Source organism: Lycorma delicatula, chromosome 2 (genome assembly GCF_047948215.1).
Source record: "Lycorma delicatula isolate Av1 chromosome 2, ASM4794821v1, whole genome shotgun sequence".
NCBI classification, from domain to species: Eukaryota; Metazoa; Arthropoda; class Insecta; order Hemiptera; family Fulgoridae; genus Lycorma; species Lycorma delicatula.
The window spans coordinates 200,992,894-201,236,686 of NC_134456.1; the positions used below are offsets into that span (position 1 = coordinate 200,992,894).

Genomic DNA, 243,793 nt, shown 5'->3' on the forward strand with positions numbered 1-243,793 from the left:
TCATGACAGAGCGATTTCAAAACAACTTTACCAAAACTAGTTCACCATCATTTTAATATTATCAAGCACAATTACTTTTCTTCAATTTTACACCAAATAATTTCTACGTGTTCATCAACATCATTAATTTTAAACTTCTTTTTTTAAGTTTATGCAAGATAAACGTTACAAAATATGTTAACTATTAAATATTTTATGTACACCTTTTTCATTTAATTTTAAGATGATAGACGCTAAACATCTACCTATTGAAGTATTAAAAATTCATATAATAATATTCATAAAGAATGAGAAAAACACACAATTTATACGTGGAAAAATTATTAACAAAGTGGCATACTTCAATAAAATATTCAATAGTATATTTTTTAATTATTTTTAAAAAATATACAAAAATTTGAATATCATTATGTAGAGATTAGAGGGTTTTGTTGGTTTTATTTAATAAGGAAAATTATAAATACCATATCAATGCAAGATGCAATTCTCAATAAAAAATGAATATTATTACAGCCACCAATTTGCCTTTACAATACACTAAACGTGTAATTCTATCATGAATGGTATAAAATAAATATTGCTGCAATATGAAACTCACCTGTCTATGACTACATGGCATAAAATTAAGATCAACAGTTTGCATATTAAAAAAATCATAATCTGTAAGGATTTATAGTGTTTATGGCAAATGCATACGGTTTTTAATATCAGAATTATTCACGCTTCTAAGATCATCCTATAGACTGATTAGTAGTAATTAGAACCATACAGAATTTCTTTCTCCAAAATTCTTATCCCTTGAAAAAGGATTTTTATTCCAGGACATTTGGCTTTTTATAACATTATATCACCTAAATTATATAAAAAGATTAAATCAACCTGTGAATATCATTAAAATAAATAATCAGTTAAGGAATGCGTGAGTATAATTTATACACTGGAAATATAAATGAAAATGTTTATAAAATTACAATTTATTGGTTTACAAACATAAGTAAAACAAGACAAATCAATAATAAAAATGACAATAGTAATAATAATAATAGTAAACGACAAAAAAAACAGTAATCACAATCACAAAATGATCAGAATAATAATGACAACAGCAAACAATAATAATGGTCAATAATAAACAATTTTTTTTTTCACCTTCATTTATCCCGCCTCCTGGAGCCGGAACAGAATCTAAGCATAACTAAGTTCCAGTGGTGCGTTTGCCTCAAACTACCTCGGCAGAAGGCAGAACACAAGGTCCCGCCCAGGTAGACAGGACTCGGTCTTGCAGTACATGCCATGCTTCTTTGTGGTCCTCTTAGTGACAGGACCCCAAAGGGTCCCCTCACTGGGACTCCAGTTTAATGCCCTGCCTATAATGAGGAAATCCCCAAGGGGATCCCCACCAGGGCTACGGTCTTACGTTCCCTCCCTCAGAGGTGCTTTGAAGGAGTCCCCGTTTAATCATTGATGGTTAAACCCTCCTTGACGGGCTGTTTCCCACAGGCACCCATCAGCACTGTGAAGGTGCCGTATCTTCATGTCGCAGGTGTAGCCTTGCATCCTCCGGGTGTATGTCCATGCAACCAACAGGAAGGACACCAAGCCTCTCATAGGCAGTCCTTCTGTAGATGACCGGCCTCACTACAGGTGAAACAGTGGTCACTACGATCTGGCCCGGTACACGAATTGGCTTCCAGCAACGAAAACAAAGGTCGTCAAATAAACGTCTCATAACCCTACAAGCCACCCACACAATATGGATAAGTCCATCAGCCAATAATTTATCCGCAAGGATGGGTTTCACAGCCATCACCATACCACCTGCATCACACCATAGGCCGGTCACATGGACATAACTTTGATCGACATTGACTCCCCATGATTTTCCAAAACTCTGTAATGAGCTCATCCTGAGTGGTGAGTACATCCACATCCTTAATAAGGATGTGGACCCTCCTACCACCCCTCCCTGTCAGAACAATAGTGATGCCCTCGACCTTCGCAGAAATATCATTGCTTATCCGTTCAGCAGCACCACTATCAGCCCACACCCGGATGTAGAGGTCCTCACCCTGTCCGGCCGTTTCCTGCCGACCTCCTGCTGCATAGACACTAACAGGTGCACAAAAAAGGTTTCTTCCCGACCCTACTACTGAAATATTCAACTGCATGGCGCAAAAGTTGTCCAACTCGCCCTGATGGTCCTGAAAAATACACCGCCCAACTGTGCCCATCCTTCATCACCTGAGGAACCGACCGGCAGACAATGGAGGCCACCTCAGGGTCCCCAGTTGCCGAGTTAATTATTAGAATGTAATCAGTACGACCAAGGTCAATTCTGGAACCACTGCCGTACCTGGTCAGGTCTCAAGCAGATGACTGTATAACAAGGACTTGGCCCGCCGTCAGTTTACCTAGACGAGCCAGGTCCCCAATCCATGGTGCTTTACAAAATACCAGAGTGCGATTTGGGTGGTCAACCCCATCCGCCAGATCAATTAACCAGTACAAATGGATTACAATACAAGTTCCATCATCTGTGCAGGTCGCAGTTGACAAAACAGACATGACTAACTTTATACTATGACGACCAGTTGTGATTTTAACATTTTATAAATTTACATTCAACCTTACCAATTGTGCCGTGCTTAAAAAACTTAATTTAACATATAAATTTGTTTAGATCTGGTTTGCACAATTTTTTATGTTAAAATAGGCTTTAAAAAAGAATGCTCAATCTTTACACTTCAAACTTCTGTTTCTTCCTCTCCTGCAGGCTTCCAAAAACAGGGGAGATTGAACATTGTGCAAAAAGATTGTTATAGCATAGTACTGGAAAATTAAAATTATACGTCTTTAATCATTAAAAGGTTAAGGAGCATTTAACGAACTTTCTGAACATAAGGTATTACTTGTTATATACTCATAATTCATATATTTATTTCTTTGGCATCTGGAAACCACAGCAAGATTGATACCATCACTCAAACGAGCAGAGAGTAATGACAGTAGACCAGCAAATAAATCACTACTCTAATACATATAACAAAATAAAATTTTAAACAAAAAAAAAAGGAAGAAAGAAAATTAAGAAAATATATTTCATCTTATCCTTCTGTTCATTGTTAATTAGTAAACAAAACCAATTAATTTTTTAGTTATCATTAAAATTAAACATTATATTCTGTTAACCTTAAGTTATGTTCATATAATTACTAAATATAAGGGTATCATGACCAATATTAAGATTTCATTAAAATGAATATAAAGTAAGCAACTGTTTACATATTAAAAAATGCATATTACAAAGGACCTTAAAAATACAAGCTAATTTTTGTTATAGATAGAAACATATAGCCAGTCTAATTTACATGATATTAGAGTGAATTCGTTTTGCCCAAGAGGCAAATAAATATTAACTTTTTTTTTCTACTTCTTATAAATAATGTTTTTAAACATAATACAATTTGTACTGGTAACAAGATGCTTAATTATCTTAAGCATAAATATACTTAGTACTATGTACTGTACATGGCAAGTGCAAAATACTACATATATTGAAATGGCAATTTAATATGTAAAATGCACTGAAAGTCCATTTGAGAGAGATGAACAAATGTGTAGATGGATGAAGAGAAATTTAAAATAACATTATAAATGCTTAGTTTTAAAAAAGAAAAAGTATTCTTTGGCTTTATGATAAAGTAAGACAATAAATTAGGGCAAGACTGGTCAAACTACATTACATAAGACAATACACCTCGTAACAAATGAGAAGACTTTCAGTGTTTTGGAAAAAAAATAGTAACAGTGCAGCAACACCTCATCAAGAAAAAAAGATGCTGCAATTTACAACAAACCTTTTACACATTCTACTCATGGTTCATTCATAGCATCTAATTTCTTTTGTAAGTAAAAACACTCAGTTATATTTACTCCACAGCATTATTTTAGAATTAAGCTGGTTTATATCACACTGTTCTTTTAATGTACATCTAACTGCTAGTATATTTGTCATCTCCAACAATAGATATATATATATATATCTTTCAGTTATTATTGTAAACTTCAAATTAGTACAAGTATGTATGTAAATGTCTCTTATCTCTTTATATATATACATATACATATACATATACATAGAGAGAGAGATAGAGAGATATGCAATTCATCAACATCACTCTGCTAATTAAATTCAATAATAAGTTTTTAAATAAAAAAAAGTAATTCTGCTACTAAAAAATAACATTATGTTATTTTATAAGTACGTAATTCTGGTACTGTATTGGTGTTAACTTATTACATATATATATATATATATATATATATGTAATATATACATAAAAAGATATATTTTACATAAAACTATTACCTTTATTAACTTCTTGGGTTAACCAATCAACTATACAAACTTATAAATTAAATACACAACGTTTCACTTAGAATTCTCTAAGCTTTCTCTACACATTCATACACACATCATACAAAAATCTCTTACATAATATATATATATAAAATAATATATAAAAAATAGAACTCTATATATATATATATATATATATATATACTTCTGTTGTATATATATATATATATATACTGTTGGAAGTGTTGTCATGTCCAAAATCCACAAGGTGTCTCCAAAGTTTGGGTTTTCTCCAAATTGCATAAAACTTCAAACTAATAATTCTTGATTGTATGACCTTGCGGTAGGAATTTGTGATGAGCAATTCCATTTTAGTCAAAAAAAAAATGGTTAGAAGAACCTTCACATTTAAACGGAATTCACATGCTTTTTTTTGTCTTGGCTCCTCATAAAACTTCCACTGGGATGACTGAGACTTCATCTTAGTGTTGTAGCCATATACCAACACTTCATCACCAGTTATGATGCATTTTTGAAAGTCTGGGTCATGAGTACCGTCAGTAAGCATTTTTTTTTTAACAATAATTATGTGATGCTTGTTTGTTAAAAATTTAGCAGTTTGGAACAAATTGGGCTATCACCGGTTTCATGTCCAAAATATTAGTAGAAATCTCTTCGCATGAGCCTATGAAATTCCTATTTCTTTGACAATCTCTCTAATGGTGATCCTGTGAATAGCAAGCACTATCTCTTTAGCTTTTTCATCATTTTCATCTGTGTTTGATGATATGTCTTGCTTTTTTACTCACAAAGCACACAAAATAAGCATTGCAGTCAGCTTAAAATTAACGCATACTTCCCTTACAGTACTACCAATATACAGAAAAAAAACCAACTCAATTGACAAGATACAGTGCATGCAATTAAAAAATTCTCGTTTGTATTTGATCAGACCTTGGAGTTAATTATTTTCTTCAACATAAAATCTCAGTATTGCAATTAAAATTTATAATCTTTTTTAATGACCATGTGACATTGATTTAAATGTTTAAAAGAACTCAAAGTTTCTTTAAATATCTCTGATAAGTACATTATGAACTATGAATAACACCAGTTGGAATGTAGCTTGAAATCATATGTTTAAATTCTAGCAAACCATAGTGAAATTTTGGTTTATGGTTCAGTTTTTACTCTTTCATCCAGCATATCAAGTATATTGATATTAGATTGTGACCACAACTCTTTCCTTTGTTCTTCTGCAGGTGTTTTCAATCCAGTCCAGAACTAAAAATTTTAGCAGAATGATAAGCCATCTCTTGAAACGCTCCATAAGGTGCTGCAGAAAAAACTACAAACTCAACAATCTTGGGGAGTATAAAATTTTTATAATCATTAAAGCTGTCTCCAAAAATGAACTTATAAAATTAACAAATACAACACAGGTCAAATATAATCTTTTACTCTTTGGCAACATATTAAAGGGAACAATTCTAAAAGCATTTTAAACCCATTTAAAACAGACAATAAATAATAATGCTGCTGAAACATACCACCAAAAGGAGCTGAATAAAAGCTTCAAAAATATATTCTGGTCGAAGATTTCAAATGTTTCATCTAAACTGTTTTACCAAAAAAGTGATAAGTTTTTCTAAAGTACTTCATTAGAACAGTCTGTATTTCCAAAATAATGTTTAACCAAACATAAGAGAAAAATTCTGCAAATTATACAGTAAAAGAGGATTCTTCAACACAAAGTTTTATAACAAAGTTCTGCAGACCTTTATTATTCAATAAAGTATAGCAAAAGTTTACTTTGTTGTGTAATGATTAAATAAATATATTTTAATTAAACATTATTGTAAATGCACATCTACTAAACACACTCTAACAAGACTGATACAATGGACCTGAGTAACAGATTCCTGCCAATTAAGAAGAAAGTAGTATAAAATATAATAATGGAGGAATCCAGAAAAAGGGGCAAAAAGAAACCCTTTTAGTAAACCTAACAAGCAGGTCTGTTTAACACTAATTCTTTGTACTACCCACTGACACACCTAAACAGATGTTGTTCTGTGAGAAGAGTTACTAGACCAGGTTAGGAATTTCATGGAAATGTGTGAGGGCGGACGATTATTCTCACGCTTCGAGTTGGGTCTGGTCCAGCAGGTAAAGAGGAATATAAATATTCCAGGGAAGACCAGTTGAAATCAATTCTGCGAGAGAGTTTCTGCGATGTGAGTTTGAAGTGAGGTTTTCTGTGAGGACAATGAAGGAGCAAATTTCTAATGAATAAATTTCGATGCAATTATGGTGACATCACAAGTAATTCCAGTAGATGAAAACAAGAAATGGTTCAGTGAGTTACTATTAGATAAGTGAAAGAGATAATGCACTAAGTTTCATTCATAAAGTGTTAGGATAGTTTCATTTGTGAACAGCAAAGGTAATTGCAGCGAAAGAACTTTAAACTTATCTTATATATTGTACTATTGTTGTTAGCATCTCTTAAGAGCTAATGACCACTTCTACTGAATTGTAATACTTAAAAAAAATATCTATAGTTAATAAATTTTAATGGCTTAAAAAATCTGAATATTCATGGATAGCTTTTAAGCTTTTACATATACAAAGTGGAACGAGTTAGCACAATAAATGTTTATAGAACACAAGAAATCTTTAAAAAATACTAATTACAAATTTACAACATAAAAAATGGAGGGTGAATTAAAAATAAAGAATAAGTAGGCCAACAAACAATTTAAATTGAATTAGAAATCTATAGGCAAAACAAAAGTGGTGCTCATAGCCTTCCACCTGACTACTACACTCCTAGGCTGTGACAGTTATATGCGTGGATAGAAGATCACAATACTTTCACATAATGTCTAAATCTCCATTACATTATGACATGTGAAAAAGTCAAACTAAAATCTTTCATCATATGTACCCATAGCCTATTCAACCACTAGATTTTGATGTTAGAATTACATGAGGGGGCATATATACAGATATTACTGTGGGTTCATAGAGCAAATATATTATAAATAACATATTATTTATTAATGAGAACAATGTTAGCTCACTATAACTACATTTCTTTAGATAAATGTCACTGAACTAATTTCAAATAATAATACCAATAATCAAATTTTCTTTACATTGCTATGGTGGGCGACTAATTCAGATAGATAATTTGGGTGGTGTAATATGCACTGTACACTAATGTTTGTTGTCTGGACTGTTCATATGTAGATTGTTTTTTTTTTTAAATTTACTTTTTGTTTTGTTTTAAATACACAAACAGATTTTTTTTATTGATTCATAAGTGATTTTTGTTCCATGTTAAATTTTTGTATACTTTTTATCAATTCTGTTGTAACTGCTGATGAAGATTGTTTAAAACTGATATGGGCATTTATTTCTTTATTTTTTTTTGTGTAAACAGTTCTTAAAACCAAACAGAAATAACTTGGACCAAACAGACAAGAACAGTAAAAATAGAAATCACATCCACACTGTGAAAAATACTCAGAGAACACAAAATTAAAAAAAAAGTATTATTTGGAAGTACACGGACACTAATTTTTTTAAAACCAATATTCCTAATCATTCCATAAATTAATTTTACTCAAATAACTTTTATTAATAATGATCTTACTGATTGCTTTGAGTACATGTTACCTTGAAATTTTCATGCACTTTTCCTTTTTTTAAAGAGTAATTCACTAAAAGAAGCCTAATGTTTGTTAATGAAGTATGATTTATTTGGAATAAAAATTAGAGATGCTACCACTTCACCTCAAAGGTCATTGTTGTTTGATTAGTTTAAACTGACATGAATCTGAGCACGTCACATGAGCGGTAGCACTTCTGTATCTAACTATAACTTTCTGGAAAATTTTCACATGTTATAAAATTCATATCATCATCAGTAGTAAGAGCTTGGTGACAGTTACTTGAACACAGTTAACAGTAACAGTGAATACAGTTAAACTGAACAGTTACTTGAATTAATAAATAAATCAATGATGTAATTGTTATAAACATAAAAATCAATTTTACTCCCATTATCATGAATAGCGAACAAAAACACTGTCTATTTCTTTCCACAACATAAATTCAAGACAGTGTAAAAATATTAATAAAACCTTAATTAAAGAAAATAATATACAAATAGAATCAATGAAGAAAACTCTATGTTCTAAAACAAAAAGTAATGAAACACAAGGAAGACAATTTAAATCAACAAAACACCACTTCAAGACATGAATGAAAGAAGCTACTTTTTTCTCTCTGCAATCTACTATCTCTATGTATCTATTATACTAAACTGATATGACAGACTTGCACCACTTAATAAAAGTTGCCATACAGACTTGTCAAACTACTTCAAATTTGCTAAAAAGTCAAATTTTCCAGATTATTTTACTCATCAACACAGAATAAATAACAAAAGTGAATTTAAATTTAAACAATTTCAAATAACTACTCCTATATATTACAAAGTTTTTTTTACTAGCATGGGCAAGTAAAGTAAGAAATTAAAATTCTTTGTGCAGTAGCAAATTCAAACAAATTAATGTTTGCAGAATAGCAGCATTATGCAAAGGATTCTTTTTTCTATACACACTCTCCAGATAATACATAAATGGATTGGAAAGTAATAATAAAGCGGTAACTTCACATAAAAGTAGGAGTTGGATCATTACTATAACAAACACCCATTACTCACAGTTGATATTTGCTAACCAGCATGTAAATGAAGCATAGTTATCTAAAGTAAGAAGTAGTTTCAAGAAAGATATGAAAAACTAATTAAATAATAAATATGTATTCTATAGTTTTCCCTAAAATGGTACACCCTTAGTAAAATGTCTCATAACCATAAGTGTACAAAATATCATTTTTCCAATTGTCTTTGCACACTAAAAATTTCTAAACTATTTCTAAGTCTGAAACACAATTTTAACAACAGTCGTGTTTGTTTAAAATAGCAAATTCAAAACCAAACATTCTACATTTAACCTTGTATAAAGAAAACAGCTCACAGCACTACAATAAGACAGTAAAATAAGAGCTAATTGAAACAGTTAGTGAAATAAATTCATAAATAGCAAGTACTGAAATAGAACAAATATTTATATTTATACATAAATATAACCTAGATATGTATTTTCAATGGTAATAACCATCACTAAATATAGGAGAATTAAATGTAAAAATATATATCTTTTAAATCAATTCTTTTAAGAATGGTTGATGTATATAAATAAACAGTTACATGCTTACAAAAAAGAATGCAAGTGAAAATAAAAAATAAAAACATAATTCGTTTAACAGAGTTTTTAAACAAACGATAATAACTGTTTAATAAAAATTAAACAATATTGTTTCAGACAGTCCAAGTAGAAAGCTACTATTGAATATTCTTGAATTCACAGTTCAAAAAGGCGTTGTTGAATAATGATAGGATCAGTATCTAATACCTTTTAGAATACTAAATTTATTAAACATTTTTTTGCAAATGTTTTTATTACAAAAACCATTTCAACAGTTTTATTACATATTTTTTTTAAAGTGAGATAACATAGTTTATGTTAATATCTGAGACTATGACAAGGTATGTAACACGACTGTTGAAGGTTCATACCACTCCTACCTTTCTTCAGAGTAAATCTTATCTAAGAAGTTTATCCAAGAGGAGTTTAAATGATTTTAAATTAACTTTCTTTCTTTTTAATAGGCCTATCAAAAATAATCCTGTATATTTTATTTACAGTTGTTTCTATTTGTAATTTTTTCTATTTTTTTTTTTTTATATATTTTATTCACCAATTCTCCTGAATCTAGTGTATTCAATGACTGAAATTGTCTTTAAGCAGTTTCTGTTCACAATTCTGTTATAAAATCATACATTTAAAGACATCAAGATATATTTTATTTTGGTAGGTGAATTAATTCACTACATAAGCTTGGAGCTTACAAAAATTACTTGAAATGTAATTTTTAGCATAAGAAAAATAGCTCAAGAAAAATGTCCTGCCTGACTGGGATTTGAACCCAGGACCTCCAAATGATAGGCTGAGACACTACCACTTGCACACAGAGATCAGCAGTGGAAACTAATATTTCTTACATAAGTTAATTTGTATATGCACGTGTAAGTGACAAATTCATTTATCATATTATCTTCAAAGCAAAATATGACCTTTACAAATAGATTGTTAAGTTTCTATACTTTTCGCTTACACATTCTTCAGGTGTTGTTTTAATAACCCTAATAAACACAATTTCTGTTTCTTAACATGCGATACGTGAAACTGATCTGTTTTTTAATGCTGTAAATGAATCTTAGGTTAGAAGTTTTCTACCGACCTAAATTTTTGAATAATTCCAATTTAAATTTTGAAAGCTGTTATTATATGATGCATGCAAGTTATATGGTTATACAAGTACATTTTTTTTATTTTATATAATTACTTAATATATACGTAGTAATAAATATTCGATACCAATTTGATATGGAATTAATATGAAAGAAATGTATGATATGAAAACCATCGTTGAAAAAGTAAATTTTAAAAAGCATAATTGGAACGTGTGTGGAGTTGTTAAGTAATAGCTGTTTTGTTAGGCATGCAGTTAGGGATACAAAATATTGTTTTATTTATGAATGGGATATCTGTGGTAAGGTTGCCAAATAAAGAACTGTTCAGCAAGGAAATGTTAAAAAATGTTAAATTCTGTGTTGGCCAATGTAGAACTCACAGCTTGGGGAATGTTTATTTTAATCACTTGAGAAATTTCTGGGCGTCCCCAAGTAAAAAAATTACCAGGATATTTAAGATAAACTATGTTTTGATACATAAATTACTTACGACTAATTTTGATACTCCCTCTAACTTGTAATATCTACAATGTTAAACAGTAAACGCCTAATTACGTTCTTAACGCTAAATAAATAATCATCAATGTTTGCGAAGCATTTAAAATCATTTTGTGTTGTTTGCTTAATTTTTAATATAGGCCTAAAACATCCTTGCTGTAGATTTCACTCATTTGATACTACACAGACACTTCTAATTATGTATATATATGTTATTTTTAATGATATTATGGAAGTAGTTTCCATAATATAGTAACATAACAGTATAGTAACAGAGTAACCTCTGTCAAACACTACAATATCGAGATAAAGTAAAGACGTGAGAATAGCTAGCTATCAATGCATGAACTTTTATTTCTTACTTGTCAAAATCTTGCCATCCCGTGCGGTCTAATCAGTTTGGGTTTTTGATGATGCAACTGTACAAAGCAATTTTAACATACATTTTAAAAAATTAATGCATTTTTAACACGTAACTAAATTACAGATTTTAGTATTTAAGATTGGTTGAACATACGCGCAGCATGGTTACGGGAAAATACACTACACCAAGAGTTACACGCATTTAATTCAAAACTAGCAATTAGTACCAGTTATCACCACCAGCACAGAACTACTAATTAAAAACGTTACGTGAAATATAGGAAGCCGTAAAAGAACCATCCTCTGACGATGGTACAATTAAAATCTACACGGATTTGTATATTGTTTGGTGGTACTGTAATATTGCTGTACTAATCTGAATAAATAGTTTTCAATATCAGTCATTTGATGTCATCAACTTTAATTTCATTACCTCAAATATTGTATTTATTCTCAATACGAGTTATACAAATCGCCTACATTATTAAGTAACGAAAAAGTTATTTTTCTCGCGTAAACTTAAAAATGAACCGGCTCTGAAATGATATTAAAAATTCTTCACTATTTAAAACCTTACTTCTTTCCCAGGCTAAATTCTCACATTTCCCGATTAATAAACCGCCAAATGATTAATCTGTCGATTTATATCTATGCTAACACATAGACACACAGTTTGTACAGAACTGTTTTCAACTACCGAATAATTCAAAAAATTACTAGTGCTTGTAAATCAAAATATGTTTGAAGGTAAGTGATTGACGTAGAAGAAGGAAGAAAAAACAAAAGTACTATACGTATAAACATTGATCTGAACTGTTACTTGTCAATCTAATCATTATGTTTAAATTCTTAATAACTCATCATCGCTTATATCGTCAATGCTAATAATAAATCATTATATTGCTATCGCCATTTACATATAACGACATTTTCATTGGCACTGACAATTAAAGATTCATGAGACAAGATGTTTCTATTTTTTAGATGTGGTCGCACCTTTATTTCGGCATTCGTAACTGAATTTGCTCGTTCTTCAATTGTGAAAAATAATAACAAAACTGACTATGCATGCTAAGTTATTTTGAGATAATGGGCAGTTATTTTTATTACTGAAAATCTAGCAGCATTAGATTACATTTTTGGTTTGTGTTTTGTAATTAAGATGAAAAGTGGACAGATTATTTGAATATTAAAATTAAATCATCATTTCTAAAGTTATTAAGAAAAAGCATGGGACACTGTAAGTTTTGTTAAGGATGTTTGAACATGGCAGGTTCTGTTTCTAACCTCTGCGGACTTAGATGGTTTTGAAACTAACAAAAAAAACTTGTAAAATAATATTGCCATAAAAATAAACATTTTATTCTTTAAAATTAAACAAAATTAGTGTAATTAAATAAACAAAACAAATATACATAAAAATTACCTACTAAGAAATTATTGATACACTTGAATTATAAGATTAAACATAAAGTAGGTTGTTAATATTAATATATAAAATTGCTTTCAAAAAATAATGATTTACTTGAAAAATGTAAATAATGTCATTAAATAAATATTAACATTTTTTAAAAAAATGAAACATTTAAACAGCAAGTTCATCTAGATATTCACACACATTTTCTTCATCTCAACAATATTTTTCTGCAACAGCTATATGACTGTCAGTTATATCTATATCACTACAAAGTCTGTATTTCTTGCCACTCATCACAAAGACAATTTGTGAACATGACTAGGTTTTACCAGCATTTTCTATGTTAACCTCATATATCTTCATATCACTAATGGATTTACCTCTTTTACATATGTTTTTATAGACTCCAGTATCTGATCTGTAGTTATGTTCACCTAGTATGATGATTCTTCCATAAACCTTACTTGTTTTAATGAAGAATCTCTTGGAGGCATTGAATCTGAAATGCTAATGTTGAGTGTTCTTCAAAATTGCTAGTTTTGCTGAATTCCAATCATAAATTTTACAATCTTCTCCATGTTTAACAATGGCTTCTTGGTTATTGAAAATTGCATAGTACTCATCTGATACAATCAGTTTCTTTTTTCTAATATCTCTCTCATCCAAAGACATTTTCTGAGTGAAGAAAAGAATGACTGACCACTGTAAAGATCAAACAAACTGTTTGTATAATAATTTAGTTTGTATAATTTAGGAGCATTAATTATTAACAAATATGAAACCATTGCTATTATGGATGTATTTTTGTTTTAACCCCCCACATCTGTCAGCAAATGAATAACTTCATTTATTTCTTTATTTATAGTTGTGTTGCACAAACGATGGTAAATTGCTGAGGCAATCTCATTTGACACGTTGGCTGCATCTGTTTACTTCCAAATGTATAAAAAACACTGTCCTTGCTTTATCTGAGTTTTAGAATTTACCACATGAATTGTATGATTATAATAGTAAAGCTGGCGGGAAAAATAAGAAGATTTGTCAGGAACCTTAATGTTTTTCTCACAATCATGTGATATAAATATTTTTGTACAATTTACATCTTGCCGAAAAATATCATAAAATGCTCAAGCTCTCACCTATGAATTCTTAGCTCAATCATATGTAGACTTCCTCAGACTCATCTGATCTTTTTATTTCTTCCTTAAGCATAATGCAACATGAACAATCATAAGTTGAAGGTTCACAAAACACAATATTGAAATTTTCATAAAAATATGACTTTTTAACTTGTATACTGTAGGGACAGGATTGTTATAAGACCTACAAAGCTTGTTAACATTAAGTTCATTAGATATATATTCTCTACCTTCAGATTTTCCCCGACAATGTTTTCCTAGTGGTTGTAATATTAAAATGAAATTTTTCATCACTTCCTTCTTAGCAGCAAATTTATTACAGATTTACCAACCTTTCTTATATTAATGTTGATGAAAGGTAGTATTTTAAATAATAATTTAAACAATCATACTTAATTATTTTAATAACTTTCTCTGAAATAAAAGTAAATTGTAAACTCAGAAGGACATGGCGAGTTTTGAAACAAAATTAGAAGCATCCATATACATAGGATATTGTTGATTTTGTCACTGATTGGACAAGGCAAGTTTGAAATTAACTGGCTGAGGACACAGCCTATTTTTGAAAATTACTTCAATTTTTATTGTTGATTTTAAATAGTATATGATAATTATTGACTATAACAGCCTCTGATTCTATGGCAAGGGTTACCAACTTAATATGCTAAAACAATATTGTGATTTTGTTGTTGTTGGTAATCACAATTAATAAACTACAATCATACTCTTTTAAAACTCCCATCTGATTTTTAACATTATCCTATAGCACTACGTTTCAAAAATTTCTAATCTTTTCTTCTCAGGTACTCCAATCGTCCCACGTTTCACTTCCATATAAGGCTACATTCCAAACATGTTTTCCTGATGTTTAAATTAATTTTTGATGTAAACAATTATATTTCTGAATGTAGACTCGTTTCACCTGTGCTATTTGGCATTTTATGTCGCTCCTGCTTCGTTCATCTTTGGTAATTCTACTTTTCAAATAACAAAATTCTTCTACCTCTGTAATCTTTTCTTTCCTATTTTTTATTCAGTGGTTCATCTACTACATTTCACTTTCATTTTGTTTTTGTGCCTATACCGTTATTGAGATTTTTAATTCATTAATCATGCCTGGTCTGTTGTGATGTTTGTTTCTGCCACCCATAGAATGCAATCTGGGAAAGTCAAATCGGGGTGATCTAGCAAGCCGCAAACCCCTCGAAATGATTCGTTACCTAGACGAATCATTTCATAAATTTAATTGATCTATTATTAGCATGTGCGCTGTGGAGCCACCTTGTTGGAACCAACTGTGATTGATTTCCACTTCTCTTAACTGCAAGTTTGTTAAAACAGCACATAATGATTACTATTAACTATATTTTCAAAAAAGGTTGGACCCACAATCAGCATTCTACTCACACCGACCCAGACTCTAACTTTTTCTTCATGAACAGATTGTTCATGTAATTCATGGGGGTTAGTTGTCAACTGCAGTCTTGTATTTTGTGAATTAATATACACCCTCCCAGATGAAACCACGCTTCCTTTGAAAAAAAAAAGTAATGTTGAGGATACCTATGGAATTTTGATTAATAAAATGTTTAAACCATTGATAATAGTTTAGTCTTTCGGCAAGACTGTAGGTTTCAGTTCTTGAACACACACTCATGGGTGTATCCAGAGGGGGGTAGCTCTGCTAATTACAAATAGGGGGACTCGCACCATCTATGAGAAGATTTAAGAACTACTATTACACATCGGCGCCATCTTACAAAAATGTCAGTTAGAAACTTCCTTGTCAAACCAATGCATCAAGATGCCACATTCACACCCACATCAACGTTTCGTTAAATTAAATTAATTTTTTTGAACTGAATTTAATATGAAAAACATACAGCAGCAACGATGGGTTGAAGACAAGGAAGAATAAAATCACACTGCAACTGCGTGACCTTCTACGGTTCAAACCAATGTGCAACACAGTGAAAATGAAATTGAAGACGATTGTCATTAAGATGATATTAAAAAATTCACTGCCCTGGCAAGCATTAAGCTGATTGATAAGAAAAAAAGTCTCTTGGAAAATGTATGGATACCTTCGAGGAACTAAGTTTGCAGAAGATTCCTAACACCTCGAAAGGAAATTCAATCACGAGGGGCTGGAAGTATATTCATCACAATTAGCTTACTTACAGCTTATTTAACAGGCTTATATAATAGCTATGCTGGTAAATGCACATCTACACGGGTATGGTGGGCGGGCGTCGGAGCGTATATCAACGCTCTGTTTCGCGGAGATGCATTATCTATGGAGATTGCTTAGGCCGACGTGCGTCAAGCTATCTGTAGTCTTGGTAGAGGTAAGACGTCTGGCTTTGATGAACTGACTGTTGTTCGCTCGGTTGGAGTTAATGTGAGAATTATCACACGTGTATTTAATAAATTATTATTTGTCGGGTTCTTCCCAGTGTACTGGAAGAAAGGAATTGTAAAATTGTTGTTTAAGTAGGCCGATAAGGATCCGGCTGTTAGTAAATCATATCGGCCCCTGATGTTGCTACCGATTATCGGCAAAGTCTTTGAGAAGGTATCTTAGTATAAATGAGAGGTTGGCCTTGCGTAGGTTACTGATGGAAAACTAGAACGGGTTTCGTCCTGAAAAACGCACCGAGGATGACATACCTCGTGTGGTGTTGGCCAATGAAACGGAATATGTCTTGGGGATCTTCCTAAACATTTCCGGGGTGTTTATCAATCTGTGATAGCCTCTGCCATTTTCCAGTTACAGAGGCGAGAATGCACTGAAAGTGAACTGCAGGTGTTGAAAAGTTATTTCAGTCATCGGGATATGTTGCTTCGCGAGGGCAGCCATGAAGTAGGGAGGACGCTATCTAAGGGTTGTTCCCAAAGCAGTGTGTAGGTGGTGAAGTATGTCTCTCTTCTGTGGCTGAGGTTGCTCAACGAGTGTCTTAGTGTGGCCTATGCGGAAGACGGGTTCCTGCTGGTCGAAGGATGTTCGCGGAAGGAGATCGAGCTCAGGGCCCTTGTGCATGCAGGATGCTTGAGCTGCGAGTTCATCAACACAAGATGAATTTCAGCCCGGAGAAGACCATGATGATGCTCCTCAAAGGCCGTTTAGCGGAGAGTCGGCGAGTTCGAACGTCGATGTCAGGCCATCGAATAAAGTACTCAGGTTCAGAAGTAGCTCGGGGTGTATATTGATGAGAAATTTCAGCTCAAGAGGCACCTTCAATACATCGCAGAAAAGACTTGTAATGCCTTTTTTTGGGATCCGACGTTTGGTCATCCGGATTGGGGGTCTCAATTTTAGGACCTTAAGCATCCTCTACAAGGGCGTGTGCGAAGCAATTATGTTGTATGCTGCACCAGTTTGGGCGGATAGGATGAAATTCCATAGTTAAAGAGATATATTATTGAGGGCCCAACGACTACTACTGTTGATGGTAATGAGTAGTTACCAGACAGTTGCACGGAGGGCGGTCTTGGTGATTGTGAGAGTGAAACCGGTTGATATTCTAGCTCTTGGGAGACAGGAGCGGTGTGTTGCTAGGAAGTTGAGTGAGTTGACTTACGAAAAGCTTCGAAATATCGAGCACCATGGTTATGATATATGACAGGCTAGATGGAATGCGACTATTGACGGACGATATGGGCATGATAGGGTGCAGTTAGATGGTGTCTTCCCCTGGAGGATCAGGATGTGGTGTTAATTCAGTCTTAGCTCAACAATATCAGCAGGCAAAAAAAAAAACGTTTTTTTAATGAAACTCTATAAGAAGTTTTAATGAAACTTCATAAGAAAAAACTAGCGGGGTCAAATCTGGGGAGCTAGGTGGCCATGCAACTGGACCTTTACGACCAATCAACGATTGAAAATCTCAGACTTCTAGGCGGTGTAAATTAATAGGAAAAAATACGAAAATTAATAGGAAAAAACAAAGAAGTATTGTCACAAATTGTATCTTGTCATTTTCTCCCAAACAAATGATTTATCTCTCACACGCAAAACTCTGGATGAATTTCGACTTATGCAATTTACGCATCAAAGCAGGTAATTCACAACTAAAGACCAGTTTGAGCACAGACCGAAAAATGCGTCATACAAATCATCTATCATCCAAAATGAAATACTTGATCCATTCAGTATTACACTGGCGAACAAATTAATCCAAACACAGTATTTTTAACAGAAAATTTTATAAAAAAATAATTGTTTAGTTAAACTTACTCAAATTTATTAGTTTGCGTCCTCCTTTTTTTTTTATTATCTCATTAATCCTCTCTGACATTAATTCCACTAAGATAGAACAATGATTTTTTATTTCTTCACCTCAAAACCAAACCTGTATCATTAAACTAATAAGGTCATTTTTCCAAGTCTTCTTTTTAGTATGGCCCATAAATTTTCAATGGGATTCAGGCCAGGGGAGTTCCCTGCCACGAGAGCACTAGAATGTTATGGTTTTTGCTTTCTTTGACGTGTGACATGGTGCAAGGTCCTGTAGAAAATGAGTAGAGGGTTCTTCTGCATAAGTGGGACTATTTTTCTTTGGCATATATTAATGAATTTGTGCGATTTCATCATCCCATCCACAGGTGTAAGTGCTCCTAGCCATTCACGTGTAAAACATCTTTTTGGCTGGGTGTTTAGGAGCTTCTTGCAGGTGTGCTGGCGTAGTAGTCTTCTCATTTGCTGACTTATGTGTACTCTCTCCCCTTGGACAAAGAAATGAGTCGTTTGAAAAAATAACTTTTTTCCACATCTCAATAGTTCATTCTTTATGTTCCTTTGCCCATTGAAGTCTTTTTGTCTTCATAACCTGTGTCACTGACTGCTTCTTTTTAGGTTTCCGAGCAATTTTTCCCGCTGTTGACAATCTTCTATGAACTGTCATATCAAAAACATTGGTCTCACTGGCTTTCAAGTCCCTACTAGGGTCAACAATTGACAATCAAGGATTAATTATTTCTTTTTCTTATTACTAATCGATCCTGTGTAGGCATGATTTTCTTTTTCCATTCAAATTTTCCTTTTCTCTTTGTTGAGATGGAACTTGTTTCCCAAAACCTTTTCACAATTTCATTTACAATACCTAACTCCACACTACACTCACTATCTGTTCTGAGTCATTTGTGTGTTGGGATAGAGCAACAATTTTTGAGCCCCTTTGTGGGGTTATATCCATTGTATTAACTAGAAACAAATAAAAATGTTATAACAGAAACTCACAAGGTCACCAAAAACTAATTGACAATGAATTATAAAAGCACAAAAACCACTAAGTCTGTTTGTACATGAACTAACATAACCTGAAATAACAAAAAGCAAGGAGTCTGCCACAGAATGAAAATTCCCTACAACAGAACAAAAATTCCTTTTTTCGGATTAATTTGTTCACTAGTGTACAATCACAGAACGCTTCGTAACAAGGGTTAAAATAGTTTGCATTTACAGCATTTTGGTTGATGAAACCATGGATATTTCTGGCAAAGATCAGTTGTCTATTGGATTACGTTTCTTTGATGAAAATGACAACCAAATTTTTTCATTTTTACGCTTTGTAGAGTTTTAAGGGCTTAATGCTTTGGTATTGCCAAGGCCATTTAAGATTTAGTGACATACTTAAACCTAGACCCTAATAAGTGTGTGGGGTTAGGTGTCGACGCATATCCATCATGTTTGGGAAAGAAGCAGGTATGCAGGTGATCCTGAGCCAAAAAGCCTTCTACTTTCACTGTTCTTCTCACAAGCCTAACTTTGCCCTGAACACAGTTTCAGAAATTTGAAACTATGTTGTAACTATCTAGAGATAATAAAATGTTACAATGAATGGGTATAATATTTCATGACATGTTTGTGTCACATTCATTCAAAAGAAATGTCAAAAATTCATAAATTTCATTACCTCCGATAATCTTTAAAGGGTGAAGCAGCTGAAATTTTATCGTCTTTAGAAAGTTATGAGGTTGCTTGGAAAATTTTAAAGGCCAGATATGGCAATAAAAGGTTTTTAATTAATAAACATGCAAGTGCATTATTCAACCTCTCTAAAAATGATAAGAGAAAATTCTTTATCATTACAAAAGCTTTGATAGTGCATTAAAAACACATATGTGTTTTAGCAGGATTAGGGCAACCAACTCAGCATTGAGATACACTCTTAATTCATGTAATTACTACCAAATTAGATTCGGCCACCTTAAGCTAATGGGAAAATTCCTTAGAAATAAATCAGTTGCCTACAATGTCTGAATTAGAAACATTGGTGCAACATAAATGTCAAGTTATGGAATCAGTTGAAACTAGCAAGTCTCATAAAGTGCATATGAACAATGAATTACCAAATAAAGTGCAACTACCAAAATTTAAATAATTTTTTTCAAAAAATAATATATTATACAAAAATTGTCATGTGTCTACAAAAAATTGTTCTTTATGTAATCAATTGCCACACCAAATTTATTTTTGTGAAGCTTTCAAAACTTTTATCAATTCCTGACCATGAACTTGAGGTTAAAAACGTGGTATGTGCTTCAATAGCCTAACAGTCAGCATAAAACTGCGGTTGTCAAGCAGGCTCATGCAAACATTGTGGCAAAAACAGAATAGCTAGCTACATTACATCCGACCTAATTGTAATGTTACATAAAATAAGATTTCTGCCAGTGGCGATGAATTGTCCGCAGTGGTAATTCCACAACAAACAATAGTATCCATGTCAAATGTTAATTCAAAGCAATCCAACCCTGTTCTCATGCTGCTAACAGTCATTATTTTAGTGTTAGATATAAATTTATTTATTTAAACATTGAAAGTGTATTGTTTTTTTTTAAACTATATAAATAAGAATTACACGTTAATAAGTTACACAGTAATTCTCATTTTTGTCACGTGTAACTTGACAGTGGTTCGTAGTCAAATTTTATCACTGAGAAAACTGCTAAGTTTTTAAGACTACCATCAAAGAAAAACAAGTTATAAGTTAATGGTATTGGCAAGGCTGCAACCATTACAACTCATTCTGAGGAAAGTGTTATTAAATTAAGAGTGAATGGATTCACAGCAAATATGTGGTGTGTAGTTTTACCAACCATCACTCAACAATTACCCACAGTTCAAATCAGAAAATCAAGTTTACAATTACCACAGAATCTGCTACTGGGCGATCCAGATTTTCACAAACCAAGTGATATTAACATGCTTCTTGATGCAGAATTATTTTATGATATCTTATGTGATGGAAACATTAAAGCAAGTAAATCAAACCCAACATTTCCAAACACCCTATTTGGCTGGGTAATTTCCAATAATTTATCAATCGATTAGCATTCAACAGTTTTAAAATATGTATGCAATCTATCTGCGTTAGATTGCATCAATGAAAAAATCAATTAAAAACTTTTCGGAATCAGAAGACTGCAACTCTACCGAAAAACAATTTACAGGAAGAAAGGAAAACTTTGTCAAGAATTGTATGAAAATAATATGACAAGATCTATGGATCGAAAATACTATGTGATGGTCCCTTTGAAAGGTGATGTAAACCAATTTGGTGAATCAAGAACCACTAAAGTGCAAAGGCTTCTGTTGCCTGAGAAACGTCAAACACTGAATTAAATCACAATACATAAACTTCATGAGAGAATACAAAAATATCGGATGATGAAGTTGCAGGGTCTAAATCATATTACATTCCACACCATTGTTTTAAATGGGAAAATTCATCTACAATAAAAGCAGTTTTTGACGCTTCCAGTAAGACAACATTTGAGATTCCACTAAACGACTTATCCATTGTTGGACCTAGAGTAGTCAAATTTAATCACCATTATCATGAGATTCAGAACTCATGTGTATACTATGACAGCTGATATAGAAAAGATGTATAGGCAAATTGAAATCCATGCTTCTCAAACAAATCTTCAGTTAATTGTATGGCGTGAAAACTACAATGAAGAAATAAAAACATACAAGTTCTTAACCGTGACGCATGGGATTTCAAGTGCACCATGCTTAGCAACAAGAATTTTAAAGCAACTAGCTCTAGATGGAAACATTTCCAAAGGCATCTCTTGTAATGATATATGATTTTTATGTCAATGATCTTATGACAAGATGCATCTTACTTCAAGAAGCAAAACAACTTTAGAGAGATCTAATTAATCTTGCCATCATGGAGGATTTTACTTCAGAAAGTGGTGTACAAATAATCAAGAACTAGTGTCCAATATTCCATATGAAGATTATATTAGACTGATTACAACATTAATCAAGATCCTACAGAAGACTTTGGGACTAATTAGGAATCCTGTAAGGATGCATTTCAGTTCTTATTCCACAAGGAAAGCCAAAGTCAAAAAACAAATAATCTTAACTGCGAATATTTGATCCTTTGGGATTACTTGGGTCTGCCATAGTCATTGCAAAATCTATGGTCTTGCAAGGTTGTTTGGGATGATAAGGTTCCAAAGGACTTGCTAAACAAATGGAATTCATTTCAAGAATCCATTCAGTCAATGGCCATTCTGGAAATTCCCAGATGCCTCACTAACAAGATAGAACAAATTCGTCCAGTTGAAATACATGCTTTTTTAGATGCATCTGAATCTGCGTATGTTGCATGTATTTATCTGAAATTCATTGATGCATCAAACAAGATCACAGTAAACTTAATTACTTCAAAGTCAAGAGTAGCTCTGTTAAAAAAGTTATCATTGAGGTTAGAATTATGTGGTGTGTTGCTTTTACTTGAATTAACAAAAATTACAACTTCATTACTACTTTAGATCAGCTCAATATATTTTGTACACAGATTCTACAATCATACTTGATTGGATTAAAGGACTTTCTTCTTCACACTGGGCAACATTTGTCGCAAAAATTCAAGACAACTCCAACATCGAGTCAAGGAACTATGTCTCTTCAGATGAAAATCCAGCTGACTTCTTATCAAGGGAATTATTGCCTTATCAAGGGAATTATTGCCTTATCAACTTGTTATAAATTGTATTGACATGGCCCAAAGTGTTTGATGGAAGGCCAGCAAAATTCCTGAATGTCGAGTTCTAGTTTCTTCTCATTCTACTGCGATGGATAATACAATTTTCAGTAAATTTTCAAGTTTTACGAAGACAACTAGAGTAATTACATACTGTTCACATTTTATCAACAATTGTCAAAACCACAACACTCATCTCAAGGGTCCACTCTGTGTACTGTAAAGAGAATTACAAAATTACAAGAACTGAATAAGGCAGAAACTAAGATATTGAAATTACTACAACATAACGCCTTCTCCAAGAAAATCAGGATCTCAGATCCTTGAAGCCAACTCAAAACAACAGTCAACTAAAATCATTAAATCCATATCTCAATGATAACGACATACTAAGAGTCTGAGGTCGTTTACAGAATTCCAGTCTCCATTGTGACCAAAGGAACCCCATCATTTTATCAAAGAATCACATCTTGACTGATCTGATAACCTGACAAGTTCATGCCAAACATCTGCATATTGGACCACAATCATTACTCAACATGATTAGACAAAAATATTGGCCTATTGAAGGAAACAACTTAGTTTGTAGAATACTTCATCAATGAATAAAATATTTCAAAGCAAACCCCAAGGGTATCACCCAGATAATGGGAAACCTACCAAAATAATGTGTAAATCCAAGTCTCAGACCATTTGTAAAGCACTGGGATTGATTATTGCAGACCATTATGGGTAAAAATATCCAGAAAATGTGGAGTCATAGCTCAGAAATATTATGTATCATTATTTATTTGTTTCAGCAGACATAATTTATTTGAGTGCTCCACACTTTGGCGGAGTCTGGGAATCTTAGTCAAAATTGTTGAGTCACATGAAAAGAGTAATCTGTACTAACAGTCTGACAATAGTAGAATTTACCACTCTACAGACTCAAATCAAGACAACTGTAAATTCCCAACCCTTAACTCCAATATCGGATGATCCTTCCGATCTTCTTCCTCTAACACCGGCACATTTCCTAATAGGTGATAATCTTTAGCAGCCTTCCAAGAACCAAATTTGCAACCCTTTCCTGTAAATAGATTTAATCACTGGCAACAGATTCAGCAACAGTCCAGCACTTCTGGTCTCATTGGTCCAACGAGTAACTGAACATCTTCAACAATGATCAAAATGGAAAAACTCTACTCTAGATCTGCAAGAAAATGATTTGGTCATCCTCAAAGAGGATAACCTCCCTCCACCCAATGGAAAATGGTTTGAGTCATTAATATACATCCTGGAAATGATAGAAAAGTGCATGTGATTTCAAAAATATGTCCATCGCCAAAACAATAAGTTATTGTTACATTATGATTTTCTTGTGTATTATGTGTACATCTTACTTTGTTTTTTTAATTTTATATATTTAAAATGTGTATGTAGTCTCATGTATTATTGTCATTCATGTAATTAATTTTTTAAACGGTCTATATTTTAATTACATTCAAACGGCATCAATTTATTATACAGTCCACTTAACTATAACCATATCAAAAAAATAAAAAATTGGGATTAAGTGCTTCAGGAAGAGGTTATTAAGAAAGGAATAGCTTTATATAAAAAAGAAGAAACCACATCTTTTTATAATTCTAATAACAAAATTTTAAAGTATACAAAGTAAAGTAACACAAAACAAATAAGAATGAATGAACTGGAAGGAATAATATTGCTAAATAAATGTTTTAATAATAAAATTTTTAGAAATACAATAGGCTAAACAATGAAACACCTTAATTCTTTATCGTGCAGGATTTAAAAAAAAAAGAAATAATACTAACAAAATAATACTTCATCATTTATGAATGAATTTTTAAAAATCAATGAATTTGTACTCTACGTATCAAGTAACCAACTGCAACAATTAATCACTCTTTTTACAAAGATAAACCTTTGAATTGTGAATTCACATTACTTTTTATTATCTGAAATTCATTGGCGGATAGTGTCATTATTGTGGTTTAATAAATGCACTTAACCTTTTCAGATCAGGACGCCAGTAAAGTGGCTCTGTGCGGTGACAGTTTTAAAACGCTGTTACAAAATCATTTTATATGGGATCTAAGTCGGTTATATTTTTTTATATTCACAAAGAAATCAGTTTTATTATACAATTTGAACTATAGTTATACGAATTAAAATGTTTTATTTGGACAAGAAAGAAAATGACCATTTTTTTCTCAGAAATGTGCTTGTGTGTGTGTGTGTGACTGGTGTATTATAATTGCTATGAGGGTTACGGATTTATTTATTATTTACAAAACTAGCTTATTATATTAGCAACAAAACGATGTATTGAAACACATAATAAGTTATGTTATACGGCACACACAAAAAAAAAAGGAATTTGTGGTCATAAATGTGTCACTTTTATTTGAGGCCTAATAAATCTTTTCTGACAAAAGATATCGGCATCAATGAAACACATACCGATTCGTAATGAATAACAGTATACAGTAAAAATAGTTTTTTGTCAATCCGAATAGCCTTTTAAGTGGAGGGGATTTTTATAAAACGTAGTTTTTACTGAATCTCTTTCTTTATACTAACATATGTTACTTTATTGTGTGAGTGAGTACGAGTGAACTGCAGTAAGTAACTTACTATCGCAAACCGGCGTTCCGTTGGTAATATATTATTTCATTATTTTTTTTCAAAATTACATCGGTTTTTTTTTATTCAGTGCGATTTTTTTCACATATAGGGCGTTTTTTTTAAATTTGTGATTTTTTTTATTTGCCGTAATTTTTTTTTTATCGAGACAATGAATGACGAACAGATTAGGTTTGCTCTTGACGAAGAACTTTCAGATTATGACGAAAATGACAGTGACGACCTTGAGGGCTTGGACGACATCAAAAATACTGAAATTAGGAGTAACGATTTTTCGGAACCGCATCTCCTGAATTTTAGTAGCGACGATGATGATCCAGGTCATTCGATTAGTGATACTGACACGGAACAGAAAATAAATGTAGCCGGTTCAGTTCTACATCCACATGCTGAAGGAAACGGTAATATATTTCATGAAATCCATTATCGTTCTTCAGTGCAGTTGGATGTTGAAATGCAACCAGCTGTTGAATTTCCTCTCCAAGATGAGGAACTTGACACGGCGGAGTTACAAGAAAATCCAACTGACCGGGCCCAAAATGACAAAACAGTTACAGATGACGAAGGTTACGAGTTGGAAGGTCGTCTGCCTGTTCTTGGAAATCCCTGGTTAGTTTTTACTGATAGGTGTAAATATGACACACTAAACAGTTTGCCTTTTATGGGTCCGGAACCAGGTGCATTTGTAAAGAATCCCGACCTTTTGGCTAAATCCGCTCCTCATAAGGGAGGTCGGCCTAAGAAGCGTCGTAGGAATTTACACAATGTGCCTGAATATATTCCTGATCCCCGTATTCATGGGCAGACGCCGTTTGCCGTATCTATGTTGTTTTTTGGGGCTATCCTTGAAAAAGTAACATCACAAACTAATTTGTATTTTCAAAGCCGTAGACCTGATAGGCCATTACCTAAGGACAGAATTCAAGGTGACGTTAGTCTTGCCCAGACGAAACGTTTCTTTGCAATCATCCTGGAAATGGGTCATACTGTAAGACACACTTTACAAGAATACTGGTCAACTGACGAGGTTTCCCATTTCGCTTGGTTTGGGAATACATTACCGAGAACTGTCTTTCTTCATATTTTGAAGTATTTACACTTCACTAACCAGGATCCACCAATAGAATCAGAAATGCAAACTGGTAACTATGACCGTCTCTGGAGAGTACGCGAAATATTTTAAATTGCTCGTCAGAAATCTCGTGAACTCTGTAATCCACGACAACAAATTGTAGTTGATGAGGTTTTATGCGCCTACAAGGGTAGAGTCTTGTTTCGGCAGTATATACCTAGTAAACGAAAGCGCTTTGGGATAAAGGTTTACAGACTTTTCGATAATTCTGGGTACACATTCGATATGAATGTATATCTCGGGAGACAACGAGAGGAACAAAATGTAAACGAAAAAATTACTGAACGTACAGTTATCAATCTAATTGCAGGTTATGAAAATTGTGGATATCATTTGTATATGGAAAATTTTTTTTCATCCCTGCGATTATATCGACGACTGAAAGATGTGGGAATTCTAGCTTGTGGAACAGCTCGATCCAATCGTGCTGGAATGCCAGCTGAATTCACACGAAACAGACGTAAACAATTAGGTTTGACCAGACACCGGTTAGCCTGTCGTACGACACTGGATGGAATATCTTGTATTCTATTCAATGACAAGCGAATGGTAACACTTCTGTCTTCTATTCATGGGCCTGCTGAAGAGGGTAAATACAGTGTAACAATTCACGGTACAGAAAATGTCGTGAAACCTGTAATGATTGTAGATTACAATAATTATATGGGGGCTGTTGATCAATCTTATCTTCTGTCTTCAAGCTATTACTTACATAGGCGCATGACAAAATGGACGAAAAAACTTTTTTTCCACATTTTTGATATGCTCTTTTTCCACATTTTTGATATGCTCCTTGTCAATGCTTATACGGCTTACAATAAATAATAAATAATAATAAATAATACGGCAATAAGATGGAGAAAAACCAATCCTTCTGATGGTTTCGAAATGAGGTTTTGAAAGGGCTTGTTTCATCATCTCCTACGAGATTTTCTGCACGAGGATCTTATGTAAGAAATCGTGAATTTTTACGTCTTGAAAGTTGTGAAGCAAGACATTTTCCTAAACGTGAGGGAACAAACAGTTTTAGACAATGCGTTGTGTGCTCGGCAAACGGCATTCGCGTAAGATCAGTCTGGAGGTGTGTGGCTTGTGAGGTACCACTCTGTATAGATGGATGCTTTCTCGTGTATCACACACGCCAAAATATCACCAACTAGGGGTAAGAGCTTTTTATTTATAAATTTATTACTTCATTTTATTTGTTTAGGTTATTTATTATTTTTCATCTATTTCATTCTTTTGTTTTTTTGGGGAATCTCCCATATTGCGATTTATATGTTGGTGTAAAAACTAGTGCGCGCTCGTAATTTCTTATTTTATATATTATATATATATAATATATATTACGATTTTATATACATAGTAACATAAAAAATAACTGTTGTTTGTACCGAATAGCTTGTAATTACTGGGGTAATTATTATGCGTTTCATCAACTCTATTGCCCCCCCCCCCCCCGTGGCGTGTAACAGCAATACTCTGTTGTAAAAAAAGTTTTTTTACGTAATAAATGCTCTAAGGAAGTCTTATCATTTTTAAAATAAATTTTACATTATATGTAACGCTAAGAAAAAATAAATAACTATAAAAATTTCTCGAAACTGATATGCTAATTAATCTGTAATTTATGACACGGGTTTTTCATCATATTTTGCCCAACTTTCAACCGATTTGCTTGAAAGTATTTTTTTTTTAATCAGCAAACTATGTTTCATAAACACAAATAAAAAAAAAAAAAAATTCGCTAATAAAAAACGCGGTAGAAATGCGCAAAAAAAATTCTGCAATTAAATTATTGTAATTTTTGTACGGTTACAATTTTTTTGTTGTTACAGGCATAAAAAATATCCAATCGTAAGGTTTTTTTTTTTGTCAGAATCTGTTAAATCTCGTTAATATACTGTAATTTTTTGAAAATTTTTTCACAAGAGGGTAGCATAAGACTATGAAGAGAGGCAATCAGATACCAACTATTTTTGCGGAGCGCTAAGAAGCGCGGAGCATTGTGATGGGAAAAGGTTAATATTAATCAGGAATGCAGTATTTTAACGGAATGCAGTAAATAATAATCCAAAATATATTAATGTTTACTGTAGGGAGAAAACTAATAAACTTCTACATTAAGAATGAAACAACCTATTACAAGCAGTGCAAATACTATATATATTATTTATATTATATCTATATAATATAAATACGTACAGTCAAAAAATTGAAATTTATAAGAACATTTTGTTTTATTCACTGTTCTGCTGAATGAAAATATTAAATCAATCTGAAAAATAACAAGTACATTCAATGATAATAAATTGTTATAACTCAAATAATAATACTGAAACAATAGTTTTTTTGAGTAAATATGCAATTTTGACAATTAAAAATATTTTCTTTAAAAAAAAAAAGTTTATTTTAATTAATTTATTACAAAAATTATTTTTTAGTATTTCTTTGCAATTAAGTTAAAAAATATCACAAATTGAAAATACAACACTAAGATTCACTGATTAATTTTCAAATAGCAGCATTTTCCTTCACATACAACTTTGTTAGCATTGACATGAATTGAACTCCAAACTTACACAATTATGTTAAAATAAACTAAAGTAAAAAATATTCTTCAAAATAAGAATTTTTCTGCTTTGTAACTAAAATATTGGAACATAAACACAAACATGTCCTTTTTGAAATGTTATAATAAATAAATAAAATAATTTTAAAAAACATAGTAAAGTTAAAAAAAATCAGTGAAAAATAAACTTAAAACAAAAGCAATGACTTTCTTTAGAATGTAATATTAACATTCAGTTGACATGGGACATAAAAATTAAAATGTGTATAAAACAATGACACATATTACTCAAATCTGTTAATTTATGAAAATGATAAAAAAAAATTGATAGAAATAACAGTGGTTACAGCCATCTTCTTTTTGAATGGACTTAAATTAAATTAGGCTGCAGTGACTTCATGCACTGACTCTGCTAAGTATTTAACATTCTTTGTAGTTACACCTGCCATTGATATGCGTCCATCTTTAGTCAAATAAATACTAAAATCCTTAGTAAGTTTTTCAACCTGAAAATTATTATAAATGTATTAGCTCAAGAACTGTGAATTGTCAATTATGTCAAAGATAATCTTTAAATATGATTTGAAGATAAAACATTAACATATATCACCTTATATTACAAAATATTAATAAAGATTATTATAACATCAGATATTACCTGATTAACACATTATATATGTCACCCATTTAACTGATTTAACCAACAGAAAAACTGTTATCTTTCTTGGAAAAGTAATAATCCTTGGGGTAATATTAAGTATGAGGGGTAAATTGTAAAGTGGTATGAATCAGAAGGATTAAATAATCAGTTTGTAAATACAATTGTTAAAAAGCATATACTATACTATGTTAGCTACTAAATAAAATATACTAGATACTTGGTTCCAAGAAAAAATCTTTTTATCAGATAACAGAGAGTGAGGAAATTCCCTTTTAAGTGTGCTAGGTAAGATTACTCAAAAATTCTTTAATATTTCTAAGTATTATTTTACCAAACATTATCAATTATGAGAAAAACTTAGTCAATAATCTTATAATATTAATTCCAAATGTTAGTCTAATGTTAATGCTCAGGTGGCCTGCAACATGAGGTTTCAAACCCCATTCACACACTTGTGTTATATAAAATGATCATTGTCAACTTTACAACATAAGGGACTTCAGATAAAAAAATAACTGTACAAAAATATAGCAGAAGAAGATAAAAGTCATCAATAAAAGATATATAAAGTTTAGAATAGTAAAAAACAAGTATCCAGTATTTCAGTAGTGTGTTCATAAAGTTCCTAAATGCAAAGATTCAGAAACTATTTTTTATCTGTCTGTTTGGCACTTTGTTTTTATGTTTTTTTTAAATAGAAATGTTTACATCCAGAATGGATTAAGTTATTTTGACAAAATAAATCATCAAAACAGCTTTTCTAAATCAAAATTTTATTAGCTAAGATTTTGCTAAAATCAAATCTTGTTTTTTTCAAAATGTAAGATTTTACAAACATCTAAGGTTGAATAATTGCTTTTGAAAATCCTGAAATTAGCATGGAGACATAAGGAGATTTCACAAAGGATTGGGAGTAGCAGTCAACCCTATTTTCCAGAAAGCAGATAGTGTGTGTTAACCAAGGGGCATTTCCCTTTTTAAGTGAGCCAGATAAAATGACTCAAGAATTCTTCAAGATTTCTAAGACATCCAAGAATTCTTCAGGAAAGAGTGGAGCTAACACTCCAGAGACAAGAAACAGTAAGGATTCCAGTCACAAAGAAGTACCCAAATGCAATCTTTATTTTTTGGCAGATCCTGGAGAAAAATAATGAATTCAGAAAGGAAGTTTGTTTATATTTTTTGATCTAGTTAAGACTTTCAACCGGCTTCCTTGGTATGATCTACGGAAAGAATTACAAGAGATAAACATTAATGCAAATTTGATAAAGGCCACTACAGAGTGTTCAGGAACTATGTTCAAGAGGGCAATCCAGACTCAGATCAGTTTCTTACAAGAACTGGAGTGAGATAGGATAATTTTGTCACCATATCTCTTTATCACTCCCATGAATAGAGCAATAAAAACATGTAAACAGAGACACAGGAAATGTATAGTAGGCAACTGGAGGTTGCAGAAGATACAAATCTCAGAACTTGCTTTTGCAAATGATCTAATTCCTATAGCTAGCTCACCAGAAAATCTGAACAATAATGAACAATCTGGAAAGAAGAGATACACAAGAAAACGGTGCAAACAAACCTAAAAAAGATTAAGATAATATAATGCAAATATCAGTAGAGTCTACAAATATGAGAATATTTATCAACAGACAAGCACTTGAACTAGTTTACAGCTTTAAGTACCTGGGAGCAAACATTAGCCAGGGTGATAGGTTGGAAACAGAATTTAACACAGAACTGTTGCTGGTGGCAGGCTCTGTTATTTGCTACCCCCAAGGGATGTTGAAAATGAGGAAGGTGAGTGTGGCAACTAAAATAGCTGTCTTCAATTCCACATACATTTTTATTTTATTGTATTCCAATGAAACATGGATCATGTCAGAGAGGAGCATAAGTAAACTACAAACTCAGGATATGAGATATATCATAAGTTAGGACAAGATTGCATTAGAAATAGTAACATATGAGTAACTGAAAATAAAAAAGCCATTGTCCAGAGGGCAGAAGAAGGTCAGTAAAGATAGATGGGATATGTCTTGAAAATGAGTGAAGATAGGCTGCTTAGAAGGGTGTGAGAATAGAAGGCGGATGGAAGAAGATTTGGTGGAAGATGAGTTATGGGCAATTTTGTGAAACTGGGAAGACTCCTGGAATTGAATGAGACAGCAATTGGAAAAACCTATGGAGATCTCTCTTAACTCCGGCACCTGGTGGTAGAACAGGCATGAAAAAAAAATTGTGAACAAAATTATTTTGTAATTTTGTGCCCAGTTTTTTATCTTTTCTAGTTTATGATAATATTAGTCAATATTATGCAAATAGTTGACCATGATCAAATACTATTTAATCAATTATGTTATTTCTTCATAACATCTGAATATTACTAAAAATATTTCAATCAGCTATTTAAATATTTCTTGGTGAATTTATAAGCATAAAACTACTGCTGATTTAGTGTTTTGAACAGATTAATAAAACTGTTGTGACTATTGTTGAGTATGTGAAATTCTACATACCAATAATGAAATGGCTGATATGCATTTGATGAATGAAAAAGAAAATAGATCTTCTACAAAAGTAGCCTGATCTTTGTTGTAAAGTTCACCCATATTGTTGAGAGCTTTCTAAGCAAAATATTCATCACAACTCACAAACAGTTATGCAAAACTGGTATATTTGAGATATTAACAAATTTCTGACGTCTGTGGAAGACCATTCTAATATCCTAGGGGAAGATACCTTCTGACGTTACCAACTGCCACACAACCCCTCCTCCATTTCTAGTCCATTTTTAGATGAGCTTTACTGGAGGTCATCTTTTAGACATCTAAACTTGATAATACAACACTGTCATCAGTTTGGCATGTCAGGCTGCTCTGAATTCAATCTCATTCCTCAATTCTCCTTTCAATCAGCAAAAGCCCATCATCCATAAATACAATGACGTGGCATCCACTTGGTAACCTCAACCGCAAAAGAATCGAATTCAACAACCCAGAGCAGGAGTTCTAAAACTCTACCCTGTGAACAACCTTTAGATAGCGTTTTTCCTACATCTCAGAAGCTGTCTCAAAAATCATCTCCATTGCTAAAATAACTATATTAACACATTCAGTTCATTCTATGTACAATCCCACTTCTACAGCCTCAAGGTAAATGGCCACCACAAATCATTAAAAGTCCCTAATATGTTCAAAAATATACCTAATATATACTCAGACTCACTAGAAGAAATAATATTCATATTCTTAAGAGTAACATCTTCAATCTGACCCTACCTGGGCAAACACAATGCTGACTAACCAATAACTTTCTAAAATTCAATCCATCAGTAATACAAAGATACAATACTTTCTCAAAAACCTTTTCAATAACTGTCAGGAGCATTAAAGGCCTGTAAGAGGAGCTCAAATTGGAGTCCTTGTCACCATCTTTAAACAATAACTTTAGAATATCTTTTTTCAAGCAAACAGGGAAAAGAGCCAGTAGAGAGCACTTATTAAAAATTCTAGTCAAAGAAAAAACACAAATTCTGACAGAATGGACAAGGAGCCAATCATGATTTCACCAAACTCTGTGGCTGGGTTTTGATGGGAACTCAGCCGCAGAATGGGTTTTGATGGAAACCCTTATCAATTTCGAAGAAATTCCTACCAGAACTGCAAATTACCTGACACTTACGTCTGCCTCTAATTTCCAAAGATAAAACATCAGAGTGAAAGGCAGCACTTCCTCTCAGACTCGCAGATGATAAGAGGTTTCATTAGTCATGACATCCAGCAAAAAATCATTCAATACAATATTTAAAAATCTCAACTTTATTAAAAACAACACCCTACTGGTTCAAGAGAGCTGACAAAAGAATATTTTTCTTATGCTTATGCCATAGGACTAAATATATAAAACCTCCAAGGATCATTATTTCCTTGATGTCTAACAAATGAACATGAAGAATCCCTTTTTGAAGTCTAGAAAAATGAAAATATTCAGACCTCTGACTTCAATAGGGATTTACCAAACCACTCGCCGTTAAGGATCACTCCTGATAAGCAGCTCTTCTGAGATGGTTCATGGACTGTTTCAACAAAGACAGCTGTCTAGTCTACCAAGGGACAATTCTCTCTCAACCCGAACTACAGGGAACAGAATTCTCTGCGGCACTGATGAAACCCGGAGAAAATCTTTCTGCCAGGTCTTCCAATTGAATATCATCCAGATTTCAGTCTGGAACACGGAGTCTAGCAGAGAAAATATTAATAAATGTAGGCCTGTCCTCCTTCCTGTACAGGAAGCGCACCTGATGAACAGGAACATTTTATCTATAAGTGTCTTGTAACTCCCTAATCATCTCAAAGATAATTATTAATGTATGATCACTAGAACAATCATCAACAGACCAAGCATCAACCCTCCAGGAATATTCCTACCAACAGTATTATTAACATTCATTCTGGCAAACAATTTCCTTCCATCTACCATTCCAGCATGTTGGTAACTCACCAAAAACAATAAAGACCTCTAATTCATACTAATCTGTGACCTCTAATTCACCACTATCATCTGTGACTCCACAATGCCAAAGAAAATTGTTGCTGATGTAAATCAGCAACAAGCACTACAGGACAGTTACCAACAAGATAAAGAATTATATCTCACCTTTCTAAATGTTCTTCAGTGGGATCAATATATTGAAAATACAAACTAACAACACAGAAGTTAAGACCATCAACAGGTTTAACAACGACAAGATGAGTATCAGAAACTTGCTTAAAAGATACACTCCAATGTTCTCCTACACAGAACTATGGACATACTGTTACTTCCAGCACAAAACTTTTGCCAACCAATAAAACCTGGCAGATCATTCTGTACCACATATGGATGTTGCAGAACAATTATGTTGAGGGAACCCCTTTCAACAATTTCACCTAACTTGATCTGAGCAATGTAAACCATCTTAAGAATTTACCTATACAAATTTAACTATGCAATGAATCAATACATCTCAGATATAACAACCACAGTCTTTACTATTGACTGAGTGCTAGCAATCCTTGTGTAATCTTCTGCAATTTACATAAGAAGGAGCCTCAGATTTTTAAAGACATTCTTCATGCTTGTGACCCTTGTCACCACAATACACATAGAGTGAAGCACACTGACAGAATTTAGCCCTATGACCAAATCTGCAACACTTAAAACATCTCTGAACATCAATGTACTCCTCGACCCTACATGAAGAGAAATCCACAAATAACTTACCCTCAGCGACAAACTTGTTAAAACAGACCAGGCCCATAGTACTCATTACAACATTTAACCCATAATACTCTTACACATAGGAGCACTTGAAGACCATACAATAAAGACTTCAGGTGAATTGAGCTAAGGTAATTAATTGGTCAACAAGTTTGAGCTATAACGATCAAATTGGCTGAATGCTGTATTGGTATAAACTGAATGTGAACTGAACATCTACTCTGATATTTTATCCATTTGGTACGGTAGAGTGATTCATTTATTTAAGTGAAAAATGAAATGTAGTAAATTTCAGTAACAATTCAATGAATTTAAATTGCGTTAAAATCTTAACAATAATAGTATATCTTAAAACTTTATAGTTAATATTTTTATTTTGTAGTTTTTAATAACTAATAATTTCTTTTTTTTTAATAAAATGTTCATCATGTTAAGAGGGTTTTTCAACATCACTGGTTTAATTGTGTTTGAGGATTATCAATTATTAGACTGATTGACTAATATTATCATGTAGTGAGAAAATAAAAACAGCAAAAAACTATTTTATAATTCTGAGCATGGACTCAATAACTGATTCAGTTATTCATTCAAGTCCAACTTGAAAAAATCAAGATTGATTTTCCTCATATGAAACAAGATTTTTAACAATACTATTTAAACTTTCTAATACTAGTAGTTCTTGAACTACCACAAAACGAAAAATTATAGTGGCAACATTTTGAAATTTATGAACATAAAATTTCCATATTTGTTTACTTCATAGAAGTTATTAGTTTGAAAAGACATGCCTAATTTCATTAAAATAAGCCAATCCAAACAGAAGATAAAAGTTTCTATTTAAAAAATATTAAGTAGCACTCAGGAGAAAAAGGTGTTTCTCAACTTAAGTTTACATGACTATTTTTTTGTAATGATGTTATTAACAAAAATATCAGACAATTTGTTACACACTAACAACTGATGAATCAAGGTAATACCAAAATGCAAAAGATAAGATAAGGTTTTCAAAAATAAACAAATGGACAATGCAAAACAGCAACAAAGGAAAATTAATTTTAATGAATTTTAGAATATTTATTTACAGATGAATTAATGTTTATCATTTCATGCACTCCAATATATTATAATAGGAATTTGCTAGTGATATTAACATTCCCAGTTTTCTTTCTTTCTTGCATTTCATTTTCAAATCTTCAGACTCTAGAACTGGAATATTGCTTTGGATATTTACACTAAACTTTCCTTCATGAAAATAGATGTAATGCAACTCATTCAAAAATAAAGAACATAAATTCAATTTAAAATTAATAAAAAAAAGATTACTGAACTACAAAAAAAAATTAAAAGGTCTTTTACTAAAAAAAAAATATGCTGTACCTCACTTATTGAACATAGATGATTGTGTGACTTGTCTTAAGTTTATATAAAACCTACACAAGCTTAGCACATAACTTTTTACAATAGCTAATAAACATTTATAATAATATTTAACTATACTAACAAAATGATTCATGCAAAATACCTGTGGCTCATTTAAGCCTGTGAAACAGAACATGCCAATTTGATTGGTAATGTGATCCCAATTACGTTTGGAACCTGCCTTTGCTAACTCATCTTTTAGTTGTTGTCTAATGCCAATAATACGATCAGCCATTCCTTTAAGCTCGGCAATCCTATAGCAAGATAAAAAAATTACTGGTTTTCATAGTTACAATTGGTAAAAAAGCAATTAATTTTACTATACACATTTAAAAATAAAGGTTAATACTTTATTAAATATCTGACAAACATAATTAACACATAGATTGAATGTGTTAATTCAATCTGGTGAATAATAAAAGGAAGAATCAGTCATTTATCATTGTTGATGATATTCACGTTAAAACTAGCTTATGCAAAGGTAAATTATTAATTAAAATTTACCCTGCCACCTATCATTGGGTCATCTAACTGTATAGATCTAGAGTTTGTTTCTGGGATCTCTTACTAATTATAATAATAATTAGTGAACATATTAAAATTACACTCTGAACTTTGTTATTTTAAGTAAAAAATAGGTTGGCTAGAATTTAGGACTGGATATAATCTTATCTATAAGACCTTGCCAAACCTATATCTACCACCATCAAGTCAATTTAACAACAAAAAGTGGCCTTATATAAGGTGTGTTTTTAAAGTAAGGTTCATTTTGAAATTAAAAACAACTGAAAAATATAAACAAAATATATTACTTTCACATAAAAGCTAATTTGTTTACTACTATCCTACATTGTTGTTTTTTAACACAACTTTCATAGTGTTTCACTAGCTTCTTCATTAGCTCTTCAAGAAATTTCACCACAGTGACTTAAACCATACAGTCATTCAATTCACAGTTTCAATTCTTAAACATCATCTACAAAATTTATTTACATAAATTTTATTTATCTTACATGATTATTGCTCTTACATATAAAATAATATGTACTTATTTATCTACTTAAATATCATTAAACCTTTTTGAATTTTAATGTGAAGAAAAATAAAATAATCAATGGAAGCTAAGTCAAGCTATAGGGTGGATGACTGAAAATTTTTCAACAAAATGTTTTCCAACTGCCTTACTGTCTGATTTGCCATGTGTGGCCGGCATTGTCATGCAAAAGCAAAATCCTATGGGATAGCATCCTTTTTAACATTTCACAGTATGTATTGATATTCACAGTAATTCTTCTAACACTAAATTCAATAAACAAGACACGCTTTTTGTCCCAAAAAACAGCCGTAAGCTTTTTTATCAAACAGTTTTGTTTGAACTTTTTCGGTGCAGGAGATGATGAATGCTGCAACTGACTGATGCTTTGTCTCAACAATTAAATAAGAAATCCAGGTTTCATCTTTGGTAACAATGTGATCAAACAATTCATCACTTTTGTTTATACAACACTGAACAAATTCATTCGCTGAAGCAAGATATTTTTCCTTGTGTGTGCCGGTTAACATCTTTGGCACTCTCCTGGAACATAATTTCTTACAATCAATTTTTCAGCAAAACTTCATAAATCAAAGATCATGAAGCATCAGAAAACATCAAAGACAATTGTGATGCAGGAAAGCCAGTTTTCTTGAATTTTTTCAATCAAATTGTCCATTGTCACAGACGGTCGGCTACTACATTCTTTATCATGAATGTTCATTTGCCCTCCTCAAAATGAACAGCACCATTGTCTTACTTTAGCATCACTCATAATATTTGGACTATACATGTCACAAATTTACCTGTAAATTTCAGATACAGAATTGTTTTTTCACAAAAAATCAGGTTACTCCTCTTCTTCATACTTAGAGGGATATTGAATTACAATATTTATTATAAATGGATAAATATAAACAACAATAAAATGACTAAAGTGGACCTTATTTTAAAAACAAGCCTTACAATTACAAAAATACAATTAACTTATCCACATGAGAATTAAAATAACTTGGGAGGTAAGCTCTTCTCATTAGACTGCCAGAGTGGTTAGCAACTACCAAGTCTTCTTTTAGCCACACAATCATTTATATAAGTTATAGTCTGTACACAATAATCTCCTGAGTAAAATTTAGCTGATAACTGGATCTATATTCACAGAAGAATTAGAAGATTTATAATTTAGAACCTTCCAGCTTTATAATTTATCAATTAATTAAGCAAAACGCTCATTAAGGAACTTTCACACAATTCAGCAGCATAGTTCATACCACTTAAGTTTTCACTTTAATGAGAAAGAGACCCTCCTGCCAATCATATAGTCTTTCTTACATCCTGGTAGCTAGATGATGCAATTCTTTAGCACTAAAGATGCAAGCAGCATTTTTATCATCTTGTGGCAACGTTAACTCTTACATTCAATATGTTGAGGTAAGAGAACCACAAGAGTTAACTCAAGTTTCCTCTGCGACTGCTTTGGAAAATAAACCCGGTTGATTATGACAGTTTCAGGTACATAAAGCAGGGTAGCATGGTCTCTTTCTTCATCATTGAACTACACTACCCTATGAAGAATCTAACAGCAGACAGACATGATAGTCTGTGACCTCATTCGCCTCATGCTTGACCTCCATGCTCTGTACAAGCTGCTGCCTAGTGGTTGTACTCAGAAACTAGCCTTTCTTGATGAACAATGTCCCAACCTATTTTGCTTACTATGGATGAAGTCATACACTATTTTGAAAATTATTAGCCTACATCACTAATACTAGTCTTACACAAAACATTCCATTTAGTCATTTCCAGAGTAATATCAATGTAATATTCTTCCAGTTCTAAAAAGAAAGTTCATGGGCTGGTCAGTCACCCAATAAAAATTTATGGCTTCCACAAACTGTTCAATACTACCACATACTGTTCAATACTAGTGGGGTATAGGGTACCCCACTTAAGATCTGTACATAGAATTTCCTCACAGCTGATTTCCATCATGATGCTACCAGAATTTACTCACCAGAGACACTTTTCAGGATTCTACCCTCCTTCATTAACTAGTAATCTGCTATTTGAGGAAAGGTTCACAATCAATGCTCACACAGTCTTTGACTGAACTACACCACTGCATGCACTTTGCATGGTTCAGTACTGAATTACCCCTCTGTTTACAGTCTTCCAAATAGAACAGCAAGGCAATAAATTGTGTTTCAATTATACAAAATGTTTTTTTCAAATCTTACAGGGTTCATACAATTAAGGTTTTAAGGTTTTGAGTATAAGTATTATTATTAATATTATAATTAGTAGATATTTGTGTAAAAGTTTTTTTTTTTTTAAATAAGAATTACTCAGAACACTAATAGTATTTTACATCACTATTATTTGAATATGTTAAATAAAGTTAAATTTTTTTTTTTTTAGTAAGAAAAAACCAATTAATCTTACCACTGGCATTTAAGTTCTTCATTACTTAAAATTGTGGTAACAATACGGGCTCCATTAAGTGGAGGACTGGAATACATTGGACGAATAATTATCTTTAACTGAGACATTACTTTATTCTTCTCTTCTTTATTATCGCAGACAACAGTTAACGCACCAATTCGTTCACCTGTTTTAAATTAAGTTCCAATTAGTAGAAATAAAGTTTTAAGTAAAGAAAAAATTGGGCTGAAACACAGCTAAATTTGTAAGGTATTTTATTAGCAGTTAATGAACACTTAATTATAAGAAATTCAACCTGAGTGTACATTAAAAATACACCATATATAATACAGAATACTCTTCTAGTTTGTAGAATTTTGTTAGATACTACAAATAAAATCATTAACAATTCTCTCAGATTCAAATATTACGTAATTTATTGTAACAACAATAATGATAGTCCACTAGTGCAATATGAATATTATTTTATTAAAATTATCAAAGAGAGAAAACAATTTCTGTTACTGTTAAAGTAAATAAGCTGGACAGTACAATTAAGATCTTCTAATACAAGTTTCAAGAAATTCTGTTTAGTGCTAATTAAGCAGCAAACTTTGAAACATGGAGCCAGTCACTGTTGATTACAGAGTGAGATTCATATCAAAATCCATTGTGTCTGCAAAATTTTTTTTTTTGTTTTTTTGGGTGAAAAACGCTTTCATGTTATCATCGCTCGGACACAATATATTTGTTGTACAAAATAAAAGGACAATTAAAAGCTAAAAATCTGGTAACACAAAAATTCATCTTTATAAAAAGCCTGCAACGCATGTTAAAAGCAAAAAAAAACACAAAAGATATATCGCATTATATATCTTAAAATAATTAAATTACCATCAGCTTTAGGACAAATGGCATGAATAGTTGAAACACACGGAGTAATTAAAATATTTGGATATAAACAGATGGCCCTAAGAAATCACAAAACATAGGATAACATTTCATTATCCTCTACAATAGTATGTATGTTAGACCCTAGTTTAAACTTGCAACGGAATCCTGCATAGCAGGTACAATCTACAAAGATTTGGTGCACTGTTAGTTGGCAGCCACAGTGAGTACAAACTGGTGAATCTGAGTCATCAGATATCCATGAGTGAGCCAAGTGTGCCCTACTTGCTAACAGTAGATAATAACCTCCTCTTGATGGTTATTTCTGCATGAGGAGCTCTCCACAGAAACACAGTGTTCTTAACTGGATAAAGTTTATTGTCATAGGTGCGTTCAGTCAAGCCCTGCGGTAAGTCTGCTGGGTGGACAGTGGTGAACCATCTCTTTATAAATAGACAGAAGTAAATGATGTGCTCCTGTGTAGCTTGCATTAAAGTGCAACAAACTCATCCAAACTTTGAACCACTATGATCTACTTTGATCTACTGCTCCGCTAGGCATCGAGCTCAGCGCCTTTTCTCAGCTCTAAAGGTGCAATTGCCCCAAGACCTTATTGTTGGTCCATGCTATTAACCCCCTTGGCAGCCTTCTCTCATCAATTACTGCTTTGTCTTTGCTTTGATCAGTATAGTTTGAGACAAAGAAGACAAATTTTATAATATTATAGATAGCCTGAATCCAGATTCTAGAGTTTATACAGGTGGGTCTAAAAATGTTTATACAGTTGGCTCTAAAAATGTTTATTCTGTAGGTTGTGCTTTTGTGGTTGGCAACAAAACATACATGTGTTTGGCCTCCCCAGTATTGCTAGTATTTTCATTGTCGAGCTCTTTGCTTTTAATAAGGCCTTAGATATTATTAGCTCAACACTTTGACATGTACTGATTGCTCTGATTCCATAAGTGCCTTTCAGACAATTAGTGACATATTCCAAACACCTTGTTGTCTGTGAGATTCAGTGTATTAATTTCACAAATGAACCACTGTAATATAACTATGAGCTTCTGCTGGATCTCATGTTGGGATTTCAGGGAATAATTCACCACAAAAGTTTATGGTAGCATTCCATTCACTTTGCCACTTACCATAAACCACCACTCTCTTCAGGTAACAGACAAGATTGTTTGAAGCGATGTGATTAGTGAAAGGAGGCTGGAAACAAGCCTCCTCAGCCATACGATCAACGCAATTATTCCCTGAAATCCCATATGTTTTGTTTCATTTCAACAATAAGGTTGAAATCATGACAACAGTTTTTATTCTCAATCTGGTTCCTCAACAGGCAACCTCCAGCAAACTTCACATTCCTGGTATCCTGTTCCTTTCCAAAAACACTTAGATCAGGATGCTGTGGTATTTTATTTTCAAGAAGAGCATTTAGTTTTGATAAATCATTTTTCCTAGAACTTTAAGCTTCTTTTATGTCTATAAAATTTATTTATTTATGTTTTTCTTTTTACTGAGATAGAATCTTCTGGAAAAAATAATAACATATACTGATCTACCTAGAAGTTCACAGCCCCTCTGTTAGTCATCATTTATCACTCTCTCCCAACATCCTATGATACTTTCTCAATACTAAATAGATACCATGAGAATTGGATTGACCACTACGCTGGTTTCATCTACAAAGATGCAGAAGGAAATAGCCAGTAGAGTGACTGCTAGGTTTAACTGCTAACCCACAGAGGGTTAACAACACCAGTAATGGCTATTGAGTCAAATCAAACCTATATTATTATTACAACTATTATTATCATCTAACAATGAAATCAGATTACTAGGAGATATAGTTTGCTGTGTTGTAAATTAATTTCATCTGTGTCATTCTTTAAGCATAAACAAATTAATTTAACGGAATATTAGATCATATCTAGTGCATTGTATATCAAGACTACAAACTCAATCATGCTTTAAGATTCTACTTACAAAGAAAGTGTATCTCCCAACAGCAAAATTGAGTTCAACATTAGCATGAAGAAACAGTTAACAGTATAACAATATAAAGAAGATAATGGAGTGATGTTGAAAGTTAATATTATATGTTAATCTCAAAAAACAATTAGAGATTTAAACAATGAATTCTCACCATAAAGGCCCATGTTCTTGGCAAAAGATTGTGCTAGAAAAACATCATGCCCCTCTTCAATAAAATATCGGACAGCAAAAGCATCATCATCTAGGTCACCTGCAATTAAAAGAATATTAATTGAAATTATTATTAAGATATGAAATGAAGTTTTTTTTTATATAAAAATATATAATAAATCCACTTATTATACACAAAATTTGCAATTCCTAACAAAACCAAATTTTTTTATGCTTATGTCCATTACTTCTATGTTTTTATGAATATGTACTTAGGCAAAAAAGTTTTGGGGAATTTTTTGCCAAGTATTCTTTTTGTCAGAAAAACATGATGTGTAAGATTACATCAACATATTTAGTGCTATTGATGCTAGTTATTTTTTATATCTTGACAGAACTGATATGATTTCTCTAAGTAATTATTTCCTGCAACCATTGTTTTTTTATTGTTATTATTTTATAATTGCTGTTTTTAATAATTATCAGTGACCAAATATCACCAGCATCTATTTAATGATTTAAATCTATCTATTCAATGGTTCTACGCTCCATTGATAATAAATTGTAATTGATCCCATTAAAAGTACTTTTATTTAGTTGTTTCTCATGTTCTATAATGGCCAAAAAACGTTTCTTTGAAATGAAAGATGGATTTTTTAAAAAGGAATAAAATAGTAAGGATTTATTTGCAAATTTAATTGGCCTGAAGACAAAACATCATTTATTTAAACCATTGCTTTCAATTGCAATCAGTTTTGTTGTAATGACAGTGGTTTGCAACATGAAATGTTGTAATCATAAAATTCACTTCTTAATTATTACTAAAATAATTCACTTTCATATAATAGTTACAATTTTGTTTTCAAATGAAATCTGATCAGAACATGACTTAATATAATCTTTTCTTGTTCTTATCTTCCAAAATGATATGTTTGATGATCATGTTTTCTCTGTTGGTATTTTGCATACCTATTCCTTCACAATACTACTGCAATCTTTATTAATTTTTATTTAATTTTCATTACTATATTCTGTTAGTTTTTACTTTTTAAACAGTTAAATTTAAAAAATGATTAAGGAAAATTATTATTTTGATTTTGAGCAAAAAGATGATGAAAATTACAAATAAAGAGCTATACTAAATAATTATTATTACAATATTGAAAAATAGTATTAAGCTTGAAAACCATTCACATAAATCTTTCTAAAATTCAAATAAAAGTAGTAATTTGTTCAACTGAAGAACAATCTTTATCCTAGACAATGTGAAAATTAACATAAATTAAAAAAAAAAAAGTCATAACATTTTTTTCTTTGTGTGTGTGTACATGCATGCATGCTCGCGCACATATGTATATGTACAATTTTTTCATAATATCCACTGATGATGGTTATTTAAAAATCAAAATGGCTGTCACAGGTTTAGGTGTTAAGTAAAATGTTGGCAAATAATTTTTGAGCCTGATCTTTTTCCCAATTTAAGATAAGAAAAAAAATCAAACTTTTGCGTAAGATGTAAAATGGAGATGATTTTACAATTTCTGCAAAGAAAAAAAGAATCTACCGTATTTCAAACAGAAAATTATATTCTCTGCATGAATGAAAAATAAAAATTATAAAATATAAGACCGTAACAAATTAAAACCACAGAATTTGATTTTCATAAAGCACTTTGCATCAGAACATTCTATGAGGTTGTCTTGATTTTGCACAATTACTTTATAATTTTTAATATATTATTTAAAATAAAAATGTAAACTGCTAGATCTAATTTTACTTGCAGGTAAGAATACTCATCTCACCTGCAAATTTATACTTTCTAACATGTCTAGTTCAGTTCACATGGCTAGTGCGGCAATTGCTGTTTGTTAAACACAGGATTAACTCATCTATCTGGTCCTGCACCATAATACTTTGGAGCAGCATTTTTAGAAGAAGTTCTTCAGAAAACTGTTGAAGACGCCCAAAGTAGAGGTGTTGTGATTCTCCATGTGGTGGCCCTGGATAGGTTGAAGAAATTAACTGAACTAAAGAGGAAGTAAACTCTACAGCTCAAGCTATAGTTTTAACCACCATGCAATCACATTTACAGTTACCTTTCCTATGGCACTAAAATAAACCATACATGAAGGAGCTTTAAGAAGATTAACTACATCAGGTGATTTTTAGAAATAAAAATCCATCGCAATGAGCAATGCAGTTACGCATAAGGATTGTGGTTAGTCCAAACCATTATCAATAATGATCTTCAGAAAACTTGTAACCAAAATTAGAAATTAAACACAAGTACTTTTTGGAACTCTTAAAAATAGGAAGATTAAAGAATTCACAAAAATACTATACAAACAGAAAATACTAATACTTGTTCTCTAAGAAATCAGTTATACAGATGAAAATGCCATAACTACAAAAAATTCACAATCTATAAAGAAAACCCAGGAAAGAAAACTATGAAAAGACACTTCACACCTAGAGGTAGCTTTTGTGAAAAACATAAAATCAGTTGAAATGTTACATTCCAGATTAGAAATAGTTTCCCTTTAAATATGATGCAGAAAAAAATTTCCCCTCTAATAAATGTTTATGCCCAAAATACAAAAACAACACGAGAAATCTAGACAAAATAGTAGAATATTGGGAATTTCTGGGAAATGAAATCCACAAATCCCAAAAAATACATAAGAATTCTACTTACAAACTTCAATGCCCAAATAAATAAGAAAAAGCCTATAGAAAAATTCCCAGCATACAAAAAGGCTGATAGAAATAGAATAAGGTTATAATAGAAATTTATTATAATAGAAATAATAAATCTGGTTATAATAGAAATTTTGCAAATCTGTCAACCTAAAAATAATGTTCACAAACTTTAAGAAACTGAGGAAAAGATAGAATTAATGAACAAGAAGATAGGGAAGAGAGTAGAGTATTTCAAAACGCATAGCGATAGAATCATTGTAATAAGGATAAAATCAAAACCTAAACCGACAACGATTGTTAACATCTATATACCTACAAGCGCCCATGATGATGATGAGGTCGAGTGTGTATATGAAGAGATTGATGAAGCAATTAAACACGTAAAAGGAGATGAAAATTTAATAATAGTTGGAGATTGGAATGCAAGCATTGGAAAAGGCAAGGAAGGAAATATAGTGGGTGAATACGGGCTGGGCAAAAGGAATGAAAGAGGGGACCGACTTATAGAGTTTTGCACGAAGTATAATTTAGTAATTGTCAACACCCAATTTAAAAATCATAATAGAAGAATATACACTTGGAAAAAGCCAGGCGATACTGCAAGGTACCAGATAGTTATATCATGGTTAAGCAAAGATTTAGAAATCAACTTGTTGACTGCAAAACTTACCCTGGAGCAGACATTGATAGCGACCATAATTTGGTGATAATGAAATGTAGATTGGGGTTTAAAAACCTGAAGAAAAGGAGTCAGATGAATCGGTGGAATTTAGAGAAGCTTGAGGAAGAGGAGGTAAAGAAGATTTTTGAGGAGGACATGGCAAGAGGTCTGAGTAAAATAGATAAGGTAGAAAATGTAGAAGAAGAATGGGAGAATGTTAAAAATGAAATTCTTAAATCAGCAGAAGCAAACTTAGGCGGAATAAAGAGAACTAGTAGAAAACCTTGGGTTTCAGATGATATATTGCAGCTGATGGATGAACGCAGAAAATATAAGAATGCTAGTGATGAAGAAAGTAAAAGGAACTATCGGCAATTAAGAAATGCTATAAACAGGAAGTGCAAACTGGCGAAAGAAGAGTGGATTAAAGAAAAGTGTTCAGAAGTGGAAAGAGAAATGAACATGGTAAAATAGACGGAGCATACAGGAAAGTTAAGGAAAGTTTTGGGGTACATAAATTAAAATCTAATAATGTGTTAAACAAAGATGGTACACCAATATATAATACGAAAGGTAAAGTCGATAGATGGGTGGAATATATTGAAGAGTTATACGGAGGAAATGAATTAGAAAATGGTGTTATAGAGGAAGAAGAGGAAGTTGAGGAGGATGAAATGGGAGAAACAATACTGAGATTTGAATTTAAGAGAGCATTAAAAGATTTAAATGGCAGAAAGGCTCCTGGAATAGACGGAATACCTGTAGAATTACTGCGCAGTGCAGGTGAGGAAGCGATTGATAGATTATACAAACTGGTGTGTAATATTTATGAAAAAGGGGAATTTCCGTCAGACTTCAAAAAAACGTTATAGTCATGATACCAAAGAAAGCAGGGGCAGATAATTGTGAAGAATACAGAACAATTAGTTTAACTAGTCATGCATCAAAAATCTTAACTAGAATTCTATACAGAAGAATTGAGAGGAGAATGGAAGAAGTGTTAGGAGAAGACCAATTTAATTGTTTTATATAAAAACAAAATGCTCAGAACACAAAACATATAACTGTAAACAAAAAAGCAAGGCCAAGACCCACTTAAGAGCTGTCAACACAACAGTTTGACAAACATTGGATATAATATGTTTTATTTAACAAAACTGTGTATATATGTTTTTGAAATTAAATTTATATTTTACAAAAAATATTTTTCTACAACATAAGTCATTTTTAAACAGTTGGTTTGTATTTTTAATTTAAAAAAGAGCATTTTTGAAACAATTGTTCAAACAGATGCTTGGAAAGTAGCACTAAAAAGGTCAAAATAAATAATTTAATATAATTATTAGCTAAGAATAAATAAAAAAATTAAATCCTAAAAACAATGAATATGCTTTATAATAATAAATACACTAAAAAACTTCACAGTATTATAAAAGGTACACACAGAAAAAATTCACAAAGATTGTACTATTAGCTTTTCATCATTACCAGATGCAAATCCTTGATATGCCATATCAAAAAATGGGTATAATGATTTTTGTTTAATTAAAGCTGAAAGTTCCGCCCACTGATCATGAGTAAGATCAACACCAGTTGGATTATGAGCACAAGCATGTAGCAATATGATAGAACTTGGAGTCATTTTCTAAAAAATAAGATATTAACAACTAAAATTAGAGTAGATATAAATTTAATAAAAACCATAAATTATTTGACAAATGAAGAAAACTTGTTTAGTAATTAAGTCAGCAAATATTCTAAAACCAATCAAAAAGCCTTCCAGTAAATCAGTAAAATTTGTGCCATGCCAATGTTAAAAGAAAAAATAATTTTCAAACCATTTGTAAATAAAATATGCATTTCAGTAAAAAAAAAAAAAAAAAATGAATAGGAAGTCAAGGTGACATTATACTAGAAAATTACACAATGTAGGTATAGTTTGTAATTAAGAGTATTGTAGGTGACAGTACTCACCTAAATAATGGTTAAAATTAAAATAATAGTGTCCACTTAAGTTTTTTTGCAAAATTTCCCTGACATTTTCTAAAATTACAAATTTTGCTTACTAAGACACACTTTCAATTTTAAGTTCAAAACTTACAAAATATTTTTTTTGTAAATAAAAAGTGAAAAAATATAATGAAAAAACTCAGCCTACAATAGTCCGATAGCAGACATATCTCAAAGTTTTTCCTTCCTCTTTTTATTTTAAATAGTGATATAACTTTTACGGAGTGTTCTTTCATATTAGCTAATCTCCAGGAACTGATTCAAGATACCAAAATGAGCAAAAATGTTCTTATTGACATAAGTCCTATTTTGCTTTGTTTTCCTTCTGGATGCAATTTTGTGATTTTCAACAAAGATTATTTCTCAGGAATGGATAAACCTACTTTAATTAAATTTGGCAAATCTAAGACTAGTATCTTGTTCTACAAAATAAAAAAAATTGAAAACATTACCTTCAATGATTTCAAAGTGGCAGCCATCTTAATTTTTTAATCTTCAATAATGTACAACAATTCCAGCAACGGAGCAATTCGTAGTGTAAACTGTATACATTAAGTAATGCCGGATAACCAATTAATTGTTAAGTTCACATTTATTCACATTTTAAATATATATTAAATATGTCTAGCTAGAACAATAAAAATTTAATGATGTTGCTAAAACATCTAAAAAGAAAATAAATTCATATAATAAATTCTAATAATAATTAAGATCAGCTGGTTCATTAACAAATAAGAAGATGACAGGAGATGTTTACATTATGCAAGAGGACAGAGAAAACAAACAAGTCTGAATAAATGTCTTTATAATGATTTTTATGATCAAATTTTTAATTTTATTAAATTTATTAAGGATTTTATTTTGAACAAATGATACTTCGTTTATAAAAAACCGTTGACAAACAATCGAGTTATTGCAGACAATTAGCCCAGAGTATGCTTGTGCACCATAACACAAGCTGATAAGTTTTTGCCTGTTTTTATTTCCTCTACTAAATGTAATAAAAATGATTAATAATAGTAACTTAATAAAAAGTATCATGCATTATGGTACACACAAGCATACTGCCGGGTTAATAACTACTACTACCTGCAATAACTCGTTTGTCAATGGATTTTTATAAATGAGGTGTCATTTTCCTCAAAATAAAATACTTAATAAATTTTGTAAACGCAAAAATTTGATCAAACAAGTAATTACAAAGATATTGACGATTAAAAGATTAAGACTGTTACCATTTTGAAATTTTTGAAGGTGACATTTTCAAAATTTTTTATTTTGTAGAACAAGGCATTAGTCTTAGATTTCCCAAATCTAATTATAGTAAGTTTACTCAACCCTGAGAAATAATTTTTTTGTTGAAAATCACAAAATGGCATCCAACAGGAAAACAAAGCAAAATAGGACTTTTGATATGAACTTTTTTGCACATTTTGGTGTCCTGAATCAGTTCCTGAAATTTGGCTAATATGTCCTGGAACACTCTGTATAATCTGACAATCAAGCAATGAGACTTTATTTTATACTGCCTGCTGTGGAAAGCCTGCAGTCTGCTTTCAGCTTGAACTAATCATTCCCCATCCTATTACAACTTCACTAGCACAGCCCTGAAATTTAACAATATGGAGTAGCTTGACTACTGAATTTAACAGCTTTACTACTGAAGAAAGTGTGTATATCACAAAAAAACCTGTAGAATCTATTTTGTGTGACCTTTGTAATAACACTCAGGTATTATGAGGTAATGACATTAGTATGAAGTATGAGGTAATGTCTGAGGATATGCCAATCAAACATAAAAAAATTGATGCTGAAGATGAACAATGCAGTACAATCATCAACAGCATGGATGGATGGCAAATCCTGAAGGAACTTATATATCTGAAAAGCTACCTGGACAAATTTCAATTTATCTGGCTTTTCTGATTTTGTAGGATGAGAATACCATGAAAAAATTATTTTTTGTACAAGTCATCTAAAGAAAGATGTTGTAACTTCATCCATACTGAATTAATGTGAGTTTAATCAGGAAAACCAGAAATAATTTACATAAATTTTAAAACAAAATGTTTCTTTCAATTTTTCAATTCAGACAGAGCTTTATGATATATTTAAAATGATTATATGCAACTTGATTTACATTATGTAAATACACTACTACTAATTATTCTTCTTTATATTCCTCTGTGTCACTAAGCATTGCAGTGTCTGAATTAAAAAAAAAAAATTGTTTACCAAAACCATTGAAGATGAACACAATGGTGAGCAACCATCAACAACATCATGGATAAATAAAACCAAGAGAGAAAACTAGTGCAATCTAAGATAGACAGTGAAAATGATTGCATATGAATTAAACATGTCTGCATCAAACAAAAACATAAAAGCATCCTTGGTAAATATGCACTTTAGAATAACAATTCTTAACAAGTATGGATTTTTCAAAAAATGCACTGTATCAAATAACCTGACTGATCACAAAGAAAAGTGATAATACGAGGGACATTCAAATATAAACCGCAATTGCCACATGAGGAAGAGCAGTGAATGTGGTGGGGCACTGCAGTTAGTTAGTTGGGTATGTGTAGAGGGGAGCATTGTCCAGCCACACCCAAAGGTCACGATTCCACATCAGTAACAGAATATCTAAGTAGGAGGTACCATTGTCCATTGCACAATGAAATATAATCCGATTTCTCACAATCGAAGGTGTCAAATCCTCTGAAATTTTGAGACTACTCCAAGCACAATTTTGAGATGCTACCCTGTTAAAAACTCAATTGTTTCAATGGGCCAAAAAATTATGAAGTGGCCATGATGCAGTGGAGAACGAATGTCACAAACATTGTCTGCAGGCCAGTGTCAATGATGACAACATTCAGGTTGTTTGTGACTATGTTGTGACCGATGCATAACCATTACTGAAACTGCATCAGACGTGGGCATAAATGTCAAGTGTATGCATACAATGTTGTCAGATACTCGGATATAGCAAAGTGTCAGTGAGGTGGGTTCCATGTGTTCTCAATGAAACACAAAGAATGTTCAGAGAGACATCTGTTAGCATCTTCTAAATCACATTGAGAGAGAAGGAGAGGTATTTTTGGACCATATTGTGATCTGAGAAGAAATGTGGGTCCATCACTACACCCTGGAAAGCAAGAGAACAAATTTGACATGGTGGTAAAGTGGGGAGGGAGCACCGATCAAGGTCAAGAAATACTTGCCGCTGGAAAAAAAGATGTGCTGAATGAACAAAGAAAGGTAAATGCAACAGTAGTAGTTGGATGACATAAGGGATATGTCTATTGCAATAAACAATACCAGCAACCAATTCACAATGTCCTCCTTCTCCATGACAATGCATGGCCGCATACAGCAGCTCAGGCTCATGATGAACTTGCTAAAATTCATTAGACACTTCTTCAACAACCACCATACAGTCCAGACTTGTCACCAAGTGATTTCCACATTGGTTGGCTGAAAGAAGCTTTAGGAAAAGAAAGATTCAAAGATTATGCCGTAGATGAGCATTATGTGTGCAATTGGTTGTTGAGGCAGCTATCTTTTGTTTTTTATGAGGGCATCAGGAAGCGACCTACCTGGTAGAGAGGATGTATTTCTGTTGAAGGACTATGTAGAAAAATAATTTATGTGCAATTTTATCTAATATCAATAAAGCTATGTAAAGAAATTCTGGTTTATATTTGAATGACCTCGTTAAAGGGTTTTCTCCCTACTGATTCTGATGTAAAATTACAGAACCGAGTCCCATTACCCGTTATGTAGGTGGTACTGGAATTTATAGGTGAATTTATACAACTATTTTTAAAAAAATATATATTACCCAAAAAGTAAAATACATTAAGAAATCATTCTTCACATTCACTGATGAACAAAAAAGGAATGAAACTGAGTTACTCAACAAGTAAAATTTGTTCAAACTTCAACAACATTGCTATTAATTTTTTTCAAATGTTTGCCTGTAAAACAGGTTCAGTCTCATCAGAATCCACAGACACAAGACTTATTGTATCTTAAGACCAATAAATATAGTAAATAAAGTAGTATTTCATGAAAACAGAATTACACTTACTGATACATCAAGCAGAAGATTTTTAAAATCCAAACCACATGTTTTTTGATCATAGTATGAATACCGCTTAACAGAAAGGCCACTATCTTTGAATACTGGTATATGATTACCCCATGTCGGAGTGGGTAAATTAATTTCCTTGCAACCCGGGAAAAATCTCGCTAAGAATGCTCCTCCTATCCTCAAAGCACCTGTACCTGACAGAGTTTGGACAACTGCATGCTGGAAAACAACAAAAATTATATGTTAATTGTATAACATAAATAGTACAAAGTAATACAAGTACAAAATAATCAAATTGCATTAATTTCTGGTAACTGATTTTTCATATACTTAATGACTTAGAAGAAAAAATAAATGATGAAAAAATTATGCAGTTCGTAACAAAAAAAAAGATGTTTCATCATAGAAATAGAATCATCACTTTTCCCCAACCAATTTTTCAATAATGCATCTTCAAATTAAAAAATGAATTATATAATGGCTCAAACCTATTAACCAATACTGCAGTAGAACGGGTTTGGACTTCTCTAGCTCATTTCAAATATCAGTGCACCTAACTCTATTCTTCAAAGTTTCTTTTCACTTCTTTTAATGTGAAAACAAAAATGCAAACATATTTCTTTGGCAAATTTGAAAACAATTTTTTCCTCTATTTTTTAATTTAACATTATTTCATATGCGATCTAGAGTGAATAATCATTTCTGTTTGCCATTAATAAAAACACCTATCTTTACCCCTATAAATTTATAAACAATGGCTGTATCCCAACTAAAAGCTTCACTTCTATTTTTAGAATCGTTGCGTATTATTAGATCACTGCATAAAAGACCACCAACATTTTTTTTTCTTAGAGTAACCGATTCTCAGATACTGATGTAAATATACTTACAAACTGAAAAAAATTAACAATACCATAGAATCCATAGATTCACAGAGATACCATAGAATCACATAGAGACTAATATTGGTCAGATCATGTCCAAATACAGATTTTTTACAAATTGATCGTCTGATAAACATTTGAATTGATTTTCTGATACTGAAGCAAACATATTTACAAACTGAAAGAATTAAAGTACAAAGTATAACACCATATTACAGAATCACATAATTTTAAGGTAAGTTTGGGTCATGTCATAACAATTTGATTGTCTGACACACATTTGAAAACTTTAATAGGTTTTTTAATAATCATTACATAAATTTTCTGTGAATAAGTTAACATGGATTCAATAAAACTGAATGACTGCTCATACAGCCAATTACACTGCAGTATGGGTCAATTTCATGGTCAAAATCACTATTTTTTGACCTAGCCTCCAGGTCCATGATAGGTATTGCTTCAGAGGATGAAATGAAATGACAATTTTGAAGCATGTGAAAATGCCATGCCTTACCGGGATTTGAACCTGGAACCTCCGATGAAAGGTCGAGATGCTGCCACAGAGGCTGGCTACTATTCTTTGACCTGGTATGACAAAAACATCAACTGATAAGCATAAAGAAGCTACTTTTACAAGTTTTTATTAAAGGGAATATTAAACAACTAATTTCAAAAGATTAAAAAATATACTACATGAAATTACAACAATCAAGTTTGAATTTTAAGGCAAAAATATAATTCATCCTTTTCAAATAAATATAATTTTATTTTTTGAACCCCATAAGTAGAATAAAATTTGAAAGGAAAACAATGTTAATCAGAAGAAAAAATAATTTTGGCTCTTTATGAAGAGTAACCAATAATGGGTCTGAAGGGATTAGTGGATTATTCACTAGTCTCTTCTCAGCTATCTTGATAGGATGTACAGGAATTTAGTAATGTCTGTTAACATTAAAAACCTTTCGAAAATGACGATTCAATCTGAACTATAATGGGTTCCAACTACATAAATAAAACTTGAATTGGGTTCAGCATAATTAAACTATTTTTCTTAAGTTATCTATTTTGATCAAGTAAAATTCTGTAATGTATTAGTGCGAATTTATGTCATACTGTTGTATAGCAATTTATAGTTCAGTTAACTAAAACATCACTAAAATGATACCTGATCTGCTCCAAACAAAAATGGCTAAATAAAAGAGATTAATAATCGTACAATTGAACTAAGAGATTAAAATTAAAAATGCAATATGAAAAGCATTTAATAATTTTGGTTTACTGTGCTAAAAAATAGTTTATTGTCTAATCGATCTTGTACCTATTTACTTAGTGGCACCTCAAAAGTAAATTTTTTCCTTAAAAAATTGTAAAATGTAACGAATTTTAAAAATAAATGCTTTATTACATAAACTACCAGTATAATAATAATGATAAAATATTACAAATAACACAATACATATGTGTAAACACATACTTGATGATAAAGAATTGCTATTTATAAATTATTAAAATATTACTACATTAGGCATATAAATGATTAAAACAACTATATCCAATTGTCTGCGGAATAAAGGCACAAGCCAGCTAAATGGGATTTTAGATTTCCTCTTGAAAGTTTTTTTTTTCTTTCTGAAAGTTTACTTTTACAAAATTTATATTAAGATGCAACAAAGTGTTTACATTACTAAGTTTATAAAGAGTCCCCAGGGATGAAATTATCAGTCAGCATTCTAGTAAGACATTCTTGGTCTATGGAAATTGGACAGCAAGTAAAGTATCTGTAAATTAAGAGTTTAAATGTTTTATGGTTAAATTTCATAAATGCAAAGGGAATAAAACTGTTAAAAGCTTATGCAACTCAAGATATCTGCAGGATACAGATAGTTATATTAGAAAATTACCAAACTGTCCTCTTTTAAAGAGTTAGGAGTCCATTAGGAACAAATCTACAAACAAAACTCAATGCCATAGGAAGTTAAGGGGAAAAATAACATAATAAACCATAAGAATATCTCATCATATAAATATTTTATTAGTGTGCTCATAAGGTCAAGGGACTTCTTAGTTTCTATAAATTTAGTTCAATTGTGGACCATGGACAGAAGCAATTTAAGAATAAAATAAGTCAGAGAAATTATACCTGAGAGATTTTTCTGATAACAGAATTAATACACTCAGTTCTGATGATTCTCTCTAGTTTTCAAGAATTTTCTGTAATATTTAATACCTCTGCTATTTGCTATACATACCCTATTTTCTTGAATAGCAATATTGTCTTCTCCTAATGCTAACTTTGAACTTAAATCACAAAATTCAGGCATACCAGATATTGGCAGATACTCCTTTTCCAAGAAATTATCAGCTATAATATCTTCAGCCTGTAATCAGAAAAAACAAACTTACTTTAATATTATTAAACATTGATTGAAATAACTTCAGGAAAAAGCACAAGTTTAAGTACGGTAAATCAGCATTTAAAATATCTAAAATGTACAGAAACTAACACCTTAGAAGAAGCTTCAAACCAATATCGGTAATAACAAGCTTAAAAATGTTAGGAAAATATCATATCATGACATGCGACACTAAAGTTATTGAAAATGAATTACATGTACAACAATATAGAGCATTGCAATAATCAACAACAAAAAAAGCTTGCACAAAAGCTGATCAGTTAATAGGGAATCCGAGATAGACTACCCTGGTGTAAGTTGAGCTAGCCCCACCACAAGTTGTTTTTTTTAAAGGTAACAACCAAAAAGGTTATCATTACCTAAGAAAGTAATAGTATGTTTTACTGCACCCCCAGAAATACTATAAGGATACAAATTACCAAATAAAAGATAGTACACATAATGAATAGTTTGTAAATATATAAGAAAAGTCTGAAAGATTTAAATGCATTAAGCAGCAGAGCATGCTTCAGTACCTTCATACACATACTAACAAGTAAATTTGCAGTTTTAAAGCAACTCCCATCAATGAAAAGATTTTGAAATCTTAACAGATACAAGATCTCCAAAAATTGGATTGCATGAGATACAACTATAAAAACATAAGCCAATAAAAATATTAAAATGAATAAAGGTAAATTGCATATATGAATGCCAACATATCAGGAGGGATGTAAGCAGATCCCTTAAAAAAATATATTTAATAAAACTTAGCGTAGCCTAATTTCAAGAATTTTGAAATTTTTTTTCAATTTCAGCAACTATACCTAAAACAATGCCAACTCTGCATGCTAGTTCAAACCTGCAAAACAATACCACATATCACACACAATTAAGTTGAATGTTACATAGTTACTGTTAACTAAGGGATAAACTGCAATATTACAATATAAGCAAAATCCCAAAGGAAGAATTAAGAGAAATTAAATGTGAAAGGAATTCTTTAAAATTACAAATCAACTCTTACATTTACTGAATTCCTTGTAAAATAAATATAAATTGAAATAAAGGCAATTACATGGACTAACTATTAATTATATAAGCACTATTAATTGTAACTCATAATTAATGTACCTTACGAACAGAACCCAGAACATATGGTTTACCACAATTATCACGATACGCTCCTACACCGAGATTAATCTTCTTTTTACTTTGATCTTTTTTGAAGGCCTCAGTCACTCCTAGGATGGGATCTGGAGGACCCATTGGTACATTGCACCACCATGACCCACTGTAACATATTTTAATTAACCATATAATTTTAGTAAACATAACTTATTTGAAATCCTACCATATTTGGAGAAACCATATCTCTAGTACATCATCAGGATAAGTTTCCATAGTAAGGCTAGTTAGATATTAAAATCATGGTAATATAATTCCAAATCCTGATCTAATTATATCTCCCAATATCTTAAAACTTAATTGGCTAACCTTTCACTTAATCTTTGTTAAAATGAGTAACACCTGTGTGCACAGTCATTTATTTGTATACTGATATTGAGCACATCTTTCTTCTATACAAAGTTTAATGTACTACAACAATACTGACTGAGTTAAAGACTTTTTTTTAGAATTTTACCTCAAATAAATAAAATAGCTTCAAAGTTAAAATTACAGTTGTGTAATTTTAAAAAGCTGTGTTTCTATACATTGTAAATAAACAGAATATATGGTGGACAAAACAAACAGAAAGAAAGAATCATTATGTCAAACTCATATTGCACTTGTCTATTGCTGTCAAGACTCTGTACACAGATGACGGTGAAATGTTTTGATTTCAACAAAACTTCTGTCTGATATATAAATGTGCAATGTCAAAACCACACTTATACAATTCAAATAGTAGTAGATCATATAACCAAAAAGTAAAATATGTAATACAAACAAAATAAAATTTATGGTTTATCATTAAATCTTACTAAGTATACTGATTTTCTTCTTAGAAGTAACAATACCCGGCCCGGTCTAGTCTTTTCTTATTACTTCCTAGGATGCACTGAACATTCCTGAGTAACTTATATTTGCGATGCAAGGCCGCATAACATATGCAGTCCACAAGGATCTGGTGCATAGTCAAGCAGCAATCACATCGTACGCATAGTGGTGAATTTCCTGCTGACATCAGGTATCCGTGAGTAGCTCTGGTATGTCCTAATCACAATGAGCACAGGACCACTTCCTCTTGGAAACTATTTTCCATGAAGGGTCCCATGGTAACACCATATCTTTGATGTGTATAGAGTTTATTATCCGCTGTAGCAGTCCAGTCATCTTGCCACTTTCTTTGAACAGTATGTTTAATGTTTAATCAGAAAATATAACTAGAGTGGTGAAAGACAGTTAGCTACATGCTTATTTAGCAGTGGAATCTGCATCTTTGTTACACAGGATTTCCACATGGCTAGGGATCCAGCAGAAACCCACTTGTATATTGTATATTGTCAATTCAGCAATTGTATTATGAATTTCAGTGACTATAGGATATCTAGAATACAAATCCTCTAAAGCTTGGAGAGCACTATACAAATTCCTACAGATAAGGATGTGACAATGTTTTTATTTAATGATATCAAAGTCATAGTGATGGTGTACAGTTCAGCATCACAAACACTTGTAATACTAGGTAGACCAAATACATAAGTTCTGTCATTTACAACAAAAGTGCATCCAATGGTATCATTCTGCTTCAATCCATTTATGTATATAACTGCAACTAGATACCATTGTCTTGGATAGAATGGTAAAATTTTTTCTGAACACGAGGGATTAAGAAAGGAAAGTTAGGTGATGTCTGCTATGGCAGACATAGTAAAGTGTATTTGTAAAATAATATATCACCATTCCAAATTACAAACTGGTAAATATTTTTCACCAATTCTTAAAAAACTTTTTTTTGTATAACAATTGATTCGTACTACAGTGTTTTAGAAGAACAGTTGAAACTTATGAAACAGTAATTGTACAAAAAATTATTTTTAATTCAAAATACATCAGTAAATAATTCTATAAATATTTCATTTCTATAAATAAATAATAATCAATAGCTATAATTTTACACAATACATAAATTTCAAAACATGTACAAAACATCAACTAAAACAAAATAGATTTCAATCAAAATAAAAACCTTGTAAATAAAACTGGGTTATAAACTTAACTATTACATCATAAGAGAGAGACAAAGATATCTAAATTCAATCTAAAATACAAATAAATAAAATAATTAGCAATTAAATGATATTCTATTTCAAGGTTAAAATAATATAAATAAATAATACTGATGATAAAAAAAAACATTAAACAACAATTATAAAAAAGAATCAGATAAAAAAAAATACTTTATTTTTAAATAAAAATTATAATACAATCTATCTGTAAGTTTCCAAAGTTTGTTATTAATAATTTTACCATTTTTAAAACATTTAAATAACACCATGCTTTACTTCTTTTGAAAGCTACTTTTGCATATGCCCATTTTTTCTGACAATATAACTACTAACTTAAGTGTATGTAATTATTATTGGGCAAATACACAGAAAACCAATCCTTTACTCCAATTAAAAATCAATAGAACTGTGCCATACAAAAAGTCATTTAAATAGTAAAGACTTTATTTTTGAAGTAATCTCTAAACACCTTGCTAAGTATTCCAACAAATTATTTTTCACCTCAACAAAAAAAATTTTTAAAACAATATTTTACAAAAGTATAAAAATATATTTTATAAAGTAAGGGAACAATAAAACAGATACATGATGCTAATGAAAGGGTGAATAACTTTTCACACAATAAACAAGAAAATTGAACTGCATGTTTTGAATCTACAGACTGAACACTTTTAGCAGATTTTATATGATAATGGTGACCTTTAAAACATAACAAATTTTTGAACTGTATATTTATCAAAAGCAAAATACAAAGGAGAGGTTGACTTCTCCTTTAAACCAGATTTATTTAAATAATTTAAACAATAATTTTTTTTCATTAATTTTAGTTTAAAATCAATAGAAAGAATATATATTTTGTCTGTTAGATGCTAAAGCCAAAAGTTGTTGTAGGCAATCTGACATTCAAAAAATGGCACAGCCATTCTCAAGAATAATAACATTCATCTCCAGGCTTACCAGGGAAGGTGGGGAGTGAAACGATTTCTTGCTGCTTTCTTCCCATTGTTGAATATACTGCTGCACACCTTATCAACAAGTCATTAATTCAGCTACTGCTATCAATCTGTTTACCATATTAAATAACTGTAGAGTGAAATTTATACCCTCCGAAGAAAACAACTCTGCATGCTGTCTCTTGACTTTAGGTTCTGTGCAAGTTTCCAGATATAAAAAAATGTCTGACGAATGAGTGAGCATCAAATTAATATGCATTTTCTGTTCCCAAAAAATGAACTATATACAATGCTTTTCAATTCAGTAGATTACATATATGTTATGGAGATATTTTTATGTTGAAAGGTCTAACTGATTATAAAATTCTCTGAGGAAAAAGTTACACTGACTATATTTTCCACTTAGTAAAAGTATGCAATACAACACAATAATGCTATTTTTGTAGTAAGAAATGAAAATTATCAATGACTTTTGTATCAATATAAAAGCCGGGAATATACTAAACAAATATATTTAATAATTATAATTAATATATTTAATAATCTGGTTAAGCCTATGTTTTCAAAAATGAAATGTTTACCATAACTTTATAATGGCATTTAGAGTTTTGACTTAAGGTCATGGACACATCATTCCTAAAGTTATATTTATAGCAGCAATTAATAAATCTATTGTATAATTTTACTATGGCATAAAAGAGAAAAAAATTGTAACTGAAAACCTGCTGATAGAGAGAGAATTTTGTATAAATGTACCTGTTAAGACTTGACAAAAACAAAAGGATTAATTAATAGTTAATAAGGATTAAAGGATTAGTTAACCACAAAACTTCAAATAATGGAACAAAAACAATATTTACAGTATTTAAAAGTATTCCTGTACACTTAGAATTTACTGTTTTCCTATCATTTATATATTCACATTAAGCATTAGAATATGGCTTTTTTTAAACATATCCTAATTGACTTTAAATAAAGCATAAAAATGTCTCATACTAAAGGACTACAATAGCATTACTACAAATTGAACTGATTTTTATTCAACATCACATAATTCATATTAGACAAAAATCTTATCAAATTCTTCAAAAATTCTGATTTTTCATAAAATTAGCAATGCTGATCAAATATCCATTTTTAAAGTAATTTTTTTTTTTATTGCAGTTATAAAAAAATAGAATGTATAAGAGGAGTAATCCCTACTTCAAGAACAGAAAATGGGCATAAAAAGTTATACTGTGTTATAACTTTTGTGTGCAAAGCTTCTGCAAAAAAAACATTTATAAGTAAAAGGCAGCATCCTTACATACTCTGGTTAAAAACTTTTAATTGACATCTTAATTACTTACAACTTCAACATAAAAAATATCTATTTTTGATAACTAAAATGGATGCTTAAAAGAAGCAAACCAGAAATATTGCTAATCTTAATCTAAACTTGGATGATGTCTGTCCATTTAAAAATCACTATATAATGTTACTGTTAAAAATAGATATGGGGATGTGTCACGGTGTCAATTACTTGACTAAAAGATACTATATAATTTAAATTAACTCTTAATATTCTTGTTAAGTTAGAAGTACTCTAATACATTATCATAATTATTTAACAGCTTTTATAATAAACTGATATGGCTTTAAAATAAGTATTTATAGACTGTGCTAAGTGGCAAATTTGCTTTTATTTCATTATAACTGTTCAATACAATTCCAAATTTTCATAAAACTATATTGGGTCTACATCAATGAAAAAATTATAATTAGTTTCCTTAATGAATAGCTATTAGTTTTTTCACCAAAAGTAATGTGTTACTTAGTTACTTTACAGAGAACGAAAAAAATTGAAAATTGACTAATTTTGTTATCTATGCAATTTTTTTCCTAAAATGTTACGCTGAAAGATTTTCAATATATAATTGTTTCAATATTTGCTTTACAATTTTTTCACGATTGCCAATATATAAAACTGTTTCATTAATTGTTTCAAACACTTTAGAAATACATAAAAATACAATGTGGCAGTTCAATGAACTTTTCATATACAAAAACTTCCAATTTATATGGTGAATTAATTAATCATCCCAAAATAAACAGAGATTCTTTGTAATAGTAATTTTAACTGCTATAATCTAATAATGCTAAAACAATGCTTTAAATCTAAGAATAGTAGAGTAGCAGCACTCATGTTGTAAAGTAGATGTAGAATTAATGGGTTCTTCTACATAGTTGGTCATGAGGCCAAGAGTTATGATAAGGCGTAATATATTGATTTCAGATTGTTTAGTTAACAATTCTTTATAATGGGGATTGAAAAGAAATTCAAATGGCCTGCCCTATGAAGGAACCAACTAGAAAGGGTGATTCTGTGTTAATAAAATTCAATGATGAATAGTTACAAAAATGAAAGATGAAGGTTATGTTATCACACCAGTAAGTAAATTTTAAGTTGGGCTTTAACAGTGCACAAATTGCAAGGTACAACATTAAGTAGAGCTGTAGTAGATCTGGGGAAAAAAGTATTTGCAAAAGAATAAGTTTATGTTGCTTTAAGTTGAGTCAGAAGCTTAAATTAACTTTGAGTGATTTAGATCCATGTAAATTACTGAATAGCTCACATGATAAAAAAGCACCTGCCGAAACGAAAAGATTGAAAAACATTGAACAGGATTGAGTAATGTGCTACACTTCACTCATGGCACTGGTACATTGATTACTAATAACATATCAACAATGTTATAAGTATTATGATGAAATTTGGTTGTCTAACCTTGCAAAAGATCATGTAATGTGATGTACAAACATAGAACTATAAGATTTCCGTGGTCCCTACCGATGCTGTATATTATATATATATAATGTGCTTGCTGGCCTGTTTAGCCAGAGCCCCGACCCTTGGGGCTCAGTTCAGCCCAGGCAAATCCTGGAAATAATTCAGGAGCTCTTCAGGACCTCCCCCATGGCCGCATTATAGTAGAATTACAGTATGTTAGTTCTCAGGCGATGTGATAAACAGACAAACATGTGTGTGTGTGTGTGTTTATATATATATATATATGTATATATATATATATATATATACATACAGCTATTATATGAGCACCCCATTATACCTACCACAATGAGCTCGCATACGTCACCACTCTAGCCTCACAAACAGTCCCCATGGAAAGCCCATTATTGTTAAACATAATTTTTTTTTTAATTTATTTAAAGTAAATTTATTTCTATTATTTTTGTAATATTATTCATTCAATTGATTCGAATCATTCAGTTCTAACCCAGCTCACACAATGATCGAGACTCACAGTTTACTAATTCAATTCATTAAAAGTTTGTGCTTCAACCGGCAAATCTAGACTATTATATATATATATATATATAATTTTTTTTCAAAATAAAATATGTCATCTAAAAACCTCAGTTATGGCAAGAAACATGGGTAAAAATTTGGTTGCGATTGATAGAGTAGTTCACCTGTGTTTATCCTCAACAAACACAAACCCTCTTCCTCTTTATATAGTATAGATATAGATACTGGGTCTTAAAGGTTTAAGACAAGATATCTATATTTAACAGTGCAACATATCTTGTGCAGAAACTCACATTATCTGTCCTACAGAAGACCATACAACATTTAACGTGAAGCATACATGTAGAATATCAGGATTCACAATATCCCTACCTATCCGTCTGATGGCAAAAAAATTATTTAGTCAATTTTCAGGCTGATTTTTTTTAATCAAAAAAATTTTGTTAACATCACGGTACCACCACGAAAAGCAGCTGCACTGATTACAATAAGATTTATTTCAATCAGATTAATAGGAAAAATGTTACGCACAAACAAACAAAAAATATATTCGGAACAAATACATCCTCTTTTTTTGAAAAATGTTAAAAATGGTATCTTTTAAGATTAAAAAAAAACATTCAATCAATATAAGAATTCAAAAAACCTAAGATAACATGTTCTTTCTAACAAACAAACAAAAAAATATATATTTATATAAAGAAATAGACATATTAATTTTCAAATACACACTACTAAACCCTATAGTAGCAGACCACTAAAAAAAGAATAGTTATTTATGTACTGATTACAGAATATGAATAAACTTCATAATACAATATTATAAATTACATTAAAATTACTGGAGTCATTGAAAGATTAAGAGTTTTGTTATACTTTTTGTTATACTTTTAATGGGGCAAGAAATGAATATGGTAAAAACATAATTTAAAACATAGATAATACCAATCTAATGAACTTACACTAAGTAATAAATAATTAATGGAACCTGTAAAGGTTAATAGAGCACCTTTAAACAAATCATCAAGATATTTTTTTACAAATAGAGTATTTAGTTAATACTATTACAAACATAAAAAACACAGATAAGATAATAAAGATTCATTTACAGAAATATAACTGACTTCAGCTACAATTATATTTCTTTAATTTAAAGCCTTATCAATAACTCTAGCCATTTAGAAAACATTAAAAACAATTATACCATTACAACACAATAAAACATATAAAAAAAAGAAAGTTTCTTTTAATAGTTTAATGATAAGAACAAAAACAACTGTATCTGTAGCTTTGGAAAGTTAAATATAATAATCTGTTATCAATAGCCATAACATGATCTTTACATAATTGGTAATAAGTAATTAAAGTAACACAATTAATAGTTTAAAACTTCACTATACAAAAAAAGTAACCATTTGGTTTTAGTTCTGCATTATTGGGATGTGGGCAATTATTAAAATTTTGTTTCAATTAATTTTTCACTAAAATCTTTAATGTTACTAAAACATAACTGTAACAACATCTGCAGAAAATAATTTCTTTAAAAACAACTAAAATTAAAATTTTACAGAAAATATTGAAGCCATACGTATCATTATACTACAAAAAAAAGCAGAAGCTCTAATGCACAAGAATAATGAAACATTAGATGTTCCCACAAAGTAATGAGAAAAAGTGATAACCCCTTCCAAAAAAAAAAAAAAAAAAACACTGAAAGAAAGTAACAACATTGGCTGAAAATCTTGCATAATTCAGATACACACATTATTTTTCATTAAGCAACAATTTGAAAAACGTAACTTTGAAGTTGGAAAGTAGATGTTACCAACACAATCCTTAACTTTAAAAACCTACTTTTATTTATTTTTAATTTCTTTAGGAGAACACTTTATTTATGAATTATGAAAGCAAGTTTCTCATAATGAACGTAATATCATATCTTGGAAATAATATTTGTAATAATTTTATAACACATAATGCTAATTTCTGGAAAATGCTATTAATATGTTACTTTTTGTAATACTGAAAATTAGGGAAATGAGATTTAAAAAGAAATTCTTTGAAATTAAACTTTTATTGTATCAAACTGTTCAAATCATATCGGAAATATGCACTCAAATAAGGAATTGAATGTGAAAAGAAATTACAGACCCTGAAAAAATTGCAGAAAATGGAGATCAAAAGAAAGAATAAAATGTTAATGAATTTTCAACAGCTGAATGCTAACATTTATACACAAATAGTAAGAAAACTGGAAAATATTTGCTTCTCAAAAAATACAAAGGAAAGCCAAGAAAAAATAGATAATTTTTAAGAACTTCATCATTAGTACATCAATGACTAACACTTTTAATAATTACATCATTTTCCAAGATTTTACCCTCACATATTCAATAATTTAATTTACTGATATTTGAAACCGGTATTATTCAAAACAGGATAGCATAAGCATTCACAACTCTGTGAATTGTGCAATCAATTATTTGCAATAACTTTGTTGTTGATATTCCAATTTTTTTAAAATAAGGTCTCATTTTATTTACCCTAAAATGCTTAACATTTTTGCTAATAATAAAATGTCTTTTGTTAAAACCGGGCTTTTTGAAATTTATACTTCAACCTCACATTAACATCAATCATTTTGAAAAATAATATAACTGAAGTTCATAAGCTTATTGAAACAATCATTTATATTAACTATTTCTAGAGATATATGATATAGTATTTATTGATAATGCTTAACTGCAATCACCTTACATTTCGTTATTGAAGTGATGAATTTAGTAATGTATAAGAATGTCGAGTCTGTCTAATATTTGAACTTAGCACTTTGTTGGTGAAAGGCATAGATTCCACCACTCCAAAAGAAGATTTAATAAGAAATAATTTAAATACATAAAACTTCAAGATGATACTAGCAAACTTCCTTTTGCACTACACACACCTCTCCTTACTTTAACGTTTTCCTTATTTTCATCTACTCAAATTAATTTTATTTTGAATATAATATAATTTTGTAACCTCTGCTATACTATGTTCCCTATATTAATATTTAATTTCTCATCATCCTATTTTTTGGATGTAGTAGAAAAGTATATATGAAACATTTAATAACCTTTATTATATTCTTAAAAATTCATTAAAATTCAGAACAGCACCAGTACAAATGAATGGTTATATGTAATTCAACATTTAACAATCAGCTTTATAGTTACCATTGAATGTAAGCTACATCAAATTACTACTATAAGTGTAATATTTAAAACAGCAACAAGTGCAAGTATTTTTCAAATAATATTTTAATCAATTAAGCAAGTCTTGTCTGACTGGAACAGAGATAAATGACCATATGGAATATAATAGCACATAATAAGAACCTTATAACATTAATAAGAACCTTATAACATTTTCATTTAAATTAGTCAGTAACAAATTACATATACTAATGAAATATATTACTCCTGAGTTTAAAGTAAAATGATAACTGCAATTAATATTTTATAGCTTATTACAAACTATTTCTATTTTTTTTAATTATTTTTTGTTATTAATTATTAAAAAATGCCCTTAAGTAAAGTTATAATCACTTCTCAGTCGAAATGAAAAAGAGAGTTAAAATTAGCTTACATAAATATTGCACAAAAGAAGCAGCAGCACATATTAATTCAATAATATTAAACCATCATGATGATGATTTAGTAAATCAAGTGTCCTCAATGAATAAACCACATCAAGGTCATCACAAACATACTATACAAACAAGTGACTATAAAACAGTAACCAAACTTGCTTAATTCATAAGTTTATAATCTACTCTCTTCCTTATCTCTGAAGACAAACTGGATCACAACCTGAGTAAATATATCCACTCTTATGTGAATTTCTACAGTAATAATAATCTATTAAATAATCTGTAATATTAAATTGGGTTAAATTTCATTATACAGCCGGTACCTTTATAAATCTTTCACGTCTGGAAACCAACCAAAATGTGTGCAAATTATCTATTATATCTTTGTTTAGCTTAAAGTATCAAAATTAATATGATTAAATTATTACATAAATCTTATTAAAATCATTGCTTAAATTAAACAGCTTAAAATACAGTTTGATGTGTTATTTCATTTTATAATTCTTTCCTTTCAAAAATTTTATTACACAAATATAAATTGCACAGCATATTTGAAGATTTTCAAACATAAATGACTAAATTTGGATTCTAAGCATATAATGTAATTTTAAATTACCTTAATTCATCTTGTTTCAACACTGTGAAAACCACAATGTTGGATAAAATTAATTTTGAAAATACATCCATTCAATTTCTTTAATTTGAAATATATTGGATATTCTAAAGCAATGCTGTACATTTTTCTGAGTTAATAAAACTCCAATCCAACCAACTGTCTGTCTCTCTATTCTTACTCTAGCTCTCTGGTTCAGGTAAAAGTTTTTATCAGTATTCACTTTCCCCAATTTATTCCATGTTTTCTAAATACATGCATCAGCTGTTCCATCCAACTCTCGTCAAAGAGTATATTTTTCTGATTCTGGCATATGAAAACTTCAGATATTTTGTATCATATTTACATCTGTTAATCTAAATATATTTAACTTCCTTACCCTCACTTTTTAACTATATTACCAGAGTCACTGCTCAACATCAGCAACAGATTTTGTTTCCCATGAACCCATTTTTCACTTTCTTAAAATAAAATATATGAAACTCATTTTCCTGTTTAGAGCAATTTCATTAAATAATCTAAAAGTTTAGCCAGATTATTCATCTGATTACAGTAAATGGAAAGCAGTCAACGCAGTTATCTACTGAGTAATATATGTTTCCCAGACTCACCTTAGTGCAAACCATTTACAGAGTAACATTATCATTTTAACCTTTTAATTAATGGAACAGATACCAACATGTTTACTAAGCTTTTCTATGGGATTATTAATTTGGGATTTATTCTTTGATGTTAGCTATGGTGTATAATTTGTTTTATTAATTATTTTGTACGGCAGAGTTTAACTAGATCTATCTGGGATTGTAATTAAATTTACAATTCAAATTGCTCAAAGTTGTAAAAGTATTATTTAACTTTTTGATTTATAACTGAGATAATGTCTCTAGGGCAATCCTTTATGGTTCAAATTACTACAATAAAGTATGCCAATGACATTCAAATTATCCCCCTAAAACCACATTTTCTATTAAAAAAACAATTTCTTTAATGCTATTTTAGATGATTAATTTCCCCGTGAATGTCATTTCAAATGTTGCCACAAGTAATATAATAGTTATATGTACCGATGTTTGCAAATAGAATGCTGAAGAAAAGACATTAATTAAAAAACCACAGCCACATGAAAGTATCCTTGCCAAAACGTTTCTTAAATAAGTGGTAAATATAATTATTTCAATCAATCTTCAATTCTACTAAATTATTATGTAACCCTGCACTAATTTCTACTAAATTTCTACAATTCAAATTTTTTTAAATCTGTTAATTTTCTAAGTGCGGAATTAGAAAAATGGGTCAGCAGTAGGGTGTCAGAGTAACACAATTAGCATTATTTTTCTGCTACCATTGCTATGTAGAATAATTAACTCAGCTTCAAATAATGGGAAGGCAGGAATAGGTTTCATAATGAACAAGAAGACAGGGAAGAGAGTAGAATACTTCAAAATGCATAGCGATAGAATCATTGTAATAAAGATAAAATCAAAACCTAAACAGACGATTGTTACGTCTATATGCCTACAAGCGCCCATGATGATGATGAGGTAGAGTATGTATACAAAGAAATTGAAGCAATTAAACACACAAAAGGGGATGAAAATTTAATAATAGTTCGAGATTGGAATGCAAGCATTGGAAAAGGCAAGAAACGAAATACAGTGGGTGAATATAGGCTGGGCAAAAGGAATGAAAGAGGGGACCAACTTAAGAGTATTGCATGAAGTATAATTTAGTAATTGCCAACACCCAACTCATCGACTGCAGAGCTTAACCTGGAGCAGACATTAATAGGGATCATAATTTAGTGATAATGAAATGTAGATTGGGGTTTAAAAACCTGAAAAAAAGGTGTCAGATTAATTGGTGAAATTTAGAGACCCTTGAGGAAGAGGAGGTAAAGAAGATTTTTGAGGAGGACATCGCAAGAGGTTTTAGTAAAAAAGATAAGGTAGAAAATCTAGAAAAATGGGAGAATGTTAAAAAGGAAATTCTTACATCAGCAGAAGTGAACTTAGACAGAACAAAACTGGTAGAAAACCTTGGATTTCAAAGTAAATATTGCACAGCTGATGGATGAACGTAGAAAATATAAAGTGCTAGTGATGAAGAAAGTAAAAGGAACTATCGACAATTAAGAAATACTATAAACAGAAAGTGCAAACTAGCAAAAGAAGACTGGATTAAAGAAAGTGTTCAGAAGTGGAAAGAGAAATGAACATGGTAAAGTAGACAGGAAAGTTAAGGAAAATTTTGGGTACATAAATTAAAATCTAATAACGTGTCAAAAAGATGGTACACCGATATATAGTACGAAAGGAAAAGTTGATAGGTGCGTGGAATATATTGAAGCGTTATACTTATGATACCAAAGGAAGCAGGAGCAGGTAAATGTGAAGAATACAGAACAATTAGCTTAACTACTCATGCAAAAAAAAACTTAACTATAATTCTGTACAGAAAAATTGAGAGGAGAGTGGAAAAAGTGTTAGAAGACCAATTTGGTTTCAGAAAAGGTATAGGGACAAGGGAAGCAATTTTAGCACTCAGATTAGTAGTAGAAGGAAGGTTAAAGAAAAACAAGCATACTTGAAATTTACAGACCTAGAAAAGTCATTCGATAACGTAGACTAGAATAAAATGTTCAGCATTTTAAAAAAATTCAGGTTCAAATAGAGATAGAAGAACAATTTCTAACATTTACAGGAACCAAACAGCAACAGTAATAATTGAAGAACATAAGAAAGAAGCCGTAATAAAAAAAGAGTCCGACAAGGATGTTTCCTATCCCTGTTACTTTTTAATCTTTATGTAGAACTAGCAGTTAAATATGTTAAAGAACAATTCAGATCCGGAATAATAGTACAAGGTGAAAAGATAAAGATGCTATGATTTGCTGATGATATCGTAATTCTAGCTGAGAGTAAACAAGATTTAGAAGAAACAATGAACAGCATGGATGAAGTCCTATGCAAGAACTACCACATGAAAATTAACAAGAACAAAATGAAAGTAATGAAATGTAGTAGAAATTACGAAGATGGACCACTGAATGTAAAAATAAAAAGAGAAAAGATTATGGAGGTAGAAGAATTTTGTTATTTGTGATGTAGAATAACTAAAGATGGACAAAGCAGGAGCAATATAAAATGCCGAATAGCACAGGCAAAACAAACTTTCAGTCACAGATATAATTTGTTTACATCAAAAATTCATTTGTCAGGAAATGATTTTTGAAAGTAGCTTTAAGTGGAAGTGAAACTTGGACGATAGGTGTACCTGAGAAGAAAAGATTAAAAGCTTTTGAAATGTGGTGCTACAGCAAAATGTTAAAAATCAGATGGGTGGATAAAGTGACAAATGAAGAGGTGTTGCAGCAAATTGATGAAGAAAGAAGCTATTGGAAAAATACAGTTAAAAAAAGAGACAGACTTAGAGGCCACATATTAAGGCATACTGGAATAGTCACTTTAATATTGGAGGCACAGGTAGAAGGAAAAAATTGTGTATGCAGGCAAAGTTTGGAATATGTAAAACAAATTTTTTGGGATGTAAGATGTAGGGGGTACACTGAAATGAAACAACTAGCACTACATAGGGAATCTTGGAGAGCTGCATCAAACCAGTCAAATGACTGAAGACAAAAAATCCATTGCTATCACATGTGATGTACTTTTCATTTTATATTACATCCTCAATTATTTAGGTACCTCATCAATGTCAAACTGATTACAGCTAAACTAAATAAATTAATAAAAGGCCTAATATTATACCAACGATTTGGGATGACTAAAGTTAGAATTACTTGCTCCAGCACTCTTAAAAAATACACTATTACAAATGCACTAATAATTATAAACTAGAAATGTTATTTTATCGTAAATATTTGATAGAAACTCAAAATTCACAATTTAAAAGTATTATTTTATTTACATAAATCTCCGTACCATTACAAGGGAATGAATTTTTGACAGTAGAATATATGCTAACTGTCAAAATCCGACAACTTCTAACGATAAGCAATAGTAACCTACAATACACGTGATACCTATAATATTAAATCATATTACTCTCACCTGGAGTTCAATCGTGTTCCGACTCGCACTACTGTTTTATGTAAAAGAAAAGAAGACGCTGAAAACAATTTTTCCGAAAAAATGGACATGTCGTGTTATGCACTGAAATTTTTCTTTAGAACTGTTGTCTAATTGTTGGATCGGATGATGCAGGTACGACGTAATGGAGACGTCAAAGGAAACAGCTGTTAATCGCCGGCGTTTTTATAACCTAGTGGCATATTTAATAACTACTTATGTAATAATAGATAACGCGGAATCATTCAAATGCAAATAAAATTAATGGCATTTAAGAAATTAATCTCTTTTTTTAATTAAACCAAATTTTACAGTGTAATTTTAATTTAACTATATGAATGATATCAAAAAATAGTATCTTATGTAGTAGCTTATCCATCTTTTAACATTAGTAACATTTTGGTTGAATTTGATTGTTAGTGGATAGAAAGAACATACTTTTAGTTTTTCTTTTTTTCAAGGTCTAAACAACTTTGTCAGCTCAAATGTAATTTAACCACATTTTTACTCAGATTTCAATGGAAATATCCATTTTGACCATGCCTGAATCCGTTTTGACTAGTTTCGACGTGACATCTGTACATTCATAAGTATGTATGTATGTACGTACGTATGTTTTTATTTTGCATAATTCAAAAACAATTAGTCATAGGATGGTGAAATTTTGGATTTAGGACTGTTGTAACATCTACTTCTGCACCTTCCCTTTTGATTGCAATCAACTGAACCAAAAGTGTCCAAAAACTGGACTTTTTCTTAACTGCAATAAAAAGCCCTCATTGAGAGCATTTCAACGATAATATCATAAGTGGTACTTATTTTCATTGGTTCCAGATTTTCAACCAGATGAAATTTTAATTAATAAAATATTTGGATCTTAGAAAGGGATGGCACATCAGTTTGATTAGACTTTAATTCCTTTTTTTTTAACTTTTTTTTTAATTTAAATATATTGCTTTATTGATAATTATTAACCTCTGATTGTAAAACAAATTTGATAAAAAATAAAAATAAAAATATCAGAAATTATTAATGACATAAAATTTTATGTACCTTTCATTTAAAAAAAATGTGTATGTAATGTAATAGGTGTACAAGAAAGTTATGTGGTACCCACATCAGATTTTAATACTCAATTATACCTTCTTAAAGACAGATTTAAACAAAACAGATTAGGTATTTTAACATAACTTTGCTTAACATTTTTTATATGAACTTTTTCTTATAAAAGAACTAACCTTTTTAGAATCTATGAACAAAATTAGGCTTACCAATAGTGTTACCAAATATCCAAATAGTCTTACCAAACAACTAGGATTAGCCCGGACAGTCCTGGTTTTTTAGTGCTGTCCAGGGTTCCAAAAATATCCGGGGTTTGAGAATTTTATGACTGGCGAGGATTTTTTTTAAATTTACGCCTATATGTTTGACGTGTTTTTAAACATTCTCTTATGGCCATGCATCTCTCAGCCAACCTTGGAGCAATTGTTGACATAGACTTTGATGGAGGCATGGCTATCAGTCTCACCACAACTTTTTACTTAGTCATTTGGCAACACAACAGGGGCAATGTGTTTATGTTGTTTTCGTGTGCGAAATAACTTGTCTATATGTTTTTGATCATTTTATCTTTATTTGTTTTTTGTCTCATTGTTTAGCAATGGGCAAATGAAAATGAGTGTTTAACGTTAACCTGCAACAGGAATACAAATTTTTTGAAATTGGGTAATGACAGTAACAATGAATGTGTTTATTTCACACTATATACTGGAGAATTTTCTGTTGCACATAAAGAAAAGGGTGATATTGAAGACCACATGAAAACAGATAAACACAGGAGTGCTATTAATGCTACTGCTTCAGCAAACATAAGAGATTTTTTTTAAAATCAAAGATGGGAAAACATAACAGTGATCTGGAGTGTGCTGCTAAAGAAGCTACATTTTCATACCATACTGCTAGACATGAACTCAGTTTCAAAACATCAGACAGCACATCTAAACTCAAAATTTTCATCTGCCAGACCAAAACTGAGGCAATTATTGTTAACATTATTTCGCCATTTATATTTGATAATGTGTTGCGTTCTTTAGAAAACATTAATTATGTAACAGTAACGATGGATAGCTCAAACAGAAGTGAAGTAAAACTTATTCGGATTGTTGTAAGATATTTCAGTCTGGAGGAGGGAATTCAAATTTTGATGAAGTGTCAGATGAAACGCTCAAATTTTGACTCTGTATCTTTTGCAGTGTGCATAAAAATACAAACTTGAAGATCTTTTGGCTTGTGTGAAAAAATACTAACTTGAAGAAAAGTTGGTTTGTTATACTGCTGATAACACTAACAGTAATTTTGATGGTGTGAAGAGAAAAAAGGGTAATTAAAATGTGTTCAGAAAAGTTCAAAGTGATTTAGATAGACCTATTTTAGGAATTGGTTTTTCAGCCCACATTGTTCACAATTCAGTACAAACAGCATGTGATTCTTTATCCTTGGACATAAAAGTTATTGTTATAAAGATTTATAAATTTTTTCACATATATACAGAAAGAGTAACAAAACTTAAAGAGTTCTGTGAACTTGTGGAAACAGAATACAAAAAAGTATTATCTCATAGCAGCACAAGGATTCTTAGTTTGTTACCTGCAATAGAAAGAACTGTTTCCATTTTTGATGGCCTAAAATCATACTTCTTATCTTGTGACAAATACTCAAAATCATTATTTGATTTTTTGAAAATCTAGGAAATGAACTGTTTTTTAAATGTCTGAAGCATTTCAGACATAGTCTGAATTAATTTGTCAACTTCAGGAAAGAAAAGCCCACAAATTTATACCACCTTCTGCCAAAGAATTGCTATGCACTAAAAAAAAATGATGTTCAGGAACAAAAATTCTTCTCAAGCATAAACAATTTTTATAGGCTAATTCTAGAATTCAATAGTTAAGAGTTGTAGAGAACCAATTTTGATCAAATTAGTAAGTTTCAGTGGATAAATTTACAAACTGAAATTGCCTGGTCTGATTTAGAAAAGAGTGTACAAGTTGTTAATGAAATTATAAAAGATTCCATAAATATTGATGATCGAGTTGAAGAACGTACATTGTTGGACCAAGTAATTCAAAACCAAAGGGTAGGTTGTGGTTCAAGTTCTGAAAAAGTACCAGATACTATTAAAGGGAAGTGGAAAGCAATTTTTAAGGTGCTTCAAAAGACTAATATTTCATGTTACAATATTTCTAAAATGGTTGAGTTTGTGACGTCTTTGTCTGGGACATCTGCTACAGTTGAGAAAGTTTTTTTCAATTGGGGGAACATTTGGTTGGCAGAAAGGAGTAGACTTTCAGTATCTACTATTAAACATCTTCTAAATTTTAAAATTAATTCAGAACTTTCTTGTGAATTTTATGCTGTAATTAAAACAAACAAACCATTTCTGAAAAAAGTCATGTCTAGTGAAAAATACAACTAAATAAATAAAAATTAATGTTTCAGTAAACTGTTAAGACTTTTAAGTAATTTCAAAAATATATGGATTGAGCCCAAAAAAAAAATGGTAAGCCTATGTTTAAAGAAACATATTAGAAAAATAAATTGAATTTTTCTTAGAATGGTTTATTTCATTTCTACAACATTCCACACACACTAGTCACTTTCAAAGAACTCTCCTTTTGACAGTTCACCGATATGCTACTATATCCCTCTTAGTAAATTTAATGCAGTTAAAATGAATAAACTTGTCTTCTTGTTTTTCCCACTGCTGGAAATATTTCTGGAAATCTTCACTGCTGCTGTAGTTAGGAAAGAAAAATGGTGTATGGTGTGAGATAAATAGTGAAAAACAAACCCTGAGAGAGAACTTTCATGTTTTTTATTTAAAAATCTGCTGCATACTCAAGGCAGCATAGCCAGAGGTCTTTTTACAAAGGAATCAGTCACCTTGCTCCACATGTTTGGTCATTTTTGTCACTGATAAAATTGTGAAATCTTTTCAACACTTCTAAATAAAGTTGTTGATTAACAATATGAACTAGAGAACACTTTCTCAGGTATGATTCTGTTAACATAAAAAAAAAACAAATGAACTTCTTGGTCTTATGATCTTATTATTCTTTTCTTTTTCCTGTTTTACCTCCAGAAATTACCATTCAGGTATTACTTCAGAGGATAAATGAGGATAATATGTGTGAGTGTAAATGAAGTGTAGTCTTGTACAGTCTCAGTTTGACCATTCCTGAGATGCATGGTTAATTGAAACCCAACCACCAAAAAACACCTGTATCCACAATCTAGTATTAAAATCCATATAAAATTAACTACCTTTACTAGGACTTGAATACTAGAATTCTCGACTTCCAAATCAGCTGATTTGGGAAGACGCGTTCACCACTAGACCAACCCGGTGAGTATGATCTTACTACTGGATTATACCAACCCTACTTAGGGTTTGGTGATTCAATGTTTTTTTATTGGCTTGATGCTTTTTTCTTTTAAATAATAATCGCAGCACAAAGTCTCACATTCTATCACCACTTTGGATAGAAATTGTGTTTCCTAAAATTAACATTCAAATAATTACTTTTTTTATATTTTCATAAAAACAATGAACAAATTTTGTAAAAGCATGATTCATTTTTAAGTCTTCTATTAAAATTTAGATGAAATTGCAGACAAACCATTTATTTAGAAATCTCATCAATGATCTGATGTTATTCATCACTTATTGTGTTGCAAACCTTTTTAAGATTTTCATTATTTCAGCTGATTGAAGTTTGGGGAGATCTTGGTTGTTTCATCTCATTTGAAACTTTGCATCCTTGAATCTTATTTCAAGATTATTAGCGCATTAAAACAGGTTTAGAAACTGATTTTATGAAAAGAGAAGCAAACTTCACACACGCTGTTTCATTTGTTATCAATTATCTTATAAGTTATCAAACTTTCTTAAAGACATTTGACAGACACCATGTGGACAATTTCATAAGAATTAAGAGGATATGAGACTGAACATAACTGCCTGAAATAATATTAATAATCTTTATTTGTAATCTCGACAAGTTTAACACCATAATTATAAATATGTATTATAAAAAAGTAATATAATTTAAGACGTTGTATAATAACTTGTAATTGAATAAAGGTTACGGCTAATAATATGAAATAATGATTTTAAATATAAATTATACGATATGATATCAGAGAACAAAATTAATTATACATATCATTTACAGTTAAATTATTGAATCAATAGTTTCAAATTATGTTCACATCAATTGTACATAATACAAGAATAAACAGTAATGAATAATAATAATAGAACTTGATTTATCAGCAAATTTTTTTCTTTGTGACAATAAGTGCATTAATATTTTAATAATTATTGTTCTAATAAATCTGGTAATTGAATCTACCTGCTTAATGCATACCAGGTGATATTTGACACTTTTGGTTGACTCATACATCTAAAGTAAATTAAGCAACTGTAGGCAGATTTCCATCACAGTAAATTTCTATCATTTCTGGATGTTTTCACTTGTATTTCCTTAAAATGGTACTGCCTAATTATTATATAAACTGCATAACTTATTATTAAGGAATTTAAATTTAAGATTGACAATATATAAGTAAATGAAATGGTTGTGTAAAATGTTTGTCCACTTTATATTTCATTTATTATCATTAAAGTTAAATCTGTGCAAACAAATAGATATGTTCTGTACCAATTTCAATTTAATACTGATGTTCAGGCTTGTTATCGAAAACCTTTATATCTCATCATGGTGTTTAGAAATGTTAAGAAAATTTTGATATACATATTCATATTATTATTGTAGCCTCAATTATACTGACTGTTTCCCCCCTACATAAGAAGTAATAATTCAATATTCTCATAACTGATAATCGTATTTCACAGTAAATCCAACAATCAATTCTTATAAGTATTGATGCTATAGTTTCTTATGAAAAATAATTGCTTTCTGTATCCAGAAGCAAAGGATTTTGTCTTATCAATGATTTAATTTTTTTTTTTTTTTTACATTAGCATCGACTTCTTCAGTCATTAGTCCTCGTCACATTCTTTAAAATAGTAATTAAATCACCATCACGTTCGTCATATGTAAAGGTGTAAGGGCTCTTACATTTTACTTAAAAACACCAAAATACACAAGAAATTTAAACACAAACACTGAAAACAGTTACAGGGTGTAAAGGACCTCGATATTAAAATTAAAAATAAATAAAACACAACAATGTAAATGAAAAAGAACAGCTTCACAATGCCAACATTTCCTTTTTTGTTTCCTTTATTTTATTTGAGCATTCCCATGGCAACCAAGTATTAGATACTTGACTGTAAGTGTTTTATTACAAACACTGCACATTGGTCTTTCTTCACTGGTTAACAAATATTAATTTGTTGTTCGCATGTGGCTGATTCTAAGTCTGGTCACTGCCACCTGTTCTTGGCAAGTCAGCTTCACATCGCTCTTCCATTTATATGGAGAAGTTTTAACTGCGTTAGTTTGGTATTTAATCTTTTCCAATCATTACTCCACCTGTCTCTTATTGTATTAGTTAGACATTTTTTAACATCTGTCACTCATGCAGTAATTCAACCCAAGTTATCACAGACTGTTGCCTTTCTGGCAGCTTCATCTACGCTTTCATTTCCTGCAATACCAGCATGCCCTGGAGTCCATACAAATATGCATCACTGTCCTTGTCCATTTAAAACGTACAAGATGGACAAGATGTTGGTGATAGGGACATCCTTAATATTCTTGTTCCAAATTGCATTAAGTGCACTTAACGAATCGCAACATATAAGCACTCTCTCTTCGCAGAAATGTTCAGAATAGCGAAGAGCTTGCTGTATGGCAAAAAGTTCTGCCGTATAAACACTTGCTTTATCTGGTATTTTCCAAGAATGGGCTTCTCCATTTACATATATGGAGCATCCAACACCATGTTCGGTTTTCGAGCCGTCAGTATAAATTTTAATATATTCTTCATAATCACTGACAGTTGATAGAAATTCCTGTTGGATGATTACTGCTTTTTTCTCTTTTATTTTTCCACAGGAGAGATTCAATCTTGTATTTACCGCTGGTAAGAGCCATAGCGGTATTTCTCTTGTAGAAATCGCTAACATGTCTGGCAACGCAATTTCATATTTTCTTGTCAATTCGTGGTACTTTATTCCTGCTGGTCTGGAATAGGTAGCATGACATTCGTATAATGCAGCCAAACTTTGATTGCTGAATATTTTATTATTTATATAGGTAGGAAAGGCCCATATATTTGCCGCATATCTTAGCAATAGGATCTCTCTTCTATAATGCAGTGGCATTATTCCGTCTTCCGACATTAGACTATCGCCGGACTTGTACGTAAAACACCTATGGCATATTATTCCGCTGTTTCGTATTACGTCTAACTTTCGTAAATGTGATTTTCTCGCGGATGAATATACAATACATCCGTAGTCGAATTTCGATTGAACCAATGCTTTATACAGCCACAGTAGTTATTTTTTATCTGAGCCCGAGTTAATGCTGGATAAACATTTAATAATGTTTAGAGCTTTTTTGCATCTATCACTCAAGTCCTGCATATGTAATCCCCATGTAAGGGATTTATCTAGTAATATACCTAAAAATCTCACATCCTTACATTCTATAGGATGGTTGTCGATCAAATCAGGACTTCGGTGAGGAGTTCTCTTTCCACAGAAGTGTACACAGTATGTTTTCTCTAGTGAAAATTTGAAACCATTATTCCTCGCAACTTCGTTGAGAGCGTTTATCGCACGTTGAAATTTTTACTTCACCATATCTGTCATGTTGCTGGCATATGCAATTGCCAGATCATCGACATAGACACTTTTGCTGATTTCTGCTGGAATAGTAATCAGTTTATTAATGGCGATCATAAACAAAGTACCGCTCAACGGCGAGCCTTGTTGTATGCCATTTTCCATTCTTTTTTCTGTTGAATATTCGTTGTTGACACGTTCTTGAAAAGTATTCATTCATATAGTTGCTGAGTAATAATGGCATATTGCCGCGAATACCTCATTCATGTAACTGAAGCATTATTTCACAACGCCAGGTCATATCAAATGCTTTCTGCAGGTCAAAGACTCCAACACAATTGGAGTTTTCTTGTGATGAAGCTGTTATATATTATGTTCTCTAAATTAATCATTTGATCAGTAGTTGAATTGCATCGCCTGAAATCTGCTTGATATGAGGATAAAAGATTTTCTTTTTCTAAAATCCAAACAATTCGATCATTTTTTAAATATTTTTTCCATAGTTCACATTAAAGAAATAGGACGGTAACTATTGGGTTCTGTTAGATTTTTATCTTTCCTTGGAACTGGAACAATATATGTTTTTTTTTCCATTGCTGTGGGTACATTCCATCCCGCCTTATCTGATTATATAATTCTAAAAATCTACGTTTTGCAGTGTTATCAGCTGCCTGATTATGTCATAATGAATTTCATTCGAAGCACCGGCTGTGTTGCCAGCTTTCTCCAACGCTTTCACAAGTTTTTTTCTATTTTTAAAAGGTATATTATATTAATAATTTATTTCAGTTGTTAAATTCAGTAGACCCTCAAGTTCTGTTTTATGCATTCTAAAATATTCATCGTAGTTAGCCGTCTTGCTGGCTTTTTCGAAACGATTGGCTCTGCAATTTAGTTTGGAGTATCTTTAAATTCATCTTCATATTGAAGGCAAGTTATGGGAGCAAAACTTGCACGCCCACAAGTAGCCCTCACTTTCCTCCAAACGTCTGATGCAGTTGTGTTCATGCTAATGGATGACCAGGATCCATTATCCTAATCTAATCTATCATCTTATGGTAGATTTTTTTTAGAATCTATCATAAGTCTTTTTGCATACGCCCTGAAATTTTTTAAGGCAATTAGATTTTCTAATGTCTGAAATTTCTTAAAAGCGTTATATGCTCTTTTCTTTCTTTTGACAGCTTCACTTATTTCATCGTTCCACCACGGAACGGTTCACTTCTTGAGTTTCCCAGATGTTTTGGGAGTATATCTTAATGTAGAGTCAAGTATGACATTAGTTATAGCGTCTACATCGGCTTCGATAACTCCAGTTGTTTCAGAAGTATCATCCTATCTGTGAAGCTGATGAGCTTCACAGATAGCTGTTTGATAAGGTAGATTGGACACAATCTAGCAGTCATCTTTTGGAGATAGTATATATTTTTCTTGTAACGTCAGTTACAATCTGCACCGGAAAGTTATCGCTTCCATATAGATCCTCTAAAACTTAGAAAGTGTACCTCGGTGCTATCGACCCACTTATAAGTGCTAGATCTATACAGGACGTCAATCCATCTTTGGCACTGAAAAAAGTTCCTGAACCATCATTTAAGATAATGAAATCAAAATTCAACAGGAACTTTTCCAGTTCTCTTCTACGGGATCTACTCGATCCGACTCCCAAAGAGAATTATATGCACCCACCAGTAGTGAGGGTGGGGGAAGCTGAGCAATTAATCGTGCTATGTCATCCTCCTTCCTATCAAAATTCGGCAAGTATACGCTGCAGATGGTAATCTGAAGTAGACGCTTCATTCTGATTGCGACCGCTTGTAGATTTGTGTTTAGATCAACTTCTTCGGTGGTAGCTCTACTCGCTGTTAATATGGCTATTCCATCTTTAACTCTAGCATTTGGCGGTTGATCTCGCCGAAATGTATTCTATCTTTTTAATTGGAAATTGTCATTTCGGCAGAAATGTGTTTTGCAGGCATATACAAATTAGTTATACATCATGTAACAAGGGTTGGAGCTCATGCATGTTTGACAAACATCCATTGATATTCCAGAATCGACTCGCTAATACTTAATTAATTTATTGTCTGGGTTTGCCTTTCGGCTATCCTTTTCTCCTTTTTTCTCTCCATGTTATGAACAGCTTCGTGTACGTTAAGCACGTTATCGTCCGTATATCTCCCGGCTTCTGAATCGGAGACCATCAAAACCGCAGACGACGACGGACATAGATTGGCGTTTGCTTTAGGCGCCGATTGTGAGACGGGAACCTGGGAGACCCCCAACACAGAAGCCGCACCAGTCACTACCTCATGCAGGGGAGAAACAGGCCCCCTTGTGGGGTTTTAGGTGGTCTCTATGGTTTGGAGACCACCTCAGTAAAAAGGAGGCTTGGGAGCATCCTTAGAAGACTGCGAATTAACTACCTTTTTTTGGACCATCAGCTAAATTGATGTGCAGACTCACTGGAACCGCTGGTTTAGCAGCTATCTTCTTCTGTTCAGATGCGCTTTTCCTTATATTCATTTTACTAGCTGGAAGCTGTATCTTTATTACAGGCTTTATAAAGTCCTTATGAGTGAGAGATTTCATTCAATTGTCAATTATTCTCTCAATTATAGTGGACAACGTGGGCGCAAGTTTGCTGAGAATCTGGTCTATATCAACAGCAGTTGGAGCAGAAACTGTAAACCCAATCTGAGTATAAGTTATTGTTGCTCTAGGCTTGCGGGCGTTTACAATCTTCTTCGCCTCGATGTAGCTGACCTTCTGCAGGATTTTGACTTCCAACACAGCTACCTCACCTTTGTAAACAGGGCAATTCCTCGATCTACATAAACGTTGTCCTTTACAGTTTATGCAGGAAGAAGGATCCTTGCATGATTCTCCTTCATGAATTTCCTCACCACACATGCATATTTGTGGCCTTTCGCACCGAGCCGAGGTATGGCTAAAACGTTGACACCTGAAACATCTCATCGGTTGCGGCACAAAAGCTCGCACATCCAACCTGTGAATTCCTGCACGGACTTTCTCCGCGGCAGGGTTAGTTTGTTGAAAGAAAGGGGACATGAGAGGCAGACGGAAGAACTTCGCCGTTCCTTCTCATGTTCAACCTTCGGCATTCAATTACTCCTGACGGTGTTAACTCTTTTACGATTTCCTGCTTCGTGCAATTAAGTAGATCCCGACAAACCGCCCTTTGTGATACTGAGGGTGCTGTGAGTATCAACTCGTACAGCAAACTCACCTATCTTCTTTAGCCCAAGGATCTCTGTGCCTGATTGTCATTAATCGTCTCTACATGAAGTTCTTTGTAATTTTTCGGATTTCCTTTACTGGGCCTCCAGCACAATTGTTTATCTCTCAAGCGATAACGAAAGGACTTATCCTTGAAAAAATTACCTTCTTCTCTACTAACGAACAAATATTTTGGTTTACAAAAACTATGAGAGCTCTCTGTGTACTTCTAGCCTCTTTTTCTAACCATGCGGTCTTATAACTCTTCCTTCGTTCTAGTTCTGGCGAAACAGGTGGTTCAAGGCGAGGATGTTTACGTGAACCCTCTGTCACGTTTATTGATTGTTCAATTTGCATGATGTTCAATCCCTTCTGTGGCAAGGCTAGTCGCCGGAGCACACCCCCACTCTAGGACTACTAACCCTGGAGGTCCGGTCTGGTAGTCCGGTAGAACTGGCATATGTCCTAGCAGACAGCGGATGCGCAGTCTCTGCACTGACTCCAGGCCCCTACACACCGAAGTTTTCAGGACTCCCATGCACCAACATACACGGACAACTTAACTACATGCTTGGTATCGCAGGGGTGCAGCGGAAGGGCCTCCGCTTTACACCTGCGATCACTTCGACCCTGGCCGCCACATCGCCAGCTCCAAAGGTGGTGTGAATCCATTTCCTTAATAATTAAAATTTTTCACATCTGCAGGTAGTCGAAATTCCAGTCCTTGTATTAAGACCTGTAGGTGGAATCAGGCCGAAGAAAATTCCATCTCAGAGGGAAAATACTCGGAACCCCGTTAGCCAGCATTATGAATAATACTTACGTATTATTCCGACCTGGACGTGGAACGTAGATGTTATGTTCTGGACGTGGGGATTATCTACCTATCTACCTCAAAGCACACTTATTTATTCTTACAGTTGACAGCTCATCTTCTTAATAGAATTATTAAGTAAATAATAAGAATTAAGATTTTATTCCAAAATTATCAGTTTTAAAATTTATTTATTTCGACAGTTTGAATGTTATACAAGTTTTATAATTATTTATATATTTATATAGTGTCCTTTAAAGGTGAGACCAAACGTTTGGAATTGATTCTACTTAAAATACTGAAGAAAAATGTCCATTGAACGTAGGTCCGAAAACACATATTTTTTATCTGTCTGTCTGCCATTTTCTGTTTTTTAAGAAAAAAATTATTTTTCAAGAACTGTTGCAATAAAATTTTGTACTTTATTTAAAACTAACATTTTTTAATAAAAATAAATAAATAACGATACTTTTGGTTGACAATTTCAAAAAGGCGGTCATTTCAATTCTTTCAAACCTAAACATCTTAGGAATTATTAATCAAATTGTGCTGTAATAAAAATTATGAAGCATTTTTTGTGAATAAAACGACACGTTAGTCGTAAAAATCCGATGGCAAACAACAAAGTTATTGCAAAACGTAAGCCTCAACCAATATTGCGGCCAGTATACATTATATACAGAGTGATTAAAAGAAACGGGAAATTTTGAAAGTTGTGTTGGTAGCCATGGGCAAATGGTACCACTTGATAAGTGGCGCCAGCCTCTCTAACCTAATCTGCCATTTAGTTGTCATGGATCCTTGCAGTGGTGCGTAACGTGCATTTGATATCAAAGCGTTTTACAAAAACAATGACAGTGCGGAGGGAGCGGGTAGAGAATTTCGCCGTCATTTTAATCTGGGACGGCACGATCGTGTTCCATCAACACATGCAATTAAAACATGGATATCTAATTTTGAAGAAACTGGTTCGGCAATGAAAAAGAAACCTCCAGGCCGTGAGCGAACCGTCCGTACACCACAGAATGTTCAAGCTTTACAAGATGCTGTCACACGATGTCTACATCGGTCAATATCCGTCGTTTCTCAATATCTTTACAATTGCATAGTTCAAGTGTTCGAAGAATGTTAGTGAAGGACTTGCAATACCTTCCATACAAGTTGTAGATCGTCCAGGAACTGAAACCGAACGATGCAGTTGTGCGAGCACAATTCTGTAATGTAAAGCTTCAAAAGATAAATGATAACGAAGAGTTTGTTCACGAACTGTGGATGTCAGACGAAGCGCATTTCCACCTAAGTGGATTTGTTAACAAGCAAAATTTCAGATACTGAGCACAAGAAAATCCTACGCAGCTACACCAGCATCCGTTGCACGGCCAGAAAGTGACCGTGTGGTGTGCATCTTACGGTGTTATAGGCCCTTATTTTTTTGAGGATGACAACGGTCTTCCGATTACAGTGACGTCGGCTCGTTACGTAGCCATGCTTGAAACCTTTGTTGTGGAACAACAAAAGAGATTTCCACCGAATCTTAACACAGCCTGGTTTCAACAAGACGGAGCAACGTCACATACTGCACGAATATCGATGGCAGCTGTACGCCGATTGTTTGGACAACGTGTCATTTCACGAAATGGTGACATTAGATGGCCTCCCAGATCGCCTGATCTCTCAGCTTGCGATCACTTTTTGTGGAGGTCACCTGCAAAACAAAGTGTTCCACAGTAGACCTGCTACAATGGAAGAATTGAAGGCAAAGATCCGAGAAGCAATTGAGGAAATTCCAGTTGAGATGTTACGTCAAACCATGAACAATTTAACGAAGAGACTTAGTGAGTGTTTACGTAGAAGAGGAGGTCACCTGGAAGATGTCATCTTTAAAAAATAAACTAAAATGTATGTATCCTAAAATGGCAACATTTGTACAATTACATGAAATAAAATTCATTTTCTAAAAAAAATTTTTCAATAACGTTATTTAATTTTTTTAATTTCTCGTTTCTTTGAATCATTCTGTATATATATATATATATATAAAACAATACATTCATTGTATATATAAAACAATATCGCCGATATTGCGGCCATATTGTTTTTCACTCACTTGATAAAATAATATAAATCAAATTTTCAGATTAAATTGCTAAAAATTCAACATTATGGATATTTAATAATAATTATTGTAAGAGCATGAGAAATTTTGTTTGTTTTCTGATGAGAATCACAAAAAATGTTCAATGTGACCTCCATTCATTCTAGCATAATAATCCCGGTCGGGCAAGGCATTTTCAAACACGCTAAAAATCATTCATCTCATCCTCTGAAGTAATACCTTCTTTTTCCTGTTTAGCCTCCGGTAACTACCGTTCAGATAATACTTCAGAGGATGAATGCGGATGATATGTATGAGTGTAAATGAAGTGTATTCTTGTACATACTCAGTTCGACCATTTCTGAGATGTGTAGTTAATTGAAACCCAACCACCAAAGAACACCGATATCCATGATCTAGTACTCAAGTCCGCGTAAAAATAACTGGCTTTACTAGGACTTGAACGCTGGAACTCTCGACTTTCAAATCAGCTGATTTGGGAAGACGCGTTCACCACTAGACCAACCCGGTGGGTTTCTGAAGCAATACCTTTTTTTTTCCCCCTTCTCGCCCCGACCGGATATCCATTTAAGTATACGCAGTCGGGGAGAGTGTCCATGTACTCAAAGGAGGCGTCCTCCACCCACCGGCAGCACGTCCGGCACGGGGCAGGTTAGCCTCCCCGGTCTCGGATCTTTTATTTTTCATTTGCCATGCCTCTAATCCCCCACCTCATGGCCAAGGTTCGGCAACGCCGTCCCTCAGCCCCTCGCCAGGGAACCGGGTCTCGGTCTTTATCTTTTGCCATGCCTCAAACCGGCGGCACCGAGTCCACTAAGCACCAAGGCACCCGCAGAGCCGACACCGCCGGCCGGGACTCGGTCTTAACTTTACCCCACAGTTCCCCAGGAGTTCCCCCCCTTCTCAGGAACCCGCACACCTCAGCATGCGGGCCCTCCACGGAGGGACTGTCCTCCCTTCCCTATAACTACGACCCCCGTCTTCTGTCTTCGTCTTCTTTAATACGAAGAATTTCCCCCACGAACCACTTGAACCAGTCCCAATTTTCCTGACTATACACCACCCAATTAATTAAATTGTCAGGGGTCAGCCTATTAATTAAAATTTCCCTTCTATTATCAACCCATCTGGGACATGCGAAGATGGTGTGTTCTACATTGTCGATCTCCTGACAATAAACGCATAGTGGGGTGGCCCTCTTCCCAATTCTGAATAAATATTGACCAAAACAACCATGGCCTGTCAATAGTTGCGTCACCCAGTCTCTTGCCAACCCATGTATTTATGTTGGGGATTAGCCTTCTCGTCCAATCCCCAACTGTTGAGTGGCAGAGTGCGCCCACGCACTCTGCCACTCTTGCTGTATTAGCTCTATGGTCTCACCTCTGGGAAGTCCCGTGGCTCTTAATGTCCTCTCTCTAATTTGCAAATCTATAGGTGGAACTTCTGTTATTATACACAACGCATCATACGACACTGTTCTGTAGCCTGCAGCCACCCTAAGCAGAGCGAGTCTATGAACACTTTTTAGTTTAGTTTTATTTCTCTGTGTATTATTGCATTTCCCCATACCGGGGCCGCATACAATAACGCCGATATGGTGGCCACCGTTATCAGCCTCCTGATTTCCATCTTAGTTGTGCCATGATTTTGAACGGCCTTAATGGTGGGGGTAACCCTGTTGCAAATCATATCAACATGTTTACTAAATTTTAAGCTTTTTTCTAGCAGAACACCAAGGTATTTTGCTTCGTTGACTTCGATGACTCTTTCTCCTCTGATGTTTATATTTATGTTTCTGATTGGTCTTCTACCAGCAAGAACCATGCAACAAGATTTCCTAAGGGAAATCTGCAACTGATTTCTTTCCAGCCACTCGTCAATTAGACATAGCGCTCGATTGGCTTTGTCCTCTACGATATCTACATTTCTATCTTCCACTAGAACCGCTATGTCGTCCGCATAGCCGACCACTGATACCCTTCCGGGTAATTTAATCTAAAAATCCCGTCATAGAAGACGTTCCACAGGGTAGGTCCAAGCACGGAGTCTGGGCTTTAACAGTTGTTAAAGCCCAGTTTTTAACTCTTTCAATAGCACTTATAGTAGAGTATCCTCTCCTAAACCCGTACTGTTCTGGGTGTAAGCATTGCCTCTCCTCAATTTCTTTCCTAAGCCTGGTTTCAATAAGTCTTTCTACGACCTTCCCCATATTGTTAATTAGCGTAATTGGTCTATAACCTCCTGTTTCATTGGCTGGTCCTGCCTTGGGGAGAAAGACCGTCCTGGCTGCCTTCCAGCAGTCAGGAAAACACCTGTTTTGTAAGCCAAAGCTGGCAATGTCCACCATTTGCCAAGGTATTATTTTTGCAAGACCTTTAATGATGGCAGCTGTTATGCCATCAAGCTCTGGGCTTTTTTTATTCTTCAATTTGCGGATAGCCTCCATTACCTCTTGCTGAGTAAACCTGCCGCCTTCGCAACCAATCACTGATCTGTTAGGATTTTCCGCTCTGGGGAATAATGTTTTTGTCAACATACATTTTACCTACACACATTCTCCAAAAAACTTACCCTCCAAGAAAAAATTGCCTGGTCGTTAAGGCTGCAAGCAGGTCGTACGCCGATCAACTGAAGTCAACGAAAGATCGGGTGTCCGCTGACGAGGACCCTGATATCCTGTTCCTAGGAAGGGGAAATAACGAGGAGTTGCGAATTAGAGTTAAAAATGAAAAGGCAGCTGAGTCATTTAAAGCGGTACTACAAACCAAGGATGACAATTTACAAGTAAATCTAAGAACAAGGACTGATCGCCGCACTGTGTCAGCGATATTGACGCTACAACGGACGAGAAGACTATTAAGTGGTTAGGGGCTACCATTGTGGGAGGAGAGAAGGAGTTCAAGTTGAGCTCCCTCTGACCTGCTTATGGCCCAGCACAGAAGGCCATCTTCATTATGTCCCATAGGGCGGCTAAGAAGTTGACCGAAAAAAGGGTTAGGATCGGATGTGTATTATATCGAGCTAATATTCGATAAGAAGAGGACCGATGCTACAGATGACTGGTCATGTCTCAGCAATATGCAACGGTACAAATAGGTCCCGAAAATGTTTTGATTGCGGGAGAACAGGTCATCAACGAGCGCAATGCGAGTTTCCAAGGGTTTGCGCCATCTGTGTTTCGGAGGGACAGAAAACCGTAGACTGTGGGCAATAAGCGATGAAAATAATTCAACTAAATACACAGGCAGTCGGTTGACTTAACTTGGTAGGTGGCTTTGAGAAATAAAGTAGAGGTCATCCTATTCTCTGAACCACATATAGTGTCCGTGAATGGGACGCCATAGTTGGTAGACTATGTGGCGGCTATCGGCTTCCCGGTAGCGGGGATCCCGGTGGTTGGTAGTGGCAGCGGCGCTGGATATGTTTGGGCGGATTGGTGGACGTGGTAGTGATGTCCTGCTAACACTCCACAAATACCGCAGTTGAAGAATTTGTCACGTTCCTAGACACCCTGGAAGGCGTGGTACGTCTGCACCGGGGTCGTAATATCCTGATTACCGGCGGTTTCAATGTTAAATAGCCGGAGTTTGGGAGTGCTGTAAGAACTTCTCGGGGAAACCTCTTAGGGGAAAGGACTAATGCCTCGGGTTTCCAGTGTATAAACGGAGAAGGGGCTACCTTCGAGAGGGCTCAATCGAGTTCAGTATTGGATCTAACCTTTGTCACTAATAACCATGTAGGAAATTACCAGGGTTGGGAGGTGATGGACGAGGAGAGTCTACCGGACCACCGTATGATAATTTACGAATTATCCCGGTGTGAGAACAGAAACCACCCAACGAGGATGGTGACTTCGGTGGCCGGATGCATAAGGTTTTCTGCAGCAATTGCTAGGCGGCATTTGAAGAAGGTTACTCCAAATGAATTTACAAGGATAGTGAAAGAAGAGTGCAACAAATCGGGGGTAGTTGTGCCCTGTCTTTCCGTCAGGCATGCGTATTGGTGGTGGGCGGAACTCACAGTCCTTCGACGGCATGCTTGGGCGGCTCGTCGGCTATATTAACGGGGAGCGCGGAGAGGGATTATTGACGTAATGACCACAACTCATCAGGCGTACGTGGAAGCCAGAAATAGGTACAGTTACCAAATAAAAGAATGTAAGAAAAAAGCTTGGAAGGAACTGGAAGCGGATGTTGACAATGGGCCGCGGGGAAAAGGGTAAAGGGTGGTTACCAAGCGGTTCGGCTGCCGCTTACCTGTACTCCCGGAGGAGAAGATGCGGGGTTGTATGGCGGTCCTGTTTCCGGTCTCTCTGGCCCAGGTGCAGGATGTAGTGGCAGTCGAGGAAATAGAGCCCTTCCGAATGGAGGAATTATTGACGGCTAGGCGGCAAATGAGGCTGAGATATAGTCCGGGGCCGGACAGTCTGCCGGTAGAAGTGATAAGGATTATGCTGGAGGTGGTTCCGATAGCGGTGCTTGAGATGATGAACGCCATTTTGAGGAGCGGGCAAATACCTTCCTCTTGGAAGGAGATAAGATTATTCTTAATAGGAAAGCCAGATACAGCTGACGAACCAGAATCATATAGACCCATCTCGTTAACTAATAATCTCTGTCAATTATTAAAGAGAATGCTAGCAAGACGTATTCTGGAGAATGTTGAATCAACGGGAGGATTCCACGAAAATCAATTTGGCTTTCGGGAAAAGTTTCGCCGCATCTACAGTGGATGCGGCGAGAATCATAATTGAGCGGGTTGATCGGACGGTGGCCGGCACTTGGAGGACGAGGCAAATCCCGGTCACGCTCGACGTCAGAAATGCATATAATTCCCTCAAATGGGATTCAATATTCGTAGTAGTACAAGACCGAGGGATCCCTACAGAGACTCCTCCATAATTATCTGGCAGACAGATTTTCAGTATTTATAATAGGAGAAAGAATATGCGATTTAGGGTCACAAACGGAGTCCGTACTGGGAATCTTATAGAACCTAGTGTATGATGGGGTGCTCAGTGCGGATTTCCCTGCGGGGACCACTGTTGAAAGTGAATTTTTTGAGGTGAATCAAATTATAAGTTACATCCTTGCCGTATTCTTGAACTGAAAGGGATATATTAATACCTTGCTGTGGCAGCACTGGTTTGTTGTCTTTACGCTCCCCTAGCAGCAATTTTGTACGACATTCAGTACGTGTGTAGTGTCGTTGTGGCGTGTTTTCTAGAGGTTTCGTTCAGCATAGAAGTGCGTTCGATAGTCCGATTTTTGTGGGCAAAAAATTACAATTGTTATGAAATTCATCGCCAAATTGTTGAGGTATGCGATGCAATGTCACTCCCCAAGATCACAAAATGGTGTCAAATTTTCAGAAACGGAAGAATAAATGTGAGTGACAAACTACGTGCTGGGCGTCCTTCAGCTGCAAACACGACGGGTAACGCGGAACGCGGGAATGAAATGATCTTGAGTAAAATTAGAGCGCATTAAAATTAGAGAGATTGCAAGTGAACTTAACATCAGTTATGGTAGTGTGTATGCGATTATTCACGATCAGCTTGGTTACCGTAACATGTGTGCACGTTGGGTGCCACATCTGCTGACCGACAACCACAAACATCAACGTTTTGCGTCTGCTCTTTCTTCTCTTTAACGTTATTCCAGAACTGGTCTACATTTTTTAAACAAATCATTACAGAGGATGAGAGTTGGGTGCTTCATTACACTCCTGAGTCTAAACGAGCATCACATGAATGGAGACACAAAAGTTCGCCACAGCCAAAAAACTAAAAACATCCCCACATGTTCGAAAGGTTATGCTGACAGCCTTTTTCGATTCTGGGGGAGTTGTTTATAGTCAATTTATGCCCCGAGGCACAACGATCAATACCGAATCTTACTGTAAGGCTTTAAAAGAATTGCGTAAAGCCATTAAAGATCGGAAACCCAAAAGATTGAGCGATGGGGTCGTTTTTCTTCTAGACAACTCTACTCCTCATTCAACTCATGTGACAAAGGAGTTACCGCAAAAATTCAAGTGGGAAGTGTGGTCTCATCCGCCTTATAGCCCTGACCTAGCACCCTGCAACTACCATCAGTTTGGTCCTCTCAAGCGAGACCTGGGAGGGGAGCATTTCGCTAATGATTAGAACTGGGAAGATCATTAAATGGTTGAAGGAAATTGAACGAAATTTTTTATGAAAGTGGAATTGAAAAACTTGTATGAAAAAGGTAAAAAGGTATGAAAAATGTTTAGAAAAACTTGGTGATTATGTCGAAAAACAGATAAAAATATGTAGTTTTTTGTTCAATAAAAAAAAAAAATTGTCTTATAAATATGTGTTTGTTTCATAGAGGGGGTGTAACTTACTTTCTGATCGTCCCTCGTATAAAATTATTTACATAAAAAATCAAGTAAAAGAAACTTTTGAACAAACCATTACCCTAGAAATAGAATAGAATTTTGATTATAGTGAGCATAGATTATAATGTTAATAAGCGTATTAACAGTGTCTACTCACTTCATCAGCCAATTTTTTTATTAAAATTTTTTTCGAGTAAACTAGAAAAAACTAAAATACATTATTGATCTAAATTACTTTTCCTTCGTTGTGTATTTATACTAAACTTAAAAATGTTAAATATTGTCAAGTATAAAAAAATTCCTTGAACGAACAAACCATCAAATCAAAAAAAAAATGGTATTAACAATATATATCATTTCTTTAAATTCAGTCTGTTCTTTATTAAGACTATTTAAAAAAAGAAGAGATCTTATCATGTCGTTACATGTCAAAAAGATTTTAATTTTTTTTTTGTTCATATTTAGAAAATGTTCACATACAAGTTATTTATTAAAAAAAAATTAAATGGATTCTTATTGATGTCTTTTATTTTTTAACATTTTAAGAGAATAATTATTTTGTTACAAGAGAAACATGACAGATAAAACATGTATTTTCATTGTCTAATCAGAGGCGGATCTACAAATGAGCCGCATGTAGCTGAACCAAATCGTCGCTTGTACTATATTTCTGACAAAACTAAAAATAGTAATAAAATAAGGAATACGAAAGTTATGCAAACGTTTATTAGAATCACTAAAACTTCACACCAATAGAATATAAAAACTCATATAACGTATTTACATATTTTAGATATCCAACTAAATAAAAAGCTGTTGTAGCAGTGTCCTGGGATATATTTCCAGTATTTGGTACAAATGTTATGAATACCTTTGTTGGTATTCCACAATCTTGGACATATCTTATGACAATCGATAACTGATCAACATGTGAGATGTCAGGTGTTGAATTCACAATTATGGAGAAATATTTAGCTGCCCTCACATTGGCAGATACAACTTCTCTGCACTTCTGAGTCATTATACGAACCACTTCTTCATACGTAGACGAAAGATAATTTGTTTTACCGCTACCCGGTCTCCCGTAATTCTTTAGAAGTTCCTTCAAGAATGGATCAAAATCGGCCAATAGTTCCACTGCCATTAAAAAGTTTCCATTGTGACATGATCCAAGAACTTCATTAGAACCTCTCAACCGAAGAACACTGGTGGAGTAATTAAATATTTCTGCATAGAATTTTACTAAGACAAATGCATTAAGTATTAACAAAGTGTTCATTTTTGTGGAGATAGGTCTAGCCATTGCATATCACAACTTCATAGCTAGTACAGTGCATTAATACGTATTGTCTAGACTTATTTTGCTAGGTATGAAACATTCAGTTAATTATTTAATCGATTTGCAAGCTACATTTCAATAGCCTGCAGGATTAATGTAGGCAGAAGGTAATTTCATTCAATTTGCACAACTTTTTTTATTATCAGAAGTAATCATAAAATTAATATCTTATTTTATTAAATAGCTTTAATGTAAATTAAGATGAATAAAAGAAGTTGATAATAAAAATTACTACAAAAACTGCGGAAAAACATTATTTGTAATTATTATAATATAATTTTGAAGGGCAATAATTTCATGTATTTTGGTAGAAAAGGTTTAATGTATAAAATATCTTTCGAATCAACACTTTATTCGTTATCATTTAAAATGAAAAACAAATAAATTAGATGTACCTACAAGTTCTATCTCAAATAATTGCCCTGTATTGCCTCGTAGTAAGCACTATTTACACTATGGATCACTGTACAGTCTACTTTTGAATTGCACATGTAGATTCGAGGGTGTTTATTTAAATTTAAAACAGCGAACAATACTGGAGAAAGAGGCGGCCGGCGCTGGCTTTTGCTACAGTCTGTGCTCCCGCTCCGCGGTGAATCTCAAAACAAGGAGAGAGACAATATTACTCGGTGTGACAGGGAGAGAGACGACCGGCCGGCGCTGTCGCCAAGCCGCCGCCGTGCGGTCCATTACCGAGAACCCAGTAGAGAGATAAGAAAATTGGCGAAGTTGATATTCCGTTTTTAGTTGCCGCGGTAAAAAAAATTTGCCGCCGTAGGCTATAGCCTAGCCAGCCTATTTAGAAATCCGCCACTGTATCTAATGGCATTAAATTTTAGGGCTGGATATTTATTACAAAAATAAAAAATACTGAAAAAGAAATTTGATTGAAAGGAATTGATTTAGATATATTTCTTGAATATGAAAATTCATTACAAGCCATAATAAAAAATATTCAAGAAGAATGTTGAAAAACTTGGTTTGATTTTGAAACAGTGCCTGCAAGAGACAGTTCCATCATATAGAAGCCACATCTGTTTCATTCAAGAAAGTGGATTGTTTGTCTTCATAAATTATTTAAACAAACCAGATGTGTTCCTTTAACATAAAAACTTTCACTATGCTACAAATCTGATGTTTCATTATGTCCTCCATGTGTTTCATGTCTCAATTAACAATTCCCTCTGTATTTTCTACTTTTTGTTTCCTAAATAGTAAGAGTATTTTCGAATGTTATTTTTCAAACTAGTGTATCTTTTCCTAATAGTAAAATGAAAACTACAAAAAAATGTTTGCCTACCTTTCTTCATTATTGTTTCAGATATAATGCCTTTCAAGTGATTTTACTGAAATATTCAATGCTGAGAATTGTTTTGTATGCTCTAGTGTTATATTAATCTCCAAAATCTTTTGTGTATATTTATCCTGTCAATTTCTGCTCTGAAACACTGCAATCTGCAGCTACAAGGTAGGCTAAGAACCTTTTTTCTGAATGATTTTACCAGAAGATATGATCAAAAAGTATCTGACCTTGGCTCATAAATACTCATTAGATTCAATGATTTATCCCCTTCTGATAACACACTTATGCCAGCAATGTTTGAAGCATTTTTCAAAGTCATTTTCAGAAAGTACCAAAGTCCTCTTGTTACATCTCTTTTGATCTCTTCTCTGTCTTCAAATCTCATTCCTTTAATATAAAATAAAGTCTATACTGCTCTTAAGTGTGATAAAAATCTACAATAATCTTTATTTTCTAAAAAGTGACAGGTTTTTTAATTTCCATCTTATGTCAAATGGTAGATATTAAAATACTGTAAACACTTTAGTTATAATATCAAAATAGGAAAAATTGAAGTTGCATCCTTTTTCTATGGGTTACAGATTAATATTCCTCTAAATTAAATTCTGCTTTCCCTTAAAAAAATTAAGTTATTTAATAAAATTTAGAGAGTTTCTCCATAGTTAGGTGGTTTGTATAATAATGTAATGAGTTTTAACTTATTTGCCAAAACATTTCTTAAACTTCCTACTTTTAAAGCTAAAGTTAAAATATGGTAAACAAAAATTTTCTCAATTAGGAGAGCTCTCATGAATACATAAGCAGTTAAAAATTAACAAAGTGAAGACTATTTGGGATATAATTAACAGGGAAGTTTAAATGAAAGAAGCAGTGTTGATTTTTTTCCATTTCAGAGTAAAAGTCATCAATTTTATTTGAAGAGATTGCATATGCTTTTTTTTATAATTTCTCAAATTCAGGTAGACAGATTCTTGGTAATTGAAATAAGATTATTTTTCACTCTTGGTAATGTAAGGATTGTGTATCAGTCAATGAATCATTTTAAACTAAGTAATTCTAACTGCTAAATAAAATTTGCATCAGGTAGGGGATAGAATTCTTTGTATTAATTATGGAAGTTTTTTCCTTTTTCAAACAATAAGTCTTTTAGCGTATGTAGTTTTCTTTCTACTTTTAACTAACTAAAATTAAGCCATTTTAAAAATAAGACCTATTAGGATATTGATAATAAGAGGTCTACAACTTTATTACCAATAATTTTTTTTTTAAATTGTTGAAAAGCTTGTCTATATTTTTACTAGTGTAATTATAATACCTTATAAATAGGGTTGAATCAGTACTGCTCAATGTATTTAATAATTAACTTATCAATACTAAATTAAAAAGAAGTTTAATAATTATTAGTGATGCCCTTGGGTCTGTCTTACAGAGCAAAGTTTTTCAAAGGAAGGTTTAATATTAGAAATACTCCAAGTTCTTTTTCTATATTTAGCTGAGATCTATACTTTGTTTTCAAAGCAGTCACCACAGAAAATTCAGTTTTGCAAAGGTAGGATGTTGAAAATGGTTATAGTATATGAAATGCTCTTTTTTTCAGTGCAGAAAACTCACCATCCACCCCTGCCTAAAATTCAAAGAGTGATTTATTACTAAATTGCTTTTGATTTCGCCACTTGCCGTGAATTCTATGAGATTTCTCCTTCAGCGGTTCAGAGTCCTTCAGGAGTATTTTGAAATGGATCCCTAACCCACTTTAAATTGTTGCCAAGTTATTGTCAGCAAGAAAATACTTTTTAAAATTCTTTACCAACATGGCTAAATGATTTTCAATGATTACAAAAACAACTTTCACATGTTGTTCTTCAGCCTTATAAGTTTTAACACATTCATAAACATTTCTAAGTTTTTTGTTTTAAATTTCTGCTCCACAATTCCAATTTTCTACAAAAAGCATTAACTTTTATCACTTATATCCAACATACGTGTATTTTCTCCTTGGAGTTGAAGATTCAAGGTATTTAATTTCTCAAATATGTCCACCAAGTATGAGTAGTTCAATTCAAGCACAAATAAATCAACTCGAAACTTCTTGACTTTCGGTCGGTTGTCCTGTTCTAGAAAAATGGCGATTTCATCTCTTAATTCATAAACACATTGCAAAATTTTCCCACATGATAACCATCTTCCTTACAATAAAATAGTAATACTGATTGTACTGCACCCATGTCGTTACAAAATACAGAAAAGGTTCTTTATTTTAGTGGTCTCATTTTTATATAATTTACTATGGTTACAATTGTCGTTAGCACAATATTCAGACTAGAGATTTTTGTTTCACAAGTGCTTGTATACTTTGTAATCTTCCAGCCTTTGAATGAGCACCATTGGTGTATATTCTGATGTAATTTTTCCACTCTATGCGATGTAATTTTTCCACTCTATGTTTGCCTCATCTATAAAATCATTTAAGATAGCAAATAATTTGAGTTTTAAAATTTGAGTTTTATTGGTTGGCAAGTAGTTCTTCTACTGCTAACATACCATTAAAAAATCAAACATAGGCAATGAGATGAGCATCATTATTGTTATCTGTTGCCTCATCAAGCTAAACTGAAAATAATTTGTAATACAATTAATTTGTAATAAAATAGTAATACTGATTGTACTGCACCCATGTCGTTACAAAATACAGAAAAGGTTCTTTATTTTAGTGGTCTCATTTTTATATAATTTACTATGGTTACAATTGTCGTTAGCACAATATTCAGACTAGAGATTTTTGTTTCACAAGTGCTTGTATACTTTGTAATCTTCCAGCCTTTGAATGAGCACCATTGGTGTATATTCTGATGTAATTTTTCCACTCTATGTGATGTAATTTTTCCACTCTATGTTTGCCTCATCTATAAAATCATTTAAGATAGCAAATAATGCTAGTGCTGTCGCTTTGAGTTTTATTGGTTGGCAAGTAGTTCTTCTACTGCTAACATACCATTAAAAAATCAAACATAGGCAATGAGATGAGCATCATTATTGTTATCTGTTGCCTCATCAAGCTAAACTGAAAATAATTTGTCTCCCTGAAAAGCTGATGCTTCAGCTATATCACTAATTTGAACGGCAACAGCATCATTTGACAGAGGTATGGACTGTAATTGTTTAGCAAAGTTATTTCCAAACATAGTTTCTACAACCTCAATTGCAGCTGGCAAAATAAGCTCTTCACCAATGGTGTGAGGCTTTTTACATCTGGCTATTTTATATGAAACTTATATAGGCAAGTAAAGCTATTTCATTCACAAAGTTTTTTATAAAAATGATGTTTGCTTTTCATAAGATTTTAATTCGGGGTTTGTTAACGTGCTCACAATGAAGCGTTTCCAAATGTCGTTAAAATTTATTAGGTTTCATGCTGTCTGCTGTCAAATATTTTGGGCAAATGACACATAGAGGCCTTTCTTAATTTATTTCAGTACTGGAAAACCCAAAATTTAATTATTCTTGACTTTATTTTCGGAACCACGCTTGTCTATGCACTTATTGATGCTTCATTATCGTTTAATGCTCCCTTAAAAATTTATCTATGATTCTGTATAAATCTACTGCCATGAATATTTATACCATGAATTGGAATTAACATGTAAATTACAACAAACACGTTTACGATATATTCAATAGTGATAGAAAGATCGACTGGAATTGAACAAGATGCAGCAATTATACACATTTGCGTGAACATTATAGAATGTTCAAGACAAAGCGGAACTTCTCACGAAGCCGCGAGAATGTCCGATATGGTGGATGTAGACAGAAAGCAATAGATAGGCATCAATTCTGGTTTTGTCAATGCACGGGTTGGTGTTGCCAAATATCAATAAATTTTGCTTATTCTTGTTAAGGTCATAATGTAGCTTTAGCGTCAAAATATATCATTATTGTATAAGAGGGTGGGGTGATGAAAATTATGATTGAAAATTGGGTCGCAAATACTGAAAGGTTGAGAAACACTAAAGAACACTATTGTATGAATAATTTTCATATAGTAATTTCATTCAAAAGATCTAATATTTGTTTTAAATGTTTTTTTTTAATTTAAATTGAAAACATTCTAATAGTGATACTTTTACAACCTAAGATTCGTTTTTTATTTAAATCTAGCTTAAATAATGGATTTCTAACGTTAGGGCCCTTCTTTTTAACCCTATTGTTATTTGTTACTCAAATCAGTTTTTGCTTACTTTTCCTAAAGTTCCATTTAAGAATAATTATGTTAAATTTCAGCTTTCTACTATTAAGAAAATGTGAGATTTAATAGATCGGAAACATAAATTTTTCTTTAACTCCAGGAAAGTACTAATTTTAATTATATATAAAAGGGGTTTATTATTCACACACATATATATATATATATATATATATACACACACACACACATGCATATATTTATAGAAACTTACACATTATTACTGATACATGTAAAGCATGAATTGAGGTAAAATGGCTTCTCTGATAGTAGTGAGCTTACTCTTACCTGCATTTCTGTGGGTTTGACAGGCTGATATGAAACAATACATTTGGCTCAGTGAAAAAGGCAAGAAGAAACCACTTCACTTCTCAATTTCCCTAGCAAGCTGACATGATTTGATTTATTCTTAGAGAAAGTAAAGTCATTTTGAGAGTAACTTGTAACTCATGTCATTCACAACAATTACAGTTATGATACTTAATGTACACACAAACAAGAATGATTTAAAAGAAAAACCAGAGATAAATTTTATATTTAAGGATATCTATATTAAATTTTTAATTTACATTCAATATCCAAAATTTTCCTATTTCAACTTTTTGGTTGTAAATAAACAAAAAGCGGCAATTTTTTTACAAATTTAAAGTTACTTATAGAGCCAAATTCTAGCTTCTAGGTACAGACAAATTGCATAAAATATATTAAGCCATTTTATAGCATAAATATATGTATATATAAGATTCAAAATTGCTTGACAATATCTTAGAGCAAATTTGGGATATTAATATAAGCAAAAATGATCCAATAAATGTATACTTGGAAATGGTTTGTTTCTGAATTATGGCAAGGAAAATATCTTCTCCTCTGTTACAAAAGTAAAATGAAGGCGTACTGAAATACTGGGACCTAAACTAAGGGGGGCAATTTGGTGGCTTCAATATTTCTCTTTAACCTAAAAAACTGAATAAAGTAGAGCCCAAATTTCTATTGATAGTAATCTCTGAGAAATTGTTGCAAAACTCAAACAATTATTGCAAATTTTTTTTAGAATCAATGTAAATTAACTTTGTTTGCCAAAACACAAACAAAAATTAAAAAAAAAAAAAATTGTTGATAATTTAATTCTGAGAAAATTAATGTAAATAAAATCAGCAGAAAAGAAATACATGTTTATAGGAAATTGTCTACTTATAAGAATGTCTCAAATCAGTTCAAGCATTGGACATTTGAATAAATATAAATTTAAAAAAAGTATCATAATTATATTTAAGTTACTTTACAAAAATTTATACAGCATTTATAAAATGCACTAGCTTTTGACAAGTCCATCAGTTTATATTTATAACAGCATTGGTTTTGTTAAAAAATATAATTTATGTATCGTAAAAATAAAATCTTTCATATTTTACCACATGCATATCAGATATACACAGAGATAATATAATAAAGACTGATATAACTGAAAAAAGGTTACCACCAAAAAAATTTCAAAGAACCAGTTAAAACATTCTTAGGTCACTAAATGATTATTTAATTACCAATTGATTTTATTGTGCATGTGTTCAAATAGAAAGAATAAAACATGTGGTTTTTATTAATGAATATAACTATTTAAAGTACTCTAACTATTTATTGTAGATTAAATAGAATATAAACTAATACTAAGATTTTGTAATCTATTATTTTTTTTTAATAGAAATAAATAATAATGTGATTGGTTTAAGGTATTATATATACTTAGTTTTAAAACTTTGTAAATATATATATATTTATTCAATTTATACAGATTTAATCAAATTCATTAGTGAAGATTGTGTACTTAATGAAGAGATTATTATAATTATTATTGTCTACTACCCAAGTTGTCATATCTAGTTTCATAGTTAGCAACGACTGCTGGTTTACTCTTTTATTATGTAAAAATTTAAACACAAAATGGTAAATTTTCAATGTATATCTTGCATTGATTGCTAATTTATTTATTTATTTATGTTTAATAAACTATTAGCTTTTGACTGATGAAATTATTATTAAGAATATATTATACAATAAAATGACCACAGAAACCTGAGTGAAGAATTTATAAGATTGAGGGAAAGAGAAAAACAAAATAGAGGGTGTTAATGGCATGAAGATTGAGACAGAAAAAAAAATTACTGGTTAAAAATGAAACAAGATTGTTTCATTATGTGATGACAAAATTTTATCAGCAAATGATTACTGGTGTTGAAAGAGTGAAACATGGAAAGGAATAGATTCATTATGAGAGTTAAAGGTGACAAACTTCAGAGAAGGTCTAAATTTCTGTAATTTCTGAACATACTTGTACACAAAATAAGAATTTTAACAATTTTGAAAAAAAAAATTGATTTCTAAGTAACTTATAAATCAAAATTATAACACTTTTCAATTTATTATGTGTAGTGATAAGATTCTTTTTCAACAGCAAACACCCAATTGAAGATTGTTTTTTTATTAATCTGGGTAACACAATCAATATCAATTGATCTTAATAATCATTGCTTATAGCAATTACATGAAAGAATCATTTTAAATATAATTCTGTCTAGGAATAAAATATGTCAAGCAACTAAAATAGCAGATTTAAAGTTCAGAGTTAACTAAAAATTTATATTAATTTTAAAATTATACGTAATCATCTGCAATCAAAATATAGTACAATAAAACATCATTTTATTTCTTTAATTTTGAATTAACTGAGGAGCATTTTTGGAGTTCATTAACACATACTATATTTTTCTGTACCTCAATGATTTTTTATTTTTAATTACAAGCTAAAATCTGTTTAACATATTGATTATTTTTGTTACAAGGTCTGTAAATGAGAGTAGTTAAAGTAATGAACTAGTTTTTTTGGCAGCCAAAGTGGCAACATTGTAAAGTTACTAATACGCATATGGTTATATGAACAGCTGATTTATATTAGGTATAATATTTTTAGTCTGTTATTGTCACGTGAGACATAAAAAAACTTTTTGTGAAATTTGTTTTTGTTGTGCGTTACAAAAATTACTGATACTAATTATGAGTAACGTTGTGCAATCAAGTTTTGCGTTAAAATCTGTGAGAATGCTACTGAAACTTTTTCAAAATTGAAAAGGAGTGTATGGAGATTATGCTCTGTCATGAGCCCAAGTTTTTAGGTGGTTTAAAGCATTTTCAGATGGCCAGGAGTCAGTTGCAGATGATCCATGCTCTGGAAGACCGTTAACGTCAAAAAGTGACGACAATGTTGAGCAAATCAGAGACTTGATATGGTACGACTGGCGATTAACTGTCAGAATGATTGCAGAACAATTGAATTTGAACCATATAACAGTCCATCAAATTTTGACAAACCAATTGGATATGAAAAACGTTTGTGCAAAATTGGTCCCAAAAAATCTCACTGTTAAAACAGAATAACAACAGAGTGGAAATGTGCTGCGATCTTCGAGGGCAAACTGAAACTGATCCTGATTCTGTAAAAAAATGTTATTATTGATGATGAATCTTGGAAATTTGAGTTTGACCCAGAAACAAAACACCAGAGCAAAGAGTGGTACACTTAAAAAGATGTAACTGACCATCTGCAGGATATTCCAGTTTCTGAGTTACAACACTGCTATGAAGAATGGGAAAACCGTTTGAAGTGTTGGCTTCCCAAGGAAACTATTTCATGAACAATAGAATCCATGTATAATTGGATTGTAAATAAAAAGTTTTTCTGAACCAGTCTCATTACTTTATTATTTACAGACCTCATACATGCTCTTTTTAGCTTATGCGTTATGGTTAGGTGGATTATATGATGCTATAATCATAGATGATCTGTCATGAGATATTAATTCCTAGCAAAATCTGGCATAGCCAGCCTCAAAGATTATAAATTTCCCACCCCTGACTTAGGAAAAGTGACAAATGAAGTGATTTTTGTCACTTTCTTATTGAGTTAAATATATTTTTAAATATTAACACGATAAGCACAAGTAAATGCAGATATTATTCAATCAAATGACATCTTTACTCCATTTACCACAGGGACTGGCTGTATAATGAATGTCATTACTTTCAAAGAAAGTAACTGACAGTGCTGCCTGTACCTCAGGCACTTTACAAGTAATTCAGCCACAACAAAGATTAATAATGCAAAGCAACAAAATAATCTAGCACTTTCCTGTGGTAATCATTGCATTAAACTGCCTTCACTCAGCAGAATATTTTTCGGTGTAACTTATGTTTAGTTTGCTAACTGGAAAAAAACCCTCATTAATTTTAAATTAGAGTTCTATTGTAATGATTTTTTAGTTATGGTTTCATATAAAACAATTTATAAAATATTTACCATTATTTCTGGCATTCTGATTTTAACAATCCTTATAGGAATAGAAAATTCATCAACCGCATTTATTTAAAGAGTGAGCAAGAATGTAGTTTTTCTACGCCTTTTTTTGTAAGATAAATTTTGAGTAGTCACATCTGTAATACTGACCACTTTTTGGCAGATAAAAAAAACCATTAAATTTTTTCTGTTTTTACTCCATGAGAATTAAATTTACTAGAATCTACAACTACTAGATCTTGTAGTTGTCTTAATATGATCTATGTAAGCAACAATATTACTGGCTTTCATTTTTGCCAGACATAAAGTTCACTAAACTCCATTTTCTTGTGACATATCAGATTTTTAGAAATTCTTCTACTCTCATAATTTTTCCCAATTGCATTTTATAAGAGCTGCATGATATACCAATGTACATTATATACCAATGTAGAGAACAAAATGGAAAGTTGAAGAAAATTAATCTGTTCACAGACAAAATAATTTTTTTTCCCAATAATACTTCATTGTGTTAATGTACATAATTACATGTAATATGAAAAAAAATTCTGGTAATAAAGTTATCTTTCTTATATTTTTGTTATAATTATAGATGAATTTTAAAATTAAAATCTTTCATCTTTTCCTTTCCAAGAAATCTTTTCTTTTTTAATAATTTATATCGTATATTACTTTTCTTGGGCTTCTAATACACTATTTTTTGATTTTATAAACTAAATAACTTTTAGTTCTTATTGATTTTAACAACTGATAAAACTTTTTTTTTAATATTAAGTTTTTATCATTATTTTTTTAATTTTTTGTCCTTTTTTTACTTTATTCTTGACAAAAAAATCAACTAATTAATCAGTTTACAAAATACTAAGAGTTGCTTATAATCTAGGCATGATAAAAATGAAACTTTGGAAAACATACAATTAGTCATTAAAAAATTATAGTACTAAAAAGTTACAAATAATTATATTTTTATTTATTAACTAAATTAAAAGTATGTGCAACAAATAACTGTTTTTCAAGATAGCGCCAGCCAACACAAGTTAAACAAAAAAAAACCTTCTATATAACACAAATCCTACTTCAAAGAATGCAAAATTGGTAATGAAGTTTTACTACAACAAAATGAGATCTACAATAAATAATACAACAATAAAATGCGACATACAAAAATATGATATAAGAATACTTTAGATGTTTAGATACATATTATCACCAAGTATACATGCCTTAGTGAACTCTAGATAAGGTATGATCGTGAGACACTCTCTTCTATATGCTCTTGAGATCCCATTTTACATGTGGGAATCCCGTTTAACTTTACACAACTTCATATTAAATTTGTGTTGGCTGGCAGCGACTTCAAAAATAGTTATTTCTTGTAAATATCTTTACTTTAGTTAATAATTAAAAATGTAATTATTTATAAACTTTTAACAGTATCATTTTTTATTGTAAAAGCTCAATAATATTAAACATGCAGCCCATATTTCTAAAATGGCAGCCAACAAAATTTATAATGTTTATAGTTTTCAAGTGAAAAAGTTTTTTTTTAATAATTGTGAAAAGAATTCTTTAATATTTGATTGCAGATACTTAAAATACAACAGAAGTTTAATATTTTTAGCACAACAGTATACACATATTGAAATTATTAAAAAAAATATATTTAGTAACCATTTTTGAGAAAATCAAGTTCTAAAATTTAGAAAGAGCATTTCTCACTTCTTTACTCACGCAAAGAAATAGTTAAAAATAATTATTTTGTACGTAATTACAAAATAATTAATTACAATTACAATCAATTTATTTTACATAATAATTATTTTTTTGTAAATAATTACTTTTTCTTTATTATTATTTTTTGTCTACAGATGCTAAAATATATAGAGATAGAAATATTTTAAATAAAAATTAACATTAAAATTTTACCACAATTATGACCCATTTTTAACCCTACAATTGATCATTTTTTTCTAAACTGCTAAGATATTTTTTATATGCTGCAGATTCATTTTTAAAGACCTATGAAAAGAAAAGTTCTTAAGGAAAGTATATCTTACATCATTTTGTTGCAATATTCTGAATAACATGCTTATGCAAAAAAATTAAAACATTTTGCTTGTTTTCCAAGTGACCGGAATTTCATAAAGTTAAAAAAATATTTTTTTCACTTTCAAACTGCCCAGTTAAACCCTAAGGTTCTATTTACGTAAAATAATCAAAATTTTATGTTGATTTCAAAAATATATTATCCATAAATTCCTAAAATTATAAAAAATAAACATCAAAAACTGCACAATGTACACAAAAAAATCACAAAACTTGCAGTTTTGAAACTGTTTGTTGTGATTTCTTCTGGCAGTCTTCGTTGATCTCAATAGTACTACAGCTTGTGGTAGCAAACAGGATGTACACCAGAATTGCATCCTGGTCACCAAAAATTACTTTCTGCTTCATTTTTGGGGATAATTATCATTACTATATTACAATATTTTTCAACCAGGGGGTCACGAAATCAGCCTACAACTTTACATGTAAACAATAATGAAATCATTTTGGGAGAAAAAAAAACATTTACAAGTTCACAAGTAAAGAAAATAAATTAATGAGATGGCTGTGTTAATTTTTCATTTAAAAGTTTCTCCACTCGTGGATCTATGTTACAAACACACAAAAGCAAATTGTTCTCAATTGATAAAAGACAATTCCTATATTTTGTTTTTAGCGAAACCATAGATTAGAAACCCTTTTCACAGAGGTAAGACATGGTGAAAGGGATTAATATTTTCAGTGCTACTCTTAATTCTATGAGATAAGATGCTTCAAGTGTACTTTTATCAGTACGGCTTGATTTACAAATACAAGCTTGTTGATTTCTCAAAATATGTAATTTTCTTTCAAAAAATTCCAAGGGTTTGCTTTTATAAATCGGATGTTTAGTTTCCAAGAGTTGAATTAATTTTTATTGCTTCATGCTTTCATCGGAGAGAACTTGAAAGCAAACAACGCAACTTGGGTTTCTATCAAATGAGGTAAAACCATAATTTAAATAACTTTCATTATACATCTTACCAGTTGATTCACTAGATTTAGATGGCTCACTTCATTTTTTTAACTAATTTATCTATTTTGCATAAGAATCTAATTGAAAAACGGAAGGTTACACTGTTTGACAGTACACTAAAAAACTGAAACCTCAATTATTATTATTATTTTCAATGAAAATATGCTTTTAAAAAGTTAGATAAAGACATCAGACACACACTTCACATTCAAAACTAAACTGGTGTTCTATACATTACGCCTCTTTATACTGCTGAGACCACATGTGTTCAAAAGTATCATATTCATATTTGAACATGATGCTTTCACAGCAAATCTTATGCAAGAAGACCAAATTACAAAGAGTATTATCATCAAGTTGGAACCTGTAAATTGCTCATGTTTGTACACTTCATACATGCGTGTTCATACCTGTCACTATCAATGCACCTAAATACTTTCATTGGTTTCATTTAATTCGGGTGTCACAAAATATTGATTATAATTTTTTTATTTTTGGGAGTCAGTTGTACAAATAAAAAGGTTGAGAATCACTGGCTATATCATTGTTATCAACGGTATTATTATTATTATCATCATCATCATTGCAATAGCTGTTATGATCATAATTATTATTATAATGTCTGTTGCTATGTTGTTAATAACATAAGGTTTAATTAATATCTTCTTTAAAAGAGGAATTATAATACAATTCAAAACGAAAATTGGATATATCACTGAAGTTAGAATCAGGGCCACTTCCAATCTCAGATTAATAGATAGGTACAAATGTCAAAAGAATTAGATAAATCACTAATCATCTTCAATCACTTTACTATATTTCAAATAAATAATAAATAAACAAAAATTAAATGCAATAAAATATCCTAACTGTTATATACGTAATATATAAACAAACCACAAAGTATGCATGAAGAATTATAAGTACGGAGTGTTTTCTGACACAAAATTTACACATTTCAGATCATTCTAGTATGAGTCAAACAAAACAAAAACTAAAAACTTACCATAAAATAAAGATAAAAAACCCAAGCGTAAACAAACCAACACGGACTATATACATGGAATTCTCTATCAAACAATAGCTTACTTAAAAAGTACCAACATTTTTTTCTTCAGATATGTGTAAAAATAATGTAATAATGTAAAAAAAAAACAATGCTTGCTTTTAAATGATAAATTATATACCAATATTTTTAAAAGCATTACAGTGTTATTAATGAAGGTAAATATTGCAACTTGATTGCAATCCCAGTGTTTGATAAGTTATTAATGCATCTAGATTGTAACATTTAGCACTTTTAAGTTAAGAAATATAATCTTAGCTTTGCAATTTCATAATGTAATCCTCTAAACACATTTGAAATTCCTAGAATATCAATCTTTGTTTCTAAGTAAACTAACCGTTTTTAACTACTTTTAATCATTAACAGTCACAAAACATGTAATTTTCTTGGTAAGTGGTCAATTAAAAAAGAAGTAGATTTGTTGGAATCTCACTTGATACTCTATGGAAGTCCATATGTGAATTCTGAATGTAAATTACTTATCAATCATGTAGTAATTCTTTTTAGTGAAGTTTAATAAATCTTTTTGTATAGTTAATGTAACAAAAACTAGAATTTGCATGAATAAGGACTTCCTCAATGAATATTTCTAAAATCCCGACTTGTAGTGTAAAGAACTTTGAATTAAAAGGTAAATTTTTTTGTTATTTCAGTTAGTTATGAAAATTGTAAACTGTTTAAACAAACAAAACAAACCAATTTTAATTTAGAGTTTAAAACTCAATTCATAATGATTTCAGTTATTCTTGTGACCAAACTTAGCAGAACTGCAAAAACAATTTTTGAGAAATTCAACTTTGTAATTTTAAAAATAGTGCTGTGCCTAAAATGCAAAACCTTAGCTTTTGCTATAATCGTTCTTGATCTTTCACTGGAAAAAGCTACTTTTGAGTAATGAAATTATACTGTCATTTTAGGAAATAATTTTTAAAAACATGTAAAATCGATGAATTTCAATTCATTTATTAAATTAATATTATCTAATAAAAAAATTACATCTTAATAAAAAAAAAGTAAAAAATAATTAATTTACTAATAAAAATATATAGACATACATAAAAGATAAACATGTATAAAGCTGTAAAAAACAATTTATAAAATTATTAAAAAGGATTTATAAAGCTAATATTTGTACCACAATTGTGTTTACAAAAATACTTAAATAAAAGAACTTGTTTAAAAATATCAAACACAAAAAAGAATTAAATAAATGGTCTATTAGAATAACTACATTAAAAGTTCCAGGTACGAAAACTTATAAGTGATTTCATATCTAATTTAAAGCTTCATAGAAGATTTAGAAAAGGTATACTTTTTCTGATAAAGAAAATGAATTTGTGTTATACGTAGTAAAAAAATATACTTTGTTGATGCACTTCTTATTACTCCTAACTGCTATTTTAATGGAAATTCATAATTTACATCTCTCATCATAGGCACAAAAATGAATTAGCATGATATTTGGACATCTTTACAAGTTATTTTAACAGCTAAGTGCATAATGAATATCATCTGAACTAACATTCAATGATAATTTTCTCATTAAATCAGGCCTTCCTTTTTCAGCTACTATAAGTCCAAGATTCTCAAGAGCTGTTGCTATGCTTAGAACATCACCTGTAGTTGGTTTGTCAAGACCTGCAATTTAGATTTTTCAATATTAAAAAATGGAATAGAAAAAGTTAAGTGTTAAAAACTAATTAATATAGAAATAATTAATCCCTTTTTAATTATGTAACAATTTTATAGGAAGTTCTATATTTTTAAGGATATAAATTTAGTAAGGGCTAGATCCCAAACCCATAGGGTAAGATATCCCCCACATTCATAGTCCTGATGGGCTTTAACTAAGGTTGTCTTTTGACCCTCTAATTTTTTACATATCACAGTAATAAGCCAGGCCTCGTGATGCCACCAATGTAAATGCCTCGGTAGACATTTACATAAATGAATTATGACTCAGCCTTCGCCTTCGCTGTAGGATTCTTTTGGACATCTTGACTGTCCTACATAGTCACCCACTGAACTAGCTAACCAAGTTTGTGGAAGCACGAACCCTGCACCTAGTTCTACATTTTATTGAGCTATTGTGAGTAAATGTCTCATAATATTCAAGGCAAAGGCAATAAATAACATACCACAAGAAATGTTGTTCACAACAACAAAATTTATTCCTAGTTCCCTTAGTAAACTCAACTTTATAGTTCAAACTCCTAATTTGATTGTAACTACAGACTCCGGTCTGGTCTACCAGACCTCCTACTCCAACTCAGCTTCATCGCAGAGTTTCGCGTGACATTTACTTTATCACATAAACTAATATCGTCAAGATGTGCTACACCTCATGGTAGTAAGGGCTACATCCCAACCCCATAGGGGAAGACACCCACCCACCTTGTGACACTACCGGTCGCCACATCCCCTGCCCACCGCTCCTGGCCCTAATGGGCTTTAACAGGAGTCGTCTTTTGCCCTCTAACTTTTTACATCTCATAGTAATATGCCAGGTCTCGTTAGGATGCCCCGGTAGACATTTACATCGGTGATTTTCAAACTCAGCTTTTGCCTTCGCTGAAAAGTAAGGGCTACAGCTTAATTATTCCACAAAATCTCAGGAGTTACATCCCAGAAAACTAAAGTAAATGAAATAAAAAAATAAAATATTATAAACTGAAGCCAAAGTTATTAAAATGAATTGCTGTAGCAAAAAAATGGTAAGTGCAATTTTCCTTTGACTGACTATTATATTCTGTCAATTTGGCAGTTTCAAAATTGCTGAACTCAACTTAATTTGTTTGAAAATTATGAAACAAAAGATTAACACAGTGATTCCCAAACTGTATGCCAAGACGCACCTGGTAGCCGTGGCCTCTTCACAGGGGCATCGTGAAATATTGTAAAAGCTTCATAATTAACTAAACCAAGACATTTATTATTTAAAGTTAATAAAGTAAAAAAAAATAATGAAGATGCACGAGTTTTATATATTTTTATCTCATACTTTTGCTTAGGGTAAGGCACTCTGGAAAAATTTTAATTGAAAAAGGGTGCCGCAACTCGGAAAAGTTTGGGAACCACTGGATTAACATTAAATTGTGTTAAAAATAAAATAAAGTACAGTGAAATGGTGAAAATGTTAGAGAAAGCTTTTGGTGACACCAAGGTTTTATGAGTGGAACAAACGGTTTCAAAAAGGTCATGAAGATGTTCAAGACAATAAAAGGTTTGGACATTTTACACATCAACAACCAATGAAAATATCGACAAAATAAAGAACAATGTGATCCATAATTGTCAAATAATTATTAGAGAAGTTGTGAAGGAGGTATTCTCTTATGCTTTATACAAAACAAATTTGGACTGCCTTTTGGATAAGAAATGAGTGGCAGTAAAATTTGTTCCAAAACTGTTGAATTTTCAACAAAAACAACATTGCAAAACAGTTGTTAGCTGACATTGTTAATGACTCAAAATTATTCCATTTTTTTTTTTTAATTTCGCTGCCTTTCATTCGATATTAATTCTTATACAAGGTTGTATGGTAACAAACAATATTACTTAGCACAGTTGTATGCCATTTACTTTCTGCTGTTTGAAAAAAAAAAAAAAAACATAAATATGATGATCAAGGCTCCAATTCACACTTCTAGTAATTCATAATTATATAACCAAATATAATATTGTACTGTTGCTGCAGCCTCCATATTCTCCATAGATAGTCCTCTGCAATATTTTCTTGTTCCCACTGATTATCAGAACATTAAAAGGACAAAGATTTGGAATGATAGATTAAATAATAGTAACCTCCTTTATGGATTAAATAATAGCCTCCTCTATGAATCATGAGATCTTGCCGTTGGTGAGGGGGCTTGAGTGCTCAGGGATACATAGTAGCTGGACCGAAGGTGCAACCATATCGGAGAGGTATCTATTGAGAGCCAGACTAAGGAATGATTCCTGAAAGAGGGCAGCAGCTCTTTCAGTAGTTGTTAGGGGCGTGAGTCAGAATGACTTAAACGGCCATATCAACATCACTCAGTCCTCTTACTGCGCATCTGAAAGCAATGCAAAACTACAGCTGCTTTTTTTCCAAGAAAATGTGGCTCTCTGCATTTTCATATAGCAATGATGGAGGTGCCTTCCTTGATAAAATATTCCGGAGGTCCCCCGTTCGGATCTCCTGGTGGGGACTACTAAGGAAGGGGTCACCAGCAAATTAAAAAATAACATTCTACAAGACGGAGCGTGGAATGTTAGAAGTTTAAAAAAGGTTGGTAGGCTAGAAAATTTAAAAAGGGAAATGGATAGGATAAATGTGGATGTAGTAGGAATTAGTGAGGTTCGGTGGGAAGAGGAAGGTGACTTTTGGTCAGGTGATTTTAGAATAATTAACTCAGCTTCAAATAATGGGCAGTACTCCTGCCTGCCCATAATGAACAAGAAGATAGGGAAGAGAGTAGAGTATTTCAAAATGCATAGCGATAGAATCATTGTAATAAGGATAAAATCAAAATCTAAACCGACAACGATTGTTAACGTCTATATGCCAACAAGCGCCCATGATGATGATGAGGTAGAGTGTGTATACGAAGAGATTGATGAAGCAATTAAACACGTAAAGGAGATGAAAATTTAATAATAGTTGGAGATTGGAATGCAAGCATTGGAAAAGGCAAGGAAGGAAATATAGTGGGTGAATATGGGCTGGGCAAAAGGAATGAAAGAGGGGACCGACTTATAGAGTTTTGCACGAAGTATAGTTTAGTAATTGCCAACACCCAATTTAAAAATCATAATAGAAGAATATACACTTGGAAAAAGCCAAGCGATACTACAAGGTATCAGATAGATTATATCATGGTTAAGCAAAGATTTAGAAAACAACTCGTTGACTGCAAAACTTACCCTGGAGCAGACATTGATAGCGACCATAATTTGGTGATAATGAAATGTAGATTGGGGTTTAAAAACCTGAAAAAAAGGTGTCAGATGAATCGGTGGAATTTAGAGAAGCTTGATGAAGAGGAGGTAAAGAAGATTTTTGAGGAGGACATCGCAAGAGGTCTGAGTAAAAAAGTTAAGGTAGAAAATGTAGAAGAATGGGAGAATGTTAAAAAGGAAATTCTTAAATCAGCAGAAGCAAACTTAGGCGGAATAAAGAGAACTGGTAGAAAACCTTGGGTTTCAGACGATATAGTGGAGCTGATGGATGAACGTAGAAAATATAAGAATGCTAGTGATGAAGAAAGTAAGGGGAACTATCGGCAATTAAGAAATGCTATAAACAGGAAGAGCAAACTGGCAAAAGAAGAGTGGATTAAAGAAAAGTGTTCAGAAGAGGAAAGAGAAATGAACATTGGTAAAATAGACAGAGCATATAGGAAAGTTAAGGAAAATTTTGGGGTACATAAATTAAAATCTAATAATGTGTTAAACAAAGATGGTACACCAATATATAATACGAAAGGTAAAGTCGATAGATGGGTGAAATATATTGAAGAGTTATACGGAGGAAATGAATTAGAAAATGGTGTTATAGAGGAAGAAGAGGAAGTTGAGGAGGATGAAATGGGAGAACAATACTGAGATCTGAATTTAAGAGAGCATTAAAAGATTTAAATGGCAGAAAGGCTCCTGGAATAGACGGAATACCTGTAGAATTACTGCGCAGTGTAGGTGAGGAAGTGATTGATAGATTATACAAACTGGTGTGTAATATTTATGAAAAAGGGGAATTTCTGTCAGACTTCAAAAAAAGTGTTATAGTCATGATACCAAAGAAAGCAGGGGCAGATAAATGTGAAGAATACAGAACAATTAGTTTAACTAGTCATGCATCAAAAATCTTAACTAGAATTCTATACAGAAGAATTGAGAGGAGAATGGAAGAAGTGTTAGGAGAAGACCAATTTGGTTTCAGGAAAAGTATAGGGACAAGGGAAGCAATTTTAGACCTCAGATTAATAGTAGAAGGAAGATTAAAGAAAAACAAACCAACATACTTGGTGTTTATAGACCTAGAAAAGGCATTCGATAACGTAGACTGGAATAAAATGTTCAGCATTTTAAAAAAATTAGGGTTCAAATACAGAGATAGAAGAACAATTGCTAACATGTACAGGAACCAAACCGCAACAGTAATAATTGAAGAACATAAGAAAGAAGCCGTAATAAGAAAGGGAGTCCGACAAGGATGTTCCCTATCTCTGTTACTTTTTAATCTTTACATGGAACTAGCAGTTAATGATGTTAAAGAACAATTTAGATTCGGAGTAACAGTACAAGGTGAAAAGATAAAGATGCTACGATTTGCTGATGATATAGTAATTCTAGCCGAGAGTAAAAAGGATTTAGAAGAAACAATGAACGGCATAGATGAAGTCCTACGCAAGAACTATCGCATGAAAATAAACAAGAACAAAACAAAAGTAATGAAATGTAATAGAAATAACAAAGATGGACCACTGAATGTGAAAATAGGAGGAGAAAAGATTATGGAGGTAGAAGAATTTTATTATTTGGGAAGTAGAATTACTAAAGATGGACGAAGCAGGAGCGATATAAAATGCCGAATAGCACAAGCGAAACGAGCCTTCAGTAAGAAATATAATTTGTTTACATCAAAAATTAATTTAAATGTCAGGAAAAGATTTTTGAAAGTATATGTTTGGAGTGTCGCTTTATATGGAAGTGAAACTTGGACGATCGGAGTATCTGCGAAGAAAAGATTAGAAGCTTTTGTAATGTGGTACTATAGGAGAATGTTAAAAATCAGATGGGTGGATAAAGTCACAAATTGAAGAGGTATTGCAGCAAATAGATGAAGAAAGAAGCATTTGGAAAAATATAGTTAAAAGAAGAGACAGACTTATAGGCCACATACTAAGGCATCCTGGAATAGTCGCTTTAATATTGGAAGGACAGGTAGAAGGAAAAAAATTGTGTAGGCAGGCCACGTTTGGAATATGTAAAACAAATTGTTAGGGATGTAGGATGTAGAGGGTATACTGAAATGAAACGACTAGCATTAGAAAGTGAATCTTGGAGAGCTGCATCAAACCAGTCAAATGACTGAAGACAAAAAAAATAAAAGATTAAATAAAGAAAAATTCATTAAGTGCACTTAAGGCTATATCAGAAATGCTTTTCAAAACTGTTTTGAGTATTGGGAGAAATGCTAGCATAAGTATGGCACATCTTTGTATGGCTACTTTGATTGGGACAATACCAATATAGAAGAATAAACAAATCCTTTTTGATAAAAATTTTTATCACACACTGATTTACACTAATTTGTATTCAATGTAACTGCTTAATTAAGAGTAATTATACATGTTATGAAATACACTAAACCACTAAGCATTAAAAAACAACATAATAAAATAAATTTTACTTAAAATGAAGTACATCAGCGATAAAATTTTTGTAAAATCTATATTTAAATAAAATAATTAGGATCTGACTGACTGAGTGAAGTGAGGTCTTGTTTTAACTTGAGTTTTAGTACTCTGTCCATTTATGAAACAGCTACAGTCAAAATATTCTAAAACTTTTATGGCATTGTGTGATTATTTTTCATTAAATTTTGTTTTCAAAATATTTTTTAGTATTATGTAAGCATAAGATACTGGGATTTTGCTGAGTTCATGTTATGAAATCCTAACAAAATGTAAGGAATGCACCATGCTGCTACCAATCTCATTCTGAAATTTAACACAAGAGCAGAATGAAAATTACATAGGAATCTATCAGGAACCTCTGAATTATGCAAATGATGATGATGAAACCTTGTTGATGATAAACTGGCAATGATGCGTGGATGTGTGTATGATGTGGAAACAAAGTCTCAATGAATCACAAAATAATAGTGGATCAGAAAATTATCACAAAGTTTAAAAGGTTGTTCAAATGCAAAGGTGATGTTGACATTCTTTTCTGACATCAAGGGCTTTGTTCATTGTAAGTTTCTACCAGCAGAACAGACCTACTACTACCTAGAATTAGACTACCCTTTGAAAACTGAGAAAGAAGAGTCCTGAACTTTGACATGACATGGTTCTTTTACCATGACAATGTCCCACCACATATGTTACTGTTTATTCATGAGTTTTGTACAAAAAAAAATTTACACAGAATTTTTCTGTTTTCAAAATTAGAATTTCTGTTTAAGGACAAGACAATGATACATAGAAAAAAAATGCTTTGAAAGTCACAGTGAAAAATGCATCCTAGAGCTGCTTCTCTAAGTGGAAGGGTCATTAGGAAAACAGGATACAATGGAAACAAAACTACTTTGAAGGAGATTAAATGTATAATGCTATAAATATTCAATAATTTTTTCTTTTTAAATAAAAAATTCAGTTATCTTTTGAACAGACCTTGTAAAAGTGTAATGATGCTTGGAGAAAAGTGGGAAAGAACAGAGTGAATATTAGTCCACAATCCCCTTTTCCAAAATCATTTGTCACATTTTATTTTATAGCACAACTTTACTATTTTTAAATAATATATCACAACATTAGTTTTATGTAAAAAATTATTATGTAAATAAAAGCTTATTTAAAAATTACAATGTCAGTTAAAAGAAATTTCTGTAATTTTCAGGAATAGTCTCAATATTTGGTGGATTTAGCACCTGAATCTTTTACTGATTCCTGAAATATTTATTACACCAGTACTGATCATTTATAGCCATACCTTGTAGTCAGCAGATTGCTTCAAAGTGCATATTATTGACTACATTTTTCTTCTTATTTTTCAAATTGGTTTCTTTTCTAACTGACCAAAAAGCGTGTGGTAAGAGTAGTAAGTCTTTAATTAGTCTCTTTAAATAGTTATAATTACTATTCTGAACAGTTTTTTCAGTTTATATAAAAAATAATGAAACTTTTTTTTTGTAAAATACATGCTCTTCTCCATGATAAAGTAGTAATAACTCCAGTAGTTATCAATAAACTTTCAGTTCAGATCCTGGTCACTTTTACTAACTAAAATAATTCCACATCTTACTCCCAAGTACACTCTATAAGTTTATGAGGTAAAAAATCATAAAAATTTGGATCTAGTAAAATTTAAAAAGTAATAATAATTCTAAATAATTAAATTACTTAAAACTAACAACAATTTGCTGTTTGGCATTAATACGAGAGTAAATCAAATATAAACGGGATTTTTGTTCCTGAGCGTCTACGGTTGGTAGGACTGAGCCCATGCTTTTAGTATGCTTGGGTGGGGTCAATAGGAGTGGTGAGAGCTGGCCATTCCACACTCCCAAACCAGTTCGTCAGTAACGCTCACGATGTCGGAGCAACAGGTGCACCCCTCCACTGTGCAACACATAATTATTAAAAAATTTCTTGCTCGTGAAGGAGTTCAAGCGATGCAAATTTTCTGGAGATTGACTGCACAATTCAAGTACCAAACATTGTCAAGAACTTGTGTGTTTGCCTGGCATAAAGAGTTCAAGGAAGGACGAGAGCAAGTGGAAAATCAAGAACATTATTGCCGTCCTCGGACCATTACAGACAAAAACATTCGCGCAGTTCGAGCGAGACATTCTTGAAGACGATCGACAGGTGAGAGTATCTGAAATTGCAGAACAGGTTGAAATAAGTTATGGTAGCTGTCAAGCGATCATCAGAAATGACCTACAGTTCTCTAAAGTGTGTGGCAGATGGGTCCCTCGCCTTCTGACCGCAGATCAGAAGTTGAGATGTTTGGAGATCTGTCAGGGGCTTACAGCAAGGTTTGCGAAAGAAGGTAATATATTTTTGAGTCGGATCAGCACCTGCGACGAAACATGGGTCCACCACTACACTCCCCAGTCTACAAAAAGCCAGTACGGTGTGGCAGAGGAAAGGGGAGGCAGCCCCAGTGAAAGCCAAGACTCAACTATTAGCTGGCAAGGTTCTTTCAACAGTTTTTTTTTTTCGACCGGTGAGGCATTTTGCTCATTGATTTTTTGGATGAGTGATGCACAATCAATGCTGCTTAATATTGCGGGCTGTTGAATGAGGTGAGGGCTGCATATTGCTGCAAAAGATGAGACCAACCAATTCAAGAGGCCATCCTCCTTCACGACAACCCCAGGCCCCATACTGCAGCTGTCTGCAATGGTCTCAAAACTAGAAGAAATGGACTGGACTCCACTTGATTACACTCCCTACAGCCTGGACTTATCGCCCTGCGATTTTCATTTGTTTGGGCCGCTTAAAGAAGGTCTAGGAGGAAAACGATTTTAAGATGGCAAGGACATGGAGGTGTTCATGCGCAATTGGCTCCTAATGCAACCAGCTTCATTCTATGACACTTGAAAAAACCTTCCTTCTCGCTGGGAAAAATGGATTTCTAAAGCAGGAAACTATGTAGAAAAAAAAATTATATTTCCCTTTTATTTTTCAATAAATAAATTTAAAAAAATAAAAATAAAATCCTGTTTATATTTTATTTACCGTTACATAATAAGCAAAGCCATCATTATATTATAAAAGTTATAAATAACTTTTCTTTTTTTTAAATTTATTCATGCACCACCAGGTCTTAAAAAAATATAAATTATTAAGAATTGTTTAAAAGTAATATGGTTTTTTCCACCAAATGTATTATTACTACTATTAATGATACATATATAAATTTATGAATGAAAAAAATTAATACATACCTTCAAGAGTACATATGTTTCCAAGATGCTGATAAACTTTGCCAACATTAGATTCATCCACACCTGTTCGTAAAGTTTCATCACGTAATGATCTCAATACTAACTGTGACATAACACTGCAACTTCTAGAACAATATAACCAAACAAAAAATTAACAAAAAAAAACTAGTTAATTTAATACAGTCATCACCATATGATCCATATATACAGAGTGAAACTAAAATGTTTTTCACCATTTTATCCGTAAATGTATATTTGCGGATTCTGTGCACCAAAATGAACAAAAAATGTTGATTCCCCATTCATTTTTTTTTTGTTCACCATTTTGTAACTATTAATGAAATATTTTTATCTCAGGATTGAGGAATCACAATAATATTTGGTATGCACATTTATATTGAAATGTAATAAACAGAAAATTATGTCGTACACATGTTCACAAATTTCAAAATGGTGGCCATGTCAATTTTTCAATCCTTTACATATCAGTAATCCTTAATTTTATCACATTTACATTTTGTTGCAAAAATGATACAAATTTTAGTGTGAACAAAATGGCACTTTAGTTTGAAAATTGGTTGACAAATATCCAACTTATCGTACTAATTCTTATTCTTCTTTATTGATAAAATTGTAGAATTAAGTACTGACTGATGATGTGGGATCCTGTGAAAGTCTACTATTATTAGTTTTTCTCTTATGATATTTGGTAGTTAAGTAGTTTTTTAAGTTTAACTGGCTCAATGGTCAGTACGTTGATGAATTATTTGAATCTTCAGAAAGTTTTACATATATATATATATATAATTTTTTTTTCTAAATTATACAAGTATGAAAATCAGCTAATGTCCAAGAATATTGTTCCAAAATGCAGTTTTTATCCAAAGGCAGACTAAATCAGGAACATCTTAATATAAAAGTGCTTTAATATTTACAGTACATTGAAAACAATTAAATTTAGAAAGTAGCAAATTTTAAAGTCACACACCAAATTTTTATTACTATGTTACAGAGGTAGCAATATGGAAACATTTTTAATTCAAGCCAATGAAAATCAATTTAATAATAGACAATTTATTTAATCCTTATAATATTAAAGCACTAATCTATCAGTATACAACTGCAATGTTTAAACTTTCAGATACCAATCTATTGGTACTTCAAAAGTGAAGTTTCTCGTAAAGCTAGTGTAACAATCCAATTTTCCTTTGTTTAGCATTTCATCTCAGTCATTTTATAATTAAATAAAAGTTTATACTTTAGTTTTAATTTTCTCAATTTTGTGAACAATGTCAGTTTTAATTTTATGTAACTGTAACCATGCAAAAATATATAATAAAATTTTATGATTCTGTTAAGTCAGAAAAAATTAGTATTTCTGACAATTTTAAAAAACTTTTTTCAAAATATTAAAAAAAAATCTCAGTTTATAGTTACAGCTATGAAAAAAAAGCACCATGAATTTAATTTTTTATAACTGTAAATGTTGAATAACGAAAAGTCTCACTTTTAAAAAATCCTACAATTTAATATTATTGTATAAATTAAAGTTCCACTTACCAACAATTTTCAAATATATTTCCAAGTACATTCAGAGTTGCTACTTCATCATCAGGGATTTCTTATAAGATATTAATTCAAAATTAATATGTCATATGCATAATTATGTTTAAACTAAAATTGTTACATTCATAATAGTCGGTCATCAAGAAATAAAAAATTATTTATACGTCAATAAGACTATAATCATGTCCGTAAGATGTATACAACTGTTATGAAATATAAATGAAATAGTGCCAACCTATTAATAATAATTAATTACTGTATAATTTATTTATATAGGATATCATTATCGTATTTGACTTATTTGTTCATTAATTTATTATTATTCAAATATATATGAAATTTTTCTAATATTCTGGTTTTATAATAATTATAAGTGTATTCTAATATTTTAATGTTTGGTAGGGTTATAATTATGTCCAGTTTCTAAAATGTGTTTAGCAAAATTAGATTTTACTTTATTATTTTTAATTATACATTTAATATGTTCTTTAATTCTTATGGCGAATGAACAATTTGTCATTCCAATGTATTTTAAGTCACAGTTTTCGCAATTAAGATCATATTTTGTAAATATTAAAATCAATTTTTGTAACCAACTATATAATCCACCTACATTTTTTATAAATATTCTATTATTTAATATTTTAAGTTTTTATTTTATTCTTGAATTTAAAGATAATGAATTACAAACCTAATGGCACATATACGAGGACCAGTAAATATCTGGCTAAGAGCCTGTTCTACATTTCGTATGGTCACAACACCTGAAGAATCTACCAGCTCTGTAGCTCTCCGACAAATGTCTAAAGCTCTTCTTGCATCACCAGATACAGCAGCCACTTTCCTGGAAATATTTGAATACTTTTAACTATCCACCTAATAAGACATATTTATAAAACAAACTTACTACATCCTCATATTTAGTTTCAATTAGAACTTGTTAATAAAAGAAACAAAAAATGAATAACTCATTTTGAAAGTTCCTTTAAAAAGATATTGAGCTTTCAATTCTTTTCTTTGACAGCACTGGTATGGCACAGTTTACTTCATCCAAATATTGGTTCTTGAAATCACTTATAGTAGAATGTAATAATTTACATTGTTGGATATTTCATTTACTTTCATACCTGTTTCAATTTGTTTCAAAAATATATGTTTTTCATTACCTCATATGTCAGTACAGATAGAATTATCTTAATTATGATAGAATTTATTTGAAGAATATTAATAATTACATTGAAAACAAAACAAAAGTGCAAGATAATAATTACACACTAAACAAAATTATGCAAAAGAAAGCTAACAGAAATCTCTTAAAAAACTATTTAGTGATCAAGCAACATATTATTTTCAGTATTTCACATTCCCCACTCTATAACTGCATTCAAACGTTTGCAACAGTGCAACAATATAAGTGAAAAGGTTAAAAGAATGTTGGGAGAGAGCATTCAGTCAGAAGAAAGGGAATAGTTTTGGCTCAAAGAAAATAATAAAAACATGCTACTACTTTAAGAAATACATGTACATACATGGTGATCTAAATGTCAGTTTCCCCTGCATGCAGATTATTAATTCTCTAACAGGTGAGAAAGTTTGGTTTTGCAGTTGGTAGATATCAGCTGATAAAATTATTCAATTCAGTTTTGTATTTATATTGAGAATAATGGGATTTAAGTACACAAAACAAGAACAAGTTTTTATTTCATTGTTGCTGGTAAAATAGCAAGAATACTGCTGCCACCATCTATGAAAAAGTTTGAACAAGATTTCCTAATTTCTCAATTACCAACCTTTCAAAACATTTCCATGAGCAGGATGTAAAGTTTGAAAACAAATGGAACATTGGAGATGCTCCATGATTAGTTAGATCTATACCTAGCTGCTCTTCAAAAAACAAACAACTTGCTATGGAGGAAGAAATGTGTAAAGTTACAAATATCTAGACATATGGTTGACTTACAAAGTGCCTTTTAAAGGGCATTTCTGATATAAAGTATACTTAACATAAATACTTTTAGCAACATTATCCCTGGTAATAGTGCCAGTTACAAACAAATATGCATTTTCAACACAATTTTAAGAGCAATTATCTACTATGGTGCTCAAATCTGGAGATGTAAATATTATAAGCTGCAATCAATTCTTCTTTATGAAAAAAAATGTTAAGTTCACCTAAAAGTTTACAGACTGTTCCTGGAAGCAAACATGCTGCTTATTTTTTGTTTATACATTATAATTACACTTAAATTATATTCATAAATGGTTAATAACAGTCGGTATTTTAAATGGTTTAATAATGGCATATTCATAAATGATTTATCAGAAATCAGATACTGAAGGATTATTTAAAAGAAATTTTAGGGAAGAAAATATCTTTTTATGATGGATGACTGGAATTGTGCATCTCTTGCAATATAAACATAACATGGTTTACTCAAGATAATGTGAAGATCATATAAAACTTAAACTACGATTAAATTAAATGCAGTAAAAGGTAAAAATTAATTTTAGTATGGTATCTCAGAATGGATTTGACATCAAGCTTTGATGGTGATATGTAAGATTATGTGAAAATCATAGCAAATTAAAAATTTGATGTTTTGCCAATTTTTCTTATGTGTGTCTGCACCCCACCTTTAAGCCATCCATCGCGCATAAGAAAGATTTGGCAAAAACATCAAATTTTTAATTTGAAGCTATGACTTTCACATAATCTTACATATCACCATCAAAGCTTGTTGTCAAATACATTCTGAGATACTGTTCTAAAATTATTTTACATTTTAGTGAGTTTAATTTAAGAGTGGGGTTTAAAATATTTCTATTTTTTTAAATTTTTTTATTTTCTACTATTTAGTGCATTTAATAAAAGAGTGGTTTTTAAAACGTTTTTTTATATATTTTTCATTTTCTACTTTTTAGTATTTGTAATTTTATACCTTACAGCTACACTAGCACACAGGTTTGAGCGTATTTAGTGAAAAATCAGATCAGTACATTTTATGGAGGGTAAGTGGAATCAAAACATAGGGCTAAACAATTTAATTTTCGAATAACCAAGATCTGGTCAACCAAGTGTACTCAATGCGTTAAACAGTTAGTGCTCAACCTACTGATACATATGTCGTTCGAATTGTGAAAATCGGACAAACAATTGCCAAGATATAATGGTGACACCCCATCACACCCCCTCCACAATTTATAAACTGGGGCTCTTGAAAATATTATCATCCGACGGGTACCACTGGCAGCAGATGGGGAGTCGTAGAGTGGGTTGATAAAATTTTTCAGAATGCTAGGACCGAACATTTTTGAGATACTTGCGATTTTCATTTAAAAATTCGGATCGGTTAAAAAGTACTAAATTTTTCCAAAACTTCGATACATATATCAATATATATATATACAGTATATTGATATATAATAATATAACAAGTATACACCTGGCCACCACGAGACTTGTACTAACAAATCAGTATTTTCCAGTAGTGATCGGTACATTCCGGTGCTAAGATAAAAGCAGTGCACACACAGACACAGATACAAATGCTGTTTAGTAGAGTAGGATATTTTGTTACTGAATTCTGAAAAAGTAGCATTATTAAATTATAAGTATCACATTTATTATTTAAGTTTCCTTTTTTTGATTTAATATGGGTGTTTTAACTCAGAACTGCAAAAAAACATTTTATGCTTAATATAAATAATTTTTTTAAATATTATTTTGCAGCAATGTACAAAATAACTAGTTACTAGCACAACACTATTTGTTATACATAATCTATTCCTTTAATTTTGTGTAGTTGTTGCAATTTATACTATTATCTTCCTGAGACTGATATTTTATTAAGTAATTTACTTCTTTAATATCTTTTACTATAAATTTTTATTATTTAATTTAGGGAAAATTAAATATCATTGAAGTAATCTTTTTAATTTTATTTATTTTTAATAAAACATATTAGTAGCACCATTGATATACAAATAAGGTGTAAACAGAATTTCCAATGGCATACCAGGTGAGGTCCTCAGGCTGGTGGGGCATTGCAGGCCCCGTCTGCTTCTAGACATAAACAGTGCATATCTGGAGGCTGGGGCCTTCAACGCCAGACAGAAGACTGTGCTTCTTGTGCTGATCCCCAAGAACAAAGGAGAACTGGATTATCGCTATCCTCCTACTGCCCATTGTGTATGCTTGACATAGCTGAGAAGTATTGGAGAAGCTCTTAAGGGAGAGACTAATTGTGGCAACGAATTGAGCAGGTGGCCTGTCATCCAACCGACAGGCTAGTTGGATAATTATTGGTTTCTGATGGGCCTGGTCAACCCTAGATGCAGTCCAATAGGTTGTTAAGGCAGTGCGGCGAGCAGAGGACCATAATAATATTTTGTGCTGTGTGGTCCTTTTCATATGTTGTACATGAAAAAAGCATTCAACTCTGCACACGGTGGAGCAATATGCTTGGCCCGGAAGCATTCATTCTACATACCTTGAGACCTCCTCAGAATGGTGGACGCATACCTGAAAAGCCACACTCATCTACGAGACCGTGACAGGCTGGTGTAAGACCTTGATCACATCAGGGGCAGTGCAGGGGTTGATTCTCAGCCTGATCTTTAGAACGAACCTTGGTCGACCTCGGCTGGGTATGCTGACAATGTTGCACTACTTGTTGCAGACTGTAATGTGCAGTGCGCCCAGCTGAGTGATGCATAGGGTCAGCACCTAGCTGGACAACCATGGGCTGTCTCTACTAGCCCTCAGTGAGACAGATTGTGGTTTTAATGAAGAAGCATATTGAAGTGGTTTGTGCAGGTGCAAGGCACTGCTGCCTTGCGAGTCACTTCCGCATATAGGACAGTTTCCGAGACTGCCGTTCTGGTGGTCGCTGGCATTATACTCACTGCTTCTTTAGCAAGGGATCACCAGGACGCCTACAGGAGATGACAGGCAGGCGAAGACCAGAAGACCATTGCCAGGGAGGAATGGACTCGCACATTCCTCGCCTGGCACGAGACCTACGACCGCAAGGCTTATCCCTCTGGTCAGATTGTATACAGCAGCATTATGGAGAAGTGGAATACTACATGGCCCATTCTTAACGAGTCACAGGTACTTCTGCGCTTAGGGAAAATAAGGGAATAAGGAAAACACCATCCTGCAACTGGCTCTATGCAGATGATGTATGCTCTGGTGTATGCAATGATGCTGTGACACCTTTTTCAAATAAGCTAGGTGGGCGGCAGATCGAGGGACACTAGAGGTAAATTTCAAAGCACTGAGCTCCCACAACGTGATCTGAACAACTGGGAAAGTGTGGCCCAATTCATCACAGGCATTCTCAGGGCCAAGAAAGGCAACCTGGATAATCTGAGCCAGGTGAAAACTAGGTAGAGGCCTTCTCAGGCAAGGATAGGAGGAGTCAGTCTGAAGTAATTTCTGAAGTAAAATGGTTCTGGGCTGAGTCCTGGTAGAAAGGGGGTGGGGGGGTTTAGCTGGTAGTCTATTATTAGCGGTTTGATAAGATACCAGTGGGAGTCCAGCATTCCGTACATAAATACAATTCCACCTCCCTTCCAAAAAAAAAAAAAAAGACTTTTTATCCTACAAGTAATGTTGACAAGAAATTTTATTCATTATAGTCTTGAGTATAAAAAGAACTGAATAATTACCTAGCAACAAGTTGTACAGCATCTGGATGAAAACTGCTATTACCAGAAAGACGATTTAAAACTATTTCTTGGAGTTGATGATGTGTGTATGGTTGAAACACTAGCCGGGTCAAACCCTAAAAAACAGAACATGTTATTACAGCTCACATCTCTTCTTAAAAATTAGAGATAAGTGATCTAAGTGAAGACTTCTCCTGCTGTAATAATGGGGCTTGGGCAGACTGACACTCTATTGCACTTACATATTTAGAAAATGTTAATAATAAACACTTACTAAACAAATAAATGCAATAATAGATGGCAAATAAGCAAATTCCAAGTCACAGATTTAGTGTTGTCTCTTAATAATCAAGAAAACAGACTTTTTTGTTTACAAATTGTTTATATTCTTCTTCAAAACACTTTTCTTCTTAGTTTTATTCATAGTTTTTATCATCCATATTACAGTAAAATTGTAAAAAGATTCATATTTTAAATGAATGATTTTCCTTTTTAGTGAATTTCACTTCATACTTTAAATTTATCTGGATAATATTTTGAAAGAAGACTGGAGTTTTAAATAGTAGAAAATGTTTACTCTTACTTCTTAAGGTAAAACATGTTACAGATATTTAAAAACTGTTTTTTGGTTGACTTGATAAAAACCTGTTGAAAATTTTGTTAAATAAAGAGTATAATACTTATTTTTCCATCTTATTATGACAATTACATTAGTAACATACCACAACAGAATTCTTAATGAATTTTGACTGTTCTGTGTCCTATTGAGAAAAAAAAAATTATACTGTGCATCTCATTTAGTGGGAGTACCAAACGTCATTGATCCATGGTTTATTTTCTGATCAAAAATGTCAAAAACAATTAAACAGTTTTAAAATTAGATATCTCACATGGAAGGTCAGAAACTTCATATAGTCAATCATAATCATGTTTACAAACATAAAATACATGATAAAAAACAAATGTGTAAAATTAAAAAAAAAGTGTCTGAACTTAATGTTGTTGCTTCAAAGATGTACCTATACAGATTGTAACCAATCATCAAAAGAGAATTAAACAATAAATACTCTTCTAATTGCAAACTTTCAGTTACTAACATCTGACAGTAACAATTTTTAAAGCACCTTCAACAAGTTTTTAGAAATATTTTGAGTTAAATCAACTTATAAAATAAATTGCATTTTTAATAACACAACTATTATTTATGTATATACAATAAGTACACTATCAAACAACATACCATTCTGCTAGTTACTTTGCCTTTCAATGTTCGTTCTGGAAGATCCATTGTGTTAGCAATAGTAAGAATTACAAGGGCAGAACCCTGTTTAGTAGGCCAGTCAAGTATGTTGTATATTACATCTTGCCTTCTATTACACAAATAATCCAGCTGAAAAATACAAAAAAAAAAAACAACTAAAAATACATCATCAAAATAATACCCTATTTAATAAGAATAAAATGTAAATCCATATTGTCATCAGCAGTTAAAAAATTAACAGTGATTACTACAAGAATTTATAATACCTTAAGATTAACCTTTAGATATCTATTTACATTATATTTATATTATTATGTTAAATTATATAAATTATTTTTCCTCGTTACTTCTAAATTATTATATTTAGATTGTATATATAAAAAAATATATATATGTGTGTGTGTGTGTAAATTCTTTTCTATTATTTTATTTGTGTAACTGTATTCTAAGAAAAAACGATTAATAATCTCTTGTTATTTTCTTGTTGAGTATGAAATGATTAACCAACACATCATTTTTGCAGATGATGTTTTAATTAAAGACATATTGGGTTGTAGCAGTTGGCAACAATGTTTATGAACATAGCTGTGAGATGTTTTAAATTTACATCATTCCAATATGGCAGTGAAGTAAGGTTGTTATAAATTTTGTGGTTGTTAGGGTTTATGTTTTCTACATGTTTTAAGTTTTTTTTTGTTTTTTTGTTATTTGTTGATGTAATTGTAGAATTATGTATCGAATGATGATGCAGGGTCCTGCGAAAGTCGACTATGGTATTAGTTGTTTTTAAGTTTTTCTGCTACTATATTTGGTGGTTAAGTTGTTTTTTTGACATTATTGTATATATGTACATTTTAATCTTGATTATTTTATTATGCCTTCTTACAAACTGGTCGAAATGATGAATTTTACAGTTAAACTTAAATTTAAACGAAGCTGATTAAAAGGTGTAAAACAGGCAATATTAATATTTCATTCAAACACATTTCATGCAGTTGAATGTTTTGTTAGGAGCCAACACTAAGCAGCTATAAAGAATCTGATATTAGACATCAAAGTGTTAAGTCACAGTAAAAATGACAAAGAAGTTCTCAAAAGCAAAAACCTCATGAACATTGACATGGGTTAATCTTCATGTAACATGATGAATAGGCAGGTGCATAATTAGATTACAAATGTACCTGCATTATTCCAATAATGCAGGATGTCTGATCCAGGATTTCTTGGTCAAGCATCTTCATGTTCCTTCTTCTGTTCTTCTATGTTCCTTACTCATCAGACATGGCTATTGAAGTTCTACTGTACCCCCAGCTGAAGATGGTCACTGAAAGAATTCTGATTTGATGACTTGAAGGATAAATAAATGTGAAAGCACAGCTGGTAACCATTCCTAAAGAGTAATACAAAAATGCTTCCTGTAATGGAAGGAGATAGTCAATAGGCAAAGTTTTCTTTTTATTGCTTATGTTCAAATATTTGCTGAATAGAGCTCATAGATTAAAACAATATTTTCAATAAAATTAGCTAGATATGCTAATCAGTGAAGTGAAATTGGTGATTACACAATTGGTAATAATTACATCTTTTTGAGATAAGTAACAAAACATACTATCAAAAGATAATATACACCAGTTCATAAAAAAAAAGTAAAAGTAATTGCCACAAACCTCATCAACAAGAAGCACAGTAGTTTTCTTAGAGACAGATGAATATTTTTTGTCAAGAGACCTCTGAGCTTGCTCAGGTGTTAAACGCTGTCCAGTGAGTGTCTGCCACATACGAGTGTAAGCTTGACGGGGCTCAGTCAATCGTAACCCATTCACTTCAACAAACTACAATAAATGAAAATATAATATATAATTTTCAGAAGACTTACAACAGTTTCCAAACTGTTTAATTATCATAATTATTGTTCATTTTATTGCATTTCTGACAAATAATGGCTGTTCAGTACTTGAAAACAACTATTAAATTCCTTAACTTTACTAATAACAAATACATTTTTGAAAAATAAAAAATAATACTGAGAGAGTTTTATTTACATTAACTGCATTCCACTTTTTTTTGTTTATAATAATGTTACAAACTTTAAAGTTTGCCTTAAAAACGTACACACACATATATATTTAAACTTAATAGTACACATTTGGAAAGTGATCTGAATAATGAAACTACTTTTTATCATTAAATACTTGTAATAATTAATATTATAAATATAAAATCATTAAAATATGAACCTTAAATTTAGATTAAAAAAAACTAGTTAATCAAAATATTGTCGCCATATTGTATTACATAACAAAAGAGCAACAGTTAGCAGCAGAATTTTACCCACTGAAAAAGTAAATCTATTCAAAATATTACACATTACAAACATACAAATGATTATATGTATTTATTTCCACTAATATTTTCATCCAAAATAATAATAAATTGAAATAAGTAATTTGAATAATAGTGATCTGTACTAACTTATAATTTGAGAATATTTATAAAAATAAGTAATAAGCATCAATCAACTTTCTCAAAATTAAGAAATATTTTATAAGTTCATAACATAATCGTGGTAAAAAAATTACTTTATTCAAAAACTAGAAAGACATTTTGATCATTAAATATTCATCAGTAGATATTAAATTAGTATCAATTAAAAATTATAATAATTAAAAAAGCTATTAACAAAAAAACAGGTAAGAAGCATATTTTAGACAAACTCAATTGAAAGCATAAAGTTAGCAAAAAAGTCTAAATAACTGAAATATTAACTCAGATTGCCCACATCTTGTACACACATTTTAAAGGATTAGATAAGATGAAATTTAACTCAAGAAAGATAAAGTTCAAGTCCACTCTTGGATAAATATGGGAAACACCAATATCTAATAGTTTTTTAAATTTAATAAAATGTTTTTTTGAAAAGTTTTTCAGCACAAACACTTTACATTGTTATCCCCTTAAAATTTGTTTTGTGTTAAATGATATTTTAAGCTAACTTTATGCTTTTAATTGGAATTTCCTAAAGTGATGCAGCTTTCTTTTAGGTTGTGTTATTTTTTTTTTATACATAGAGAAATACCTGTTTTTTACACTTTCATACACATTACATATTAATTCATTTTTATTATTATTTCTTCTTTAATTTATAACTTTTTTGTACTATTTGATTAATATATAATGATGATGATGACAATTTAAGAATAAAAAATGACCATCTACTTTTAGATTTAAGTAATCATTTGTGTAAATCGTCTTTGAGCATTTTAATTTTCCAAGCATTTTAATTTTCCAATCTATTTCAATAAGCATAGTAAATAGTTATACAGCAATACTCAATGGAAAATTATTTTTCACCTAATGCCCTTATTCTTATTGGAACATAAAAATAATAACTTATCAAGTGTTCCACTGTTTCACCAATACTATAAATCTTTGATGAATAATTATAAGGGTATACAAAATGTTTTTTTAAGGAATACAAACTATATTCCATATCATACTAATACAGCTTTGAAAAACCTCACAGAATTTAATTCTAAGTGAAAATGTAATGTGTTAAGGTAGAAAATGTTTCTCAACCCACATCAAAATCTGGTAAATCATTTTGCTTAGCCTCAAGTTGTAATTTTTTAATTACTGCATGAACGGTTGCTGTCTTTCCTGTACCAGGTACTCCACTTATATACATACACCTGAAAAAGTAAAAAGAAATTACCGGTTAAATGAAATATTGATGTTTAAAAAAAAGTGTTAAATTTAAATAAACATATGTATTTTTTGGGTAATCAGTTATTTTATTGGTTTGATGCAATTCTCTTTGGGGTTTTTTTTTTTTTTTTTTATTTAACTTTTAACCTCAATACAATAATTATATCCTAAGTTACCTGTTTAATACATTCCAATCTACACCTCTTCAATTTTTGCCCTCTACAAATTTCTATGTTACCAAATTAAACATACCTCAAATGTCTTAATATCAACTTAGTTTGTCTCTACAAGATTCTGCCACAAGTTTTTCTCTTTTTCTGCTTACCTTGAGGTTCATTTATCTCACTAACTTAGCGTGAGCTGACCTATCAATTCAACTAATTTTCAACATCCTCCAAGTACTACACCAATCAGAAAGGCTTATGATATCCAAAAATCCCATGCAATAAAAACAAATAAAAATATTTCACATGCAACTGCTTTATTTATCCAGTACCATTTTCCAGTCCCATAAAGTATAAACCAGTATCTTAGGGATGCCTTCATAGTCAAGAACATCTTATGATAGCATTATTAACCAATTTTCTACCATATTATTCATAGTATTTGGATTGAAACGGAAAGGAAGACAAAAGTTAATTAATTCTTAAACAAAAAGTATGGTCAGCTAGTGATGGGTAGTTTGATTCCCCTGGATTCTGACCTTATTTTTTTGGTAATGAACTTGAAATCAGGAAAAATTGTAGATTTAAAGTTAGTTCAGGAAGTCTTAGTTGAAGGTGAACTAGAGCGTGCTGCTTATTAAAAAAAAAAAGTGAAAATAATTTTTTTTTGACGGACAAAAAATACACCACTTTTTGAATACATTTCATTGTTCAAATTCATGAACTACTGTTCATGAATTCATTAGAATTCTGATAATTGCAAAGAGTAATGCTTTCAGAAATTAGAAATTGCCTATAACGTGATACTTAGATAATGCCTCACTTACAAGGACACACTATGTATAACAATTTACAGAAGTATTAAGCCCATAAAAATTTGAGTATTCAGTTCTTATCAACTGAAATTTCATTAATGTTTTCAGAAATATCGCAAACATTTTTACCATCAACCATTTTAAAGTAGGCCAATCATTCTTTTATTAACTCTTTTTACTTTCTAGGATTTGTTTACATGTGCAAATGTAGATGATACTCTTCCAGTTTTAAACAAAGGTTCTAGTTTACTTCCCGGGTATTAGCAAACTTTTTTCATTTGTATGACACATCATAATTAGAATCATTGAACTGCCTTGAACATACAATGGAATTTTTGGTTGGCTTAGAATGTTTTCGTTTAAAGAAGGACAGAAAACCTAATAAAATAACTTTGAAAACTTCTGCAGGGTGGTGCATGAAACGATCCAATATTTGTTTTGGTAATAATTGTTTAGGTTAATTAATGTGTTTTATGTTGGCAGAAGTGACAGCAGTTCATGAATATTAGTTTCTTCCCTTTCCAAGTGCGCTAACTGCATATTGTTCCAAAGATGGCTGACAAAAGAAGACTGACTGTAGAACAGCACATAAAAACTGTGTTGTTTTTTAATGAAACAAAAAATGTGGTGCTTACACAAAGACAGTTTCACGCACATTTTCAAACTCGGTGGTTGTTCTCATTTAAAACAATATGTAGACTTTACAAAAAAAACTGAATAGTGATGGTTCAGTATTTGAGAGTAAGTGCAAACAGCCTGCCAATGTTCATCTCCACAGAATGTCAAAGCTGTCAGAGCAGCATTGCTGAGGAGCCCGGGCAAATCAACAAGAAAAGCAGCAGCATAACTTGGGATTTTTAGGCAATCTGTGTAGTGAATTTAAAAAACTGATTAGCATTTGTAACCGTACATAATAGCAGTGTTGTCTAAATTAACAGTTGGCAACAAACATAAACAAATGGCATTCACTGAATGTACTGTGAACTAATATGTATTTGTTGAACAATGTTTGGTTTTCAGATGCGGCACATTTTCACCAATACGAGGTTGTTAATAAACAAAATGTGCATTTTTGGGCTTCTGAAAATCTGCATGTGCTCCATGAAAAGGTGCATCACGCTCCAAGAATTACGGTATGGGCTGCTACTCAAGTCACAGAGTAATAGGGCCACTCTTTTTTGAACACACAGTTAAGTAAACATGCTGCATAATAATTTTGTTCCTCAGCTTCTTGCAAAAGCGTTTAAATTAGAAAATGAGTGGTTCATGCAGGACAGAGCCAGACCAAACACAGCTAATGTTGTTTTAGACTTTCTGTATTAAACCTTTTAACGCAAATGTCATTTCAAACCGATTTCCTAATCGTTTTGCGTGTGAACAGAACTGGCCCCCTAACAGTCCTGATTTGAATCCATGTGATTATTTTCTTTGGGGATTTCTAAAGGAAATGGTTTGCCCTAAACATCCTCATACAGTGATGGAACTGCGAGTGCTGATCATTGAGGTGTTCAATGAGATAACCAAAGATATGTGTCATCAAATTATTAACTGGTGTGGCACCACTGCACCAGTTAGACGGCCCTCTCTACGACATAAAAGGAATCTCAAACGGATGAATAGAATTCATCGAAAAATGTTACTTGGGGTAATATCAGCTTACAGAACAGTCTCTTATGAGGCGCTGTGTGTACTGTCCTCCTCACCACCAGTTGAGCTGCAAGTGGAAGAAAGGAGAAAAATTACGCAAGGAATGGATAAGCAGGAGGCTAAGGCCAGGTTAATGGAGAAATGGAGTAATAGATGGCATGAAGGAGATGTTGTGAGATGGACTAAAGATCTCATTCCAGACTTAATGGCCTGGAATAATCGAAGGTTTGGAGAGGTTAACTATTATACCTCACAAGTATTCACTGGTCATAGGAACTTTAACAACTACCTATACAGGATCGGGAGAAGACATGATCCCAAATGTATGTTCTGCAACGAGGATGATACTGCAGAACACACGATATTTGATTGCAGTAAGTGGATCACCTTGAGGGAATAGCAGACATTACAGGGAAAAGTCCAGGACACCAAACTGAATATATGCTCAGAAAGAGGAACATTGGAAGTGTTTATGATTTTGTAAAAGAAGTAATCCAATTAAAGGACATCGAGGAAAGGCATCAGAGTTTTTGGAGTAGGGCAGAGAGGATAGTCCCAGTGGTGAGGGCGACATGCTGTGATGTGTCAGCATTAATGATCAACTGGGGACTCCAAGGGATTAGTAGGATAAAAGAAAAGAAAAGAGAAAAGACCCGGCATCGCATTCTGACAGTAATGTTCAGGCATGGTGCCAAAAAGGGCAACAAAAAACTTAAAAGAGCTGACCGGCAAGCTGACCTACCATGCCGGATTTACAGCCAGCAGGTGGGGAGGCTCATTAGAGTAATCAGACACTTCTCTGGGTGGCGCTATACCTACCAGTTGGACCAGCCCAGGGGAGTAGAGGAAAAAGTTATTAACAAGGAGTTCATGTTGAAGAAGTTGCTAGATGTAATGGTGATCATATTGAACATGTGATAAGCATAACATAATCTCTGGATGAGGCATATTTTCACTAGATGGGATTGTTAATAAAAAAATGTGCGTTTTTGAGCTTTAAAACGCAAAATTCTGTGTTTTAAAGTTGTGTTGAAAAACATTGTATTTTACTTTTCTGTACTGAGATTCAAATAAATATTTTTAACAAAAACAAATGTTGGATCATTTCATGCGCCACCCTGTATGTTAGAAAATGAATGAATGTGTGTATTGTTTTCTTTGTCCCTTCAAGCACCCATAGTATACCATATTTTTATAATACAATTTATTATTTTTATGTATAAAAATCACTAACTGAAGGATTCATAAATAAAAATGGAGTTTAAATAATAATGTATAAAAATATTCAAACAGAAATTACAAGGTATAATATAGCATTTCATGATGTGGGATGGAGTAGGGTACTGAACTCATATTATGATGATGTCACAAAAGGTACAATACACAGCTTTTTTTTTAGAAATGCAAGTGATTTTAACATGATTACTATTCCTACATATACTCTGTTTAACCTTCCAATTTATTTAATCTTAATTTTTATGATGTATGCCCCTTTAATTTACTTGTAAAAAAAAACTACACTGAACATACAACTTAATTTAATTTCTACATAATTACTTGTAAATGTTATATAACCTGCAATGTTAACATTATAAAATTTAGTTGCAATGTACTATTCCTTAGAAATAAGCAAGAAAATGTTCTCATTCTTTGGATGTATTGTATTTGAAGGAAAATATATTAAATTTCTAGTTAACATCTCAATATCATGTTCAGATTTTGTTATCTGTGTAAATGATGATAGGAGGAATCATTAACTTTTATCTCATAACTATCCAGCTAATAGCATCAAACTTAACAAAAGTGGGTTGGGAATTATTTAAAGCATATACTGTTTTAGTCAATATTTTTTTAATAATATTTTTTGCCTTAACTTTTCTTCACATATAATGGACATAATCACAGATTTAATACAAAGTTAGTATGTTCTAAAACCCTTTGTTTTTGAGTTAGAGCCAGTGAAAAATTACACCTGGATTTCAGTTCCCCAGTGAAATGAGGTCATACTAAAACTATAAGGCATTACATAAGGGATAAACTTTATGGTTTGTTATGTTTTTTGATCTGAAAAATAAAAAAAAACAGGACCCAGAACTGGATCTCCTGTAGTTTTCATGATATCAATGTAAAATTCAGTGATGAAAAACAGGATTTTTAGATTTGAAGTACAATAGCTTTGTTGAAAGACTTATATATGAACACATTTTATTATCAAAACTACTAGAGAATTTAATTCTGAGAAAATTGATGTAATAAAGACTATAAAAAACACAAAAAACACTTTTATTATTAAAAACAAAGATAAACATAACAGAAAAATGTTACTTGTAAAAATTAAAAATAGTTGTTTTTAAACCTTTGAAAAATTAGGTTGGCAATATTACTGTATGCTTTGAAATTAATTTGATACTACTCTTTGTTGTCATTAAATTGTGGTTATATAATAAAAATAAACATTAAGTGGTTTAGTTGAATTATTATTGCGTTATTTTTTTTCAGAGAATCAAGTTATGTAGTGTTTCTGTGTTTGTTGTACTTCAAATTGTAACTACATTTTTCCAATAGAATCTGAATTTAAAAAAGTGAAATTCTGTTTTTAAAAAGCCAGCATCTCTTCACTCAAGCAGAATATGTTGATACGATTTTTGTGTATGGCTTTTGTGATGGAAGTGCTCCAACTGTGGTGGAAGAATACCGACAGGTATCCTGGATGAGTGGTTCCAAATAAAATATTTTGTAAAATTTCTAATTTTTTCATGAAAATGGTACACTTGCCAGCACTCATGTTTCATTTGAACACCAACTGGTACATGAGGATGAAATGGAGTACATTCTTCTGGTGGCACAACATAGTCCTAAAATGAGCATGTGTAGGATTTCTACAGGATTCAATATTCCACAAAGTACATTATAGACATTACATGCTCACAGAATGCATCCTTATCATGTTCAGAAAATTCAACACCTCCAGCTTGGTGACCATCCCAGACAACTAGAATTCTGTCAATGCATTAATAATAATTATCTCTTAATTCCGTTCACACTATTTGCAGACAAAGCTACTTTTACCCATAATGGCATAAACAATACACAGAATTCACATCAGTCTGAAGAAAACCCATATGCTGTAGATGAATAAAATTTTCAGCAATGATTTTCGGCGAATGTTTGGTGTGGCATGATTGAACAACATTAACAAATTAATAGGCCCTTTCATACTAGAACAAGTTGAAAAGTGCATCGATGTCAATGGTGGAATATTTGTAATTAATACGGTATAAACAATGAGTATTTTTTTAAATATTTTTATTTTACACAGGTATAAATTTACTGTATTAAAAAATAACAATTTTTAATAATAAAGGTCAATTTTTATTGGTTTTTGATAATTATTACATCAATTTTCTCAGAATTAAATTCTCTAAAAGTTTTGATAATGAAATTTATACATTTATTAGTCCTTTAACAAAATTACTGTACTTCAAACCTAAAAAAAAAACAAGTTTTCATCATCAAATTTTTCTGTTTTATATTGGATATCATGATAACTAAGGAAAATAGACTCCTGGGACCTGTTTTATTCAATTTTCAGATCAAAAAAACATCAAGAAATTATCAGGTTTACCCCATTATAGAGCGCCCTTAAGAATTTTAGTATAACTTCATTTCACCAGAGGGACTGAAATCAGGACAAAATTTTTTGCTAACTGTAACTCAATAACAAAGCATTTGGATATGTTTGTTTGAACTTTTATCTTTATTTGAAGCTCTAGAATCAGTTCCTGAATTTATCCCTTTCCTCCTAAATTAATCTGTATACTGTTAATGATGAAATCTGCACATAAAAAAATATTGCATTTTATCCAAAATAATTCACAATATATTTTAATGGAGATATTTGACCACATGCAGTTGAAAAGATACTTTAAGTATTAATACTTGCTGATAATAATTGTAACCTTCTTGATCATCATCGTCTTACTGAGGAATTAGAAAATACTGAAGCATGTACAGATAAATTATACTATTTACAGTTGCCTACTAGAAGAATGAGCTGTAGTTTTTGTATGTTTGTTCACCTTGCTACTGGAGTAAAACTTTGACTTATCACTAAAAATTATGTTGTCTAAAAATTTATTGTTGTTTGCAATTCTATCCATCATTTCCACACAAAACTGCAGCCAAGCAACTATGTTGTCATCTGTAATGTGTTGAACCATGGTTAGTTTGTCTTCAAGTGCAATTGTTTATATAATACATGCCAAACAGTAGTTTGTGGATTGTCAGTCTCACGTGACACACATCGAGTTATTCTTCACACTATGTACAATACTTTTTCTGAGTTGTTCCACAGAAGCTTCAGGGATGGGGCATCCTGGTGATTTTGTATGTTAAACAGAACAAGCTGTCCAATGAAGGTTTTATGCCAAGAGTAAATTGTATGCCTATTAGACTCCCTAGCATACTCTTTATGAAAATTACGCTGACTGCAGTTGCCAGCTGGAAATTATGAAACCAAAATGCACAGCGAGCATGTTCTGTACCAGTAAATGTATCCATTTTTAACAACACCGATGACTGTTGCAGGTGTTGCAGTTCAGTAGTGAACTTTGCGAGTCAAAACTTGATGTCTTTTACTATGAAATGAGACCTCAACTGTGTCTGTAAGTTACATAAATAAATTTTTATATGCTTTTAAATGGAATAGTCGCTTTAATATTGGAAGGACAGGTAGAAGGGAAAAATTGTGTAGGCAGGCCACGTTTGGAGTATGTAAAACAAATTGTTGGGGATGTAGGATGTAGAGGGTATACTGAAATGAAACGACTAGCACTAGTTAGGGAATCTTGGAGAGCTGCATCAAACCAGTCAAATGACTGAAGACAAAAAAAAAAAAAAAAAAAAAATGCTTTTAAAGTTCTGAAGTCCTTTTTTGAATCACCTGGTATAATGGTAATTATAAAAATTAAAACTATAGTTCTTGTAAGTCAAATGTATAATCCATTTGAGTAATTAAATACCAAAACTTAAACTAGAATGCATGTAGAAACCTAAATATGTCATTTTTAACAAAAATAACTGCATTACCCAAACAATTATCAGTAATATTGTTAAAAGCAGTATATTAAACTTAAAAATATTACTTAATTTCTTATTCAGTTATTTAACTGATGACAAAACGTGGGAATAGTACAGATAGAAAGTAGTCTACTTATTATTAAACAGTAGTAAACAGTCTGAGGCCTGCTTGGACATTATCTTTAATGTTATTTTAAATTAACATTATTTTTAATGTTATCAGATCTTCAACACTGTCTCCTAGCCATCACTATGATGTTGGATTCTAATTAACAAAACAACCTCCAGAAATCTACATATGATGCAATTACAGGTACACTCATACATGAACAAGGATTGCAATGGTCTGCAAGCTCCAAAACAAGAGCTGCAGTAAAGATTTGGAAGGCAGCTACAATATCACATAATTCTACCAAATCTATTGATTACATTCACTTCAAAAAAAAAAAAATGTTATTTAGTAGAAAACTTTACCATCTATCAAGGTAGCATTCATAGATTTCTATACTTCTTTCTTTTAACATTCATGTTGTTTCAATGATGTAACCAATACACATAATCATATAACATGTAAAAATTCTTGCCCAAGTACAATTAGCCAATAAAAGTAAAAGAAAACAATTTTTCTAATCAATAAACAATGACTTTATTGAAAACTTGAACGGTTACTAAATTTCCTGAAAGGAATAGAATTTACTATAATAAAAAAATGGACAATGGAGTCACCAGAAACTTGAATACAAAAACTGCAAAACAAAAATACTGTAAAGTATGCAAGTCTGTAGGACATGAAAGAAAAGAAAAACTTAAAACAGATGAGAAAAAGTTGACACAAAATTACAACCAAAGAAACATCAGTTACACAATATTTTAAGGTAATTAACCATACTTAATGTGCTTGCAACATAATGCTGTACAAAAGATTATAAATTATAAACAAAGAGATTCCTCTTCTTCTTAGTAATTCATAGTGAAGTACTAAGAGGACAGTACATCACCTGTTCTAATATCATAACGGAGAGAAAATCAAGGGATAAATAAAAGTAAAACATTAAATAGCTAAATATGATAAAAACATTTTCTTAAAAATTTGATTTCCTTTCAACTCACCCTCCAGCCAAATCTTCAATTTTTCTTAAAATAAAATTGTATATATTATTAAATTCTTTATTGCGACATGGCAAAGACTGTGGAACTGTAGAAGCAAGAAGCTGAGTTCGTGCATCTTCCAATGATGTGGAACTATTTGATGCCTAAAGAAATAAAAATATCACAAAAAAATAAAATACTGCAACCAGCTTATCCAGCAGCTACTTAAGATAAGTAATTCTGTTGATACAAATACTAGTACTTATCCAAACACTGTAAAAGTAAATAATTTAGAATTAATTATTAAATTATATATCAGAAGAATTTTACAAGAAAATCTTTTAATTACTATATATAATAATCATAATAAATTATTAGGAAAGAGAAATTTTTAATCTATCAATAAATAAGTAAATAATATAACAAATACATATACAAAATAAAATTCTATCTGTTTAGATATCAATCTTTCTTAATGGTTAACCTGTTTTTAATGAAACCTAGCAATAGTTGATTTGATCTTGGCTTCAGTTCAAATTATATAGGATTCTAAAAATTTGTAGGCTCTCTTTGTTGTACTCTCTTTTTCAGTGTTTGTTTTTCCTATTTTCTTACTTAAATTACATTATAGAAAAATAATAGTAAAAATATACCTTGATTTACATAAAACTGAATCAGCAGTCATTAGTATTTTTCATCTGAAAAGAAAGTTTCAAATGAAAATTAATGGATAAAATTAAAAAAGGGATTTGTGGCAGAAGAAAAGACGGGTTGAATACCATTAATAAAATGTTCATATAACTGGCAGCTAATTGTAGAAAATATAAAAATGCAAAATATTAAAATATGAAATCAGTAGACAGTGCAAAATAACAAAAGAAGTCTGCATGAAGGAGAGATGTGATAAGATTTCCTCGAGGCAGAAATACAGAAAAAAATGAAAGTTTAAGAAGCTGATATGGAATCGGCAAAACATAATGAAAATGTACAACAGCATCATCAGAACTGTAGTATAGAGAGACAAGGAAGTGAAAGAACTACAAATGTAATTAATATAGTAAATGCAGCATATCTAAGGAGCTATACTAAAATAATATTACAGTCTTTCAAATGGTTTGAGCAAAGAGGGAAAACTAATACAAGGAAGTACACCTTCTTTTCAGTCCTATTAATCATTGTCATGAAAGGAATATAAAATATGGTAAAAGCAATTTGTTACAAAAAAATTCATCAAACAGAAAGAAACCATCTGGAGAGTAATGGAGAAAAAAAGGATCTCAGTCTAAATATATAGAATTATGAAATTAAAAGTACAGGAAATTAAAGACGTACAAGACAAGTCACTTTTTTCTAATGTAAACAGTTAATTATGGATTAAAGGAGTCCTGCAATATAAAAATGAAGTATACACAACATTCTTAACTTCAACAATATATGTTTACACATAATAAAACTTGCTGATGTTACCACTTGTAACACTATTATTTTTACTAATCCCACTGAGCCCATAAGTACAAAGTTAGTTTCATTTATTTGTATTTCACCACATTACATCAGTTCCGTAAGAAATTAATTTTACAATTAAATTCTGATTAATTAAAAATTAATTTTTCTTCAGTGTAAATGAAATGCTAAGTTAAACAAGTTATTTGGTGATTAATATATTCCTTCAATGTTTTTTATAAAGGCAAAATCCCGTATAAGATTCGATATCATTAAAATGCTCTGACAGAGAAGTTTAGACTACACAACTAACACCCTTTTAGGCTGATTTACAATAAGATATAAAATAACCAGCTGACATTACATAGCTTCTATATATGGGTTAATACTTACCCACACTTACAAGCAAATGAAAATTTTAGCATAGATATATACTGATTAATTTGTTTTTGATCAGTGGATCTAGAAACCAAAAAATTATTTGTTCCACCAAGAAAGTCTTTGCTTTGTTTTTGCTATTTTCTTATTTAACTTCTGTAATATCAGACTTGCACATATCTAAAATAATTACACACATAAAGTAAAGGTTTACATTTAGATAGGTCAAAGTAAATATTTAGACTGTGATGTGTTAGTTAAAATCAGTCACTAGAAAATCTTTGTATTAACAACAACATGCCAAAGCAAAAGTAATCTGAACAATTTATTTTTATATTCTGCCTTCTAGAATGCTAGAAATGTAAATATTAACGGATAATATTAAATTATATGATTTATAAAGCAAAGAAAATTCTCATTTTCACATTTACAATATAAAATTAAGAAAAACTTAAAAACAGTTTTGTTGTTATAAACTTAGCAGAACCATGGACTACAAAAATAAAGATTCTGAGTAGGGTGGAGTGTTCAAAAACTTCTAGATATTTATTTTGTAGAAGGTAAAAAAATAAGGTGTATATGTGTGTATATATATATATATATATATATATATATACACACACACCTTATCCAAAAATATATATATATATATATAGAGAGAGAGAGGGAGAGAGAGCTAAAGAGAGCAGTTGGATTTTTTGAAAGTTGGCTACATAACTGAAAGATGACTTGAAATTGGAAGAATTAGTGATTCAGACACGAAACTAGAAGGGCAAGAATAAATTTTAGAGTAGAAAATGTTATATCTTAATGGAAGGCAAAAGACAGAGGGGTAAATCAAAGATTAAGAGTTCAGAGATGGGAGAAGACATGTTATATACAAACAATTGAAGAGAAGTGTTCTTCAACCAAGAGGTGGAGGACACTAGTCAAAGGCCCACTCAAGGAAACTTGCATAAGGGATATATGATGAATGAGAGCAGGTGATACCTTAAAAAATACATTCATCAGCTACTACTAACTACAAAATAATTAACTGAATTTATTACCTGTGATGTATCATTTTTGATGGCTGGACATTTATCAAGTGCTTTTAAAGATTTTTTGGATAAGGAGGGCCCTTCGGAAACAACATCCTTTTTATTTTCATTATGATGTTGGCTCTTTTTTTTTTGGTTTTTATCTGATAATTTAGGAGTCACATTATTCTTAACTTTTGAAGGTGTATGAAGAGGTGAAAATTTTTTTTCACATCTTTTTGTAGTCAGTGTTAAAGATGAATCATTATTTTTAACAACATTTTGATTGCACTCAGAGAGAAAATCAGACATCTCATTATTTTTTGGTGTTTGAATTTCTGCACTTGATATTTTACTACATGTAGGTTTTAAATTAGGTGATGAAGTGGCAGATGAAACATGGTTTTTCTTTTTGTGCTGAAATTCAGATACATTGTCTGTAGATAATTTACTGCCACTTTTGTGACTTGAAGACTTTCCTTTCACCAATTTTTCTGCAAACGAACCTTTACTACTACTAGGAGTCTCCATATTGAAAGTTTTACTCTCAGAAATGTTTTTATTCCCTGGTGATGACAATATATGAAAAATTTCTGCAGCAGATTTTATTAGTTCAGGAGAAGAAGTAATCTTCACATAACAATCACCTCTTTCTTTATCAGATTTAGAGAAAGATCTTTTGGCTATTTTAGGAGAGGTATTATTTGAAGGAGAACAGTCAACATTTGTTTTTATCTTTGGAGTAGCTGGAGATGATTTGTTATTGCTACTTTTAACAGTAATTTCTTCTTCATGCAAACGCCACTTTGGTAGTTTTATTTTCTCACGACATCTCAGTCCTCTTGACTCTAATTTTCCCTAAAGAAAATAAAAAATAAACTATTAGATCAATTTTTTTTTAGAATTGGGACTCTATTTTACCTCCTTTATACAATAATTTTTAGGAACACCTGACAAAAGCAAAGCTATTACATACTAAGCTGTTATAAAATAAAGATGTTCCATGCTGTTGCACTCAGAACACCTTAAGTAAGGAAATTGAATAATATCACAATGTGTACGCAAAGACAACACTATAGTCAATATGACAACTAAACAATGCATTCTAATTTTATTAACTCTTTAAAAAAGTACTTTTTGAATTTTTTTAAAACAAGAATTAATTAAAACTGCCTTAACTAAATAGATAAATATTTAATTGAAAAAAAAAAAGTTATAAATGCATCTGATTATTTGAAATGTAACAAAAATATTATTAATTATTAATATTATTTTATTATTATTATTATAATATTATTAATATTATTTTAATATAAAATGGATTTTAAATATCTTTTGTCAGTATATACATTACTATAAGGTGGCCAATAATTTATAAACATCACTTAATTCATTTATTTTCACGCAATTTCAATATATACTTGTGCTTAAGTTTTTTGTCTACTAACTTAAAATGTAATTTCCAATGAAAACATTATTTTCCTAAGTTTTATATATACAGGTTAAATTAACACACAAAAAGACCAACTGAGAGAAATAAATTCTAGAGTTTTAAAAATTAGCATAGTTGTTCCTTGTTACCTAAATTTGAAGAAAACAAAAAGTCCTGTAGAGTGGGGGTGAGCTCGAGGGGGGAAGGGGCCTTTAAAGGTGATTTTTTTTTTAGTTTTTCACTTACATCTTTGACACTATCACTTGTAGCAAAAAAATTGTATGCATAAAAATTGAAGCTGACTGAATTTCCTACAAAAATGGTTCTATGCATTTTTTACATAGGACCAATAGTTTCAGAGCTATGAGCTTCAGTTTTTATATTTACTAAGATTTTACTGTATTTTCCTTCATTCTAAATGGTTCCAAATAAATCCATTTGTACATAATGTGCATATAAAATTAAATTATAGTCAATAATATTCAAATTAGCAGTTTTACTGTGAAGGATATGAATGATAGCCAGGGTGTTAGCCCTCCACACTTTGGATCTCAAGCTCAGCGTAAACATAATCAATAGCTTTCTGTTACATCGCATTTAGTGGAATACAGCCTCAGCTTTCTCCATTGTCTTCAATCAGTATGTGACTTACATAAAGAGACACTATGGTAGATGCTGCACTGTTGTGTTTGATGGTTAAACAGACACTGTCAACAGCACAAAATGTGCTCAACAATGTCAAAGCACCACAAAGACATCAGTTGATACCGATTTCATCAAAGGAATGGCAGTGACAGTTCAGCAAGTAAACTTTCTTGGTAACGAGAAGAACAAGGCCGAGTTCATCAGTATGTTGTCTCAGAAAATGGTTGAAGGAACTGAAGTGGGGCAGGCTGCTGCTGCTGCAATTGTGCAGTGTGGAGTAAAAAAGAAGCATCCAATGAAAACGTAGTCGTCATACGCAAAAGTGTAGATTTACTGGTCTTGTTGACAGTATTAGCTCCACCCAAAACAAACATACTGTTTGTCAAACCAGGGAAAGGGAAAGTGGAAAGCAGAACATATTCCCCCTTGGGAGTTGCAAAAACTTAACTTCACTGAAAGCATCTTATTCATTCATGGGCTTAGTGGGTGTGACATTACCTCATCCACCTTCAGGAAAGGCAAATCAATGATCGTCAAATTGTTCAACAGGGACAGGGAGCCTTAAAGCAATATCCAACGTGTTCTACAAGTCCTCTTTAGCACCACAGGAGGTCACTGAAGCCAGTGAGCACGTGTTCCTCGCATTGTACCATGCCCGCAAACAACATCTCAACACCCACTGATCTTGATTTCCTCAATTCAACCATTACTAGGTCAAGCCAGACCTAGTGAACTTGCCACCCAGAAGCACTCTCATAGAGTGTATCTGCGACTTCAAAACTGGTTGGGCAGCCAGCTACCAATTACGAATTGGGGTTGGGTGAAGGACATCTATGGAAATCTTCGGCCTCTTGCAACCATGGAACCTGCTGTCCCTCCATCCTCAGCATAATTTTTGTAATTGTACGACAGGCTGTGGGACACGTTGTGGGTGTAGCAAGGCGGGAATCCACTGCACAGTGTGGGAAATGCAAGGGAGTCTGCACCAATAGCCCTCCCGTAGACTCTTTGGACGAAGAAGAGATCGATGACCTTGATGAGATGATTGTTTGATTAATATGACCCTGGCAACATGATTGTTTCTTAATAATGTATAATTTTCATCACTAATGTTAATGTTAAATATTCATTAAGCATGTTATATAACAATGAAATGTGAATAAATCACGATTTTTGGAAATACTTTTACATTCTTGGCCTTATAACTCCAAAACTATTGGTCCTACATAAAAAATGCATTAGAGACCGTTTTTGTAGAAAATTTTGTCAGCTTCAATTTTTATATACAATTTTTCACTGCAAGTAATAGTTTCTGAGGTATAAGCAAAAAACTAAAAAAGTCATCTTTAAAGGTTCCCCCCTCCCATTAGAGCTTAACCATCACCCACAAGTACTTTTTATTTTCTTCAAACTTAGGTACCAAGGAACAACTGTCAATTTTCAAAACCTCCTGGATTTATTTACTCGATTTGTTTGGCTTGACTGGGCTAATATCTTTTTTTCAGATTAAAAATAGCTAATGGTTTTTCAAACTTGTAATGTGGGATTTGCAGCTTTTTTTTTTGAATGAAAATAACCCACCTCGTTCACTATAAATATCCCCTCCCCCAACAATAAATGACAATGTTGCTGAATCATCATACAAAAAATGCAAGGGTTAAAGTAAAAACTAGTGTACACAACTATTTAGACAACCTATTCCTATCTTTCTTAACACATTGTGGAACAGGTTTAAATGACCTTCATTTATCCTAGTTCCCAGGCATTTAAACCAGGATATTTAAATTTATGGATGCATTTTTTTTTAACCTCCAGGTCCACCATTAGGTATTACTTCAGAGGATGAGATGAATGATTTGTAGTGCGTGTGAAAATGCCATGCCTGATTGGGATTCCAATCTGGAACCTCTGGATGAAAGACGCTACCAATCGCACCATGGAGACAAGCACGCATACATTTAGAAAAAAATCATATCTTCACTAAACATTGTCCAAATTCCATGAAACTTGCTGAAAATCATGAGGGAAGGTTCTAGTATTGCTTCAAGGTGTGGTAATCCTGAAAGCAGCTTCCTTAAGTCTATATGAGTGACAGGGGGGGGGGTCACTAAATGGAGCACATTTGGTTGGTTGGGAAGGACCTGGACAAACACAGTGTCAGTGTCTGAATCAGAGTTAGAGTCTTGTAAGGTTTCCTTTACTACTGGTGTCCAATTTTTTGCCGCAGCCAAAAGTAAGTTCTTATGTGTAATTTTTATGGGGGGGGGGGTTCAAATAATTGTATATTCTAAATAAATTGAAAAGATCACAATTTATTAGGAAGAGAGCCAACACCTTCTTGTCTTTCTCATAATTGAGTAATATGACAAGTACTGATCTGCACAATCCACACCTTTCATATGATTGTTGTATTCTAAAATGCATACAGACTTGGATATTTTGTCTCTTGTTTTTTTGTTCCTTTTACCAGTTGTTTGCTGTTGACTGCCATGGATTGTTGAAATCATTCTGACCTCCCTTTTATCTATTCACCCAACAAGTAGCACATCACCCTTACGAACAAATGTGGACCCTTTTTTCAAATTTTTCAATTTAGCTTTCAAAGTGCACAGTAAACCTCTATTAGCCCTTATTATTCCACAAACTCTGGTTTTATTTTCTAATAACCTTTCACAATAGAAATACTACTGTAATATCTTGGTATACGTGATAACACAAACCAAGATTAAAATCAAGGAGAAAGAAGTCTCTTCCAATCTTTTACCTTCCCCAGTGTACAGTTCCATGTTACAAACATAGCCTGTGTCACTTTCACATACCATTCTGACTAATAACCTATATTTTATAATTTTAGCAAGATTGTATGTTCGAAACCGCAGCCTACCTCGCCAGGGAATCATTCGTTCAACTAAAGATAAATTTTGCTTGAGTTTGTAAACAGTTTTGAATTTATACAGAAGATATGAAATGAGGTGTAATTTTGTACAACCTGTCTGTGTTATTTCCTGTGCATTCATTGTCACTAAAATTCCAAAATTGCCAAATTTGTTCAAATCTATCTCTGTTCATAATTTCAGAAAAAAATTGGTGTTTCAATATAAGAGTCAATGGCTCAGTAGTCTCTAATGCAGTCTTTTTGTACTTGTATCATTACCAAAAGAAGGCCCAAGAATGTTTTCATTTCATTTACAGTCACATCTTTCTATTTGAGAGTTTTAGGTGACTGTCTATATACTTCTATCATTTTTTGGTGATACCTGTTTGTTTCACTACACATCATAACAAAAAGATCTTCCCCAAAAATTAGTTCTATAATATCATTTATATTTTCATTACTAGTAGGCAGAACCCTAACACCTGGAATACCCTCAAAAGGTTCTAAATTCAGTAAATTGTCTAAAATTCTGTGAGTTAACTGAATTTGAGTCACTCAAATAGGCTGATTCCGAATCTAAACTATTATTCAATGTCAATATTTTTATGACAGTACTTTGAAGTATGGTAGTAATTTTATGAGTACGTTTCTGTTGTACAACACTTCCACTACCACTAGAATGCATGTCATCATCTTCAGTAGGACAATCTGACAGTATATCATAAAATAATTCACTTAATTCATTATCTTTTTTGTCATGTTTACGATTTAAATCCATCAACTTGCACGACACCATTTTTAAACTGGCTGTAAATCCCCTTTTACACAGCTGATATGAATAAAATCCTCAAGGTCTAGTATGAATGGGCATTCTTTAACGAAACATGTGTGTAAATGTTCAGAGAATATTTAGTCAAGGCTATAAACCTTTAAAACTAATAAGAAGTTCACAAAAAATGTAAGAGATGGCACGAGAGTTACCTAAGTACAAACCTGGTGATTCTTGTGAACAGTCTTTTGACAAAACGAGACAAATCACAAGAATTTTTGCGACCAGTCCACAATGTGTTAAGATATATTGACTAAAGTAACAGTAAAAATTGTACTGAAATAAATATTAATTTATACTAACATTTAAGGGTGAAGCAGAGGGAGACTCTGTTCTTCTTTCTTTACATGCAGGTATATCATCTAATGGGCTAGAAGCTTTACGCTTCAGTTTTAATTTGAACGTTTTTCCTAAAGTCCTAAAACAATTTTTAAAAAATACAAAAAAATTAATAGGTTTAAATAAAATATCAATTCTTATCTCTTTAACATAATAAAGAAGATAAATGAATGAAATAAAGAAACAGCACGTACCAATATTATTGCAAGCTGAAACCACACTGAAAACAATACTTCAGAAACCAATAGGAAAATATCCAATTACGAACTAAAAGAATGCATATTTAAGAAGAATGAAATGAGTTACTAGGAAAAAAATTAAATTTTAATGTCATGAATATACTTACTGGTAAAAGTGACTGTTGCTCACTTTTGTTGGCAACTGTCAGCGGTAACATAACTTCATGAGTAACAAATTCATTTATGACCAATAAAAAAATAATTTCTTCTTATTATGCCATACTATACTCTGATTATTTTATCTCAGATTTATCTTATACCTCTGATAAAAATATTTTGTTACACTGAGAATTAGAAGGTTGATTTAAAAACAAAAAAAAAAAAAAATTCTTTTCACATTGTAATGCAGATAGGCAAAGATTTTAATTAAAGCAAATCTCAAAACTGTTATTGGTTAGCTTAAAAAATACTTCACTGCAAATAGTTGAAAATGAAATAAATTTTAAGGCATTAAATGACAATGTACCACCATCAGAAGGCACCACCATCAGAAAAAACAAACAACCTATAGAGTAAAGAAACTCCACCCATCTCCTTTAATTGATATGTATGCTTCTTGTAGATCTGTTACGTGAATGGGAACAGATTTTTTTGCAAACAGCACAAGTAAAGCTTCCATTCAAATTTTTCAAAAGTAAATCATTTATAAGAAATAACTGTAGAAAAATCCTAGTTATTAATGTAGTTCACAGATTTATGCATGCGAGATGCAATAAAAAAATGATTTAAGACCAAATTATTCAATATATTAAGAGCAGCAGGCAGGGTTATCATCAAGGTCATTTTACAGTTGCCCATAGTGTAATAACAAATAAATCCTGTACCATATTCCTGGTAGGACTGTCCTGTGATCCTACAAAGTTGCAAAAAAAATTTGCATCACATATGAATCATGCATAAGCTTGGCAATAAGAAGCTTGAGAAATCATGAGCTGAAATACTGAAAACACAACATATTTTTTGAGACAAAGTTTTTGGCTACACAAAACCTTTTAAACATTTTAAGTTTCAGGTACTGCCAAACACGTGTTAAAAAATAAAAATTAACACCCATGCTTAATGGTTATATTATATATAATGAACTAGTCTCATCAATACCTCATAAACAAAAATTGTCACAGCAAAGAGCTTGCAAACAGAACTATCAAAGAAAATGCAAAAGGTCCAAGAGTCTGATGCAAGTTGACTGAAAGAATGACTTTTTCCAAACAATTTTTGAAAAGAGATAATTAATGATGTAATAATAATTAATTAAAATTAATAACCTTTAATAATGTAGGTTATATGTGATCTAAACAGATTTCCTGTTAGCATTTGAGAATGACCTAGAAAGGCTTTTTATTTTCAAAAAGTACTAAAAAATGATTCTGAAACTGCACAACTTACATTAGCAGTATAAAAAACATTTAGCAAGAAAATTCATGTGACTAAACATTTTATGTTCAGGTATTTGTGACAAAATAAGTATTCGAGCCATTCTATAAAACACAGCTGGTAACTAAAATCAATACACTATTTTTTGTAAGCTTAAAAGAAGCATGCTTTCTAGAACCAAATGGTTCAATATGTTAGTTTTTTCAGAAAGTGACTTTTCATTATAAATTTAATTAACAAAAATTAAATACAAAGAATTTTTTTTTATTATCGGTTGAATAATGAATCCTCTTTCTGTTCTACTAATTAAAATAATATCTCCTCTAGAAACAGAGATCTCCAAGAAATAAATATGTTTGAGAATAATAATGCTACTGTTTTAATTAATTACTTTTATACTGATAAGTTACTTTGTCTATTTAGTAAATTTTACAAAAATTTGCTCCAACATTTCAAATTAATACAAGTATGTCAAGAATATAAAAAAAAAAAAATTATAATTTAATTTTTCTTAACTACTACTTTGCAATGAATAATGGAGTAAATATGTACAGGAAGGTAAAATGCTAGCCACATATTATACTTATATATTGCTGAAGATCAGAAACATAACACTGCTTCAATAATAATTCTGCCACTAACCAAATAATACTTATTTCAATTACTTTGACAATTCTTATCTTATCAGTCTTTTAGAATAGACAATGATTACAGATATAAACATATATAACAAAATAGACAATGTTCTGTTATTGATTTTGTATCTATTTCAACTTTGCTTTAAAGTAATATTTTAAATGTAAAATTATGTTGCCTAAAAATAAAGGAAAATAAAAAACAATGTGTTAAATTTAATATTTGGATTTACTGAAATAGATGTCACTATCCTAGGCCAGTAATTATTGAAGACATGAAAGAAAAAAAAATAAATCTAAAATTTTTAAGTAACTTTTTATAATTCTGTAAATGGATTGATTAATTCTGTAAATTGGATTGATGGATTGATTCTGTAAGTTAAAAAAAAATGTAAGATAATTTACTGACAATTTTAATACTGGTCTGAACAAGATAGAAAAAGAAAATTAGAAGAAAGAAAATTAAGTAATAATATTAATTTATAAAAATATTTTTCTTGAGTCTTCCTCAAACACAAAATTTCCTAAAGAAGTGAATTTTGATGCTTATTTCTCCATTGAACTTTGACCCATAGAAACTTGGGTTATCATAATGAATGAGTTTGATACAATACATATGGTGATGTAATCTTTTATCTATTTAAATCTGCGCTCAAGCGAATGCTACGAATAATCGACTGGATATTGATTTGAAATGCAAAAAAGATTTAACTTCAATTTAATATTTATATATGTTTGTGTATTTACTGTATATATTAAACATATTTTCATCAGAAGAAAATATCTTACCTTAATTTAAGTTGGAATAGTACTTTTGGGGAATTCTTTGTAAAATCCTGTAAAGAATTTTTTTGAAACTTTTGCCTCAAATTTTAAAGACTCTTGGGGTCAGAAGTTTTTTAATTTTCCAAAACTGAAACATTTCACACGACTGTCTTATAAAAATATAGACAGCTCTGCAACCATTGGAACTAGAGATACTATAACTCACTTTAAAGGGTTTTTATATAATGTAACCTACTTATAAAAAAAAGAAGATGTTCTAACTCTGATTCAAATTCTCATTTTATTAAATGTTATAATACCCCTTTAAATTTAAAAAAGGGGCTTAATGCAAAAATTTAATTTAAATGGGACTTCAGTAGTCTGAATATAGATGCACCAAGAGTGTGGAGAAACACTGGTTTCATAAAAAAAAATAATTTTTCAAAACTGTAGTACATGAGTAATCAACCAATACTCCTTAAAATATTCCTCAATAATTATTTTTCTCCAAAATCGTTTTTACTTAAAAACAGTATCATCATACTGCTTAATGCAATAATACATTTGTAAAATCGTACTAGGCATACCTGATATATACACATCCAATAAGAGATTACTTAAAAAAAAGGTGACAATGTTAACTTCACAAATATTCGAAAAAAGATTTTATAGTCACAAAATATTAAAATTATAAAAATACATTAAGAAAAGTCATTGTTTTAAAAAACTAATCAATATTTATAATTTTCTGAGATTAAGTTAATCAAAGATGTAACAAAATAATTAAATTAAAAATTAGTATATTTATATACCAATTTGTATAAAATATAGTAATCTGTATAAATACACTAGTCTGCACTAGTACCCAGCATTGAACTGGCTAGAGATTCATCTAGTAATGAAAATTCAGAGTTTTCTTAAATCTTTTTTTGAGAAACATGGAAAAATATTGTTACTTATTTGAAGCACTCTTGTTAATTTTTTCAAGCGTCAGATAAGAGTAATTTGTATTCTATGACTGCTTTTCATTGTTTATTAGTTTCAGCTTAAATGTTAAATTATTCCCACTTTATTAATTTATATAAAATATCCCCTTCTAGTAATTAATATTTCTTGTCAAATTTATACATGTAATATTTTTCAAAATATTAAATTTCTTCATAATTAAAACTAATATCAATTTTATTCAACTTTTATACAAATTCTGATGACTCATTTGCATGAAAAAGTGAATCATTCTATGATTGTATAAACTGCACCTTGCTGTTATAATCACCAATAGTGTAAGTCAATAATCATTTATCATCTGGAATGATAAATATTTTGTTTTTAGAAAATAATAATTTTAACTTAATCCACTGATCTCCGTGGCAGAGTGGTAGCATCTCAGCCTTTCATCCAGAGGTCCCACGTTTGAATTCTGGTCAGGTATGGCATTTCATACACTACAAATTTCCATTTCATCTTCCCATGCACAAGCTTTGAAGTTTATATGGTGAATTAATCATTAAAAAATTAAAAAAAGTTTTTTTTTAAATAACTAAACAATATTATATATACATAAAAAACATATGTTATGAAAACTGCTGACATAACAATGAACATACATTTTATAAATAATTGTTCAGGGTCTGTAGCAATTTATAATTAAAATCATTAATTACAAAGGAATGAAAATTACATCATGCAATAAAATCATTATTTGGGGATAAAAAGTAAATAAAAAATGACTAATGGGCCTATTAACACAATTACTTACTACAACTGAGCAAGTGACTGTTACCAAATTTACAATGATCTCTATTAAATTAATCCAGTTTATTGTAAAATGATCTTGTCCATACTTAGTTTTGAAAAGATTAATTCTTTTTTCAAACATAAATGTGTTTGTAGTACATACAAAGTGTGTTCAAAAAGAAAAAGAATTTTTGTTTTTTGGAAAGAATTTTATTTATTCATCTAAATTATTGTTATTCCCTTCTCCATTACATATTATACATTTATGTTAGTGCTTTTTCCAATCCCCGAAACACTTCTGGAACTCAACCTTTGGAATAGTGTTTAGGTCTTTCAGCTACTTGCTTTTAATCTCATCTATGCTTGTAAAACGATGGCCCTTAAGCTTCCTTTATTTTTGGGAATAGAAAAAAGTCACATGGGGCCATGTCTAGCGAATATGGCGGCTGGGGTATCATTACAGTGATGTTTTTGCTTAAAATTGATGAACAAGCAAATAAGTGTGAGCAGGCGTATTATCGTGGTGCAAAAGCCATGAATTGTTTTGCCACAAATTCAACCGTTCTTTTTCGATGGCTTCAAGCAAATGGCATTGAACTTGTAGGTAATACTCCTTACTGATTGTTTGACCTTGTGGCAAGAACTCATGACGTACTATGTTGTTAAAATCGAACAACACGGTGAGCATAACCATCACATTTGACCATACTTGTCGAGCTTTTTTCGGTCTTGGTGATCCAGAATGCCTCCACTGGAACGATTGAGCTTATTATGACACGTTTCAGTAGTTCTGCATCATTGTTGATTTCATTTAGCAACTCCTGAGCAACTTCCATTCACTGCTGTTTTTGTTCGAAATTCACAATTTTAGAACAAATTTTGTTCACACATTTCATACTCAAAACATCCGAAAAAATTTCATGGCATGAACCAACTGATATGCCACCATCATTAGTGACTTCTCAGATTGTGATTCGGTAATCATTTGTAATTATTTCTTTCACTTTTTCCATGTTTTCATCAGTTCTTGATGTGCTGGGGTGTCCAGGGCACCTGTCATCTTCAATGTCTTCAAAACCTTCTTGGAAATGCTTACACCATTTGTAAACCCTTGCTTTACTCATAGGAGACTCATCAAAAGCAATATTTAACATTTTTAAAACATTGCTACACTTTATTCCATTCATATAGGAAAATCTAATACAAATTCTCTGATCCACTATTTATAAAAATAAAAATCGCTGATCGTACCAAAACACATGTTATCCTTTTGACAGCTGACAACAGATTAAACATCCAACATGGCTAAAAATGTATAAATAATTTTCAGACATGTTTACCTATACAAACAATGAAAAAATCCCCAGAATTGGACTAATACAACCTGTGAAATTTCAAAATTCTCGTCACTTTTTGAACACACATTGTACATATAGGGAAAGTTCAAAATTTTTAACCTAGTAAATGGGGACCTTCTACAGGATCTTTGAAGAATGGTAACCATTCTGCATAGGAGTTTTGACTATACAGCAGTACACTGTAGCTGAAAAAACTATAAAAAAGGCATAGTAGATGCTTCTGATGCATTGCCTTTGCATTCTTGGTATCCAGAACAAATTCTTGGCAATTTTACTGGCTACTTAACTGACACGATCCTTTTAGTCAAGCTTTGGATTTAGAACTACACCCCAGAATTTTATTGTCTTAATTTTTGTGTAAGGCTGTTTACTAGATATGTTTATTTCTAATTCTTATATCTTTGTAGTGTTTAACCACAGAAAATGTACAAGATTTAGAAGTAAGCCTTTTTAGTAAGCTGGTCTTACACAAAGGAATTAAGCCAATAAAATTTCTGGCTCATTAAACTGTGTTAATACAATCCAATTTACGGCCAAATATGTACATTCATTATGATTATGTTGTATTTTGGTTATATTTTCAATTAAAAAAAAAGTAATTAATCCAAAGTAATATTGGTTTTAAAAAGCTCTTATTTATTTTAATAAATAAGTTTACTCCTGAAAGTTAAATTAATAAAAAATAAGTAAATGTCCTTTAAGAGAGACATTACTTTGAAGTATTAATAACAAAGTACATACACATTTGGCCTAAGTGGGATTACATTGGTTCAGCTAAATTCACAAGGTTAAAAACAAACAGCACTTCTTACCAGAAAAATAAGGATCATAAATTATAATTTAGTAAAATTTAAAATATGAATTTATAAATTTAATAACATCAGACATGATTAATAACTGAAGGCAACTGTTCATTTATAACAACTAATAAAAACTTTCAACCCATAACAAAACACAATAAATCCCTTCCACCCAAGAATACAATTTTTAAAGTGTAAAGAGAAAGCGAATAGTCAACTCCTGATTATCTGCATGTGGTTTAACCGCAGTGCCTCTTGGAAAAAAATAAACTTTAAAAATTTATAGAAGTCAAAAAGTTTTAATTTTTCATCATTCTGCAACTGGTTTTCTTCATTCATTTGCTACTTGAATGTGTGCTTGTTTTGGATATGATAACGCTGTACTATATTCAATTGTGAATATGACAGGACTATAGGGTTCATTGCATGATATTATTATGCAATGTAATTATAAAGTTCAATTGAAAGAAAGTTTTTTCAGACATTAAAACAGCAACCAATTATCTTATTTAAAAAAAAAAAAATCTGAAAAAGTAAAATGCACAATCTATTAATTTTTTTAATGTCTTATTTTTTTCTCTTTAGCTACTGCCGCTGGTGTTTGTTAATGCATTACATAGTACATACATTACTGCAAGAACTATCTATTTACATGAAGTACTAGTGATAGTGAACATTAGTAATATGTTAATACGTATTTTAAATAAACTTCTGGATATTACTTTTACCTGTAAAAAATAATACTTCTAGATGTAATATTGTAGTGTACTGTATTTTGTTTTATTATTTACTATTTTACCTTAATAATGCATGTAAATAGTGAAGTACTGTACTAGGTCATTTTAACACATATTACTCAATTAAATATTATTTTTGGATCAGTCATGATTTTGCATTATCCATGATCCTCTTCCCAGTTATTATAATGGATAATCAGGAGTTGAATGTATATTATTTCTAACAAAATAAAAAATTTAAGCAATAAATCTTTATTACCGATCTGTTTGAAGAGATTCCAACTCTGAAGCTAGGCTCCTTCTAACGTTATTCTTACAAAATAATTTACTTGGACTATCATTATAATACTGTCTATTACCATCTACTTTTGGTGAACTGTTTATTTTAAAATGAGGAGACCTTGTGACACTCAACTCATCAACTCTATCTTTCCTTAACAAAGCAGGAAATCTGTCTAATTCACTTTCATTAAAAATCATTTTATTATTAGTCTGTGAATTACCATCATTCATTTTCATATTTTTCTTAAAATCTTTTTGTTTATGACATTTTTTAATTTTCTTTTCAAAATCATTACAATCATCTTCATCACTATCTAGTAACATTTCTGCAATATCTATATCCCTCAATTTTTCAGAATCTTCTTTAACCTCTTTACTTTTATTTTCCAGTAGTTTCATATTATTCAACACATTATCTTTCCTCTTGCTCGAATTGGACAGTACAGTCTTTTGAGGACTATTCAAATCATTCAATCCCTTATTTTTTTTTTTACTAGGACTAGACTTGGCTTTATGAACTTTTTGAGGACTATCTAGTAAAACAGCTAAAATTTCCGCAGCTGCTTTAACATTTTCATCAGTAACTTTTTTGAACTGATGCTGCCTCTGATTATTAGGAGAAATTAATACCGATTTTTTCTGTTCACCTGTAAAAGCATTTTCTGTATTCATAGAGATTAAATTATAACTTCCATTTTCAATTTTTTCAATTTTAATTTGCGGTTCCTTTAAAAACATGTTATCAATTTTGTAATGAACATGATTTTTTTTTGATGGTGAATATATTCTAGTAGACTGCATTTTTTCTGATTCCATGATGTTTCATAAATAGGTTAGGATTCAAGATTTCCCTCTCAAACAAAAGAAAATGTTGCTCTGACCTGAAAATAATAAAATTCAAAGTTTTAATGTTTGATGTATCTCACAAAAATTATAATTAAAAATAGAGCTTACTAAGATTTTTCAGAGAAGACCTCCTGCCATAAACAAATGTGACTAATCATTATATTAGAACAGCTAATTCTATAACACACTTTTTTTTAAACAGCATACAAAAATCATTAACTGGAAGTCTACAACTCTGAAGGAAACTGATCGGCAACTACTCTGCACAATGGAATTATTTACTTCTCCAGTGTTGTCTAGCTATGAATTAATAACATTGAACTTAATTCATGCCTCATAATCATACAGATGCGGAGTATAAATATAAAACTGAACTAAATTTAAACATATTTAGTTGAAATATGAAATACATTATAACTGAAATGGAGAAAAGCCTATATTTTGTAAACAATTTACAGTATGAAAATTGTTTAGAATAAAGACAAAAATAATACATATAAATTTCTCTAAAACGTAAATTACTATTACCATATATAATTTTACTTAATTTTTTGTCAGATTTAATATCTTAACGTAGCTGATTCAGGTGTATATCCAAGGGCCTGTTGTTGGGAACTTTAAAAAAAACAAAAAAGATGTGATCACTGATAAAAAGCAATCAAATTTTTACAAGTACACTGTTCTGCTCGCCTAAACTATCCCTAGATCGAAAGCCTAATGAAAATTTTATTAGCATAACGCAGTACTATCTGAATTTTACTGAAGTCTTCAATAATAACTGATTAAATTCTTTACTTATGTAATATTCAAAATCAATTAGATTCCAAAATTACATATTTAGTACTATCGATTTACCTGTAACCATTATTACTTTTTAAAATTATTCTTGCTTATGTGTGGTAATATAAAACAATAAATCTACTTTTTTATGTAAAATAATTGATATCTGCTCAGGATTATGTTAGCTGTGTGAAACACTATGCAGTCCATTATGAACTGAATCTTGAATGTTATAAATAATACAATGTAAGACAGCTTCATTTCTTTAAAAAAATCTATTTAATTTATTTAAATATGGTTTAAATTAAAAACAGATTATTGTATTACTATAATAAAAGAGATAAATAAGATACTTTGATTTTTGGGAGAATAAACTTTTAAAATGTCAGTGAATATTAAACATGGCCAAAAGCAATATTTAGAGATAACATTTAGTGGTATTATAAAATACAATAATAATAATAATATTATTATTATTATTATAATAATAATATCTGCAGAGAAATGTAGGCCTGAATGTTTATACCGTGACACCACAATAGAGGTTAATGTTTCTTGCCTTTAAACACTGACACCTGGTGTATTTACTAGATGATTTTTTTTTATCTTGTCACTTTTAAATTTAATTTAGTCAAATTACATTGATATTTTCCATAATTCATTATGCATTTTGCTGTGAGTATATAGAAAATTACTGTTTTATATTTTACAATAAAATGTGTATTTCATACAAACATGTATATCATTATTTTTAATACAAATAATAAATTTAATTTAGTGTTTTTTTCTATTTTACTTTTTAATTCAAAATGAAAAAAGTAAAAACATAAATCAATTGTAACAGCATATGTTTATATGTAACTCAATTTTCAGCATACTGAATGAATATCTTGTGATCCAACAGAATGGATTCATTTGTATTTTAAAAACTGAAATTCCATCCTTATTGATTCTTTTGTATCTTTGCAGCACACAGGTCAATTCAATTGTGTTTATTTGCTCACCTCTATTCCAATAATCTCTTTCTGCTACATATTATGTGTCTGGGGTAAATGTAATTTTATTGGATTAAAAAAATATATACTATATAAAAAAGTAGAAGTAAACTATCATAATTTTTTTAGTATAATAATTTTATTTTTTTAAATATAAATTAAAAAAATATTACTTATTTTTTTGTATTACAGTATGTTTTTAGAATACTAGAGACTGAAGCACCTAAAAAATATAACTTTATCCAACTATGCTAAGGGGTTTTTAATGAATTACAAATTTTCACTTTTAGTTTTTCATTTAAATGGTTTGAATTTCATATGATGGTGGAATAAAAATGAAACATGTAGAAGGAAAATGACTGAATGAAGGTTTAAACTTGACAGAATGTGTCAAGCTTAATGCATAATAATAATACATAATAATTTATACATAATCAGATTAGATGATTTCTCTCAGTAACACCGCTTCAATATTGTTTTTAACTTCAAGAAAGTTAAGGATCTATATTAGAAATGCACTCATGAAAAAAATACTTTTTTACTCAGGTAATTCAGGTTTGCTCGGCATCCTGGGCATTTTAAGTAGAGCTGAGTGATCTGAAGTTAAAGAAAGGACAAATATTGGTCCAAGCGAGTTTACACTGACTTTCATGCAATCTGAAATTAGCAGAAATGACAAAATCAGTGTCTCCATGGAGTAGATACCGTATGTTAGAATGATTTTAATCTATTTTTCCCCACATTTATAAGTTATATTGCTAATGAAAGTATAAATTATAAACAAGTACTAAAAATACATACTATAATACAAAAACCTTACATGTCCAAGCAGCCCAATTATTTTCAAATAAGAGTATAACTTACTCTAAAATCTCTTTCAGTGAACCGGTCAAATGTGGTCAAAGTCCCGTTTGTTTTCGATGGAAAATAAATTGAGTAACGATGTGGGTTACTTGGTCAATTCCATTTTTTCTACAGCGATCCTTTTTAATGCTGTTTTTATCCTACAATGTATTCTACAGGATGAATTCAGTAATACACGAAACACTATTAAGAATACTATTTAAAAATAAATTGTAATACATTTTGTTCATCATATCTCTTTCATTGAATCTAGAATATAAATGTTTTGCAAAAAACATTAACTCAATATAAATATGTTCAGGGAGAGTTGCATGTAGTAAAAAAAGGCTTATATTGAAACATAAAAAAAACTTTATGTAGTAGGAAAATGATAGAATGAAAGTTTAAGCTTGACATAATGTGTTTTGATTTCATTTTTTGCATAGAGTTAAAGATGGAATTATCCACACAGTTCCAAGTAGACAAAGTCATAATACTTGCTTTTAGAAAATATTTTTTGTAAAAAGAAAGACTCAAAATAGGTATAGAAGATGTTTAATTTTTGATCACACTTAAGTTTCTAATCAACATCATAGTGATACAATCATTACATTAAAATAAAATAGTTTCAAGACTCAAAGAAGTCATTTATTACTGAAATGTCAAGATTAACTTAACATGTCAACATGAAAGTAAAACAATTTTTATCTCAACATGTTAACTTCGAGTTAATATTAAAAAATGGCAGACACAAGAGACAAATCAATTGAAAAAAATACTTATTTGTTACGTAATGTTTGGGTGCATGAGTATACAAATGCAAATGAAATCGAGAAAATAAAAGAGCCAGATTTATTCAGTGCTTTAGAGAGAGTTTCATCAATAGGATCACTGAATGTGGGAAGCAGTCTTTTGAACTGGTTCAGTACTTGATTTGAAACAATTTAGACTTCCTTCCAGTTGATTCAACAGCTCTGATATCGACAAGGAATTCTTTTTACAATTCAGAATTAACATTCCCTGTTCAACAGATCAAGAAATAATGAGAAAAGCTCTTGGGTTTAAATCCTCCAAACCTGATCATGTTAATGAGCTTTCTGACCAGGTCATGGCTTTAAGAGAAACTTGCAAAGCTTTTCAGAGACATTTTTCTATTGTTCAATCATGGAAACCAGTTTTTTCTCTGACAAGTGTCCACTTATCTGACCAATATACATTTCAGAATATGCATTTTGGTATTCAGAAAATCTCCACTTTTAGGAAGAAACTACAGATCACCTACTACTACATGCAATGATTTGGGCAGCAATATTTTAGACACATCAAGTAGGACCAAACCTTTGTGAATGAAGTGTTACGCAATATTTCATGCTTTAATATATTTTTAAATTATTTTATTACTCGGCTTCTACTGATTGGTCTGTTATTATTAACAAAAATTTTACATCCTGATCCCCCTAGTGGAAGAAATCAACTTTGTAACAATCCTGGTCACCACACCACCCCGTCTATTCCTAGCCCAGATGGGCTTTACCAGAGGTCGTCTTTTAGACCCTCTAAACTAGATGAAACATCACATTCATTAGTTTGGCCTCTTCCAGGATGCCACTGATGCGACTGCTTTGACAAACATATCCATCACAGTATTTACACAACTTATTAGCACCTTTGTATGGCATCTTCAACCATGATCACCTAACATAACTTACAACAACAACTATCAAATTAATTGATTTGTGGAAGCATGATCCCTGCACCTTCCTCTAATACCGAATGTTTCACACAAAGATTCTTCCCATATCTAACTTCAGTTAGACTGTGCACTGAAACCATTACTTGACTGGGTCTTTAAACACCAACAATACTATTCTCATACCAACAAAGAAAGTGTTGATCACAACAATGACAATTTTATCCTAAATTCAATTTACTCAAGTCCTCTTGATTTATTTAAAAATCAAGAAACAAATTTAATAAGCTTCTAATGAAAACACATCCTAGCTCTTTCTGCTCTGGTCAGGAGCGAAGTCAATGCCTACACCTTCCCACATCTTAGCTCCATTAAAGAGTTCTCCACACATCCATTCTCATCCTAACAGCAAATATCTCAGCTAACTGGGGCTTGATACCAAAATGACTATTCTGGTGAAGTAAGCACCCAGGCGGGCCCCTAGCCACCCAGATTGCTATTTTATCATTACATCCATAATAGCATCAGACCTATTCAGCCATCCTCTGCAGGGCTAAGAATCTCGGAGGCCAACAACTATGTTCCATTCCCTTTCAGTTTTTCAATTAACATGCAGATCAAAACCGTATTTGATCCTCGCAAACTCTAACTACTTTGGTGCATTCATTCAGCTTTGTACCTGGGGCAGACATACGAGGTTAAGTCAATTATTATCTGCAATGTAGTTATAAATTTTATTGCAATACAAATAGGAAACTTACATGTACATCATTTTTCAACATAGTCTCCTTGCATTTCAACGCACTTAGTCCATCATTGCACAAACTTCCTGATGCCCTCATAAATGAAGGTTTTTGGTTGAGCTTCGAGCCAGGAATGCACCGCTTCTTTTACTGTTTTGTCTGAGGTAAATCGATGGCCCCTTAATGCCTCTTTGAGTGGACCAAATAAGTGAAACTCAGAAGGGGCAAGATCAGGACTATACGGAGGATGAGCCTTTGAGGTATTTCAAAGTTGAGTTTCTGGAGCATTTCAGTAGTGTGGGCAGCAGTATGTGGACGGGCATTGTCGTGCAACAACACAACACCTTTCAACAGCAGTCCTTGGCATTTGCTTCGAAATGCAGGCTTAGGCTTGGCAGTAAGCATCTCACTGTAACGCGCACTGTTTATTCTCGTGCCCCTTTCCTCATAATGTTCCAGTACTGGGCCTTGTGAGTCCCAAAAAACCGTAAGCATCAGTTTTCCTGTGGATGGTTGGGTCTTGAACTTTCTTTTGCAGGGCGAATTTGGATGTTTCCATTCCATAATAAGCCGTTTACTCTCCAGCTCGTAATGATGGGTCCATGTTTTGTCACCAGTGATGATTCTGTCTAAGATGTCCTGTTCATTACCACAGCGATTCAAATGTTTTTAGCAGATGTCCAAGTGCATTTATTTATGCAACTATGTGAGTTGTTTAGGGACCCATCTTGCACAGACTTTATGAAACCCAAGTCTGTTGTGGATGATTTCGTAGGCAGAACCATGACTAATTTGCAGACGATGTACCACTTCATCAATAGTTACTCGTCTGTCTAAGAAAACCATGTCACATGCATGCTCTATGTTTTCCTCATTTGTGGCAGTAAACAGTCATCCGGCTCCTTCATCGTGCATAACACTTATGCGACCATTTTTCAATCCATTCGTAGACACTCCGTTGCAGCAACACACTGTTCCTGTAACTGTAATGAAAGTCTTTAATGAATTTTGGCCCCTGATACACATAGGGGCCGACCACAAAAAACGGATCACTGAATGTTTGTTGCTGTTCTTTGGTGCAAACAGAAAGTGGAGCAGCCATGGTTAATGGCAGGGCAGCAATAATGGAACTAACCTTGCAGCAACAAACCTGCACAGACATAACAAAAATTGAACCACGCATACGTCATCTACGCAACACAACAGTACTACCAACATAAACAAAAATATAACTAAACAGCGGATAATAATTGACTTACCCTCGTATAAGACATGGTGCATATGATTAGTGGCCTACAATCTGGATTAGTGGACTACACTCCGAATTAATCAAACCAAATCTGGCCAATCTATCTCGAAAAGCACCATGTCCAGAAAGAAACTGTGGAATATGCCAATTGGGGAAAATCCACCTAACAATCTGCATACCTCTCACATCAGGAAAAATACCATGAAATACCATGCATGTAATGGCCATCAGACGATTCAGTCTATTTGACCTGCCATAAATGGAAACCTTGGTCATCTATTTCTGTTATGCACCCACAGGTATGTTGGCCTACATTCTTGGCACTCAGAACAAGCATAAAAATGGGTTTAGTACCAGAAATATAACGGACTGCTTCTTGAGAGTCAGTCCTGTAGGGACCAATCACAGATAACAATAGGAGACTCTGGGCACTCAACAAAATATTCCTATAACATTTGTACCTCATTCGATAAACCCATACAGGTGCAGCATTCAGCAGTTTAGCTTCACATACACCCTTATATAGAACATGCACAGTTCTGAAATTAAGCCCCCAATCGGGGTGAACAGCTCCACAAACACTGAAGAAAGCATTACAAGCCTTTTTTGTAACATACTGAAAGTGTTCTTTGAATTGAAGATTTTCTTCAAGGATAACTCCTAGATACTTCTACAATGAGACAGACCTAATTTGATGACCTGCCACTGATACACGAGGTCATAGAGTAACAATCAATCTACTCTTGAGCAACATCATCGTTGTTTTCTCTGGGCTAAACACCATCTTATGTTGCAAATTCCATAACTGGAGAATCCTGCAAAGCTGGGCTGCCCTGAATTCAACCTCATTCCTTGAATCTCCTTTAACCAGTCCATCATCCGCATACACAATGATGTGGCATCTGCAGCATAACCTCACTTACATCAAAGAATTTAATTCAACAACCAGAAGCAGAGCTCCTAAAATACTACCCTGCAGACAACCTTTAGTGTCTTTCCTACTTCTCAAACACCATCTCCATTGCCGAAATAACACATTCAGCTCATTCTGCAAACAATCATGCATCTGCAGCTGAAACTGGGGAGAGGGTGGACACAAATTATTAAAAGCCCCTGATATGTCAAAAAGATATCCAAGACATCATCAGACACACTAGAAGAAACAATATTCAAAACCTTAAGAACAGCATCTTCCTTGCCCCAGTCTAGACGAAGACCATACTGATCATCCACCAACAACTTTCTAGAATCAACCTATCAATAATAAAAAGATACAAGAATTATTCAAAAATCTTTCCAATAACTGGCAAGGATGTTAAAGGCCTGTTAACAGAAGTTCACAGTGTGGTCCTCATTACCAACTTTAAACAACAATTTAAGAACACCTTTTTTCCAACAAACAGGGAAATAGCTAGCAAATAGCATCCTATTAAAAATTCTAGTCTAAATACCAGCAGAACAGACAAACTCCACCATGATTCCATCGAAACCAGGGGTTTTACTCCTACCAGATCTGCTTATTAACTGATGTACCTCTGCCTCTGTAATTTTCACGGATAAAACATCCAAGCAAAAAGCAGCAATTTCCTCTTGAACTTGCATTGATACGAGGTTTCATTAGTCACAACATAATCTGACAATAAATTATTCAGTAGAATATTAGAATCTCAGCTTTATTCCAAACTTGCTGGTTCGAGACAGCCGACAAAGAACATTTTTCTTATGCTTATGTCCTAGGACTATACACAACACCCCAAGGATCATTATTTTCTCGCTCTCTAACAAAATAAAACCAAGAATTCCTTTTTGATATCCTGACCAAATGAAAATATTCAGATCTCTGCATTTGATAGTCATCTACCAAAAGCGCTTACTGTTCAGGATCATTCTCCATGGAGCAACTCTCCTGAGGTGGTTCACGGATTGTTTCAACAAAGGCTCTCTGGTCTACCAAAAGACAATTCTCTCTTAACTCGAACTATGGGGAATTAAATTCTCAATGGTACTGATGAAAGCCAGAGAAAATCTTCTTGCCAGGTATTCCAGTTTAAATATCATCCAGACTTTGATCTAAGACACGAAGCCTAGCAGAGAATATTAAGAAAGGCCAGTCCATCTTCCTGTACAAGAAACACTACATCTATAAGCAACTTGTAACTCCCTAATCAACCAAAGATGATCACTAGATGATACAATTAACAACAGACCAAGCATCAACCCTACAAACAGTAATATCAATATTTGTTTCACCAATCTCCTTCCATCTATCATTCCAGCATATGTTGGAAACTCAATGAAAACATTAAAGACCTCCAATCCATACTGAACAACAAAGCCTTCAACTAATCCACTACTATCATCTGTGACTCAACAGCATGGAAGAGATCTAATACACTTAATCTAAATACATGACTGATAAAACTGAGTGTGGGCAATGCAGAAGCACACAAGTTTTATGTGTAAAAATATTAAATAAAAACTGATAAATAATTTATGTTTATTTCTTTATATAGAATGGTACTTTGTGGTCATGGTGAAGATTTCTTAAGGTATAACTAAACTCTTTTCGTAAATCCATGCATTTTTGTTTGTTTTTTATTTTTACATAAATATTCCTTTTTTATTAAGAAGTACACCAGAATGAAGGTTTTTTGAAAAATATTTTTAAAAAACTGTCAAAATATTAATCAAAGTTAACACTCAATTGTTCTTTTTCTTCTCATGTTCTGAAATAAATTCAAGTTTTTCAATTGAATCTTTAAGATTTAATTAAACATTTCTTTACTCAACATTAGGTAATTTCCATTTATAAAAGATGTTTCTATTTTTTGACAGTCGTTTCAATAAAATTTTATCCAAATCTAACCTTAAAAAGGATAATTGAAAAAAATTCAAAAGTAATAAAAATCTACAAGAAAATAATGTTACTGAAGCAACAAATACGGAGAATTTTTATCAGTAAACAGTTTCATTGTACAGTAATTTAAAAAAAAGAAAAAGACACTGCTTAACACAGAGCTTACTAAACATTTTATCTCTAACAAAACTTTTTTCCAATTTTTATTACTGAATCCTTCACTTTACTGGTTAGCTAGCTCCTTCTACCATAAAAAAAAACAGAAGCTTCATTATTACCCATCTACTCTACATAATCCAATACCGAGAACCAAGCACGCATGTTAAAAACAGTTTTAAAAAATTCTTTGCTGAATAGAGAAAGCTAGCAAGTAATTTTTACAAGTACAAATACGACATCACTATAAGCTGCAATGTTAATGTAATGTTAAAAAAGCTAATCAGAAACGACAAATGTTAAATAATATCATTTTATCACACTAAATTGTTACGTACTATACAGTAATTGTATTATTACAACAGGTATGTATTTTAAAGATTTTACGTTTTAATGAGAATGAAAAAAGTTAGCTCATTGCTGGGAATCGAACCCATGATCCCTTAGGTTCAGCTGATCTAGAAATCCAGATGCAAATAACACCAGCCAGAGTAAAGGTCGACTAATCTTTAATGGTGCAATAATCATAAACTTACGCAAAATTGAGTTTAAAAAGGTGTGCAGAGAAATACAAAAGTAACTTGTTACTCACTGAACTTCTACACAATTATTATCAACAAATAAAATTTGATAAGTTACATTACTTACATGCAAAAAATGTTCACCAAAAATTAAATCTATAAAATGAGGTACAATTATAACTCATGTAATTATTAAATCATTATTAATATCACAAAATAATAAATGTGATCTATAAAGGTTAGGATAATATAAATTTAAATCATTCATAAACAGCTCGAATAGTTCATTTTATAGATTTACCTCAGATTTATTCACATCGTAAATGTTACGTACAATAGAAATCACAAAATAGAATAACCTAAACGCAAAGTTAACTGTCACCTGCACGCTACTCCCGCGAAATATATCAGGTTGAGTAACAAAGCAAAAAAAAAATCCTTCCAAAGTTTAAAAATGAGTAAAAACCACTTTCGTTTTTTAATTTTTATTTATAACAAAATATTGGTAAGACTGATAATTTGAAATAAAAAATTAAATGATTTATAAATCGCAAAATGCATTAAACTCAAAACTGAAGATATAATAAAAATATTCAAAACAGCTAATTTATTAATAATTTTTAATAAATTGTAATTCAAAGATATAGTATATTGCATAAAGTAAAGTACAATAATGAAATCCACATGTATTAATTCCTTCGCATAGTAATTAAAATAATGATTTAATCCATCTAACAAAAATTGTGAAAGAAACGTTTTACAGAAAACATAAATAAAAAAATGAAATTTTTAAAATAATAAATTTGAAAGGAACTCAGTAGTACTGTATTTTAAAGAATCAAAATTATACCGACAAAAAGGGACACGAAAATAATAACTGACTACAAATAATTAAAATAAAAAACCCTTTTACCAACAAATATTTTAATGCTTTCAAGCGCTTTCAAAAACAAATTCCATCTTCACGAACTTATTTTTTTTTAATATGATTATTAAAAAAACTAAAACTTCGTCGTCATATGTAGAAATGTAAAGTGTATAAAATATATAACAGTGATCGTCATTTATTTAAAATTGTGTCGATTTAATGTCCTGTCATTATGAATGTCTCCACCATTATGGTAAAATGGGAGGGGAATGGCATGGTCAACTCTATAATTATTGTTTAGTACTTGCTTATATAATGTATCATTTTCAAATCTTGTTTGTTCATTTATTAATTTATCATTATTAAGATACATATGGTACTTTTCTAAGTTATTGGTGATGTGTATATTATTTAAAAACATCAGGAATGTCAATAAAGTTTTCTGTTATAATTATGGTTGTTGTTATTTATAATATGCTCAGCGAAATTAGATTTTTCTATTTGATCTTTTTTTATACCATTGATATGTTTTCATATTCCAATTGAGAATGACCAATTGGTCTTGCCAATGTATTTTAATTCATAATCTGCACATTTTAAGCTATATACACCTTGTCCATCAAAATTATTATCATTTTTTATTGTTTTTGATAGATCCTGTATTGCTTATAAGTTTTATTATTAGTATGATTCTGAATAAAAGGAATTGCCTTATGTAGTTAGTATGTAGCCTGTTTTCAGGCAATATTGTATAAACCCACCGGATTGGTCAAGTGGTGAACACGTCTTCCTGAATCAGCTGAGTTGGAAGTCGAGAGTTCTAGCAATCAAGTCCTAGTAAAGGCAGTTTACTTTTATATGGATTTGAATACTAGATCATGGATACCGGTGTTCTTTAGTGGTTATATTTCAATTAACCACACATCTCAGGAATGGTCGAAATGAGATTGTACAAGACTACACTTATACATATCATCCTTATTCATCCTCTGAAGTAATACCTGAACATTAATTCCCGGAGGCTAAAACAGGAAAAAGAAAACGCAGTATTATATACCCACTGGGTTGGTCTAATGGTGAACTCGTCATAGCAAATCAGCTGTTTTGAAGTCAAGAGTTCTAAGGTTTAAATCTTAGTAAAGGCAGTTACTTTTATATGGGTTTGAATACTAGATTGTAGATATTGGCGTTCTTTGGTGGTTGAGTCTCAATTAACCACACATCTCAGGAATGGTAAACCTGAGACTGTACAAGACTACACTTCATTTATATTCATACATAGCATCTTTATTCATCCTCTAAAGTAATACCTTACGATGGTTCTGGAGGCTAAACAGAAAAAATAGGCAGTATTATAAAAGCTGAAAAAAATCAGTGTAAAAAATAATTGTTTGTTAACACTTGTTTGTTAAATGACAAATTATTTTGGTTGTAATTGAGCTTGCAACTTGCATTAAAAATGGAAAATATATTTTGTTTCATTTACACTATCTTTAAGTTATATGTTTTTAAGAATTAACATATAAGTCTTAGTTATATGTAATGAAACCAGCCTCTGTAGTGCAAGAGGTAGTATCTCAGCCTTTCATCCGGAGGTCCTGGGTTTGAATCCCGATCAGGGATGGCATTTCACATGCTACAAAATTGTTATTTCATTTCATCCTCTGAAGCAATATCTATCGGTGGGCCCAGAGGCTAAAAAAAGTATCATACATGTAATGAAAAGGATTATATGTTGTAATAACACTTATTTGTGAGTATAAAATAAATACAATGTATTGGAAATGTTTGAAATATTGGTCCTTAAATGGTTAGGAAAACCCATTATTTATGTTTTCGAATATTATATTTGATGTGTATTGTGTTAGTTTATTTACTCATAGTACAATGAATCTGTCATATTTAGAATTTGTAAATTTTGTGTTTTAGAATGACAGTTTCATGACTTTTATTTAAGTGCTATGGGATAAATTAAAATAATGAGCTTCATAAATTTGTACGCATAAATGTTTCTATGAGGTGATTTGAATAGGTGATCAATGATATTGTAGTGCTTGTTGTGTTCTTTTTATGTAAAGACTAGCTGACCTGGCAATGCTTTGTCATTGTTAGATTTGAATATATATATATATATAGATTAAATGAATACAAATAAGAGTTTGATAAAACATTAAAAACTGAACATTAAGGAACTTCACAAAATTTAACTGTTCACTATATCTCTTTTTCCCTTTTCTACATTTCCCTATTCCCATATCCCCTTCCCCTTTCCTCTATATCCCTATTTCCTTTCTCCTTTTTTCCCTTTTTCCTTTCCATTTTTCCTTTTTCTTTTCCCAGTTTTCCCCCTTTTCCCTTTTTTATTTTTTCCATTTTTCCATCTTTCCTTCATCCCTTTTTCTTTTTTCCCTTCTCCCTTTTACCGTCATGTAAATTGGTCCAGTAGTTTTTCAGTCTCTAGCAGACACATATATGAACATTGTCTTTTATATATAATAATAGTATAATAAGAAGAACGTCTGTTTGTATATTTGTTTGTTTTGTAAATATCTCGACACCGATGCCACCTGGCGGGTATAGTTTTTGCAAAAATTTTTCTTTTCACGTAACTAATATTTATTCTGAATATGAGGCAAATTGGACCAAAAATACAATTTTTCAAAATATCTCATCCCAGTGCCACTTATCGGGTCCAAACTAATTCAGAAACCTTTGCGGGCGTGCACACAACAACTCACCAAAGTTTCATCACAATCGGATGAATGGTATAGGAATCATACAGGATAAACAAACAAAAATTCATTTATATATATATGCATATACATATACATATAAGATTGATGCACTTGCCCAGTTTTAGTATATAGAGCAGTCACGACAACTTATTTTTTAGCTCTGGGTTGAGTGTTTATGTTTCCTTTAGGATCTAATAAATAAAATTAAATTATTTTTCTCATTTTAATATTAATTTTACACATTGCAGTCAATATTATAAATAAATTATGTATTAGAAAATAACCAGTTAATAAAAACATTCCATTTGGTAACAATTATTTGAAAGGGAGTCCAACAAGGATGTTCCCTATCTCCGTTACTTTTTAATCTTTACATGGAACTAGCAGTTAATGATGTTAAAGAACAATTTAGATTCGGAGTAACAGTACAAGGTGAAAAGATAAAGATGCTACAATTAGCTGATGATATAGTAATTCTAGCCGAGAGTAAAAAGGATTTAGAAGAAACAATGAACGGCATAGATGAAGTCCTACGCAAGAACTATCGCATGAAAATAAACAAGAACAAAACAAAAGTAATGAAATGTAGTAGAAATAACAATGATGGACCACTGAATGTGAAAATAGGAGAAGAAAAGATTATGGAGGTAGAAGAATTTTGTTATTTGGGAAGTAGAATTACTAAAGATGGACGAAGCAGGAGCGATATAAAATGCAGAATAGCACAAGCTAAACGAGCCTTCAGTAAGAAATATAATTTGTTTACATCAAAAATTAATTTAAATGTCAGGAAAAGATTTTTGAAAGTGTATGTTTGTAGTGTCGCTTTATATGGAAGTGAAACTTCCATAGGGTATACTGAAATGAAATGACTAGCACTATATAGGGAATCTTGGAGAGCTGCATCAAACCAGTCAAATGATTGAAGACAAAAAAAAAACAATTATTTTTTTTAAGCATATTACTAAAAGTGTAAATTTAAAAAAATAATGGTTTTGATTTAACTCTCCTTATAAAATTATTCATAAATTTATTTATTTTTATGATATAAAAAAGACAGATGATATAATTCAGATTCATATGGTAATTGTACCTCTGTTAAATTAAATATTTTACATGGGAGATAATAAAACTGTCATATAAGATATAAGAAGAGTAGGTGGGGTCTTTTACATTTTATTGTTTAATCATACTGAGGAAGGATGGAAGGATTAAAAATTGTAAATGTTATTTTTATTTATCATAATTAATTAATAAAACCTAGTGATAAATGTAGAGTAAACCTAGATATCAACAGTATTCCCAAACACAATCACAGAGAATATATTTTAATAATTATTCATCATTGTCATGAGCATGTGAATATTATGACAAATATGTTCAGAACTAAACAGAAAATATTACTTCTTATTTATCTTTTATAATCTCTTTCTGTGTTTTTTTTTTTTTTTTTTACAAGAAAATGTGTTTCAAATCAACAGATGAGAAAGTGTTTACCACATGTAAAAAACGTTATTCATCACATGTTTTTTTTTAAACTGGCATTGTTTCTTATTATTCATAAAACTTATATTATTTACTTAAGCACACATTACTTTTCAACTTATTGTCTCTTTTTAAAGTTGGGGTTATACAATTCTGTAATTATTTCAGCTTTTATTATAAAGTTCATTGTTCTTTTAGCTGTTTACCTAACCATTAAAAAACTATACAAAAAATTATGTTAGCTTATTTTTTATTTTTATATTTTTATTTTAAATTTAAAAACTGTTGAATTTAAACACATTTAAGGAAAACCTCTTTTGAGCATGTAATTTTTCTCATGCTACATTTCACAGAATAAAATACATATAAAGTATGGGTTAAAAACTGCAGTTTGAAAATGGAAAGCTTAAGTAAGTCAGAAAAAATTAATCACTTTTTTAAATTATAATTATGATAATTATAACTGTTAATTTTTAAAGGTGTTTTATTTTTTATTATTAATAATTAATCTGGCTATATTAGGCTGAATTTTAGAACACCACTAAAAACATATTTAAACCTACACTGTTAAATTTTTGTTACCTTCAAGCTGAAATTCAGAAGCATTCAGAAAATATTTCTCTATATAAGAAAACTAGTATCATTTGCAAAAGAAAGTAGTAAACAAATGTTTTCATCACCTTTAGTCATTCAACGACAGCTGAAATGAATACATAAACAGCAAGATTTATATTGAGTGTATTTCTGATAAAGGGCTTAAGAAAAAAAGAACCAAAATAAAGTTTTTAGACTAATAAAAAACAGTATGAACTACTCATAGTTTATTAGAAAATGGTAAAGTTTTATGTTATTTTTCAAGAATTTTGAAAAGTAATTACACCAATAGGTAATGTTTTATGAAGTATTAATAGAACAATAAACCAACATATGATAAACCATCCTTGCTATTTATTAGATGTCTCTTCTATTTTGGATTTGTTTTTAAAGAAAGTAAGTAGATCTATTTTTAAATTTTATTTTCACAACCAGTAGAAAACAATTTTTATGGGAAAATACAGTTTTTAAAATATTATAAAAACACTTAAAATTTGCCAAATCATAATATTATATTGGTTTTTACAAACAGATGTGTGACTTTATATTTTTAAGAAATTACATTACCAGTATTTTAAGTGTTGGTTAGAAGTTGTTTGGACTACATTTCCTTAAACTAGCAGTTTACTTAGAAATAATCTAACAAGATATGTAAATAATGCCAATGGTCAATAGAATACATATCACAAGGCCTCTTTTTTTCCACTTGTACAGGAGGTTATTGAATCAGTCTACTGTAAGATTTATTAGAAAATATATTGCAATAACACCTCTCCTAACTATTCTGTTCTGACTTAGCCAACAGCAAGCTTTGTAAAAAATATTGTGTATTTATTCCTAGAATATCTGAACATCTCTGGTTATCTCTGTTTAAATAGTGAGTGCACTGTAGTGTTACATCCTGGATCTCCATGTCTTGACTTGACAATTTTATGTTGATGTACTGTCAATAAGGAATCAACAGAATATTGGCCAAGAAACAGCATTAAGGAGCTAATATCAGTAACATTTAACTGCCATACCTCAAACACTAAATCCTCCACATGGAAAGGCAAGCACTAATCCTCTGAGCCATACTGACCAATGAATTGTACATGAATTTACTGGTTTGTTCAGTGTATATGTCTCTTTTGCTGGAAATAAAAATACAAATTCCTTAATTGAGGGCATCAAGCATTTGTAAAAACAAAAATGTTTTTAATTTAAAATTCTGTTTATTATTTACTATTTTTTAATGAAAATTTATATTTTGATTTTTTTCTCAAATTAAAATAAGAAGCATATGAAAATATTTAGGGAATTTTCAAGAGTTCTGTTCACAAAAGGAATTAAGAAAGTAGGTTATTAAATAATTCTAAAATATTTAGAAATATATTAAAATAATCTCAAAAAATGTTTAGTAAACAGTTTACTTCTTTTATGTAAATCTAAAATAAATATGAGTTTACTATCAGTCAATAACATTAAATATAAAAAGAGAAACAAAACAAATAAACAGAAAATTAATCTTTACACATGAATTAATCAGCTTTCAAATTACTTTGACCTCCCCATTACTACTTGGGTTATTATACAAAACTGGCAACATATGGGAGCTGTTGTTTCTATCAAAATGTCATATTCTAATCAATACAGTTGTTTAGTAACTTTAATTATCATATTTAAATCCTGATTAAAACTATAATGTATGTTGTGTTCCTATATTAACTTAACTATAAAAATTAAATATAAACAAAGGAATTTTTTTGCAAGGATGGCGATCATCAAAGTTATGGGATTAGATGATCAATCTCTTTTTTCTCAGAAGCATACATGCAAATAATGAATTATAGAGCTAGAAAAACAGCATACAACAAAACTAGCTGCAACAAAATTAATAATGCAATTATTTATTATTTATGTAATTATTTAGGAATACTTATTGACAGATTCACTTTTACTGAGAAGTTTGTATTCCACAATTTAAAATCTGAAACTGATGAATAAGTTGTTTTAGAAGACAATATTACTTACTTTTAAATCTTCTGGTCTCATGTTAATTTCTGTCATGAAATTAATTTAATTTTTATTGGTCTGTTTTCTGCTAATTTTTGCATGGTCAGTCATTGACCCCTTCCCAAGTTCATTCACCACTTTTAATGCATACATTATTTTTTAATAAACTGGTAGCATGGAAGTTAACACTGTGTAATGCATTGAAATTTATATGTTAACATTATTTCAAATTAACACATAATTATTTGGTTAATGAAATCTTCCCAGTTTCTCAGATACTTCTGGAACCCCTTCACTTTTAATGAACAGTCCTAATTATTTGATCTGTGCAGCACCATGAGGACTGTGACAACCAAGCGCCAGTTTATATTGAAGTAGAATAAATACAAACTACATATACAAATGTAAACTAACAGAATATTAATTTATTAAATACATACATTTTTTTTTAAATGAAGGGTATGATAATGTGAATTAAAGCACACATAAATTAAAATAAGTACCTAGTACTCAATGAATTTGTATCCTTGATATTTGTTTTGTGGTTTATTTTTTTTTGTTTATAGTAATATCTTACCAACATTGTAAGAACATAGCATCAGCATCCAAGGTTCAACAAACATGTACAGTAATCAGTGGTTCCTAATTATTCATTTAAGCTAAACTTCTAAAAGAATTCTATACTGGAAAGCAGTTGTTAGTATCAAAATGTCATATTCTAATCAAAACAGATGTTACAACCATAGTGTGCTGTCAGTTCCTGTATTATTAATCACTGAACTGCAAAATTTAAATAAAACAAAGTTTTTTTTTTGAGGATGATTATTATCAAAAATGTATCCTTCAAAAGTAACAGCTGAATAACATTTTAAACAATTTCACACTATATAATTAATAGTATATATGAATAATACTTATATATGAATACATAATGTACAAGGGTCATTCAATAATGAAACAGACAAATAGCTGTACAGCAAAAGCGGTGTATTAATAAATATAATTTTTTTGTCTACTTTCCCATGTAATCCCCACCAACTTCTCTGCACTTGTCCAATCGTTTTACAAGTCTTCTTATCCCCTCAACGAAAAATTCTTTACCTTGATCTCAAAGCCAGTTTTGTAACTTTTTTTTACCTCTTCGTTGTTGTTGAACTTAATGCTGTGCAAAGCTTCTTTCATCGGACCAAATAGATAAAAATCCAAAGGGGTAAGGATAGGGCTGTAAGAAGGATGAGGTAGGAGCTCCCAACCCCCTTTGCCAATTGTTTCCAGCATCAGCTGTGCCATATGAGGTCCAGCGTTGTTTTGAAGAAGAAGCAAACTTTCCTCTGCCATCCTGGACATTACGTTCAACATGGCCTTGACTTTGTTTTTAATCATGGCTGAGTAGTATAGGCTGTTGATAGTGCATTGCTCCTCACAGAAAATCGGACCATGGGCATTCCAAAAGATGGTTAACATGACCTTACCAGCCGATGGTTGCGTTTTGAATTTATTACGAACAGATGATTCAGGGTGTTTGCACTGCATGCTTTGACGCTTGGACTTTGGCTCAATTGATGTATCCAAGTTTCATCACAGGTTAAACTCCTGTCCAAAAATGTGTCGCCTTCATTATTGAAACTATTTTTGAGTTTATTGCAAATGTGAAATCTCTCGGTTTTCTGATGAATGGTAGGTTCTCTGGGAACCACCTTGCACAAGTCTTATGGTAGTTCAGTTTATTTCGAATGATGTAATGAACTGTGCTAACACTAACTTGACATTTTTCAGCAATTTTTTCAATTGTTAGTTGTCGGTCTTCTTAGATATGTGAATCAATATGAGAATCTAATACCAAGGTCAACACTGTTACTGGATGCCCAGAGCAGTGCTCGTTGGTCACGATTTTGCAGCCACTTTTTAACTTTTCCACCCATGTGTAAACCGCATGGTTCATACAACTACTGCCATATTGTGTGTTCATAACACTCTTTGCAAGGTTGCCAACTAACACTTAACAAAAGTTTCAATTACCTCCATTAAGCGTTTCCTCCACCAAAAGTTTTTGCCTATTTAATTATTGAATGACCCTTATATACTGATAGCATTCTTTTTTCCGTTTAGCCTCTGGAGCCACCTTAAGGTATTATACTTCAGAGGTTGATATGTATGGAATGTAAATGAAGTGTAGTCTTGTACAATCTCAGGTCTACCATTTCTGAGATGTGAGGTTAATTGAAACCCAACCAGCAAAGAACAACAGTATCCAAGATCTAGTATTCAACTCCGTATAAAAGTAACTTTCTTTACTAGAATTTGAACCTTAGAATTCTTGACTTCAAAATCAGCTGATTTGCAATGACAAATTAACTATTAGACCACCCTGGTGGATTATACTGATAGTACTACAGAACTGTATTATAGTGCCATATATGAATGATTAAAAAATATTCATTTGTTTATGGATGATTCTTAGCTTACAATAATAAGCCAATGATGGGGAAAAATAAAAATATAAAATATTGTACTGTTTTAAAAAGAAACAACTATAAAAACTAATATATATTAAATTATTAAAAATGCTTATTAAAAATATTAGTAATTGCTAGCTGCATTATATTTAATTTATATTTACTAGAATCAGTCTGAAAAATTGTTTAGTGGCACTAATACTAAGCATCATTTGAGGTATTTTAAGTCAGTTAGATATAGAATATGTCATTTTCTTCCTTAATGCTTTCACAAGTGGATAAAAATGACGTATAAGTGAGTTAAAAATAAAAGCAGCAAAACAAATACACAATCACCAGGTAATAACAACTTAGTCAATGACATGGTGTGTGGTTTCTTGTAAAAATGTAGTTCTTTTGTGATATATATTTTTTTCTCTGAGTAATTCTGATTAGCATTTGCCAGTCATATTATGGAAACATAATTATTTTGTTGTGTAATTAAAAAGTTATGAGTTAATGAGTTGTGTATAGTTAATACAATTAATGATTACACTGGTCAACATAAAATTTAGAACTGAAAAGGGAGTAGGTGTTCTATATAGTATTTTATATGCTGACTCTGAAAATGTATTCTAAACAACCCCACCATGTAAAGTTCTTGTTGCCACCCCTTAGATTTATTTGTTAACAATACAAATAGGTTAGAATGTCTGTATGTTTGCTTATTCACATCTGATTTATATTGTGATGCATGCTGTAGACCTACATTTGGTTCATAAGTCGAATGATGTCATTTCATGTCAAGCCAGACATGTATAGACATGTCAGTTAGTAAAGTAATGAGTAATTCAACGTGATGAAATTTTCTTTAGTATGAGTTCAGCTCTTGGTATGACTTGCTGTGTTCTTTGGTTGTTGTAGAGGTCTTATCATACACATATTATAAAGATAGTTTCATAAGTGATGCCATAAATTTAGTCAAAGATTTTTATGACATTAAAACATTTTTTTAAATTTTTATGGTGTGTGTGTGTGTGTGTTTTGCGCTGTTTGATTGCAATCCATGGTGAAACAATTTTATGAAGTATTTTAAGTAATTAAGTATTTATAAATTAAAACTTAATTATTTTTATAATTAAATAAGTATTTCTGTAATATTTGTTTACTTTCATTCATTAAAACATTTTGAATCTTTCAATGAATAAAAATCAAGCTTATAAAAATTCTGTAGAATTCACCATGAAAAGTTAACGAAAACCAGTATTAATCTGCTTAAAAACATCATTTTGACTCTCTCTTGGGAGACCAGATAAATCTTGGGCTCCACATGTACCATCATCAAGTGCTACATTAAACTAACCCAGTAGTTAAAACAAAAAAAAGAGCATTTGCCTTTTGGTATACCTATGATTTGCCAAGAGCCTACTAACCATTATAATGACTGCTATTTTTACTTAACAAACACTTCTGGTTTCAATTCAAACAATAAAAGTCGTATTGGATACCCAAATGTTCTTTCAGCTATGAGACAAGTACTTCACAGTGTTGATTTACAGATTCTGATTGTTCCAACTTCTTGGAAAGAAATTTCTGATAATGATAATAATGATTTTAAAGTAAAATTTTTTTGGTATATTGTTAGAGGATAAATTAATTATAAAATTTGTTTTACAGTAACAATTATTAATCCCTTGAAATTTTAAAAATAATACTAATGAAATAAATTCAGTTTTCTCATACAAGTTTTAAAGGTACTTAAATGTTACAAACAGTAAAATTGTTCAATTAACTTCAATTTCTATTTTATTTATATCTTTACCTAATTGTGTCCTGTAATATTATATATTAATATGGGGGAAAACTATTCCTAGTTTTTGTTTATTGATTTTATATTAATGCTGATTTATTCATGGTGTTTTCCTTGATCCTTCCAGGAAATTTCTGGTCAGTTTTATGTGCTATCATCCAGGGTATATGTACCGTTTCTGATGTTATATGTATGTTATGATGAAACTGAATTAATTTCAGGATATTCTTTAAAGTAAAGAAAAAATTAATATAAACAGATTTGAAGATGCCTATTTTTAATTTCGGTTAGTAAAATATATAAAGTGATATATTCTACATAGATTATATAAAAAATTATGTTAAGATCTCAAGTATTTGTGTACTATGACAAATAATCCATTTACTAAAATATTTATAAATATAAAAATTCTTGTTTACTTTATAAACTCATTACGTGTAGTAAATAAGTAACTTTTTTTGTAGTTAAAAACAAATGTTTTTAATTAAAAAAAATGTAATTTTTAATCCTATAAAATGCTATTTTGTAGGATTTTCCTACTAATTATCCAATCTTATAATAATTGTTTATTTTAATATTTAACATAAATATAAAAATATTATTTTGTACAGCCTGTTAAAAAAACAAATAAAATCAATTTTATTGTTATAAAACAATAAAATCGATTAAGTATTCGTGGAAAGAAACCGATCCTTTATATCTCCAATTTTAAACAATGTATGATAAATGATTTCCAAGCAAATTAATGGCAAATATTATTGATAAACTAACATTTGCTGATTGGGTTATATTTGTCAAGCACGTGTCATGCTTGATTGCTTCATTAGGGAAGAAAATTCTTATCGAGATATACCGTAATAAAAATAACAAAGTTCAGATGTATTAATCATTTAGTTTTCGTATAACAAAGGGATTGCAGGTGATACGATAATAAAGGACAATGTCTAGAGGTATCGTTGTTGAAATAACGTTTTAATCTGTCAAAAAAAAACTCTTCTTTCTCATAAAGATAAAAAAATGTAGACCTTTGTAACTTGATGTTTATTATATAGGTAGGATAACGAAAAAATGAATCATAATTACGCAGTCACTCAAAACAACTGGAATCTCTTCTGTTAAGCGTAAGCTTTGGTGTGCGTGTGTATTATCTTTTTTTAAGTTTTCAGTAAGGTGAGTTTTTATATCATTAAAATTATTACAAAGAAATAACTATGTTAATCTATTATTTTAATTCGAAAATGCTGAAAAAAAATAATAAAAAAATCTTATTTATTTATTTTTGTAAAAGGTTTTAACTGTTTTTAATGAATCTATTATTTATATTATTTTTATTTATTATATCGATAATTAAATTACATAATTTCGAATCATAAGTTATGAATGATTCACATTTATGATCATTTTTGTAAAACTGTAATGCATATTTTCATTCGAATAATACAAGCTGAATTATCAATTACCGGGAAAGAAAACCCCAAAAAATATTACGTCCGAAAATTGATTAAAATTTTAGTTTCCTTGAATTCCTGATCTGAAATCTTTTAACAAAATACATAGCCGGAGAAGTAAGTCGCAACATAACCTGTTCCAGCAAATAATTTTATCGAAATTTAAAATCTATAAAATGCCATTTTGTTAATTTTCAGGCTAGAAATTATTTAACTAGTAAATTAAACAAAACTGTTTTACCAACAGTGAAACTGACTATATTTTTGAAATAAAAAAGAACTCTTTGAAGGAAACTACTTTTTAATAAATATTCTTTTCGTAAGGGTAATATTTTCTGCTAAAATGCTTAACTAGTGTAAAAAAAAAAAGAGTTTGTGTTTAATTTTTCTATTTTTTCCCCCTCAACACCTTTATTTTATAACTGTTCTGTCCTTAGTCTTATCGGTGGATCTCAACTGATAAAATTAGAGGAGGTTCTCTGGACATTTGCCTACATTTATTCGCTTATCGAATAATACCACTAACTTTTTTTTTTATTACTTATACTATCACTTCTTTGCTATTTTAAATTTTCATTATGAGGATAAGATTCGAAAAAAAACTTGAATGAAAATTGATTCTATTATCACAAGACACACTCTTTCATTCACTTTGTTAATAGAAATTAACAAAAACATTTACTGATAAAAACTTAAATTAAATCAACAACAATGAGTTTTCTGTTTAATAATAAAATAGATATTTCATTACTGCTAACGAATTTCCTGTTAAATTGTCAATATTTACAATTGTTTGAGATTACAGTCTGACAAATCCGAATTTTGTAACATAAAAAATTTAGGTGCGCTTAGTTTGTCTAATCAGTTTTTCATTTTTATGTAGAGTTTTTTAGAATTACTGTACCAAAAAAATTACTTTAGAATAAAATATACAAAAATTTTCGTTTAAAATGATCTTTTTTCGATTTTTAAAGAAATTCTATTATCAAATTAAAAAAAAAATGAGTTTCTATCCCCCTATATTATTTATTTTATAAGATCAAAGGTTACTCCAATCTTCCTTTTATGTTTTTATTGTAAGATAATTTTTAAATAATTATCATGTGTTTATGGATTTTATGAACTGCGCTTTCTTCAAATTACATAACTGAATGGCTATATTAATTGTCAAAGGATTTATGTTTAAAATATATAATTTTAATCTTCATTTTTTGAATTAAATTATTTATTCATAACTTTTCTGCGTGTTAGGACAAAAACTATACGACTATTTCATGTAGGTGTTGAAGTAATTGAAAAAATAATCAGAATTAAGATTAATTGTAGGCAGACACAATAGTTTTACTTATATATATAATACTAAGTAATATTTTTATTTTATTTTATAAATATATAAAATTGTGAGGCGTGTAATGTTTTATAAAAACGAAACATGGACATTAGGAAAAACAAATTGAAAAATAATAGAGACCTCTGGAATGAAATGTTACTGTAAGGATTTTTAAATTAGTTGTGATGATTAGATGAAGTTTGGAAAGAACTTCACGAGTTAGACTATAAAGATTTATAGCAGAATATTTTTGTAGAACTTAGGTTAAGTTAGGTCCTAACTTAGGTTAGGTTCAGACGGCTATCCATTGAACGAAAGTTTAAAAGTGTACAAGTACCTTTTACATAACACAGATGATGTCGGGTCATGGATGTTTTGATTACTATTTAAAAAGATTCGGCAAGAGAGACACACCCAACTGCGACTATTGCCAGATGGTGGACGACGCAGAGCATACGATGTTCGAATGCCGAAGATGGGCACAATACAGACAATTCGTAGCAGTCAATAACCTGAACGCGAATAACATAGTAGAGTGGTCGCTAAGGAGGGAGCAGAACTGGAACGTTTTTAACAATTTCGCCGGTACGGTTCTTCGCACTAAGGAAGAGGAGGCGCGACGAAGGAATCGTTAGGTTCAATCGTTAATAGGGATAGGTGGACAGCCCCGTCTCTGAGAGCCTGTATGCCCTGGCGTGCAGGTTTCGGTGAGGGGACGGGGAGTCCGGGGAGATTTCGCGGGGATAAAATTAAAAGACCTAGACTCGGCCGGCGTGGCTGGTTTTGGGGGTGCGCGCGCTCCTTGTGCTGGTCGCGCTGGTTTGAGGCAAATGGCATGAAGACCGAGACCCGGTTTCTGTCGGCGGGGGTGGGGAACGGCATAGCCGGGCTTTGCCCTCGTCGGCGGGAATTAGAGGCAGGCAAGAAAAGATCTAGTACCGGGGCGGTTGACCTGCCGTGCCGGGTGTAAAACCGGTGGGCGGGAAGACCGCCTTAGAGTCAAAAGACGTCTCTGGGCCGAGTATACTTAATTGGATGTCCGGCCCAGGGATGTAGGGGGAAAAAAAAGAAAAAAAGTACCTTGTTTTTGGCAACTGCGTGCCTACTTGTACTTTTTTTACAGCACCTTTAAAATGCTGTCAATTTTTTTCTTAGGTGGTTACAGTAAATCCGCATGATTTACCAAAAATAAGAAAAAAATTGTTTACTGAAAATCTTATTGAATCCTATTTCTCGTTAAATATTATAATTTTCTATTCTTTTAGTTCGCAAATATTTTAATTTACCCAGTCACAAAAATATTTTTTACCCAGTCACAAACTGGAAGGATATTACTGATTTTTAATTCTTGAATAAAATCCTTAGATTTGTGATTAGTAAAAATATCTTTAGAAGAGTTTTGTAGTTTGTTTTATTTATTAAACCCAAAAGTATGAAACCTGGATTTAAGTGCCTCGCAAAATGGAATTTTTTATCAAATATATTCCTTTTTTTATCTCTCCTTTCCCATTTTGCTTTCCGTTAATGAAGCCCCTGTAGCTCGATAATGATATCGGAAGACTCGATCAATTGGTGTGCACTCGACTGTTATATTATACTGTGTATAGTATAAGTAGTGAGGTAGTTGCAACATGTACTATTCCATTACAAGAAAAACGGCTATTCTTTTCTATGTACGAAAAAAATTTAAGGAAAATAATGAGCTTCTTCTCTGCTTATTTTAGAGATTTGAAATTTATTCGACAAAACAAGAAGAAATTGCAACAAATTAGACATTTAAATGTACGTTTTTCAGCTGTTATTGCGATGGTACAGTTTCATTTCCATAACTTCCTTAAATAGTTATATAAAAATTATTAGTTGTATTAAAAAAAAAAGATTTAATCATTTTTTAATTTTTTAAATATTTATTTTTATTTTTCCAAACGTCAGTTTCAATATAAGTTATTTAAAAAGTTGAAAAAAAGTATGGAAGTTTAGCTTTCTCCAAAGATAATTTTTTTTCTATTTAACACTACTAAGGTACCCACACAATTTCAGTTATAAACGGGGGTATGAGCAAAACCTCTGCAATGTACTTTACGCTTACATAAAGCGATTGTACTCTTTCCTAATAATCGGCACAGATTCTCGTTCTTCTTAACGGAAATTCTTCACTCTTTTACAATCCTTTCTTGATCCCGTTGTGTTAAATGTTAATATGAGATTATTTACCTACTGTAGTGTGTTGTTAACACTGTTCAATATAAAAAAAATAATTTTTCCTTACAGACTGCTTAAACAGAAATGTTTGTTTTTTATGGTTGTTACACTAAAACTGATCACAGAAAATATAAAAAAAAAACTTAACAAATTAAAGTATGTTCTTAAAATATAATTGAATACTAATCTTTAAATGAAGTTATGGAACTTTAAAATTGCTGCACTATCACAAAAATAACCGAAAACCCGATAACTTTTATATGTAATTTATCGTAATTCATACTGGTTTTCTTCAAGTAAATTTAAAGTATACATAACGCAGAAACAAAGTACAAAACCTATATTTTTCATCGAGGGGTTCGTAAGACGCTTCAAAGGCAATATTTTTGTTTCGTGATGCTACTGTATTTGTATAGATGCCAGTTGGATAAGTCTTCTGTTTATCTACTTACACTACAACCTCCTTCTCTTCAAATTTTACACAATACTGTAATGAAGTAAAAAAAAATTTAAAATTATTGTACCACAAATTTTTTAAAAGCATTAAGCAAGCTACTACATAATTGCACTACTACATAAGTTATTATGTTCATTGAGTTTTGATATTTTAAATTCAGATAATAATAAATCATTAAAATTAAATAAATAAAGGGCGGTAAACAAATAAATAAAGATTAATTACATATATTAATATTATCGACAGATTTATGACAATGTTTTAATCGTATTGTATAAGCAATTATTTATAGTTCAATGTTTATTTTAAAATTTAATGATTTGAATTAATAATAATATAAACAATAACAATAATAATAAACTGGGTAATTAAAACTTAAGTAAATTTTCAGAATCAATAGAAAATTTTTAATATTTAGAAAAATGGTCAAATCTTTTAGCCTTCTTGACATGAAGTTATCATTAGAATGCGTCAAAACAATTGTTACTGAATTGAAACAGTTTTTAAGCGTGTTGTAGAACGTACAATTATTACGTTATAAAATACAATATAATATTATATACTGTATAATATATAGTATAGAATATGTCGAGTATACCAACAACTACATGACGTCGAGTCTATACGTAAATACAGCTTTCGGTTGATCGTAAGCATATACATGAATTAATTTTTATATTTTTCACCTCAAAAAAATTCATAGTGAACGAAAATTCTTTAATATGTATAAAATCTCTAACTTTTAAAAATATTACATTTCCAGTTGGTCCAAACTTATTAGAAAAATGTTTGTAGTTAGTACAAAAATTGAACTTTGTCTGTATAATCGCAAATAATATAAAAATATAGTTTCCGTTATGACAATTTTAATTTTGTAAAAAGGAAGTGCTTCCCGATAACAGAATGTCGTTCGGCTTATTCCTGTCACAGTTAATCACTATGTTAGTATGTCTTAAAAATTCCTCACCATTGAAACGCATAGTTTCTTATTTTTTAATAAGACGATTATTTTTAATTTTCTATCCATATAAGGTTCGACGTTGTAAAAAGATTATAGAAGCTAGAAAAGAGAATTACAGGTAAAAATAAGCTAAAAGGAATGTATAATGTCTTATCCGTAGGCGGTTACCTAGTCTTGAAGTAGGACTATAAAACTAAATACATTAGAAGTACGTATGTAAGGGTGCCAGAAATAAAACGATTGTAGACCTGACGGACACCGATCTCTCATGAATTCAGAATTGCCATCTGAAGACGCTTCTTAATACAAACATAAGGAACAATTTACAAAATATCGCTTTAAATTTATGATAATTTTGTAAGACGATTCTTTTTGTATTTTAATTAGATCGATAATCGTAATTCTTATAATTCTTTTATTAATAAGTACTGGTTTTAATTTGAAAGTAACTGATAACATAATAAAAACATATTAAGTAAAAATTAAGAATAACCTCCTCAAATTGTATTTAACTGCTGGCCTCCGTGGCATGAGTGGTAGCGCCTTGGCCTCCTGGTCAGGCATGGCATTTTCACACGCTACAAAAATTTTAATTTCATCTCTTCCTTTGAAGCAATACCTAACTGTGGCCTCGGAGGCTAACTGGTTATGGTGGAATCGTAATTTAAATGTTATTTAAATAACAAAGTAGTGAAATTCGTAATTTTTATATACGTATATTTATATTTTATTATTAGTATTGTGTATAACTGTCAACAATCTCTGAAGTGTTGTTATAATTAGTTCTCTTAGATAGAAAGATAAGGTAGGGAACTATGTCGCAAACGTATAAAAAAAAGAAATAATAAGGGCAAAGTACAAGTGTGGAACAAAAAATGAACTTTGTTTCGTCTGCCTGTAAACATTCTACGATGCTCCATTATTATATGATTAATACTCACGATTTAGTAAGAAGATTAACGCAAAAGAAATTATTTACATAAATTTTAATTTTGTTAATAATAATTAAAACATTAGGGGTTACATAATACATAAAGGTTTTTTGCACTCGGTTAAAAAGTAAAGCATATTTAATATAAACTTTATGAAATCATATGCATTATAATAAATTATAAATTAAAAAAACTGTCTGAGTTATTCAAAATTTCGGTACCAGTTTTGTTTATTATCGGAAGATTTTTTCCGAATAAATTCGGATTGATATTCATTCGTGAATATAAATATTATATTCCACGGAAGTCTTTCAGTAAACTCATTTGTAGGAAGTAAAGCAACGAGAAATTTTGCCATGTTCCTACGAAACTTATAGTTTTTTATTCCTTGAAATATTTTTCTAAAATGCCATCCTGAGGATTTAAATTACGAAAAAGAAAACAGTTTCAAAATTTACTTCTATAACGAAGGCAATAAATTTTATGGGCTTTAATAATTGTAATTAACTTTTCTGAGGAAGTAAAACTATTTTCATTTAAAACTGAACAGAACTCTTTAAACATTTTAAAATTAGACATACCTAATATTTCAATCTGGGTTTGTTTTGAAGTATTTGTTTTGTTATTTTAGTTAAAATCTATTGTTACGTTTTTATGCGATACTGGATAGATAACATAGACAGAAATCGAGATAATGGACGGATTTGTTTTCAGTTTTTGTAGGAAACAAATAAATTAAAAAAATTAAAGTGTTCTAGGTAACGTTTAAAAAAACTTTTTAAATTGTAATATTTATAGATATTTTGATGTCTGTACATCAAAATATTTTTTTTTTGTGTAACATAACCGATTAAATTGTATATTTTCATTCGTTTCGCTTAGAATTTTATGCCTTCTGAAATGTATCATATTTTTCAATATTTAATCTATTTTTACACCAGTATGTAAGTGAAAGTTCTATGAATATGTTTGTTCAATGTGAATGAAACTTGAACATTTTAAAAATTGTATGCAAAACAATTGTAGGTTTTAATGTACGGTATAATTTAGTAAATAAAATTATGAATAATTAAAGATATGAATTTGAATGTACTTAACAGTACATTTAATATATGTATACATTGAATGTACTTAAGTACATTTTATTAATCAAGCAAATGTTTTTGTTTTTTTTTTTAAATTACAAAAATAAACAATTAAGTTTAATATAACAACGATTAACAAATTTTTTGGTTCTCATTCAAAAAATTTGTTAATTAATAAATGTGTTTTTTATTTCAAATACCTTCACTCTTTAAAAGATTTCTCGGCTATGGTTACTTGTTTGAAGTAAGTAGTAAAAGGTAATCCATTCCTCAAAATATGAATACGTTTCTATTGTGAAATAAGATTATTCTAAATTTAAAAAAAAATTGTATATACAGACAAAAATCAAGATTGTCATTTGATAGTTATTATTTATTAAAAAGTTTAGTTACTTTTCTTAAGATGAAGGGTGATTCATTTTTATTGGTTATGTTAGTAACTCATAATATTTCATTATCACCTTGAATTTGTCACTTTCTTAGGATAACTGTTACGACTGTAGTGAACGAAATGAAGGTACATCAAAATTTGGCCGGCTAAACGATTAGGTGTAGTAAATTTGTAAAATGCTAAACACAGAATTTATTTTGTATTCATGTGAATGAATGAATGAATAATTATAGTAATCCTTCAAATTCTTATTAAATAAAGTAAATATTAAGTAAATACATATTAAGTATATTTTAAGTAAATATTCTTCCTTATCAGTTTTTATCTTGCTTACTTATGATAAATCAAATGAATTAAATTAAATATAAAGAAACCTGGTGAAAGTTGAATAAATTTCGGTCTAGTAGTTTTCGAAATTAGGCAGCAGTTATAAAAAAATAAACTTATATAGTTAGAAAAGATAAGTTTCTGAAATTGCTGATATAAATATTATTTATTGTTATTCTACTATTTAAAATTTAAATCTCTTTCGCCTGAAAATAATATTCGATGAAAGAGAGCCCAAATTACTGAAAAAATTATCTTATTTTATTCATTCTTTTTCAAACGTTTTTGAAACGTTTTAAATTCTGTTAAACGTTTTTGTTGAAACTATATGATAGGAAAGATAGAATCCGAGAATATTAAATTAAAAAAGATAATAATTCCCAGAAGTTAAATAAATTAAATTACACAAAACTAAAAGTGGAATAATCTGTTTTCTTGGGAAATTCTTCTTAAATTTAAATGTATACCACTCGTAAAAGTTTAATACATTTCACTATCCTGTAGACCCAATAAGAATACTTTAACAAGTCCAGTAGAAGTTGCTGTCTATTGAACCTTAAAAATATACTAGAAATGATTGTTCAAATCGAATTAAAAATAATTACGCAAATAAATAACATTACAATAGAATAAAGTTATCAGTTTCAAAGTGTTGTAATTAACAGGAAAACTTAATTTTATTTTTTCCTCCGTAGATTTATTAAAATTTTACGATTTAATTATTTTATGTGCCTGCAATACAAATAAAAGATTCTGACCCTGTCCTGGTTCACTGGAGAAACGAAACGTTAACTCTAAATCGGAATGACTGATAATCAAAAATTGTTTATAAAAATATATAATTAGTCATTAAATGTAAAGTTTAAATTTTTTCCATTGTTGACCTTTAAATTTTGTTTATCGAATTTATTTCGAATAATATTGTTTTATTCCATTCTTTGTTATAAATGAAATAATTTTTAAAACTTTCTTGGAAGTTTCACACTGATAATCAAGAGATTTAATATACGAATTACGAGATTTTGTTTCATCAAAGAAAACAAAGAAAAGGTAATTGACCGAGAGAATCTACTCCTTTATTTTGTATCGGCAAAAACAAATAAAAAATACCCTTAAACAATCTAAAAAGCGACCACACGCACCCACACGCTTTCGATAACGTAAATTTGTTCTACTTCACAATATTATTCTGTGCTATTTTTATACTATTAATTGTATTAGGACAAAGAAGCTAAAACAGTAGTAAATACGTCATATGACGTATTATTAGGTCATATGTTGTAAAAACTGTTGTTTAATTATAAAATAAAAATTATATTTCTCATGTTATAGTTTGGCTATGAGTTTAATTCATTTGTAATCCAGGTTTAAAGAATTAATAATGTTCCTGTTGTATTCCCAAATCGTTTTTCTATTAATATATAGAATGTGTTTGAAATTTCCAATCCAGTTGAAGAGAATATTAGAAAAGTACCACAAATGATCATTTTTAAAGTTGACTTTACTCGCACAAGTCATATGAAAAGCATAATGACATGAACTTCCTAATCACTAATTTTTTCTTATTACACCTGTTGTTAAATTTGGACGTTCTTTGCCAACACTTTTCCAAGTTATTGCGCATTTTTCATATCATAGCTATTTCAGGATAAAATGATTATTTTAAATAATTTGAAAAACATGTTCGTGTTTATAGAATTAAGCTTAAAGTTTACCTTTATTATGATAAAAATTAATACTTAAGAAAAACGTTTTAATATGGAAACTGTTATTCAGCAAAAATAGTTGCGGAGAGAAAAATAGCTGTAACAATCGTGTGGTAATATTACCTACAACGTGGACCGCTCTGTTCATAAGACAATGAGCTAGCTGTCTAATCATTTTCTTGTTAGTTAAATGACTAAAAGTTAATTGCAGACAGCCACGACGATTTACTTATACAAATGATTGTAGGCATAAAAAATCTCGTGAGTTCGTTAATCAGCTCGGTGAGCTGGTATGTAGTTAGTCGGAATGTACAATTGCCAGATGTTGACTACATGCAAGTAAGCTTATTGCTGACAGTCAAACAAGAGATTGTGAACTGATCACAGTTTCGTAGTACTTTTTACGGGTATTACTTTTGTATTCTACGCGTTATAAATGTTTTATTTTACTATCGTTATTTTTATTTTTACTTTATAAAGCAATATGGCAAAACTGTAGTATTTGAAAATAAATAGAGGAAAATTGTAAACATAGGGTGCTTCGCAAGCAACAGCAACTGGTTAGTAATAAAAATATACGACATACAAACAAAAAAACTCAACACAACAAATTCTTTTGCTTCCATAGTGAATAAGGTACACAACTCTTGGTCGTGAGGTAGAAGTACACTCTGTAGTGGGATGTAATGAACGGCTCACGGACCGCTTATCGGCACGAAGTGGCTCTGTATCTGCTCTTTGTAGCCTGTTCATAAACTATTCTTATTTTTACCTTGCATAGGCTCCATCCTATTGGATAATTAGGCTCTCCGTATCTTCAATCTCTCTTTTTTTTGTTTAGCCTCCGGAACCACCGTAAGGTATTACACTTCAGAGAATGAATGAGTTTGATATTTATGAATGTCAATGAAATGTAATCTTAGTCTCTCTCAGTTTAATTAATTATTTTAAACAGTTTATTAATTTAAACCCAACTACCAAAGAACACCGGTATCTACGATCTAGCAATCAAATCGGTAAAAAAGTAACTCCCTTTAGAAGGAGGATTTGAACTTTAGAACTCTCGATTTCAAAATCAGCTGATTTGCGATGTCGAGTAATGTCTTCAATTTGCGATAATGCAAAGTTCTCTAACATAACCATGTACACTATCCCGGTATTAGTCTGCTCATGGAAAAAATTACCCAAAAATTCGATTATGCATGATATTATACAAAATATTTACTTTCGGACAGTTGCAGACGAATTCCACTAACGTTTCGAGTATGGGGCTCAGAAAATCCACAGTTATTGCTATTCGAAACTCCATGAACATGAAATGTTGCTTTTATCAGAAATAAATGGGCTGCAGGTAGTTAGAACTCTTTGTGGCTTATTCTAGGTTTAATTTCATGAATTAGCTGCAGTTTATAAGTACGAAGTTAAATCGCTTGAGAACATCATCATGGACAGTACGTTTTGGACTTGGTTAGAAAGTTAAATTCTTTCTTTGTCTTCGGGATTTCTATTGGCTTACCTGGTGAGCGTTCTTTCAAAAGGCTTCCGGTTTTTAAAAACTGCCTGGTAACACCATTTACGTGTAATCAGACAGACTCCCGTGTAATCTCTTTGTATGACAGTCACTGATCTTGTTTCTGCTAACCAGTACACGCATTGTGTTTTCCCTTATGTTATGATACCACGGCACTGAAGCCGAGACCTATAACGGTTTTGCCTTTGCAATAGTTTAACACAGCTGTTATCTGAAGGAAAATAGGCAAATTAAAATTTAATCGTAAATGATAATTGAGTGCTGCAAAATAAAAACTATATTCGTTCTTGAAACACCGAAGTTCTTTTACGGACACCCGTACTATAATTCTAGAGATACACTATATTTTATGTAATATCCTGTACCTTTGGCAGATTTATCCATAGAACATGTTCAAAGCAATCAAACTGATTTTCGAAACTATAAAATACGCTTAGAAGGCAAGGTATTCAGTAAATTAAAAAATTATATCAAACTATAGTTAACGTATATACTCTGTGCATTCTTTCCCAAACGACAAAACAAATAAAATAGAAACTGTATTTGTTTTCTTTTTCATTATTTACTGAAGAGCAATTGTACTACTATTGTAGCCGATCGTTTTAAAGAAAAAATCTGATGTGGACACCACATGACTTCCTTGTACATCTATTAAATTACATATACACATTTTTTGCTCTACTTCATTTAAACTTCATTTGAAAGTGAGATACGATCCTCCAATTCTTAATTATTATTATTATTAATCAACAATCATGCATGAAATATTAAGATAGAGTAAAAGTCTCTTTACTCGTAGATCATAATTATCCGTATCTTTGTGAGTTGCTGATTAACAAAAGTTTTAGATCTCTGGTGTGTTGTATAAATAAAGGTTAATAATAATGAAACTATAAGTGAACTCCTGTATACTGGTTACAAATGTTAATTTTGACTTTACGGCATTAAAATATTCAGTTAACAATTATACAGGAAAAAGAAAGATAACATGAAGAAATATATCCCAAAATACGAAAAGAGGATGAATATGAAGAGGAAGAAAATGTTAAGAACAAGGGAAGAATAAAAAGATTAAGAGAGAATGATGAATATAAAAAGAGTAAATTTGAAAACTAGATAACATGTACACAAATTAAGATCAGAAGAATTATATCAAACCAAAGAGCGATTAAATGATTGGCAACAAAAAACAAATAAACGAAATGATGATCAACTCCAACTTAGGGAGAACACTGTCCGAAATAACAGAGGAGTAATGAACTAAAAGATAAGAATTTTTTGCAATTTAATTAAGATCGGGCACGTACGCCTCAGTGTATATGTTGTTTTTGTGAGGGTCTATTTTTCAGTCACTCTGTAGTTAACTTTCATGTAGATAAAATTAAACATAAATTTCAGAATAATTAAATAAAACAAAAGAAATTAAACTATAAAATCCAAAAATAATACGATTCTGAATTTTTAATGTTAAATTAATATTAAATAATGAAATGTTCACCAAATCTTAAATTACAAATTACAAATCAGTACAACTTCTGATTTTTTCGTTTTTTTTCTATTATTGAATTATAATATTTATTGTAAAATTGTTTTTACAATTACGGGTTAATAATTATTAAATCAATATATTTAAAATCAAAAATAAAAAGTTAAAAAAAAGAGATGAAATCTGATTCGAAACGATGTTCCTTCCCTTGTAAGATTTGAATATTTTATAAATTAAAAATCTATTTGGCTGTAACTCTGGAACCAATTACAAGTACCACTTACAATATATCATTGAAAAGCTCTCAATGAGGTTAAGAAAAGTTCTGCGGTTAAGAAAAGTTCAAATCCAATTTTTTTTTTTATTTTGGGTTTTTTGGTCGTTTTTGTTCAGTCAATTGCAATCAAAAGGGGAGGTGCACAAATAAATCTTACAACAGTCCTAAATGCAAAATTTCAATATCCTACCGCTAATCCTTATGAGTTATGCGAGATACATACGTACAAACTAGTCAAATGGATTCAGGGATGGTCAAAATGGATATTTCCGTTGAAATCTGAAAACCGAAATTTTTCGCAATCACGATACTTCCTCTATAACAATGGCGTACAGGACTTCCTATCATGTCCAATTTTAAATGTTTTTGTTGTAGATATATCTACCACTGGACTTTGTCAGCAAATAAAACAAAGATTGTCTTAATTACTAATTACATAAATAAAATTAGACTTCTCTGGTGTAGTAGTAAAGCTTTCCAGCCTTTCATCTGGACGATTTTGTGCTTAAATCCCAGTCAGGCTTGACATTTTTACGCTAATAAATTTTATGTACCACATTCGCACTTACAAGCCCTGTGGTAAACGATTCATATAAAAAAAATATTACTGATTACGGGTAAAATACTTTTAAAAAAATAACTGGTAACCTCAATAATCTTTGAAAAAAGTTAATGTTTGTTTTTTTTTAACCTCCGGGAACGCCGTTAGGCATTGCTTTAGAGGATGAGATGAATGATTTGTAACGTGAAAATGCTGTGCCGACTGGGATTCGAACCCAGGATTACCTTGCAAATTTTCTTAGAAAATAATAATAATTTGTATATTTTAACATATCAATTATTGACACTCATACAAGTAAATTTTGACGAAAGTGTAATTAAAAACACTCAATGTATAAAAAATCTCACAAACGGCATCTAATATTTATTTTAAACTAAAATAAAATATGTATTCGTATTCTTTAGTTATTTTTCCCCACGACAGAACGGAGACTGTATATGCGTTTGGGGTAGGAGGGTGGGTTTGTGTGTGTGTTCACTCTGTGTATGTGTTCGCGCGTGCGCACTTGTCTGGATTTCTATTAAAATTTTCCTCAAAAATTACTGGACAGATTTCGATGCGGTTTTTTGCATTACATAGGTAACAGTTCAGAGTGTTTCTTAAACAAATTTTACGGTTATAAGCCACCAGAGGGCGCTGCAGTAATTTGTTTCTTCAAAACGGCTTCGTGTTTTTTTTTAAATTTGTAATTTTATTACTTGTTATAATCTGAAAAGCGGGAGTAATTTAGATTATAAACTTTTAAATCGATTTAAATATACTCTAAATTTAAAGGAGAGTACATATGTTTTATAAAAAATAAATAGACAATAAATTAAGTATACGTAAAAAGATATTTATAAAAATAAAAGAAAGAAATCTGCGTAGATAATGAATAATTGAAAGCAGAAGTCACTTATTCTACTTCTGGTCAATACCGGCAAACGTTTTAAGTCAACGTAAGATTGACGCATTTTTTCAAGATTTACATAAATAATAATACAACAAATAGATTTATCTGCATTAACTTTTGTATTTTTTTTTTAGATTGATAATACCAACAAAAAATTCAAAACAAAGAAAATTTGTTTCCTGGTTTCCATTATGAGATAATCACGCAATATTCTATAACAGTAACAGATAATTAATTTTAAAATAATGATATAATTTCACAATTTACAAGCAACATGAGTATTTAAAATATCAAAACACTTTGTAATGTATTGTTTAAGGACTTTGTTCTGTGCTGAATATGATGATCGATGCACTATTCAATTTTAGATGATTCACTGTGATTCATTTTTGTTCTTAAAATTAAGTTGAAAAAATGATAACGGATTATGTAATCTCCTAAAGTATCATAAAAATGACGAAAAAATAATTCGTGCTCAACGCGGTTTTAAATAATTAAATAAATAAAAATGAATGTTTTTTCTGGTTAAATGAAAAATTACTTTTCATTAAAACTATAAAACCTGTCAGATATGTTGATGGAGAATCTGCCCCAAGACAGAAGAGAATTGGTTCATTTGTGGTTAAGATCTCATACGTAACTGCCAATAAAATATAGTATATAATGCACAATAGAAGGAAAGAATTGCTGATATGAAAAAAGACCATTAACATTTTTGTGCTCTGATATAAAAAAAAACGTTTTGGTTACAAAATTCATTTATATGTGTCTATGTCAATTAGCTTCTCTTTAGTTTTAATTATCAAGAACGCTCTAACATATTACGCTATGACATTTGATGATGGGGGTGTATTGTTCGAGGGATATTGAATATATATATATATATATTTTTTTTTTTTTAAAGTTGATTGGAGGACATAATGATATTGAAGAGATGCTATGTCTGAAAAAGAACCCCGGAATTAATTAATGAAAGTATTAATTGTGCCTTTATTTTTTTATAATCAGCTGAAAAAAATATCAAAGTAAATGATTAATAAAAGCAATCTTTCGCTCTCAAAATTTCTATCATTATGGATTTCTTAAAACTTCTAACCATATCACTCTTTCAACCTAAAATTTCTTTTTTCCCCTAAAACACTTAACAAAATAGATATTATAACCACTAAAAAATTATTCACTTTTCTTCTTTTTTAATCTGTTCACTTGAAACTACTTTCATGTTTCGTTTTAAACAATATTCAGTTTAATCTCGGATGTTAAAAATAAACATAAAATTGTTTTTAAAAATTAATCTTTTATTCAAATTGTGGTTTTGTAAGGTTTCAAATGTTTTTTATGTATTAAAACATTGTATTTAAGCGCAGTATTGAATCTGTGATAATTTTTGAGGCTTTTTATTAGAGCAAATCATTATACAACTTCTTTATTACAAAAAAAAAATAAACAAATAAAAAAGAGGTATTATTAGTATTAATAATAATAATAATTCACTAGAAAGAACGGTTAAATTAAAAATTTATTACTGAAATTTTTCTCCATTCATAACTAAAACATAGTTATTAGTTTTTTTTCTATACAGTTAAAAAATACTGTTCTTATTAAACTGTTAGATCGCTGTAATAAAACATATCTACCTATTTGCCGTTATTTCCATCTTTATTCTAATTTATTTTGAAAGGATGTTAGTATTCTTTCAAATTTACTGGTTAAACTTGAAAAATTAATGTTACAAAGAAAATTAATTAAAGTGGTAAAAGATTGCAATTAAGTTATAAAAATGTTGCGAAAAAGATGAATTTTATTACTTATGTTTTTTTTTTTTTTTGGTTTTACAATTTTAAATATAAGTAATAAAATTCATCTTTTTCGTAATTTATGCTCATCTTTAATAAAAATGAAAATGCCTATTTCCATTTCACGATATCTAATAACCGAAATAATGGAAGAGATAAAATAGTCAATATAAAAGATTAGGTCGAATTTTCATCAAAATAAAGTAACAGATGATAAAAATGAAAGTATAAACTTTTGTAATAAATCTTTTTATTATTACATGAAATTCACATTCATCAACAGCTTTATTATAAAATACCTAGAATTGAATTTCAGAATATCAGGTGCAAATTTATTTATTATAAACTAATCTATAGCTAAATAAAATGACAGTCCTTTGTGATCGATATTATGCAACTGTCTGCCCCTAGTTTTGCTAGCCAGATTTATATTTATAATTTTTAAAAAATGACAGGGAAGAATGAAAAAAATGTTTCAAGTTAATCATCCATCAACTAATCTTTTGCATGGAAGGCAAAATCAATGGAATCAATGGATTGCTTTGACAAATCATCGGCTAAATCTTTTCCATCTTTTCTTCACTTCATTGCTTTTTTACGTAATTTACAATCTGTAAAAGATTCGTGGTAAAAGGAACGAAGTCGAACTTTTTAACAGAATAATTGCAAAATTAAGAAGAAATATCTTAAATTTATTGGCCTACATTGATTTTAAATTTCACTATAAAATATTATTCTGGAAATAAATATCAGTCTGATATAGATATAGCTAACAAAAAACTGAACTACTCGAATTGAACATGTGCAAAAAAAAAGATATTACTCCAGGAAACAGAACAAAAAGATCAGCGAAAAAGTAAAACTAAAAATAAATAAAGGTCATTTAAAAAAAAGTTTTTGGTCATAGAATTGGCATAATACATGCTAAGTAGGATTTTGCGGTTTAATATAAAATGTAAAAAAGATGAATCTATCTACATTTTATATAATAGTTTATATATTTTTTACCAGAATTTGTCTGTCGTCTGAATAATTTATGCTAGAAAACAGCAGCAAGAAACAATTTCCCAATATTGATGAAAACAGCAGCAAGAAATAATTTCCCAATGTCTAACACTACAAAGAAAGTATGCAAATATCAGTGAAATTATTAAATTATCGTTCCTCCCTCTGTCAAAATTTTAAACTCTTACAATTTTTAAAAGAACACAGAACGATTAACCAAGGTTTATTTTAGCGGTATTTTAAAAAAGAAAGTTAAATTGAAAAAAAAAATCACCTGTATACTACAAGCAAAATGTACGTTCAACTGCTTCAAGTTTAATATATATTACATAATTTTAAATAATTAACTTGTGAAAAGACGGCTGTTAATTATTTTTTTTTTACGTAAATAACATTCGATAAGCAGATAATATTGGTAATAGATAATAATAAAATAATATATAAAAATACGTTTTATTAACATATTTTTACTTTTGTGTACATCTGAGTGAATTAAGCTATTTCACACTCATTTATCATTAGAATCTAAGTTGATAAAATAAATTATTAGAAGGATTTTTATAAATAAAATAAGTCTATATTTAAATTTAATTAGCCAGATTAAAATCTAGTTTCATATAAAAATCAAAATCATATAAAATCAAGTTTAATTAAACAGACTCGGGTTCAAATTTTAATTAGGTATTGTTATTGTTAACTGATTTTAATTCCCTTGTTTTTAGCGTACTTTATCTCTGAGATTCAATTAAGAGATTGAAACTTGTTAGCTGCACATTGGGTAAGACCAATAGATAAATTTTAATTGGGTTTAGAGTGTCAAAACAAAATTTCTGATTTTCTGAATATTTTTTGAATTCATTAATGTTTTTATTATTTTTAAATTTTACTATTTTTCTTTTTCCGGATTTAAATTTTATTTATTTAAAAAATATTAGTCTAATTACACATAGTTCCTTACTTTGGACGATAAAATTAGGCTAGTTCAAACTAGGCTAAATAGTTCAAAACGAGGCTATTCAAATTTATTTAATAACAATACGCTTTTGAGTAGACGCAAATTAGTTATTGAAATACAGAATGTTAAATTTACTAAACTATGTGGATATTTTACCGGGTAACATCAAATTTGTCATCTTCAGTTAAAATCAAATCAGTTCATATTCTCATACGTACGCGTATTATTAATGCTCGAATTAGACGGAAAGAAAACGTTTTAATAATAACAATACAGCTACATAATATTATTTATTTGAAAAATTAATTATATATAAAATCTAGAGTTAATTAAAATTATCAAGTTGCATTAAATTAAAAAAAAGTAGGTTCCGATAGTTCATAACTGTCAGTATTATGTTTATGTCAAATTCAATACAATTTATTAATTAGGATCAAAACTAGAATGGCGAATATTTCCATTCCCTTTACCCTCTCACAGAAAATTAATCATTTAATATTTATTCTAATTCCCTTTTTGAAAAATAATTAAAATAAAGATAATATGAAAATTGAAAAATTAGACTATAATAGTCGCGTTACATCTTTGCCGATGAGTTTTCGAATTTTAATAATTATTTTCATACCAACGTTAAAAATAGAAGATATTTTTATCTCCCATTTTTTTTTCTTTAATCTACGCAGTTTCATTACATTACTTAATCTTTTACTTCCCATCTAGCGCTATAGTAGAGCTATAGCTTTAGACGGGAAACTACTGTAATCGGTCCAATTTAGGCATATGCGGTTTTCACCGGGTCTTCACGTTTTGACAACTAAGGAACCCAAAAAACCGAATGAAAATTTTCCGGATGTTCATATGTACGTGTTTGTGTTCGGTATCGCACCCTAAATCAGATATCTCCAGAACTACGCTACCGTTTTGACCAAACTTGGTCAGATTATTTCTATGTATGGGCTATTGATGCCATTAAATTTTCAACTTAAAAAGGTCAAGAGTGAAACTGTAGAACAAGGTCATCCTTAGTATCTCGAGATGTAGCCTGAGATCTTATTTTTCTTAGGCTCATTTGTTAAAAATTAAAAAACAATATTTCCAAACATTTTTTTGCAAAATCGCACCCCCACCCTCAAAAAATGCTGTAAATAAACCAGTGGCTAAGTGGGTATACTGTGTCATTAATACCTCCTCTCACCACAAAGATCGTTAATGTAGCACTGACGTACAGCTACTCAATTCGTCTCACCTTTTTCTGTTTAGCCTCCGGAACCACTGTAAGTTATTACTTCAGAGGATGAATGAGGATGATATATATGAATGTAAATGAAGTGTAGTCATGTAAAGTCTCAATTCGACCGTTCCTGAGATGTGTGATTAATTGAAACCAAACTACCAAAGAACACCGGTATTAACGATCTAGTATTCAAATCCATATAAAAGTAACTGCCTTTTCTAGCATTTGAACCTTAGAACTCTCGACTTCGACTGCTATGTTGTAACGTCACAGATGCCCGGTAGAATTAAATAATTGAATAATATTTAAAGTGTAAAAAAATATTTAAAGGGGCCGCTATTACCGCCACATCCACGCGAATGAAATACGGTATGCGCCCGCGCTTTAGTTAGAATCATTGAATTAAATAAACAAAAAATATTATATTATAATAAATTGATATGAGCGTGTAATCCGTGCATTAGAAAAAAGGCGCGTGACAGGAAAGTCCTAAAATTGTGTTGTCAGCTTTTTTTTTTTGCAATTAAATAAAAATGCCCTTTTTTGGACTCCTTTAACCAATCACATATTTGAAACCAAAAAAAAAATTCAATAAAATGACAAAATATTCCATAATTGATTACTCAGTCTTTTATCATTTACCTTGCTAAATTAGGGAATTCTGAATTAACGGCTTACTAATTCCTTACTCATTTGCAGTTACTCAGTTGGTATGTTGGTTTTGATAAGCTGAGTAAGAAAATTTATGTATTAATGTAAAACAACTATTATTATTTTGAGGATAATTAATATTTGCAATTAAAAATGTAATTAATTATTTCAATCATCACCAGTGTACTTTTTTAAGCTGACACTCATTGTCTTATGAGGAACTATCCAAAATAATAATATTTTTTTGCGGTTATGTTAACAATAATTGTTGAAATACATGTTTATAGTAGTTAGTAAATCTTTTTTTTTGTAGTAGAAGTTATCAAAACAAAGATAATTTTTGCCAACAATCTAAAAAATAATTATTCTGACTGAGATGGGTGTTTTTTTTTAAATTGACGATAATCGAAGTAATTGATTACATAAGATATGAGAAAAAAAAAGATTATTATGAAACAATAAGGATATTTTTAGAACTATTTACACTTTTCCCACAGGCTTAATGTAGAGTTAAGTGGTCAAGAAAGGTACTTCTTTAGTTTCTGTTCGGTTATTATTAGACATTTTTCAGGTAATGAAATGATATTGTTACTCAAGTTAACAGAAAACTGAATGCGATATAAGATTAACACTTTTGATTATTTCTGTTGCTATGTAGGTTATAATTAATCTTCAAAGTCTTCATCAGATACATAAAGCGAATAGTAAAGATTAAGTTCGTATTATATTGGACCCTTTAATAACAAAGAAACGTATTATTAATATGACGTTTGCAGATTCGTATGTCTATGCGTTCGTTTTGAATTTATATGATTTCTCAAATAATTTTACTAGGAAAAATTTCGAATTCTTTTGGCTTGTTTCAGACATAAATTCATTTGACGGGTAAAAATAATTTGTTTTACTTGTCTATCTAAAAGAGCAGTCATACTAGGTAACAAGAAAAATATTTTCAGAGGAAAATCTTGATAAAATTTGAAGAGAATATCGTATTTAAAAAGTCTTAAAAATCAGGAGTTTAAAAACCACCTAATTTTTCTATTAAAATTAATGGTTTGAAAGCTATAATTGAAAAAAAATTGTAAAAGAAAGAATTCAGAATCAAATCAAAAATTTCAACACGGATTATCATCTGGCTTGAATTTCAGTCCACAGATATTTGTTCTGTTTTTATAATTTACACTCTCACGCACCCACGTGCGCGCGCAAACAATCAGGCCTTTTAAATTTTATAATAAAAATCTATAATATTAAAGAAAATTTAGTAAAAAACAGGTAACTGTAATAACATTTTTTAGATTAAATTTGTTATATTAATGACAAATAATAATTTTCTTGGTTCATAGTTTCACTTTTGCCCTATTTCATGAACTTGAAGTTAACTAGTATTTTTTTAACTTTTTAGTTTTTGCATTATTGAACCAAGAGAATCAACTTTTGGATTCAATTTTCTTTTTAAGACTAACTTCATTCAAAATCCCAAATCACCTGTATGCTTTACAAATAAATTTGCTAATAATTTACTACAAGAAATTCATAATAACGTCTATCCATCATTTTCATAAAGATTAGGAAGTTGATGAAGGATACTTATCAATATATAATTCAATCCTTTCCTTTAACAATGAGAACATTAATAATAATATTATGGCATAAATAATAATTCAATGTATTATAAACCGATTATTAAGGAGAGATTCCTTACCCATAACAATTACATATATATATTTCGGTCTGAAGTGTTATTTCATTGTTAATTCATAAAAACACAATCGTTAAAATCTAAAAAGTTTTATTTTTTATTTTGACCAGTAGGTCTAAATACATTTTTTTTTTCAATATTCCACAGTTATCATAAAAGTAGATTATAAATTACCTTTTATTTACTCACAATGCAATTAAATTTTTTATCACAAATTTAATTGTAAATTTAAAAAAATCTATGACATCTTGATAAATGTGATTATTATATAGAATAAAAAAAACTAACAAATCTAGGGTCATAATTTAACTACGGTTTTTCCTTGTTAAAAGCTTTTCAATCGCTGTTTGAATTATGGATTAGGAAAGTGAGGAATGAAATGCCAAGACAACCAAAGTGCTGAAATATTCAGTCCTACAAGTAATACCTTCATCACAAGAACTGGACGCGTGGTAAACATCATTACTATCATTAAAGACAACCAGCACAAATGTTTTTGTGCCTCAGGAATGCGTAACAATAAAAAAATACTCTGCAATCAATAGTGTAAAGGATCATAAAATACTGCATCACGTTTTGTTATGAAGCAGCGCAATATTAAAACATCTTTTATTTTAACTCTTTGAGGAAAATATATCTGATATATATATAACCCGTATAAAAGACTAGAAATTTCCAATTATATTTACAAGTTTATTAATTTGTCTTCTTTTCTTATAAGAAGATAAATAACGCACAAATTTACCTTATTATAAATCTTAATCTAAAAATTTATTACGCAAAGCTAACACGAACGTTGGACGTATAGAATATAGTATATCGACAGAAGGTTTTTAATGGATTATTATAACAAAATAATATTGTGGGTTGATGACTGAACTATTATATATGGGCTGTATATCATTTTTAATTGATTAAAATAATAAAATAAACACGCAGAAAATTAACGTATCGAAGCAATAAATTACTGTATAATAATACTTAACTGATAATAATTCATTTTTTATATTAATGTCATAGCAAAGATAAATATAAAAAATTAATTTATTCAAACCACAAGTGTATCACGATTTCATTTTGTGCAAATCTAAATAAAAAATAAAAAATAAGTAAATAAAAAAGATTTATGTAATTCAGGAAGACAAGGTCGGTTAATTTCTTCAATAATCTTCGCATTTAATTTTTTTTTCTTTACTATCATAAATAGATATAATAACGAAATAAAGGTATTGATTTTTTACTCGTCTGAGGGAAATAGGTTTAGAAATTTGTTTGTTAACAATTCAAGAATGATTTATCTAGAAAAACTGGGTGAAATAAATTTTCCGTAGATCTCAGTATGTACGCAACGAACTTCCAATTAACAGATTTAGATGGATAGATAATTTATTACAGATTAGGATCTGTATAAATATGAACACAAAACGCAAATTTTCCTTTTTTTTATAAACGATTTGCACAATACTTTTCCACTGATACAACTGATGCGGTTGTTAGTTTTGCATTTTACCTCAAAGATATTCGGTTTCTTTTAGAAAAAAAATAGTAAATTTCATTAAGTGAGGATCCTGAGAAAAGTTATTAATCTGGTGTAAATATAGGCTTTACAAAGAATGGGTGAGAACGCGGATATCAAATTTTATATTTGTTTACTTACAAGTAAATATCATTATTTATTTTCTGTATCAATTTAAAATTTGAATTGTGATTATTTTCTTTGTAAATAAATGAAATTAAAACTTAAAAATCATTGTTTACGTAATGTAATTAAAAAGATTTACTTAAAAAAAGACAGCTTTTATCATCAAAACCCTTACTCCGTTGCAATGACCTTAAACAGTTTATCCACGTATTGTACGGGTGTGTGTGTAAAGTGTTGTATATATTATCTTATTGGTCTTATATTTTACTAAACCATTACGACATTGTGACTGAATGTCAACTCATTAATTATAAATGATGTCGACATTTAAAGTAATGAACTATTTCTTATTCTATCAACTGAAAGGAGTCAATTATAGAAAAATGAATGAATGGTCGAATGAAATTTAGGATAATTGACTGAATAAGTCACGTACTAATGAGAAAAAAATTGAACTTTAATACGATTAAGGAATCTTACAATATTTCAAAATTATATCAGGGTCTTAAAGAGAGAAGTTAAAATATATTAACATAAATAATATCGATTCTGGACGTTAATTTATCTTTAATAAATTATATTGCCATAGCTACCGAGAGATCAAATAATATGTCTTTAATGATAGAACTTAATAAAATTTATCATCAGGGTTCCGTAGTAAGTTACATTCTAATATATGTGTACATACGCATGTGTACCTCATAATCGCATTCACTCCTCGACGTGACGTTAAATGGATTAAAAGAATAAATCATTATTTAATAAATGATAATTTGATGATGATAATTGTTTAAAATATGCAAAATAGTAGTCTTAATAATTTTTTAATTCCCTACTGCTATTTTCTTTTAAATATATTTGTTCGAGAACCTTTTTCGTTCAATTAATTTAATATTGACGAGTATGAAACTGGAAAGTTAATTAAAAAATGCTTAATAATACCACGCTGTTATTACAGATCTCACTTCTTACACGAAAAATCGTTTAAAATACATACATGCCTAATATATATGTACAACATGACGTGAGTGAATCATATCAACGCCCAGAAATAACTACTGAAGATGAAGTGATGAAAACTTGTAAACACTTCGTCTTACGTTGTAAGTGTTCACTAAGAAGGTTTTTTTTTGAAATTTCAAGTTAAAATGGAGAAATAATAAAATTTACAATTTTATTTTTTTTAATTTATTGGTGAGATATGAAGATATCACCTTGATTTTTTAGTACGTATAATCTTCATGTGAATAACTAAAAACCAATTTAAAGATTTTTTTTTAATTATCGACCTTGAAAGTAGTAAAAAGAGGTAAAAAAATCTAAACAATGATTGCTAATTTCCCCCCATTTCCGTCTATACTAAACGAAATATTACTTAATTAGGGCTTGCAAATACTCTTCAGATAAATATCTAAATAATAATTAATATTTTAATTAATTATAAAATAATAATTTAATTAATATTTTTAAATTAATTTTAATATTTTAAGGGGTAAAAAAAACCATAAATAACTTTAGGCATATTTCATAAGAAAGCTCTACCTATTGTAATGGGTACCATGATTCAAATTCCGAAAAATTTCCACATATATTTGCGTTTCACATCCCCCAGACCTGAAAACCACTGTCAGTTCAAAGGTTTAAATATAAATTTATCTATATATATATATATATATATATATATATAATTTCACTTTCCTGTGGACACGATAACTGCCGTAATATTGTGGCAATCAATTTCAAATTTATACATAAAATATAACTACCCAAAATCTCGCTCGAGTTCGTTAATGGGCAAAATCGGATCATGGGGGTGGAAATGGGAGGGCGTTTTCGAAAAAAAACGCCATAATTTTCCTATTAAGTAAAATATCGAATTCGTTTAATTCCACTGTTCTTTGGATAAGAGCCTAAAACTTATCCAAGTAAAGTTTTCCATCACCAATCATTGGCCCAGGAATGGAAAAAATGGGGTTTTGAAGACAAAAAATATCATACCTCCCTATATAGACACATTATCGAATCGGTTAAAAGTGGTCGTTAGTTTTATAAGCATTACCTAAAACTTATGTCTGACACAATTTTTATATGACCAACCCTTACGGCAAGGGATGTCCAAAATGTTGCTGGAATTGTAAGAAGATGGGGCTTGTTGTATGCTAAACATGTGAAACATTTTTTTCACAACCAAGTATTGTAGTATTGAGTAAGTTTGAAATTTTTCTTAACTTTAAGGTGGAAATCTTTTTTATCCCCTACTTAGCACCGGTGTAATCTACCTCCGCCTTCCGGCGTGCCGATTTGGAATTTTTTTTTAATATTTTTGCCATTTTATTTTACCGCTCAATAGCGGTAAAATAGCGGTAATTATTGAATCAATAAAATTGATTCAATAATCAATCTTTGTGGAATTTGGTAACATTTTAATGGTAATTTATGTTTGTAAATTTGATTATTTATTTCGCAAGCGAAGCGGCGACGGGAAATCTAAAACAGAATTAGTGGGTCCTGTATTGACCAAACTGATGCTCTGAAGAAATTACAATATACTGAGAGTTTTTATAAATTGAACAGGCTTTAATTGTTATTTATCATTATTATTCTCATAAGCAATGAACACAGAGGGTCCATAAAGCATAGCCCTGGCTAGAAGGGACCGGCTAAACACCCGTTCACCACGATGAGAAACGCAAATAACCATATAGCGCGGGAGAAGCCGCGATGAGAATGCAGTTAGTTATATAAAAACAATTGTAGCTATTTTTCAACTGAATTGGTTATCCGTTAAAATCTAAGAATTTCCTTCGTTTTTTTTATTTTTGGATGAGTTGTTTTAATCAGTCATTTTTGCCTAGTGCTTCCTTATTTATTTTTGCCTTTATAACTCAATTCCTATACATCTTGTTTCTGTAATATTTCTAGCTTTTTTCCTCTTTCCATGTTATTTCTTTCTCATTAAAATATAAATAATTTACTCCTGGATAATGATTTTCATTGAATAGTTAATACTTCTTCTTCACCTTCTTCATGGGTTAGGCAGATCTGCCTGTTCCGGAAACAATCTTCTCCTCGAGCGACCTACACACCTGCGGCCTTTGGGTTTGTCATCACAGGCTAAAAGGGGCAAACGTTCATCTTCCATCCATTCTAGATGACTGCATTAGTTCCTCTTGTATGCCTTCATTTTATTTTCCAGGTTAAATACACCAAGCTCGTTTCTTATATCTTTACTTCTTATTTTGTCATTCAATGTGCATCCCTTGACTGCTCTCAGAAACCTCATCTCAATTGCTGTTACTTGGTCTCTGGTAGTACCATGTTGTACTACCCTACAGCACCACTGGTATCGCCACCATTTTATGAAACTTTAACCTAGTATCCTCTACTCGTCCTATGTTTCAACACTCTGAATCGTCCCACAGATATTTCTAAACATATTCAGCTTATTCATCGTATCAGTATTATCTATAAAAGATTCTTGACATCTTTAAGTAGTGTGATACTTGTTCCAGGATGACCCCATTATCTCAATTTTTAATCTCGCTGAATATTTGCCATAAACCCAAGACCTTTGTCTTCCCAGCAGAAATCTTCAAGTTGTATTCGTTGCAGATGTTTTTCAATATGAACATTCATCTATGCAGCATGTCCTCATATTCTTCAATTATGACGATATCATCTGCGTAAGCTATAATATTAAGTCTTATATAAGGACTGAGTTGTATCCCGGAGTCTATACCTTGCCACTACCTACAAATGACATTGTCCACATAAATGTTAAAAAGCGTCGGAGAGTTACAACACCCTTATTTATTTTAACATATTCCTATCTTTGTCCACCTCTGCTGATAACTACATTGGTGCCTCTGTACAGGCTCTTGATGGCTTGAACAAGATGTAGAGGAAACCCCCCCCCCTTCGATTAATATACTCCATAATTTCCCTCTATCTAGACTGTTGAATGCTTTTTCAAAATCGACAAAGGCTATAAGGTGTTTCGCCTCCTTCTGTTTAACCTCCAGAACCATTGTAGTATTCAAATCTGTATAAAAGTAATTGCCTTTACTAGGATTTGAACCTTAGAACTCTCGACTTCCCGACTTCTGTCTTCTTCTGACCCTACTAAAGAATATTATGTAGTCATCAACATACTTATTGCTATTGGCGGCTCGCATATAGGAACTGTAGAACTGCAGTAATCCGTATTTCCACTTTATATTATCAATAACATTTAATATAACTTTAATTCTTTCTTTATACTTGTGCAATATACAGTCCTTAAGCGTAATGTCATCCCCCAATTTATGAAAAAGATAGAAAAGATTTTTGAATGAAACTCTGTGCTTCAAAATTCCAGTGGTGTGGTGTTTGGCTCTTGTGTGCATGCACACATAGGAAACTGTACATGAGACTAGGAGGGAGAGATAGTACTGTTGCTCTTGCAGTGCCGACCCTGGCGTGTTGGTGGAAGGTAGTTTTTTTTAATCCGCATGTGTATGGAGTGTTCCAAGTTTGTTCCCTTCCCTTTTCTAATTTAGTAATAGAAAGTTTAAGAGGTTTAGTTGTTTTTCAATATTGATCAGAAGATGGTGGAAAGCAAGGGCTCTTTGATTACCAAATCTGTCCAAGAACACACTGGAAGGGTGAAAGAGAAGGTAATTAGTAAAAGATAACTATATATTTGTTTCTGTATGTATAGAAATTTAAATTAAGGACTATTGGACTACACTGTTTTTAAGCAGAAATTTTATTTAGTGTACCATATTTTTGAATGTGTTAATTTAATGTAATGTAATTTAATTTTTGAATGTGTTTAAGTGTAGAATTAGATTATTATCCTGCTTCCAGCTATTCTACTTGATTCATTTTTTCAGTTCTTTTATTTATCAGAATAATTTAACGTTGGCCTTGAAAAGGCCCAGGAAAATTTTCTGGATTAGCACCGCCACTAATTTTAGCGACTGCCACCCTGCTTATTACACTATGACTTTTTTTTTCTGAAATGAAGGATACATCTACATTCTTCTCCAATTCGTTTTCTTTGTTTGCTATTGTCCTGACATTCCATGTTCCCATTGCTAGTCTTACCGGAAGCCATCTTTTTTCTCTCTTTTTACAATTCAAATATTTCCCAATAAATCCAGTCCTGATTCCCAGGCTATCTTGGTTTCTGCCAGTAATATATAAAATACTGTGGCTGCATTATGAGGGCTGCCTCACAGCCAGAGACAGGCTGGAATAGTTAGGACCATGTGAAATTAGAATTATCACTAAGAAAGAGTAGAGAAAGATATCTAAATATCTTTTTTTTTAATCGTATTAATAAGAAGTTTTGTATGATAAATTTACATGTTTGTACGAATAATAATATATATATATGATTTAATACTATGGCTATTTATGGTATTCAGTAAAGACTTTTAGTTTTTTAACTCAAACAAATAATTCAAATAACTTTTTAAAGTCTTTGTTTCAAGTATAATCAGAATAATATGTAATACTTTTTAACCGTTAATTAATCTCAGTAAAATTAATGATCTACTTGACTTTAAGGGGGAGGGGATGTGAATAATTAAAAACTGGGTAAACATACATAATTTATTTACTAGTAGTGGTGGTAAATTATAAAGAAAATAAGATTAATAAATAGTAATGAAAATTATCTGAGTAAAGCGTGTGAGAGAAGGCGCCAAATGACGGCATAGACATTTGTTATCAGTAAAGAAGATTGTGGCCGGCCAAAACAGACAGTTAGTCTGTTTAAGAATCAATTCAGCTCGAGATCAGTTAGTAGTAACATCATTAAATAATAATAAATATGGGGATCCAATATGTTCCAGATAAAAACGGTATGGGCGATAACTGCCGGTTTCGTCTACAGACTGGACAACCCGGACCAGAAGCGCAAGAAATTGCCAGAGTACAGCTGAGGGAAACGAAAGAACATGTCGAAGAGGCTATAGAAAAATTACGAAAACTTCTCAGAGGTTAAATCAATTAATAATTTTTATTATTTGAATAAAACTCAAAACGCGGTAAGATTCTCATGTTAATTCAAATGAATTAAAAAGTACTCGTATCTAAAGTAAAGTAAGCTGAAATTTTATATTAAAAAAAAGTAGTATTACGATTTTTTTTATGTTACTAAAATAAATTAATTTATAATTTGATTAACAAATGAGAATTTTATGCGGTGGTTGTTTTTACTGTTTAATTTATTCTATTTTATTATTTTCTGTTATGTATGATACATTAAATAACTCTATAACGTCATTATAATATATACCACGTCATTATGTGAGTTTTACTAACTTTAGATAGAATTTTTACTTACTTTTATAGAATTTTGTATTTTTTTTGACATTAAATTTAATCTTACGAGATATACTAAGCTAGAATTAAGTCTCTATAAGTTTATACTAAAGGTAACATACAGTATATTGGGGAGAATTTTAAAAAAAACCCGTTTTTTTGTTTAAGACTCATTTTCATATATTCACAAACATAATAAATATAATTGTTTATAATATAATTTCCCCACATGCTCTTGCTGCTCATGGATATTACCAAATTATTTTGGTAAAATTTGATTTTTGTTGATTTATCAACAAAGACATATTTATTATTTTCTCATTTAATTTTTGGTACTTTTTCGTTTTATGTCCCCCCATTTTTTCGCATTTTTTCACGTAAAAATTACTTAATATAGCGTGTTTTGTAATAATTGATGAATAAAACATTAGAAAAAACACACTAACCATGCTGTTTTATACCGGTCATTTTAAACATATTAACATAATACTTTACACATTAGTCAAGGTTAGCGAGCGTAGGTGCATTGATACATTGGGAAATGTACCTGAGAGAAGTGTGTGTGTGTGCGCGCGCTATCATTTATTATAACCCCCAAAAAGGTAGCTGGTCCGAGCTACGGTAGAAGTAGGCGAGTCCTCATTTTCAAAAAGAAAGTACATTAGAGGTAGAATTCTTCCAAATCAAGTGGGTATTTGCAGAGAAATTATAAATATAATCTAACCAAACTTAACATACGTTCGCTTCGCTCGCTAACCTTGACTAATTAACAATAATGTTTTGATTATTTAAAAAATAAATTCAGTAATCATTGCAATTATTTATTATTTAATCAAAATGTTACTGTTAATTAGTTTTTACTGTTAATTAGTAGTAATTAATTTTTATGTGAAAAAATGCGAAAAAAGTGTGGGGGCGTAAAACGAAAAAGTACCTTTTTTTATGATTTTCATTCAATTTAACAGAAAAATCCTGACTAAAAAGTGATTCTTAAACTACTTCTTTTCTCGAAAGAGAAGAAATATATAATATAAATTCTAAGTTTTTTTTTTTCAATTAATGTAACTAATGGTATTATTTAAAATACATCGCCTCATGAAAAAAAGATTTTTGAAAGATAAAATTTCATTATCATGTGATTATTATACGAGTATATAATACATCTTATATTCATTATTCATTTTTACTGGTGTTATCAAATAATGTTTTTATTTTTCACTTCAATAGTCACAGCGTGTAACTTATTTATAGAAATAATTAGAATTAATTTTATAAATAAACAAAAATTTATTTTAGAAAATAATAGCTTATTACACGATTATTAAATAACACGTCACTGCAGACTTAAAAACATAGATTGCATTAAATACTTATTCATTTTCCAAATAATTTAAGCTAATTGTCTATAATGAAGTGATTTCAGCTCGTTGGATATATCGTGATTCTCCAATATTTTAAACAAATAACAGAAAATTAAAAATTAATTTTATTTACATTTTGTAAATAGTTAACTTTTTGTAAAAAAATACCATTTACAATTCATGTTATAAAGGAGCATTTCAAATCAAAGAGCTTTTTATATAACCCCTAAATTAAATATTGCTTAAAATTAATTAATCTTCTAAATAAACTTTTCCCTTCTTTTAAATTATTTTAACAATTAATAACCAACAATAACAATTTTGTACGTAGGGAAATTAAATTCACAATTACATAACAGTTATTATCATTCAATTTTAACAAATTTTACTCTACAATTATATTACGTCATTTTTAATTATTGTTAGTGCCTCCTCCCAAAATCTCAAAACCCGATAATCAAAAAATATTTCATCGTTCTTCATGTTTACCAAATTATCTATGTTCAACCATCTATTAAGAGCAAATAAAATAATATTCTTTACTAAAAAGGAAGAAAAAATAAGAAAAACAATTGATCCTGATGGAATAATTAATGAACCATGATAGGATAAATAAACCACGTAAGAATAAATAAACATCTGTACTTTTTATTTTCCCAGCATTAATAATGCACGCGCGCGCACACACACAAACAAACAAGAATGATTGAATAAGCTTCATAAATAATAAATAAAATTTTTAATTTCCGTATTAGAATGCACGTATTTATTTACTTTACCAGCTATTGGTTAACGCTTAATTACAAAAACACTTCATTTTATTGCATATTAAAAATGTCAAGCCTACGGAATTTAATCCCAGAACCTTCCAGAGGAAAGGTTGGTATATTAGAAATAATTTACCAATATGCTATCACTCGGTCATATCGGCATTTTTTTTGGATTTATACTTTCTCTTTGATTTTCTAGAAAATTAAAAATATTGTAAATTGTGTAAAATCCATATCTGTTAATTTATTATAAACGCACGATCTTTTCTTATGATTTTTTTCAGAATCTATTTTTACCATATCATAATCTTTTATTTAGAATTAAACGATTGTGCAGCTAGATTAAGGAGCTTACAGGCCTTTGAAGTGCAGGACATGTTTTCTTTTTCAGAAGCTTTAATATATTTTTGAAAGAACGGTTCAAGAACGGTTAAGTTTATTGTACTCAAATATTTATTAATTGTAGGCATAAGACGAGCATACCTTTTTGTAACCTATTTCAATTTAAAAAAAAAAAAGTAAAATCATATTCTGATTTAAAACGTTATATAACGTAAGAATAAATAAACATCTGTACTTTTTATTTTCCCAGCATTAATAATGCACGCGCGCGCACACACACAAACAAACACACATAGTTAAATTAATATTTTTTGTGAATAAGCACTTGCGTGTTTTAAATGATTAATTATGTAATGAATTCGTACTAGAAAGAAATTTTTAAATATTTAGAAAGAAACTAATTATTTTATAATTAAAAATTACAACAGAGAATAGAATACCATTCAAAGTAATCATTGGTAATACATTATATATTGTGGTTATTTATTCAATAATAGAAATTACTGGTTTTTCCCTAAATAATTGTTAGTTTATTTAAATAATTCTAATGTTGTAGGAGAATTATTATTATTATTTAACCTTTTTTCACATACATTTATTACATACCGCTATGGGAACTTCGGCAGCTTGTTTTGTAGTTAGATGAGATCATTATACTAATCCATCAGATAACTATCTTCAACATAAAGGAGAAATGAAAATTTAAATAACTAATGTTATGTCAGAGTTTGTAGTTATGCATAAAGTTAGTTAGTAGTGTGCACTTTACTTAACTAAAAATCTTTTACAGTTTTACATATAGTTTCATGAGAAATACTTTCAAGCTGTTATGGGATATCACGCTGTCTCGTTCTGAATTTCCACCAAAATCTCTGTAGCGAAGGTTAAAGGAATGGTTCGAACTTCTTTTGATTTCGCATTTCGTTAAGCTTAGACTTGAATAATTGTTGGTTAAACTTCTCATTAGTAACGCTATTACATCAATTACGAAAATGATTTGCTTTTGATCAACCTATAAGTGTTTTTCTATTTCAAAAATACTTGTACCCTGAAATCTGGGAAACCAGATAGATAAAAACTGTATTTACTTAATCCAAAAAGTCAGTCTTCTTCCACAAAATAGTTGTTGATACATTTCTGTGGATATATTATGATAGGCCGATAAGCAAAAGCAACATGTGAAGAGAGCTACTTAGAAAGAGATTAAGCCTTTATTTCTGTTGAAATTTGCTACACATCCTATATCATTTTTTCCTTAAACTTTAAACATTTACTATATACATTTACAGTAATCCAACTTTGAAATCGAATTAACATTGAAAAATATTATTATTATTATCTTAAAGAAGTTTATTACTTTTTAAGCTTATAACAGATTTTAATAATTTTATACTCTCACTGAACTGGAACAATACTGACCTCGTTATTCGCAAAGTAAAATCTTAGGATATAATCAAAAATAATTATCAAGAAATTAATAATTGTTTATTATTTAATTAAATATTACAAATTATTATAAATTAAATGAAAAAAATTGAAATCAATAATTAGGCGTATTTCTCTTTACTTTGACATGAAATAGCAAAGATAATTGCAGGGTATGTACTAATAGTTAAAGTAGATGATTAAATTAATAATTTTAAATTGATAAAATTAATTAATTATTCTTTAAATTGTTTCTGATCGAGCGTAGCGAAGCCTTCGACAATTTGTCATCTTAAATTTTTTATTTATATACACGTATATTTACGTGTTGTTTGCTGGCAAATAGTAGTCCAACAATAACGATCGATGGAAGAAATGAATTTTAACAAAGCTTGGCAAGATAGTTACTTAAAACCCATATAGAGAAAAATTAATCAAGGGTCATTGAGGATGGCTTTATTCAAGCTGTTTTCAAAATTCTTTTTATAAAAAAATTCCAGACATATTTTGAAACCGCTCTTTGTGATTACAATATATTTATAGTAATTGTGAACTTTGATCACTCGATATTGCAAATTGATCAATTTTCGTATTATTATGTAATAAATATCAGCGAATTTAATGTGTTAACTGACACTGTATGTATACAGTTTGTCTTCAGCATAAACGAAAGTACAGATATTAAAATTGCCAATTATTTTCAGATAGTATTTGCAATTATATTTTTCCTTTATGTAATCGATCTAATACTATTTTTTTTCATTGTTTGCAATATTATTTTTTCTTAACAAAGATAGATTTTTTAGCTACTAAATTTCTTTTTCTAAATTTCTTTCTAAAAAATGACTTGTTAGATCTGTTAGCTAAAGAAATATTTTCTAAAGAAATAAATAAAACTATTTAAGACTCCAACTCTTTCTTAGTAATTCCTTTTTAATGAAAATTACTACCCAAATTGATAAAACGTTTAACATTTTCCTTATAAACAAGTTGGAAAGGGTCGTTTTTGTAAGATCAGTTATTTATCATCAATTTTTTTTCGGTGCTTCAATATTATTTTTAAGCATTTCTAAATTGAAATAAAACAAGTCATTTTTATTTAGTTGGATCTACTGCTCACTGTGTAGATTAAATGTTTAACAGTTTATTTTTGCAAAAGCAATACGCAGGCCTAAACATAATAACGTTTTAATGAACATATTCTCAAATTAATTACATTAATTCATTGTTGCTCGTACTTACAATTAATCTGCACAAAATAAAAAAAAGCGTTTGAAACAAGTGCTATTTAAAGTATAAAACAATTTTTGTTTCATTATAAGGTAAATCAGTTTCTTCTGGAAGTGCTTATTATCGATAAAATTTCTTTAACAATTTTTTAAATATCTGCACTGCTTTATTTATCATAAAATACAAAAGCATTTTTTTTATCATAAAAAACCTAATATTTACGTGTATTGTTTTTTTTATCAGTCTATTAATACTTTCATTAACAACTTGTCAAAATAGATAGATAATATACGTCTGTGTTTTGAAGATCTGTTATACCTGATAATTTATTACTCAAGATATATTTTCTTAATCTTTGTTTATTTCTATTGTTACCTTAACAAATAATTTAAATATTTAACTCTGGTAATAAATCCTAAAAGTAGATTAAATTAAATTTTAATTCTGTTAATTTTTAACTATTTTTTACAAAACTAGATTGAGTGTAGCTAATGGTACACATTTTACTGCGAAAGACCGAAATTAAAGAATGTCAATATTCTCCGGTGAATGTCGACACGTATCAAATATGTTTGTAAAAGACCAAAATATTTGCTTATTCCTTCGCCATATACCGTCTTCGCTTATTCCGTCGACATATACCAGAGAAGATCCGAAGGACCTTCACTGGTATATGTCGACAAACACAGATAAGCTTTGGTGGTGAGTCGAAACGATAACTAGAAATTAAAAAAAAAAATCGCCCAATACTAATCTCGTAAAAAAAAGGAAGTTTAAATTTAAGCCAAACATAACCTACGTTCGCTTTGCTTGCTAATCTCGTCTAATTAACGTTAAATATACAAATTATATATATATGTTTTCTACAACATTGGAGGCGATTAATCAAATTCACCTCATTCAGTACGAACTAAAAATATTTTTATAAAAGAATTGAACAAAGGGCAAACCATCTGACCATTCATTTTATCATTATCGTTTATCCATACAGTTAATAACATATCCTGACTGACCCTTTCAATTTATAAAATACTGAAAATTTTACTAAATTTTTTTTATTAATGCGGTGCGGTCAAATTTTATCATTTGATTAATTGCCTCTCAATATTGGGAGGATAATATGTATAATTTGTATATTTAACCTTAATTAGACGAGGTTAGCGAGCGAAGCAAGCGTCGGTTATGTCTGGCTTAAATTTAAACTTCCTTTTTTAATCTATTTATCTTAGAAATTGGTATTGGATGATTTTTTTTTTAATTTCTAGTTATCGTTTCCTCCCTTCCCCCCGAGCTTATCTGTGTTTGTCATCATATACCGGCGAAGACCTGAATAAGCAAATATTTCGGTTTTTCGCCGACCGTATTTGGTGTGTCGACATAAACCAGAGAATATCGACATTTGCCAGATTATGAGTCTTTCAGAGCAACACAAGAAGTAAAAATGAATTATGCCCCCAGGAATATAATTGCTTTGTCTTTCTTTAGATTTTTATAGAACAGATCGTACAGGAATATAAAACAGTAATTAGCCAACTTTTTTTACCGAATGAGTTACGAAGATGGACGCAAGAAATATCCCCACCGTAAGACGTTTACCCCTCCCGTGCCACAGCTGTTTCCTGTACAAGGGCTGAATAGGCACGCTTAAAATTCAGAATTACCACGAAATATTTTATCAGCATAACGTAATAATTTGTCTATCAATTACAACATTGTATTACTTGTGTTTATTAGTATTACACTAATATTAATTTACAGGAGGAAGTGCGAAAATAAATCGAGAGTGGTCTGCCGCCTATGTCAAGTTTAATGGCTTACATACTATTCATGGAAAATAACATAATACCCGTATTAACTCAGCTTATAAAAGTAAGTGGGTTTCCAAAAAGAATAAGGCCTTCCCGTAATCAAATTATGAGTGTTTGGTACAGCCAAATCTAATGTTAAATAATACAGTAAAATTTTATACCATGTTTTTCTTAAAATTTTTACTTTTTTTAATCGACGCCAAAATCAAAAGTAAATGATTACTGATCATTTTCCAACTCATAACTTGACGTAGACTTAAAAGTCCAAATTTATGGAAGAACTAGTATCCTCGTCGCGGCTTCGCCCTCGCTATATGGTTACTTGCGTTTCCGGTTGCGGTCAGGGGAAAATGACTCGCACTTTCCATCTCACCAGAGGGACCTGCCCCTTCTACCCCACTATGTTCATTAAACTATGCTCGTGAAAATTATAATGCTAAACAAAAATGAAAGCCTGTTCAAACTATAAAAAATATTATCAGTATATTGTAATTTATTTATTAAAAAATTTTTTAAAAATGAGAAACTGAGAACGTTCACTTTTAGTGGCGTTTGTCGAACCGAGTAGTGGTGTAAGAACTGGGCAGAGTACGATAACCAGTTATAACATCTTTTAATATGGAGGCCGACTTTTTTGAAACTCACATTGTTAGATCACTAAAAGTTTCGGGTCCTGTACTACCAAAATAAATTACAATATACTGATAATTTTCATAACTGAACAGGCTTTAATTTTAGTTTTCATTATTATTCTCATAAGCATGAGTTTAATGAACACGGAGGGTTCGAAGGGGGATATCCCTCTGGCTAGATGGGAAGAGCGAGCGAAACGAGCCATGACCGGCTAAATATACTCTGACCGCGATGGGAAACACAAGTAACCGTATAGAGTTGGCAAAGTTGTGACGGGGATGCTTGTTTGGGAATTGTAATACGTTTTTTCTTTATCTTTATTGGGTTTTAGTTTATCAGTTTATTATTTCAATTCATTAATAAAATGTACTGGTCTGAAAAAATTCTAAAATTTTCTTATCTTTTTTTTTTGTTTTTCATTATTTAAGTTTGGGAAAAAAATTCGTTGTTTATTGTATATTAAACAATGTAAAATATTTTTTTTTTTAATTTACAGTTTTATCAGGTTTAATTGAAAATTTTAAAACAATATTTTTGATTAAATAATTTTTATTCATAAATAAATAAATAAAGTTTGCTATTAAAAAATTATTGCGGGTGAAGCCATTATGGGGGAACGCCAGTTACAACATAATATGTTGTGAAGATTTATTGCTTAACGATGATGACGTTTACTTACATATTTAACTTAAGTAGCAAGTTAAACACCCATTTACTTCACAAAAATAAAGAATAACAATGCAATGTAGAGAACAGATAAATAATTTTCAAAACAATATAATTATAAAATTATCAACTTAACAAATTATTAAATTATAATAATTAATTATATATACATAATTTTCATTGTATTTAAATGATTATTGATAAATTTAGTTCTATGAATTTACTTACGCCTTAAAAATAAATAATTCACACTGTTTTTAAAACTAAACAACTATATACTTACAATAAAAATAATTAAATTAAAAACAGCAAAATAAATATAATTTTATTCATATTATAATAAAAAAGACGTAATCAAAAGCAAGGTGACAGAATATTCTTTAAAAAATTAATTAAAATATATAAAATACATCGACTTACATATCGCTTATTCAATAACCAAACCTATTTTTCTGATTGGATTTTTATAATGAACTGCCGTTCTTGCTCTTGATGTAAATAATTTAGAAAATAGTGTACTTCGATGCGAATGAATCTTCTTTCATTTAAATTTTACTAAAAAAATCCGTAATTTTATGAAAATAAAGATCGCAAAGCTAGTCAGAACTCCAAGTAAGACAATAAACCCCCAAGCCCTGTTAAAATAAAAATCTTAATTTATTTGGTTCCCTTTCAATTTACATTAATAAAAAACGACCGTCTAAGTGACGCGTTATTTTTGTTTAAAAAACTGATGTTATCTAGAAAAAAACTTACTGCATGCCCACCAAAAGAATTTCAACGAAAGATAAATAAGTAATAATAATCGAAATTTATGAATTAGATTGAAAGAAAGCTTCTCAACCTAATACATAAATTTCGATTATTACTATCTTTTTTATTTTTTATTTTTCATCCTCAATGAATGTGATAGCACGACACGTAAAAGTATTTGAATAATTATATTGTGTAGGAATATGGGGAATATCTATCCAAAAGTTCTAATTTTATATAACAATTAACTGACTTTCGCTAATGTTGATTATGTTAGTTTAAAGGCTCATCATATTTTCAAATTTGAATGGTATGGACTGGAAACCCAAGGAGGGCCTCCGACATGATCGGATTTTAACTTTATTCTCCAAAAATAGAAGTTTCGACAAAAAACATTTGGAACATTGAAATATTTCGATTATTATAATTTGATGGCAGGTATTGATTTCAACCCAATATAATCAAGGTTTAAGCAGCGAAGAGGTTCCTTACTTCTCTGACATCATTAAAGGTTGTATGTGTCATAGTTTAGGTTGAAAATTTAAGTTTGAAAACCAAAAATCAAGGAGCTTAAGGGAGTTTAGAGTACCTGGCTCAAACTTGCAATGTAATAAAATATTTTCTGGCTCACTCCTCAAAACAATAAGACATTTCGGTAAAGAAGGGATTGACTATTCTCGTATTTCGATTTTGAGTTAAAAAGAACTTGGGGCCATGGAGAAAAAAAATGAAATTCTTGATGGAATCATTAAATTTTTTGAATTCTCTCAGAAGGCAGAACACATATTTAATTTATCTTTGTGTTATTTAGTCTTTCATAATGTAGAAAAAATTTTGAAGAATAATAGTTCAATATTTTTATTATAATACGGGACTTTTTTTAATTACAAATACTTTATGTATTAGTGGAAACGAGAGAGGTCAGTAAAGAGATAAAATAACACAAAAATGCTATGTGATAAAAAATATTGTAACCAGAATGATGTAAATAACTAATTAACAAAAAGCGAATAGTGAGAAAAGAAACGATTTTTCTGAATCTCTAAATACTTTTCATGAGTCGCACATACAACAAAACCGAAGGTGGACCTTAAAAATGGGATAGAGATATTGCGAGAAATTCTATAATTTGCGTCATCTGAAACAAAGCATTTCAAATTTATAAACCAATGTTGTGATAATGATCAATCATTCGAAATTTTTAGAATGCCCATCGTATTCACCTATTAAAGTTTATCATTGTTTAATTGTGATTTTGACAAAGTCCAGAATTCTATGTCGACAACAACGCTAAAATATACTCATAATACTTCAAGAGCATTACAACTTAAAATCGTGGTCCATCAAAGAAACTACTTAAAAAAAGGCTACTTAACTGTAAATACAATCATTAAATTTGAAAAATAAACATTTTTATAAAAATTTTACACAGATAAAATTTTTATTATAATTAAAAGTTTAAAAGTAAATAAAATGCAACTGAAATCTCTTGTTCGAGAAAAGATATTTTCGGCTTATTATTCAATAATCTATTATTCATTTTTCTATTGTTTTTATATGACGTTGGAATATCAATTAAAATGTAGTTATCATTTATTATAGATAGCATTTAATCAGCGTAATCCTATGTCCTTGAACTACGGTACAGAATGCAATAATTATTTACACAAAAGCTTTATTGAGAAAAAAATATTTTACTGTAATTGATTATTGAAAAAAATTTGCAATCATATTAATTAAATTTTATTATTGTATAAAAAAATCAATTTTTTGCAAATTAAATAAAATTTTAGGTTAAAATTTATAATTAATATCATTTAAATGTGATTAAATAATATTTATTGTGTAATCAAACGGCGGACTATTTGAGACATTGATATATTCCAAATTTAAGGCAGCATGATCTAAGAAAATATCGGATTGTTTTTTGAAGTATTTTATTAATTTTTTATTTAAGTATTTATTTTTTAAAGTACACCTTCAAGCATTCACATGAGCTGGAGGTTATTCATTTATGCGATCCAACAGTCAATAAACGTAAGTGTAAACGTGTGAAATAACCTCCTAAGTAGTTAAAAATTTAATTTTCAAAACTCTTGAAGGTATATTTTTAAGTGAAAACGTAGAAATTTATAAAATAATTTAGTAAATTAATTTTTTATGAAACGTTTATAAAAAATAAATAATTTAAGTTAGAACTTTTTTATTACTTGGGCTGAATATAGTTTAACTGCATACAAATCTAAAATTACTGCGTAAAACTGTATAAAAAGTCTCTGTATAAACTGTGGATTATAAAAACTATATATTAAAACTGTTGATATTTACATGAATATTGATCAAACATCCAACAAAGATTAAACATTTATTAAAAAACTTTGAATATTTCTGTTATCCAAATGTAATCTTTGATTTCTTCGCCTAAAAACTAGTTAAAAATTAAGTACAGAATAGCGACTTCGTGGCAGAACGATAGCGTTTCTGTTATTTATTTAGAGAGTTCTGGATTCTAATCATGGTCAGACGTGGAATTTTTCATAAGGTAGAGATTTACCTCTCCACAAATAACTAAAATACATTAATAATATTAAACCACAAAAATTATAATTGAAACGTTTTTACAGGAGAATTGCTAATAACTGATAAGTAAATAAGTAATAGTAAATTAAGATGTATAGATATTTTAGTTTATAAAACTAAGATTATCATTTAATTTAAATAAGACTGTATTTCACTTAAGGAGTCAAGGTATTTTAATCAGATATTATAGAATCCTAGTCTTCTTGTATGGTGGTAGATAACCTACAGGAACAATGTGAGGAAAAATTGGTAAGAAACTCTCAACCTGTCATAAATTTTTCCATAAATTAAGACGACTGTAGTTAGCAGTGATTTACATTTTGTCTTTTTACAATTATTTATATTATATCTGGTAAATATTTATTACTCCAAAACTGCATAGTAATTTCAATATTGTTAACAATAAAAAAAATCTGATCTGGGCATCACATGACTTCTTTGTACGCCTATTAAATTTCAGTTACATTATTTTATTTCATTAATAACTTCTGATATTTTTTAATTTTTTTATTATTATTGAATTATTACTTATTGTAAAACTTTTTTTACAATCAGAGGTTAATAATTATTAATAAACCAATATATTTAAATTAAAAAAAGGAGATGAAGTCTGATTCGAACTGATCTGTCCTTCCCATTCAAGATCCAAATATTTCGTTAATTAAAATTCTAAACTCTGGAACCAGTGAAAATAAGTACCAATTATGATATATCGTTAAAAAGCTCTCAATGAGGGCTTATTACCGCAGTTAAGAAAAATTTCAAACCTGTTTGGATTTTAGACACTTTTGGTTGTCGATTGCAATCAAAAAGGGAGGATTGCAATCAAACTTGATTAAAAACTTTTAAGTTTAATGTAATGGAATCTGGAATTTATTACATCGATTAGTTTTAGAAAATATTGAGAAATATAATTATAGTATATTATAATTATTAGTATAATTATTATACATTCAATAATTTTAGTTGATAAAAATAGGTTTATGATGATGGCTAGACTAAAAATTCGACGGTTTTTATTTTCTATTTGTAGTAAATTATATATAACAAATTAGAGGATTTGAAATTATTTCAAACAAAAGTTAACCTGTAAAAAAAAAACAAATTTAATATATATGTACTTGAAGAATATATATTTACAAATAAAATATACATTGTTTTAAATGTTTGAATTTTTTTTCTAGCGGATAACACAATTTACTTCAGAGATGACGTCGACACACTTATGATATTTCTGAGGCCGACAAAATTCTATCCAGAAAGTGCTTTTGATCTGGTGAGCGACTAGTTAAGATAAACATTTATGAAAATTTCAGATAAATCGTATCGATTGAATTTAAGAGAAACGATTGTAATATATTAAGTAAACTAATGTTAACTGTTTTGTTATTATTTACTGTTAGTCTGTTGATTTCTTGAAATGTTTAAAAATACTGTAATTATCCAAATAAATGAAAAACGCAAAGATAAACTGGAAGAGGGAATTTAACGAATTAAATCATATAAACACGAAAACCGGAAAGATATTTTTTAAATAATGGAATTCTAATTCGTTAAAAATATAAACAATGTTGTAAATTTTATAAATAAGAGCTTCACTTGAATTTTTTAAAGTTTTATTAGAACTTGTACTGTGAAGTTTAAACTATTTTCTAATATTTCACCAGGTTTTTCTTGTGACAGATAAATTTCTACAATATTAACTATACCATTAATTTATTGTAGTAATACGTTTTCCACTTAAGGAACTTTCTTTCTACTCCCACATGGAGGTCACGTTTTCTACTCTTTTTCTTGATAAGATCCTTTAATTATTTTCAATTTTTTTACTTTTGCCTGAAACAATTTGTTGTATATAAAATACGAGTACAGGCTTATAAATATATACAAAGGAGTAAAATTTTAAAGTTCACAGAGTATAACAAATTGATTGATTTAATTATTAAGATATCCTTAATTCCAGATTTATATAAATTTAGTACGTAAATAAATTACAAGACCGCCAAAAAAAAAAATAGGTAAAAAAAAAATAATTTGACACAAATCACAAAAACTAGTGGCAAGCCTTAAAAGTAAAAATAATAATTTTGTTAAATGTTACATTTATTATTCAAATACTTGAAAATTATTACTATAGTAAAATGTATACTCAGGGAAGGTTTCAAAAAATCTGTCCATAATTTCAGATTAAGGTAGCGAGGTGATGTAGTGTTGATCTTCTTGCACAACATAAACGGTTCAATTTAAATTTTAATCAATGAAAATTTTTTTTCAAATTAATATCACGTAATATACAGATTAAGGGGACGATTAATTTTTATCCTTATCAATGTTTTTTTACGTTTTAGAATAAATTCATTAAAATTACTATGCAAACTATTAAAAATATTAATCACAACGACAAAAATAAAATTTTTTATCAATCGTAAGAATCTGAAAAAATATTAGAAATACAAATTTAATTCGATTTAACTATTTATTTTTCTTTCGTTTACTAAAAACAAAATTTAGACACTTTATAACCTAGTACGTATATTCTGTGTTTATAGCTTTTTACTTTTAAGTATTGATTCTCATTTAATGAAACCGATAAAATTCTGAAAAAAATCATGCGATTGTATAACTACGGGAAAAAAACAAAAAAAAAGTTCAGAACAATGAAAAAATATATTTCCCCTGTACTACTACCTTTCAGTACAATTTTTCTCTTGTTTCTAGGATATTTCAGTTACTTTTACTGAACTAATAATATTAAAATTTAATAAAAAAAAATATGTAAGAATAAAGGAAATTGTTATTTATTATCATTTATGTTATTTTTATTTAATTTATTTTTTTACTTAATTGAACATTAAGATTTGAATTTTCTTTTTCTTGATTTCTTTAGCGTAAAAAACAAAAAAAAATAATAGATTTCTAAAAATGGCTTAAATATAAATGATAAAAAGGTATTAAAATTTGCCAAGATATATTATTAAAACAAAATTAATCATTTTACCTTATCATTCTACATTATTTTTATTACGTTATTGTTAAAATTCCTTTATTTACTAGGAAGTGCAAAGTACTAAAAAACAAAAAAGAATTAATTGTTGAAAAAACGTTGAATCAGCAATAATATTATAGATTTCCTTGTTCAATAAAAAGACATTGCAATACAAATGTTTTTGCAATAGTGACAATTTTTAATATAATAGTATAATACAATAAATATATGGTCATGCCAAATTATTCTGCATATCAAATTGAAGAATTGTCAAGTGAATATGAAATTTAAAAATTTCGTTTTCTATCTATACCGTCTAAAAATTTAACAATCTAAAATTAAACTCTTGCTTCAGATGTGATTTAAATTCAAATTCGGGTATTTTTTTGTACGTCACATCGAAACAGCAGATCAAAATTAAAATACAATATATTTTTAAAAATGACACAATTTAAAATCCTTATTGACAAATTAAGTTTAAAAAAGTTATTTATAAAAAAAATTAGAAAGAAAGGATTTTTATTCCTAAAAAAAGACACATCATTTATTAAGATAATAACCGGTTATTTACCAAATAATAACCGGTTGCTATATCGTTTCAAATTTAAAGCGATGAAACAGTAGAACATAACAAAGCGATGAAACAGTAGAACATATTTCAAATTTATATTACTAATGAGATTTTCCGTAAGAATTACTTGGAACTTTTTCGTTTCAAAATCTTAACTAATAACCTATTTGACACTTTATTTTTACAGATGAAAAGAGTCTCAGATTTTAAAGAAAAACATGAAAATGTTCTGAAAGGTTTAACTGCTGAGTCAGAAAGATCATCACTTACAGATAACAAAGTTGTCAATGTTTTGGTTGACAGAGATCAACATGGTCGAAGGATTCTCATCGCTAATATTGGAGGTTTGTATTGTTCATGGAATTAATTTATTTGTTAATTTTTTACTAAGTTCACGAATAATTTATTTTTTATTTTTTTTTTATTTGCTGAATACAAAATTAACTTAAAATAGTGTTACTAACAAAAGAAATTCTTCCTTGTTATGATAATTTCTTATTGTTTTTTAATGTCCGGTCATGATATTTTTTTTACAATTCAGGTCAAACAACACATCATTTTCGTACACATCAATGCAGTATTTATTGTTTGTATATTAATATTCAATAAATCTGTACTCCCTGTCTCTCATTAGAACATGGCACGTGTGATTAATGGCTCTTTTAATTAGTTTTATCAGTAGGATACTATAATTAATTAAATGAATGAGTTGCACTGGTACTTAAAATATTTAAAAAAAATATTTACATTCTAATTTAAAAAAATTGACGAATTAAATTCTTTATTCCATCTATTTGTTATACATCACCTATTCCTCTGTTATCTGAATTAATATTTGAACTATTTGAACTCTCTACGAAGTAGAGATAACCTGAGATAACTTCAACTATGAACAGAATGTTGAAGTATGAAGGTATAATTTTCAGATTGCTAAAGTGTTAAAGAAAAACTACTTTTTGGATGCAAAATAATTGAAAATGTAATGTTAAAATTGATTAAAACTGAAACAATTAAAATATTTAGTATGAAATCATCATTTGTCCTCATGAACATTTACACCCACGATCAATTTTGTATCGTTATGAGTAGCCACCGGGTTGCTGTTTAACAACTGATTTTTGAAGTTCAAAGTCCTCAGGTTCAACTATTAATAAAAGTTAGTTGCTTTTATATACCGGTATAATTTGATGGTTGGGGTTAAATTAACCACACTTCTTATGAATGGTAGGCTTAAGTCTATAGACTACACCTCATTTACATATCATCCTTGTCTCATTGGACCTTGGGGAGGGGGTTGCTTATTGTTCATTAATTTGCAAGGAACATACGCGTATTGTTAGGTTGTAACGCACACATTAGCAAAGAAAAATTATATGAGAAATAAAACACAAAAAAAATTACTTATTTATATGTATATTTTCACACGTATGTCACGTGTACCACTTGTTTGTGTTATTAAGAATTTTTTTGTCATCCAGCGTAAATTTATCGGACAGTTTATGTGGGTATTAGGCTGAATTTTTAATTCTGTATGTAAATATAATTTAGATTACACGCAAAATTGATTGTTGATTGGTTGATAACTGTAAAAATTAAAGTTTCATCACTTTTTCTTAAATTGCCGCAAGCGTCTTAGATCATGTTTCATGCTGATCTTCTAGAAATCTAGATTACCAGAAAAGATAAACACGGTTTATATTCTATTCGAAAAAACTGGAAATGGACTGTGTTAATTACTATTTACATAATCAAACATTATGTTAAATAGTTCGTGAATATATGTATTACCTTAGCTACATTAAATGTATTAATGATAATTAGAGAAATCTTAATAACTAGAAATTTCAATAAATAGAATTCAGAAAAATATATCCATCAACATATTCACTTGTATCAACACAATATGTTATATAGGATTGAAAAATAAAGAAATTTCTAAATATATCATTCTGAAATAATATTTTTATATATTATTTTTTTATATGTAATTTTGAATTGTTATTGCAGCGAGTAAACAACAGACGTGTACTAAAGTATTTTACTAATTTTTATTTTTCATTATAGTTTAGTCTGCTAGACTAAATTAATTTAATTTATAATAGTGTAAGTAGCAACAGCATGTCTAACATTGCACGTGTACCAACTTTTTCAAAACCCGAAGAAAATAATCTTCACTCAAAAATTATAGTAAGGATCAGAAATTAAACATTTAAAAAGAAAACAAGATTTTCTGGAAATGATTTTGAATGTACGATTTCGGCAGTACAGTTACAATATTAACAATACTAAAAATTCATATTTTACACACCCGATCATAAAAATGACGCAAGTTTTATCTGATAAAAATAGGATTTTATTATTCTTTTAAAGTTATTTTTATTGATCTTTTTTTAATTTAAATATGATTTCTTAATTGCTATAATGGATTTTTTCTTTAAATGTAACAGAAAAGATATGTATGTATTTTTTTGTGTTTGACGTCTTATTATCCTCATGCTAAACGCGTGATTGATACTATTTGTGAGTATCTGCAACATTTTATTAATGATTTTTTGTTAACAATATGTTTTTTTACTATAATTAAAAAATAGAAACAACTAATTCCTTCTTGTAAATAATTTCATCATTTATAGAGTCATATTATCTTTGTTTTCTTCTTTTAAATAAGTAATTAAGAAATTAATGATCTTCTCAAAAATCATTTTAATTGTAAGTATAATAAAAGAAAGTTTTACCTTCAGAATAAGGTAGTCTAAATTGCTAGTTATGCAGTTGTTATTTAGCCTATAACAATTATAATTAATAATGTATGATTTTAATTTTTTTTTTAATCTAGAATAAGTTAAACAGCATTTTACGAGTACGATAAGCGGAGATATCTACAAAAAAGTAATTTTGGAAGTGGAAATTTAAATTCAACTCATTTTGATTGGTTTTCTTTTTGATCTTTTATATAATTAATATCTTTCTAAAATAATAGGGGAGGGCCGTATAAATAATACTTAGGAATCACCAAGATTATTTGATTAGCTTCTATTAAAAATCAAGCGCAAACTTTTAATGTAGAATATCTATTGACTTATATTGAATATTATTTTAGATAACTTGTTTTTGATGTACATTTTGTTTGTGTCATTAATTTACTGTTTTTGTAAATAATACTAATTAAAAAAATAATAATGCTTTTTGTTTATCTTTCTTTAAGTATACTTTGTTTTTATCCCTATGTAAATAAGTAAAAAGTAAACAATAAACCAAAAAACTTAGTCGCAGTTAGTGCGTCAGAAGGGCAGATTTCCGGGTTAAGTTAACCTTGAAAACGTATTCAAAAACCCAGTTTTTGCCTCTAACTCCGATTAACTTTAAAATCAATTGGGCTCAATTTCTACTAGGTTTACATCATCTTACAAATTTTCATTAAAATCGGTTAAAACTTGCACTCAGTGGAATGAAAAAAAAAAACGAAAAATGTACTCAAAAACCCTAAATCCTAATGTTTCTTAGCTCAAAATACGGTTTCTGAGAAACAATTCGCTTGAAAATCAATAAGAATCTATTCGCAATATGTTTCGAAACTCTGCAAAGTTTCGTCAAAATCGGTTGAGATTTGCGTCCGGTAAAGCCAATGAAGAAATATTATCTTTCCAATAAAAACACATGGTGCGTTGGTTTGTTTGTTTGTTTTATGTGCTCATATTTTTAATTTAGCTGCTATTGGCGCAGGGCGGACAATGTGGTGCGCTGGGAGGCTGCGCACAGCACACGAACGATTCATTCGTTCAAACGATTTATACTTCATAATAGGAATGATTTATCTAAAATTTTATTTGTGTTTTGGGGATAAAAAAGGAAAACACTGGGTTTAAAATTGAGTTAAATAATTACAACTAAAAAAAAAAAAAATACTCAAGCCAAAAATATTCAGGATTTTGAAGCTTTTTGTTTTAAAAGTTTTTGATGATGTTAGTACGCCAAATTCATGAACGTTATTTAGCTACAATTTGGAAAAACATTAACAAAATCACATGTAATGAAACATAAACCATGAAACATTTTCGCGCCTTTTTTCTAAGACATACATAAATGAATACAAACATATGCGGGCGAGCATTTTCTATTAAAATAAACATAAAAAGTATAGCTTCTTCTGTACTAAGTTATAAATATATTTAAAATAAAATATTATTCTATTTTTTAATCATTTACTTTGATTAAACAATTTTAATGTCATTATAAAACAGCGATAAGAAAAGTCTTAATTAAATCATAAAACAGGTTTTGAAAACACTTAATGAATTACATTAAGTAGTTAAATTTTTTGTAATTACTTTTGTCCTTTCCGCCTGTATTCATTTATTTATATACTTGCTTAAAACTAGTTACTAATTCCAAGCAATTTTGTATCATCTATAGACATGACTTTGAGATATCCTGTTTCTTGAAGGTAAATAAATATCTAAATTACAAGAACTTGACGGAGTTTTAATTAGTTATCTTTGCAAAACATCAGATATTACAATAAAATAAAGCAAATAAAATATTATTTACACAACAATAATAAAATTTACGTATTATTTGCGTTGCTAAAGAAGTTACAAGTAATTTAAACTTAGTATAAAACGTGTTTATGACACTACCAGATCAGTTATTACGATTTACCTGTAGTTATTTCTTCATAACATTAAATTGTTGGAATGTTATTCCCAGGTTACATCCATCATCTGAAATACTTGATTATACTGTTTGTATTTGAATTTTATGGTTCCCACTTAAAAATTTTCGGATTTACAGATAAAAACTATTAGCCTTGTAAGTAAAAACATACAGGTATAAAATCACTTTAGGTAGTTAAACTTTAAGGTTATCTTATGAAAAAAAAAATGTAATCAGATTTTACTTCACTCGATAAACAATAAATCTCACAACAGTATTTAATAATTCGCAAAAAGAAGCTGATTAAAAGCAGCTGAACAAAATGCCTATTCATATATGTTATTATCCGGTTGCCCCAACATTTTACTGACTAAGCTAATTTTACTAACCCCCAGATTACTTACCGATTAAGCCGTACTGCAACACGGAAGAATGTTTCATATACATTGCATCTTCTAATAAATTTTGTTTTAATAGATTTATTAGATAAACTCGAAGCTTATACGAAGGAGTACGAAATAGATTTTTGTAGTGTATCAAAAAATGCTAAGCCTGACTAGAATAGCTATTACCGTAGTTTCCACTTCTCAGAAACTAAACACTCTGGAGATTTTCGTTTCTACTTAATTATTACTAACATCTTTAACATAAAGAAGAATTTATTGGTGTATCACGTCAATAATGATCTACCGGGATTAAAATACACAGTATTCTGAAGGAAAGATTAAAGCTTATGATTATTTAATTTATTAAGTAACGTCTACTGATTTGAATATTTAACTTTCTTTTTTTCCAGATCTAAAACTTTTTTCAACAGTTTACTAGTTGGATGTTTCAACACTTTCTTGACAAAGTAAAAGTAATTTACTTTAAACTTATTGGAATAAAGAAGGTTTTATGTTAAAATGCAATAAAACAAGCGTCGTTAATAAAACTGTTCGGCAGATTCTAACACGCAGATATCACGTTAAAAAAATCTCTTTTTCTTTTTTAGATTCCTAAAATACAAATTCTGAATTTAAATTTCTGCTATATAACTATAGTTCATTTCTATCCGACCACCGTTAACTCAGACGGATTCGAGTTAAAGATATTCATTCAGTATATGAATATGAATCTGCATAATCCAGATTTATTCTCATGTAAATTCAATTTTCCTTCATAAAACTTTTATGTCACTTTGATCACTGTTCAGCTGATAAATTACACTCTGATAAGCTGGGCTAAAAAAAGCCAGAGAGTTTTTGAAATAACGTGCAAGTTGATTCTCATTATTAGCATATGAGAGGCAGGTCATTAACCAAAAAGTTTGTTTGCGATCTAAAAAATTACACCCGACATCAATCCAAGCTGTTTGCAAGAATTATAAAGGGAAGAGCCCTGCCCTTAATAAAAAATATAAAAAATCAAAATTCAAAAAACTACATAAAGATACGCTTCATTAGGTTGCAACTACGATTCTCTGGAATGCAGGAATATATGTAACATTTTTATTCTAATTTTTCTTGAGTTTGTTAAAAAAATGGTTTGAATATTAAAATCTCGTGTCTTATATCTTCAATTAGCTTATTTATATATCTATCTTCTATCTCTATTGCTATGTCTATCTATTTTATTGCGATATCTTCATCGCTATGCATTTTGCATTTCTCTTCTCTTTTCCCTATCTTCTGGTTCATTACGAAACCTACTCCTGCCTGCCCTTTATTTGAAGCTGAGTTAATTATTCTAAAATCACCTGACCAAAAGTCGTTTTCCTCTTGCCACCGAATCTCGCCAATTTCTACCACATCTACATTTAACCTATCCATCTACCTCTTTAAGTTTTCTAACCTACCAACCTTTTTTAAACTTCTAACATTCCACGCTCCGACTTGTAGAATGTTATTTTTTAATTTTGTGGTAACCCCTTCCTTAGTAGTCGCCACCCGGAGATCCAAACTGGGGACTAGTTTATCTCCAGAATATTTTACCAAGGAAGGCGCCTCATCTTTGTTACATGGAAATGCAGAGAGCTACATTTTCTTGGAAAAAAAAGCAACTGTAGTTTTTCATTGCTTTCAGCTGCTTTTACTCAGAAGATCGAGTGATGTTGATATGATCGTTTAAGTCCTCTTGACCTACGCCCTTAAAAACTACTGAAAGAGCTGCTGCCCTTTTTCAAGAATCATTCCTTAGTCTGGCTCTCAACAGATACCTCCCCGATATGGTTACACCTTCGGTCGAGCTGCTCTGTATCACTGAGCACTCAAGCCCCCTTACCATCGGCAAGGTCTCTTGATCTATAGGAGTTATTTATACCACGCACTTTTTTATTTGAAGTATTCGATTTCAGTTCTGTAAAAAAACTTAACAATAGAACCGCTGAAGGAAATGTCTCTGAAAATTAAAAAAAATCTTGGCAGTTATGCAAAGAAGACAGATTTTTAGTTAATTTAATTTTTTTTTAATATTTTAATATTTTTTTTTTTTAATTTGATTTAATATTGCTAACTATAAATACAGCAGATAAAGAAACTTGAACGTTCCAACTTGCAACATTATAACGAACCACGCTTCTAACTTGCCCCGCTCAAATTTTTCCGACCTTAAATTGAACGTAACCCAAGAATGACCGAATCAGTCATAAAATTGTCACATAAACAACTTCAGATACATTACTACAACATATCTAATTTTCAGAAATTGACGAGATAGTTTTGAAGATTTTCGAGACACAAAATTTTATACTTATGAAAACCACAATTTAAGTGAATGGTATTTTCTACTCATGCCTCAAAACGTCTCAAAACTCAAAACTCAAAACCTCAAAACTCATGCCGTAAAAAAATCATCGAATGAACGCATTTTGTGAAAAGTAAGGATTAAATAATTTAAAAAAAAAAAGAATTGAACCGAGAACCTTCACCTATTTTGAGGTTTTTTAAAAGAGAGATCTGAAACATAAAAATTATTAAGAAAATGTATAACGTATAAGCGTATTTCATATTTATAAAGTTGAACCAGATTAGTTAAAACGGGAAGAAATTTGTTGTAGGGACACTGTTGTGCATGTATATTACAAAATTTAATATTACTTATTTCAAAATTATGACTTGTAATTATTTTCATAGTTTTCTTAATTCTTTGCAGGGTTATGGGACACACAAAAAGTTTCGTCAAATCAGTTGTTCCGTGTATTCTATTTGATTCACTTAGTAGCCATGCTGGAACCAGAAACTCAAATTAGAGGAGTTGTTGTAATTCTCGATTTCAATGGGTTTTCTTACAGTCAGTTTAGACAAATGAGTATAGAATTTTCGAACAGATTACTGAAATTTATTCAAGTAAGTATGCATGTATTAAGATAAATGAACTTAAAAATTTGCAAAATAATTTATTTTATAGATATAAATTAAAAGTTATTATAAATAATTAATAAATAAAACGTACATAAATAAATCTTATTTGCCGTACATTGCAGCAATGTATTTGATAGATCCACATTTTTTTGGTAGCACATATTTTGTATACAAAAATTTCCAGGGAATGCATAACATTTTAATTGTTATATGCGATTAAATATTTTTAATCACGGCACAGAAACAATGTTTAATTATTTTTGTCATCCCCTGAAAATTTACAGTAATGATTTATCCGATAAAATCACATCAGATATAAATAGTAAATGTTTTATTTAATTGGAAAAATAAAAGAAATTAACCGAAGATTTAATTAACATTTATCTCAAATAAACACTCATTGTTTGTAAACTATATTTTGCATTGAATTCTATTTTGTTGAGTAACCTATTGCTAGAGAACAAAAAACAGACGTTTCTGGATGAAATTCAATTGACCTGATAAATGTAGCAGGTTAGAATAATTCAAGTTGTGTTAATTTTATTTCAGAAAGCCATGCCATTAAGGCTGAAAGAAGTTCATATCGTTAAAGAACCATTTTTATTTAATGCAGTCTGGACTCTTTTTAAACCATTTGTTGAAGAAAAGCTACAGAATAGAGTAAGTAAATTTTTATCTTTCTTTTTTTTTTAAATTTAAGATAAAAAATAATTAGCAATAAATGCAAAAAACAAATAAAAGCTAAACTCGTGTGTGTGTGTGTGTGTGTGTGTGTGTGTGTATATATATATATATATATATATATATATATATATATATATATATATATAAAATTATAAATACATTATATAATTTATAAAAATGTACATATATGTATATATAAAACAAGGTCGTATACTTTAATTGCGATAATTTCCTATTTACAGTCTTGGTTTTTGTTTAATAAAAATATTTTTATGTATCGAGGACTTCCGGACAACGACCTGTGTGTCTTGACAGGAAATGAATGAAATATATAGTTTACAATAGTTTATAGGTCACGGATAAATTAAACGGTATTACATTACACATAGGCTACATCAATAGCTTTATATATGCTCTTTTATAGTTCACGTGTTTACATATCAAATGTAAATGGATTTACATTTGATGTGTAAATAGTTTAAGTCGTATTTTAATATTTATCTAATTTAATTCTCAACGAGATGTTTTACTAATGAGTGAAATACTTGATAATAGTCTACAGTATTAGATATTTTTTTTTACGTTCCCATGAAGTTAATAATCCAGTGTTATAAATACTGTCTACTTACTCATATATAAATAAAAAAAGAAGGCTACTCAAAAACAGTATGAAATTTTAGTGCTCAACTGCATACTCTTTCAGAATTGTAACTATTGCGAACAAATTTTAAAAACATTCTGCCTAGGAGCATATGTGCTGCTTCTACCGATAGTTTATCAAAAGTATATCATTTATCAATGAACTGCTACACAAAATTAAATGTTAATCTTGATTATTAACAAGTTCATATAAATGAACACATTTAAAATTCACGTTAACCGTTGATCGTGAACATTTTTATGTCCACGGTCTAGTGAAAGAAACCATCACCTGTCAACATTTCAAGATACATACTACTACAATAAATTAAAGAAATACAAAATTTAATGTCAGATGTATCATTTACTAAACTACAATAGAATCCAAATTTATTAATTTTTACTATCAAGGAATTATTTTTGAAATGACAAAATATACCAGTAATTTTCACTTTTATCCCGCGTCTTTGCACAGAAAATTTGATAAGGTAATTATGAGTTAAATATTATGACAATTTTTAAAGGACCAGAGAAATGAAAGTGAAAAAAAAAGCTGGCAATGATGTTGCTAAACTTTACCGGCGTTTGAATAGAACTTAAAAATGCAACTTTTCCCTTAATAATAAAATTTAAAATTATTATTCCCAATACGGCTTTACTGATTTATTTAACGACAAATAAAAAAAATAGTAATAAAAAAAATCCAATATAAAATCGTGTACAAAGATACTCCGTAGTAATATATTATTCAGTTTAATTTAAAATGTTTCAAATACGTATATTTTAAACTATTTAAACTAAACTTAAATTTTAGACAAAATCTTAAATTTTGTTACCTTTGGAAAAAAATTGAAAATTATTTCCGACATAAGGACTCTCTTTAAAAACGTATTTAATCAAAAGTATTTAAAACGTATTATCTCAAAAGTTTTAATGTGTAATAGATTTTAACTTCTAATTTTACTGGTGGAAATAATATTAAACAAATTAATGATGTTGTTTCATTGAGATTTTCTATTATGAATATCTAACAACTAAATGTTGTAGACCCCTCAATTTACTTCCACTTCTCATCTGATTTTTTAAATTTAATAAATTAGTCTTTAAAGCCCACACTACTACATCAATTTTACCTTTGTTGGTAAAACAGGCTTGGTGTTTACATTATATCCAAATGAAAGTTTAATATTTCAGCCAATAAAGCCATAAGACACCAAACAGATATACATGTGCGCGCAACGCGAAGAATGTTGTAATCAACTATTTTTTTTTCTACCAAATGATTTCAAAACGTTGAGAAATGCAGATACCGGAATGGGATCATTTTTTTGTCAACAAAAATAGTTTCTGCAGTTATATATTGATTATAAATTAGGGAAAGTAACAAAATATTTTAAGAAATACACTGTTAAGATAATATGTTGTCTATTCAATACCAGTTACATAAGTAACGGAAAATTTATAATTACAATGGACTATTTGTGTGGTTAAAAATTGTATTAAACGAATATGAAAAGTTTTACAAATAGAAGTAATACAAATACAAGTACTCGGTGTTTTAAAACACCGAGAAAAAGATCTTCATAAAAATTAAGCGCTTCTCAAAAAGTTTATTAAGCAAGATTAAACATGAAAAGGTTAACGTAAAATTAATAAACTTAAGATTTAAAAAAAAATAAATTATTAGGTTATAGAAATTAGAGAAAAACTGGAATAGTTACTTTTTATAAAATATAAATTTACACCACTTTCTATAGGATGATTAAAATCTTCTTTTTTTCAGTTGTTTATCCATGGAAAAAAAATGAACTCACTTCATCAACATATTCATCCTGATTATTTACCAGCAGAGTATGATGGTAACAAACCTACCATGGATTATTCAAGTGCAGATTGGTACCCAGTTCTCTGTTCAATAGAAGATCATGTTGCAGGTAAATTCATTTAGCAATCAAACTATTGAGACGGTTTTTTAATTTTATTAATAATATAACGTATACAAGTATTAATTTTTTTTTACTTTTTTTGTGATAGTCGATATAAAATAAAATAAAAATTAAAGTAATGTAATTTTTAAAACACCGAGAAAAAGATCTTCATAAAAATTAAGCGCTTCTCAAAAAGTTTATTAAACCAAAAACTTTAAAACAAGCCCTTCTATTATTACACCATTACTTAATAGGGTAAAGGTAACACTGCAAGCGACAAGTTATTTGGATGAAAAATAACAATCATGCTTAAGCAAAACAAAACATTCCATATCTATAATAATGTAAACGAAGGATGGGGAGGAGTGAATTGATTGCCGAATTTTCTCATGTTATATGTATCCATGTATTGATTCCATTTAAAAAAAAATTGTTATTTTTATTTTTTATTTTTTTGTCAAAAAATAATTTCTTAATATAATTAATCATATTTAAAATATAACTATTATATTTAAATATAATCATTATATATGAAAATCCAATAGTAGTTTGATAAACCAATATTTTTTTGTTTTCGGTAAATATCCAAGAAGTAAAAATATATGTACTTTTAAAATAACATGCTATTAATTTGTTACTAACAAAATTCTTGCTACTATATTAAAATAAATCGATGATACAAGCCTTTTTACAAATGTAAGTACCTTTCACGAACGGAGTATTTTTCACTTACCTTATATTGACTTCCGTTACAATGAATTTTATGAACAGAGTATTAGGGCATTGTGGCTTTTATGAATTAGACCACAGTAAATTATCTTTGTGCATATAAGCAATAATTCAGTCCAATAAACCATACCTGATGCGTTTAATGAAAACGATAAAAAGTATGCATAACACGTATCTGTGTCCTTAGAGTCGAAACCCGTAAGTGCGGCACGGATCGAGTAACGCGCTACCAGTACCTATTTCCGTTCGAGCACATTTTTTATACTTTAGATGCTGCCCCTCTTCCTATTTTCTCATCTTTTGTTGCTTATACCTACTTGTGAAGATTTAAAAAAATAAACAGTAATACAAATTTTCTTTATTTATAAATTTACAAGTACGAAATGGATGTATTGCTATATAATATTTAATTTAAAAATAAGATCGCACTCACACTTAGATAATTGCAGAATTATGAAATAATTCAGAAACAGTTTGAATTAAACGATTAATTAACGGTCATTTTTCTGAAAAACATAATTTATAAAACAAAAATTGTGTATATTTGACTCATAAGTAAATGTATGCGGGTTGTATGTAATCGTGTCATTTACAGATGAGCATTAATTAATATTATTTGTTGTACACATAATTTATATCCTATGTGAATATATATGACTATAAATTAATATAATAACAATCCTAAGTATTAATAATATATATTGCAGTAATATAGCTTGAAAAAATAAAATTAATAAAAAAAAATAATTAAAAGATATGCGGAAAACAAAAATTCCGATTTTCCTTATTCAAAAGCGATTGTGCTCGTAATTGTTGATTGATGTGTTTTTTCTTTAACTTACCTACAGTGTAAGTTAAAAAATATTTAACAAATAAGAAACTTAGTCTCAGAATTGTATTTTACCAAAAATTTCATTTAAAACCAAGCATTTACAATAAAATATAAATTTTATTACAAAGAACAGTTATTTAAACGTAAGTTCATTGTATCTACCAATAATACATTAAACTCATTGCAACTAAAAATGGTGAACTAAACTAAATATGACCAAAAATGATAGAACGCTCTTCATCTTTGATGTACTGAGCGGGAACAATAGTTTTAATTTTACAATTGTTCGGATCGAATGCAAGTATGAAGATTTTAATTGTCATTCTTGTTTGATCGAATGGACGTGGCCTAATGTTTTGCTAATTTGTCGTAGACTAATTTTTTTACAATTAAAACAAAATTACCTTTCATTTAAAATAAAACATAATTCTGTTAACGTTATAACAAAAATAATTAATCTATATCTATTAAAAAAAAATCGTCAATAATATAATCAAATAAATTTATTATGGTAAACATTCCTATAGCAAAATGTAGTATCCACTGCAGTAAATTAACAATAAATATTTTGGCGTACGCATGGTTGCGTTAGCACCAGGCCTTACGTGGACGGACGAAGGGTAATCGTGCTCGATGAACAAAGCACATACACAGCTGGTCTCCCAAGGTCAGTCCGAATAAAACTTTCAGATTGGTCTAAAGGATCGGAATGCAATCCACAATTTTGTTCGTAACTAAACAAAATACAGTATTACGGGACCTTTGTCCGGGTTCTACGATTCATACATAAATCTCCCGCTATCCTTGCTTTCCGTTCCATTCCATTCCAGTGTGAAATCTCGATGGAGGTAGAGCTTAATTTCAACACAAGGATAAGACCCCATCGTGAAGTTTTAGCTATTACTCCGTCACTCTTGTATCTCTTAAAATATTATAAAAAATTTGTCTAATTAATCCATAAATAATTACTGTATACCAAGTGTTATAAGGAGTCTGCAGCAAAATCCTTTGTCTGCAGCACAATTTTAACGAGAGTTATAAATTATTTTTTTTTTAATATTATGAATTAATAAAAAAAATTGCCATAATATTCTTACAAAAATTGTTAAATTATTTTAATTTATAATTAAATAAATTAGTAATTCTATTTTGTTAATACGTTTTTAACGACTAGTTATACAAAAATTAATTATTTTATTATTAATGAGATTAAAACGGAGTGGAATAGTAAATTTAATTGAAAATAACAACAAAAATTCAATAAATTTAGCTTCTCATAAATAAATAAATAATGTAATGAAAAAAAAACTTAAGTCATTTTCTTTCACCACACATTCCAAGTGAATTGTAAGTAGATTTTTTTTGTTCAGTTGCTTTCAGATTTTAATCTGGGTCAATCTTGGCATTTTTCATACACTACGTTTATTCTTAACCATAATATGCTGCAATTGGGCGTTAACTCAATTTAATTAAATTATTACTGTTTAAATTATTTATTTAAAGTAAAATAATCAAATTATAAAACAGATGCTTAGATTTTTTATCTAGGTAACTACTGAACTTTTGAACATCAGTTTGTGCAACATAGAATTAAGTTAGGTCTATTAATTCAATATTATTATTGTTACCAGCCGAAATTTATTTTCGTTTTACTTTACACATTAATTATTATAAATGATTCCTCTCGGTTGTATTAAAAAGAGTATTTTCATGAAATTTATTAGCCTAGAGCAGTCAAAGCCGGCCTAAAACATTTATTGGCAAGTTTTAAAGCCACAAAGCCCTCAACATTAAAACATTCATAAGTATAATTTGGATGCAGTCTTTATGATTAACTTTTACAAATCACTTCCGTAATGTGAATTATTTATATCATTACAGTAAGAAAAATATTCACAAATTTATTTTATAATTTCTTTTTTTATTAATAAACCTAAACGTAAATTTTATTACTTTTTAAATGTGTACAATAATCTAAGTCTCCTCTGCGAATTTATTCATTACTTTAATAGTAGTCGACTTAACGTGCAGGTTTACTGAAGAGCTTAGTGATGAGAGTGCGCTGTTGTATGTGTTTGTCAACAGCACGATCACTCAAATTCCTCGTAGTTTCAGTCGCCTTTGTCTTCTGTAGACTACCGGTATAGTCGGACATTGATGTACTTTCTCAGTTCACCCACGTAAACAATCCTCAGAATCTAAATGAAAAAAAAAAAAAAATACCTGTTTGTATTTCTTGGTAAATATTATTCCGTGTTTTATTATATCTTATCTACCTATTTTAAAAATTGTTGGGTTAGTTACAGAGCTCAAAAATTACATATACTACTATTACATATAAAATAAATATATTACTATTTGTAAAAAGTAGCGAGTTACAAAATTATAACACTTTATATTGAGGAATTTTCTTTCGTTGAAAAAACTGTAAATTTAAACTACCCCTTAAAATTTGGTGAATGGATATAAGGAATCCATTTTGAGATGGATGTAAAGGGACGTTATCTATCGGGGCAAGCAAGAATAAAAAATAAAAGTGATCACTATAATCAACGTTCATAGGCTAAATTTTTATAAATAAAAATTTTGTGCGATTTAGAAGTAATCTTCTCGTTAATTACTGTTTTGATCTTTGTCAGTATAATACGAGTAAAAAGAACGCAAATCCGCTTTATCTTACAAAACGAATTCTATAATATTATAAATAGCCTGAATGCTGGTGTTACAATTTATGCGGACGGCCTTACATATAATTAGCCCAAAATATCGACATGTTCTTGTTTGCTCAGATTCTATGAGTGCCTTTCAGGCGATTAATGGCGTGTACTCCAGTGTCTGTGAAATTCATTGTGTCATTTCACAAATGACTAGACGTAAAACAACACTGAGCTTCTGATGGATCCCAACCATACAGGAATTTCAGGAATGAGCGCGCAGATAGTGCGGAAAAAAAGACGTGTTTTCATTCTGCTTTACCAATCGCGTTGCTTCTAACGATCTTGTCCGTCTCCTGAAGAGGGTGGTTCACGATGAGTGACAAAGTGAATGGAAGAATACTATGAACAATAAACATCGTCAGTATAAGAATACCGTTTCATCGTGGTCTCCTCATGCAGAAATAACCGTCGAAAGGAGGTTTTATCTACCTTTTACGAATAGGGTACACGAGGCTCGCTTATGGATATCTGATGACGCAAACAGTTCACCCCTTTATGCTCACTACGACTGTCTACTAAAAGTGCACCACATCTTTGTGGATTGTATCTGTTATGAGGTACTGTGTGGCAAGTTTCATCTAGGGGCTAAAATGCGAACTATTTTAGGGAATAATGAAATGTTCCCTATGTTTTACGATTTCTTAGGGCCGTCCGTTTATATTCAACTATGTAAATTAATGTAGTGTGTTTCAGCTATTCATGCCATTTACCGTAAAGCAGAAAAATTTAGATATATAATGTGATATATCAGTTTTTGTTGCAACAAATATGTCGTGTCCGGGCTATGATAATGCAAAAGCGCTTTTCGCCCAGAAACCCCCCCCCCAAAAAAAAAACCGAAGTAATCTATTTAACAATTTTTTTATTCTGCTTATTTGAGACCACTCGGCTCCCAAACGGGTTTGCACTGACTTTTCGTAAATTTTTTCTCCCACTAGAAAAAAAAGATTCATTTTCTAGTAAATGTGTCTTGTCATTTGCTCCATAATAAAATGAAAATGAATCTTGCCATTTTATTCAAACCAAAAAAAAAATATTTTTGTAAAAATTTACCCGAAGAATTCATATTATTCTTTTCTTCCTAGAAGTAAATATTTTTATGTAATTTTGTAAAGATGGGAATATAAGGTGTATCGATAATTAGATTTTTTGTTAAACTAGTTAGCCAGCTAGTAACGTTAAACAAAAATGTTTAACTGTTAAACCATTTATCTGGCAACTAAAGTGTTAAAGAGTTAATTTGTTTTTTTTAACGAGGTTTCGTTAATTAATAAATAAAACTAAAATGTTTTTCCTTTTTTATGTTTTTGTAACTTTATCATAATAATTACACCATAATTTTACTTAATAATACATATATTTTGTGTTTTTTGTTATTTTTCTAGCTTGGCAATCATATGGAAAAGTGAAAAATGATAAAAAACCTTGAAAGTTGACAACTGTAATCATATAAACTAAAAGGTTCGTTTACAATATCAATTCATCATCTACATTTAACATGAAGATTGCAAAAAAAAATTCTGTTCCACTATCCAACATAGAAATTTTTAAAAGATCAATATTTGATGATAAAGTTTATTAGATTACACAGATTTTTAAATGATTAACACATTTCAAAATTGTATTATTAATATTTATAACGTTTGTATTTCTCGAATATATATTTAAATATACAAATAAGCAGAAAGAAATATATACATGTGTCTAGATTCACGTTTTTATAAAGATAAATTATATATCCCCACTGAATCTGAATGAAGTACATCAATAACAAAGATCTTTATAAAAGTTATTACCTCATAGTTGTATAGTATATAACTACTACATTGCAGGTGTCTAAAGATACTCTTATGTTGAATATATTGGTGGGAAATTCATTCTAATCGGATAAATTATGATTAAATAATTTGTGGTTATAAAAGCTTCTCTTTTTTCCAAAATGTAAAAACAAATCTCATACATGTTTTTAATTTCATATAAAACGTAGACCGATTAGAAAATATTTATATATTTAATTGCGGTATCTACCAGAAATAAACAGCAGACCACAATGACTTTTTGAATCACTGTAATTGTTTTGTACCAGTGTATAGTTTTTATTTTTATTTTTTTTTAATTACGTACATCTTTAATTGCAATTCTAATTGTAATTTTAATACTATTTAATTATAACTGTATATTATGGTAGTTTTTAACAGAAATATTACCTAATAATTTTACAATATATCACAGGTAAATTGCCTGTGATATTACCTTAGTGTAACTTACCTTCGTAAGTTTAATTTTTGAATTTACTGAAAAATATTATTATAAATCTACCATTATTATTTTAACATAACATCTCTTATATACGTAAAAGAATAATTTTGGTATTATTTAAAGTAAATATCATTTGATTTTCCATCAGCTATATTATTTAAATGACAGTAAATGGAAAGTTATTATAGGATTGTTATTTATTTCAGGTAAATATTTAAACAAATATTTATAACATATTTTATATATATACTGTTATCTACATTTATTTATTTTTATTTATGTGTTTGCATTTTATAATTATATTTTTTATAACAGAATATGTTGTGTAACTATTTTTTACTATGCTTAGTATTGTACGTAAAAAGAATTTAATTTTAAAAAAATAAATAATATTTTTTTTAAAATAACAGTCTTTAATTAATTTAATTTTTAATTAATCTTAAATTACTCGTCAATAGTCAATTCATTCACCTTTAAATTAAAGAAGACATCAAAAAAAGTTATGTTCTTATTTTGGAGATAAACAGAAAAATCTGAATTATAACTTGCAATAACCATTATTAGATAAGGACGGAATAGTGTTTCAAAAACACAATTTTAAAATAATAGCGACATTACAAGATGCGAAGAGGTCAACAAGTAATAAGGATCACACATAAATACATACTGTAGCAATCGTGATTTATTTCACAATTTTAATTTATTAAACGTCCAAAAAATTGAATTGAAATTAAAAACATGTTATGTTAAAATACTAACAAAAACGTCTTGACTACAAAAGAAACCTTACACCGCATAGAATACACCGCATAAAAACGCACGCGCGTGTGTGTAAGTGTATGCAAGATTGTTAAATATATTATCTTCTTTTCTCAAAACGAAAATAATGGGGGGAAAAAAATCATTATAAATAACGTAGTTATTAAAATATAACTTTTTAAACACAGATATAATAATTATTATAATAAATATTATTATTGTATGTGAGTTTGTGTATCAAACTGATGTTAATTATATTATTTAAAAAAATAATGTGCATGTTTCGTCGGAAATTCTACCTTAAGTTTTAAAATTGATCGATACGAGTGGAATACGCGTATGTCAGGAAATAATTACATAACTAAGATTAGCAAATATAATAATGAAAAAAAAAATTAAAATGACCTTTACTAGTGTCAATATATAATTAATTTCATATGA

At 30.5% G+C, this 243,793-nt stretch overlaps 3 protein-coding genes across 6 annotated transcripts; 1 reads left to right on the top strand and 2 right to left on the bottom strand.

Annotated features, from left to right (window-relative positions):
• Positions 1-24,793: 24,793 nt before the first annotated feature.
• On the bottom strand, positions 24,794-72,104 carry Got2 (glutamate oxaloacetate transaminase 2). The gene is made up of 9 exons (XM_075357000.1): positions 71,925-72,104; positions 57,249-57,408; positions 55,971-56,099; positions 52,835-53,056; positions 48,217-48,373; positions 43,369-43,467; positions 40,350-40,515; positions 36,978-37,128; positions 24,794-30,038 (listed from the first exon to the last, which is right to left on the bottom strand). The coding sequence occupies exons 1-9, from the start codon at positions 72,011-72,013 to the stop codon at positions 29,913-29,915; spliced, it is 1,299 nt and encodes a 432-aa protein (XP_075213115.1). The 5' UTR covers positions 72,014-72,104; the 3' UTR covers positions 24,794-29,912.
• A 36,503-nt stretch (positions 72,105-108,607) lies between these two features.
• Orc1 (origin recognition complex subunit 1) lies at positions 108,608-167,256 on the bottom strand. Of its 2 annotated transcripts, none has more exons than XM_075357001.1 (12): positions 167,182-167,256; positions 156,178-157,081; positions 148,238-148,352; positions 142,184-143,011; positions 139,335-139,477; positions 130,395-130,503; positions 128,482-128,646; positions 126,794-126,943; positions 125,554-125,669; positions 120,572-120,724; positions 118,315-118,439; positions 108,608-109,292 (listed from the first exon to the last, which is right to left on the bottom strand). In XM_075357001.1, the coding sequence occupies exons 2-12, from the start codon at positions 157,014-157,016 to the stop codon at positions 109,138-109,140; spliced, it is 2,898 nt and encodes a 965-aa protein (XP_075213116.1). In that variant the 5' UTR covers positions 157,017-157,081; positions 167,182-167,256; the 3' UTR covers positions 108,608-109,137. The 2 variants fall into 2 exon arrangements, with proteins under 2 accessions (XP_075213116.1, XP_075213117.1); XM_075357002.1 differs by having other exon boundaries at positions 167,008-167,255.
• Positions 167,257-172,243: 4,987 nt separating this feature from the next.
• On the top strand, positions 172,244-243,000 carry LOC142319569 (clavesin-1). 3 transcript variants are annotated; one of them, XM_075357007.1, is made up of 8 exons: positions 172,244-172,378; positions 209,215-209,361; positions 222,439-222,530; positions 224,999-225,155; positions 232,597-232,790; positions 233,355-233,465; positions 235,912-236,062; positions 241,720-243,000. In XM_075357007.1, the coding sequence occupies exons 1-8, from the start codon at positions 172,366-172,368 to the stop codon at positions 241,761-241,763; spliced, it is 909 nt and encodes a 302-aa protein (XP_075213122.1). In that variant the 5' UTR covers positions 172,244-172,365; the 3' UTR covers positions 241,764-243,000. The 3 variants fall into 3 exon arrangements, with proteins under 3 accessions (XP_075213122.1, XP_075213123.1, XP_075213121.1); XM_075357008.1 differs by lacking the exon at positions 172,244-172,378 and adding an exon at positions 179,855-179,972; XM_075357006.1 differs by lacking the exon at positions 172,244-172,378 and having other exon boundaries at positions 209,044-209,361.
• The last annotated feature ends 793 nt before the right edge of the window (positions 243,001-243,793 follow it).

Coding starts and splice junctions, on each gene's coding strand:
- Got2 (XM_075357000.1), bottom strand. CDS start 72,013: ATGTCCATTTTTTCGGAAAAATTGTTTTCAGCGTCTTCTTTTCTTTTA. Junction 37,129..40,349: donor GAAGAACTTAAATGCCAGTG/GTAAGATTAATT, acceptor ATCTTGCTATAG/GATTGCCGAGCTTAAAGGAA. Junction 30,039..36,977: donor CAGGCTTAAATGAGCCACAG/GTATTTTGCATG, acceptor AATAATTTTCAG/GTTGAAAAACTTACTAAGGA.
- Orc1 (XM_075357001.1), bottom strand. CDS start 157,016: ATGGAATCAGAAAAAATGCAGTCTACTAGAATATATTCACCATCAAAA. Junction 143,012..148,237: donor CCTCTGCTTCACCCTTAAAT/GTTAGTATAAAT, acceptor TATTTTCTTTAG/GGAAAATTAGAGTCAAGAGG. Junction 128,647..130,394: donor ATGATTTACCAGATTTTGAT/GTGGGTTGAGAA, acceptor CATTTATTGTAG/TTTGTTGAAGTGAATGGGTT.
- LOC142319569 (XM_075357006.1), top strand. CDS start 209,193: ATGGGGATCCAATATGTTCCAGATAAAAACGGTATGGGCGATAACTGC. Junction 209,362..222,438: donor ATTACGAAAACTTCTCAGAG/GTTAAATCAATT, acceptor TTTTTTTTCTAG/CGGATAACACAATTTACTTC. Junction 233,466..235,911: donor AAGAAAAGCTACAGAATAGA/GTAAGTAAATTT, acceptor TCTTTTTTTCAG/TTGTTTATCCATGGAAAAAA.